Source organism: Prionailurus bengalensis, chromosome A3 (genome assembly GCF_016509475.1).
Source record: "Prionailurus bengalensis isolate Pbe53 chromosome A3, Fcat_Pben_1.1_paternal_pri, whole genome shotgun sequence".
Classification (NCBI taxonomy): Eukaryota; Metazoa; Chordata; class Mammalia; order Carnivora; family Felidae; genus Prionailurus; species Prionailurus bengalensis.
In genome coordinates, this window is record NC_057354.1 from 115,823,781 (window position 1) to 116,112,138 (window position 288,358).

Here is a 288,358-nt window from a genome sequence, read left to right on the forward strand (position 1 = left end):
GCTTCATAAACTTCACCAGATTGCTGTAAGAAAGAAGTTCCTTCACTTTCCCGGGATAACCTGGCATAATCCTCCCACCCAAGCAGCCAGTGTGGGGGGTGCAGGGCTAGTAGGGTCCACATGGAGCTGCAAACGTTTGGGGGCGCACAGAACCCTCTGTTCCAACAAAAATGTATCAGGAAGCCCAGTCCAGCACAGCGTGTGAAGGCGGAGCTCCCTGCTCTGGTTGGATTGGGGGCGGGGGCGGGTGGGGGGAGTTTCTTGAGCTGCCTTATCCCTCGATCCACCCCTCCCCACCCACCCCTCCCTTTCCTTTCCCCCTTCCCAGAAGGTCCGTGGACTTCCTAGGTTTCAACAGAGCACATCTGCAAATCATCAACCTAATGCAACCCTCTCTAAGGGTCGTCTTGCTGGTGGCATACCTCCCATACTGCCCTGCGCAAGGGAGGTCCCCAGGAAAGGCGAAGTCAGAGGATGTCATTTATAAATGCAAGGTGAGGCCTCTGGGTGTTCGTGGAAAAAAAAAAAAAAAAGGCAGGAGAGATTGGGGATCCTAGCCCAGGGCGATCTGGGTTCCAATACTTACCAGCTGTGTGGCTGTGTTTCATCTAGTAATCAGTAATAATAGCTCCCACTTTAAAAGGTTGCTTGGGGAATGAAAGGAAACAATGCACGCAAAGAGCTAAACTGGCTCTATAAATTCCCACTGCTACCCTTTCCCTGGGGAAGGCTTGTACCTGCTGCAGGCCCCTCCAGCCAGGGTCACAGCCTCCCTCCCATCCTCTGCCTTGGAGGCAGCTTCAGCTCGGAATTTTCACCATTCAGAACTGAAACCCTCAGTTCTTCCCCTCTTTGCGAACATGTCACTTGGCCTCTCAGGGTGTTTTAGCAGCTGCTGAGCTCACCCAGAAGGCACACACTGTAACCATTATTTCATCATCTAATAATTAGCCTGACATGTAGAATGGTCCCCGAGGGCTCTGGGATGACAGTGCTGTTTTCAAATGCAAAGATACTGTAATTTTGCACCTCTGCCAGGCAAGATGCAAGCAGAAGGGAAAAGTGACCCAAGGCTTTGCGCGCCCTCAGCAGCGCTCAGCCCGTTACGCAGAGGCTACACAGAGGCAGGTTATTGGGGAGACAATGAAGCATCGTCTCCAGGACCCCTCGCTTGCACAGTCCCCTGTTTGCTGTGAAATTTGCGATAGTGTATGTGTGCACGTTTTTTCCTAAAGACACTCTTCAAAATGTACAAATTTCAGGCTCCACAATACCTAACCCACCCCAAAGTTGTCCCCTGGTTCTGCGCAGCCTGGAAGTGGACCCCCTCCTGCTGCCATTCAGGACTGGCAAGCCGACTTGGGGGTGCAAGTTACAGAGCGATTGCACTTTGGGCTAAGGGATTTGATGATTCGCTGGGGCAGAAGGGGGCGCCATCCTCAGGGCGGTAGTTCCCTGTACTGCCACCTGCTGGCCAGGAGACTTGGTGCAGCCGCATCAGCTCTAAGCCTGGGAGTCCCTCCCCCGTAGAATGCACTTGAGAAGCCTGACCTGCCCACAGTGCAAGACTGCTGGAAAGAGTAAAATTTGTTATCTGTCAGTGGGCTGAGGTGGAAATGTCGGTGATGATTGTGAAAACACACAAAACATTGATTTAAGGATGAAAAGGCCGGAGGTAAATCCCCCTGGCAAGTCATGGAACAAGGTATATAACCTGTGTGTGCCTCTCTCGACTAAAAAATAAAATAGGGAAATGCACCGTTATTAGCAGGAGCCCAGGGGTTAGGAGGGGAAAGCAGTCATCTCTACCTTCTGCAGCCTCAGATCTCTTAGAGTAGTGCCTGGAACAGATGACCAGGGAAGAGCATGTGGGTTCAGGCAGGACACAGGGGAGAGGTGAGGAGTGAAGGAGTAGCTCCCGCAGCAACAAGCCTGGGCTCTGTCATTACTTCTGTCCGTGGCCCAACATGCCATCTGGGCTCAGAACCCACAGCCCTTTGACACCTTCTCTTCTTTTTTTCCCCACATCCAATCAATTGGGGTATTTTAAGTTTACTTATTTACTCTGAGTGAGAAAGAGAGAGTGAGCTGGGGAGGGGCAGAGAGAGAGAGAGAGAGAGAGAGAGACAGAAAGAACCCCAAGCAGGCTCCACACTACTAGTGTGGAGCCTGATGTGGGACAAAAACGCACGAACCGCAAGATCATAACCTGAGCCGAAATCTAGAATCGGACGCTTAACCGAGCCACCCAGGCACCCCATGCAATCAGTTATTAAGTCTAAATTCTTACCCTCAATATGTGCTGTTTGGTTCCCTCCTCTCTATTTCTACAGGCCACCATTCATTTCTTATCTGGATGAGAGCCACAGGCATCTAATGCATGTCTCCTCAGCCCTTGAGGTGCCAGACCAGGCTGGGGGGTGGGGGTGGGGGCAGCGGGCCAGAGCCTCTAGACTGGCACTTTACAGCCTTGGGAAACCTCATTTGTTAATCTCCATGTGCAGTTCAAATGTCATCATTTTCTTAATGTTGCCTCTATGGGGGAAACTGGGGGAAGCATTCACCTCCCAAGTGCCCCCTTCTGCCTAACCAGCCCCACGTTAGGTACTCTGGTCAAATTCATCTCCATGGGACCCAGCTTTGATAGTGCAGCTTGCCTGCGGCCTGGCCGTCAAGATGCCAAACCGTGTGAAAGTTACTGAAAGCTACCAGGGCCAGCAAGAAGACCCAAGCCCAGCTTGAGGAGATGGGTGGAGAAAAGCAGGCGGGAAGGACATCCGGTAAAGGTCACTCCTGCTCCTTCAGCTGGAATGGTGGTTCTCAGACTCCACAGTGACAGGTACGACCTGCTGCCCTTGTGAAAAATTCAGATTCCAAGCCCTCCTCCTGCCCCACTGAGATTTTCATTCAATATATTTGCAACTAGCCCCAGCAGACTGCATTTCCAGGAAGCACACTGATTGTGGACACGGGTGCCGCACAGACCTTACTTCGAGAGGCAGTACCCGAAATGGTCTCAGCTAACCAGCAGGCTTCATTCTGTCAGCTCGTTTAGAAGATAAAACAATGGCACATGGGCAGGAATTTGTACGAAAAAGCTGGGTTTCAGCCTAAAACCTCAAATCAAACGTATCGCTTTGAAAAAATATATATAAGAATGAGACCTTTAAAATAGGGAAAGCAGTTGAAAGGAAGACAACCCAAAGTTACTCATCCCTGAGAACATTCTCCCAGAAAGGCAAACTGCATGGAAAATATTAAATGTCATCCTAAAGAAAAAAAGAAAGTCTTGAAATTCTGGAAAGAAGTTATTTACAATCTATAACGAAGGCAGCCCATTGGGCAGACAAACACAGAAAACTTCTCTCTCAAGCGTGCCAAGATGGAAGTTATACAGAAGACGAAGAGCACATATGTGACTGAATACTGGCAGGGGTGGGGGAGACAGGCATGCTTTCCCTCAGGTTTCCAGAGTTGCCAGAACTTTCTTCATGGCATTATGATCTTAAGTGTGGGCGAGGCCTCAGTAACAGTTCCCGCCAGCTCAGGGACCTGTTCCCCTTACTCAGCTGGATGGTTCCACAGGCTGTCACGACTTCTTCTAATTCCCAGAGGGAAGAATGGCAGGAACCCATCGCGCAAGTGGCACTCGATGTTTGAGATCCAGACTGACTTGAAAACATGGATTGCCTCTTTGCCGTGACTCGGGAGGGATGTTTGGATTTTCCATCCCTGCCTCCCCCTCTGCCTCCTTGGCACACCGCAAAAACCATTTCCTGACGGTTCAAGACTCTGCCCGGAGCACGGAATCGAAGGCTCGGGAGCTATTCTGGGCTGCTAACAGACTGTGGTAAAATAGAGACCCGGGAGTGACTGCAGGTTCCTTCAACCAGGTCAGAAGGGGCGGTCCTTCCTCTTCGCCTGAGGAAGACCAGGAGGTGGTCCTGGAATGGACAGCCCTGCCTGACTTCGTAGACCTGGTTTGGGCTGGTTCAACGGCAGTGGGGTGGGCACCCGCTGGCACTTTCCCCGGAGGAAGCGTGGCGTTTCTTGGCGTGTATCTCCCTGAGATCTCAGCGAACTGGCTCGAGGGTAATGATTCAGGAAGAGGCTGAGAACCAGCTTGAGGAAGCGTTTAGTGAAGAAGCCTGTTTTCAGCTCTTGTGCGAAGCACTATTTTTAACTGGGACAAAATATCTGTCAAGGAAAGAAACACAAAAGTCTCAATTAGATCCTTTTCGAGGTGCACGGAACACTCATCTTGGCCAAATGCAGAATGGCCAAGTATTAAACACTGAGATGGAGCCAAATGTCGCCAGTGTAAATACCCCGTGGGATACGATAATAAATATACAGCTTTTTAAAAATGTGTAACTATTGCTGTGCTTTTGTTGTGAACATGTTTAGCGTTCAGATTTCTAGCTTGACTTTGTAGCACGGGAGCAACGGCACGGCAGTGCTGTCTGCAGCCACGTGACGCTGACCTTCACACCGTGATACACATTTACAACCCTCACCGGACACTCTTCGGAGCTTCCCTTCGGAGGTCTCTCTGCCAGCACGGGCTGCTCCTGGTGGCCACGTCGGCCAGCCAGCCAAACTGATCTTTTTCTTGAACTCTAACTGGCTGAAGACAATTCCTGTCCCAACTCCCGGATGTAAAAAAGTCTCAGCCAGGACTTCTTGAAAGATTCAAGGCACATCTGAAATGACATATCTAAAAATTAAATGTAGCACTTATGGGTTAACTTATTATCACCAGTGCTTGTTATGCCAAAGAATTCTAGCAAGATCAGCATTGTAAGCTAATCGAATCTATTATTCTTCCTTGTGCGGTTAATGTAATTGTATAAACAGCTCTCCAGGTGGCCACGATCAGATCCACCATCCACGTGGGGGCTCAGGGAGGAACAGAGGGGGAAGCCTCGGGTGTCAGTCCTGCTTGGGCTTGGAGCACAGAGCCCAGCCTCTGGCACGCTGCCTGCCACTGAGCGGGCCTTAGGCATATATTTTCTGGATGGCTGACTGGCTAAGTGAACAAATAAATTAAGGAATGAAAAGAGATACAAGCCAGAGCCGAGCAGAGAGGCATCCGCACCTGAAGCTGTGCATGCACCAGGTAAGGTAAGTAGAGAGGGGTGGATCTAGAGCAGGCAGGAGGGCAAAGTCAATCCTATTGGGAAGCCACGATGCATACAGAGGAGACAGGACAGGAGGGAGGCTATGACAGGGCAGGGTAGCCACGGGTGGGGGGTGAGTGTCCTGGCAGGCAGGTCAATAGGTGTCCCGAGGGCAGGAGACACGTAAAGGTCATACAGAAGACACTGGGTCTCAGGAGCAGGACTGCAGACCCCAGCCAGGGTGAGTTGTAGACGAGACAGAACTGGGGTGGGCTGTGAAGGCCCAGAGCACCCAGATGGCAACTAGAACAAGAGCTGGGGGCGGGGCTTGGCCCTGGGAAAACAGCCTGTTAGTAGACCTGAGTTCCAGGCCAGGGAAGGAGCCTGGCCAGGCTGCCTCCAGGGCAAATCCCCCCGAGCCACTGAACTTTCAACTCTCCCCGGTTTAGGAAAGAATCTATGCAGGGACCCAGCAGGGCTGGGCCTACATGAGGCTGACAAAGTGGTCCCAGGGAAGGAGGAGTCTGGGAGGCTCCAAGATCATGGGGTCAAACAGACCACAGCTGTCTGCAGAGAAGGTAAGCCTAAGCTTGACACGTTCTTTTAAGCTTTCGTTTGAATGGACCCAGCTGTCCCGGGCCCTGAACACTGTAACTGATGATCAGCTGCCCAACAATGATTTGGTGAGAGCTGCAGTGGCCAGCATTGTGCTTCTGTTAGTAACTGGGGGCAGGAAATAGTCATCGAACGGATGAGTTTATTCTAAGTTTGCATACCGTGCCGCTATACACAAAGAAAGCAAGGTTGTAAGAGGGCTACAGCCAAAAAGCGCTGCAGACGAGCGTGGTCAGGGAGGGCTTTCTGGAGGAGGTGCGTTGTGCCTTGGGCCTGTAGGACGTAGGTCCGCGGAATAGAGAGAGGGGAACATTTTAGCCCGGATAACCAAGGGAAGGAAAAGAGAATTCCTCATTGCCTAGAGTACTCGCTGAATTCCATCTCGCAGGTGAGAACTCTGAGGCTCAACACGGTCACGGCCAGTTAGCGGTGGAGTCCAGTGAGCAAGGGCACGCCAGTCCAGGAGGCCCCACGGTCTTTCCTCACTCGGAAGAGCTGCGTTACTTTCTCCTGCTGCGTGGAGAGTTTGCTTTGGCTGTATGGGGAAGCTTTGGGCTAGTTTGGTTTGTTTGGGCTTTTTCTTTGTTTTGTTTTTTAATATTTATTTGAGAGAGAGAGTGAGAGTAGGGGGGGCACAGAGAGAGGGAGATACAGAATCTGCAGTAAGTTCCAGGCTCCAAGCTGTCAGCATGGAGCCCGACGTGGGGCTTGAACCCACAAACGGTGAGATCATGACCTGAGCTGAAGTCGGACGCTTAACCGACTGAGCCACCCAAGTGCCCCTGTTTTGTTTTGTGAAAGTTACCAAAGGAAGGAAATGGCATTTTTTTCCTCCAGTGGTAGGACCAGTTTTGCACTTTCACAGGCAAGAAGGCCCCTCTCTGTGCCGTGCCCAGCACGAGACCCACTCTTGTCTCCTGTGGCTGTGCCCATCCCCACAGGCCATGCCTGCTGTACTGATTTCTGCAGTTACAGCAAGTCACTGCAACCCCAGGGGCTTAAACTGACCCAGATTTGCTATCTTAGAGTTCGTGGGTCAGAAGTCTCACCGGGTATCGACAGGGCTGCGTTCCTTTCTGGAGGCTTGAAGGAACGATCTGTCTTCCTGCCTTCTCCAGCTTCTAGAGACTTCTCTAGAGGCCACCGATATCCCTTGACTTGTTGCCTCTTCTACCTCCAAAGCCGTCAGAGGCCGGTCGAGGGTTTCTCACATGGCACCACTTTGCCCTTCTCTCCCGCTTCTGAGGACCTTGGGACTGCACGGGGCACACGCAGATAATCTGCCACAAACCTCCGTGTCATAAAGTCAACTCCTCAGCCTCAACTCTGCCTACAATGTTGATGTAACATGACATGTTCTCAAGTTTCTGGGATTAGGACGTGGGCGTCTTCGGCGGGCCACTACTCTGCCTGCCACGTGGCCGAGGCCAGAGGATTGAATATACTCTGTTTAACAATCTGCTGGCCTGGTTTACAATTTTAAGTATCGGAGATCTGGTGTGTAGGCTTCTGTCTGCGTCCTGGCCCCAAAGGCTAGGGCAGCTTGGGTGCGGACAGGGGCCGTCGGAGGGGAAATGCACTGTGGCCGCCCTCAGCATGGTGGGGGAGCACCAAGGACTCGCCTTTGGCCGGCAGCTGCCCCCCTGCACACAGCGTCCAAGGCTCCCCAAGCCTGTCGGCCTCCAGCAAAAGTGTCACCATCATCTCACCTGTGACTCCTGACACTGCTCCTCTTACAACACTGTTCCTCCCCATGGAGCTCAGTTCCCAGTTCTTTTTGCCTTTTACTTTTGCATAAGAAGGGTAGAAGCGAGGGATCATCCCAACTCCAATAGTACAGACACATCAAAGGACGCCAAGCCCCTAGGGAAACCAGAGCACGGCTTACATCATCCTGCAGCACACCAGCACATTGCTAAGCAACTGTGGGATCAACACCTGTTTCCATGGAGATGTCACTTCCTCGCCATCCTCCGGGCAGAGCAGAGAAGTGCGTCCAGGAGGAATGAGCACGCTGAGCTGTGCCAGAGAATGACAAAATCTGGTAGCAAAAACTACCGTCAAGGTGGAAGGTTGACAAGAGAGAGCTCTAGAATGAGGACGGGAAGGAGGATGGGCACCGGACAGGTCTGCAGGGAATGACTGGCCAGAATTAACCCCGGGGTGCACATCCCCTGGCCCCGCCCCTCTCCACATGGGGAGCCACTGAGAGAGGCCTCAGACTCCTGTTCCATCCTGCACAACAAATGGTTCGAAGGCTGAACTGAGGCCAGAGCCCAACGCTTGTGCCTCCCTGCCCAGGACCCATCCCACGTGAAGGAAGGCAGTAATACTCTTTCTCCTGTTGGTTCAGGCAAGCAGAGATGGCTCTTGCCTTTTGGTTCCATGTCTTGGCCCAGCCTGCCCAGCACAGCACTTTCCCGGGACCTGGCTCCCACTCCCCTACGACAAACGATGTTGCTGCAAGGGGCGCGCTTCCAAAATGACCCTAGCGGAGGGGAGTGGAAGGGAATTCACGTTCACTGAGCACCTGCTATGTGCAGGCGTTTGCACCTGCTTTTATGTGCTTTTTATGAGCAATCTCAGCCAATCCTCAAACTCCACCTATTAGAGTGGAGTTAGAGCCTATTTTGCAGGCAAGAAACTGCCACTCGGAGTGAGATGGCTTATTCAACGGGATGATAAGAGATAATCGCAAACTTTCAGATTTCGCTTACTCTGTGCCAGGCATTGTTTTAAGTTCCTTACAAATATTAATTCATTTTGTCCTCACATGAAATCTGTAGTGGATGGAGGCGGATTATTATCTATCCATTAATGTAAGGGGCAGAGCCAGGCTCTGAAGCCTGGGCTGCCCTTTCCACTGTGTGATGATGACCCCACTATCAACACTAAAGATAACAGCTCAGGAAGTGCGAGGTCAGACGCACGGGAATGAGCTGACACTATATTGGATGGTGAAAGAGGATGCCAAGTGAGATTTCTCCTCACATCCCAGAACTGCAGCCGAAGACTGAAGCTGAGGGTGGAAAGCATTAAGGGCCCATGGTCTCAGTTCAGAAATCCACCTGCAGGGGCACCAACCCCTCCCTCAGACTCAGGAAGAGAACTGTCTCCCGCCAAACACCAAGTTCTCTGCCCACTCAACCAGGTGGTGCCAGAATGTGCAAGAAGAGGCCTGGGGGAGGACAGGGGGGCCAGGGCCTCCACAGGCTGGTGGAACTCACAGTGAGAAGCTCCTCCCCTGCAACCTGGCGAGAGGATTGTCAAGACCCCCTGGTTACTTGAGTGTCTGCGTCAATGAGAGGAGATTGGCCTGTTCCGAGGCTGAACTGATGTTCACTGAGCTGTAGACCTGATGCCATTCCTGAGTCTGCTGCTGGGGCCATATGACAAGGGGAGTCCTGGGGAATGTTCTGGGAACACTTGTCTGATATAGGCCCTCCCTTACTATGGGAAAGAGGAGGGTGCATGGCAGTTTCCTCTCACCCCCTATACTAGTGCCTACCTTTGGTCTAGAGATTTCCAAAGGCAGAAGCCTGGTAATTCTCAGAGTTTCCACATTCTACTTTGTGATTTTTCCTTCCTGCCTTCCCTAATCCCCATCCTCAAGAAAACATTTATTCTGTGTTATTATCACTATAGATTAGTTTGTGCTTTCCAGAACTTTTTGTAAATGTAGTCCTAGATCATGTACTCTATATTGTGTAGCTTCTTTCATTCCATGTAATTATCATGAGATTTACTCCTGTCCATTCCTTTTCATTGCTTAGTAGTATTCCATTGTGTGGAATTTGTTTATCCATTCACCTATTGATGGACATTCATTACAAACAAACTGCTGTACATATTTTTGTACAAGTCTTTGTTGGGGATGTATGTTGTAATTTCTCTGGGAAAGCACCTCAACATGGAAGGGTTGAATCACATAGAAACTGTAGGTTTAACATCTTAAACTATCAAACTGATTTACAGAGGCACCTGTGTGGCTCAGTTGGTTGAGCATCTGACTTTGGCTCGGGTCATGATCTCACAGTTTGTGAGTTAGAGCCCCATATTGGGCTTGCTGCCATTAGCATGAAGCCCACTTCAGATCTTCTGCCCCCCACTCTCTACCCCACCCCCCGCTTGCACTCTCTCTCAAAAATAGATAAACATTTAGAAAAACTGATCTCCGAGTAGTTGTACTATCTTATATTTTTACTACTAGTGTTCCAGTTTCTCTGTATTTTCACCAAAACTTGGTATGGTCAGTCTTTTACAGTTTAGCCATTTCAATAGACATGCAGTAGTTTCTCCGTGTAGTGGTTTTAATTTGTATTTTAATGTAGTTGTTTTAATTTGCATTTACCCAGTGCCTTATGATGCTGAACACTTTCTGGTGTGTTTAATGGTCATCCATGTGTCTTCTTTGTTGAAGTGCCCAAGTCTCTTGCCCATTTTTAATTAGGTTCTTTGTTTTCTTATCACTGGTTTTGAGAGTTCTTTTCATATTCTGTATACAAGTCCCTTATTAGATTTATGCTTTGCAAATATTTTCTCCCAATCTTTGGGTTGCCTCTTGGGTCTCTGACAGTATTTGATTTTGATGAGGTCAAATGTATCAATTCTTCTGTTCATGGGCTGTGCTTTTAGTGTCATAGTCTAAAAAATCTTTACCGAACACAAATTTACAAAGATTCTCTTCTCTTTTCCTCTAGAAATATTGCAGGTTCAGGTTTTACATTTAGTTCTGTGAACTATTTTGAGATAATTTTTGGGTATGGTATGGATTGTAGTTTGTTTTCTGCATAAGTATGTCTGATTATTCCAACACCATTGAAAAGTAGAGTCTTTAATCCATATTTAATTTTGCTAAGTCTTGAAGTACTCACATGTTCTTTTCCATGACCCTCCACTGGTTGCTCTCAGAAAGATTGGGGGAAGGCAAAAACCTTATATTGGTAGCAATAAGCATGAAACCCAGGTAATTTGCCTTAGAGGAGGGGCACAAAGTCCCATTCCTATCCAGGACTCTTTTACAAGCAAAGAGCCTTAAGCCACTGGAAGGGCAGGGAACTAAATACCTAGGCAAAACTCCACTACCTCTGGAAGAAAATAGAAACAAACCCATTTGACACTGGAGGCCTTTCTGTTCCCTGTCTACTGCTGGTGAGTGCCAAGAGACCACTGAGTTCCAGGACCCTGCATTGATACAAAGCAGAGGTCTACCATCACCACGGTTGGGGTAAGGGGTAAGGCAGGAAGCCCTCCCCTGCCCAAGATGTCCCACAAGTACAGGCAGGGTTTGGTTTCCACAAATGTGACAGGCAGGAAAAGTGAAAGCCAAATGCACACAGTCTGCCTAGGACAAAGGCAAGATCAGAAACCTGAGAACCCCGTCTGCTCCAACGTGAGCCTCACACCCAGTACTGAGCCGTAACAATCTATAGCTGGGGAAGAATACAGAGAGGCTCCCTCTATGATTCAGGCCACACAGGACCTAAACTATTGGCTGGTAGGAACACTGAGAAAAAGTTTACAGCATGCAGATCTCACACTAAATGCAAGATACCACCACTTCACCACTGGAGGGATGTGAAGTCTGTGTTGCAATGAGGTGAAGTATAATGATTATTAAACTAAAACTCAGCGCAGCTGATGATTCTATTTGGTTCAATCCCACACACTAATACCCTGACAGAAAAAAGAGGGATTCCCCACTTCTTGTCATAAATTCTATTTACCTAAGTCCTTACTGTTATTCTAGATACAATATTTGAATACATTTACAAATTATAAACACAAAAACACAATTATAAGACATAAACAAAAAACAGGAAAAAAATACCAGCATATTATCAATAGATAAAACAATTCACAGAATCAGACTCCAAGATTACACAAATGTTGGAACGAGCAGAGGCTTTAAAGTAATTATGATTATTTGTGGAAAAGGATCTGGAAAAAAAAAAAGGTGGAAAACATAAGTGAACAAATTGAGAATTTCAGCAGAAACATATAAAGTATAAAGAGAGTTAAATATAAATATTAAAATTAAAAAAGACAAAGCATTCCTCTGATAGCTTATAAGCACACTATACACCCCAGAGGAGAGAAGCTGTGAACTTAAAGTAGTTCTATCAATAGATATTATCCAAACTGAAACACAAATTGGCAAAATAATGGGAACACCCAGCAATGTTCCAACATCCAGAAAGCATCCAACAATTGTGGGCAATGTCCGTATCAATGATCCAAAACTGAAAGATCAATGATCTACAAAGAGAGAAAATGGGGCAGAAGTATTTGAATGTATATAATATCCGAGAATTTTCCAAAATTAATTAAAAGCAACAAACTATAGTTTATGGTTCCATGAAATTCAGAGAACTCCCCCCCCCACAATAAAGATAAATTTAAAAAACAAAACAAAATGAACAACAACAGTGACAAAAACTCAAAGGGCTGAAACTCAAAGAGAAAATATTGATGGCAAACAAAGCAGGAAATACGATATGTACGGGAGGAAAAGGTTTGAATCACAGCAGACTTTTCTTCACAAATTCTGCAAAACCAGAAGTTAGTATAACATCTTCAAGGTACTTGGTGGGGAAAAGAAACTGTTGACTCATAGTTTTATACCAGTGAAAATATCTTTTGAAAACAAAGGCAAAATAGAGACTCTTTGAGACAAGCAAATCTGAGCGAATTCATTACCAGCAGATCTACACTATAAAAGACGTTAAAGGAAGTTTTGCAGATAGAAAGAATATGATATCAAATGGAAATTGATATCTGAATAAATAAGTGGGGCACCTGGGTGGCTCAGTTGGTTAAGCATCCAACTCTCAGTTTCAGCTCAGGTCATGATCTTACAGTTCATGAGTTCAAGCCCCAAAATGAGCTCTGTGCTAACAGCATCGAGCCTGCTTAGGATTCTCTCTCTCTCTCTCTCTCTCTCTCTCTCTCTCTCTCTCTGCCCTTCCCCCCCTCACTTTCTATCTCTCTCAAGAAATAAATGAATAAACTAAAAGAAAAAAAGTAAGTGAAGATAGCTGGAAATGATAAGGACAAGGGTAAATGTAAAAGACTTTTGTTCTTATTTTCAGTCTCTTTTGCAACAAGTAAAATGTCTGACCACAATAGCACAAGGATGGGAAGGGGGAATGAAAGTATCCTATGACCCTCTTACACCATATATGTGTAACGGTATATGTGAAAGCTATTTATGATAAACCCTAGAGCAACCACTATTTCAGAAAATTGGAGATTGGAGTCAAAAGTCAAAATTCAGGGTTGTCTGAGTGGCTCAGTGAAGCATCCGACTTCGGCTCAGGTCACATCTTGTGGTTTGTGAGTTTGAGCCCCACGTCGGGCTCTGTGCTGACAGCTCAGGGCCTAGAGCCTGCTTCTGATTCTGTGTCTCCCTCTCTCTCTCTACCCCTCCTTCTGCTTACACTCTGTCTTTCTCTCAAAAACAAATAAACATTAAAAAACCAAAATCGAACTAACATATACCCTGACCATATACTGTTGGTACAATTATTTTAAGTAAGAGGGACAGGCTAAAGAGACTGAAAGTAAAGTTAGTTTGCTAATTGCCTCATCTGTAACATGTGATTGTGAAAATCTAACAAACATAGCACTAAACGTATGTGCATATTTAACATGTCAAAGATAAATACAAAACGATATATTTAAAACTCCTACAACTCATTAGCAAAATAATAATAATCCAATTTAAAAATGAACTAAGAACCTGAGTAGACCTCTTTCCAAAGAAGATATACAAGTGGCCAGTAGGTACCTGAGCAGATGCTCAACACCAGCCATCAGGGAAGCACAAATTAAAACCACCATGAGATATCACCTCACACGTCCTAGAATGGCCATCATCCAAATGACAAGAGAAGACAAATGCTGGGGAGGATGTGAAGAAAGAGAACCCTTGCGCACTGTTGGTGGGACTGCAACTGGTGCAGCCACTACGGAAGTCTGGAGGTTTCTCAAAAAATTAAAAATAGAACTATCATATGATCCAGCAACTCCACCCCGGGGGATATACCCAAAGGAAACAAAAACACTAACTTGAAAAGATATCTGTACCCCATATTGATAGCAGCATTGTTTACAATAGCCAAGACGTGGGAGCCACCTAAGTGTCCGTTGATGGATGAATGGATAAGAAGTTGTGGTGTAAAAAAAAAAAAAAAAAAAAAAGTTGTGGTGTATATACAATGGAGTATTATTCAGACATTAAAAACCAAAGACATCCTGTCATTTGTGACAACATGGATGGACCTTGAAGGCATTATGCTAAGTGAGATAAGACAGACAGAAAAAAGATAAATGCTATATGATAATTATTATATATGGAATCTAACTTAAAAAAAAAAAACAGGGGTGCCTGGCTGACTCAGTCAGTTAAGCATCCAACTCTTGATTTCAGCCTAGGTCATGATCTCATGGTTTGTGGTATCCAGTCCCACGTGGGACTCTGCACTGGGCATGGAGCCTGCTTGAGACTCTCTCTCTCTCTCTCTCTCTCTCTCTCTCTCATTCTCTCTCTGTCTGTCTCTCTCTCCCTTTCTCTTAAAAATAAGTAAAAAGAAAAGAAAAGAATATTTTTAGATAGGCTCCCAAAACAAAACCCAATTCTGTGCTACCTGCAGAAGACAAACCTATAACAAAGTGGTTCGGGAAGGCTGAAAATAAAAGAATAGGTAATGTTATGCCAGGCAAATGCCAATGTGAAGAAATCAAGAGTCATAAAGCTAAAATAAGGAAAGGAAGAATCCAGGTCAAAGAAATCATCAAACAAGTCAAAGACAGTTTGTAACGCCAAAGGTTATAATTCAACAACTCAGAATAATTATGAATAAATATGCCAGTCCACATACTGAAAAATTTCATACAGCAGAAATTACAGGAAATAGGAAAAATTGACAACAACACAGGAGGATATTTTTGTCTCGGTCCTGGGCAGATCAAGAGAACAAATGAAAAGAAATAGATCCAGTTATGGTCAGCCTTAGTTAAATAATAGGGCAGACTCTGTACCTGATAATAGAGAACGCAACTTCTTTCCAATGCCCAAGGAAGTTACGAACATTCGTGAAAACCTTATATAAAGCCACAAACATCACTACATAGTATAGGTGATATTCTCTAATCCCAGGGTAATAAAACTAAGAATTTATAGCAATATCAGAAAACAATTCCTTTCACCTAGAAATTTATAAACTGCTTTTAAAACTGCTCTGGAGTTAAAGGTGAAAATACAAACAGAACTTCTAAAACCCAGTGGAAAAGCACACACATTAAACCTACTGGAGTCACAAATAGAGCAGATCTCAGGGGAAAATTAATAATGCTTGATAGATAAATCAGTTACAAATAATTAAAACAGGTGAATTAAGAGCCAACTCAGAAAGAGAGAAAAAGAACAAAAAACAAAGCAAAAGGAAAGAAAATATAAAAACAGAAAGTAATTAATTTGATGACAGAGGAACCTAGAACCCATGCATAAATCCAAAAGCTGTTTTTTTGGGAAAAAAAAAAAGCAAATGAAATACATATTAGCTAACCTAATTGAAAAATTAAAAAGCAGGCACAAACAAAAAGCAAAACAGAAATATGGTAAGGAATCGAGAAGAGAAAATGAAAACAATCATGTGAAACTGCTTTGCGCAACCATTAAGTAAACAGACGTTAAAACTTTGTGAGATGGAAATCACTTCAGGCCCAGAGGGATTACATGAGTAACTGGTAGAGCGAAGACTATTTTTCAGTCTTGTGACCTCCCAAGCCAGGGCTTCGCTAACCAGCCCGCTGCCTCCGGCCTCCCACCCGGGACCTCCGTGGCCAAAGGCTGTCTAACATCTGCAGGAAGGACGATTGGCAGGAAGGGGCGGCTCTGGATTTGTAGAGCCAGTGAAATAAAATTGTGCATCGTTGTCCCAGGGGCCCAAAGGACCCAGCCAGGCAGGGTCCCCCCTTCTTTATGGCAGCCCCAGGCCTGTCTACTAGGATCAGCCAGCACTCCGGCAGTAGAAGACTCCGCAGTTCACAGTGCACCCCATATCACAGCCCGGCCTGCATCCTCCACCTTGCCTGGAGTCCTCACTCAGACACGGTATGGGCTGTGCTACTTCCTCTATTCCTCTGCTTCTAGGGTTAGGGCCCAGCTGGCTGCCACGGAGGCCTTGGTCTCCTCAAGAGCCCGAGCGGTGAGGGGTCACACCAGCATTCCCAGACCCACGTGGGGAGTCTACTCAACAGACAACAGGCTCCAAGAGAGCTGGAATCTGGGCGGTACTGACAGACACAAAAGCTGTCGCCCATATGTGACTCAGTGGAAGAGAAAGTTAGACCGATGTGATTAATACGACCCACTTTGTAAACTGCTTTCTTGCTCGTTGTAAAAGCGGAATAGAGAGAGACACACGGAGACTGAAAGAGGGAGAGAAATAAAAATATAAAGTGAAAGTAAATTGTCTTATCACCCGACTCCCATCCCCAGCCCCTATGTCCAGGAGGCAAGCTCTTTTACTAGTGTCGCATGTATTCTTATTTTTCCAAAGACATTGCATACCTAAAATAGCATATACCTGTATATAAATAGGTTACGCATACACGCTGACACATCATATTAAATTGTAACACCAAATGGAGCCATTCATTCAGTCAGTCGGTCAGTCATTCATTTAAAACAGATTAGATGCTAAGGATACAGGCCCTGCTTGCACGGAGTCCAGAAGCCAGCGCAGTCCCCAATTAACCACATCAGTACAGGTACAATCAGGAACCGAGAAACAGTGAGGAAATACGTGTGAACTGAGAAGCCCCGCAGGTCATAGTCTGTCATTGTTTAACAGACGGTCACCAGCAAGCTGGGCGCCCGGACCTGGCCGCAGTCACACTCTCTCCAGCGCTCGAATACGCTTCCGATTAAGGGGCAGAGCTGTGACTCACTGGCCTCCACCATCTGCTGTGCGGGACTCACATGACTCACGCCCCCACCCCACCCTGTCCCCCAGGAGTGCTTCAGAGGAACGAGAGACAAGATTATTCCGTGTGACTCAGGCGGAGAAAGGCACAGCCTGGCCTGGCTCTCGCCCACCACTCCCTCCCTGCCTGAAAAACGGTGGTGGTCATGGCCCTGCCTCGGCCTCCCAGGGACACATCTTGTTAGCCTTGTGATGGTGGAGGGACCGTCCCCTCCCAGCAGGGGTCCGCAGAACACAAGTCGTGATTAGTTTTCCAGCACAGACGCCAGCTGAGCTTGCCAGGGGAGAAGTGAGGAATCTTGGCCTCGGCCCCCCACCTGCCTCTGCAGGGCCCTCCCTGCCACACCCTTTTGTGGACAGTCCCAAATCTGGGGCTCTGCTCCACAGGCACCCCAGGCCCGGGCTGCCGCAGCCATGCGTTTGCACGGGGCTGCCCCACCCCAGCACCTCAAACTTCACACACCCAGCAGAACACCGTCCTCTGCTCGGCCTCCTTGACTTACTCCTCTTTCTGTCCAGCATCCTGGTCGTGAGGTCAGCATGCACAGACCCCCTTGCTCCCTCCCCATCCCCCCAGTCTGCCCTTCCTTCCATTCCCTGCCTCTGCTTTCTTTCATGCCCTGACCTCCACACAGACTCTTTCAGGAACCCTTCACTGACTCCAGGCTCCAGACTTCTCTTCACTGCCCTCAACGTAGTTTCCTAAACACATCTTGGTGGCAATTCTCTACCCAGATGCCAGATACTGCTGGCATCTCCTCAGGGTCTACAGCAAAGACCACAAACTCAGAGGCCTGTGGAGGGCAGGCAGGTGACACCCAAGAGGGAAGCAGGCTGAGGGTGAGTTGATAAAGGGCCACAGTGGGGAGTGGTAAGGACTAGGGCGGCCTGGAGAATGCTGGTCCTGGGTAAGGGCAGCCACCACCCAGCCACAGCTAAGTGTAGCCACAAGAGAGCCAGGGCCTCAAAAGACCAGGCCTTCGAGGCTTTCACAAGAACCCAAATTTTTTTCTGAAATCCCTTCATCTATGAAAGTTGGTACCTAATTCACATTGGAAACCCTCGGAATGATTTCCCTGTTCCTGTATTTCCCAACCTCCTCAGTCTTGGTGCCACCTACTCGTCCAGAACCATCTCCCATGGTGGCCGTCCTCCCTGCCTATGGCCAAAACCACACCATGCTCCTGGACACGCCTCCCATGCCACACTGACGCTGTTCCCTACACTGCCCTTTGCTTCCTCTTTGATGTCCATCCACATCCTCCCCGCTCATGAAGGCCACCTTCCTGCCACCCCTGAGCCTAATCACTCTGTCCCTCTCTGCTCTTATGCCTCCCCTTCATGTTGCCCCTCTGTCCTTGTACGAGACACAGTCCGACCTGTGTTACCAGCCATGTGTCTGCCCATCGTCCTCGAAAGATTGGAGACTCTCAGATACAGATGCTGTTCTATTCACCCAACCTGCACGTGTTAGGCTCCGAAAGACATTTCAGGGACTGTGCTAATTAGAAGTGAAGAACGGCACGATGTGGGGCTGGGAATTTGGGGATTCGGAGTCTCCAACCCATTCCACATCCAGGGTCTGCCTCCTTGGCACACCTTCCCCAGGCTGTGCACCCAATTTCTCTGGGGCCTCTGGGCCTGCGCCCAACCCAGCTGCTTGTGTGCGGAGATCACCGCCTGAGGAAGTTCTGAGTCACCATCTGAGCTTTGGCCGAATGTGCTTCGCAGACCTTGTCATGAGTAACCTGGCTCGCGTCTTGCTCTGCAGCTCCCCCCCGGTTTATGGCTAAAAACATCTGTATGAAAACGGGCCTCGCCAGGGTGTTTGTACTCTCCCCGCCCCTCCCCCTGCACCTGAAGTCCTAGTCCCCTTCCGGCTGTTTATGACTGTTTGCTGTGGAAACGCGTGGCTTCGTGGCCCAGGAGGGAGCAGGTGCTGAGGAATGGGAGAGTGAATGAGTTCATGCAAGTCAATGGGCCTGCTTCTCGTTCTGACCCCAAGGAGGAGCAGGGAATGTGGGCCAGAGCAGCCAAGGGAGGATGTGGAACACAATAAAATGCGGGCTGGTTTTCCGGGAGGTGTGAGCGGGATGTGAAATGACCTCCAGATGTGGGTCTGAGAAGTTGCCTGAAGTCTGAAGCAGGGCTTTTAGCAGTCTCCCTTTGAGGAACCAGAGAGCCCTCAAGAAGAGGCAGCTTTGTGTGTTTCTTTGCACATGGGCCAGGCCACGGTCTCCACCACTGTGTGCAGCTGCTGGGCCCTGCACATTCACACAGGCCTAGGCCACTGAGACATGGGCATCTAGATGGACACGGAGCCGTCCCGTCCAGTCAGTTCCCCTGCAGGGGTCCCTTTCACCCCTGGGTTTGGTTCACATTTAAATTAGAGAAAAGAGGGGCGCCTGGGTGGCTCAGTCAGTTGAGTGTCTGACTCTTGATTTCCACTCCGGTCATGATCCCATGGTCCTGGGATTGGGCTCCATGCCGGACTCTGTGCCGAGCATGGAGCCTGCTTGAGATTTGTTCTGTCTTTCTCTCTCCCTCTGCCCCTCTCCCCCACTCACACTCTATCTCTCTCTAAAATAAAATAAATAAAATTAAATAAAATAAAATAGAGAAGAGATGTTGTGGGGACCAAGGGAAAGGCTTGATGGGCACTGGAGACCACTATTTCTTATTGGCGGTGGTATTCACAGGCCAGGGAGCCTATGAGGAGAGAGAAAAAGGAGAGAAAGGGACCGCAACTCACTAGCAAATGCTCTTATTCCAAGTAGTGTTAATATCTTTCACTCAACAGGCTCTTTTCAAGCTTCTTCTATGTGCTGAACACAATATGAAACTCCACAGGAGACACAGGTGCAAGCCAGGGGTCCTGCAATCCATTAGGGGAGAGAAAACATACAAATCACTGCAAGTGCTACAGGCCTAAGAGAAGAGCTCAGGATGGGGAGGGGAGCATCTACAAGGACAACGGACCAGGAATTTGAGCCTGACGTGCAGATGTCAGGGAGGGGTGCCCGCAGGCGGAGTGCTGAATGGCAGGGGGCGAGGTGGGGGCAGAGTTTGAGCACATGAAAGAGATCCAGAGAAAACCACCCTTTCAAGCACACCTGGCCAATGGCTTTGTCTTTGGGAGTTGATGGGAGTCCTGCTTTGTGGGGTTCCCTGAATAGTCATAGACAGGAACTGGTGGTCAGGGGAGTTGGCTGATGAAAACAGGGTCTCCTCACTTTGGAGGAGACAAGAGGCTGTTTCATTGTTGATATGAAATCACAGTATCTGCTTTGAGACTCCAACAGTGTCAGTCCCTTGGGTTCAGGGTGCTGACCCAATGGTCAAGGCAAGGCCTTGCAGCTTCCTCCTTGAGGAGATGGTCAGCTGTCAGGCTCCTTTTCCATGACTTTGGTGACATTGCCAGTTCCTTCTGCTTCAAAAGGAAGGTTTTCCCTCCAAGCAAGTAATCCCCTGGTCTCCATAGTTAGAGTCTCTGTGACCTCACGGAACCGTGCTGTTCCTACACAGGAGCTGTGCATCTGCCTGGATTGTTTTGATACTCTCTATTCAAGGTCAAGGCTCTAGTTACATGTTAAGAACTTAGCCAATTTCTTGTTGGTAGTTAGGAGTTGTTACCGTGAACAAGGGAAGACATGTGTCTTCAGCTACGCTCCACTCTCTACACTCTCGAGCCCCCATGGTGAGTTCCTTGTCTTTTCTGAAGTACTCTTTCTTCAGAAGTTGAGGAGCTGACTTTTGTTGCAAGTAGGAGGGGATTTCAAATCGTGACACTAGAGGGTTTAATTACTGCTTCAAAGACTCCTTACTGGAGTGCCTGGGTGGCTCAATCTGTTGAATGTCCAACTCTTGATTTCGACTCAGGTCGTGATCTCTCAGTTTGTGGGATCAAGTCCTGCATCAGGCTTTGCGCTGACAGCACAGAGCCTGCTTGGGATTCTCCCTCTCCTTTTCTCTGTGCCCCTCCCCTTCTCTCTTTCTCTCTCTCAAAATACACTTGATCTTAGCCAAAAGGCCGAGAAGCAATCTCTCTCTCAAAATAAATAAATAAACTTAAAAAAATTTTTTTTTAATTAAAAACGAATAAATTTTAAAGAAAGACTCTTTACCCATGAGTTCCCATAAGGCCTAGGAGATTTATACAAATTCGCTCTCCCTCCACTTCCCAGCTCTCACCATATGCCAGAGTCCTAGGGCAGGTTGGCAGATCAGGCGTGACTTTGACCCAAGGCCACATGTCTAACGAGGAGCAGCTTCATGATCCAGACAGCATTCTTGTTCCTTTCCTTAATGTCTCCCAGCCGGGCTAATAAAAGCTCTACCCAAAGAACAGCCTCATGTGTATGTGTCCTGAACTAACTCACCCAGCACAACAGCTGTTGGGTCAGAGGAGGCCTGTATTCTACATAGGTTTCTTATTTCAAGCCAAGAATGTTCTAGATCTTGATTAGCTGCTATTGTTATCAACTGCATACTTCTGCGCAACCCCTCAGGTGGAATGATTAACCACATGGAGCATTAGGAGCATGGAGCGAGACCAGGTGTTTTTCAGAATGATTCTTCCTACCTTCAGAGAGGTGAGTGACACTAAGGTCGTGCTCCATGTAGAGCTGGGAATGACCCAGATTCTGGGAGGGTCAGCACACTGCCCATGACTATCGTGTAAGGCAAAGGAGTCATGGACATCATCAGCCACACCTCCCCACCTTCTTGCCAGTTACATATTCTTTGCCAGGTGCCCTTTTTCAGGTCTGGTGCTGCACTACAATTCCATTGAACCAGGACCATAGATTAAAAGTGCTGCAGGCCTGGGCTGGAACTTTTCTCTGGAATGATACCAAGGGTTGATTGTCAAACAACTTGGGGCCTCAAATAAAAGGAGCTGTTCCTCATTTCTTTTCATGAAGAGCCAACATTCGCTTTCTGGGAGCACTCAGAGTTTGAGCCTGGTTGACCATATGGTATAATGGGCTCCATAATTTTGTTTCCTCATCATGGAAAGGAGCCTTTTCTTTTCTCTTCCTCTTACTTTCCAGGCTCTACTGGGGAACAAGTTTACATCCATCCTATCCAACCATACTTTTCATGATTTTTTGTGTACTTTAACCATCTGCCCCCTCGTCCTTCATCTTCTCATCACTAAGGCCCTGACTTCTTGAGTTCAGAAGGTACCAACCAGAAATGCTAAGTGTTCACTGCCAGCCTCCCTAATGGGGCATACTGAGCTCAAAGTGGCTAAGTTAGGAATCGCCTCTATGACATGATATGATGGAGGCTTGCCTGTTATCGAGGCCTAACTGCTTCTTCCTGGGTTCCTGGAAGTCCTCCAGCTCCAAGGAGACATTGGCTGCTGTCTTCTGGCTCTGTGCCTCATCCCTTCCTGGAGGATTATGACAGAGCCTGGGGCCCCACATTCATGCCAGCCTGACCTGGGGGAAGCAGGATGTGCTGTAGGCTGTGACTTTGGGGAATCCATGTAAGCCCAGTTGGCACTTCAGGAGCCCAACTTCCATCTTCTGGCCTCCCTTCAACCCTGGCTTAGGGGAATTCTTTTCTGTGCCGCTCCAGGGGCTTTTGCATTGGGCACCTACCTGGAGGTCTGGGCTTCAGCACAGGGGCTTTCTCCTCTTCCATGGAGTCAGGACCATGTGGGCTCGAGGCCCTGGGGCTTTGGCTACCAAGGCGCCAGGATCTCTTTGTATTTGGGTCATTATGAAACCAAAGTTTCTTCCAGAGGTGGGTTCCATGTTACAATGTAAAATAGTAATCAGAACTCGCACCCTTGGGTTTCCCATGTGGCTGTGTTTAGTAAGCCACCTTAACTCTGTCTGTGAGCCTCCTGCCAACCCTTTAAAGTGCTATGCATGGAGACCTGTGTGTCTCTCAGTCCATTAAGGGTCTGACATCGGCTCAGGTCATGATCTCATAGTTCGTGGGTTAGAGCCCCACCTTGGTCTCTGTACTGACAGCTCAGAGCCTGGAGCCTGCTTCCATTTCTGTGTCTCCTTCTCTCTCCACCCTTCCCCCACTCTCTCTCTCTCTCTCTCTCTCTCTCAAAATGAATAAGCTTTAAGATAAACAAATAAAATAAAGTGACAATCATGCCTTTGCAGACTTGCTCTTTCCTCCCTCTGAATCGTGTCTCCACTCCTTTAACTCTGCCTCCTCCACGCCACTCCACCACCTGGAAAATACCTCCCCACCTTTTAAGACACAACTGGAAACTGTCACCACATCTTCTGCCTCTGGAACAACTGCAAGCATGGGCTGTGGCCACCCCCTCTGTGACCCTGCAAGGCTCTGTGCCCAACCTCTCCACAAGCTTTTACCACGGATGGATCGATCTGTGGGGCAGCTGGGCGCCAAAGATGACCTTGAACAATTCTGCCTCTTCCTGCACACACCTTCCCCTGCCCCCACCAAGAATCAGGGCCCATTTCCTCTCTCCTTGAATTGTGGTGAGGCCTGTGGCTGCTTTGAGGAAATGATCCATTCCAGGACGGCACCTCCTGCTTCTTCCATCTTGGAACCCTCGCTATTGGGGTGCTCCTTGGAATCCAGCCACCATGCCTTGAAAAGCCCAAACTGCATAGCAGGCCCCATCTCTGTTCCACTCTCTGCTGCTGGCCATGTAAGTAAGTCATCTCAGACATCCTGGCCGGCCTGGCCCCCAGGGGACTGAAGCCCCAGCCAACACCACGTGGAGCAGAGGAACGACCAGGCTGAGATAATAAAATGATTGTTCACAGCCATTAAATTTTGGGTGGTTTTTTATGAGCCATGGATAAGTGAAACAAAAGATCTGTATTGTCTATGAGACTATAAACCCATTGAGGACAGGAGTTCGGGTCTTGGTCATATGTGTGTGTCTAGTACCTAGAACAGTGGTTTGGCTGAGTGGTTAGAAGCTCAGAATCTGTTTTTGAGGGGCCTGGGGTTGAACCCCTTCTCTACCCTTTACCGGTTATGTGGCTGTATCAGTCAGGCAACAGAGCCAGTAAAATGATTATGGGACAAAGAGATTTATTACAGGAATTGGGCCTTAAACAGATAAGAGCTGTAGAGATGGTGGTCTGGAAGGGGAGTCAGAGGATCAGAGTCACTAGCCAGGCTGCCTGATGGGACAAGTTGGAACTTACCAGGAAATCCGAGATGCCAAACACACCCAGCCCTATGGTGGATGAAAAGGGGACACATGTGGAGAGGTCTAGCCACCACCTCTGTGGGCCCACTGTCAACCTTCTGGTTGAGAGCACAGGACCTCTGTTGGTCAGGAGGATCAGAAGTCAGAGTGACAAGCCTGTGACAAGCCTGATAAGAAGCAGAGGAGAACAAGGGCAAGGTGGGACCTGCTAGATACCTTTGAATCTGTCAGACACCAGATGCATTGTGACAGCCTTCAGAGAGCAATGGCCACTGCTCCCCTTCCACCTTACAGAGCTCATACAAGTTGTTTTTTTTGGTCAACTCTATGCAGCTCCTATAATCTCGAGCCATATAGGGAAAGGAATTCTGGGAAGTGTAGCACCCAGCTTAACCTAACTGACACAGCACCGTCCCGCACAATTACCTTTACTTTAGCAAATCACTTTCCTCAGAGCCTCTGTTCCTTGTCAGTAGAATAGGGAAATTAACACTTACGAAATTCAGATTGATGGAAAGGTTAACTGAGAAATCCATGCATAGTTTGGCATATGCTAAATTCTCAATACATGCTAGCTATGTTGCTTGAGGTAGAAGAGCCCATTCATGCTTATGCTTGTTGGATAAATGAATCGGAACCCTTTGGGGAGGCATAAAGGGGGCAGGAAATACATTATGCCCCAGAACTTCAAGGCCAAGCAGGAGCAATATGGACCTGTCATGGGAAGCTTCACTTCTATCTTTAGTGACTCAAGGAAGGAGAAGAGGGAAGAAACCAACATTGACATGGCTTTGTGGGACCCCAGGGCTTCCCTGCAGGCTTTGCTTCATAATGGGAAGTTTTGCAAATGTGGAATATATCTTCCTCTTTAATTCTCCAAGTCTGCCAAGAATTTCATAGATACTAGCTATGGTGTGTTATCCCCAGGGTACCTACCAACAGTGGACGAGGCAGAGAACAGCTGTGAGTGTGAAGGTGAGGGCAGGGGCTGTGCTTTTGGGTCTGTTCAGAGCTGATGTTTGGCACATAGCAGAGCGTCGCTTGGGTGGCTGGGAGAATGGGTGGAGTCACCAGGCCAGAGGATATCTAAGGGAGAGATCTCAGAGCAGGTTTGGCAGAGTATGAGGGGAAGCGAGATGCTGGCATTCCTCTTTATGTGGACAAGAAATGCCTTTGCCCAGTGGCTTCCCCTGAATTGACAAGCTGCTCACCACAGTTCCACTGTTAACCCCTAGAGCCCATCCTTCACACAGAGCTAAAGTGATCTCTTTATTGAAAACATAAACCAGACCATGAGACTCCCGAGCCAACTCCCCAACGCATATACAATATGCCATGTACATCCTGTGCTGTAGCCTACAGGATCCCGTGTGAAGTGGCCTTACCACCCCTCCCCTCCTACTACTCTGCACCTCAGTTTCTGTGCTGAACTGCTCTCCCCATAATCCCCCCATCCACACCCCAGCCCAGAGTGAGTAAGCAGACCTGAGCTGCTGACTGGATCGTGTCTGCCCCCTCGATCTGTTCTTTTTTTCTGGCTTTATTGGAATATTATTAACATATAACGTATGTAAGTTTAAGGTGTGCAACATGATGACTAGATACACATATATATCATGGAATGATTGCCACAGTAAGGCTAGTTAACACCTCTATCCCTTTACATAATGGATCTTGTGTGTGTATATATTTAAAATCTACTCTCTTGTGGCACCTGGGTGGTTCAGTCAGTTGAGCGTCTGACTCCTGATTTTGGCTCTGGTTGTGATCTTGTGGTCGTGGGATCAAGCCCCGTGTCAGGCTCTCTCTCTCTCTCTCTCTCTCTCTCTCTCTCTCTCTCTGCCCTTCTCCTGCTCGTGCATGTGCTCTCTCTCTCTCCATAAAACAATAACAATTAAAAAAAAATAAAATGAAATCTCTCTTAACTTTTTTTTAAGTTTATTTTGAGAGAGGGGGGCAGAGAAAGAGGGAGAGAAAGAGAGAGAGAGAGAGAGAGAGAGAGAGAGAGAGAGAGAGAGAATCCCAAGCAGGCTCTGTACTGTCAGCACAGACTGATGTGGAACTCAAACCCACGAACCATGAGATCGTGACTTGAGCCAAAGTCGGATGCTTAACCGACTGAGCCACCCAGGTGCCCCACAATTTTTCAGTATATAATACAGTATTGTTAATTATAGTCACCACGCTGCACATTAGATTCCCAGGATTTATTTATCTTATAGCTAGGAGTTTGTACCCTTTGAATCAACATCTCCCTATTTCCCCCACCTCCAGCTTCTGGCACCTACTATTCTGGTCTCTATTTCTAATGAGCTCAACTTTTTTAGATTCTGCATATAAATGAGATCATACAGTATTTGTCTTTCTCTGATTCCTTTCATTAGCATAATGGCCTCAAGTCTCATCCATGTTGAAAATGGCAGGATTTCCTTCTTTTTTATGGCTGAATCATATTCCATTGTACAGATACCACATGTGCTTTATCCATTCATCCATCGGTAGACACTTGGCATGCTACCATCTCTGGACTATTGGGAATAATACTGCAGCGCAGAGTGGAAACTATCCATCTCCATGGGAGTGCGGATATCTATTTGAGATAGTGTTTTTATTTCCTTTGGATACACATCTGGAAGAGAGAATGCAAATTCAAATGGTAATTCTATTTTAAGTGTTTTGAAGGTCCCCTCAGACTGTGTTACATAGTGGCTGCACCAGCTGACATTCGCAGGAAGGCTTCCCTGGCTTCCACATCCTCACCAATGCTTGTTATCTCTTGTCGTCTTGGTGACCAGCCGTTCTGACAGGTGTGAGGTGGACTCTCATTTGTGGTTTTGATTTGCATTTCCCTAATGATGAGTGATGTTGAGCCTCTTTTCATTTCCTGTGGGCCTTCTGTATGCCTTCTGTGGGAAAATGTCTATTCAGGTCCTCTGCCCATTTTTAGATTGGTGGGGGTTTTATTTTGTTTTGCTGCTTGAGTTGCAGGAGTTCCTTGTATATTTTGGATACTAACCCCCTGTCAGAGAGATCGTTTATAACAATTTCTCCCATTTGGGGGAGGTTGCCTTTTTATTTTGCTGATTTTCTTTTGCAGAAGCCCCTCGATCTTTTCCAACCCCCTCCTTCTGAGCAAAGGGACCTGATTTGGGGATGTCCAGTTCTCCACTATTCTCTGACTAGGTTTGACCAAACTCCCACTCAATTCCTCCCAGCATCTAGAAGTTCTTAAAGGGGCTCACCCAGCTCAACCTCTGTCATGACGTAGTGAGTATTTGAGCCCTAGAGGGGGAAAGTGAATTGGCCAAGGTTAGGGAGAGGCAAGGCTGCACCTCTCTCTGGCTGCCACCTGGAGGGCAGTGCCCCCTGCTGCCCCCTGGGCTTTGGGGCCTGAGCTGCAGGATCTTGGAGAACGGCTCCTCATCATTCCTCTGGCCCCCTGACAGGCTTTGACCCCGCAAGGGTTGCAGTCTAGCCTCTGCATGCCCTGGTCGCTACCCAACTCCCTCCTGGCTGAACCTGAGCCCCTGCGGACACCTGGGGCCTCTGGAAGCATCTCAAGTCAGCCCCAAGGAAGATGGTCTTATTGTTCTAGGAGCAAGAGGGGAGCAGGAAGGAAGCTGAGGAGGATGATAGAGAGGGGAGGGCATCTAAGCTCACTGTGAGGAGGGAGAGAAAGATGGTTCCAGAAGGAGCATTTCAAGAGAAGAGAGGGTGCTGAGGTAGAGGGTGAAGAAGGGGGATGTGGCAACAGAATGGAAGCTTGCAGGTAGCATCACTGTTTGTAGCCAACTAGTCCAGAAAGCAGGGGCTCAAAGCAGAGGCCCGGAGCCAAATCTGCCAAGCCTTCCAACCTCGGCTAGTAACTCAGGAACCTTGGCCAAGTCACTTAACCCCTCTGAACTGAGTTTCCACACCTGTAAAGTAAGCACAACAATGGTACCTATCTGCAGTAGACCATTATTTGGTGGACCATGCTCCTACCCTGGTGAAACCCCCTTCCACGCTGACTCTTGGGGTGATTCTGTGAGGAGCTTTGTCCAAAGGGTCTTCCATAAGGGTGATGCAAATGGAGGTTTGCTGAGCTCTTGCACACTGGAACTTCTCCTCTTGGAACATTTCTCCTTAGAGGCCACCCACCATGCTGTGAGAGAGCGCAGGCAGGCTTACAGACAGGCCCACATGGAGGAGAGTCAAGACCCTGGCCAACAACCCCACTGAGCTCCCAGCCAGTAGCCAGCACTACCTGCCAGTCATGTGACTGAGGCCATTGTAGACCTTCCAGTGGTTCCAGAGCCCCAGTGAACACCAGGCAAGATAGAAGAAACGCACACACCATCTCATACAGTTATGGCGAGGACAGCAAGTGTGAGGCAAGCGCTCCATCAATGCAGCTGTTATTTGTACTGTGGCCTATGATAATCATAACAAGCCATGAAATGTTAACCCTTGCTGCTCTCCACACACACGTACTTATAAGTAACAGGCATAATAGTTTGTAGTTTGCAAAGCACTTCCTCAAATTTGATCCACATTATGACAGCATGAGCCCCAATGGGATTAAGGGCCATGCCCAAGGTGACTTGGCTCCTAAATGGCTGAGCGGGGGCAGAAACTCGGTCTCCATATTCCAAATCCAGTGCCATTTGACACAAGAACTTCCTCACAGGCAGCAAAAACAGGTCTTGGAAAGAAATGCAACAGTGTAGAGACTTAGCAGTTCCCTAGAAAAAGTGGACTCGGGGACCACTTCCTAACCATGTGGTCTTAAGCAAAATACTTAAAGCAAGCTTGGGGGCCACATCTGGGAGATGGAGGTAATGCCCATGGCCTGGCTTCCTTCCATTAAGGAATGCCATGAGATTCAAATAGAAGAATGGGTGAGAAGGGGTAATGGGTTTTCAGCAGTTTCTGTAAAATTCTTGGACAGGTTCTGGCCTCTTCTCATCCCCATGGTGGTCATGCATCTCTCACAGGACAGTTTGGGGTGCCCAGAAGGCCTATATGCCCTGCCCTCTGAGCGGTTGGAGTCTGGGAACATCTGACCGCTGCCAGGGGCTGAGCAAGAGTGCTGTTGGCCTGAGTCACTGAGCAGGGCTGGCTCTGGCCCTGGGCCCTGAGCAGGAGGGTAGAAGATACCCTAGTGGGTAGAAGCTGTCCTTTGTTCTACCTAACAACACCCCATTTGGACATCTGCAGGCCCCACTCAAGGCTACCACCCCTTGACCTTCTTTTCATCCAGCCAAGAAAGATGACGCACCAGCCCAGCCTCTCCCACCCTTGATATTTTCCTTCCCGGTCTCAATAGGAAGATTGTGGGGATGTTTCCTGCAAAGTGAATGGGGAGCACATGGCTCAGTTGAATGACATTCTCCCACTGCGGAAAGCTGATGACATCTGAGACCTCAGCATGTTTGAGTAAAGACCGGAAGGGAATGAAAAAACAAGCCATGTGGCTATCTGGGGAAAGAGCTAGCCTGGCGAAAGAAACCACACGGGCATGGAATCTTGAGGCAGGAGTGTAGGTACTTCCTCTGGCTCCCCCAAATCTTACCATCTCACATAACCAGAGCACAGTCATCAAACCCAGTAAATGGATATGGGTGGGATGATATTAACTGAGTCATGGAGCATATTCACATTTTGTCAGGATCTCATCCATGACCTGCCCTCGCGTTCAGTTGTCTTGTCTCCTTAGTCTCTCCACTTCCCCAATCTGCTATACCTTCAGTCTTTGTCTTCCCACACCTCAATGCTGCCCAGTTAGCTTGTAAAATGTCTCTCAACTGTCTGAGGTCTGCTCATGATTAGATTAAGGTTGTGCATTTGGGGCAAAAATGATGCTGTGCCCTTCGCAGGGGCTGTGTGATGTCAGTATGTCTTAGGCCTTGTGATGGTGATCTGGATCACCTGGTTAAGGTGCATTTTCTGGACTTCTCTGCTACAAAGTCACTATTTTTCCCTGTGTCATTACTGTCTTGTGGGGAGATCCCGTGAGGCTCTCTAGATTTCCTGTTTCTCATCACGTACTTTTTGCTCACTAAATGTAGCATTCATCCATCATTCTTGCCTGCACCGATTATTACAGAGGTGTTTGCCAAGTGGCGATTTGCCCTTCCCATCATTTCTTCCACATTTACTAATTGGAATGCTACTGTAAGGGAGCAATGCCTTCTCTCCCATTTGTGTATGTATTCAATTACTTATTTGTATCAGGATGAACTTGTGACCCTAACTCTACTCAGTGGGTTATCACCCATTTCTATGCGTTTCTTTGTTGCTCGAACTGCTCCAGCTTTGACGTTTGGGTGTTCTGTAGCCTTGGTTCCTGCGTGTTTGTATCTGCCACGTGGAAGCTTCTATATCTGGACCCCCAAGGTAGCCATCCTGGTGTAACTGATGTGGAGTGGGGCCTGGCTTTCTGACTTTCTAGCTGCTCCCCAGGCCGTTCTGTGCAGCCTGGGTTGAGATCCACTGATGGAGTGCAAGCCCTCATTGACAGATGAGGAAGCCAAGGCTCAGAGAGGGGAAAGCATTTGCTCAGAGTTGAGCCGTTGAGTCAGGGGGCACCTGGGACCAGGGCCTTCTCTCCGGATTTCCAGGCCCGTGTCTCCCCACTCCTCCCTGGCTGCCAAATCACATGCCAGAGCAAACAGACATTCTGGACAGTGGTGTGTAAGATTTTTTTATGTTTTTTATTTTTGAGACAGAGAGAGCTAGAGCATGAGTGGGGGAGGGGCGGAGAGAGGGGGAGACACAGAATCCGAAACAGGCTCCAGGCTCTGAGCTGTCAGCACAGAGCCGGACGGTGGGGCTCAAACCCATGAACCACGAGATCATGACCTGAGCTAAAGTTAGACACTTAACCGACTGAGCCACACAGGCACCCCAATAAGTAAATGTTTAAATACAACCGTGTTTCTTCCAATGGAATGGTAGATAGCCATTTAAAAGTTCACATTTCTAAATTAGGTAGAGACATAAAAAAGCTTTTTTTTTTTTTTACATTTTTAAAATGTTTATTTATTTTTGATATCAAGAGACAGAGCATGAGCAGGGAGGAGCAGAGAGAGAGGGAGACACAGACTCAGAAGCAGGCTCCAGGCTCTGAGCTGTCAGCACAGAGCCGGACGGTGGGGCTCAAACCCATGAACCGTGAGATCATGACCCGAGCTGAAGTCGGACGCTTAACCGACTGAGCCACCCAGGAGCCTGGACAGGGGTGTTTATATCTGGGGACCCCTGCAAGTCATTTTAGAGAGTCCATCAGGTCAAAGCCTGTGTGCCCTGCCCTCTGATCAGGTGCCACCGTGGAATAACGCTGAGATGATATTTGCCTTTTTCACTCCCACTCTTGTTCACACACGCAAGTGTACAATGTAGTTTTCCAGAGACTATATGAAAGGTGATATTCAACAGATTGACTCCAGAAGCAGATCTGGAAATTCAGTCTTCTGTTAAGCCAGACGTTAAAGAGATTGGAAAAATAAAACGACACCATGTTTCTCACTAATTTCTTTTTTGGAAAATACAGTTATCTGTCATAAGAAATGCATTATTCAGGTTTATTATTTTAATGAATTAATGAACATCTTAAGTATTTGTCCCAGTAAGTGTTGGTAGAGCCCATACCAAGTGCTTGAGACTTCTCAATAGGTTTTAAGAGTGCAAAGAGGTCTCAGTACCAGAATGGTGTTCTAGAATATTCTGGAAACCTGTTTTTCTAGAATATTCCCACCAAATGAGGTATAACAATTTAAAAAAGAAAGCTACACTCTACCACCTTCAAATTCTCTAAGCACTGGTGGAATCTGAGAAGGGTTTTCTTGTTTGCTGCCTCGCCACAGTACCAGGGACGTAGGCTCCTTCTCTGCCTTCCACAGAAATAAACATAGAACTTCCCAGAACACACATGAACAAAGGGCAGTGTGGCTCACACATCATGAAAATAATGGAGATTTCCAAAATAAATGACAATATGAAAAGTTTATGAAAAATACCAGGATAATTAAAACATCTGCCAAGCAGATATTTTCTAGTTTCGAAGGGGCCGTGATACAGATGGAATTCTTGAGTTGTAAGTGGGCACCAGGGACAGTGGGGAAATCCCACAGAGGCCCAAGTCCCTCTTTGTCACCCTGTCCTCTGGCGGGTCGAAGCAGCTTGCCCTGGGGTGTCTGTGGTGTTTTAGCCCCAAGGTCTCAAGAGGCAGTGAAACCGGTATAGATAGCATGTGGGGTTTTAGTGTAAAGGATTTGGATGGGTGGGGGGGGAATGATTTTTGAGCACCGGCCGTGTGTTGGTTCCAGGATTAATAAGATCCATCCAGTCTCTGCCCCAGGGAATGGGAGTCCGGGAGCTTCTGTGCAGCCTGGCTGCACATGAAAACTGCCCCAGGGGGCGGTGGGGGGGGGGGGAGTTGACACAACACTGATGCCTGTGCCATCCCCATTCTGGAGAGGACTGGCTGCCTGTAGTTTTAAAGAGCATCTGGTGATTTCCATGAGCAGCAGGGCTGAGGGCGATGATTCTAAATTAGACTTTCCTGGGTCTGCTACGGCCTCCAGCAAGGACTGGCCATGCAATTCATGGGGCCCTGTGCAAGGGGAAAACGTGAGGCCCCTTGTTCAGAAAACTATTAAGAGCTTCCGGACAGTGAGAGCAGAGCGTTGAACCAAGTGTGGGGCCCTTCTGAGCCCAGGGATTCGGTGTGGCTGCCCAGGATGCCCACGAAGCCAGGCCTGTCCCTGCCTACTATTTCCCCAGCCACATCCTCACAAGGACCCATAGCCGACTTTGCATCCTCAGCGGCTCTCCTGGGTAGAGTCATGGGTCGGTTCTTCAAGGCGGCCGGCCCTCCGGTCCCATGTACCTGAGGACAAATGAAGCCATCTCCAAAGCAGGAGGCAGGCGAGGGAGAGCTGGGCCCTTTGTTTGCCCAACTCTCCTTCTCCGAACGACCTCATTCTTCCTCAAGGCCCCATGTGTGCTGGCTTCTGGCTGCAGGCCCAGCCCTGCATCTCTCACTGTGCCCTCACGCCCTCTGAGCAGTCGGGCCCCTTCCCTGGCCCACTCCCTGGACCCAGAGGGACAGACCAGGGGACAAGGCTGCTACTAGACTCCCTGGCAAGTGCCGGTCACTAATGGCCATTTCCTGTTGGAGCGGAGCCCTTATGGAGTGAAGAGGTTAAGAGATGACGGACCCTCTCCAGCCAGCCCAGGGGATGGGAAGTTCCCGCTGTGGGCTGTGGTTACTTGTCGTCTTACGAAAGTTTCTGGAAATCGTGCTGCCGGCTGCTGTGCGGATCGCCTGCCTAGCCCTACGAGGCGGACAAAGCGGTCACCGGGCTGGTGCCTTCTGTTTGCCAGGTGCGTTCGGGGAGTCTCCGGTCCTGTCTGTGGCCAAACTTTGGTACCAGGTACAGGGCTATGCCGCGGCCAGGATGCCTTCTCTTATTTACCCTCTTCCTTTCTGTCTGGTTGGCTTCACACCTGGAAGGTGGCGCTTCATAAACAGCGGTTTTGGGGGAAAGAAAAAAAGCAAGCATGTATGTGGGCAGGAAGGGCAAAGCATAAAGCTTATTTGTCTTGGCTCTCTTCCCAGTCCTAAGCCTGGGCCTTACATCCAGTAAGTAGTTAATAAATATTTACTGAATTAAATCACCTCACAAATCATCCAGATTTCCAGAACATCTCAGACCAAAGGCTCATTTTATGGGCAGGGGCATGGGGGCCTAAAGAGTGGACCCCCTCACTCTGAGCTCTAAGAAGGTGGACACCTTATTAGAGTCACCTGGGGAGCCTCAACGGCTCCTAATGCCCAGGCCGCACACCTGAGCAATTAAATCAGTGTCTCAGGGAGTGGGACGTGGGTGCAGGTATCATAGCAAGTGACCCATGTGAGCTGGTTGGAGAGTCCTGGACTCAGAGGGAGGCAGAGGCAGAACTTACGCCTGGGGACCAGGCCAGAGGGAGCACTGTCCGGGTGCCTGCTTGCTTGTACGAGCCGCGGTGCCCATGAGGTCCCTGCAAGGGGACCCCCAGGGAGAGATTGCAGGCGGGCATCTCTTAGGAAGAAGAGCTGGGCGGATTCGTGCAAGCTCGTGTCTACCTGGCCAGATGGCCCAGGACAGGCTGAGGGGCAGCAGCTTGCCCTGGGACAAGCCCCCAGCTCTGGCTCAGGGAGAATAAGGGATTCGCTCAGAGCCCCACTGCTGTGAAGAAACTCGTACTAGATGTGGCCCCTGCAGCCCCCACACACCCTGCTCTCTTCTTTAGACTCCCCCTGCCTTCTTCTAATCAGCCAGGGGAGCTGAGACACGCATGGAGCTCTTGAGGTTGATTATTTAGCAACAGTTTCTTTGAACAGCTTATTATCCAAAGTGGACACGGTTTAGAGAGACCAGAATGATGCAGGCTCGCACACCCACCACGAGCTGCATGACCACCACCCAGGGCTCTGCTTATCCATTCGACGTTGATTCGTTCTGATCGTTTTCAGTTCAAATTTAGAATTATGGGGATTTGGGTTAACTTAAAAAATTTTTTATATAAAATGTTTTTCCTTTAACAATGAAACTCTTGGTTCCTAGCAATGACATCATAATCCCTCGCAGGATTTATCTGAAAATAAACGCAATAATTTCAGAAAATAGCTATCATTACTAAGAGTATGATGACAAAAACAATTTGAGATTTTTTTTTTTTTTTGGTAATTCTTTTTGTCCTTAGCATATATACCATTAAGGATCTACATTATAATTCCCTGAAGTAATTCCTCTCTGCCTCATTAATCCACACACCTGATATGTTATGTTCCTTTGCTTCATTTTTCTTTTGATTTCTAGAAGTTGCTTTTTCATTTTTTCATTGAATTTTATAATTACATAAAACATCCACTTGGTTCCCAAGTCAAGTGTATCATGTAAAAATAAGACGTAGTCAAAGAAGCCTAGCTTCTACTGTGGTCCCACCTGTCACGTTCCCGTCCTCCTTCTTCATGTTGCCATTTTACTTTCATGATTCATATTTTGTTTTTTGTTTTTAATTTTTTTTTTCAACGTTTATTTATTTTTGGGACAGAGAGAGACAGAGCATGAACGGGGGAGGGGCAGAGAGAGAGGGAGACACAGAATCAGAAACAGGCTCCAGGCTCTGAGCCATCAGCCCAGAGCCTGACGCGGGGCTCGAACTCCCGGACCGCGAGATCGTGACCTGGCTGAAGTCGGACGCCCAACCAACTGCACCACCCAGGCGCCCCTCATGATTCATATTTTGAAATGACTAATGAACTAGTTTTAACATAAGCCTGTGTGCACACATCTGTATGGCTTCACCTCCTTTGATACAAGGCAGCCTGAGGATACACATTGTTCTCCACCTTTCTTTTTTCACTTAACATAATATTCTAGAGAAAAGTCCCCTATCACAGTGTCTACACAGATGTTCATCATGCCACTGGACAGCTGTACACAACCCAGTCACAGGATCACATCGTAGTGTACTCAGTTACTCCCTCCCATGAGCTTCTCAGTTGTTTCCAGGATTTTATCCCTACATACAAAGCTAGCAGGAAGAGTTTTGTGTATGCATCTTATCATTCCTTTTGGCCAGTGTTTTTGGCATAGATTTCTCAAGGTGGGATTGTGGGACAAAGGTAAACGTGTAATCATTACGTTAGAACTTGGGAAATTTTCCACCATAGGCATAGTTGGAGGAAAGTGAGATTAGTTGGACATCTTCTTGAGGATGTACATTTTAAGCCAAATGTCTACTTTTTCTGACTTTTTTTTTTTAAAAAAAGCTTATTTATTCATTTTGAGAGAGACAGAGCATGAAAGGGGTGTGCAGAGAGAGGAAGGTAGAGAATTCCAAGCAGACTCCATGCTATCAGCACAGAGCCTGATGCAAGGCTCGAACCCACAAACATTGAGATCATGACCTGAGCCCAAACCAAGAGTTGGGTGCTTAACCAACTGAACCACCCAGGCTCCCCATGCCGCCCCCCCCCCACCGCCCAAGTTTCCACTTTTAATAGTTGACATGCTAATATATTTTGGTAAATCATATCATCAGTCAAAATGATTTGATTCTTGTAAAAAACAAAAAACAATGAATCATCCCCCAGATGTAGACGGCTTTGCATTTTGATTTTTTTGTTATTTTAAATTTGTAAATTTTTGCACCCAGCTTTAGTTTAGAGCTAAACTAAGTCCTTTCTGAATGACTCCCATGCAATCACCAGTAAGAATTTATTGTGCAAAAAAGAATGGAAAAGAGAAATGTGAGGCATCCTTATCTTGGCTTTCCAGAAGCTTATATTCCAGCTGGGGTGATAAGACTGAAAAATAACTATAACACAAGATAGTATGTAATGCACTCAAGCATGAGCTGCAGAGAAATGACTTTGTGGCAAGAGGACATTTTAAGCTAAATTGATCATGAAAACGTGAGAGGAAAAGTGGGATTTGACTGGTCGTGGGTTGGTGACAGAAATGCCTTTCACGTGTGAGGGCTCTGCGTGAAAGTGGGAAGGGGCAAGAAGCAGTCAGGTACATTCATGTGAACCGGTTCACACCTGGGGACAGTCCCAAGGACTGGTTGGCTGGGTTGGGAGTAGGCTGTCTGGCAGTCAGCAGGAAGCCACTGGGGACTGTGAGAAGGGGGTTCCACGATCAAACCGGGTCAGGTGTTCTGAGGTCGGTACGTGGAGACCGTGGAGCAGGGAGAGCTGGTAACAGGTCCCAGATTTGTCGGATCTAATGCACCAGGAAGGAAGGACACACTCGGAGGCAGGTGAGGGAAGACTGAGTGACACCGCAGGTGTGTGTGCAGTGCTGGGACATGGAGGGGCGTCAGAGCTGCGGTGTCGTTACTTTAACAAATCCCCATGGAGAGAAAAATGTTGTCCATGTTGTCTTGCTTGAGTCTGGGTGTTGTGTGTGGAAGCAGTAACAGAAGAATTCAGAGGGACCAGTCGTTGATGAGATGGTCTGTGCACAACCATGGAGGATGCCTGGGTTCCCAAATACCCCCTACTGTTGATGGAGAAGGCTCCCACTGTGCAGGACCAGCAACCCCGGCTGGACACCTTGTTGACCTGCTTGGGCCGCATTAGGAGACATGGGAGCTCTCACAGTTGAGGTGGCCGTGTGGCCACCCACCGTCACCCCATCCTATTCTCAATAACAGTCCTCTTAAAATCCATCCATCTCCCACATGCATCCCGGGGACGAGGGACCAAACTCCACCCCTACTCCGGGAGGTGGCAAGCAACCCAGGAACTCAACCCACACAGGGTTTCTGGGCAAGTGAGCAGTTCAGGAATAATCACTGAAACCCAGTTTAGGGTTTTTGTTGGGCCACTGGGGAAGCGGTACCCTGGGCTCTTTCCCACTAGGTTTGCCCCTGGGAGGATATAGGGACACAGCAACCACAGGCTCTGGTCATCACGTGGATCATGCGACAAGTCAAGCACGGCCAGCAGAGCACACATTGCCTCTTAGCAATTTACTTCTGTTAAAATATTTTGACACGAAGATTAGCACGAAGTCGATGGCACAAAAATGCAATATGCATTGCACACGCATAGATGAGCTTCTGTACACACCCTAGGGCTCACTGGCTGGCATTTGAAATGCCTCATCAGAAAGCCATACTCCACTGGGAGTTGCTTAAGCCCTGTACACAATTTATCAGTAAAGTGAGTAATGTGGAGGACAAGTGGGCATCTAGCAAGACTATGCTCTCCTCTCTCTCCCTTGCATCAACAGTGTGTGGAAATCCCACCAGGCTATGGCCCAGTCCTTGAAACCAGCTCTCAAGATCTGGGCTCCTCGGTCCCTGTGTATCCCTCTGCTAGAGAATGACACCGTGGGCTCCCCTCAGAGTGAATCCTTCAAGCAAAATGCTTGTAGAACCTGAAGACAGAGCGGCAGGCATGGTAGGTAGAGCTTACAGGACAGGTTCTGCAGGAGAGGAAAAATAATTTTCCCTCTACCCTTCTAAGTTCTTGTCTTGGTGATAACAGATTAACACGAGGAAGACAATCAGAAATTTATTAACATGTATCCCTCAGGTATACATACAGATACCCAAGGAAAAAGGAGTGACTCCCAGAGGTGGCTTAGAATTCGGGATTAGGGATGCCTGGGTGTCTCATGGTTGGTGAGATGGAGCCCTGCAGTGGGCTCCGTGCTGACATCATGGAGTCTGCTTGGGATTCTCTCTGCCCCTCCCCTGCTGTCTCTGTTTCTCTTAGAATAAATAAACTTAAAAAAAAACAACAAAGAACTCAGGATTAAATAACACCTTCATCAGGAAGGGGAAGAGGGGAGTGAGGGAGGCCTCTTAGGGGAGTCAATGACTTTAAGGAAAGATGTACTGGCCCTTAGAAGACCAGATGGGACATATGATGTTTTGTGGCACCATTTATCTGGGTGTGGTGTTGACTTCATCTTCTCTCCTGTGACAGGAGTCCACCCTCGCTGGTTGATGAAACTCCCAGGGAGGGGGTTTATGGCTGTTGAGTCCTTTTGGGGAAGGAGAATGGGTCTTCAGGCAGATGAGGGCCGTTCATAGAAAGTCTTTCCCTCTGCTGCTTTTCAAGTGCTTATAGCTCAAAACCAGCAATGCACCCAAGTGGCATAGTTTGGGTGGCATGTGTTTAACTATAGCCGTATTTTGGGGTGGCATATTCTGCCACCCTTAGGTTCCATTCTTTGTGTGCATGTGTTTGTGTGTGTGCAAGCATACTTGCCAGGCACATTTTCATGCTTTGATTCAAGGCTTTGCTCCAAGATTTGCTTTCCCAGTTACATACTCCCTGACAGTGATGGTGGGTGCAGAGTCCCATTTCCCTCTTGCAGCTGGTGGTGTGGAGATCTGCCATTACAGCCCCACAAGTGTGAAATAACCAAATCGCCCTCAGGGCTGAACTGAGAAAAATGGAGGAAAACCAAGTTCTGATGACATTTACTGAGACCTAAATTCGACTGTGGCCCCTAGACTTTTTCCAGTTATCAAAGAGGTATATTCCCTTTGTGTGTGGGCTTTTTTTTTTAAACATCTGTGAAAGAAAGAGCCCTGATGAGGATCTCCTTATACTACATACTGTATGGCTTTACCAACGTGGGAAAAGAATGTAGCACCCAGTTGCCCGGCAAGAACAGAAACATGACACATGGGCAAACTGTATCTAATTCATTCCACTTTATTCTGGGATGTAAATTACAGATAACACAACTCATAAACATACCAGTGGACATTGAAAACTAAGGCCATTCTGTGAGTTATTTTTAAAACTTGGTGTTTTGTACATAATCTTTTAAAAAATAAATTACCAAAACCAAGATTCTCTTCTGAAATAAAAACTTAAGGTCGGTACAAGGCGGCTTTTGGGTCGTCTCCAATCTGAAGCTCATGGTGTGACGGGACCGTTTTTGTTTCCTACGGCATAAATAACAGCTCTAAGGCAAAAGCCACCTCAGCATCTAGCTCTCCTCTCTGGATGTCATCACAAAGTTTACGACAGTGACCAGTGTTTACAAACCATTTTCTTCCCAGTGAGTAGCAAAGAGAGACTTTTACCTAAGAAACACATTGCAGAATTCCTGGAACAAGAAAAAGAAAAGGGACCCGTAACTAAGGCACTGAAAGCACATTATTTATATAAAGAAATGTAAACAGTTGGCTACCAACAGGCTCCCTCCAGCAGAGTGTCGATTAGGGAAGTGCACAGGGGCATCATGGTCGCGGCCCGGGTGAAATGAGAAGGGCCCCCTTTCTGCAGAATTCAGGCTTGGCCACCAACGTCCGACTCCTGATGTGGTGAGGAGGAAGGAATGAATTTCAAAGTGACATGAAGGGAAGCTGGTATTTCTCCCTAAGCTGTGGGTTAGTGTTATAACAAACAAGGAAGGGTTTTAGTAGGACTTTCAAATTACGGCCGCTGACCGTGTTTTCTTCCCGCCTCTCACCACTTGCTTCTGCTGATTTGCACGATGGCTTTGGCCTGCTTCATCAGTGGGGTCTGCTAGAACGTGTGACCTGGCCGGTGCCCTTCCCTGCAGGTGCCTACTTCAAGTACAATGGTTCACGGCCCACACAAACCACACTTCAGTTAAAATGCTTCTAAACAGTGAAGATCGAGCAAATTGGACAGACAGTACTGTAAATGTTTCACGGTCCAATGGGTTTACCTTCAAGGGCCTGAGAGGGTGTGAGGTGGGGTATGATGTGTAGATGCAGCCTGACAAGTAGCTGTGGAGTCCAGGGTGAGGGGTGGGAAGGGGGGTGCATTCCTGAGGCCGATCACGACACCAAAGTTCAATTACTTCCTGCTTGACATTTTGTTACCAATTTTACAAAGCTCTGAGTTCCAAATCATCAAATGAATAGTTCTTGAACACTTTTTAAAAGAAAAGGACCAATATGTAGGAACACAAATAATTATGATTTTAAAAGACGCCTTGTTGCAAAAACACAAATACCCCCTCCCCCCAAAACCAAAAAACCAACAAGAAGCAGCTTTTTTCTTTTTGAAGTCATCATTCCTGATTCAGCAGGTACAAGGTCTATTATTCCCCAGTTCTAGTGTGTACGAATTTTGGGTAGACAAAACAAAGTTTGAATCTTCTATGTGTATTTTTTTTATGATCAAAAGGAAAACATTTTCTACGAAAGAAAAAAAAAAGATTTCCTCTTTTACGGATCTCACGCCTCATATGGAGGTTATACTTAAACCAGGAGACATGAGAAGCTGGAAGAGGGCGGCGGGCGGCAGTATAAAGTGTGGGGCGGAAAACACAGCTTTTCTCTATCGCCCAGGACAATGTGAATGCGATGCTGACTGTGAAACTCCTTCTATGTTTCCAAATATAACCAAAAGGAAGTCTGAGAGAAACCTAAATTAGAAAACTTTCATTAAGGAAAAAAAAAAAAAAAGCTAAAAAAGAAAACACCTGAAAAAGCCAGGAGATTCAACAGCTGGGTTTAGAGCAGATGTTCATAATAACGAATTAGTAGCTCCAGGCAGCATTAAGAACAGCCTTGGGGGAGCAGATAAATACAGGCTGGTGCGTGTCTGCGCGGCACTGGTCAGGTCCCTCCCAGGAGAGGTGATGTGTCAACAGCGTCGTATGCGCAACCTGTACTCTGAAAGAACGTCCTCCGTAAGTTGGGCTCACGATGTGCTCACCTTTCACGGCAATGCACACTTCAATTGTCGGGCTAAAAGTCGCTGTGGAGCAAAAAGAGGCCGTAATTAAGGAGAAGGCATTCATGCCAAAAGAGTAATAAAGCAATGGCTTTTGAGGCTGGTTCAAGGCAGGGGTGAAGTAGACAGGTTTGCTAACAGCTAAAGGCTTTTCACTGCCTCTGACCAGCACCCCCGTCCTATGACGAAAAGCACAGTGCCTGGCCCCAGCAGGGTGGGGAACATGACCCCGCACTTCTGCCTCAGAGGAGATTGGTGCTGTCGGTTTGCTGGATTTCCCATGGGCTCCAAATCGAGGACTACTGAAGCAAACAACTGGTCAAAAGTGGGTCTGAATTTTACTACTGAAAAGAAGCCTGGGCCTAAAAAGAGTGAGCGAGCCCTGGTTATCCTTAAAAAGGGGTTCATTTTCGTGCTACCATTTTGGTTCCAAGAGTAAAATTTGTCAAGGCTACGAGGGTTGAATAATTTAGGATAAACCATTACTGCCCTGTCTGCAAGTGCTGTTGTTTTCGTGGCAGATGTTACGGATACCTATGCACGTACAAGAAATATAATAACTTTCTCTCTGGGGGCAGGTTTGAAAGAAATATTTCAAAAGACACAACTTCGAGAATTTCTGACTCCAAGAACAGAACCTTCTCTATGCTGTTCCTTTAGAAAGGTAAGTGATGTGATGTGTATCGTTTTTACGCAGAAAGAGCTACACCTGCCAATAAGCAGCAGAGACCCCGGCACTGAGCATGCTAGAGTACGTAGAAATGAAGAACTGTGTTAATTCCTATCTTTAAAAACTCAAACCAAGGTTTCTAAGTGGAGAGCCTGTGGTTGCTCCCTGAGACACGTCCAGGTCTTCGTGTGAAAAGAGGGCACAGGTGGTCTTCTGATGTCTAGGTCAGTGCAAGGCTAAATGCCAAGGTTTTATGAGTAATGAAGGGCTTCTTATCGAAATGGTTGGTTTAAGGGCAAGGGATTTCTGGTCTCTGGCCTTAAGGAAGGCTGCAGTGGTCTGACTGGTGTAGAAATGAGTGTGGGGACAGTGCTGAGGGAGGGAGCTGGGAAGAAGGGCCCTCACCTCAACAGTCAAGTGCCAGCACTTGAACTGAGCCAGTGCTCCCAAGCCCCAGATCTGCTTCTTGTCTGGGGAGTTGGCTGGGGAATTGGTTAGGGAAGAGGACTGGGCCTGTAGGAAAATCGTGTATGTGTACCTTAACAGCCTGGCGATTGCTTAATAAAACTCTGGCCCGAGTTATTTCACAGCGATCGCTCCCTGCTTTGTGTATTGCAATTACATTCAGAGATTTAAAAAAAAAAATCGTGTGTAGCAATATTTTCCCACAAAACTAAGTGCAAAATATCTTTAACAAATAATGATGGTAGTAGAAATATCTGACATAGTCATGCAAAAATGCACCTCCATTTAAAAAGGCTCAACACATCTCCAAAAGACCCTTGGGTTGTTACCCTACGAGCTCACTCATTTTTTTTTACATTTAAATGTGGCTGCTTGTGTAAAAAACGGTAACATGCAAGTTCAATGATCTCCAGTCCACCAAATATTCTCTCTTGTAGCACAAAGACAACAACGGTGACGATAAAATACCACCGAACAGGACTGTACAAATATATGAGGAGGCACATTGCAGGGCTGAACAGGGTCCAATAAAGTATAGAGAGCAGTTTGACCGCAAAGACCCTCAGCTCAGACTTGCAAGGTGGAATTATGGTGTGGCCGGTGAAGTGAAAGCTCTTCTCCCCTTGGTAGAAGGAGCGCAGCCTCTGTTCCTTCTCCTCCCACCGCCTGTGGCACCAGAGCTGGAGGCCCTCCCTGGAGGCGGGGAGAGTGTCCACTGGGTAGCGGTGCACGTGGAAGTGGATCTCCTTGGGAAAGTCGCCGTAGAGAAGGTGCTTCTCTGTCTGAGGAATGTTGTGAGGGTACGCCACTGTGATGTCGTGGACGGCATCAAGGTTCTTCCCTAGGTTTTGGAAAAGATGAAAATACAGACTGAGTGATGATCAATGGGGGTAGTAACGCTGATGCAAACCACAAGGCAGAACCAAAAACGGGGGTGGGGGTGGGGGTGGAATCGGGACAGAGAGAGCCACGGTGAACAAAAAGGGCTATTTAAATACTGGTGTTTCTAGGCATTTGGGTCAATAAATTTACCCGTCATTTTTAGTCTTTTATCTGTTTGCTAATCACCACCAAAACCTTTAGAAAGAAATTATCTTCACAGAAAGAGTAACCTGTCATTCTAGAACTAAATGGATAAGCACATTAAGTCAGGTTTGAGGTAGAAATAAAAGGATTAGCCCTTTTATACCAGGGGGAGTCACTGCTTTGATACCTCTTATTAATATACCTTCTCTCCAAATAAAAACACAGAATTTCTTACCTTTAACTCATTATTGCTATGACAGTACTGGAAAGAAACACTCAGAATTAGACTTAGTGAAGTGGTCAGAAACGCATGAAAACTTCCATATGATTTTTAATTTTTTTAATTTTTAACATTTTTTATGTGATTTTTTTTATTTTTTAAAACCATATCAGCTTGAAGTCCAAGTGAGACCCTGCCAGGACACCATCATCCTTAGCAGTCTCCTGATAAATTACTTTGGGGTTAAGTGTTTTTAGCAAAGTCACATGCCAGATGCTGGAGAGAGAGAGAGAGAGAGAGAGAGAGAGAGAGAGAACATAATCTCTAATCTCACTCAAGAGTTCATAAGAGAATCAGGGAGACAGCTGCATAAACAGTGCTGCCCTAATAGGGGAGGGGAAGGAGGGGAGGGAGCTGGCCAGGCAGGTGCAGTGGGCCCAGAGAGCATAGTGGGGCTAAGGGGCTCACAAGTACACTGGAGGCATCTGGTAAAGGCCTTCAACTGTCAAACTTGAGAATGTGAACTCCATTCTGTAAGCGACAGAGAAGCACCTTAGATGGTGGAGAAGCACTTAATGATTATCAACAGAGAAGGGATGAGAATGTGTTTCGTTTTGGCAATGATTACCTTGGGGGCAGTGACAAGAATGGTCTGGAGAGGACCACGGGCAAGAGAGGTAGTAAGAGTAATTTGATGGTCATGACAAGGCAAGAACTGACAGTGAGGTAGGGGCCAAAGGAAGTGACATGTCTAAAAAAATTACAAGAGAACTGACACGATAAAAGCGGTCAACTGGATGTGGGAGGATAAGGTGGAATGAGCTCCTGTGTTCTGGCTCAGGGTACTGAGTGGATGGTGGTGTCTCTGAGATTAGAAATGTAAGCAGGAGTAGTAAATCCTTAAAGAAACATGAGGATCGCCTACTTGAATCCTGTATACAAGGGCCAGAGAGGTTAAGCTTTTTGCCCAATGCACACAGCATGTTGGCGCACAATCTCTGAATGTTGCTTTCTTCCATACCATGCCCTCTTCAGTGAGAGCCCTTGGATCTGGGCTTTGATTCATTACAGAAATGTATGATGCAGGCAAAATTAATCTGTGGGAATAGAAATCCAAACAGTGGCTGCCACGGGGGTGAGAACTGATCGGCAAGGAGCACAAGGAAGTGTTCTAGGTGGCCGAAATACTCTGGATCTTGATTAGGGTGTGGAATATAGCCAACTGTGTGCATTTAAGACCCATGCACTTCATAGCATTTAAGTTTTACCCCAATATGAACAAGACACAAAGCAACTTCCCATCTTAACTCACCATGTTTACCCTTCCCATTGACCTTACTATTAGAGGTTGTTCTCCTTGCTTTTTTAATGATTAGGTCTTCTGTAAATGTCTACTGTCTCCTTTACTCTGTGATTTACTTCAGGATAAGGACTGGCTTGCAGTCTGGTTTCCTAAGTGTCTGGTAGATATAATCAGCCCTTAATTAGGACTGTGGTCTAGAAAATGAAAATACCTATGTCAACAAGGCTTAGATTCAAAATTGGAGGACAGTGTTTTAGGGATGCTGAGCATTGTTGATAGGAGAGCGGAGGGGGACAGAAGGCCCGCGCAGGACGGCTCTGGTGGAGTTGGATCAGAACGCCTACAAAAAAAGGTGAGGCTGGACCTTTTTGACTCCAGCGGGGGGGTCCACTTCATCTCACGACGGGAAAATAACAGGACACGTTTTGTCACTCATCATGCCGCTTAGCCTCTTATTCAGAACCGGGTGCTCATTTCACTTACTTTCAAAACTCCCCTGCAATCAGTCAACATTTCTGCTTCATCTGCCCACACCCTGCCCTGAAAAGGTTGCCAGTCTCCTCAGCCTCACTCATCCACGGCCTCCCCCAGCAGCTGCCACCATCCTCAGTCACCCCAAACCACTTCACAGGGCTCCTCCTGAGCAGGGGGCTCCTACGAGCCCGCCTTCCTTCCACACATGGCCCTTCATGCTCACAAACTGGTATCAAAAGGACAGGCCATACTAGTAAGAAACTAAAGTGTCCTTGCTTTCTATTTCTTCTGGGCAACCTGTGGAGAAGGGCGTGTGTGCAAACACCTGTCTGTTCACTGTACAAACGGCAAGTTTTAAGACTGTTGGTAGCACTTACAGAAATGTTCCTAAGTGAAAAATTCTAGAAACCCTGCTGTGTAGAGCACGGAGAGCTGGGGAAGGAGACCGTTTGGGTTCAAATCCTAGCTCTGCCTCTTACTGACTAAATTACTTGTCTCTGTAGCTTAGTTCCTGTATCTACAAACTACTTCACAGGGTTGTTGGGAGCATTAAATGAGCTAATACATATAAAAACACAAAAATAGGGTCAAAAGTACATATAGTAAATACTCAATAAATGTTAGCTGCTAACATTGAGTGAGCAGGAGAACTGGGGAAGGGAGAAGAGCCGGCTTATACCTTGCTTCTCATTTCCCTTGAGCTGCACTGGATCCTTAAGAATCACAGAGACTCAAAAAAAAAGAATCACAGAGACTCAGGGGCGCCTGGGTGGCTCAGTCAGTTAAGCGTCCGACTTCAGCTCAGGTCACAATCTCGCGGTCCGTGAGTTCAAGCCCCACGTCGGGCTCTGGGCTGATGGCTCAGAGCCTGGAGCCTGCTTCCGATTCTGTGTCTCCCTCTCTCTCTGTCCCTCCCCCATTCGTGCTCTGTCTCAAAAATAAAAATAAACGTTAAAAAAAATTTTAAAAAAAGAATCACAGAGACTCAGAAATGCATTAAAGCCAGAGCAAGAGAGGAGATGGAGAAAGGCTTTTACACCCTGAGGTACCTTGATACTTCGTAAACTTTATAGTAAGTTTCTTGTCTTCAGATAACCCAGAGCCACACACAACCCTTTATCACTAATAGAGGAGCTTACTTTTCACTGACATCCTATCAAGACCTCCTGGCCTCTAAGCCTAGAGCAGCCATTACTACTGGACCTGTTAGTTTCCTCCCAGAAGGTAACAGGTGAGGGTTAGCAGACTTGACGGGCATGCTTCGTTCCAAAGTGACAATAACAAAATGCATATTCAATACATGTAATGCCTTCATTACATGTATCAGCTTGTAATAGGGCTAAAATAATGCAGTAATAGATAAAGTTCCTTCAAGTGCAAAGGATTTATGCGGCCTTTAAAGCTTTTGGTATGAAAACAACATACTTTAAAATATGCAAATTAAGATGGCTGCCATCAGTAATATCCATTTTTAAAAGATCTCATTGCTTTTTAGATAGTAATCTCAACTATCTAGCCACCTGCCATCTGTCTGTATGGGGCTTAGAAAATAATCTGTTCTGTTGCTGATACTGTGTCTTCTGGAAAGTTTCAAACTTTATTATTATTATTATTATTATTATTATGTAAAGCTACTACTCTGTTAGAACAACCACACTCATGTGGGCCCATAAATGTTTCTTTTCCTCTCCTGGAAGAACAGGACACTTAGTACCTCAAATCTTTATTTTTAGTCTAAGGCTGAGACTGAGGGAATATTTAATACATCAGTCAGGTTTAAGTAACCAACAGAGGTTTAAAAGATATGACTGGAATTTATAAATGTAATATGCAGCAGGGAGTGTCTCCAAGCATGTCAAGTTGAGCCCATGATGATTACAAGAGTCCTATTCAATATGAAAAGCTCACTGGGAGTGAGACAAGTTTATGTTTCAAATGAAAGAGTTGGGTGAAGAAATCCTGGTCTGCCCATAGCTGCTGAAGAACACATCCATCTATACAGTTCAGTGGCAGAACAACAGAAATACAAACTTTTTTTTTTTAACCCAAGATGGTCTGAAGTTTCAGTTATCAACTTTATTCTTTCCCCATTCTACTTTAAAATACATGGAGAATATACAAAAGTACAATCTATTTTGGACTTCACCTTAATACTTTTTTAAAAATTAACACATGTAAGCTGGAACACCAGGGTGGCTCAGTCAGTTAAGCATCTGACTTCATCTTGGGTCACGATCTTGCAATCTGTGAATTCGAGCCCCACGTCAGTCTCTGTGCTGACACCTCAGAGCCTGGAGCCTGCTTCACATTCTGTGTTTCTCTCTTTCTGCCCTTCCTCCACTTAGGCTCTGTCTCTCTCTCTCAAAAATGAATAAACTTAAAAAAAAAATGAAAACATATAAGCCTATATTCTATTACTCAGATCTAAATCCATAAATCTAACTATATATATTGGAGACTTTTATTTTTTTATTAAAAAAAATTTTTTTTAACGTTTATTTATTTTTGAGACAGAGAGACAGAGCATGAATGGGGGAAGGTCAGAGAGAGGGAGACACAGAATCTGAAACAGGCTCCAGGCTCTGAGCCGTCAGCACAGAGCCCGACGCGGGGCTCGAACTCACAGACCGTGAGATCATGACCTGAGCTGAAGTCGGCCGCTTAACCGACTGAGCCACCCAGGCGCCCCTATATTGGAGACTTTTAAATAAAGTAGCTTGTCATCTAAGATGCATTTGTGTTAAAAGAAAATGCTGAGGCTGCTGGTTTTGTGCACTGTTTTTCAGATTAAAAAAAAAAAAAATTACTCCAAGATGATAAAAGTTGGATTTAGTAACTTGACATTCACTGTGGCACTTTAACACTGACATATAATAGTACATGGCTAATAATGAGCGTGACAAATTGGCACTAGTCAGAACACTTTGAAGAATGGCTTTGAACAGACAGATTTAGATAGACTTAGACTAAAAACACTAATAAGACAACTTTCAGCTTCAAAATAAAAGGGCATGCACAAACCCACTGAAAATTAAGTGGCATTGGGACTCAGTACCATTTTCTTACAGAAAATACTACTTCCCACTGAGAACATTATTCATTTTGCTTTTGTATAAGTTGAGTAGTTATTTAAGGAATGAAAAGTAGAGGCAGGCAGCTTCTGATCCTACGTCTCACCAGCTCTCCGGCCTTAGCTTGTTAACCATACATAAGCCTCCTCTGTGTGTGCAGATAATAACAGTGCCTACCCTCCTAGAGTTTTGTGAGGATCCACTACGTAAGACCTGTAAAGTGCTCAGAGAAGGTCCTGGCCTGTGGGATCTGCTCAGATTCCTGTCACTATTCCTCCAGGTGGAGTGACCACTTAGAGCACCTGAAGGGAGTTTAGGTTTAGGCTGCTACCCTCGGCCTTCCTTCCTTCCTCTAGACTTCCTCTTCCTCTGGGAGAGGTTCCAAGTGGGCTCTAGCACACCTTGTGGTTTATCCTCTGATTGCAGTCACGCCTCTCCCATAGCACAGAAGCAAAACCGTTGAGGAGACTGACCTTGGCTCTAGAGGGAGGCCCTAATTTCCCTTTGGATACACATTTCTCTCCATCTCTACCAACTCATCCTTAGACATTCTCTGGGAAGTGTAGATATTAATCCTCTGCTGGCATTCAGAATCAGAAAGTGATGGTCAGTGCTCTAGCATTGTTGACCTGCCCCATCTTGCTTTTACTTTCTTAGAAATCAAAATTAGTACCTCCTCTTTTTCTAAGAAAGAACCATCCTATGCTTAAAAATCAACTTTTAGGGGCACCTGGGTGGCTCAGTCTGCTAAGTGTCTGATTCCTGATTTCAGCTTGGGTCATGATCTCACAGTTCGTGAGTTCCAGCCCCATGACGGGCTCTGTGCTGAGTTGGCTTTGAATTCTCTCTTCGGTCCACCCCCGTTCAACACACACACACTTTCTCTCTCTCAAAATAAATACTTAAAAAAATCAACTTTCACCTGGAAAGGTGAAATTAAAAATTGTGTATTTGTGAACAATTTTGCTTATCCAAACTGAATTTGGTTCCTACAGATAATTTCAGGGACCTATATTTTCACATTCCTATCCTAAATCTGTTCGGCTTTGGTGTTTTGTATAAATGTATGAAATCTTTTCAGTTTTGACAATCTGTTGTCCAATAGACACTGCTTCTCTGAGTCTTTAAAACAAGTTTCATTTTCTAGATAGAATGAAAACATGTTGACATTTTCCACAATTTACAATATTGGTGTATTAATAGATCATTTAAGGCAAGATCAGAATAGTGTATACTTGGTGAGGACAGACTCACATACATATAGACATATACATACATAAGTATATAAAATGTATGTCCTGAAAAAAGAGATCTGTAAACATTTAACAAATAGGACCATACTATACATACTGTTTCATAACTTGTTTTTTCATTCATTTTTCCATTCGTGCCATTAAAGATTTTCTAAGATGTCATTTTATGGGTGCATAATATTTGCTTGTGTAGAAATCTTAAAAATTCCTTTGTTTTTCAGATATTTAAGGTGTTCCCACATAAACTACATTTAAATTGATCATTATATAACTAATGATGGTGATTTTCTAGAATAAATTCCATAAATTGCTGGATCAAAGAATATGAACACCTTAACACTTTTTGCTAAATATGGATAAATGACCTCTACAATGTTCAGTTAAAACCCGAGAAACTTAGGATCCTGCTTTTCACACTTTTACTTATAATGCTTGGTATTACAATTTTTATTAAGTTGCAAACTGTATCATTTTTGTTTTAATTTGTATGTCTTTGATTAGGTTAAAAAGTCCATTGGATGTAAATACTGGTCATATCCTTGACTGTTTTGAAAATTCAGTTGTTTATCTTCTGGTTTGTAAGAACTCTACCCTCTATCCTAAGCGGTGAATCTTTCACACTGGTTTCATCAGCTGGTCACTAGTGTTTCCCTGGCCACAATGAATCGATTTTGTTGGATTTGCTGCTCTGTGAAAGCAGTGTTTCTTTTAGCCAGTTCCTCTGTTGTTTGTCTCTTTTTCAGTCAAATTTGCAAACCTCCTTCTTCATCATGGATTATTAATCCTCTGCATTTTTTTTGTTGCAAATATTCTTACACAATCCGTGATCTATGCCATTTATAGCAACTTTTCCAATAACTGTGTGTGTGTGTGTATGTGTGTGTGTGTGTCTATATAAGTTCATTTTTCTATTATAGCTTTTGGATTCCTATTTATCTCCCATGCTCCTAGACTGTATGTATATTCTATATTTTTCTGCAAGATGAAAAACATTTTTTCCATTTAATTTTATAATTTAATTTTCTTTCAGTAGACATCAGTTTTTCTAGCATCTTTTATTAAATGACTCCTCTTTCTCTATAGTTTGGAAATACCAACTCAGTCACATGTTAAACTCTCAAATATATAAACATCTAGTCTCCCTCCTCTCTTCTGCGCTATCTGTGTTTATTCTGGTTCCAAGACCACATTGATTTCCCTAGTGACGTATCTTTGGTAAAGCAAATCTGCCTGTTTTCTTTTTCACACTGTACTTGATTCCTGCTGGTAACTGTTTTGCAATGTAAACTTGAGAGCATTTAATTCCATTCTAAAATAACAACCCTCCCTGCCACCCCCCCCCCCCCACCGAACTTCTTCAGAAATTTCATTTGCATTATATTTACATTGTAACTTTGAAAGATCTGAACCTTTAATATTGTTTTTTTCTCTAAGAAAAAAGTATGCTTTTCCATTTGTTCAAAACTTATTTTATGTCTTTCCATAAGATTTTAGTTTTCTTCACACAGCTTCTGTGGCTTTTAACATTTATTCCTAAGTAATTTAAGAATTTTTGCTGTGATTATGAATGGAATATGTGGTCCCACTTCTGCTTTTAGGCAGTTACTGCTAGAGAGAAATCGTTTGCTGTACATTTATATGCAGCCATCTTAACAAATTTTATTAAATTGTTTCCTTTTTTTCTACATTCTTTTTGACTTTCTAGATTTTCTATCAGCTGCAAAAACCGTTTCATGTTCAATTTTCTCATCTTTAAGGTAGTCTTTAATTTTTAAAGTTTATTTATTTGAGAGAGCACAAGCGGGGGAGGAACAGAGAGGAAGAAAGAGAGAATCCCAAGCAGGCTTTGCACTGTCAGCACAGAGCCTGCCTCAACTCACAAACCTTAAAGTAATGAGCCGAAAATCAATAGTCAAGAGGCTTAACCGACTGAGCCCCCCAGGCATCCCAAGGTAGTCTTTTCTTAGTGCCTTCATTAGCATTTACTTACTAATAAAAAGGATAGTTCTCACTTTACGGTGTGGATTTTAGTGCATTAGATCACTGCTGTTGAGTTTTGGTAAAACACTAGTGTATGTTATTAGTTCTATTTTGTTCTAGTTTTTATTGGGAATGGCTTAAGGTTTATCAAGTATCTTTTTAAGCATCTATGGTTAAGATTAAACTTTTTCTTTGTTAAAGAAAATAATAGCCAAACATCTGTATGAACCAAAGTAGGTGTTAAATATTAAAAGGAAAATATGAGAAATGCAAAGGGAATTAAAAATTATAGTGTAGGCTTCAGTGTCATCCATAATAGGTCACTCCAATAATAACCAATCACATGAAAGAACTGAATAACCATTGATAAATTTGGTTTAATAAGATTATATAGGTCTATAGGTCTTTCAAAAATATTTTAGAGGGGTGTATCCATGGAACACCAATAAATAGGATTATGTGCTTGGAAATAAGAAGATTTAAACCCATTTTGTAAAAGTTAAGATATTAAAAGCCACATCCTTACATCAAAATCCCATAAAAAAATAAAATATGATGTCCTCCTTTAACAGAGCACTTTTAGATAACCCTTGGATCAAAGACAAAATCAAAAGGTAAATTATGAACTCCTTAAAAAAGAATGAAAAATGGAATCAATGGATATAGTGAAGGCCATAGTCAACAATAAATACTTCATTATTAAAGAGGAAAAAGGAAAAAGAGAAAGAAATTACTAAGCTTGGAAACTGGGTGGTGGTGGTGGGGAAGTGGGGGTGGGGGGAGAATACAAAGGGAAATATAGTGGAAAAAAATACTAGAGATAAAAAGCAATAATTAATGAAAGAAAACTAGGAAATAGTGAAAGAATAAAGAAGTACAAAAGTTGGTTATTGTTATAACAAGATCCATAAACTACTAAACTCTATGAATGTGATTAAGGGGAAAAAAGAGAGAGGCAAATTTAAGATTACAGATAGCAGAGGAAGCCATCATAAATATGGAAGAGATGAAAAGAATTATGGGAATGTACACATCATAAAATTGCTCTTACACATATACAAACTAGAGCAGAGTGCGCTTGTGCAAATGTACCGCAATACTAGAGACGTGCCTGATAAAATTCTGTGGTCAATTCAAAAGCCATCCAATATCATTATTGAGTCTATTTTCACCAGAAATGCAAACTATTCTGGCACTACTGTGTGATCAGGACAAAGGGCACAGGTGCTAATTTTCTAGGCAGGCCAACCCAGCAGCTATACTCTGGTGCCACGTCTTCTCAATCACGGGGATTTTAGTGTAGAAATTACAAAGCAAAAATGGACAGCCAGGAACAGAACAGCAAAATGAGCTAGGAAGTAAAGAGACAAGAATCCGAGTTCCAAATTCATCCCAGGACCTATTAAGCACAACGGCCACTTACACTTGTTTATCTGTAGAGGGTGGTGTTGATGACATGAACGTATTTTGCCTAGTCTTTGAAAAACTTAAACTCTGCTCATTACTCTTCAAAAGAAATATTTGTGCTAAAACGCTGTTGAGAGAAGACCATCAAAATGCAGTGTGAAACACCAGAGCATTGACGACATATAATTTGTCATTACAAAGTTGTTTAGATGTTCCCAAACTGCTAGACATGCATCAGTAACAGATGAAAAGATCAGTAGTGTCAGCACATGCATCCTCTCTACTCATTTGCTGGTCTTCAAATTCAATGAGATCAGAGACCACACATTGAGTCCCCTCGCTCTGGTGTTAGGGTTGAAGGTGACTAGTAATGCATTTGGGACATTACTATTTATTTCTAAAAAAAATTTTAAATGTTTTTATTTTTGAGAGAGAGAGAGAGAGAACGTACCCATGAGCAAGGGAGGGGCAGAGAAAGAGGGAGACACAGAATCCGAAGCAGGCTCCAGGCTCTGGGCTGTCAGCACAGAGCCTGCTGCGGGGCTTGAACCCACGAACCAGGAGATCATGACCTGGGACGAAGTTGGCCACTTAACCGACTGAGCCATCCAGGAGCCCTGGGATATTACTATTTATTGAATGACTACTAAGTGCCAGGATTTTGAATTCAACAAGCTCTCTTTTGAGCACATCTTCACTGTGCCAGACACAGCTGTAGGCTTAGGGGTCACACTGGTGGACAAAAGGAAGATCTCTGCCCTGGTGGAGCTTAACAGGATACAGTCACTTTAAAATAGGATCTTTTTTAAAAACAAATTTTTAATGTTTGTTTATTTTGAGAGAGAGATACAGAGCACGAGCGGGGGAGGGGCAGAGACAAAGGGAGACAGAGAACTTGAAGCAGGCTCCAAGCTCTGAGCTGTTAGCATAGAGCCCAACGCGGGGCTTGAACCCACAAACCGTGTGATCGTGACCTGAGCAGAAGTCGGTTGCTTAACTGACTGAGCCACCCAGGAGCCCCTAAAATACGATCTTTAACAACCTTTGTGACATCATCCCTCTTTTATAGTTGTAGAAACTGAGGCACAGAGAAGTTAAGTCACTTGCTGAAGATCAGTTAGTCAGCAATTAGTTTGACTGCCTGTTTGACTCAAAGCCTTTCCGCTACCCTATTCTACCTCCCAAGAACTGCATATTAAAAATAGGAGCTACGGAGTCAAACTGACCTGGTTTTATACCTAGGCACAGTGATTTATTAACCATGTGGCCTTGAGCAAGTTACTTAACCTTCCTGAGCCTCAGGCCCCTCATCTGCAATCAATAATGCTTCTCTTGGAGGGCTACCAAAACCCAGAGAAGGAGGACCTGTCAGCCAGTTTATAAAGGTGGTCTAGTAATGTAAAGAAACCAATTCTATGCAAATGAAAGGTCTTGATGTTTCTATTCAAGTTTCTTTTAACCTTGCACTATTATTATTTCCATCTTTGAAGCACAATCACACACATGTTCTGAGTAAGAGCTTTGTTATGGTTTGATATATAGTCTAAATGATGACCTTCTATAAAATTCTGTTATGCATTCCTGGAATGTTTCATTGATGGACCCACCCAGTCTCAAGCTAGGCCCTACCACCCATTTTTGGTAGCTATCTAAAATACAGTGGAGTATCTAAGTTGCAATCTTGTAAATCTTAAAAAAAAATTTTGCTAGTAACAGTATAGCTCAACTTAAAAAAAAAAAAAAAAAAAGTTCCCAAAGCAAAGCCTAATGTGACTACAGAGTCTTCTCTGCAATTTCATCTTTTTCTCCTCTAAGAGTGAAAGGAAGTTTGGCTGAGGATATGGGGTATTATTAATGGGGTGTAGGGTAAGTTGCTGTTTTCAAGAGCAAGGCAACAAAGTAGAAGGTGAAGGCCTCTGGTGGCAGATGAGTTTGATCCTTGCCCTGGGCTCCGCAGGGGGAGCCACAGGGGTCCTCAAAGGTCTTATCAAACTGCCTTAGGCTTGTGCCACACCCCCTGTGACACACTTTCTCCTTGGATGATCTAAGAATCAAATTTCCTTGTTTTCAATCATTTAAGAGTCCGAATTCCCATTCAGTAAGCTTGACTGCAGTCTAAGATTCGGAGATCTCAGTAAAACAAGGTTTTCTCCATCAACCAGGACTGATCCAACCACAGTTGTATGCATTCATTCTACAGTAGGGGCTTATTAATCCACAAGACCCTCTGGGCGATGGAAGGCATGTGGGGAGATCTTTCTGAGTGAAGGGCTACGCCTCTTTTGAAGACTGTTCCCCACTTCTTCATCCCACCGCCACCTGCTCATATGTTCTCTCAAACAACCAAATTAAATATGCCACCAGGGAAAATACTTTATAGCCTTGAGTTCTTTATTCAAACTAGTCATAATTTGTTCTTTCTTGTGTTTGTATTTTGTTTTAATGAGTCCTGTAAGGCAAAGTACAAAGCGAGGTGGCGGTGGTGGTGGGGAAGAAAATGGATCAATCCGGGGACCACTCCAAACTTCAAATGACGAACTCTCAAATGCAGGTCGTCTTATACCCAGTTCTTCATTTGTGCAAAGGGTGCCACCATGGGATGAAGGGATAATCTGACAGGACTGTAACTTCTTTTTTACTGAGAGGATAAAGAATCAGGCTGTGTGTAGCTCAACCAAAGGACAAAAGTCTCAGGTGCTTCCAAGATGGCAAAAGAACAGCAGGCTCTTTTCTTATATAGTATATGGAGCATCTTTTGAAGTTTAAAACAATATGAAAAAGCAAATCAAGTTTACGTAGGTCAGAGGATGTATCTCAAAGAACAGAGCAGACCTACCGATAACAACATCGTATACCATTTTGATACTTCCGGCCAAAAGAGGTTACATTTTTCTTTTTGCATGTTGTTTTCCTTTTTTTGTACTTCTTTATTTCTTTTAAAAATTATATGTGGGGGCGCCTGGGTGGCGCAGTCGGTTAAGCGTCCGACTTCAGCCAGGTCACGATCTCGTGGTCCGTGAGTTCGAGCCCCGAGTCGGGCTCTGGGCTGATGGCTCAGAGCCTGGAGCCTGTTTCTGATTCTGTGTCTCCCTCTCTCTCTGCCCCTCCCCCGTTCATGCTCTGTCTCTCTCTGTCCCAAAAATAAATAAACGTTGAAAAAAAAAATTAAAAAAAATAAAAATAAAAATTATATGTGGATGAATCTCAAAGACAAATGGTTAACATAACACAGAATTAGACATGAACCCAAATAGTCCTAAGCCTTTTGATCAGAATACCATCCAGGTGGCAGTCTACACCTATAGACTCATAATTCTTAGTTTTGAATAACTGCCCTGCTACATGCTCTGCCAGGCAGAAAACTCATTTGTTTGCATCCCATAGACTCTAGACTCAACTAGACATGAGGGAGGGAATATTCCACATAACAATGTTCTTTCTTTGTAGTTTATGCCTTAGAGTAGACAGGATCAAAGACTCTTCTAAATATTCCCCAAACTTCAATGAGAACTTCCTTAGTGTTGACCTATTTCTCAAAGGAATACTCTCCAAAGAATCAATGGAGACTGGGGATGGGGAGGAGAATTAAGGGTGAGTTTATTTTCTAGTAAACTTTGTCCAGTTTCATCAGAAAGCAGAGGTCAGGGCTGATAATCTAGCCCACTTGTTTAGTAAGTGACTATATTCCATTTGAGCCGCAGAGGAGTGGAATCAGGACTGGGGGCCACTAAAGTACCGTTTATTAAGGAGCAGTTTCTTTCTTTGAAAACAGTCATCAGGACACAGGACGTAGACAGAGAAAAGGGCTCCCCGCTAAGGATCAACTCCTATGAATTGGCATAAAATCAGTCATTGGAATAATAACTTTAAACTTTCTGTTTAAAGTTCGTTATAAACACATTCCTCATGTGGGAAATGTCAAAACTGCAATGAGCTATCACCTCACACACCTGTCAGAATGGTTAAAATAAAAAACACAAGAAACAACCAGTGTTGGTGAGGATGTGGAGAAAAAGGAACACTCATGCTCTGCTGGTGAGAATGTAAATTGGTACAACCACTGTGGAAAACAGTATGAAGGTTCTTCAAAAACTTGAAAGTAATAATAACATGATTCAGTAATTCCACTACTGGGTATTTACCCAAAGAAAGTGAAAATGCTAGTTTTTAAAAGATATGCACACTCCTATGTTTACTGTATTATCACTTACAAGAGCCAAGATATGGAAGTAACCTAAATGTTCATCAATAGACGAATGGATAAAGATATAGTGTGTGTGTGTGTGCGCGCGTGCGCTCGCATGCGTGAGAGAGAGATTACTCAGCCATAAAAAAAAAAAAAAAAAAAAAGGAGATCTTGCCATTCATGACAAGGATGGACCTGGAGTGTATTATGCTAAGTGAAATAAGTCAAAGAAAGACATAATTTCACTTACATATGGAATCTAAAAAACAAAACAAAAAAGCAACAGACCTAAAAATATAGAACTCATGATTATCAGGGGGAGGGGGATCAAGGATGGGCAAAATGGGGGAAGGGGATTGGCTAATACAGGCTTTCAGGTGTGAAATGAACTAAGTCATGGGAATATAAGGTACGGCATAGGGAATATACTGGTACTGGATACTGAATATACTGGAGTATCAATGGTACTGTCATAGCGCTATACGGTGACAGCTGGTAGCTACACTTGTGGTGAGCACAGCATAATGTATGGAACTGTCAAATCACTATTGTACACCTGAAACTAACATAACATTATGTGGCAACTATACTTCAATAAAAATAAAAATAAATAAAATTTAGTTATAGGAGCGCCTAGGTGGCTCAGTAGGCTGGGCATCCGATTTTGGCTCAGATCATGATCTTGTGGTTTGTAGGATTGAGCCCTGCATCAGTCTCAGCACTGACCGCATGGAGCCTGCTTGGGATTCTCTTCCTCTCTTTCTCTCTCTCTCTGCCCCTCTCCTGCTCATTCTCTCTCTCTCAAAATAAATAAACTTAAAAACATTTAGTTACAGACATATGGAAAGTCAACATCTGGATATGTAACTACCAATCCTGAAATTTAAACTGGGAGAATAACAATGTATGAGGGAAGCAAATAAGTATATGTAGTGGGATGAGTAGTGTCTTCCTGAAAGCTCACTTCTACTGGAACTTCAAATGTGACCTGATTTCGAAATAGGGTCTTGGCATCTTGGTAGATGTCATTAAGGACTGAGATGAGGCTGTTAGGTGCTCGGCTAGACTGGAGACAGCAGCCGGCCTGCCTTCTAACTCAGCCTACTTCCTCAGTTAATCCCACTACCTTCATACACCAGGATGAGGGCGGGAATGTTTTTGAAGGGTACATGAGTAAAGTCTTATTAGTGCTAGAATACAAAGTGTCCTATTTGTAGAAATCTGCATCAGTGGGACAATGGGGATGGGGCTGCTGACCATGAGCAAGGGAAATGGCAGACACATACTAGAGGCTTCCTGATTGATGGCAGGGGGTGCTGAAATCTGGTGGTCTGCACCCTAAGGTTAAGGAGAAAGCTATGGCCAGAGTCTTAGAGCCATGTGGTACAGTAACCTATTACCACTTCCCAACACCAGTATTCATTCAGCTGAGGCTATACTTCATAGTGGGTTTGGGTTTTTTACATTCCAGTGTTTATAAGCAGTATGTAAAGACCTAAAGTTTTAATGTATAATAAAAACCAGTGGTTCTCACCTTTTTTCCCAGACCTAGCTAGAAGCTCACCAGCACAGAGATGCTCAACAAGGGGTAGGGAGAGCTGTTTGAAAAATTAACCCAAGTTATTAGGTAGAATATTCCTGGTCTCTCATTCCACATATCTAAAATAACACCAAAGCATATACCTGTCCTACATTAATATGATAGCACTTAATATGACACACATGGTATGCAATGCCTAATCATTGCAATAGGCAGAAAGAGAAAAGGCACAGAGATTGAAAAGGAAAAAGTAAAACTATCTTTATTCAAAGCAATATAAAAGACTGTACAGTATCTTTAGGAATCTACAAAAAAGGTTGCTGGAATAAGTGGAGTTAGCAAAGTTCCAGGATACAAGTTCAACATAAAAAGTTACTTGTACATACTAGCAATTAACAACTGGAAATTCAAATTCTAAAGAATACCATTTAAATATACCAAAAATATGAAACACCTGGAAATAAGCTTAACAAAATATGTGCAAGACTTCAAACTGTAAAACATTGCTAATAGAAATGAAAAAGGCCTAAGCAATTGGAGAGATACTAGAAGATGGACTATTAAGATATTTCTCCTCCACACTGACCTACAGATTCAAAGCAATCTCCATTAAAACTCCTAGTATGCTTTGTGTAAATTAACTGATTCTAAATGTTATAAAGATCTGCAAAAGAACTAGAATAACAAAACAATTTTGAAAAACAAGAACAAAGCTGGAAGCCTTCCACTAACCTATGTCCGGACTCACTAAAACGGTTCAGTGAGGGACTGAAAGAAGGCTAGATGTATACATCAGTGCAGGAACAGAGCCACATACAGACAACTTCATTTTCAACAAAGTTGCCTGGGTGACTCAATGGAGAAAAGATGGTCTTCTCAACAAATGGTGCTGGAACAAGTGGATGTCTACATGCAAAGGCAAACAAATCGGATGCTTACCTCATACCATATGCAAAAATCAACTCAAAATGCATGACCGGCCTAAGTGGAAAGGCTAAAACTATAACATTTCTGTAAGAAAACACAGAAAATCTTTGTGACTTGAGGTAAGCAACAATTTCTTAGGACAAGAATAACAACCTAAAATTAAGAAATGGAGAAACCCTCCTTCATCAAATTAAACACTTGGGCTCTTCAGAAGACAACCTTAAGGAAATGAAAAGGCAAGCCACAGACTGGAAGAAAATATCTGCGAACTGTATATATGAGAAAGGACTTCTATGCAAAATATATAAAGAAGTCTTACAATATAGTAAGACAATGTGATTTTTAGGAATGGGTAAAAAGATTGGATTTGACACATCTCCAAAGAAGATATAGGAAAGGCATATAAGTCCAAGAAACACGACTTAAACATCTTTAGTTATTAGGGAAATACAAACTAAAACCACAGTAAGATAAGCACTGCAAGGTAAGATACACTGTACATTTATTAGAATGGTCAGAATTTAAAAGGCTTTCATGGGGTTTTGGTGAGGGCACCAAACAACTGGAATTTTCCAACAGTGCTGATGGGGGTGTGAGAGCACAACCGCTTTGAAGGGAGTTTGGCAGCGGCCCAGCAACCATACTCGTAGGTATCTGCCAAGGAAACAGAAGCCCACACAAATGCTTATACACAAATGCTCATCTCAATTTTTTATAGTATATTCTAAAACTGGAAGCCAACCCAAATGTCTGTCAACCTATGAGTGGGTAAGCAAACTGTGGTATATTCCATACAGCAGAATACTACTCAGCCATAAAAAGGAATAAACTGATAAATGCTGAAAGAGGCAGACACAGGAGACTACATACTACTTAATTCCACTTCTATAAAAATCTAGAAAAGCCAAAACCATAGTGACAGTAAATAAGCAGTTGCTAGCAACTGTAATTCAGGGGAGATGTCTGAGTGCAAAGGTGGCGGGGGGGGGGGGCGGGCATATGAAAGAAATTTTGGGAGTGATAGAATGTTCTAAATTTGTACTATAATGTAGTTATGTGACTGTGCATTTATCTAATACATCTAATTTGTACACTTAAAACATACTTGCGTTTTACAGCAAGTAAATTGTACCTCTAAAAGCGGTTATTTTTTAAAAGCTTTTCAAATATGTGCCTAAAAAATACTTAAAGTGATAATATATCCCAAATTTGTAATATCTGCTAAAGTCTAAACGGAGCTTTAATATAGGCTGGTTGGATTCTAACCAAAAGGTTAGAAAACAAAGTATTTAAAGCTTGAAACAAATCCAAAATTTATTTTCATGTACTAATTTTTAATGACTTTTTTGGTATTAGCATTTTGTGGAATGCAGAACATTTTCCTATTCATTCAAATGAGCATTAACATATCCATATGCTCTGCATTATTGTTTTGCAACATTTCCTGGCTAATGCAAGATATAATTTCCTAATTAAAAGATTACTCTAAATACAACCCGATGTTTTAAAATTTCTATCGTAATTTCTTTCAGGTCAACAAATAATACCTAACATGTTTTCTTGCTGCTATCTAGAAAGGAAAAAGATCAAATCAATGTGCTCCTGAAAAAGTCAGATAATTCAATTAGGATTGACAAAGAAAATAATAAAGATAACAAGATAAACAGAAGACAATGTGTCTTGAGATCAGTATTTTTTAGGAGCAGATATTTCTAATTCATTAGATTACCACAGTGGCAGGTTTATCAAATGAAGCAAACACACACACACACACACACACACACACACACACACACCCCATCCTTGGGCCCTTCAACATTAGAGTAACAGTACACCATCTAATCTCTTCAGATTTGGGAGTATGTACTTCTGCTTTTAATGCTATGACACAGAAACTTACAAAACATTTGGGAACTAGTTCTACATAACCCCCTTAACCTTCCCCCTCCCCTGGCAGATCCTCCCTCCCCCACCACTCAAAAGGACAATCCTTTCACACCCCACAGCAACTCAACGGCAGCATTCTCTCTCAGCTGTGCATACAGCATGACACTTGTGTCAAAATGACCTTGCATAGCTTTGCTGACTCTTGCCCGGTGGCTGTAGATGAGGCCAGGCCTGGGCAGACTGTGGACGGCACACCTGCTCTGTAACCCAGTGTCCCCTCCACCTCTGGTACACAGGGAAAGGTCTCCCTTCAGTCCTTTATACAGGTGATCAATGACTGCTTAATATTTTGTTATGAGTGGATTTCAAGAAGTCTTAACCATTCAATCAGTCTTGAGACTTTACCATAAAATAATCTGATTTTGTCCTCCTGACATAGAAGTTCTCATTCTTTTCCTGGTAAAAATTCTCCACCGTACCTCCACAAAGCAAATCAACGCAAGTGAACTGGAAGGCCCAGTTCTGAAGGTTTATCTCCTTTCACTTCACCCATTTATGGTACCACTCTCACTGCTAAAGCTTTCTGAGTTTGCTGACTCTCCTTTGCCCAGAAATTCATTTGAGCTTATTAGATGGGTACATGTTTTGGTGGGCGTTATTTTATTTGATTTTTTTGGCTGGGAACGGAGACGAGTGGGAGTCCTTGGTAGATTCCGGATTGTTACACAGAAGTGGGCCTTCAGTGCTGTTTGGCAATCCTATGTATCTTTGTAGTCCATTCTGTGTCCCATCTGCCCAGATGTGAGTGCTTCATGCCTTTGCTTTTCTCTTAAAGCTTCACTACTTCCTCGCCATCTCTCATTCTCATCCTGTTTCTTCCAGGAAATAAATAAGAAAGTTCCACAGGCTCTTACCACTCCATCTCCCCACCTAAGTGGGCACGTAAATCCACGTACTTACTTTGCCTTCTCTGCTTTGTACGGATGATCTGTACACACTTGGGTTGACAGCCAATGCCTTCCCCTATGTGCTCGATCTTCTCCCCTCTTGTCTACTTGATGATTCTGCTCCAGCAATCTCCCCTCTCTCCTACGTCAATTCCACCTTTAATCGGTCAGTCCCCCCCCCCCCCGCCCTTCTTGCTCATCATTAGCTCATTAACATGCTCATAAGTTCTCCCATCATTCACTTGATGCCCATCGCCTTCCAGCTACCACTCATTTCTCTGCTTGTCTACACAGCTAAACTTGTTTATACTGTCTTCAATCCTCCTCTCTCATTTCTCTCTTGAATCCTGCTGTCATCACTCTACCAAAACCATTCCCATCAAGGTCACTGGTGACCTTCATAGAACGAGATCCAATAAGTCCCTCCCTCCTTGAAAGACCTTTTTACTTGGCTTCCCGCCCACATTACTCTTGGTGCTTTTCCGGCCTCACGGGTCACTCTTAAGTCTGATCTCTAAATACTGTAGGCTGATCTCTAAATACTGGAGCTCCTCCAGACTTGGGTTTTACTCTTCTTTCTCTGCATTCCTTCCCTAGGTGACCTCGTCCAGTCTTGGAGCTTTAAATTCCAAATGTGTGCTAATGCCTCCCAAATCTGTATCGTCAGCCTGTCTCCCACCCTTGCAGACTCACATATTTGACTCTTAACTTCACATCTCCTTTTATATGTCTAATTAGTACCTCAAGTCTAACATCGTCTAAACTAACTTCTTCCTGGTCTTTTCCCCCAAAGCTGTGCTTCCCACATTTTTTTGCCTCAAAGGCCAAACTGTCCTTCCTCCAGTTCAGGCCAATAACCTCGCAGCCAACGATGTTTCATCTGTTGGTAAGCTCCACACCCAATCGGTCAGAATGTCCTGCCTGTTCTACCTTAAAAGATACCCAGGATCCAGCCAGTTCTTATCACCTCACTGATTTTTACCTTAAGCCCCCCTCTCTCACCTGGATTATTGCAAATACCCTTCTAATTGGTTTCCCTGTTTGCCCACCTTCCCCCCTACAGACTTTTTCACCCTAACCGGAGAAAATGGAATAATCCTTTTAATGTTAGTCACTGCACTGTGACACTCTCATTTGTCCCCTCACCCCAACAGGCAGACCACCCACCGAGACAGAAGACCAGAGTCCTTCCCACACTTGACGCTCCATAAAGCTGTGTGTAATCTGGCAGCCTATTACCTTTGTGTCCTCATCATGCCCCTGGCTCACTCTGCTTGAGCCACACAGAGTTTTGGGTCCTTCTTTGAGTACACCAGGCACACTCCCATCTCGGGACCTGTGCTGTTTCTGTACCTGAGATGTTCTTCTGTCAAATTTACCTTTTCGGGGAGGCTCAAGTACCCTATTTAAAATGGCAGGCTTCCCTCATTCCGGATTTACTTTGCTCTACAGGCTTTATCATCCTCTGACGTGCCACGTATTTTACTTGTTTACTGTCTTTTTCTCCTGCTAAAAGTGCCACAGGGTAGTAATTTTTGTCTATTCCCTGACCTTCCCTGGTGATTCCTCAATGTGCTCGGTAAATACTGCTCGCTGAATAAGCTGAAGAAGAGAAACTGAGCTGAGCTTCCCTCTCTGGTGTATTTATACATGGAGGAGCGCCTGAGAATAGAGCCCTGACTCACAGCCTGCTGGAGAGAGAGGCGCCGTGAGACCACCACCAGAGAGTCCTTGTGATCAATGGTCCTCCAAACCACAGGAGAGAAGGAAGATGAGAATGTATGCTTCTTTTCATCTGTGAACATCAGACACTCTGCTCCTGCCATCCTCTATGCCTATTTGTGTGATCACTGCTCTCTTACTGTCACAAGCACTGGTGTTCGTGAGTTCTCTATGAGTTAGTGGGCAACCTGGGATGATTTCAGTGATCTATTGGGAAGTCAAGGTCAGGTGTGTGGTAACACTAGGTCAAAGGAGCCAACTGCAGGATTTCTACAGGGAGCCACAAGGATAGGCGCTAGCGATCTAACCTATCCAGTGTGGACAGGTGCCTGTTTGAAGAGCTAAGTGAGTTTGATATTCGCCCTCTCCCACTACCTTCAAACTCCCAGATGGATATTTTCTAGTTGATGGCATATTTGATAATGTTAAATATATGCTTTTTTTTAAGCTGAAATTGTTTCCTGAAATTCAGAATGCAGTGCTGAGTGCTTTCTGCATTTCTCTCTGATAACAGAAAATGTTTCGTTAAGCATGCTGGAATGCAGCCTCTTCCTTAATTCAGCTATTACTGTGGAAGTATTTGTTTCCTAATCAATTCTCAAAAATACGTCTTGAAATAGAAGCACCAACCTCCCCAAAGAAAGCCTTGTAATTCTCTACTGTGCTGGTTTTTAATTTCTGTCCATGAGCCACATGGGTACCTACCAGCTTGAAAAACTCTCAGAGCTGGCAATTCTATCAGCCCAGACGTTCCTCTGAAACTAGTACTTGGTGCCATACTTGCATGGCACCCCCGTTTCTACTTTGATCGCTTATGGGGGGGGGGGTTCTTTGTCAATGACCACAGTATTTCATCACTTACAGTTTAGCATCCTGTGGGTTCATGTGGTCTGTCTGCTACACGGTTCATCAACCACCTCCCTCTGCTCACTCAGACAAGCACCTTTCGCCGCTGCTGAGCTGCTTAGAGCCTTTCAAACCATGCCGACCTGTGAAGAATCTTACTGGACTCAGTCTAAGACCCCTCAGTTTCCAGTCCTGACTCGAAGCACCCCAGCCCGACTGGCTGGGTTCTCTGTGCCACTGTGTTCAAATGGAGAATAGCTCACTGGGGCAGAGGGGAGTTGGAAGGGAAGGATGAGCCACTCTCAGGAAGCAGAGGCCTGAAGGGACAGGCTGCGAATGGGACCTCAGAAAGTTCAGGATACAGAATGCCTTTCTTTTCCTCTCATGGCACTCCCTCTCACCTCCACTGAGAATGTGGATGCGCGCGCGCGCACACACACACACACACACACACTCCCCTTTCCCTAGGATTTCCAAAAACTGGAGTGAAATTATGATTGGAACAAATTTAGTTTGCTTCATAATGGACTTTCTTGATATCACAAAAGAGTATTTTCAGGATCTTTTTTTGGTAACAGATTAGATATGTTTTGGCTTCATCTGATTAGTTCACGTAGCTGTAGTCCTATTCACATGCAGACAAAAATGCAGGCTTGCTTCTGGTCACGCAATAGGAAAGGAGGAAGGACTGAAAAACCAAAAATAAGCTGAACACAGGAGTCAGGAGAAAAAGGCTAGAAGTATAAGACTGAGTGGTTAGGTTAGACTTCAGTGAAGTATGGGGGAATGTGGGAGGAAAATAGTTAAGAAGGATCCCATAATAAAGTATGGGGGAATGTTGAAGAGAAATGGTTAAGAAAGAAGTAAACTGACCCCACACAAAATTAAATTCAACATTTAATATCTATTAAATGTTCTGTAATGCCCGAAGTTCCGAAAACCTCCCACAAAAGTCCACCAGAGTCGTAAGTCAAAGCCAAGCGGCAAGGGTCGTTTATTGCAGGTTCGAACCTGGTCCCCCGCGCACTCGTCGCCGGTGACGCAAGAGGCCACGATCAGGGTTGGTACAGCATTTTTATAGACAGAGACAAGTAGCACAGGGGAGGTTTTAAATTATGAGGTGCCTGATTGGTTGATTTTAAAGTAAGGACATTTGTTGTTCTCTGATTGGGCGTCCTTTGTCTGTCCTTTGGTGGGAAGGCTTTGTCCGTTACTTGTGGCAGGAGGAAAAAAAGGGGAAGGGGGTAGGCTAGGTGAGGAATGTGCTAAGCAAGCAGGTTTACAGAAGCGAGAAATGCCGGTTAGTTTATGTACAATCACTCATTCTATCACATATCAGACTACATTTAGGAAGGTTTACAACCCATTCTACTACACAGCGGGTTACATTCAGGAAAGGCCTCACCATGCTCGTAGCAAACAGCAAGCAAAACAGACTTCTCAGCAATTGTATTTCTTATCAAAGATCCGTAATAAGCAGAAAAGAGAACTTTAGCTTTAAACTAAGGCAGGGCTGTCATTTGGATTTAAAGCTGTTCTTTTCAGTTCATCACTAAAAAACAGAGGAAAAGCAGAAGAAAGGTAAAAGGTAAGGAAGCAAGAAGGAGTCCCAAGTAGTTAAAAAAAAAAAAATAGTTGCATTCATGTTCATGGAGGCCCTTAAGGATATTTATAGATGGTCTGCTTGTTTCTAGTTAACAGTGAAGTTCTGGTAAAACAGAAAAGGCACATTTGATATGTTGAACCAGCTAACTGGAATGAAAACTGATTTCCAAACCTGAGGAATACAACAGTGTCCTAACTCTAAGCTCAGTATTTTGATATGAAATAGAATCAGTGTACTATTTTCAGTGGTGGCCCATTCCAGCACTTGTGATCCACTAGAATTTAGCAGGGACAGCAGACCTGGTGGACAGAACAATTCAAATAGCAAGGCCTTAAATACTTGAGAGATCTGTGAATATCAAGATGATTTTAATATTCCTAATCTTCTGGTGTTAAAAACAATTTCTACCAGACCTTGATACACAAGTGGATAAATCACATTAAATTAAATCAGTCTGTACTTGGGGAGCTATCTTAATCAGAAAGAGATTTAATGAAAAGCCTTAGCTTAGATGAATACTCTAATTATTACAAGCTAGTATTTGCCCACAAAGAAGAATTTGTTTCAGGATTAGTCAGAGACGAGGAGAAGCCAGAGACACCAATTCAATAATGGAATGCCTAATTAAATGATAATGGAATCCTAATTATAATGTATTGCTCTCCCTTGCACATGATTTATTTACCACCACTCGGTTCATTAAAGAAAACTAAATAAAATGTAATTACTAAAAATAAAGGGGGGAAGAAAAAAGAATTGGTAAATTAAAACTTTTTTTAATATGGAGAGATTGAGATGTAACAAAGTCTAATGGTGAAAAAAATCCTGCCACACAAGATATGGCTATGTTGAATTAGTGCATGTAGACACTGTATATTTGTATTATGTCCTTCATAAGTCAGTTGTTGCCCTTCTATGCTTAGAGTTCTTTTAGGGAAACACACATCCGTCAAATCAAAAGTACTGACGAAAGGTCCAGTAAGTGCTAAGTCCCAGTTACGATGGTGATCATAGATCCTATGTTAGCTACAGCTACAATAGGTTCAAAGACAGAGAAGAAATCCGTGCTTTTTTATGTTTATAATCTAATTAAAATATAAAATATAAACATGTGAAAGGTTAAGTAATAACACAGGAAATAAAAGTTAATGCAAAATTTTAACAGAAGTGAAGTGAGTGTAACAGAAAAAGAGTATCATGGGTTCAGAGAAGGACAAGATCACTGACTGAAATGTGTAAACCATGTATTCTAGTTTAATATGTGCATAAACTAGTTGCTTGAAATTGAGAAGAAACAGGGTCTTTAATATGGGAAATACATTCTAAAAGAATTGAGTTAGGGAAAAACACACACCAGATATCTCTTTTAAAAAGACAAACTAATGCAACAGAATAGAGTTCAAAGCCATTCTGATGGATGAACGGGAACTTCTACAACACAGGTGACCCCACAAAGCAATGGCAGAATGACTGATGGCTTAATACGTGGTGTTGGAGAAAAATAAAACTGGGACCTCACCAACAACAAAGGAGGATTCCAGATGGATAAAAAATAAATGTAAAAGGTAGTTCTATAATTAACAGAGAACAGAGGCTATTTTTCTAATAAGAAGCAAGGAAGGTTTTCTTAAATTTCAAGAGCATAAATTTTAAGGTAAAAAATAATGATTTTGATTACATTAAGAATTTCTGTTTAATGCATATGTCATTGAAGAACATATTTGAAATGTCTAAAACTGAACATGGGATTAAATATCTAGCACATAAGAATTAGTACAAATCAGTAAGTCACTATGGTAATCTCAATACAAAAACAAATTATAAACATAAAAGAGAAAACCCAGAGACCTACCAGGCACATGAAAATCCTTTCCGATCTGATAAAAGCAAATCAAAACAACAGGGTACCCACTTTATATATATTCAACTGGCAAAAAGTAGAAAGCTGGATAATACCAAATGTCGGTAGGAGTGAGAGGAGATAGGCACCCTCGTGGCTTGCCAGTGGAAGTTCAGGGGAGAGTAACCAATTAGGTTAGTTAATTTGGAACTAGTCAAATTAAGGTCACCCAGGCCTACGACTCAGCAATTCCACTCCTGGGCATCTATCCCTAAAGAAATTCCCACGGGCATCTAAGAGAGCCTTTAGAAGATACTCCCTGCAATGCTCCTGTGATGGTGAGAATCGGGGGCTACCTGGGAATCCATCTTTGGGATTCTCATAAATGAGTTGTGCAAAGGACATACCATGGAGAAGAAGGCCAAGTCAGAAGCCAAGGATTAGATAAGCACATAACAACATGAATGTATTTTAAAAGCAAAATGCTAAATTAAAGAGCAAGAAAACAGAATGAGATATAGAACAGTCCTATTTATATAAGCTTAAAAAATATAGGAATGTAAAACAAGTTTTACAGGAACACTGTAGAGCAAAAGATACAAATTAAATATATCAGAATGGTCGCCCATGGAATGAGGAAGAAATGGGACTAGGGTACAGGGATAAAGTGGAATAAATAACAATAAAACAAAAGAGAAGCTTTTCCCAAAAGCAATGATAATATCCTCATAAACTGAGAAGTATGACTAACTCAGTCATCTCAACCCAAGGTCTTTATCAAGTAATAAAAGTATTCTTAAATAGTTAACAGACACTAAAAAATACAAATCAACCAGGCCCTTTAAAATAACACAGCCCACAAGTCTTTCAACTAGCTACCCTACCCATTCAAATAATAGCATATTTAGAAAAGCGCTAACAGGGGCGCCTGGGTAGCTCAGTCGGTTAAGCGTCTGACTTCAGCTCAGGTCATGATCTCCCGGCTTGTGGGTTTGAGCCCTGCGTTGGGCACTGTGCTGACAGCTCAGAGCCTAGAGCCTGCTTTGGATTCTGTCTGTCTGTCTGTCTCCCTCCCTTCCTCCCTCCCTCCTTCCCCCCATCCCCCTGCTTGCACTCTCTCTCTCTCATGCTCTCAAAAATAAACATTTAGGGGCGCCTGGGTGGCGCAGTCGGTTAAGCGTCCGACTTCAGCCAGGTCACGGATCTCGCGGTCCGTGAGTTCGAGCCCCTCGTCGGGCTCTGGGCTGATGGCTCGGAGCCTGGAGCCTGTTTCCGATTCTGTGTCTCCCTCTCTCTCTGCCCCTCCCCCGTTCATGCTCTGTCTCTCTCTGTCCCAAAAGTAAATAAACGTTGAAAAAAAAAAAAATAAACATTTAAAAAAATTAAAAGAAAAAAAAGAAAGGAAGAGCTAACAAATTTTTGAAGCAGAATTTAAAGGTCAATCCTGACTGCCATAGAATGCTCTAATTTTAAAACACATCATGGGATAGGGGAGGAGAGGATGGTTTATCTTGGCCGGTAAAACCTGTTGTAAACTGGAATATGACAGATTCTGAGAACAAGATTATTTAGATCTCTTTGGTTTTTATATGCATCGTTTTAGTTTTTGGTTGTGGGTCAAATGAAACCTGTCAAAAGCTTTTTAAGATTTAGGAACTAGCTTTGCTGGGTTTGCTCAGCTTCCCTTAATTCTCCCGTATAAATCTAAAACAGATCTCTCCTTGAGCTATGTGAATCTGCAAAGGATTTATACTATATGAGGATCCATTTTCTTGCTTTTCTTGGTTTTAATCTGAGATAATTTCAAGTTTATAAAAAATACTGTGAAGTACCGGGAAGAGTATTTCAAGTAAACTTGACCTTATACACCCTATACATGTTAACATCTTTTACAACCATAGTACAATTAAGCAAAACAAGATTCACACTGATACTTTACTATTAGCTAACCTAGAGATCCAGTTTTATGCAAATTTTTCCAATTGTCCCACTGTTGTTCTTTTTCTGAGGATCCAATCCAAGAACTGATGCTGGTAGTTATTTTGTGGAGTATCTCTGTCTAGTTTGCCTGATGTTTCCTTATGACTAAATCCAAGGTATGCATTTTGGCATGAATGCTTCAGAAATGATGATGTGCCCTTTTCAGCAAATCCTATCAGGATCCATTATCTTTTCAATATAAATTGATGCCACTCGTGATGGGCCACCTTCACCTCTTAACGTATACATCAGTGTGGTCTGTGGTGACAGTTACAACATTCAAAGTCAGGTTTTATCCCCACCCCCCAGTCCTCTAACCTCTGGGGTTTTGTGACGACATCCACGTGGCCTTCCTTCTCTAAATCCCACAGTTCTTTACATGGCCTTCTCCCACGCACCTACCATTTTTCTAGTTTATACTAAGCATTTATTCAAAACCATTTGTCTTAGATGAGATGATCTACTCCTTAAAGGCAGGATGCATATCCTTCTCATCTTTGTTGTCTCCACGTTGCTTTGAACATACTCTTTGTACCAACAGCTGGGAGAAAAATGGTTCTCCTGTATCATGAAGACTAAGACAAAAAAAAGAAACCCACTGAGTAAGTGCCAAACAGTATGCTGGGTACTTTCTCTTGTTATTTTATTCAACACTCATAATGACCCCATGAAGTGGGTCTTGAGACTCAGGTTGAGTAATCTGCCCAAGGTTACAAAGCCAGTAAGGGACAAGGTGATGGTTCTAACATAGGGTCGATAGGATTCCAAGGCCCTGGGGTTGGGGTAAAGAATATAATATTGGGAGACAGTTGAGAATTTCTCCTTGTCAGTTTGGTAAACAGAAGATCAGACAGATTAAGTAAATTTTCAAAAAGGCTTAGAGTTGGCTGAATAAAAAGACTACATTTAGAAGCTAAGTTTCCTGCCTCCCGGCTGTAGTTAGCACTTTCCACTGCGTAAAAGGACTGGAGTGAAGGCCCCCATATTGTACTCTGGTATTCTCAATAAGCACAGTTCTTAAAATCTGGAAGAATACAATTGGTTTCTACATTATCTTTTAAAAAGTCTCTTAAAATGTTAAGTTTGGCAACAAAAGCCCTTTAGACACACTTAAATATCTTAATTTTATTACACTGCAAATATAACTGAAATTCTTTCCATTTCTGAAACGTATTACAAACAAAACATCAATTAATCAACATTTACCCACAGCAGAAAAAACACACTGTTCTAATTGAGAATATGTCCAATGGAAAAGGAGGGGGCTATGGTATGTTTTCTTGCATGTGGTACTGAAATGGAAAAGTTTTCCATTACTCTTCTAGGTATGATTACGAATGCCTAATTTTACTTGAAAGAATAATGGGCTCACATGTAAATTTTTAAATGCTTCCTTCATTGACCTATAATAAAGTAAGAAATGGTATGGTCGATCACATTCCTAGCGTGAACTGGGTTAGCTTTTACTCTAGTGAATTTACATTGCTTGAAATAAATTTGTTACTCTTACTTTACTAAAAGGAGGTTTGTTCATATTATCTTCTATATCCAGTCTGACCGAGAAAACTAAAAGTTTGTAAGTGAGGAGGGTGATCATATAAATGAATATTCTCTACTGGTTCATTTACCTCTATAGTTTTATCTTTATGGTGCTGCTACTGTCCATTATTCTCGTGAAAATCAGTGACTCTTGGGGCAACATAGCAATACTCTCTTGTAGTTCCGTTATATCTGGCTCAGCTGTAGTCACAGAATGACTTCAAGTCTCTCTGATTTGACACACTCCGAGACCCTCTCCAGATGTAACATCCACCTTTTTTAACCAAAGGCTAAGTACAAAACTAACTGAGAAAGTCAGGCAAAGCAACTTGAGAGCAAAAGTACATTCAAGAAGACTCCCTCAGAAATATTAGCTTACACATTTAAAATGAAGGCTAAACTTACACTCTGGTGTATCTGTCTAGAAAAACAGCTCATTCTAAGGCTATTTGTCTTACATACTACTGCAGATACAGTTTATAGAGGCTGTTTGTGTGTGTGTGTGTGTGTGTGTGTGTGTGTGTGTTTATCGGGGGATCCTGCTCCAAGTTGCAAGGTCAAAGTCCATTTCAAAGTCAAACTAGGCTGTCCCTGCTCTACGATGGGGAGGGATTGAGAACACCTCATTCTTGATCCTATCAGTGTTTACAATGGCTTAAAAGTAGCCACACAATCAGCTCTGGACCCTTGTAAATATACCTAAAATGAGAATTAACACTTGAGACTTCCAAAAATTGTCACAGACCATAGGAATTCATCACTGAATCATATGGAAGAAGGAAGCTTTTGATCTGATAGGTTTTTTTTTCTTTTTAAACTCACCAACTCAATCAAGAATTTTACTAAATTGCGTAGGTTCCTCAAGAGTAATGAGTACAATGATGCCTTTATAGGTCATATATCACTTAGTTCAATGCTATCTCATAGACATTCAATAAGTATCTGTTGAGTGAATGGATAACTACCATAATTGGCTTACCATCTCAGCCTTCATTTTCATTGACGTATCAAAAAGATATTAAGTTATATCTTAATGACTTTAAACTTATGTGGCTTTAAATTCATGACTTACATGTCCCAGTCACCTGGGACAATCAGTGATGATGATATCAGATTTGCCAGAAAATGGGGTATACTCACATTTCTTATTGCATTTGAATTACAAGCCTAGCTGTACTTGATCCTCAGTCATGTACCTGAGAAAAGAGCTGCATGAGCCACTCATCCAAGAAAGAGTGGAATGCCACTTGCTAAACTATTTTAAAAAGTAACCATGGGAGATCCATTTATAGCCAATAAATAGCCAATAGCTCTGGGCTGATGACCTGGACCACCCTTCCCCTTATGATGCTTGAGAACAGAGTAATTTCAGGACCCTCAGGGAATTTTGTTCATTTTAATTAAAACTTCAAATGATTTGGAAACTCTTGATCCAATTAAATCCCTATCCTCCCTGCCTAATGAGAAGCCCCATAAATCTCTGCATGGTGGCTGTGGTGGAAGTTGAGGATACCTGACTAAGGGCTAACTATAATTTCACTGGGTCATTATTAATGGAATAGATGCTATGGGTATGCTTGGGCTGAGAAGAACTTAATTCTATTCAACTGGCCTAAAAATAAGACAGGTTTTTGGCATTCATCAAAAGAAACAAATGAACTATTCTTTAGATTTTCTATATTAAAGCTTTGTGGGCTACCTGCTAGAACATTTCTAGCTTGAGAGGATGTAAGAATGGTGGCATTGCTGAATAGAAACCAAGAAGAAAGGAAGGAAGGAAGGAGTTTAGCATTAGGTATATTATATTTGAAGCAATAGCAATATATCTAAATAAAATTATCCAATCCACTTATTGGAGACTCAAGTAACTCAGACCCAGGAGACAGGTTAGCCAGAAGCATAAATTTGGAAATCATTAGCAAACAGATGACAGTGCATGGAGGTATATTCTACAGGAGACACTATAATGAAAGAAGAGCCAAAGCACAGGACATAACTTTGCTGGATGGTTTTTCCACTGGAGACCATAAAATAAAAGGAAGCCAGCAAAAGAAGTCCAAAAGGATAAAACTGTTCCGAGGAAAATCAGCAAGATAGGAAGGTACTGGCAAATAGGTGAAAGATAAGGTCCAAGATGCCCACAGGGTCTAGGTACACTGAAACTTTTCTATCTGAACTTTTTTAATGTTTGAGAGAGAGAGGGTGAGCGAGCATGTGCGCACAAGTTGGGGAGGGGCAGAGAGAGGAGAGAGAGAACCCCAACCAGGCTCAGTGCTGTCAGCATGGAGCCTGATGCAGGGCTACAACTCACAACTGCCAGAGACAGCCAAGTGCCCCTTATCTGAGCTTTTTGCACTCATTCTGATAACTGGTTTTTTGGCATGGCTGGGAGATCCTTTTTGTGTCAGGGTAGCAGCAAACTCTAGGTTATCTCCCTCGTTTTTAAGTTTATTTATGTATTTTGAGAGGGAGAGAGAGAAAGCTGGTGAGCGGCAGGAAGAGGGAGAGGGAGAATTCTAAGCAGGCTCCATGCTGTCAGCACAGAAGCCGACGCAGGGCTTGAACTCACAACCTGTGAGATCATGATCTGAGCCGAAGTCAAGAGTCAGATGCTTAACTAACTGAGCCACCAGATGCCCTAGGTTATTTGTTTTGATTAACTATCTCTTGTGGAAAATTAGTTAGAATTCAGGATTTTGGGGGAGTAAAAATGTGAACTTGGTATTTAAATTGGCACTTTCAGAATATAAAAGATAATTTAGAGGACTTGACGTGACACATGAGATTTTGCTCATCAGTTTCTAGAACAATCTAGATTCATTGCAATCGTTCACTAAAACTACTGAACTGTTCTTTAAAGGTGGAGCTTTTAAACTACAGGGGAAAAAAGAGATGCGTATTTCACTCATAGGAGGGGGAATTATGTCACTGATAAAGAAAATAGCTTTCAGAATTATTTTAATATTAATTTTGCTAGACTGAAATTGCCTTAAGTATCTAAAAATTGTACATATTTGAACACTTTTTGAAAGCCAAAGCAATTTCTAAGAATAGCAATACAGAGAAATCTGGAGAAATAAATATACTAAAATGTGACATGCAAATTGGTCTACTTTAGAATAAATCTGCATATAGAGTCCTGCAGTGGTACATTTTACAAAGGGAATTAAAGCCATGAAATTAACATTTTAATGAAGCAGACAGACTATTGACGTCAAGACTACTCACTGATTGCAGCTTCCAGGTGGCCTAATGAGATGAAAATGAAGTTTATACCTTCCGCTAGTCTAGGCTAGGGCTGTTTGGAGATTATGATTGAATTTAAATTAGAAAATACTGCTGTGTGCAAACATGTTTAGGCTAGCAAGCAGGCTCTGCAAACCTTGGCACCATAAATGCTTAATTTAAAATACTTCACACACACACACACACACACACAACTTCTTCTAAGAACTGTCCTAAAACCCATGGGAAGTGACTATACTCTGGAAAACATGGAAATAGCTTTATCAGAAGGATTTTCCTCTGAATTGTGTTATAGGGCCAGGAAACACAAGAATTAAAAGGGAGCTCAGTGGTTGGTCATCTAGGGCAACCTCCCACCTCTGTGTGAATATTTCAAGTACAGAGACACCCTGAGGCAGCCTTTTTCATTGCAAGGCAGCTCTAAATTTGTAGAAATGGTCTCGTTATGCAAGGAAATTTGAGGCTGAAACTGATGCCCCTGGGACTCCCACTCTTGAATTTCAGGTTGTCCTCTAAGAACAACAATAGGGATACTGTTAGATTTTGTGCATAATAATCCTTTGAATATTTAAAGCACGTCAGCGAATTCCACCTGTGTTTGTGTAGCCTGTGGGCTAGTTAAGAACGGCTTTCCCCATTTCTGAGTGGCTGAAAAAAATCAAAACATTAAATTTTACAGCACATGAAAGTTATATAAAATTCAAATTTCAGGATCCATAAATAAAGTTTTACTGAAACACAGACCCACCTCTTCATTTGTACTGCAACAGTGGAATTAAGTAGCTATGAAAGTAACTGTAAGTAAGGCCTGCATGGCCTACAATATTTACTATCTGTCCCTCTACAAAAAAGTTTGCCAAATCTTCTCTTAGTCTTCTAAGAGGTCACAGTTCTAAAGAACATAGGAAAGTTTTCCAGACTACTGGACATATTCCAGTCTGTCCCTGTCCCTTCCAGGTTGCTGAGGCATGGGAAGGACGAGCTGAAGGACCAGGCTGCCATAGTGCTCCGTCTAGGCCAGAGCTGGTCACACGGTCCTGACCAGCTGGGAGGGTGTTTGGACACACATGTGCTTCCATTTGTCCGAAACGAGAGAAGAACTGCACTGATGAGCATTAGTAATGTTTGCCATGGCTTATAATCAATACAAAAAGCAATCACCTGCCCAACGCCTCTGATCTGTAATGTCACTCCCCAAAGTAAGCATTTCCAACATTTTAAGCTGTTTATTCTCAGGTTTACCTCCATATAGCTAAATAAAATGCCTACAATGATCTTTCTTAACTTTTTTTCAGTTTCCCTGTTATCAACTTACCTGTTATATAAGAGGATTTTCCTCTTACAGCATTTTCTCCCCATATTTCCCTTCCTCCAACGTCCCAATATAATAATAATAATTCTCAGTAAGGTTAATATCTAGTCTTCTCTAACAAGACAGATATTCACAGAGTGGTGGTAATGGCTATTATATATCTTTTTTGTGCTACTAACCATTTTCCCTGGAGTTAATGTTCCACGTTTTTCTCTTTGCTTGCTTTTCTAGAGACCTGCCTCTAGTTCATCCCCCAAACTTGGCTAGAAGGACAAATCTCTTTCTAGTAGATTCATACACATCAGACAATCTATCAGTCTCATCTTCTTGAAGACATTCCTCCTGGAGCCCTCTGTATCCCTGCTCTGATCAGGAATATAGTCCACAAGGCCTGTTGCACAGCCATCATCCTGGAAACTCCCTTCCTGGGTTGTTTCCCTTGTTTCCTGAGTCCACTCTCTTCATCTTTTTCAGTTTATTTTGTTAGAACACCTCCTTCAGGGGCACCTGAGTGGCTCAGTCTGTTAAGCGTCTGACTTAAGCTCAAGTCATGACCTTGTGGTTTGTGAGTTCGAGCCCCACATAGAGCTCTGCACTGGTGGTGCGGAGCCTGCTTGGGATTCATTCTCTCTCTCTCTCTCTCTCTCTCTCTCTCTCTCTCCCTCTCTCCCTCCCTCCCTCCCTCCCTCCCTCTCAAAATAAACCTAAAAAAGAAAAGAAAATCTCCTTCAGTAGCCACCTAAAAAAGGTGCATGAGAGGTAAATTTTGAGACCCTGAATGTGTAAAAAATGCCTATTCTGTCTTCACACTTGAGAATTTGGATATATCAGGATTGTTAAATGGAAACCATTTTCCTTCAAAAAAAAATTGAAGGACTTCATCCACCTTTTCTACCAGTGTTGCGTTGGATAACAAAATACTCTAATTTTTGATCTTTTGAATGTTATTTCTCCTCTTTGGAAACTTTTAGGATCTTTGTTTTGTTGTCAGTTTTCTGAAATTTAATACTTTATGTTTTATGGTAGGTCTTTTCCTTATATTGTGTACCCTCTAGGCTTTCTCCATCTTAAACAGTCATGTTTTTTAAAAAAATTCTGGCCTGATGACTTCTTGAAGAATTTCTTTGATAACTAACTCCCTGAGGCAAAGACTGCAGCATTCAGGAAACGACTGTGTGAGTGATTACTCTGTGCACGTACTGTTTCTTACACACTTTGTCTTATAGATTGTGCATTATAGATTAATGTTAAGCTTCTTACATTTATTTTACTGAAGCAGCACAATAAATGTTAGGTAAAGCCTTATTATCCTTATTTACCAATGTTAACTCACCAGGGTCACACAGCTAGGAAGACATAAATCACGATTCTAGCAAAATTCTACGCTTTCCTAATGACAATGTTCTAAATTATTAGGTTTGATTGTTTCTGAAAGAAAGATGGAAAGTCTCTATTTCTAGAGATCTCATCTTCCTCTAAATTCATGTGGGAGCAATCTAAAGACAAAAGAAGGGAAACCAGGGATGGCCTTCTACTAAGTGTGACTGGAAGAGCCCTACCTAAGGATCAACAAGCTAAGACTCCTGAGTAGATGGCCATGATGCTTAAACTTTCCACCATTAGAATCACTCCTTTATTTCAGAGCATTAAAACAAAAAAGCTCTCTGTTATACATAGAAAGGAAGAAAAAGAAAGGCTTTCAGAAGAGATAGTTGGTTAGATTCACTGGTCTGTGAAAAACTTAGGGAAAACAGACACAGAACTGATGCTTTTGAACAGGTCCGGAGGATAGAAGAATCCACAGTGCCATGTGTGTCCAGGCAGAAGCCTCAGGTGGCCAAAGAACAGCAGGATCTCAGTAAAGGATGGGGAGTCCAGAAAGGATAGGCAATGACCTCTGAAACCAATCTCAGTTTCTTAACCATTTTACCAAAGGCTGGCTTCATGAAAGCACTTCTCACTCTCTTGAACTCTTGGAGTTGAAATACTTTGGACTTGGTTGCCTGCAGGAGGAATGAACTACACATTCTTCTGAGGAGGAATTTTCTATGGTGCTGGTAAGGCCCAGTAAGATTGATAATACTAGAAAGGGTGTGTGGTTTCAAGCTCAGTCTGCTCTGCTGTACTGTTACCACAGCTGCAAGGATAATCTCACTCAAGCACACTCACCAGCCCATTACTTCCTGGTCAAAGCCCTAAGGTCATCCACTTGTCTGTCTGATGAAATCTAACTACTGTAGCCTAGCACTGGAAATCCTTTTGAGAAAAACGCTGGATGAAAGACAAGCAACCAGTCCCCTTGACCTAACAAGAGAGGTCTGCCAGGTGCCTCCTGTCCCCATCACTTCTATTCACCCTGACAGCCCACTGTTGGAGTTGGCCCAAATCTGTCTTGTTCTCAACTTTGTTATTCCATTCTCCTGCATTTAAAAAATTTATATGGCTAACAATTGTTTTATATTTATATGATATAGCAATTGAATTGTACTATTTACAAAGCACTTATATACAACACTGATATCACTTTGTTGGTATGTCTCTGGCATTGCATTAAAAAAAAGGCAAATACTTTCATTAAAATGTATTATTTTTCTGTATCTGCTACCTTTGGGATATGAAGCTTGTACCACTGACCATGATAAATGGGTTTGTGCTAAACTAGTCTTATTTATGTGAATACTGAAAAGTATGTGTTGAAGTTAACTGGCCCACGTGGGATTAAACCCACAATCTTGGTCTTATTGGTCTTTAACCCAAAGAAATAACACACTGAACCAAAGTTAGTGTTCTGCTTTGGTTGTTTTACCACTTCAACAATTATCTTCACTGACAGAGCAACTTAAGTGTTGAAAAGTCGCCCAGAAATATTACAACAGTTCTTGGCACATGGTAAAAATATTTGAAAAGTGATAGCATACCATATTCAAATTCAGAATCCCAAAATTCAGACTCTTGAAAACTATGCAGACCTATTATTTGAAACCTTTGGTATAAATATCACCTTGATATAAACAAAGAAGCCTTTCTAACATACTATTTTTAAATGTACCTCTTAAGATCAACAAAAGCTCAAAGTAGCTGGGTCCGGATGGACGCTGGTTAAGAATGACATGGGGTGGATGGAATTAGAATGGCATTGCAAACAAGGGTTAAATGTTCCAGGTGGAAAAGGCTACAATGTGTTCAGAAAGTACTGAGAATCCAAACTCAGCAGAATGGGAAGACAGGGTGGAGGCATCTTTTTGGCTCAAGTTCGGCCTGGCACACTCAATATATTGGTGATGTGAAGGAATAACTAAAGCTTGAGAGAAGAAAACTACTGGGTCTACTATAAAAATCAGAAAGTAGGCAGGTCTGGGAGAAAGACAAGGAATGGGAAAGCAGACAAGAAGGTGAAAGGTCAGAGGGGCTGACCAGAAGGGTACACCAGTGATAATGTAGTACACAGAGCAGTACCTAAAAAAAAAAAAAAAAAAAAAATAGGTAAAGGATGGCAGAAATTAGGAATATAAATGGGTATATCCCATACAACAAAAATGAAAACAGATTCTCTTTAAGTTTCAGGGAATAAAAGAAATATAATAAACCTCTTGTTTTCAAAACTAGCTATGATTAAAACTGATCTTTAAATAACACAGGAAAATGATCAAAGGCAAACCAGTAAAATCTATAGGCAATCACTTCTGAAAACTAGCATAATCAAGGTGATAGCCTTTAGGTTCATGATTTATGTAGAAAATATATATGTATACAATGATTATTTTGTGCTTGATTAAAATATTTGAGGATTATATGGCAAGATTCCTATATGGCATAAACTCCATAGACAACTTTATCCACTAAAATTTGCCTCATTGCTTTTTTCTTAGCAAAGCATTAATTATGTACTGTTTCATTTCAATTAAAATTCCTGAGACAAGAGTAGAAAGGAAAAGGGAGATCACAATTTTATACACGGTGCTGAGAAATAAGACCTTCCCACATGATGGTTAATCTAGTAGAAATAATTGGTCACTTTGGTGGGAACTCTGGTTCTGAAAATGTATGCAATAACCCACACATACATACACATGATCAAGGGAATCTTAGTAAATAGGGCTAAATAAAACTGCAATATAGCTTGATGCATATCAAGAAAAAAGGTAAGCCAAAAAAAAAAAAAAAAGAAAAAAGAATTCATAAAACAGCACTAATTAGGGATTACACCCAACTACCCAAGTATCTAACATTATCTAACAGATACATGATCAAGTAGAGTAAGGTGTTTGGTGTAGAATCTTGATGGTGTTGTTTGGATGTTCACTGTAAACTTTCCTGAACTTTGTACATTTGAAATTTTTCATAATGTTTGACAAAAACTAATAACTAAGTGAATCTGCAGAGAATATAGAGGGGGAAAAACATATTCTGGCAAGAACAAGTTTATAAAACTTCTGATTATTTTCCCTTAATTTTTATTAGAATAACATATACATATCAATTAAAATATCAAATAGCACCATAAGGCTTACAATGAAAACCAGCAGGCCCTCGAGCATCTGGGTGGCTCAGTCGGTAAAGTGTCTGACTGGCTCCGGTCATGATCTCATGGTTCATGAGTTCAAGCCCCACCTGGGGCTCTGTGCTGACAGCTGAGAGCCTGGAGTCTGCTTCAGATTCTGTATCTCCCTCTCTTTGCCCCTCCCCCAATTGCACTCTATCTCTCTCAAAAAAGTAAACAAACATTAAAAGAAAAAATCAGCAGGCCTTTACCATATCTCTGAGTTCCAGATCCTAAAGACACTAGTGTGAAACTAGAAAAACTTTATCAAAATATAAAACCTGTATTACACCTCTTGCGTAAGTTGAAAATGAGCGTGTGGGGTGAATAAATGAAGAGTCACGGAATGCCAAAAATTTTACAATTAAAATTTTACACCTTGTGATGAAACTCGCAGGAAGTTGTCTTCTAAAATGTCACAGAAAATGTCTTCTGCATGTAACTGGAGGGAGTGAATAAATCACAGCGAAACGCAGGGAGCCTAGTGGAGCAGGGGTTTCTTAGTGGTGCTTCTTTCTTAGGCAAGAGAAAGGAAAATGCTCAGCTGATTAGGAAGCCACACAACAACTTAAATATTGAGACTTGAGCATTTATATCATTGCCCAACCCAGTGATTAAAAGCCCAACCTGAGTCAAGTACTACGTGAAAGCAATGGATTGGTATATTGCCTTGAAATTAGTTTCTGGCAAAATTACCTATTCTCTAACTAGATAGGTGCTAGGATCGATCCCAGGGAAAATCTAAAATTGATCTGCCATTTTGCCAGTTAAAAAAATTTTTTCATATGGAGTTTTGCAGAAATACCAAGATTTTAGTATGTCCAAATTCTTGATTAGCTAGTCAGGATCACTCTTTTTAAACAGTGATGTTAAATTCTAATTAATTCATTCTGCCAATAATTAAAATGAACAATTTACCAAGCACAGGAAAAGTATTTTCTTGAATGTGACTTTCTGACAACTCACTGAAGTTTCAATATAATATTCTCTTCATAGTTTTTAAGCTTAAGACTTAACTGAATTTTGCCTTAAGTAATTTAAAACAACTGGAAATAGCAATGGATTTCTTGGCTCTTAACTTCTAAGAGCTGAAAGAGTTCAAGAATATGTAGTTAACACAAAGGGAAGCCCAAGAGACCCAAAACAGATTCTAGCTCTATCAATTTTTTTAGTGTAGTCCAACTCTGTCATATAAGACACACATCATTTTAGTATAAATGTCAAATAACCTTAGTTTTCAAATAACAAATACAGTCAACCAGGAAAAACTTCCTAGAGATTTAGAACATTACTCTAAAATATTTTTGTGATGTAGAATCATAGAAAGGACAACACTAAAACAAAAATCAGCATAAGTAACAAATGGAATTCTTTTTACTTAAAGAAGTCCTAGGTTTAGCTCATCATTTTGTTGCATCTCACAAAAAGTAGATTTTCAAGTGCTGAGAGTGATTTCTGAATAATAAGTTTTATATACATCTGTAAAATCCTTGTAGATAAAGCATTCTTTGGTGGTTAATCGTATCCTAAATACTGAATATCGGTTTTAAAGGGATATGTAGAATCCACGATCCAAATGCCAGAAGATACTGATATACTGGATTGGATCTTAAATGAGGAAAGTCCTTCATCTAAGCGTTTGTTCTATAGCTACTCAACACTAAGAGTAGGGAATTCAAAAGCTATTTAATTTGGATTAAGTGGGAAGATGAGGAACTATTTTCCAGTTCAGACTTCTTCAAAAATGGCATTTTTGTTGCCTCAAGTGTATTCTGTTAAAGGAAACTGCTAACTTGGCAAATAATAGCTCCTACTAGATGCACTTTTACAAACAGACCACTCTTTTATTGTCATTTGTAATCAATATCATACATAGCTGAATATAATCAAACGAGTGCCATTAAAATGTACGAAATGGTTAAACAATCATCCAGCAGCTTTATTCACACTATTCTCTGCTTGGCAACCTCCTTCTTCCTACATAAAATAGTGATTTATTTCAGTCCTGTTCTATAAGCAATGTAATTCATTCTGAACTGAGAAAGTCACATTAATAGGCCTTTGTTATACATGAATAAAACTATTAAGCTTGGAATGAAAAATGTTTTCCTATCAATCGACTTCATAATTTATTATTCCTTTCTACTAATGAGTTTCACTTCAGGTGTTTGATGTTCCACCACTTGTTTTCAAGGTGCATGACGGAATATGGGAAAGGGGCTGGAGAAGGAAGGATAGAGAGTATCCAGTCATTCACACTGAGGGAGTCCTTGGGAGGTGCTTAGTGCTGTGCTGGGAGCTGGGATCAAAAAGATGAATGATCACTCTCATGATGTTAACAGTCCAGTAAGAGAGATAGGCACGGAAATAAACTACGAGAGTACTGATATAAGAACGTATGAGATACAGAGACATTCACAGAAAGGAATGAGTAACTATGGTGGAGGGGTTGAGGCAAGGAAATTTCTAAGAAGAGCAACAGCCAAACCCCATATTCAAGGTGTCTAGCTATTCACCTCTAGACTACGGGAGTATTTATAAGGCAAAGAGAAAGATAAAGAAAGGTAGAATGGTATACAGTGTTATTGTTCACATGTTTGTTTCCCCTGAAAGTCTGCGGGCTTAAAGGCTATTATGCAAGACAGGCCTACATTTTATTAACTACTGTAGTTTCAGGGCCTGGTTATATATAGTAGGTGCTTAATAAAAAAAACAAAACAAAACAAAACAAACAATTTTTGCAGGATTGTTTCCTCTGTCAGTGGCCATAACATTCCACCTGTAACACATGAACCATAAAACACTTGTTTTCAACATTTGTAGACAATAATGACCTAAACTTAAAAATTAAAGCAACATGTCATTTTAATGCAATAAGAAGGACTTCCATTTGATGACCTTAGAGGATGCAACAAATATTCTACTTCCTAAGTTCACTGCTAAACTCAGGACACGGCAGTTGAAATCTGTACTTGAACAGATAGTAATACTCCTGATGACGTATTTATAGAATGCCAAGCACGGTCCGGGTACTGAGCAAAGCTCTTTATACAGGTTATGTCACCTGTTCCTGATAATAATCCCAAGAGGCAGGTATCTTCATTTTACAGATGTGACAGGGATAATAGTTTAGCCCACTGATCATCACACTCTAGTTTGGAAAGTAAAATGTTTTTCTCCTATGGCTGTAATCAATACATTTCAGTGATACAAACTGTTTTTACAATGCCCTAAACTGTGGAAATGGCACTATTTTATCTGCTGATTGACAAATGTCAAGCAAACTGCCTATCAGCTATCCAATTTTACCTCTAAGAAGAAGGACTGAGAAGAGGGGAACATTTTAGAACGTGAAGCCTGTAACTGACAGCATGTTTTGATGTTACAAATCACACAGTGTATTCCATTAGTGATATCTAGACAAGTAATGGATGGCATATTAATTAGCGTTGGCTAGGCATAGCCTTGCTGGTTTATTAGTACTATTTTTTCTTGTTTTAATACGGTATTTGGCACCTTCAAATCTTGTTTTATTTGTGCAAAAATAAACTGACCTGGCCCTTTGGTATGCCTGAGTATCTGAGTTTTCTATGTATATTTATTTCCATGCCACTACCTGCTGCTACACAATTAGTTCCTGAAACTCTTACTGAATTTCAAATAGTGAAACCTAAGATGATCTGTTTTAATGTCAAGTTTCCATTGCAAAGAAAATTTGTAATTTTCCTATTAATTACCCTCCTCTGTGTAGGAGTCATGCCTTATCACTCCCAGAATACAGATGAGGCCCACCTTCACATAAAAGTAGGTAATAAATAGGTTTATTGCCTCTTGGTAGGGCCATCAAATCTCTTTCTTTCTAATGCATTCTTCTTTTTGGAAGCCAAGTGATTTCCTTGCCTCCTATAAAGTTGCTTCATCTAAGGAATAACTAAGCAACTATCTTTTTTCCTATTTAAAAAGTAATCTCTCAAAACCCTCATTATAGTATTATGAGGTCAATGATGGAAGCTGAAAGTAAAGAGCTGGCAAAAGTTATTTTGAAGTTTTAAGTCACATCTTCACCTCCAAATGTTCTAGAATCTCTAGGGGTTTATTTGGATGAAGGCCCTTCCTATGCAGAAGGATCCAGAATTCTTACAGACACAGCAGGTTCCAAAATTCTTCTCTAGATAAAGTTGAAGAGTAGAACAATTACATAAGGAAAATCAAATGCACCAGAAGGGCAGCACTGAAGGCAGATGTCTTTGAACTCTCGCTCATGAGGAAACATAATTATCACCTCTGTTTCAAAACAGTTCAATAAAATAAAATTGAAAATGCCATACAGAAGGCAGAAAGCTTAGTTTAAATTGCCTCTTGGATGCTGAATTTTATTACAAGGGTCCCTTTTCAAATGCTGAATAAACAGCAAGAAAGAATCCTGGCCCTAATTTACCAAAGAAAACAAAAGGGATAAGAAAGCTTGTAGGAGAGGCAGCAGGCCCAAAAAGAACTACAACATTACTGGGTGAAAGTTCATCCCTCATCATTGGATACTTTAATAAGCTTGCAATAAAAAAAAATATCTAAAATAGCTTTTTATTTATAGTTGTGTCTATGTGTGCATATACACATGTGTGTTTTATTGCTTTGTGGGCTTTTTTTGCAATGTTAATATATAAATTCAATTCACTCTAATACTAGCTTAAAGAACAGACATTAATAGTTCTATAATTTAGGAACTAGGTGAACAGGAGAAAAATATATTCTCACTCAGTTGTATGTGAAATTTAAATCTTTAATAGATGGTAATATACTGTCCCTTTTCTCTACTTTTTCTCCTTCACACGGTACCCCTCAGTTATGCTCCAAGCCTAGGATAAACGTATTCCAGCTATCACCCTTTCCTCACTTTGTCCAACTAAAAAGAAATGAAAATAAGGTCAGCATCCAGCTGTGCTGCAGGGTACTCTAACGCTGTATCCTGGAAGAACTACGGTAATTGTGTTGCAAACACCGATTATAAACCCCAGAGAGATGACACCATTTTGTTCTCAATAAACCTAAATGTGGAACAACATTTCAATTGAAGACCTCATATATATTTAAAAAGCATTCTGAAGCCCACTGTCCTGAAAGAGCTATGGTAGTAGGAAGTCCCAACTGAAGCTGAGATTTAATATCTGATGTACTGGAAAGAAGGCCCATTTGCTAAAGGACCCATATGCCAAATAACCAATTTGCAGAGTTTACAAAATGTACCATTTACCAAAATCTTATTTACCTATCAAGCTTGTAGCAATTCGTATTGGAAAGGAAAGATATTTTTAACAACTTTTGTGTAGCTTTATTTGACTAGATTTGAGTGTTTCACTAATTTATTACAGCTGGACAAAATGGGGGTTGGGGGACTAAGAGGCAAGGGGAGAGTCTGAAGCCTCAGAACCCTGGAGTTGTCTGGCTCCCAAGAGCTGTAGCAAAGTCTCCAACGGGACTTTTCCTCCACTCTCCTGCCCTCTTCACCTCCCTTTATGAGCACGGCAGTGCCAAGAGGCCTCTGCAGAGAATGTTTGGGGTCCAGCCACAGGAGCAGAAACTGCTACAAAGAAGGCAGAAAAGAGAGCAAGGCGTTTTCCCCCAAGGATGAGGTCTGAGTACTAGGCGGTGAGCAGATGCTAACTAAAAGCCGAGGGAACTCTTTCCAGGAGGGCCTTTGGTCATATCCAAGGGAGTACAGGGCCACATAGCCCTTGGGAGTGGGCAGGCTGGGGAGCCTTAGGCAGTGAAGCCATATCCATGGCCCTTGCTACCCATGATATGACGTGACCTGGTCAAGTAGCTTCCTTGAGCAGACTGCAGGACAGACTTCTACCAGGAGCTCACGCCCAGGAGAAATATTTGGAATTACTGGTGAGAAACACCTGGAGAGAGATACCAAGGTTCAGTACCCGGGCTGGAGGGCTTCCAGGACAGGACTTTGCCGGTATGAACAGTGTCTCATCTGCATCTGTAGGCTACAAAGAATCTGGGACATTTAGAATGAGTGCAACAGCCTCGAGACTGGCCAATTATATTGTTATTTTTTTAATGTTTATTTATTTTGAGAGAGAGGGAGACCACGAACAGGGGAGGGAGGGAGCGAGGGGCAGGAGGAGGAGAGGGAGAAGGAGAGAGAGAATCCCAAGCAGGCTCTGCACGATCAGTGCAGGGCCCGACATGGGGCTCAAACCCATGAACTGTGAGATCATGACCTGAGCCAAAATCAAGAGTCAGATAGTTAACCGACTGAGCCGCCTACGAGCCCCTGGCCGATTACCTTTTAAACACTTCTCTTGGATAAAAACCAAATTGCTTAATAGAATCAAATGGTTTGTCTAAAGGGAGAGGTGTTTAAAATTTTTTTACCATAAACAATGGAGTTCTTCATAGTCTAGATATTTTCAGGAAAAGGAGGAAATTCTAAACTATTCATGTTTTGCTGAATTCTTTTATCACAGTTTCTTTCCATTTTCTCTTATTACTTTGTCATCTTATCCTCTTTGAAAAATTAAATTAGATAATAAACCTATTTTTATAGATATAAAGCCTTAGGATATTACAAGAGGACCTTTCAGACTTCAGAACTTCAAAAGATAACTTAATACATCAAAGTCTGTATCTTCAGATCTTAGAATTTTTAAACTCAGTACAGCTAGTTTCTATTTAAAGTTTCCCTAGTGTGTTTTCTATTTCTGAGAAATTTTACAACAAATACAGTTACTAAAAATAATCTCTTTGAAATTATAGCAACTGCATGAGATGTTGCATTCTGTAGTCTCAACTTTTTTAAAAAAGCACTACCAATGTTTAACCACAAATTGACTAAAAGTTGTTTTTTTTTTAATATGAAACTTATTGTCAAATTGGTTTCCATACAACACCCGGTGCTCATCCCAACAGGTGCCCTCCTCAATGCCCATCACCCACCCTCACCTCCCTCCCATCCCCCATCAACCCTCAGTTTATTCTCAGTTTTTAAGAGTCTCTTATGGTTTGCCTCCCTCCCTCTCTTTTTTTCCTTCCCCTCCCCCATGGTCTTCTGTTAACATACGGTATCTGTCTTTCTCTGTATGACTTATTTCACTTAGCATAACACTCTCCAGTTCCATCCACATTGCTACAAAAGGCCATATTTCATTCTTTCTCATTGCCAAGTAGTATTCCATTGTGTATATAAACCACAATTTCTTTATCCATTCATCAGTTGATGGACATTCAGGCTCTTTCCATAATTTGGCTATTGTTGAAAGTGCTGCTATAAACATTGGGGTACAAGTGCCCCTATGCATCAGCACTCCTGTATCCCTTGGGTAAATTCCTAGCAGTGCTATTGCTGGGTCATAGGGTAGATCTATTTTTAATTTTTTGAGGAACCTCCACACTGTTTTCCAGAGTGGCCGCACCAGTTTGCATTCCCACCAACAGTGCAAGAGGGTTCCTGTTTCTCCACATCCTCTCCAGCATCTATAGTTTTGCTGATTCATTTTAGCCACTGAGACTAAAAGTTTTATAAACACAGAGAACTCAAGATTCCTGAAATCTCAAAAATCATCAAATCTCAGAACTGGAAGAAATCTCAGAAATCTTGTAGTTCTATCTATGAGTGGGGAAAAGAATAAAGGCATTAAGCAAAGGGAGGTATTAATAGAATAGCTATGGGGGGCAATAATTTAAAGTTATAAGAAATGGCCAGAAAATGAGGTGTTTAAATTTAATGTTTCACAGTTGGAGCAGCTCCAAAAGACAAAATCTGAAGTATGAACTAGTGTGGATAATGGGGAGATCAGGACACTAAGCTAAACGTGTCCATGTGTCGACAGTGTGGTGACCTGAGAGGAAGGCTAAACCAGAGGCAGGAAGGCAGGCCGAAGGGAGCCAGGTGCCAAATCTCCTCCCTCCGGTGAAGTGAGGGCTGAGAAAGGATGGCTAATATCCAAGAGGAGTAAAAGTCGCTGCATTTATATGCAAAAGCCTCAAAGAAATCAGTTATTTTGTGATTTTTTTTTTTTTTTTTGGTTGTTGTTATAGTTCCAAGGTGCATAGGTCAGAAGTGAAGAAAACTTCCTAAGGTAGAAAGACCGGACAAGGAACAGATTTCACTTGGGAGGGCAAGAGGATAGAAGCATGAGATCAGGAGACAGCTATGTTTTAATAAAGGCAGTAAGGTAGACTGTGAATATTATGGGTAAGGCTTCTAGTGGCTATCGGTAGTTAAGTTTTGGGGAAGTCAAAGTTGTATGTGGATTTTTGACTGTGCAGGACAGTGTGTGTGGTGCCCCTAACCCCTGTGTTGTTCAAGGGTCAGCTATACTGAGCTTTATTTTAACGACAAGCCACAGTAACGACCTTGTAATTAATACCCAATAAATAGTGAGTTCTATCTGTTGGCTAATTTAGCTGTATCTTAAATTTGTGTAGGCCAACACTTTAGATAAAAACACCAAAGAGCTAGTAAGAGCATAAAATAAAATGAACTGGTTTATAGGGCAGGAAGTATGGTCAGAATACAAAGATCTGAATTATTAAAATTTCAAGTGATATAAAAAAAGGATGACCTTTACGTGAGAATAACAATGTGCTTCAATTCATGCAAATGTTATGAGCACCTACCCAATGGGAATCAAGGCTTCATAAAAGCTAAGAACTCTCAGGCATGCTTCATCATATTTTGCTGTGTCTAACTCTGCCATTTTCTGTAATTGTTGTTTTCAGGGTAAGTGTCCCTCCCCTAGCCAAACCTTGTAAAATGTTCAAGTTGGTACACAAAGTTCCTTCAGCATAGCACAGTGAATCACTGAGCAAGAGACTAAAAGGGAATTTAAAAAGGAAGCCTAATCTTTGGACGGATGGTATATTAAGGTATGAGTGTCCTTACCAATAGAAAAGGCAAGGTAAAAACTCCATAAGAAACAAAGGTGGGCACATTAGAGCTTGGGGAGAACAGAGATAATACAGGAGAATACAAATAATCTAAACACTAAATCACCTGAGCCACCAAGTTAGAGTGATCTTACCTACAAATACAACATACTTCACTGTTAGTGTTGAGAGGGAAGTTAAATACCTAGAGAAAACAGCATTCTTCAAGTTAATGCCTCTGGGGTATTAGCCTGGTAAAGAATTCTGACACACTTTACCCTTCTATAGAGGGCCACCATTCTCTTCTACAATGTGGCTGCAGTGGATGTGTGGTCTCAATTTAGTCATTCAGTGCTACTGAACAGCAGAGCAGCACTGAGAGAGAGAGAGAGAGAGAGAGAGAGAGAGAGAAGAGAGAGAAGAGAGAGAAGAGAAGAGGGGGTGGTGCACACAGCAGGCTGACACACCCATGAGTCTTGCTCCAAAGAAACCTCAATCTAGGGAAGAAGATAAAATAAGTTTGCAAGTTATTTGACTCTTAAATGTGGTTCAACTGTTGCAGAAGGCTGCAGGATCGGTCTTGCAGCTGAAGAGATGGAGACATGAGCTGGACATAGAACAAGTGGGTCTGTTCAAAAGGAAAAGAGACGGAAGTGTTGCAGGCCATGCGGGGAGGGAGGAGTGAGGCCGGTGCAGGCAGTGTGAGTCACCACTTTGGATGGGGCTTAGAGCTGCAGTGGGGAGTCTGGGAAGCCAGACGGGGCCTGTAGCCCAAGGTCAGAGAGCTCAGCAATGCTTTCACTTGTTTTTATCAGCTTCCTTTTCTTATTTTCCACAGCAAATATTCCAAAATCTCATTAATCACCTCTGTGTCCCAGGCACCCAACCATCATCATCACATTACCTGACCTCCGATGTGACCGAACAGTCTTCTATCAAAGCATGGCTCACTGTCTCACCACCTACTCCCTAAACCAAAATATATATTCAAGCTCAGCCTTGCTTCCTGCCTTAGCAAGTGAGGAATCCTCTGTTCTTTCCTTCTGTTCCTGTCCCCTCATGATTTCTGAGAAAATTTGCTCTGTCATGAATCCACTCTGCTTTCAGCTTTTCCTCTATCGAGTTTTCTCCACCTTTAAAAATACGTCCCTAGTCCTCCTTGATGCAGCTGCCCCTTCTAGTGACCACCCCAGCTCTGCCCTCTCCTTTATCAGTAAGTTCCTTGGAGGAGCCACCTAAACTTGCTGTCTCCACTCACATCTATCTTTGCACCACTTAAATCTGGCTTCAGAAACCCCCAGTACCGAGAAATTCCTCTCGCCGAGATCAACAAATACCACCTAGTCACTGCACCCAAGGGACTCTGCACTGCACCCAAGGAACTCTGTAAGTAAAGATTCCGTTGGCACTTAGAACTTCAGAGAAGTTGCACGTGTTTCAGAGAACGAATCCATTAAAGTCCATGAGCATCTGACCTTGCTAACAGGCCAACTACTGCTGAAAAAGACTTACTTAGATGAAATCAATATTTGCAAATACAAAATTGTAGCCATTTATAGCCATATACAGAAAAGCCAAGATGTTTTTTAAAGTCTCAAAACCATTTGTACAAACACAAATAAGACATTTGTCCCATGATTCTTTCTTAGGAAATAGCTTTGTAATTAGGATGATTCATACTTTTTTCCTACTATATGCCACCATTCAGTCTGTAAATACCTCACTCATAAATCAAAAGAGATGTAAAAAAAAAAAAGATGCAATTACTTTTACGGAGTTCTTCCTTTAAACTGCACATAATTCAGAAATCTCAAAATAGGACTCTTTGGCAACGACTATGATGATGACAAAGCCAAGAGATCTTACTTTATCTGAGAACAAGTAGTAAACTGCTTTCAAAGTTTCTCTAGTATTCTCTTAGAATACTGAGAAGAGAATCACTTACTCCCCAGTCGCAGACTATATAAAGTCGTAAATACTACTTGTGAAATGCCCACTATTTCTGATTCCCTTTAATCTCTACTTTGTTAGAAGTGAGGTTTCATGACAACTAAGACGACCTCTCTAACTTCAGATCTTACCACGTAAAAAGATGACCTCTGGCCCCTAGTCAGGCCAGTCTCCACTGCTGGACCTTGAGCCCTCACTGTTCTCTCAATTCCTTTACAAAATCAAATCCTCCTATTCCTCAAGATCTAATTCAAGGTCTGGGGCACCTGGGTGGCTCAGTCCGTTAAGGTCCGACTCTTGATTTTGGCTCAGGTCATGATCTCACTGTTCATGAGCTGGAGCCTGAGGCTGGGTTCTACACGGACAGCAAGGAGCCTGCTTGGGATTCTCTCCCTCCCTCCCTTCTTTCTCTCGGCCCCTCCTCTGCTTGTGCTCTCTCTCAAAAGAAAGAAACTTAAAAAGCTCTAATTCAAGGTCTAACTCAATCTAACTCTCCCCCTTACTCTGCCAGCTCACTACAACGCTTCTCTACTTTACGCTCGTATATTGGTTCTGTGGTACTTGATCATACACTTTCTAAATGTGAGCACACGGATGTGCTCACCAGTGTTTATTCTGATGCTGCCAAGAGCATGCCTTGATCACACAGTATTAAATATAAAACACGGGTCTTATCTAAGATTCTTATCTAAGGTTACATACATTTAACAAAAAGACACTTTCTTTAGAATATTTAAATACAGGGGTGCCTGGGTGGCTCTGTTGGTTAAGCATCCCACTTCGGCTCAGGTTATGACCTCCTAGTTCATGAGTTTGAGCCCCACATCGGGCTCTCTGCTGTCAGTGCAGAGCCCATTTTGGACCCTCTGTCTCCCTCTCTCTCTCTCTCTCGCACACAAATATTTAAAAAAAAGAATATTTAAATATAAACACCTTATATTTACAATATTTAGTCACAATTTTAATGATAATACATTACAGGGCAAATTTTTTATAATGTTTGTCTTTGCCTAAACTCTATCAAGTCTATCCTAATTTCAGCTCTTACCAATGTCCATCTCTAACCTATTAAAATATAAGCCTTCATTATGACTGATTTAGTAACGTAAGTAGTGGGTACAGTCTACCTGAATTACTAAGGAAACTAATATTGGAACCAACATACTGTTTTTGCTGATGAGAAAGGTTATTAATTTCTTTAACAAAAATTAATTGGTGGGGCGCCTGGGTGGCTCAGTCAGTTAAGCATCAGGCTCAGGTCGTGCACGATCTCACGGTTCAGGAGTTCGAGCCCTGTGTATTGACAGTGCAGAGCCTGCTTGGGATTCTCTTTCCCTCTCTCTCTGTTCCTCCTCCACTCATGTGTGCATACTCTCTCCCCACCCCCTTCGAAATAAACATAAAAAAATTAATTGGTAAACTACTTGGAAACTTCATCTGGATTTACTATTATGAACCTATTGTGCTTGTTAAAATTCTGTTCTAGAGGAAAGCAAGTAAGCCTTAGGACATAGAAAAGAATATGCAAAGTCATTTCCAGGTATTCCCACCAACAGTACGAAGTTGCTCTCCTGAGCGGAAGCATAGACTGGCCAAGTGATAGATTGTCTATCAAAATGACATCTAAGGGCAGTCTGCAAAAACACGATACAGGTGGCTGTCCAGCTATGAGGACTGCTGATTAACTAGTTGAGGAGCTCGTCAGATCTGCTACCCCAGAGCAGTGATAACTGTGGCAGAGCAGATACTAACACCACTTCTTCTGCTCCAAGTTAGTTCATTAGCATCATAAGTCACCAAGAACTTCACACCCAGTGAGTAAAATGTAGGAAGGCCCCTTGTGTTTTGACTTCTAAGAAGGTCACTGCCAAGGTTCATGTTTGACTAGGGCAGTTTTTCTTAGTTTGGGTAATAATATGCCTTCCCTTCAAGGCCTATACACACATACGCTCTGTTACCGGACTTTGGCACTGCGGGCCATATTTTCTTACGTGACCTTCTGCTAGAGGCCATTTCAAACCTATGAGGAAATGGGAAATACAAATCATAAACGATGAATACCGGATTTTAAAACTTTTGTACAACAGACTCAAGAGTTCTGCCATAAGTTCCCACATGGAGCCCCAAGCTACTTTCAGACTATATGTATGCAGTGCAAAATTACTCCAAACAATGGACATTGTTTGGCGATACAATCTATCACTTCAAAGAAAGTAGCTATTAACCTACCAATGAGACACACAACCCTCAACACAAATATCTCACATTATCATCTAAGAAACTGTATAGCACCTTCACAGCTTCAAACGCTAGTTGTTTAAAAGTCTATAATATGTTCTGTAAACTCTTTTAAAACGTGTTCTGTATGATAAGGAGTCACAGACAGATGTTTACTTCACAGTACTGAAGTCTCTGTTGGAGAAGTATCTTAGTCCCCATAAACAGGCCTGTAACACGAACAGGAGAACAACAAAGACCAAGAAGAAGGGCACAAACAGAACACCTGCTGTCCCAAGATTTAAGATGGTACTGTTCTCATGTAATCTTAGAATGGAAAGAATCTAGCACATAGTAGGTTACTGTGTGTTTATTATATTCAAATGAGACTATAACTGGAAAAGGGACTTGATAAAACAAAACTTGAGGAATCAGTAGAAGTCAGTGGTTACTTTCGTTTCTCTTTCAATTATCATTTCCTACGAAAAGACAACTAAGCCATAATGAAAAGTATTTGCATGACGTTATTATGACAGGATAAGCACACTCACATGGGCATGCTGAGTGTCTGTGTCTGCTCTGACGGATTCTCTAAGTCGGTTATCTTATCAAGTAGGAGAATACTTGGAATGTGCTTTAATGTGTTCAAATGTAATACTTCTGTACAGAGGGAATGAAAGCCATTGAGGACAGGCATGCTTCCCTCTCCCACACAACTCTGTTAGGAGAAAGCAACTTAAGTTTAGAAAGTTCCTAATATAGTTTCATCTGGCCCTTCCTCAGTGCAATGCAGAGGGACCAGCTTGTGACAACTGTGCCAGGACTCGCTTTGCTCCGTCCAGATTCTATGACAAAGTGAGACTGCGTTTAGCAATCCGATGATACATGTAGGGTGCCTATGTTACAAAATCTGTATAATGACATTATATAGAAGTGAGATTTACATCACATATAAAAATATTCTCTGCAGGGGCACCTGGGTGGTTCAGTTGGTTAAGCATCTGACTTCTGCTCAGGTCACGATCTCACGGTTCATGAGCCCGAGCCCCGCGTCGGGCTCTGTGCTGACAGCTCAGAGCCTGGAGCCTGCTTCAGATTCTGTGTCTCCCTCTGTCTTTGCACCTCCCCTGCTTGTGCTCTCTTTCTCTCTCCAAAATAAATAGACACTAAAAAAATTTTTTTTCTGCAGAAAAAAGAAAAAAAAATGCCTCATTCAGAAAGCTGTCCAGATATTGTTCAACATGAATAAGTAAACAATTTCAGTATGTAGTTTTATGTTCTTGTGAGACTGATTTTTCACCATCTATCTGTAAAAAGCGAAGGCACATGAACTTGGTCTGCACGTGCATGTGCAGAGACACACACACCAGCGAGGTCAGTGTTGTTTTAACAATACCTTTGCAATACTCAAACATCAATTTATTTAAAAACAAAATAAGAAAAGGTCCTACCAAGTGGAACACTATACCGAGAAAGTATTTTTAATACAGAAGAAAAAAATCTGTAAAGCTAAAAGAGAAAAGGTACAACCTTTTATAAATAATGCAATGGACACATGCCCAGAATAAACGAGAAACCAAGTAAAGCTTTTTTGGACAAACCCAAAAAAGAAATCTATCCACAAAGAAATTATATACTATATAAAACCAAAAGGCAGTCACAAGTTCCTGTTAAGATGAATTTCTGGATTCGCGGGTCCAGAGGGTTTAGATTCAGGCCAACAATTCAACTTGCATGAGGATATATTTTGATTTTCACATTAACAGGAAACTAAAGCATATTGCTACATGCATTTTGCATTTGCACTAAATTCTTAAAATTTGCTTCAATACAACAGTATAAGGACAGAAAAACTGAACATGTAGCTGCCACACGGGTCTCGAACCGCGTGAGGGAATGGTACTGGCGTCCTCTACTGTCGTTCTGTAGCTCCCACTTCTACCTTCAGAGGGAATGCTGGCAGAACGTTTTAATGTATGTAACAATATTCTTTGCAATCAATGTACAGTTTGCAGAAAGTTCTCAAAGGCAATTCCACAAATTTTACTTACGCAGCTTCTTCCGCGACGCTGAATTCTAAAATAAACATATTTTTGAGTGTCACAGTTATCAGCATTTTTCAGCATGTTACTCTTAAGAAAATAATATAAACATGGTAATGGCATCAATACTTAGGCAAAGACAAGCCTTTTGAATGAGTAAAATATACCAAGTATATAATTTTCACTCCCCTATGAAAATGATAATCTAACCAAAACTAGTATATAGATTAATGGCGCCACAAGACCTGCATCCATAGTCATCCTGGCCTACCTTCCACACTAATAGGTATTTATTACAGCTGGCTGGTATTAGAAAAACAGTAGATAGCCCTAGGGCAAGAGTTTCCTCCTACTGAAGTCAAGCAGTATAAGAGAGGCTCTAGGTTGCAATGATTGTCTCCTTAGCACTATCTCAGAATCTGAACCTCACTGAGTAGGGAAATACTAATAAACTAGGGAAACCCTACCTAAGAACCCCAATTGCATACTGATTTTTACATGATCAAATGCCAAGACCTTGTTCATTTAAGTTAAAATTAATATGCTTTTGTTAATGTCCCTTATAAAAGCATAGGTAATCTAAAAAACAGGAACAACAAAAATCAGCCCTACTTTTGTCCTTTGGTAATTAAAAAAAAAAAAAAAAGACTATCTTAAGATAACATTTATTATCAAATGTGCACCTGCCTTATGTGGCCCTCCAGCACTGCCACAAATCTCTCCTCTATTGCAATAAGAGAGTCCATGTGAATTAATATCTGATCGCTAGACTGAGGGTGGTAGGGGCATTACCAATCAGACGTGCATAAACAAGCATATCAAGTGCATATGTATAAGATGCTGAAAATAGATCATCTACAAAAATCTGTACAAACCATAAATACACTGAGTACCTGTAATATTCATGACGGTGTCCTAGGGGCTCAAATACAAAAACAAGACACATTATCTATCCTAAAGGAGCTCAGAGTCCAAGGGAGAGAGAAAGAAAAAAAAAAAACAAAACTATAAAAGAGGATGAAAGAAGTGATGAAGACAAATGTATAAATGAGAGTAAGAAGAAGGAAGCCCAATAACCTGGAGAAGCCAGGAAATGGTATGAAGTAGAATAGTCATTTGAACTGTCTTGAAGGATCAACAGGAACTACCCAAATGGTTGGAACAGTTTGGGAAAAGGAATAGCATGAGAAAAGTATATTCCACGTAGGTGGACTGAAGACAGGGCAAGAGGTCACAGGAAGAAATCAGTCCAGAAAGGTCAGACAGGGACTGATCTTTGGGCAATGGTCCACTGACTATGTGACTATTTGGTTGAGCATTGCAGAGGACATAATCCCAAGTGTCTTATAAGAAACACACTGGCCAACCTCAGTTCAGAGGTAGGTTGCCTTCACTTCACACAGGACGCTTCGCTCAGTAGGCTCCTCAACGACCCTAAGAGAATCCTATTAGTAAAAGCCCCTGGCCCCACACTTAAACTCGTGACACAAGATATCTGTAGAACAGATCCTTTAGGAAGAATAATCAAACTCTGCGTGAACTAATTCCTACCTGAATCTCAGTGAGTGAAATCCCATTCATGGAGAATGGGTTGAAGACATGCAGTGTCTCCAAACCTCTGGAGTTGAGACACTCTCAATCACATATAGCCGGCTGTACTGGCCTCTTAGGAGACTGTCTTTACTGAACTGCTCTTTCTCATTCTGCTGTCAGCCAGTGAGGATGAACGCTCTGAGGCTATGTGTGACATTAAACTTAAAGATAAAGACGCTGGTCACGACAGTGTACAATGTCTTCCGTGAGGAGCCATGTGTGGGAGGTCTTTCTCTCAAGTCCTTCAGAAATGGTCATATTTTTTCTGAGCGTAGGATATGCTTTAATCTTACGGATTTGTCAATGATACTATCCAGTTTCCCCCTAGAGAAGATGCCAGAAAGCTCAAGCCAATTTATGGACCCATATTTTATAAGAATATAGAACCTATGTATTTTGTGTATTAACCATATAACATATGTTTTATATACCAACCTTACACCCTTATTTTCCCTTTAATTTATTCTCTAATATTGTGGTGCTGCTGTCATTGTAGCATACATATTTATGTCCACCACTTTAGCTCTTTATGGGAACACAGCAGGGTATGAAAATACATCAACCAGTTAGCTGATGGGTTCAAAAAACTTAGAGTATTATATGCGAGGCCTATGCTGAAGGCTGGGGATAAAAATGGTCAGGGAGACAGACTTGATTCTAATGGGCATGAAATTGAAAGTTCATAGATGAAATAGACAAATGATAATACAGTCAGTAAAACATCTATGCAGGGCTGGCAGAGGAGGGAACACACTCATATGGGGAACAAAGAAGTCTAAGAGCCGTGAAGGTTTCCTGAATGAGGCTAGGAGGGGCTATGCCCTGGTAGGGAAGGCTCAGAGTACTGTGCACTCTGGGAATGGGAAGCAGTTCAGGAAGGCAAGGAGTAAAGGGACAACAAAGGAGAATGGAGAGAGGTGAGAAAGCTAAGCAAAGACCAGGTCATGGAGGGCCTGGAAAGTCATGTTAAAAAAAAAAAGGAGATTTTTAAAAAATGTTTATTTCTTTAAGAGAGAACACAAGTGGGGGAGGGGCAGAGAGAGAAAGAGAAAACCCAAGCAGATTCCGTGCTATCAGCACAGAGCGCGACACGGAGCTCAATCTCGCAACCATGAGATCATGACCTGAGCCGAAATCAAGAGTCGGACACTCAACCGACTGAACCACCCCGGTACACCTAAAGAAAGTAGATTTAACCTTGGAGCATTGTGAAACCCAGGACGGGTTCTGGCCAGGAGCTGACACAATCAGATTTGCACTGTAACGTTTATCGAGTGTTTGCTCTTTTCCAGGCACTGTGCTAAGTGCTTTATGTACTGCACTGAGTCCTTATAAGAGCCCTACAAAGTAAGCACAGTTACTTCATTTTACAGATGATGGAAGTAAGGCTTGCTGAGGGACACTGCTAATTCCGGTGATGCCAGGGTTCTCCCCAGGTCTCCTGAGTCCGGAGCCTGAGCCTCTAACTTAGTGTGCTTCCATCCTCATTTACAAAAAGGCTTGATGTTCCAGTACAACATGGAGAAAGGACTGGTTAAGGCAGGCCCAGAACTAGGAAGACCAGCTGAGCCGCTATCCGGTAATTCAGGGGAGATATGATGGCAGAGAGAATGAAAAGAGAAGAATGAATTTGAGAGTAAAGAGAATCCCAAGGCACTTACTGGTTGGGGTTTTACGGCACGTGAGAGAAGCAGAGGGGTCGGATCCAAGAATGACGCCCAGGTTGTAACTTGAGTAACTGAGTTGATGATAAACAGCGGTTAAGGCGAAGGCTCCACAGCTAGGTTCCTAGCTCTGCCATTTCAAAGGTGGAAATCTTGGATGACTACTTCTCTGTAGCTCGGTTTCCTCATGCATAAAAGGAAGATGATAATGAAACCTCCTCTAAGAATGGGATGATTTAGTTCATGTGAAGCACTTAGGATAATCCTGGCACATAAGTACACAGTCTCACCAATATTACCATTATCATCATTATAGTGCCAGCAATTGGTGTGGGGATATGGGAGGAACAGCAGTGCAGGGGGAAATGACAAGTTCAATTTTCAACACTAAAGTGCCTACAGCACCTCCAAATGGCAAAGGTCACATGTATGGCTCTGCACTAAGAAAGGGATTTACAAACAAAAGATTTGAACTCAAGCCAAGAGCATATGGAATGATCATTCAAGCCACCAACCTGAGTGACATGGAGTGGGATAACAAAGGAACCCAGGAGGCCTTATAAGGAACACAGATACTGAAGGGATACCCAGGTAGGAAGACTCTACAAATGAGTCTTGAGAAGTGGCCAGAGATGTAGGAGAAAAAAGGAGAAGCCCCAGGGAGAAAGTATTTCAAGAAGAATCTACACTGCCAGTTGTTGCTAGGAGAGGAAGTAAGATATGGATGGAAAGATATTCAATGGATTTAGTAATAAAATCTTTGCCCTAATGGTCTAGGTAACATGGCCACTGCTGTCCGTTTTGGAAGCTAAGAAGTAAAATGTATTAGAACAGCTATTAATAACAGGTCCACTATGCTAACTAAGTCCTATTAGAGTGGAAAAAGATAGTTCAGATGACTGCCAGCAGTGGAAATAGGGATGGACCCTTAGAAGATCACTAAAGGACAGTATCTGGGGATTAAAGCAAGGAACAAAGCACTACAGGTTTTAGCCTGAACAGACTTAACTAGACGCACGATGCACAAAGCATAAGGCAGTCCAGAATAGTCAATTAATTCAAATAGGTTGGCTCACGTGGTATGAAGAGGGGCTTCTGAGTGGTAAAATTTAAAAAGTAGATTAGAACCATATTATAGAAAGGCCTGACCATGGAATATGGAAGTGATGCAAACGTTTAAATGCCTTTCCTCCCTGGAAAATGCCTAATTATTCTTTAATTCTCAGCTCATATGCCACCTCTTCAGTGTCACTTTAGGTAAAGATCAACTAACCTTCATGTCCTCAAAATACTTTCTATTCACATCTTACGGCACTGCGTTACGATTATGTTTTCTAAACCGTATGATACTCACAGGAATGGACTATGTCTTGGTACCTGCGTCTTGCAGGCCAAACAACACCTGTGCCCAAGAAACATTTTCTGAATAAATATATACACAATGACATTAGAGTGGCACCTTATGAAGACTGAGAGCTAAGTAATATGGATTGGCAAAGAAGAAACCAGAGGTAGACCAGTCAGAAAGCCAGGAAGTAAAAAGGAGAAGTAATGGGGTCCCATCCATTCAGGCCACTGTGGAAACAGAAGAAGGTGGGATGTCTCTCTAAAAGGCAGTATCAGTAGAATTTGGTGGCCGATTGAAATAAGACAGAGAACAGGAGTAAATTTTTTTTAAAAAACATTAAGAAAATGGGGGCCCCTGGGTGGCTCAATCGGTTAGGCGTCCGACTTTGGCTCAGGTCATGATCTCATAGTTTGTGAGTTCAGGCCCTGCATCGGACCCTGTGCTGACGGCGCAGAGCCTGAAGCCTGCTTGGGATTCTGTGTCTCCCTCTCTTTCAGCTCCTCCCCCACTCACGCTCTGTCTCTCTCTCCCTCAAAACTAAATAAACATTAAAAAAAAAAAAAGTCATTTAAAAACCTTAAAAAAATGTATACCCTTTGACTCAGTAATTAGCCTTGGAAATATATCCCAAGGGAATAATTAGAGATTTATGCATACTTTGGTATTATTTATAAGGGTGGTAAACTGGAAACAATTTTAACTTTGAACAATGGAGGGCTAGTTAAATAGTGGTCCTTCTAATATGTGCAAACATTAACATATACTTATGCCAATTATGCAAGGATAATGATAAAACATGCACATTATAATAAGTCTTAAAAATATTTCTAAAACAAAATATATGATCTGACTTTAATTTTGTTTGCTATGTATGAATACAGGTGGAAAAACACAGGAAGAGTTTCTGTCAAAAAGTATACAAGGCACACACCAGGTATTTCTGAGATGTGACTGAGCAGACCATAGGTACCTTTTCCTTCTTTATAATGAACTTTCCAATATTTTTATAATAAATATATTGTTTTTATAATTTAAAAAATCCCGTTTTTACAGGAAGTAAGTTAGTATTGAGAAAAATCAAGTCACCAGTTTATTGTTTTGAGGCTCAGCGGCAAAAGAAAATTACGGGACCACAATTTGAAAGAACAGTAGGAGTGTCACTTTCTTTGTTTTGCCTTACAGATTAGAGATATGAAGGAGGAGCAGATAAATATAGGAACCAGAATAATGACATGCTTTACAAAAAGGAAACCTTTACAAAAGGAAACCCTTGATGTATTTTTCCATTTAAACAAAATGCAGAGTATAGCTAAGGGTACCAGGGAGAAGGTCTTGGAAAGAGAGAAGAAAAAGAAAAAATCCTACAAAGGTTACATCTTTGTAGCACTTGGCACAGAAAAATTGTTAACTTACTACATAGTGGGAAGAACATGGGCTTTGGCATCAAATGGAGCAGAAGTGAACTCATGTACCACCCAGCAGCCATGTGACCCTGGGCAAGTCGCTAGAGTGAGTCTGTCTCCTCAGGGGTGGCATGGGGCAAAGCACTGCCTAGCGCAGCCATGGGAATGAAATGATCTGTATGACAGTGACTAGTCGGGTAGACATGAGCTCAGGACCCCACCACTGGACTTTGATTCATTTAGCAGGTCTGAGCCCACACCTGATCATCTGTGTTTTAAATAGCTCCCTGGGCATTAGTACTGCTTGGGCAGGGTAGAGAAACATGTGAACCGCTCAGTGCCTGGCACATGGTAGGTACTTGTTAGATGGCTGTTTTTATGTAGAGAATGAGGGCTCTGTCACTTTTCATTAACACAATGCCAAGACCTGTCCTAAATGAGCAGCTCAGATTTTCTGCTATGAAAGAGAACTAAAATGAACAAAGATAACAGAAATGTCATTAAAGACCTAAAGGCATGCCATGGCATTCAGAGATTCAACCTGACAGACTCCAAAGGTCTTTGACATGTGATCACATATAATTTTGCTGAGGAGAATTTAAATCATTTCTGCTTCATGACATGTAGGACCAAGTCCTTTAGTTGATCCATGTGCTTTCTTACTGATCAGAACCCAGGTTCATTTAGGTTTGCTGTATTCTATTCATCACCATAAAAAGATGAAAGCATTGTTCTTTGTAAAAGGGTCTCAAAAGAGAGTCAAATGCTATGCTACAGAGAAATTTGCAAATTTGGGGAAATGGAAAAGGTTTCAGAAAATATTCTAGCAAATGTCAAAGATCTACTGTATAATTACATTTTTTAAACATAAGGGAAAGGTCTTATCCTTTTTCATAGTTTCCAGCAATAAAAAGTCACATGAAAAGGTCAGAGTGCATGGCATTTAGTGCACCCAATATTTCAACAGTTTTTCTCTCTTTCTTCCTAGTATCCTAGATTATGCTAGCCGTTAGGAAGAGTCACCGAAATGCAATCCCGAGGGAGGCTCATCACTCATCAACTAGGATAAACATAATGTGAGCCACAGAGAGCGATGGCTCCTGCTAGCCATCTTTGGTCCCCCACCATCTACATCCACTATAGGCAAGAAACAGAATGGATTATTAGCTGTGCATGAAGCAAAAAGTCCAAGAAATTAAAACACTCTGAAAACACTGAAGATTGAGCTATCTATGATTAGTCTACTGCCTAAGTGCCAACTTTCATGGAGCAAATGAGAACTATCATAGACCAAAATGAGAGAGCCAGACACAGGACTACCAGATACTACATATGTAATCTGGGGGTTCAAGTAAGCAATTCTTTGTCCCTGAATACAGACCGAAGAGTTTTTAAACCAGATGTGCTGATCTAAATTACCTGGTGGGAATTTTATTTTTTCCTTAGTGACTAACCCTATATCCCCTAGATTAGTAGAAATACACCATCTTTCATATTTAGAATATAAACATATGAGCTAAATATGGATTATCTTGGAATTTAAAAACTCAACACTTGGGGTGCCTGGGTGGCTCAGTCGGTTAAGCGCCTGACTTCAGCTCAGGTCATGATCTCGTGGTGAGTTCGAGCCCCGCATCAGGTTCCATGCTGACAGCTCAGTGCCTGGAGCCTGCTTCAGATTCTGTATGTGTGTGTGTGTGTGTGTGTGTGTGTGTGTGTGTGTGTGTGTGTGTGTCTGCCCCTCCCCTGCTCACACTCTGCCTCTCTCTCTCTCAAAAATAAATAAACATTAAAAAAATTATTTTAAAAAACCCCAAAACTTAAATATATCTATATGATGTTTTATAGTCTTAACACATGAGCTGATTTGCTTGAATGACTTCAGCTAGAAATGGACATCTAAAAACATGGCTATTTGGGAGCAGGAGTTTAAGTTTTTCAACAATGGCTCCAAACAACCTTCTTAACTACTGTCTATTATTCTACAGTACAAGTCTTCAGCTCGATCACATTCATTGTGCCTAGTTTACTGCACAGCCTCATACTGGCCCAAACTCTATGCCCTTTCTTGTACTCTTCCTATCTTGCCCTCAGCCATCCTTGAAAGTCCAAGGAAGAAATTAGGCTTCTTAAAGAAGTGAAGTGTTTCAGGGCGCCTGGGTAGCTCAGTCGGTTAAGCGTCTGACTTTGGCTCAGGTCATGATCTCGCGATCTGTGGGTTTGAGCCCGCGTCGGGCTCTGTGCTGACAGCTCAGAGACTGGAGCCTGTTTCAGATTCTGTGTCTCCCTCTTTCTCTGACCCTCCCCTGTTCATGCTCTCTCTCTCTCTCTCTCTCTGTCTCAAAATAAATAAATGTTACAAGTGAAGTGTTTTAATACTATATGCTCCCTCTTTACTGAACACTCCTATAATTACTCAAAATGTTTATATACTATATACCATAAAATTTAACATGTAATGTGATATTTTTTAAGATTTTTCTAGGTGTATTCTTATCTACCCAAGAAGACTGTAAACTTCTAGGCAAGGTCATATTTTATTTTTAATGTCTACCAGTTTATTAAAGGATATGATAAAGCATACATATGAACAGTCAGAGGAAGAGATACATAGGGTCTGGGAGGGTCCCAAGCAGAGCAGCTCTGTCCCTGTGGAGTTAGGTCAGTTATCTTCCTGGTATGTAGATGTGTTCACTAGGCAAGGTCATATTTTAAACAAGACACACCCTCAAACAAATATGAAGTGTTTTATCCTCACCCCCAACCACTTTAACCTAACTTCAAGTGTTTCAAATGTACACATTTGTGCCGCCTAATGGTGAAAAGTAATTATTGCAGGGTTATAACAGTAATTGGCTTCTAAAACATTTAACAAAATCAAATAATGGTGGGACCAAATCTTTATTTAAAATCAAAGAAGAGTAAAGCTATTGTTAAAAATGATGAAGCACCAGGGGCGCCTGGGTGGCTTAGTTCGTCGGTCATCCGACTTCAGCTCAGGTCATGATCTCGCAGTTTGTGGATTCCAGCCCCATGTCGGGCTCTGTGCTGACAGCACAGAGCCTGGAGGCTTGCTTCAGATTCTGTGTCTCTCTCTCTCTGCCTCTCCCTTGCTCATGCACGTGCTCACTCGCTCTCTCTCAAAAATAATAAATGAACATTAAAGAAAAATTTTTAAAAAATGATACAGCACCAGAGATGATGATAATATAACTAACTTTTGGTATGAATGAGTTACAAGTTTAAAATTGTCTGATAAATTTATTAGCACTGTGAATTAAAAAAAAAAAAAAACTTTCTCATATGAAAAGCCTTTTTTCCCTAAGTTAGAAAATTCCTTTTGGGTTTGGGTTAATATAGTACTGGAAAAACATATAATCACATACTGGAAGGTTGTGAAATCATCCAAGACAGATAATCTATCAGTGTAATACATACTTAGAAGAACATCCAGGACACTAGGCTTGTCTTATTTTTCAGATAAAAGGAAAAAACATTTAACTCAACCATGTGCAGAACATTCCATACCTTCAAGAAGGTTATGCTCTAGTAAGAGTATAGAGCAAGCACATTAATGGTGAAATTTAAGGTACTCAGGGTAAACCTTTTGCAGTTACTACCACAGGAATAACACATTTGTGTAACATTATATAATGGGTGCTATATTTCAGGGTAAATGTGTGTCTTCTAAATGTTCCTAATCTCTGTGACATGTATTCTGAACAGAAGTGCAGAGGCTACTTTCCTTGTTTTGCATTTTCATTTATTCACTCCTTCTTGGTAGGACTTCATCCTTAGTTTCTTGATGTCCTAAACTTCTCACGTGCCCATTGCCAAACAGACATCAGCAATGCTGAATTTAGTTATTATGGTGAGCAGTATTCCACTGGAATAATTTATTTATATAGTCATTTGTTTTAACAGAGAGCTTCTTTTTTCACCTAACTGCTTATCAAAAGCAGATCTCAGGAAGCTAAAGATCAGAAAGTTGGGCTTGGCCCTTTTGGGGGCTTTAATTTGTTTCTAAGATCTTCACTTCTGATCCTTGATGAAACTTTTGATGCTCACTAGATACCACCCCTCATCCCCCAAAAGTAGAGCTGCCCTTGACTCTCCACCTGATTCCCCCTCCCCTGTCATCTTAGGCAGAACCATAACCTCCTCCTTCGGGACTACCATCCCTCCATGATCTGGCCATTTAGCTATCGCTTTTTCTTTTTCTTTTTCAACATGTTTTTTGAGGGAAACCACTCAGTTCACTATTACAAAAGTGCTTTATGGAGACTCTGTTAACTAAAATCATACTACAAATACAAGAGGCATGGGGCATGCCTGGGTGGCTCAGTTGGTTAAGCGTCTGGCTTCAGCTCAGGTCATGATCTCACAACTCGTAAGTTCGAGTCCCACGTCAGGCTCTGTGCTGACAGCTCAGAGCCTGAAGCCTGTTTCAGATTCTATGTCTCCCTCTCTCTCTGCCCCTCCCCTGCATGTGCTCCGTCTCTTTTTCTCTCAAAAATAAATAAACATTAAAGAAAAATTTTAAAAATTTTTTTTTAACGTTTATTTATTTTTGAGACAGAGAGAGACAGAGCATGAACGGGGGAGGGGCAGAGAGAGAGGGAGACACAGAATCGGAAGCAGGCTCCAGGCTCTGAGCCAACAGCCCAGAGCCCGACGCGGGGCTCGAACTCACGGACCGTGAGATCGTGACCTGAGCTGAAGTCGGATGCTCAACCGACTGAGCCACCCAGGCGCCCCTAAAGAAAAAATTTTTAAAGAGCATAGGATATTCAGTCAGAGGAACCAGATTCTAATAACTCTGACAAGCTTCTTCATCTCAATTTCTGCTTCAGTTTTGTCCTACAAGTTAAATATTAATAATGATAACTACCATGTATGGTAATTGTCAGGATTAACTGACCTTAGGCATAGGAAATACTTGGCTCAATGCCTGGTACTTAGTAAGTGCTCAATAAATGTTAGCTGCTGTTACTATAATCACAATCCTATTTCTTTATTATTATAAGGTACAGATTCTATTCCACTTTTCTAACTGAAGTAAATAGAACCATCTAACCGTGTTTCTCTTTTTTCTGATATGGTGGGTGGGGGAATCAGTTGCCAGTTCTAGCAGGAAAAATTACACAGTGGTTGTCGACTAGTTCTCTGAGTGATGACTAAGTAACACACATTCCCCAAAGTTATAAATCAGCTTGCTTCTGAAATATTTTCCAGATCTCAGAACAGAGAGCTCTACAGATATATCCTTATCCACTATAAAATAATCTATTATCCTGCCTACATTTAGGAAGATCTTTTTTAGCAAAAGATGCATTCCAACAGCATGCTTGTATATACAGAGAAATCCAGTCGATGAATGTGTTCTATGATGTCACAAATACCTTCAAAGAAATCATTAAATACTATAAGCTATCAGATTAGTAAGGACATAAAAAACACATTATTGAATAAGAAGGGTGAGCCTAAGCTGGATGCCACAGTTAAGTGGTACCACATATTAAAACAAAAACACACAAAAAACCATCGCCACTTTAATGTCTTGGTGCCTCCCTGTCCCATTCCGTAGGCAGGAAAAACTGTGTTCTCCAGGAGCTTCACTGGGTAGATGGACACTTGCTATTCATATACAATATGGCCATCAAGCCCACAAGCCCATTTCACATTACCTATGACCATAGAATTTCAAGAGCAAGCCAAACTAATAGGAACAACATTTTTGGTTTACTATCACAATGTAGTTTTGGATTGACTATACGTTTTTTTTAATCATGGGTATTTAGTTGGAAAGATGCTTCAGCCTGGGAGAGTTCATTAAGATTATACTTTGTACCTTAAAGCACATTAAACCCTAAAGGAACAACAATGATGCCATTAGGGAAAGATAAAAGAACTTTATACCTTTGCTTGTATGATGGTTCAACATCTTTCATGTTAATCCACAAGCAGTTTTATGACAATGTAGCAATTATCAGATGAAGGTGATAATTTGTCACAGATGCCATCATCGTACAATATGGCTTGGTAGAAATCAGAGTGGAGAGCAGAAACACGTAAACAAGATTTTCTTCTAGGTGACTGTGGGCTTCAAATCATTCTTGTAAAATCAGTAACACGTCAGCACGTTTCTGGATAGTTCCATTTCCATATACTTTCATAAATGTTATGTGTCTCTACACATGTATGTATCCATATACAAACGTACAAACATGCAGCAATAAGATGTACAATTGGCTTTTATATAACAAATATAAAAATGTAAGCATTTAAATGGATGTGATATCATCAATGAATCACCTTGTCCTGATATGCCCTTCAACAGACACAACTCTTAAGGAAGTGTGAGGTAGAATTATGAGCTACAAAGTAGGAAGCAGAAGAATGAGGTTCTATCCCTGACTACAGAAATTTCCTAACCACCTGGAGGTCAGTTCAACTTAACTGTAAAATGGAGGATGCAGTCAGTACTTGCCTTCCTACCAATCAGAATCATTTGTTGGAATGAGCGGAATAATGAATGCAAAAATACTTTATAAGGTATAAAGAACAATAGTGTAAGTGTTAAGATACTTTCAAGGTAGTTTTGCTACTTTGAGAAGAATTTAAAAAGAGAATGATAGTCTACTTGTATTATTTTCTGTTATTCCAAGAGAAGGAAACATTTTTTATAAGGCTATCTTTGATATTTGATAAAGAATATATACTAAGACATTTTAGTGCATGGGGTCAATTTAGTATAAATGTGACAGTATCTTACACCTTGAGAAAAAAATATGAAAAAGTGCTTTGTAAATTCTAAAGGGCTACATACAAAGTTCAGCAACTGTTGCCACTTACATAGAAACACAGCCTTTTGATGGTGCTTACCTTCTCTTAGGCGGTCTACGACAAAAGTGAAGCCTGTAGTTCTTGGGTGTAAGACATATTCATATTTCTGAAGCCCATTCTTTTCAGCAAAATCATTACTTCGAGCTTTGCTGTTTTCTAAACAAAACAACAAACTGTTAGAAGCCATAAAATAAAGGAAGAGAAGTGAGATAAGGAAGCCCTGAAGGATTTCTTTGATGAAACGGCAGTTATTCCATCTGTAAATACCGAATATGGCATATTGAGTCAAATGAGAAGATACAAACACTGTGGTCCCTAACAAAGATCCTAGAGTTTGTGGAATTTTGAAATTTTTATAATAAGGTATTAAATAGGACCTGTTAGAATGTTTCCTGAAATTCATATTAAAATCTTTAAAATTCTTGGGGCGCCTGGGTGGCGCAGTCGGTTAAGCGTCCGACTTCAGCCAGGTCACGATCTCGCGGTCCGGGAGTTCGAGCCCCGCGTCGGGCTCTGGGCTGATGGCTCAGAGCCTGGAGCCTGTTTCTGATTCTGTGTCTCCCTCTCTCTCTGCCCCTCCCCCGTTCATGCTCTGTCTCTCTCTGTCCCAAAAATAAATAAATGTTGAAAAAAAAAATAAAAAAAAAATCTTTAAAATTCTTAAAGGGATTTCATAAAATAGTCAACATACAATGAAAACTGAGGTACAAATAAAATACTAACAAACCGAAATTTTCATAAAATAGTCCTTACATAACAAAAACTGAAATACCAAAAGAGGTTAATAAAACTAAAATACTTTAAATAAACATAAGGACCTCTGCACTCAGAAAAAAACAAGTAGTCAATATGCCAAATACATCAAATCAACATTTTTTTAGCCCAGTAATTTAGGGCTTCAATGCAAAGTGAAATCTCTGCCCTGCTCAGGCATAGAGCATGCTAATATTACTAACCAAAACCTCTCCCCAACAGAATGGGCACATGATTAGCACATCGTGTACAAACATCTGAACATGGTTTGGCTGAATATAGTTACAGAGTCAAGTATATGTTCCAGTTGTTGGCAAAAGTTGCTTTTTCCATTCCATGAGGTAACTTTGTAAGTTCCAAGAAGAACCAAACCCATTATTCAGCAAATATATTTGGAAAAAGTAGTGTTCAGAAATTTGGCCTCAACTGCTGGGAGAGATCATGAAATACCTTCTGATGACAGCAGATGTTAGAATCCGCAACTCTCAGCTGCATCCTAAAATTTATAGACTATTCCAAGTCACAAGAAAAAAAACTTTCTCTATATAAACCCAACCTTCCTCAGAATAAATTTAAGATCACAGAGTCCTCAAACCTCAAAAACCATAGATGAATTCTTCAACATGACAATATTCAAAGAATACCCCTTTAAAGGTGTTACACTATTTTATAGTTGAAGAATCGAGTCAAAGAACTAATACCCACAGTCCCTAGCAAGACAAAAGTACAGGCTGGAAACATGAAAAGGAGTAAGCTCTTCTCACGTTCATTTGAGAATATCCTGGGCATGGGACTCCAAAATAGTTTTTGATAGACAGCTAGGAGGCCCTTCCATGGAATGAAGAGTCCCAGGGACACTACAAAGATGAGTAGTTAACTACTCTTCAGTTTCCTCTTCTGGTGCATCACAGACTCTGGGGATCGGAACTCTGTCGTAGAATGGGAACCCAAGTAGTTCTAAAAATGTAAGGTCACAACGTGGAGCAGTAGAGATAATCAGAGACACAAAGAGATTAGAGATGCAGATTTTTCCTTCCATCCCCACTTCATCTACCCAACCCTGGACTCTGATTATTAGTAAGCATACCAGCCTCCCTCTTTCTGACTACAGCCTCCTGTCTCGTCAGCTCACTGCTGGTAACACTCCAGTGCCAGCCCTTCTTACTCCTTACACTTGGAGTTGACTACTGGCCACTCTGCATTCTCAAACCAGCCAGGCATGTTTCTACTTCAGGGTCTGTGCAGGTATTCCTTTCCCTGCCTGGAATGCCTTCCAGATACCTGCAAGGTTTTCTGCTTCATTCAATTAGTCTCTACTTTAAGAGAAATTTAACGGGCTTCTTTTGACAAACTTCTATAAAAGAGTACTCTATACCCTATCTATCTATTCCTCTCCCTGTCCTTATCTTGCTTTATTTCTCTGCACAGCATTTATGAAGACTTGACATGTTTTTATTAACTGATTGGTTTTTTATTCTATCTTTCCTCATAGAATGTAAGCCTCATGAAAGTAGGGACTTTGTTTTGTGTATAAAACTTCATGTACTCACATTTCTTAAATGAAGAAGTTCTATGTACAAAGTGTTTAATTACATGAACTATTATAATTGTTAAAACCCAGAAAAGCTTTTTTTTTTTTTTCCAAATCACAGACACAGAACTCAAAATTACAGTATACCAGCTGTTATGGTTAATTTTATTTATCAAAGTGGCATAGCCAGGTTACCCGGACAGTTGGTCAAATATTATTCTAGATGTTTCTGTGAAGGTATTTTTCACTGAGATTAATATTTAAATCAGAAGACTTTGCATAAACAGATTACTTACTCTCCATAATATGGGTGAGCCATATCCAATCACTTACAGGCCTGAATAGAAAATGACTAACCTTCTCAAGCAAGAAAGAGGTCTGTCAGCAGACTGCCTCTGGACTTGAACTGCAGCTCCTCCCTGGGTCTCCAGCCTAACTTACCCTGTAGATTTTTGACTCGATAAACCTCCACTACCATGTGAGTCAGTTCCTTAAAATAAAGTCCCAATTCCCATCAAAACTTCTCTCCATCTCGCTCTCTCGCTCTATACACACACACACACACACACACACACACACACACACACACACACACACACCCTGTTGGTTCTGTTTTTCTGGACCCCAACTATTAAACCAATATAAAACTCCCCAACCTTTAAAACACATGTTTTGAAAGAATAAATAATGAAAGGAGAGATAATACCACATTAAGTGCAAAGAAAAGTTTAATTCCAGTTTCACCATTATTCAAAATTATAGGTGTGTACATATGCACATATATATGTGTATGTGTGTGTGACCAAATGACCAAAGCAATGGACCAAAATTACAATGGTGTTTGTTTGTGGGCAGTGGGATTATAATAATTTTTGTGCTCTCTTCTATGTTTCTAAATTTCCCCAAATTCACATCTATCACTTCCATATGCAAGAAAAAAATTATAACCAATAACATATAAAGATAAAATATATGTAAAGTTACATTTAAAAACACTAACTTGAAAATGTTGCAAGCCAGTTGGACTCTGAACTTAAGGTTATAAAACATTCCCTTCAGGCTTAAAAAAAAAAAACAAGTTTCAAGTTAACTGTGGTAACTAAAAACACCCTTGAATTAACAGACACTTTTTCAAAGACAATCATTATCTTAACTCAAAACTACATGTATAACCCTGTTAAAAAAAACTTCTGAAAGCTTCAGGACCTGTTTTCTCTAGCTTTTGTAAGCTGGCCTTAAAAAATGTAAATATCATTTTAACTTAAAAAATATACAACCACAACATGTAATGGTGAGCAGAACCCTGAAAATAAGCAACTAGATATTAAGTTCATCACATAAAAGAGACAGCTGAGAACAAATACAGACTGAAAAAAGTTTTAAATATATACTTCATAGGCTCTGAAGATCTAACATATAAGCATTTTAACACTAGTATACCATAAAGTCACACCAATCCAGAAGCTTTTTTTCCTTTAGCTTTTAATGACTAAGTAACTTCTAGAGCTGCCATTCTTTAATGTACATTTTGGCATTTGCAAATATAAACCAATCTATCACTTTAGTAAATTACCTTTTATAATATGGCTGATATTTCAACACCCAAATATATTCTACATTCTTTTTTTTAAGTTTATTTATTTTGAAAGAGAGAGAGAGAGCAAGCATGAGCGAAGGAGGGGCAGAGAGAGAGGAGAATCCCAAGGAGGTTCCACACTGGCAGTGCAAAGCCCGATGTGGGGCTCTATCTCACAAACCGTGAGATCATGACCTGAGCCGAGAGAGTTGGATGCTTAACTGACTGAGCCACCCAGGCACCCCAAAGTATTACATTCTTAACTATTATAAGATTTAAATATGGCTATGTGTCCATGATAATTTCCTAATGATAGTTCAGTTCTGGGAATCAATTAATCTACAAGCTACAATACATTTTCAAGCTTCAATGATATGTATCCAATATTATCCTCAGTATTATTCTCTGTGATCCAACTACTTTTAGAATTTTAACTATAAAAATCAAACCTATATAGTAAGCATATATTAGTACATTAGTACATAATACTACTGAACAAAAATTGCCATGGTTCACTTAGCTCCATCCAAACAGGTAAGTCCAAGATCTCTTCCGTGGTGTCAACGGTGAATGTTCCCAAAATATCTGAATTTTCCTCATTAACATATTATGGCTTAGTCACCCATTCACTTAAATAGTTGTATAAAATGTATTTTTCATCTTGAACTCTCTTTGTAGGTACCGGGTTCCACAAATTATTATGTCCACATAATGAATTAGTATGTTCATTTACATTTTCTCCCCTCTTAAGCTCTAAAAGTTGCCCTTCTCAGTAGCTCTTAAGTTGCCTCGATCTGGTCTTGAAGATTTGGAAGACAAGTTCATGTTCTGTCTCTCCATACTATTTGTGAGTTTTAGACTTTAGTTTGTCTTCTCTCGTACAGCAGACCTTCATCGACTGGATCCTTCCCAAATTCTACTGTATCTTTCTTGAAGTAGCCAGGTTATTAACAGCTTTAAAATTTTGCTCTTTTGAGTCGGATTCTATAGAACTGCTTCCTGTCCAAGCTTACCCACCCTGCCAATATTCAACCACAACAGTTCTTCTGTCTTAAATGCTAAACTGCAGTAGGTGGCTTCATCTGCAAAAATGATCTGTGCCTTAAAAAGTGTGAGAACCACTGATCTGGAAGAATAAAAGACTATTTTGTTTTTAATCTTGTAAAGAATTCCTTGAGATCCACTGGTATTCTTGGCCCATGCATATAGTTTAATAACTGGGAAGGCACAAAAGTCCTAAATATATCCTCCTGTGTCCCCCTCCACAAATCTGTGGTAGCTGAATTTTCTTGAGGACAGGGCAAAGCCTTTCCTGCTTATAGTAGGGATAAAGCTTTAAAATACCCAGAGAAAGGGGCACCTGGGTGGCTCAGTCAGTTAGGTGTCTGACTTCGGCTCAGGTCATGATCTCACAGTTTGTGAGTTCAAGCCCCGTGTCAGACTCTGTGCTGACAGCTCAGAACCTGGAGCCTGCTTCTGATTCTGTGTCTCCTTCTCTCTCTGCCCCGCCCATGCTCACGCTCTGTCTCTCTCTCTCTCTCTCTCTCTCCCCCCCCACCCCAAAAATAAACATTATAAAAAATTTTTAAGAAATACCCAGAAAAAGGCAATATAATAACTTAAATCAACAATAAATGAATGGGTTACATAATATGTTTTTCTTAGGAAAAAAAGTTGAGAAAGAAGGGCTTGATGGATAAATATATGTATCTTGAAAGAGGACAGAGAATATATAGAACAGGAAGGGGATTTTAAAATTAGCCTTTATTCTTAACATTTCATTGGCTATTTGGGTTTGTGTGTGTGTGTGTGTGTGTGTGTGTGTGTGTGTGTGTGGTACAGTGGTTCCATACAAACCATATACAATTATATAAAAAGCTGATACATGAAATATATAGTGAGACTTAAAACATAAAGCTTGGGGCGCCTGGGTTGCTTAAGTGTCTTGACTCTTGATTTCAGCTCAGGTCATCCCAGAGTCTTGAGATCGAGCCCCACACTGGGCTCCACACTAAGTGTAGAGACTGCTTAAAATGCTCTCTCTCTTTGCCTCTGACCCTCTCCCCTACTCACGCTCTCTCTAGAATAAATACTGTAATTAAAAATAAAATAAAAATATAAAGCTCTAGGATGGCAAGTAGGAACAGTAATGGCCTCTTGAAGTTGCCTATCATAGATCCTATTGTCTGGAAACCAGGAATTCTAGGTTCTGACGTGCTACTGATGAACTGAGTGAGTGATCTTAGTGGCGGGCCATTAATCTTAGTTCAGTTGCTTCATGTGAGGAATAAGTTTAGACTAAATGATTTCTAAGTTCCTTCATGTTTTAAAATTCTGTGATCTAATCCTAGGTTACCTACCTGTGAGATCAGTCCCTTCTGGGAATATGAGGAGTTGAAGTGGTTCATGGATATCACAAAAATAATCAATCATGTCTTCAAAATGGCTCTTGTCATCCTTCCATTTCCTATGAATGAAGATATAGGCAGCAGCCTGCATGGCCCAACCTAGAATCAATTTAACAAGTATTTACATACAATTTTATTACCAATATCCACATAGTATTGAGTATTTCAATTTTTTTTTTTTTACTATGATTAGTTACTAATCACCTCACGATATACCTTGGGTTAAATAACACCTATACCAGAGAATAGTCTTAAAGGGTTTGCAAAATTCTCAAAAACTTTTTTTCAAGCCAAGCCTAGCTATTAAAATAGCAAGGAAAAAAACTTTCCTAATATTTACTAGTAAATCATCCAAAGTTTTAACAATCCTAACCAGACATTTTAACCAAGGTACCTACAAGAGATATACAACAATATGTTATTAGGCTTATAAAACAGTAAGCAAAGGATTGTTCTCAAGTCATGTACACAAGCATTCTCTTTCATATTTCCCATTCTGTACCAGTCAGTCTCTAAATTCAACTATTTTCAATGCTGGCCACTTCTTTAGATTTTATTGAAAAGACAAAATGTGTAATGGGTACTAAACACACTAACCAGAATATACACTGTGATCACAATTCCTTTACACTTAGGGCGAATCAACCTTGCTACCAAAGAGGTAGCCAGCCTTGGACGAGCCATGTTTTACCTAACCAGCCATCCCTTCCTGGCCAGAAATGACTAAAACTAGTGTGGTAAATAGCTGACTTAAGGCAGCCAATCTATAGCCTGTTCAATAGTCTATGAAGCACGAAACACTTGGCCCAAACACAGTAACTCTCGTGGCCAATCAAATGTTCTCTCTCAGAATTTTACCTGAGACCATGGAGAAAAAGCACGGGCAATATAAAGGTAAATGGATGGATAAAAAAGCAGATACTATGACAGTAGCAGCTGAGGGAAAATTAACATTGCACACTGTAGTACAGATCTAAAAATCTTGCTGAAGTGCCTAAAGTTGATTGTAATCCAGAGCAGAAGACAGTTTGTCTCCACAAGCTGGCCAGTCTATGGATCCGCCTCTCGGGGGTCTGTAAGAGTCCATCTCCCTTACAGCCACGTGTATCTTTGCAGTAAGTGGTAGTTCCTTGCAAACAAAGAACACGACTAAAACGATAGTTTTAAAACACCATTTGGGGGGCGCCTGGGTGGCTCAGTCGGTTAAGCGGCCAACTTCAGCTCAGGTCACGATCTCACGATCTGTGAGTTCGAGCCCCGCGTCGGGCTCTGGGCTGATGGCTCAGAGCCTGGAGCCTGCTTCCGATTCTGTGTCTCCCTCTCTCTCTGCCCCTCCCCCATTCATGCTCTGTCTCTCTCTGTCTCAAAAAAAAAAACAAAAACGTTAAAAAAAACACCATTTGGTAAAGACAGTGGCACCCTGGGAATATATAAAAGGATCAAGTCATTTGTTAATGATTTTAAAAACCATAAGACTCTTTGGTTTGAATAAGTCCGAGCTAGAATACTGGAGTCTACAAATACAAATGAACACCCACCCAACAACCCACTTCAGTGTAGGTCTTGTTGCTGTACTCCCAATTATTAGTCACGCACTGTACTGTCAGTCATATCCATCAGTACTGGACTTGATCCCATCATCTCTCCTCCTTCACCCGAGGACACCGAGGCCCACAGTGTAGCGCCTTTTGGCAGTGTAGCTCTGGAGTGAGATTGCCCGGGTTAGAACCATAGCTCTACCACAAAAGAGCTGTTCAGTCTTTGTCCCTCACCGACCCCAAATGTCAAAATGACCATAATGCCGTGATAGTATGTACCGAATAGGGATTGTTGTAAGAACTAAGACTTATCACAAACTGCCAATAAATAATAGCTATTATCATTATTGTGATTAAGAAGTTATAATAATACTAAGAATATTATATCAAGGAACATAAAAATGTAACAAGTTCCTATTCACAATATCAAAACAAAAATGCTTTAACGGTCAGTTATATGAATATGCCACAACTTATACTCTTGAGGGAGAGATTTCTTAGCTATTAGGAATAAAGTTAATATGGATATTCTTGTATCTTTTGTCAAACGCAAGCACTAAGTTCTATAGAGTTGAGTACTCAGGAGTGAAGCAGCTTCATCGCAGGATTTACGTATGCCCAGCTTCAGTAGACAGCATGTTTTCGAAGTGATTGTACCAACTAATACTCCCACGGCAACGTATGAGTGCTCTACCTGCTCTATTAATGGCCTCAGCAACTCTAGGTCTTATAGGTCCTTTTAATTTTAGGCCTTCTAATCCAGGTACAGTGGTTTGAGCTTGAATTTCTCTTATGATTAATGACAGTGACAGCCTTTTCATATGCAAGTCTTCGATGTCTTTGTGAAGTGCTTCTTCAAACTTTTTGCACACACATACACAGTAACTCTATATAACTCTAGGTTTCAAAGATGCAACATGCCAAATATCATCCCTCAATCTGTAGCTTGCATTTTCTCTCCCTTAACGGTGTCTTGTTAGGCACCTAACATCTAACACTAATGAAGCCCAATTTACAAATCTTTTCCTTGTGGCTGGTGCTTGTAGTGCATCATTTAAGAAATTTTTGCCTGCTCCAAAGTTGTGAAGACATTATTCCACGTATTCTTCTAGAAGCTCTACTGTTTTAACTTTCACATTTTGGTTTATAATCCATCTCAAATGAATTTTTATATATCATGTGAAGTAGCAGTATAGGTCCTATTTTCCATATGGATATTCAAATGACAAGTATTGAAAGGACCATGAGATCATTAAATAATAAAATATTTAAAAAGCATTACACAATAAATGAAAACCTATTACTATTAAAAAAAGTATCAAACAAGATAAAAGTATATAGATTCAAACAAGAAATATGTCTTTTTTTTTTTAATTTTTTTTTCAACGTTTATTTATTTTTGGGACAGAGAGAGACAGACCATGAACGGGGGAGGGGCAGAGAGAGAGGGAGACACAGAATCGGAAACAGGCTCCAGGCTCTGAGCCATCAGCCCAGAGCCTGACGCGGGGCTCGAACTCACGGACCGCGAGATCGTGACCTGGCTGACGTCGGACGCTTAACCGACTGCGCCACCCAGGCGCCCCTAGAAATATGTCTTTATTACCACATCTTTCAACCCTGGTCCACCTGTCATAATTTGTTTTATAATCACAGCTAATAGTTTGATGTGACTTATTCTACATTTAAAAAATTCATTACATGTATGATTGGGGTTTTAAAAAAACACAAGAGTCATACCTTGTATACTGTTCTGTGATTTCCTTTTTTTCATTTAACGTGTCTATACATATGGATCTACTTCATTTTTTAATACCTGCACTGTATTCTCTACTAGTGTTTCTCAAACCAGTTTTAATTTTAATTCCTTAACCATTATTGACTAACAGTTTCGTAAAATACAATAAAATGAATTACTAGGGCAACGATCACACACTTGGAAGTTATAACAATGTCACGACACTCTAAAAATTCCCACCTACTATTCTTCCCTGTTTATGTCCTTATCTCATAGTGGACCAGCCAGAGTTTGCTAACAGTCACTGTTATAAGAATCACACTTTAAGTAACACTGTTCTGTGCAGATATACCATGATCTACTAACCTATTAGCATTTAGGATATACCCAATCTGAGAATCTGTCTTTACTAGAAAAGTTTACTCCATTCACATTTATTAGGGGAACTGCTGTTTCTTTTCCTGACATTTATGTTTCATGTGTGTTGGACTTTGATTTCTTGCCCACCTCTCTCCCCTTTTCTGTCTTAACTGAAATTACTAAGTTTTCTCAGCCTCCTTCCTTTGTTCTCTGATGCAGAGGTCAGCAAATTATGGACCAAATCCAGCCCACTGTCTTTGAACGGCACACAATCCAAGAATATTTTAGAAGATACGAAAAATACATCAAATTCAAATTTCACATTAATGAACAAAGTTTGATTGGAGCTCAGCCATACCCATTTATTTATATAGATTATCCATGGCCGCTTCTGTGCTGCGGGGCTGAGTCAAACAGGTGCAGCAGAGACAGTACTGCCCACAACGCCTGAAATAATTTTACTATCTAGCCCTTTATGAAACAGTTTGCTAACTCCTACTCCAGTGATTTGGCAACTGTATACTCTATTTTGTTCTTTTAATGGTCATCAAAGTTTTTTCAACTTTCTATTTTTGACAAACATTTAAACTTCTATAATTATATCAACATTGAGTCAAACAATAATGCTCTCCAAACAAAAAAGTATGTTTTCCTCTTGTCCCTTTTCCAAAATTTGTATACATCATCTACTAGTTCTCCAAAGTTGCTATTACTAACACATTCCTTATGCTTCACAGAAACAATTTTTTTTTCATGGAAACAATTTTAATTACTTAGACCTGACTCAAGTTCACTGGCTTCCCTGCTTATCACTGGTTATTTTATCTTATGTCCTTGTTAGTCCTCCTGAAGGAATTTCTTTCAATAAATGTTTGACTCTTTGCATTCCTAAAATGTATTTATTTGTCCTCAACTTTTTGAAGGGTAGTTTTGCTAAACACAAAACTTGAAATTCCAAATCATTTTCCCCTGAGAATTTTAAAGCTTTTTTCCCACACTCTTCCATCATCTAATATGGCTTGTGAGAAACTGGACATCAATCTGATTTCTGGAGATAACCAAATTTTCCCCTCTGGAAGCTTTCATGATTTCCTCTTTATTCTTAGTTTTATGAAATGTGACCTGTATGAGTCTAGGTGAGGCATGTTTTCATTAGTGTCTGCCCAGCAGTCGTTACATTCCTCCAATATGAGTCTTTAACACTGGGACTGTTCTTTTCGATATTTAAGAAGATACACTTTTCTCTTCTTCATTCTCTCAAACTTTCCCTCTGGAACTTCTGTTAGCTAGATGTTAACTTCTGGACTCATCTTCTCCTACTTTTCATCTCCTTTCAATTGACATTGTGCTCAAGGAAAATCCAATCCATTGGTTTCATCATCTACCTTACTAGTCTGATTTTATCTGGCCTACTTACTGAGTTTATTTCAGCAATTGCCTCTTTAATTTTTAAGACTTACAGTTGGTTCTTTCTATAGCAGCCAATTATTATGGACAAACAGCAAAATATAGAAGCTATGACAAATAAGAGTAATAATTTTAATAAAACTGCTCACTCAATGATTGCCATGTGCCCGATATTATTCTAAGCTGAATTGTTAATTCTCAAGACAACCCTATGAATTAGGTAAAATTATTATCCTATTTTATGGATAAGGAAACTGAGGCATACTGAAACTCAAAAGAGCTAATCAGTGGTTAAAACCAAGTTTCAGACAGAGACAATCTGGCTCCATAGCTGATGTTTTCAACCAGTGTGCTAAACTGTCTGCAATATATACTTAAATCTCTTTAAAGGTATTAGGTAAATAAACATAGTTTAAGTTCTTCTAGGAGAATTATATATTCCTCAGAGGTTACTTCCCACTTTTTTTTTTTGTACTAGACTCTCTTTAATGCTGTGCATTTTCCTCAAATTTCAATTCTAAACTGTCTTCAAATTTATAAAGGATGTTCTAGACTGAATGATACTGACAGGTAAAATGTATTTCTCCAAACCAAGTGAGAATATCTGTTGCTCCCTTGGGGAAAGGGAGCTGTAGCAAGACTTCTGGGGCTGTGCCATGAAACTTGTCTGATGGCCTGTATATGTCTCAGAAATCCCAGAAAGGGAAGTAAGTAAAATGGATTCATCAGTCAGGTTCTTGGACCTTTCTCCTCTGAAGACGGGATTATTCTTCTCCTTTGTGCCTTCGCCTTCTCAAATCCATTTGTACATCACTAATGCTTCTGAATCTTTTCTACTCCCTTAAGCTTGAACGTTTTTCTCCCTTTCATAAGAATCATAGGAACAATCTTGTGAATTTTTTTCCCCATGTCATTGCCATCAATGTATACTTTGTGCTTAAAGCAATATCCACAGTTTTAACATTCTGGAGATCCTCAAACATACATTTTTATGACATTTACTTCACACGTCTATGGCTAGATAAATAACAGTACAATTGATCGTGTCATCTGAAATTAATCTGTATTACTTATTTTTTTCATACTTTTCCATTGGAGGGCATTCCATCCATCACCTGAATTTCTCAGACAAGGATTGGGAGTCTGGCAGGTTTATAAAGACAGATTTTGTGCATGCTGGCATGGCTCCTTCTGTCTTCCTTCTAAAACCCCATTTATGTTATCAGCATTGCCTTCTCTTTCTCAAAGCAGACAAGAGTAATCCCCAAGCATACTCTATTGTCAAAAACCACTGTATAATTTTAGAAACTGGTTTTCCTTGGCTTAAATTCTCTTTTATCAAATTTCAGAGTTGTATTAAAAAAAATGAATTGAGTGGATTTTTAACATCATGCACTCTTTCTGATTAAAAAAAAGGCTCTTTACACATTTTTTTTTCCTTTTTTCCACTTCAATGCGGATACAGTTAAGGGAATCATAAAAACATCTGCACTACTCACCTAGTCCTATGAAAACTGAACTTCAAAGATAAATTAATCTGATGTATCACTGTTGTCCATGTATTCATTAATTCATTATGGTATCTACTATGAGACTATAAATGTGACACCAAAAACAACATGGAAGAGACAAATTGTTCTCTTCATTACATCTTCAATCCTAAGGGAATGCTATCCACAGGCATCTAATACATGAGAATGAGTGATATAAACAGATGCAAATTTTTGTACAAAATGACATCACAACAGTCATGAGCAAATACTGTATTTACTGAGGGTGCAGTTATGCACAATGATAATTTACATATAAATCCAGAACAAGTAATTATTTCTCAGAATTTCAACTTTGGTCAGGGTGTTAAATGCTACACAAAGTTAGGGAAGCCCTATCTTCTTTGAACTCAACATTTTATATTAGGTAATGCTGTCTACATCCCTCTCATAAGCTGCTTAACTTGCAAGATAAAAACCAGCCTTACTGCAAATTTCACAGACTCCACAAAGAGATTAACCTATCTACCTGCAGAGAGTAGGATGTCGTGCTTGACACTAAGGAAACACCTACCGATGGCTTTTGGTTGGTGAGATAAGGCTCCTTGCTTATAATTTGTGGGTTCACACTAGTGTGGGACTAAAATCTGTCTTTCATACTGGGCAAGATTTCCCATTTAATCAATTTCCTAGATGAACTGACATCTAAGAAGCCCACTGCTGTGCAACATGAATTCCTAAGTGAAGTACATTACTAGTTCTGTACACTGAGAAGAACAACTAGCATGTGATAGGCAGAATAATGTCCCCACAAAATAGGTCTATCCTCATTCCCAGACCTGTGAGTATGTGACATGGCAAAAAAGAATCAGCTGAACTTAAGATAGGAAGATTATCCTGGATTAGCCTACTGGACCCAATGCAATCAGAGGGGTCCTTACAAGTGGGAGAGGGAAGCAGGAAAAGACTCATGTAAGCGAGAGGGATGCGATCAGTCTTTGTTGGCTTTAAAGGTGGAGAAAGGGGGCCAAGCGCAAGGGACTGAGTGTCCAATTAAAGCTGGAAAAATCAAGGAAACCGATTCTATACAAAAGCCTACAGAAAGAAACCAGTCCTGCTAATGCCTTGATTTTAGCCCAAACAGAGTCACCTCAGACTGGTAACCTCCATAACTGTGAGATGATAAATGTGTGTTGTTTAAGCCACTCCACTCACAGTACAAGCACTAATAGGAAACTAATACAGAGCACAATCAGGGCCAAGATCTCAGTTTCTAATAGCATTCATTAAGAAATGGAACTAGGATTCCTTAGAGAAATGTGGAGTCCAGGGCTGGGGAGGGAAAATACAAGAATCTTATGCCACTAGAAAGTGAAAAGTTAAAAAAAAAAAGGTTAAAAAAAAAAAAAAGACGGAGGCCCAAAAACACACAAACGCCAACCTCCAAGATATTCCACTGGACAAAGCCATACAATGTCAACAACACTGTAATAAATAATACGAAATTATAACCCAAAGGAAAAAAATATCAACAAGTTCATATTGGTATAATTAAATGACTGAATAAATAAATAAATGAGAAGGGACAAATCTTCCTTACAGAATTACAAATAAAATATGTAGACACTCCTCACTGCAGGAGGTAAAGTTCAATACCCACCCCCTCCCAGCCCTTGTATGTGGGCTGCTGTTAGTGAATAAACATATATAAAAAGGGGGAGAAAACAGAAACTTTATGGTGGAGAAACCTGGCAGGCACCACCTTAAGCCAAATGATTACAATTAACAGCACCAGTGATAAGCCATGTTGATATCATGGACCTCCCTGCTAAAATGAGAAGAGCACTTTATCCCCATGGTGCTTTTCCCTCTAACCCATAGCCCCCATCTAATCATGAGAAGATATACAAACTCAAATTGAAGAACATTCTACAAAGTATCCAACCAGTACTTGTCAAAAGCACCAAAATAAAGAGAGACTGCCACTGAATGGAGACTAAAGAAACATGGTGACCAGAAGAAAGGACAGGATCCTCAACTGGCTCCTGGCACAGAAAAAGGACATCTGAAATGCGAATGAGATCTGTAGTTAATGGGATTGTACCCTCTTCTTTTGACACATGTCCTAAAGAAGCTAGGTGAAGAGAAACATTTTTTGTACTCTCTTTGCAAGTTTTCTATAAATCTAAAATTATTCCATATAAAAAGGTGTTTAAGAATCAGCTATTAGTTGATCCAAATTTTTGTTTGATTAAAAATATATATATATAACCACTGCTTTGCATTCTAAACTCAGAGACCTTAATATTCTTTCTTGGGATTCGTTTACCATTTACTTGACTATAATAGTTAAAAGATTATCAGTAACAACATTTCTAAGATATAGTTTTGGCATTATTTGTACCGTGGAGGAACATTTCTAATTCTTGGCTACATCATACGTCCCTGCCTGGTGTTCATTACACAATGGTGTAACACTCAGAAATATCTGACTGCAAGCACAAGGAAAATGTTTTCTGTAAGATTTATGATAAGGAATAAGAAAAAAAACCCACAGTTTTTTTTAAACTCCCCTAATAATGACATATATAATAAATCTAACAGCCAATTCATTTTTTCCTCAGTATTGCAATGCTGCCTTTCTCATAATAAAAAATAAAATAAATAAAATTTCAATTTAGAGAGCCCTCTCTTAGCCACAAGTGAAAGGACAGCTGAAGGCACTGCAGTCCAGTTCTCTATTGACATTAAGGTCAAGGTCCATGGGGTCCACTGGGGCCATCTCTCCTATCTTTTTACTATTATTATAAAGTACTCTTTTCAAAGTTGGCTCAAACTGATCACTGAAAGATTTATTTTGTTTGTGCTTCTCCACTAAATGCAAAACAGACACAAGACCCTAAAGCTCCCCCCCTAATTCTTTCACTGCTCTCTCCTAAAAATCACCCTGTCATAAATAAAAGCATTCTTTTTAGATAATTTTTAGAATCTACTTATTAATTTAAGCAAAGGAATCCCTTCATTTTCAGTAGGCATAGGGGTACTGAAAAGCCTAGAATCACAACACGCTTCATAAGCTCGTATTTGGGAGGCCAAGCAGCCTGAAGCAATGCAAATCTGACTGGGATATTAGAGATGGTACACATCTCTAATTGGGATATCCAACTGAGGTAACCAATTGTATTAACTTCAGTAAGTGATTGCTTGGATGGCCTTAAAGCCCAGAGCAGTTTCTCCCACCCCAAAGAAACTGTAAACTTCCACACAGCTCAGGCTTTAAGTTCTGTTAAGAAGTAAACTAACAAATTCAAAAGCTTCATTTAAATTACTTAGATCTCAAGACAATCCTAAAAAGTTACTTAGTTTTCAGTATAATCCTAGAAAGAAGTATAATCCTGGTATATAGCCTGGCACATGACTTAACTGAACTTAACCTTTGTTCCCAATGGGTTCCCCTCCCTCCCTGACCACCCCCCCACCGCCGCCCCCGCCCCCGCCAAAAAAAGGCATCAAAACTCATCTCAGCCAAGTAACTCTGGCAACTGAAACTATAAAATCAACAATTACAAGAACTTATTTTGCAACTAGAACTGCTAAGATGAAACTGATCTTTGCTTTGTATCTGAAAAGACACAGATCTGAATGTGATATCTAGCCACAGAACTAAAAGGTTTAATATACTGTACTATATTTCATTTGATGGTTTTCATAAAGATTTTGATTCATGATAAGCACTGAATAAAATGTACTGAATGAGTAAATCAATCATTGGATATTTTTCTTTAGAGCGTGGTGAAATGGGGAAAGGAAATTTTTGGCCATGAATGACAGAATACTAATCTGGAAGTCATATAAACAATCTGGATTTATGTTTCTTACATAAAATAAAGCTGGCCCCGAGGCTGGTTTGGAGGCCAGGCTCTCGTATTCTACTCCGCCATCCTCTTGGACACAAGACAGCTCCGGCAGCTCCAAGTATGATGTGCTCTAACAATAATGTCCCAAGTAGGAAAGAGGCAGCTCCATCCTCCCTTCATCAACTCTTGCCCTTTGATGAAGGAGGAAATCTTCCCTAGAGCCTCCTGACACACTCCCTCCCTTTTGTCTTGACACTGGCTATTAGGAGGCAGAGAAAGTATCAGGTATTTTCATCCTGTCATGAGATGTATACATTAATAATAATAATTAAAAAAAAAATGGTTCACTGTCAAAAATGGTGAAACATCATCTCTGTCTGGCCTTTAGATGTTTAGTAATAAATGCAACAACACAGGGAACAAGGCTGCTGCAAAATCTTCTATAATTTAGATACAAGAAGACCCAGACATTGATCAGTTTCTTGTGGTTTAGCCATACAAAAGTTTGCTGTGAGAGTAACAGCTACAGTATAGGTATTAAGTAGCCAGGATTTGTGTAGTTAGTAACCAGGAACCCTTGACGAGAAGTCCCCTTTGAAGAAAGGGTCACAGAGGGAGCTTCAAATATGTTTGTGGAAGAGATTCCTTCCCGGAAGGCCAAACCAGTTGTTAGCCTGGATGATGAACACACTTATCTAAGGTAGGCGACAAAACTCATGTCTTGGTTGTACCAAAGAAACTAGTGGGGCTGGGATGTTAGTGACACCAAGTCTTGTGAGAGATTTCTCCAATTAGAAATTTATTCCTCTTCCTCTTCGAGTTGTGAAGTAGCACTAATTTTTTTCTAAGTATAGTTGACACACAGTGTTACATTAGTTTCACGGTGATTTGACAACTCTGTATGTATGTCATGCTCAGCACAAGTACAGCGACCATCTGTCACCATACAATACTATTACAATACCACTGACTACTTTTACCTATCCTGTACTTATTCCATAACTGGAAACCCATACTTCCCACTCCCTCCTTCACCCATTTTTACCCGATATCTACCATCCACATCTTGTCAACCACCAGTTCTATTTATGTGTCTGTTTCTACTTTTTTTATCCATTTGTTTCATTTCTTAGATTCCATATATACGTGAAATCACATGGTATTTGTCTTTCTCTGACCTATTTCACTCCGCATTACACCCTCTAAATCCATCCATATTGTCACGAATGGCAAGATTTCATTCTTTTTTTATGGCTAATGTTCCATTGTATACATACAACATCTTCATTCATCTATTGATGGGCAGTTGGGTTGCTTTCCTATCTTGGCTATTGTAAATAATGCTTCAAGAAACATAGGATTGTATATATCTTTTCAAATTAGTGCTTTTGGTTTCTTTGGGTAAATACCTAGTACTGGAATTACTGGATTACATTTCTATTTTTAATTTTGGGGGGAAGCCCCATATTGTTTTCCACAGCAGCTATACCAATTTGCATTTCCACCAACAGTGCCTTAGGGTTCCTTTTTATGGACACCCTTGACAACACTTGTTACTTCTGACCTCTTTGATACTAGCCATTATAATGGAAGGTGATACCTCACTGTGGTTTTGATTTGCATTTCCCTGATGATCAGTGATGTTGAGCATCTTCTCATGTGTCTGTTGGCCATCTATAGGTCTTTTTTTTTTTTAAGTTTATTTTGAGAGAGAACACACGTTGAGTGGGAAAGGGACAGAGAGAGAAGGAGAAAGAGAATCCAAGCAGGCTCTGTGCTGTCAGCTTGGACCCTGATGTGCTGCTTGATCCCATGTTCAGTTTCACATCTAAACTGAAATCAAGAGTCAGACACCTAACCAACTGAACCACCCAAGCACCCCAGCCATCTGTATATTCTTGGAGAAATGTCTATTCATGTCTTCTGTCCATTTTTTAACTGGATTGTGTGTGTGTGTGTGTGTGTGTGTGTGTTATTTAAGTTCTGTGTATATTTTGGATATGAACCCCTTATTGGACATATCATTTATAAATGTCTTCTCCCATTCATTAGGCTGCCTTTTCATTTTGTCGATAGTTTCCTTCACTGTGCAAAGGATTTTAATTTTGGTGTAGTCTCAATAGTTTGTTTTTGCTTTTATTTCCCTTGGCTCAGGAGACATATGTAGGAAAATGTTGCAAAGGCCAAAGTCAAAGAGATTCCTGTCTGTTTTCTTCTAGTTTTACGGTTTCGGGTCTCACATTTAGGTCTTCAAACTATTTTGAGTTTACGTTTTGTGTACGGTGTAAGAAAGTGCTCCTGTTTTCTCAACACCACTTACTGAAGAGACTGCCTTTCCCTATTGTACACCCTTGCCTCCTTTGTCACAGATTAGTTGTCTATACACACATGGGTTTATGTCTGGGCTCTCTATTCTGTCCCATTGATCTATGTGCCTACTTTTGTACCAGTACAGTACTGTTTTGATTACTACAGCTTTGTAGTACATCTTGATATCTGGGGTTGTTTGTGACACCTCTGAGTTCCCCTTTTCTTTCTCAAGATTCTTTTTGGCTATTTGGGGTCTTTTGTGGTTCCATACAAATTTTAGGGTTTTTTATTCTAGATCTATGAAAAATGCTATTGGTATTTTGATAAGAATTGTATTGAATCCGTGATTTGCTTTGGGTAGCATGGATATTTTAATAATATAAACTCTTCCATTCCATGAGCATAAAATATCTTTCCATTGGTCTGAATCATCATCAGTGTCTTCATCAGTGTTTTATAGTTTTCAGAGTACAGTCTTTTACCTCTTTGGTTAATTTTATTCCTGGGTATTTGATTCTTTTCAGTGCCATTGTAAATGGAACTGTTTTGTTCCCCTCTCTTTCTGCTACTTTATTAGTTTACAGAAATGCAACAGATTTCTATATGTCAATTTTGTATCCTGCAACTTTATTGAAATAATTTATTATAATAGTTTTTTTGGTAGAGTCTTTAGGGTTCTCTATGTGTAGTATCGTGTCATCTGCAAATAGTGACAGTTTTACTTTTTCCTTACCAATCTGGATGTCTTTTAATTCTTTGCTGTGGCTAGGATTTCGAGTACTATGTTGAATAAAAGTGGCAAGACATCCTTGTCTTATTCCTGATATCAGAGGAAAAGCTCTCAGTTTTTCACCATTCAGCATGATGTTAGCTCTGGGTTTTTCATATATATAGCCTTTATTATGTTGACCTCTAAGCTCACACTGTTTGCAGTTTTTATCATGAATAGGTATTTAATTTTGACAAATGCTTTTCTGCATCTATTGAGAGGATCATATGATGTTTACCCTTCATTTTGTTAATGTAGTGTATCACACTGATTGATCGGCAGATACTGAACCATCCTTGCATCTCTGGAATAAATCTCACTTGATCATGGCAAATGATGCTTTTAATATACAGTGTGAAATTGGTAAAGTAAAAATCAGGGTCCACCAAACTGGATGAAGTCAAGGACTTCCAGGGCTCAAAGATATTAGTTTTAGAGAATGTCAATTTAAAGTAGGAGAAAGCAAATAGTAATAATAATAATAATAATTAATAATAAAGAAAATAAAGTAGGAGGAAGCTATGTAGGAGAGGAAGAATTTTCCTTCTCATAGGAGATAAAGTTTGGTATTATAAATTGCAAATATCTCAAATAGGAAAACATCCATTCTTTGTGCTTAATACACAGTTGTTAAAAAAAGTTAAGGTCACATCAATTTAGTAACTCTTAACACTGTAGGAGCAACGACATCTTTATTTCAACAATGTATACTTTACTAATCCTTATAAATACATCAATGAAACACAGTTAAGATGGAAAGTTGGACCACCTAAATGATTATCTTTGCATCAACACCTCCCTGTGTTACAGCACTTCCATGTGTACTAGCTGGGTGCACTATAATCGTTGTTGTTACTGGGGAGTTGTAGAGTAGACTTTGACTGTTTTATTCAGGATTGATAAAAAGAAATATGCTTAGAAAACACCAAAGGTATTTGAAATAAAATTGCAGTTATTTCTGTAAATCAAATTCACAAAAAATATTTAATGTGACCAAAAATATTTAATGTTTTGGCAGACAGGTCAGTACTCTGGGAGGCCAAACTTAGGAGCTACCCCCCACCCAGTTTGAATTATCCTGGGAAAGCAGCCCAGCCCAGGTGAGCTTCTGGCATACACTCAGTCTGCGTGTCTTTAACAACAGAACCGATAGAAGCATTCATCAGAGGCCATGCTGTTACTCCCCCTTCTCCCTGATCTCATTCTGAACAATCGTATTTCACAATTTCACATATTTCATAACAATTCTATCTCACAATTTGTGATTTTCCTACTTTTCACCATTCTGTTATGTTGCAGTTTTAGAATTGCAGAACTGCATGACAATTTACTTTGAAACTATGATATCAGGTCAGGGAGATTTTAAATTTAATACACAACATGGCCACTTTTTAAATCACTATCTCTTTAATATTTACTCCTCTTTATACTTTGGAAAGGCCTCAAACTCTTCTGCCACTAAGTGTCTGGAAAAATCAAGAAGCCATGAGTTGTGTAGCCCATTTGCCTGGTGATTCTGTACCAGGCAAATAGGCTTTTTATGACATCTTTGGGTTAATATTTCATTTCATTAATTGCAACTAAGTGGTTACAAAGTTGGCTAAAAATAAAAATCTATACTACCATTAGATACAGCTGAATTCTAACTATAGGACATTTTTGGTTAAAATTTAATTTCCTGTATCTTAGCAAACTCCACCAAACTATTAACTTAACAAAATTCTTTATAACCTGACCTGGAATCTAAATACCCTTACTGATTTCTTTCCTAACCCGTTATATTAGTCTGCTATTTTTATACCTTAGTGAAAGAATTCTTAAATTCCAAACTCTCATCCATTCTCCAACTTGGCACTACAAATATAAAATATCATTTTTCTTCAGTCATTTGTAAATGAACTAAATAGACTAGAAAACCCTATTCTAAACATCCGGTAAACAAACATTTATCAGAAATAATTACAAAGAGCAATATTAAATATTCCCTAAAGTCATGTCAAACTGTCAACAGGCTAAGTCTAGTATAATCTGAAGCAGGACTGAGATGTTTCCATTCTTTTCCCTTTCATTTCCCCCTGCAAATTCCAGCTTTAATACTCTCATTTGCAAACATGCTCATTTGAAGTTTGGTTTGATTTTCGTGTTTTGTTTTCTTTCTGCCTACATTTTTGCCTTAATTTTCTTTGCACTTATTCACCACTGGTTCTAAAATTATTTTCTCTAATCCATAATCAGTTCTCATTAAATTTTGCATTTTCAAGAAATCCTACCAAGTCTACAAATATTCAAGAACCTACAATGTGAAGGATACTCTATAAGGAGCTTATAACTCATGTGGGGGTAAGATGTACAAATGGAAAAGCTAAGAATGAAATACTTAGATAGGAATTCATGACAAAAGGAGAAAGATTTGTGACAATAAAAATGACTATACCAGTGAAGAACAGGAAGAAATAAAGCTTAGGTGGTGGGATAAAGAGAAAGAGTATGGGTCTCTGAGACACTGGAAAAATGAGAGGCCTAATATGGACCTCTGTGAGGCAAAAGGCAGAGGAGGGATGTTCCAAACCGAACTACAGAAGCGACAAGAAGCAGCAAAAGCACTCCACTGGAACTTAATCCTCACAACTACCCAATAAAGCAGTGCTACTTTTTTAACTGAAATGAAACTAATATAAAACATTAATTTTAGGTGTAAAACAAACTGATTCCATATGAATATATACTGGGAAATGATCACTATAGTATGTCTAGTTAACATCATTACCAATAGATACAATAGATAATTTTTCTCATAAGAACTTTAAGCATCTACTCTCAGCAACTTCTAAATGTTCAATCTAGTATTATTAATTATACTTACCATGCTGTATATTTTATCCCCATAACTTATTATTTTATGACTAGAAGTTTGTGCCTTTTGATCACCTTCACAAATTTTGCTAAATCCCCAACCCCCAGGCTCTGGCAACTACCAATGTGTTCTCTGCATCTGAATTCAGGTTTTGCTGTTTTCTTTGTCGTTATATTTTGTTTTTAGATTTCACATATATGTGAGATCATATGATATTTGTCTTCCTCTGACTTACTTCACTTGGCATAATACCTTCAAGGTCCATCCATGTTGTCTCAAAGGCAGAGTTTACTCTTTATCTATGGCTAACTAATATTCCTCTGTGTGTATAACTCAAATCTTTTGTTTTTTAATTTTAATTCCAGTGGAGTTAATGTACAGTGTTATATTAGATTTAGGTGTACAATATACTGATTCAACACTTCCATTTTTACTCAGTGTTCATCATGGTAAACGTATTCTTTTTTTTTTTTTTTTCAACGTTTATTTATTTTTGGGACAGAGAGAGACAGAGCATGAACGGGGGAGGGGCAGAGAGAGAGAGAGACACAGAATCGGAAACAGGCTCCAGGCTCTGAGCCATCAGCCCAGAGCCTGACGCGGGGCTCGAACTCACGGACCGCGAGATTGTGACCTGGCTGAGGTCGGACGCTTAACCGACTGCGCCACCCAGGCGCCCCAACGGTAAACGTATTCTTAATCTCCACCTATTTTCTCCATCGCCTCACCCACCCCTCCTCTGGTAACCATCTGTTTGTTCTCTATAGTTAGGAGTCGGTTTCTTGGTTTGTCTCTTTTTTTTCCCCTTTGTTCATTTGTTTTTTTTCCATAAATTCAACATTTGACTAAAATAATATGGTGTCTTTCTCTGAATGACTTATTTCACTTAGCTTTACACTCTCTGGAATCCAACCATGTTGTTGCATATGGCAAGATTACATTCTTTTTTATGGCTGAATAATATTCCATTGAATACATATACCACCTCTTCTACCCATTCATCTGTCGACAGACATTTGGGTACCTTCCATGATTTGGCTATTATAAATAATGCTGCAATAAACATAGGAGTGCATGTATCCTTTTGAATTAGTGTTTTCCTATTCTTTGAATAAATACCCAGTATTTATTATAGGGTAGTTGTATTTTTAACTTTTCTAAATTTATTTTTATTTTTTTAATTTATATCCAAGTTAGTTAGGATATAGTGGAACAATGATTTCAGGAGTAGATTCCTTGATGCCTCTTACCCATTTAGCCCATCCCCCCTCCCACAACTCTTCCAGTAACCCTGTTTGTTCTCCATATTTAAGAGTGTTTTGTCCCCATCTGTTTTTATATTATTTTTGTTTCCCTTCCCTTATGTTCATCTGTTTTGTATCTTAAAGTCCTCATATGAGTGAAGTGATATGATATTTGTCTTTCTCTGACTCATTTCACTTAGCATAATACCCTCTAGTTCCATCCATGTAGTTGCAAATGGCAAGATTTCATTCTTTCTTTTTTTTTGATTGCCGAGTAATGCTCCATTGTGTGTTTGTGTGTGTGTGTGTGTGTGTAATAGTGCAGTTGCTGGGTCCTAGGGTAGTTCTATTTTTAATTTTTTGAGGAACCTCCATACTGTTTTCCAGTGGCTGCACCAGTTTGCATTCCCACCAGCAGTGCAAAAGACATCCTCTTTCTCCACATCCTTGCCAACATCTGTTGTTGCCTGGGTTGTTAATATTAGCTATTCTGACAGGTGTGAGGTGGTATCTCATTGTGGTTTTGATTTGTATTTCTCTGATAATGAGTGATGTTGAGCATTTTTTCATGTGTCAGTTGGCCATCCAAATGTCTTCTTTGGAGAAGTGTCTATTCCTGTCCTTTGCCCATTTCTTCACTGGATTATTTGTTTTTTGGGTGTTGGGTTTGATAAGTTCTTTATAGATTTTGGATACTAACCCTTTATCTGATATGTCATTTGCAAATATCTTCTCCCATTCTGTCAGTTGCCTTTTAGTTTTGCTGACTGTTTCCTTCATTGTGCAGAAGCTTTTATTTTGATGAGGTCCCAGTAGTTCATTTTTGCTTTTGTTTCCCTTGCCTCTGGAGACGTGTTGAGTAAGAAGCTGCTGCAGCCAAGATCAAAGAGGTTTTTGCCTGCTTTCTCCTCAAGGATTTTGATGGTTTCCTGTCTTCCATTTAGGTCTTTCATCCAGTTTATTTTTGACTATGGTGTAAGAAAGTGGTCCAGGTTCATTTTTCTGCATGTTCCTGTCCAGTTTCCCCAGCATCACTTGCTGAAGAGACTGTCTTTATTCCATTGGATATTGTTTCCTGCTTTGTCAAAGATTACTTGGCCATACGTCTGTGAGTCCATTTCTGGGTTCTCTGTTCTGTTCCATTGACCTGAGTGTCTGTTTTTGGGCCAGTACCATACTGTCTTGATGATTATAGCTTTGTAATACAGCTTGAAGTCCGGGATTGTGATGCCTCCTGCTTTGGTTTTCTTTTTCAAGATTGTTTTGGCTATTCGGGGTCTTTTCTGGTTCCATACCCATTTTCAGATTGTTTGTTCTAGCTCTGTGAGTAATGCAGGTGTTATTTTTTTTTCAAAGTTTAAATTATTTTTTTAACGTTTATTTATTTTTGAGACAGAGAGAGACAGAGCACGAATGGGGGAGGGTCAGAGAGAGAGGGAGACAGACTCTGAAGCAGACTCCAGGCTCTGAGCCGTCAGCACAGAGCCTGACGCGGGGCTCGAACTCACCGACTGCGAGATCATGACCTGAGCCGGAGTCGGACGCTTAACCGACTGAGCCACCCAGGCGCCCCTGCAAGTGTTAGTTTGATAGGTACTGCATTGAATATGTAGACTGCTTTGGGTAGTATTGACATTGTAACACTATTTGTTCTTTCTATCCAGGAGCATGGAATATTTTTCCATTTTTTGTGTGTGTCTTCAATTTCTTTCATAAGCTTTCTATAGTTTTCAGTCTATAGATTTTTCACCTCTTTGGTTAGATTTATTCCTAGGTATTTTATGGGTTTTGGTGCAATTGTAAATGGGATCGATTCCTTGATTTCTCTTTCTGTTGCTTCATTGGTGAATAGGAATGCAACTGATTTCTGTGCATTGTTGATTCCTGAAACTTTGCTGAATTCATGAAACAGTTCTAGCAGTTTTTTGGTGCATTTTTGGGTTTTCCATATAGAGTATCATGTCATCTGCAAAGAGTGAAAGTTTGACCTCCTCCTGGCCGATTTGGATGTCTTTTATTTCTTTGTGTTGTCTGATTGCAGAGGCTAAGACTTCCAACACTATGTTGAATAACAGTGGTGAGAGTGGACATCCCTGTCTTGTTCCTGACCTTAGGGAGAAAGCTCCCAGTTTTTCCCCATTGAGGATGATATTAGTGTTGGGTCTTTCATATATGGCTTTTATGATCTCGAGGTATGATCCTTCTATCCCTCTTTCTTGATGATTTTTATCAAGAAAGGATGCTGTATTTTGTCAAAAGCTTTCTCTGCATTTATTGAGAGGATCGTATGGTTGTCCTTTCTTTTATTGTGTGATGAAACACATTAATTGTTTTGTAGATACTGAACCAGTCCTGCATCCCAGATATAAGTCCCACTTGGTTGTGGTGAATAATTCTTTTAATGTATAGTTGCATCTGGTTGGCCAATATCTTATTGAGGATTTTTACATCCATGTTCATCAGGGAAATTGGTCTATAGTTCTTTTCAGTGGGGTCTTTGTCTGGTTTTGGAATCAAGGTAATGTTGGCTTCATAGAAACAGTTTGGAAGTTTTCCTTCCATTTCTACTTTTTGGAGCAGCTTCAAGAGGATAGGTGTTAACTCTTCCTTAAGTATTTGGTAGAATTCCCCTGGAAAGCCATCTGGCCCTGGACTCTTGTTTTGGGGGAGATTTTTGATTACTAATTCGATTTCCTTACTGGTGATAGGTCTGTTTAAATTTTCTATTTCCTCCTGTTTCAGTTTTGGTAGTGTATAGGTTTCTAGGAATTTGTCCATTTCTTCCATATTGCCCATTTTATTGGCATATAATTGCTCATAATATTCTCTTATTATTGTTTTTATTTCTGTGTTGGTTGTGATCTCTCCTCTTTCATTCTTGATTTTATTTATTTCGGCCCTTTCCTTCTTCTTTTTGATCAAACTGACTAGTGGTTTATCAATTTTGTTAATTCTTTCAAAGAACCAGCTTCTGGTTTCATTGCTCTATTTTTAACTTTTTAAGGAAACTCCATACTGTCTTCCACAGTGACTACACCAGTTTGCATTCCCACCCACAATGCTTCAGGGTTCCTTTTTCTCCACATCCTTGCCAACACTTGTTATTTCCTGAGTTTGTTTTTTTTTAATTTTTTTTTTCAACGTTTATTTATTTTGGGGACAGAGAGAGACAGAGCATGAACAGGGGAGGGGCAGAGAGAGAGGGAGACACAGAATCGGAAACAGGCTCCAGGCTCTGAGCCATCAGCCCAGAGCCTGAAGCGGGGCTCGAACTCACGGACCGCGAGATCGTGACCTGGCTGAAGTCGGACGCTTAACCGACTGCGCCACCCAGGCGCCCCATTCCTGAGTTTTTTATTTTAGGTATTCTGTCAGGTGTGAGGCCATATCTCATTTTGGTTTTGGCTTGCATTTCCTAACAATCAGTGATGTTGAGCATCTTCATGTGTCTGTTGGCAATCTGTACGTGTTTGGAGAAATGTCTGTTCATGTCTTCTGCCAATTTTTAATTTGATTATTTAATTGATGTCAAGCTGTATAAGATCTTTATATTTTTTTGGTATTAACCTTTTATCAGATATGTCATTTGCAAATATCTTCCCCCATTCCATAGGTTATCTTTTAGTTTTCTTGGTTGTTTCCTTTGCTGTACAGAAGCTTTTTTTGGTGTAGTCTCAATAGTTTATTTTTGCTTTTATTGCCCTTGTCACAGAAGAGAGATAAATCCAGAAAGATGTTGTTATGGATGATGTCAGAGAAATTACTGCCTGTGATCTACTGTAGGATTTTTATGATTTCAGGTCTCACATTTAGATCCTTAATCCATTTTTAAAGTTTATTTATTTATTTTGAAAGAAAGAGTGTGTGTATCAGTGAGAGGGGGAGGGGCAGAGAGAGAGGAACACAGAGAATCCTAAGAAGGCTCCACGCTCAGTGCAGACTCCAACACTGGGCTCAATCCCACAAACCGCAAAATCATGACCTGAGCCTAAATCAAGAGCCAGACGCTCAACCACCTGAGCCACCCAGGTGCCCCGGGTCTTTAATCCATTTAATTTGTGTATGGTATAAGAAATTGTCTAGTTTCATCCTTTGCATGTTGCTGTCCAGTTTTCTCTTGTCCAGTTGGCCACCATTTGTTGAAGAGACTGCCTTTTCCCCTTCTTGCCTCCTTTGTTAAAGATTAATGGACCCTATAATCATGGGTTTATTTCTGGGCTTTCTGTCTGTTCTATTGGTCTATGAGTGTATTTTTGTGCAAATACCATACTATTCTGATTATTACAACTTTGTAATATATCTTGGAAGTCTGGAATTGTTATACCTCCAGCTTTGCTTTTCTAAAGTGCTTTGGCTATCTGGGGTCTTTTTTGGTTCCATATAAATTTTAGGATTATTTATTCTAGTTCTGTGAAAAATGTTGCTGGTATTTCGACAGGGACTGCATTAAATCTATAGATTGCTTTATGCAGTATAGACATTTTAATAATATTTGTTCTCCCAATCTATGAGCATGGAATGTCCATTTCTTTGTGTCATCTTCAACATCTTTCATCAATGTTTTAGGGTTTTCAGAGTACAGGTCTTTCACCTTTTTTGTTAGGTTTATTCCTAGTTATCTTATTTTTGGTGCAATTCTAAATGGGCTTATTTTCTCAATTTCTCTTTCTGCAGTTTCACTATTAGTGTATAGAAATGCAACAGATTTCTGCATATTGATTTTGTATCCTGTGACTTTACTGAATTCATTTATCAGTTCTAATAGTTTTTTGGTAGAGTCTTTAGGGTTTTCTATATATAGTATCATGTCAGCTGCAAATAGCCAAAGTTTTACTTCTTCCTTACCAAAATTCTCAACAAAATACTAGCAAACAGAATCCAATAATACATTTAAAAAAATCATTCACCATGATCTAGTGGTTTTTTTAGTGGTTTAATACTCACAAATCAATGTGATACATCACATCAATAAGATAAAGGATAAAAACCATTTGATCATTTCAATAGACACAGAAAAACCATTTAACAAAGTACAACATCCCTTCATGATAAAAGCCCTCAATAAACTAGGTTTAGAGCAAACATACCACAACATAATAAAGGCCATATATGAAAAACCCAGAGAAAACATCATACTCAATGGGGAAAAACTGGTAGCTTTCCTTGTAAGGTAAAGAACAGGACAAAGGATGTCCACTCTCACCACTCTTAGTCAACATAGTACTAGAAGTCCTGGCCACAGCAGTTAGACAAAAAAAGAGAAATGAATGGCACCCAAATTAGTAAAGAAGAGGTATTAAACTCTTCTTTAAATATTTAGTAGAATTTACCTGTGTAGCTGTCTGGTCCTGAAATTTTGTCTGTTGGGCATTTTTTGATCACTAATCCAATTTTATTGCTAATAATCTGCTCAAATTTCCTATTTTTTTCTGCTTCAGTTTTGCTACGTTTTCCGTTTCTAGGAATTTATCCATCTGTTCTAGGTTGTCCAATTAGTCGGCACATAATTTTTCACATAGTTTCTTACAATCTTTTGTATTTTTATGATATTGGCTGTTATTTCTCCTTTGTCATATCTAATTTTTGAATCCTTTTTTTTTTTTGTAAGTCTGGTTGAAGGTTTATCAATATTGTTGATCTTTTCAAAGAACAAGTTCCTGGCATCATTGATTTGTTCTATTATCTTTTTTGGTTTCTATATCACTTATTTGTGCTCTAACCTGTATTATTTCCTTCCTGCTACTGGTTTTGGGTTTGGGTGATTGTTCTTTTTCTAGCTCTTTTAGGTGTAAGAGATTAAGCTATTTCAGATTTTTCTTGCTTCTTGAGATAGACCTGTATTGCTAAAATTTCCCTCTGAGAACCACTCTGGCTGCATCCCAGAGATTTTGGAATATTGTGTTTTCATTTCCATTTGTCTCCATGTATTTTTTTATTTCCTCTTTGAGTTCTTGGTTGACCCATTCATTGTTTAGTATCATGTTATTTACCCTACATGTATTTATGTTCTTTCCAGATTTATTTTCTTATGGTTGATTTCTGGTTTCATAGTGTTGTGGCCAGAAAAGATGTATGGTATGACTTCAGTCTTTTTGAATTTCTTGAGACTTGTTCTGTGGCCTAATATGTGATCTGTTCTGGAGAGTGTTCCATGTGCACTCGAAAAGGTATCTTCTTCTGCTGTTTTAGGAATGGAATGTTCTGAATATATCTGTTAAAGCATCTGGTCCAAGGTGTCCTTCAAAACCACTGTTTCCTTTTTGATTTTCTGTCTGGATGATCTGTCCACTGATGTCAATGGGGTTTTAAAGTCCCCTACTAATTTTGTATTATTATCGATTAGTTCCTTTTTGTTATTAACTGTTTTATGTATTTGGGTGCTCCCATATTGGACACAAAAATATTTACAGCTGTTATATCTTCTTGTTGGATTGTCTCCATTATGATTATATAGTGTCTTTATCTCTGTTACAGTCTTTGTTTTAAAGTCTATTTTATCCAAGATCACTATTACTACCCCTGCTTTCTTTTCATATGCATTTGCATGACAAACATTTCTCCATCCTCTCACTTTGCATCTGTATGTGTCTTTAGGTCTGAAATAAGTTTCTTATAGGCAACATACAGATGGGTCTTTTTTTTTTAACCAATCTGTCACCCTATGTCTTTTCTTTTCCCTTTCCTTTTTCCTTCCCTTCCCTTCCCTTCTTTCTCTTTCGAGAGAAGGAAAGAAGGCACAAGTGGGGCAGGGGCAAGGAGAGAGGGAGAGAGAATTCCAAGCAGGCTCCACATTGTCAGCACAGAGCCTGACACGGAGCTAGAACCCACAAACCGTGAGGTCACAACCTGAGCCAAAATTGAGATGGACACTTAACTGACTGAACCACCTAGAGCCCCTGCCCTGTGTCTTCTGACTGGAGCACAGGGCCATTTCCATTCAAAGTAATTATTAATAGGTATGTATTATCATTTTGTTACTTGTTTATGGTTTTTAAAAAAAAAATTTAACGTTTATTTATTTTTGAGAGAGGGAGTGTGAGCGAGGGAGAGCCAAAGAAAGAGAGAGGGAAACACAGAATCTGAAGCAGGCTCCAGGCTCTGCACTGTCAGCACAGAGCCTGACCTGGGGCTCGAACTCATGAACTGTGAGATAATGATCTAAGCCAAAGTTGGACACTGAACAAACTCGGCCACCCAGTCGCCCGTATACAGGTTTTTTTAATAGTTCTTCTCTGGTCCTTTCTTCTGTTGCTCTCTTCTCTCATAAGTTGGCTTTCTTTGATGATGTACTTGGGATTCCTTTCTCTTTACTTTTTTGCATGTTTATTACTGCTTTTGGATTTGTGATCACCACTAGGTTTGTAGATAACATCTGCTGCATATAGCAGTCTAAATTAACAGTTACTTACGTTTGAACCTATTCTTTACTCTTTACTACGTTTTGGATTTGTGATCACCACTAGGTTTATAGATAACGTCTGCTGCATATAGCAGTCTAAATTAACAGTTACTTACGTTTGAACCTACTCTTTACTCCCCTACTCCCACCAAGTTTAGGTATCTGGTGTCATACTTTCATTTCGTGAGTCACTTGACTGATTTTTATTTTATTTTTTTAAATGTTTATTTTTGAGAGAGAGACAGAGTGCAAGTGGGAGGGCCAGCCCAGAGAGGGAAAGAGAGAGACAGAATCCGAAGCAGGCTCCAGGCTCTGAGCTGTCAGCACAGAGCTGACACAAGGCTTGAACTCACGAACCGCAAGATCACAACCTGAACCAAACTCAGATGCTTAACGGCCTGAGCCATCCAGTCACCCCTGATTTTTTATAGTTATACTTATTTTTACTGCTTTTGTGCTTTCTAGTTATTCTTGATTATGGTCTCTCTTTTCCACTCAAATATTCCCCTTTAACATTTCTTTTTTTTCTTTTTTTTTTCTTTTTTTTTTTTTTACCATTTATTCATTATTGAGAGACAGAGAGACAGAGCATGAGCATGGGAGGGGCAGAGAGACGAGGAGACACAGAATCTGAAGCAGGCTCCAGGCTCTGAGCTGTCAGCACAGAGCCCAAGACAGGGCTTGAACTCACAAGCCATGCTTCATCGACTGAGCCACCCAGGCGCCCCATCCCCTTTAACATTTCTTACAGGGCTGGTTTAGTGGTGATGAATTCCTTTAACTTTTGTTAACTTTTTAACTTTCTCTCTCTTTGTATTCTGAATGATAGCCTGCACGGAGAGAGTATTCTCAGCTGCAATTTTTTTCCCCTGTCGGCACTTTGAATATATTATGCCACTCCCTTCTAGCCTGCAAAGTTTCTGCTGAAAAATCCACTACAGTCTTGAGGTTTCCCTTATATGTAATGGTATCCTTTTTCTTTGCTCTTTTAAAATTCTATTTTTGGCCATTTTAATTACCATATGTCTTGGTGTGGACCTCCTTGGGTTGATTCTGTTGGGGGAATCTCTGTGCCTCCTGGATCTGAATTTGTTTCTTTCCCCAGATTCAGTAAGTTTTCAGCTATTATTTTCTCCAAATAAACACTGCTGTCTTTTTTCTCTTCTCCTTCTGGGATCCTTATAATGCAACTGTTACTACACTTGATGGAGTCACTGAGTTGCTAAGTCTATTCTCATTTTACATATTTTTTTTTTTTTTCTCTCACATGTTCAGCTTGATTACTTTCCATTACTTTGTCCTCCGGGTCACTGATTCATTCTTCTGTTTCCTTTAGGCTGACACTTATTCCATCTAGTGTATTTTTAATTTCATTTATTGTGTTCTTCATCTCTGATTGGTTCTTTTTCTATCTCTTTGCTAAGGGTCTCACTGATGTCCTCCACTATTGTTTAGTGAGTATCTTTCTATTATTTTGAATTCTCTATCAGGCATATTACTTATCTCCATTTCATTTAGGTCTCTTGCTGTGATTTTGTCTTATCCTTTCATATATGTCTTCATTTTGTATGCCTCTCTGTGTCTGTTTCTATGTGTTAGGAAAAGTCAGCTATGTATTCTGCTCTTGAAAGTAGTGGCCTTGGGGCGCCTGGGTGGCTCAGTTGTTTAAGCATCTGACTTCGACTTGTCATGATTTCATGGTTTGTGAGTTCAAGCCCCATGTCGGGCTCTGTGCTGACAGTTCAGAGCCTGGAGCCTGCTTCAGATTCTGTGTCTCCCTCTCTCTCTGCCCCTCCCCTGCTCACACTCTGTCTTTCTCTCTTAAAAATAAACATTAAAAAAACTTTTTAAAAAGAAAGTAGTGGCCTTATGAAGAAGAGGCCCTGTAGTGTCCTACAGTGCAGTGTCCCCTGTTTACTGGAACCTGGCACCTCAGGGGTGGTTCCTATGTGTGTTGTGTGCACCCTGCTGTTTTGACTGAGCTGCTTTTTCCTTCAGTTCAGTCGTCTGCAGTGGCTCGCTGCCTGCTTTGGGCAGTGTTTGGTCCCTGTGGTGTTGGTGGGCCAGTCTGAGGCCACCTTGGGCTTGAGTTGAGTCAGACTACATGTTTGTCAGAGATGCAGTGGCACCAAACTGCAGGATGCTATCCCCATGTTGCCCCCCAAAAAGCTTCTGTTGGTGGGCAGGGACTGCAATCAGACCAGCTGTTGGCCCCCCAGCTATTTGCTGGGGGCTGTAATCTGAATAGTGTCAGGCAGGGCAGGAGTCACTTTGGAGTGGTGGTGGCTCTTCTTGGGGCTGTTTGTATACTGCCAGGCTTGTACCTTTTTTTTTTCCATGTTTATTTATTTTGAGAGAGACAGAGCATCGGGAGGGTCTGACAGAGAGGGAGAGAGAAATCCCAAGCAGGCTCCACACTGTTAGTGCAGAGCCCGATGCGGGGGCTTGAACCCACAAACCGTGAGATCATGACCTGAGCTAAAATCAAGTCAGATGCTTAACTGACTGAGCCACCCAGGTGCCCCTGAAAAAATTTTTTGTTAATGTTTATTTTTCAGAAAGAGAGCACTAGTGTGGGAGGGACACAGAGAGAGAGGGAGACACAGAATCCAAAGCAGGCTCCAAGCTGTCAGCACAGAGCCCAACACAGGGCTCAAACTCACAAACTGTGAGATCATGACACGAGCCAAAGTTGGACACTTAACTGACTGAGCCACCCAGGTACCCCTGGACATGTGGCCCTGGTTTGAATGGGCACCAGCCAAGAGAGTACTGGACAGGGTGGATCTGCAATATGCTGGGGGTGTGGCATGCAGTTTTAACAAGGTTTGTGAGCTGATCCTCCATGAGAGGGGACCCAGGCCCCACAAATCATGGGGTCAGGAGATAAGGTGTTGCCAAAGTTCGTGCTGGTTTTCTAGGAGAGGGCACCAGCAGCACTGGGAATGAGGCAAGCCTGGCTGGATGGGACGGATCCACAAGGTACAGTATAAGCAAGTTAGGTAGCGAATTTCTACACTACAGGTGGTCGTGTGTTTATGCTGGGGGCGCGGGGGGGCGGGACAGGCATGAAAGGGAAGTGGCACCTGCCCATTCATTTGTACCTGGAGAAGTCTCCCAGTGAGCTCTGTCCCTCAGATATCCGATCTGAGATTAGTAAATAATTCTCCCTCCTGTATACCCAACGCATTTTTTAAGCTGCTGCTGCTTTGCTGTTCTCTCTTTGTGTTTGTTATGCTCTCTCTTTAAGGGCACAGACTCCATCTTCTTTTGCCTTCTGCCCTCCCAGCTCTCAGAGAGCTAACCCACTGATTTTTAAAATTGCAGACTTTAAGCCCTACTGGTTAAAAGAACTCACAACAAATTTAAGCCCCTCTGGTTTTTGAAGCCAAATATTATGGGGATTCATCTTCCCTATGCTGGCTTCCTAGTGTGATAGTTTAGTTCTATTCCCCTCTCCATGCCCACAGGTCCCTCCTTTTCTTGGACAGTACTGTGGTTTCACTCCCCACTGCATCTCTGCCCTTCCTACCCTCTTCAATGTGGCCTCTTCTCTACATTTAAGTTATGGAGTTTGTTCTTCAGTCTTTGGTTGTTTTCTGGGTTATTTACCCTGTTGGGAGTGTTATCTAGTTGTATCAGTGGGACAACATGAAATTAGGGTCCTCCTGTTCCCACATCTTCCAGCAATCTCCTATCTCTCATCTTCTTCATCCATTGATATGGATGGATGGTTAGGTTGTTTCCGTATCTTGACTATTGTTAATGAACATGGGGGTGTATATATCTTTTCAAGTTAGTGTTTTCTTTTCCTTCAGATAAATATCCAAAAGTGGAGTTGCTGGCTCACACGGTAGTTCCGTTTTTAATTTTTTAAGAATTCTCCATATGGCTTTCCATAGTGGCTAAACCAATTTAAATTCCCACCAACCATGCACAGGGCTTCCCTTTCTTCCACATCCTCACCAACACTATTTCTCATCTTTTTGGCAGTAGCAATTCTAACAGGTGTGTAGTGATATGTCATTATGGTTTGGATTTACATTTCCCTGATGATTAGTGATGTTGAGCACCTTTTCATGTACCAGTCAGTCATCTGTATATCTTCAAAAAAACGTCTACTCTGATCCTCTCCCCATTTTTAAAATCAGGCTTACTGGGGGATTTCTGGTGTGATTTTTGTTTGCATTGTTTTTGCTATGCTGTTGAGTTTGAGGAGTTCTTTATATATTTTGTATACTAACCCACTGTCAGATATATGATTTGCAAATATTTTCTGTAGACTGCCTTCTCATTTTTTTTGATGGTTTCCTTTATACCGGAGATTTTTAGTTTGATGTAGTCCTTTATTTGCTTTTGTTGCCTTTGCTTTTATTGTCAAATCCATAAAGTCACCACCAAGACCAATATTAAGGAGCTTACCATCTATGTTTTCTTCTGGGAGTCTTATGGTTTCAGGTCTCAAATTCAACTTCAATCCATTTTGAGTTAATCAGTTAATTTGAGTTAATTTGTGTATGTGGTAAGATAATGGTCCAGTTTCATTCTTTTGCATGTGGCTGTCCAGTTTTCCCAATTTATATATTCTTGGCTCCTTTGTCATAAATTAACTGACCATATTTGCACAGATTTAGTTCTGATGCTCTCCATTCTCTTCCAGTTATCTGTGTGTTTTATGCCAATACTGCTCTGATTACTATGGACTTGTAATACACTTTGACATCTGGAAGTGTGATGCTTTCATATTTGTTCTTTCTCATGATTGCTTTGGCTGTTTGGGGGCTTTTTTTTTTTTTGCTCCATACAAATTTTAGGATTGTTTATTTCTGTGAAAAATACCACCGAAATTTTGATAGAGATTGCGCTGAATCTGTACACTGCTTTGAGTAGTATGGACATTTTAACAACATTAATTATTCTTATCCATGAGCACCAAGTATCCTTCCATTCATTTGCGTCTTTTTCAGTTTCTTTCACCAATATCTTATAGTTTTTAGTGTACACGTTATTTTACCTCCTTGGTTTAATTTATTCTGAGGTGTTTTAGTCTCTTTAACACAGTTACAAATACGATTATTTTCTTAATATCTGATAGTTTATTATATATAAATGCAACAGATACTTGAACTTTAAGTTTATTTCTTTTCAGAGACAGAAAATGAGGGAAGGAGAGAGACAGAATCCCAAGCAGGTTTCTCACTGTCAGGGCAAAGCCCCAAGGCAGGGCTCAAACTTACAAACTGTGAGATCATGACCTGAGCTGAAACCAAGAGTTGGACACTTTTAACCGACTGAGCTATCCAGGGGCCCCAAACATTTTCTCTCTTTTGTGTATCTACTCCAAAGTTTTGCTTTGTAGTTAACCTGAGACTTACATAAGACTACTTGTATCTTTAACAGTCAATTTTAAGTTAACAACAACTTAAATTGGGACACATTCTAAAGCTCTACAATTTGTACTCCTCCCCCATTTACTGTAGCATGATCCACACATGTTCATCATGCTCATTTATTGTTTAGTTTTTTAAAATAAGCTCTTAGATAAATGTGGACCAGCTAAGGCTATTAAAACAGTTATACATGACATTAAAAGAGAAAATTTAATAGTTCCTAGATTCTGCCTAAACATGTTTGGCTCTAAAGTTAATTTCACAATAGGAGATAAATATTCTATATTTAGATTCAAGTCAAAGTAATACCTATCTGGAGAGTGCAAGCTTCAAATCTATTTTGTACTATATAAAATGGGGAATACAACTTCTGAACGCTATAAGGTAATGCAATCACACGGACCTAAACTCATTGTTTCTTCATACGCAGATGTAAAATTTTTATTTTACCAGAGACTTCTAGCCTAATTTGCTTTCTTGGAAACCAGACAACTCAGTCATCATGTAATCAATATGCAGTTATTCGAGTGAAGATAGTGAGGGCTTGTAGAAGACAGCTGTGCAATGAGGAGGGAGGGAGGCAGGCCTGTTTTCTTGGCTGCACCAGTCTAGAGTGGAATTTCTGTTTGACTAAATTGGGAGGTGAAAGGAACGTGTGTTGTTTCAAATACCACAGATTCTCACTGTTCTCAACAAATCTTGGTGCACTTTCTCAAGTAAGTGGCCATTTGCTGTATGTCCGGGACCACTTCTAGAGACTTTAAATGACTGTTGTTTTAGAATTTTCACCATTTCTCTGGGGAATCGGTCTATGGAGGCTCATGCTTCATCCTGGAAGTGCCTCTCATGTTATCTTTTATGCCCAAAATGTTTTCTTGGGTTGTACTTTTGATTGTCTTCTTTAGGGACTCTAATTATATATACATGTCAGACCTCCTTTGGCTATCTTCCATTTCAACCACTTTCTGACAATTTTTTCCCTCATTTCCATTTTCTTTGTTTTCCTGTACATTCCTGATAGGATTTTTTGCCTTTATGTTCTATTTTTCTTTTCTCAAATTCATTTCTTGTTTACATGTTTTGCTTTCTTGACCATTACTGTTCTTTGTGTTGCTTATACGGGTTTTTTTTTTTCATATCCCCAAATGATTATTTGATGACATTCTCCTTCTTAATTTCCTTGTTTTCCTCACTGCCACACTTCTATGAGGAGCTAACTCTTCTGTATCTGATTCTCCCTCAGAAGCAATGCTTCTCTGAGGCTGCCTCTTCATGCCCTGCTGTCTTAATAGTCATGTCCCTGTATCTTGTGCCACGAACCACTGTGTCTGACCTGTGTTCGGTATTTTGGCATTTGGTATTAGGCGTTCTCTTAGTTGTCTGTGTCCCTCTACTCTTAAGCCTTACCTCCCCACGGGCTTGCAACAATAGGAAGTCAGAAGGAACACTTAGAATTTATGTCTCTATTAAGGCAATGAGAAGGTCATGGTATTCTTTGCCTCCTAGTCATACTGAAGAGATGAGTGAGCCATGTTTTTATTTCCTCTGATTGTTAATCTGAACACTTCTTAAGTCTGAGAAAAATCAGGCTGCTGCCACTATCCTCCAGAAAGCTTTGTGAGGCTTTTAAATTAGACACAAGACTGTTTAAATTGTTCTTTGCTGTCGACAAAGTTTGTCAGTTGCATTTTTCTGTATGTAATTTCCTATGTTTTTAATATTCTGTTACTATATTTTATGCGGAATCAGGAACAATAAACAAGACATTGTCATTGTTGCTACTGGTGACACATGCCTTCTCTTTTCTTTTTTGATCAGTCCTTTTAGGGATGTGGCAGCTTTGAAAATACTGATAAGGTCTCTGACATTTCTCTCAAGAACCGAAGTCTGTGCTTTCCCCCTAGAATCTTGAGGACAGTGACTGCTTCCACCAGTAATATACTGTGGATATGTGAGACTATATGCATTCTGAGGCGAGGTCATAAAATGCCTTGTCGTTTCACGCTGGTTGTATGAGGATGTGAACTCTAAAGGAAGTTAGTTGCTATGTAAGAAATCAGTTTATCCTGAGAGTACAAATCTCCTGATTAGTCCATCCTGAGGACAACACCTGCCTTTTGCCCTCACAAAACTATTTCAGTACACTGACAGGGGCAGAGTTCAGAAGGCAAAGAATTCAAATAATAAATGTTACACAGGAAGCCACAGAAGTAGAGATGTAATAGATAAAGCAGTCAGGGGGCTTTCATATACCCATATGTGAGTAACTGGTTTGAATACATATTCAGTCTGCTCCCCACCTCCTTTCACATTGTGTACGGGGCGGGAGGGGTTAAGTTTTATCCCTACTATACAACATGTTGCATTTCTAGGAATTTTTAAACATCGTATACAAGGAGCAGAATGAAAACTTTAAAAAAAAAAAAAAAAGCTATGGATTAGAGAAGTTCAGAAAATACCAGCAACTAGTACACTGCTAAGAACCAGTGGGTTGTCAATTACATTTATTGCATGAATGTGGATGAATCAGATTATTTCGAGTAGGTTTCTGGCCTAAATCACCATAAGCCTGATATGAAATAAAAAGTTACTGAACTATTAATTCATGTCCTTCAAAGTGCTGATCTCTCTGGAACCATATCTACTTCCCTGAGAACAGTTTAGTCTCTCAATGTAAAATATTTCAAAAAAGATTAAAATAATCTTTTGTAATCCATGAAGAAAAAAACAAACTGGTGACTGTTTTTCGGCTAGTGAGAAAAAAAAATGGGAATGACTTTAATACTTATGTGGCGTTTAACAAATTATTCTGTAGTTTTATCACATATTAAATGAACAGCTTAAAATAATTTGTGAATAACCTACCAAATCCAGGAACACTTTTGAGACTGGCTTTGAGGCAAATTTTCTCCAATCTGAGGTAGCTATATCTCATCAGACAATTCCACAGGAACATCCAGTCCATTCTTGTCCGATGATTCATGATAATGACACTTCTTTCTCCAGGAACAAATGCATCACCTGTTATAATAACTTTTACACCAAACATGGTCTCCAACAATGCCTAAGGAATAAACAATATAGGTATGTGACACTTTAAAGTTATAATTTCCCATAGGTAAATTGTATCATGTTCTGTAAATAAATCTGATTTCTAGTAAGTCAAAGGCATAGTGTTTCTCAAGATTATGGCTTCTATAATAAATCTGGAAAAAGAAGTTAATCTGGAAGAATGAGAATATAAAGGCAGTATTTCTATTTTTAGTTTTATTTAAGTTTCTGACAGTTTCCTAATTAAATGTTAGCTTTCATTGAAATCTTCAAGATATATTAACTTGAAAAAAAGTGTAAAAGATACACAAGAAGATTCCACTGCATAATTTTTTTAAGGCTATAGATATACAGGATGATTACTTTCTAGAAAGGATAATCAAGAAATTTAGCACTGAGTACAGGGCTGAAGGAACAGAAAGTCAAAATCTTCATTTTATACCTTTCTCTATTATGATTTCTTTAAACAAACACACGTATCTATTTAACAATATATAAATAATAAACCAGATGTTTATAAAGTCCTGCAACCCAAGCACCTACAACAGTGTCTGGCACCTGGAAGATGCCCAAATATTTGCTGAATTTGTTTAATTAACTTTTCTGCTAACCAGCCGTATAATATACGTGAAATATTGAGAGGAAAGTATATTCCATGCTGGAATTCTTGTGGAGAAAAAAAACAGGAAATAAGAAACCTTGATTTCAATCCCTTATTTAAATTTTCCAATAATTTATATATAACAAATTAATATAGGACTTCACTATGAATGGAGAGAAAACTGGTCCAAGACAGAGCAAAGGTAAGAAAATCAAAACTTCTCTCCAGCAACAACATCATGAAAACCTCTAGAGAAGCAAAGCACGTACAGTGCAGTTGAAACAACGAAAGTAAATGAACTACAGGTGTCTATGACATGGATGGCACATGAACATAATACTGAGAGAAGTGAAACAAACAAAAAGTGTCCTGTAGAAATTTTTTAGAACAGTAAGATATTTTAGGTGTATATAGCCAGTGAAATTGTAAAGAACAGCAAGGAAAGGGCTATCTTACAGTCAAGTTACTGGCTACTTCTACCAAATAGATGATTGTGATTTGAAAGCTAGATGGCTTGCTGGAGGATGGCCAATATTCTAGTTCTTGACCTGGTTGATAGTTACACCTTAATATATAATTTTAAAGTGTGCGTTTATGTTTTATTAACTTTCAATATGTTTGTTACATTTCACAAAAACTTTTTTTTTTTAAGTAACATGACACAGGTGAACAACAGGACTTTAAAACAAAAATAGGACCAAGAAAAAAACAGTTCAAAGGGAATATCAGCTAAGGAAAAGTTAGAAATGTTTTATGCCCAAAGAATTATAGAGTCAGAGTGTTAACACCTTAACAGAGTAAAACAGGTATCTCACAGGACCCAGTGAGTTACTTTCCCACAGCAGAGATTCACTTTAGGGCATGGGTGTTTAACCTGACATCAAGTCCTAGAAGGACAGCCTTCAAGAAGTAAATAAACGTGCCAATACCATACTATCTTGATGATTACAGCTTTGTACTAGAGGCTAAAGTCCGGGACTCTGATGCCTCTAGCTTTGGTTTTCTTTTTCAAGATTACTTTGGCTATTCAGGGTCCTTTGTGGTTCCATACAAATTTTAGGATTGTTCTAGCTGTGAGAAGAATGCCAGTGCTATTTTGACTGGGATTGCATTGAATGTGTAGATTGCTTTGGGTAGTATTGACATTTTAACAATATTTGTTCTTCTAATCCATGAGCATGGAATGTTTTGCCATTTCTTTGTGTCTTCTTCAATTTCTTTCATAAATTTTCTATAGTGTTCAGCATACAGATCTTTTACCTCTTTGGTTAGGTTTATTCCTGAGTATTTTATGGTTCTTGAAACAAATGTAAATGGTATCAATTTCTTGATTTCTTTTTCTGTTGCTTCATTATTAGAGCATAGAAATGCAACAAATTTCTGTACATTGATTTTGTATCCTGTGACTTTGCTGAACTCATGTATCTTTTTGGTGGTCTTTTGGATTTTCCACGTAGAGTATCAGGTCATCTGCAAAAAAGTGGAAGTTTGACTTCTTTGCCTATATGGATGCCTTTTATTTCATTTTGTTGTCTGATTGCTGATGCTAGGACTTCCAACACTATGTTAAACAACAGTGGTAAGAGTGGACATCCCTGTCGTGTTCCTGATCTCAGGGGGAAAGCCCTTAGTTTTTGCCCATTGAGGATGATAGTAGCTGTGGGCTTTTCATTTATGGCTTTTATGATGTTAAGGTATGTTCCTTCTTTTTCTTTTTTAATTTTAATATTTATTTATTTTTGAGAGAAGGAGACACAGAATTAGAAGCAGGCTCTGAGCTGTTGGCACAGAGCCTGACATGGGGCTCAAACTCACAAGCAGTGAGATCATGATCTGAGCCCAACTAAGCCACCCACCCAGGCGCCCCAAGGTATGTTCCTTCTATCCCAACTTTCTTGAGGGTTTTTTTTTTTTTTTTAATTTTTTTTTCAACGTTTTTATTTATTTTTGAGAGAGAGAGAGAGAGACAGAGCATGAACGGGGGAGGGGCAGAGAGAGAGGGAGACACAGAATCGGAAACAGGCTCCAGGCTCTGAGCCATCAGCCCAGAGCCTGATGCGGGGCTCGACCTCACGGACCGTGAGATCGTGACCTGGCTGAAGTCGGACGCTTAACCGACTGCGCCACCCAGGCGCCCCTCTTGAGGGTTTTTAAAGAAAGGATGTTGTATTTAGTCAAATGCTTCTCTGCATCTATGGACAGGATCATACCGTTCTTCTCTTCTCTTCTATTAATGTGATGGATCGCACTGATTGATTTGCAAATATTAAACCAGCCCAGGAATGGATCCCACTTGATAATTCTTTTAACATGCTGTTGAATTCGATTTGCCAGTATCTTGTTAAGAATTTTTACATCTGTGTCCATCAGGGATATTGGCCTGTAGTTCTCCTTTTTAGTGGGGTCTCTATCTGGTTTGGGAATCAAGGTTAACGCAAATCTATAAACATCAAGACATTATGGTACTGGAACAAAAACAGACACATAGACCAATGGAATAGAACCGAGAACCCAGAACTGGACCCACAAATGTATGGCCAACTAATCTTCGATAAAGCAGGGAAGAGCATCCAATGGGAAAAAGTCTCTTTAGCAAAGGGTGCTGGGAGAACTGTAGAGCAACATGCAGAAGAATGAAACTGAACCACTTTCTTACACCATATTCAAAAATAAGCTTAAAATGGATGAAAGACTTAATTGTGAGACAGGAAACCAATCAAAACCCTATAGGAGAAAACAGGCAACAACCTCTTTGACTTCAGCTGCAGCAACTCCTTACTCAACATGTCTCCAAAGGCAAGGGAAATAAAAGTAAAAACGAACTATTGGGACCTCATCAAGATAAAAAGCTTCTGCAATGCAAAGGAAACCAACAAAACTAAAACGCAACCAACAGAATGGGAGAAGATATTTGCAAATGACCTATCAGATAAAGGGTTAGTATCCAAAATCTATAAAGAACTTACCAAACTTAACACCTGAAAAACAAATAATCCAATGAGGAAATGGGCAGAAGACATGAACACTTTTCCAAAGAAGACATCCAGACGGCCAACAGACACATGAAAAGATGCTCAACATCACTCATCATCAGGGAATTACAAATCAAAACCACATTGAGATACCACCTCACACTGGTCAGAGTGGCTAAAGTTAACTCAGGAAACAAGAGATGTTGATGAGGACGTGGAGAAATGGGAACCCTCTTGCACTGTTGGTGGGAATACAAGTGTGCAGCCACTCTGGAAAACAGGTGGAGGTTCCTCAAAAAATTAAAAATAGAACTACCCTACAACCCAGCAATAGCACTACTAGGAATTTACCCAAGGGATACAGGAGTGCTAATTCACAGGGCCACATGTACCCCAATGTCTATGGCAGTACTTTTAACAAAAGTGGAAAATCATGGAAACAAAAATAGCCAAATTATGGAAAGAGCCTAAATGTCCATCAACTGATAAATGGATAAAAAAGATGTGGTTTATATATACAATCGAATACTACTTGGCAATGAGAAAGAATGAAATCTGGCCATTTGCAACAATGTGGATGGAACTGGAGGGTATTATGCTAAGCAAAATAAGTCCATCAGATAAAGACAGATACCCTATGTTTTCACTCATATGCGGAAGTTGATAACAGAAGACCATGGGAAATGGAAGGGGAAAAATAGTTTCAAAGAGAGAGGGAGGCAAACCGTAAGAGACTCTTAAATACAGAGAACAAACTGAGGGTTGATGGGGGGAAGGTGAGGAGGGCACTTGTTGGGATGAACACTGGGTGTTGTATGTAAGTGATGAATCATGGGAATCTACTCCCGAACCCAAGAGCACACTATATACACTGTATGTTAGCCAACTGGACAATAAATTATATTTAAAAAAAGAAGAAATAAACATGGACCCCTCTTGAAAAAGTATACACAGGGCACCTGTGTGGCTCAGTTGGTTAAGCATCCAACTCTTGATCTCAGCTCAGGTCTTAATCTCAGGGTCCTGAGTTCAAGCCTATGTTGTGCTCCACACACTGGGCATGGAGCCTAGTTTAAAAAAAAAAAAAGAAAGAAAGAAAAGTATGAACAGGTACTTTGCTAAATGCCTGTAGTTTTCATCAGATTTTCAAAAGGGTCCATAACCACTCAAATAATTATAAGCCCCACTCCCCAAGTCTCTGAGCAGTCAAGTCTCTATGCAGAAGACTTCATGATAGAGAGGATCATGGCAGAGTCCTCTAGGCTTGGACCCACAAGCACATACTTGTAAGTATAAAGGGCCATCAACTCCCAAAATGAGTCACTGAATTATATGTCTTGGCCCAGAGGACATGTGTGAAGTCATCATCCATGGCTTATTAACTTGGATCAGCTCCATTCTGCTTTCCAAATGATATACTTTACAGTTTTTACAGAGAATTGAAATGCAGAATGCCCTTCCCTTAACTGGTAGAAAGATGAAGTTGATTACTAATTGTGTGTTGCACCACAGAAGAGTTGTTAAAAATCTTAAAGCCTTATAAATCCCAAACATCAACCCTCATCTTTTCAGTGCAATTTCTAATACATGTATCCCGTGGATCCCAAAACAATCTTTCGCTTTTCATTATGGAAAATGTCAAAATAAATCCAGACTGTCTGGCCAGGAGCATATCATATGGCATTCTCTCCCTTGCCATCCAGCACTCTATCAGAATGCACCTGAAAGTTATATATAACCTTTTGGACAGCCTAGATCTCAAACTCACATTCATCATTTGTAATACCAGATAAAACATAATCGAGTTAACATTATTTACAGGTCTCACAAAGAATTACAAATATATACAACACAGGTAAAATTGAACGTCTGTAAAGAACTCCAGAATTCAAATTATCCAGATCAAAAACTGTTAAAAAGACACCATTCTTACATTTTTTTTCTATTTCTAGTCTAGAAACTAGTATAGAAGACAAACTAATCTTATGAAATTTCATAATGCTTTATGGAAGCAATTTCTGAGGATCTTTTATAGACCACTGATTACTACTTCCAAGTGTTCCACCGTGTCTAAAGGTTCCCCTCATGGTCACAGAGAAATTGGTTTTACCATTATGCCCAAGCTCTCATTTACCATTCCAATGACTCTTTATTTAGACTGAGCTAAAACCAACTCTGTGGCGTTCCTCATCTCCCAGTCTGCCTGGGCCTTTCAGACTCCACTTAGCCTCGCTCCTCAAATCCTTTGCTTTATTTAAGGTCTTGCAATCCCAAGTCATTCCTCAAACACAGCATCCCTTTTCTTAGCAGCAGGCTATTTGTTCTAGGACTGGGCTGGAATCAGCAGGCTGTGGAAGAGACCTGTATCCTAGGTGGGGAGTTAGAAAATGATCTCTAAATCCCTAAGTCATGACTTATGGTGAAAGGACAGAACTCCAAACAGTTTTCAGAATCCCAGATTATTAGCTAACAATTGGTCTGCTGGAAAGACTCCAAATTTTGAGAAGTGAACACTGCTCTTGGACACGTGCAAAGTGTGACCTTGACAGTATTGATTATGATGAATAGAAATGTCCCCAAATGGAATGACCAAAGACCACCCCTCACTGTAGAAATGTACCAAGAGAATGAATGGACACTCTGCAGACTGTTCTGGAAGGAATTCTTACACAAGTAGGTTAGTTTTCAAAATGAAGGGTCTCTGGTTTACAACAACTAAGTGAAGCTTATAGAAGACTTTTTAGAAATATCTACTTAGTACAGTTAATCTGTGAGTTGTTTATTTACTTTTCTGGAGAAATACTTTGTAAATAAGCATGCTCTAGTGGGTAAATTCCATGTATGTTTGAGGGCTGTAATGAAACAATGGACTTTGTATCTTTAAAGTAATTTAAAAATCTAACTCTAAAAATTCACAGCCTGAGAAGTCACCTTCTGTCCTCTAACAAAGGAAGTAGTAGTCTCTCATCAAATGAAAGACAGAAACAGGTCAAACTGTGTATATCTACAGCTAAGAAAGATAGTTTAGGTAGAACACCATTACCTCCACAAGGCCAGAGGTCATATCCATCCTGTTCGTCATTACATTCCAGCAAAATGCTCAGCACATAGTGGACACTTAATAAATAGTTGTTGGACTAATGTTCTAGGATCCTGCTGACTAATTCTGCCATAGACAGCAGTTAACAAAACTTACCCAAAAATCCTTCCTGCTATTATGAAAGGAAAAAGAAATTTTGCATTAATGTATAAGGAGGATCCACACTGATACTGTAAGATCATATATATTCAATGCAAAGTACTTCCTACTGGAAAAATAAAAGAAAATAAATAAGCAAGGGACTGCTGCTTCCAGACCTGACAAAATAAGCGGTACTAGTCTTACCACTGAGCTGAGTTGCAGGAAAATAAGGTTATAATGAATTATACAGGTGAAAACTGTTATGAAACCACTGAAGAACCCAACATAAATTCTAGAACTTGAAAGTACAGTACATTTTATAAATGTTTATTTATTTGAGAGGGAGGGAGAGAATCTCAAGCAGGCTCCACGCTATCAGCACGGATCATCACGTGAGCTGAAATCAAGAGTCAGACGCTCAGCTGACTGAACCACCCAAGCACCCTAAAAGTACAGTATTTTAAACAGAAATCCTCCGTGTGAACAAAACAGCAGTTAAAGGTGGCAGAAGAGAGGGTCAGTGAACTTGGTGACTTGTGTTAACAATACAAGCAACCTAACCTACAACTCTAGTCCCAAAAGGGGATGAGAGTGAAAGGAACAGAAAAAAATGTGAGGAAATAACAGCCCCAAATTTTCCAATTTGGAAAAAACAAAGCTACCGATCCAAGAAGCCCAATGAAACACAGCAAAATTAACATCAAGAAAACTAGGACCTAGGCATAACATGACCAAAACAAACTGCTAAGAAAGAAAAACAAGAAATCTTAAAAGCAGCCAGAGGAAAAGGGCACATTATATAAATGGAAACAACAACATACATGCTAACTAACTTTTCAACAAACAAGGAGAGCATAAGACAGTAGAATGTGAAAGTTGGAAAAGAAGGAGGAAAATGTCATCCCAGAAATTTCACAATCAGCAAACTATACTTCAAAAATGAAGGCAAAATAGGGACGCCTGGGTGACTCAGTCGGTTGAGCATCTGACTTCAGCTCAGGTCATGATCTCACGGTCCATGGGTTCGAGCCCTGCGTCGGACACTGTGCTCACAGCTCAGAGCCTGGAGCCTGCTTCGGATTCTGTGTCTCCCTCTCTCTCTGCCCCTCCCCCGCTCACACTCCATCTCTGTCTCAAAAATAAAAAAAAAAAATAAAAATAAACACACATTAAAAAAAAAATGAAGGCAAAATAAAAGAAAACCATCTACAGGAGCCCTCACTACAAGAAAACCTAAAGGAAGTTCTTCAGGCTGAAGGGAAAGGACACTAGACAGAAACTCTGATATACAGGAAAAACAAAGGATACTATAAATGGAAAATATTTAGATAAACATAAGAGATTATATTCTATGATTTCTTTGAAAGAAATAGGGCCATGTAAAGCAAAGAATTATAACACTGCATTGTCGAGTTTATTTTGTGAGCAGAGTAGGACAGCAGCAGCACAAAGGATGTGGGAATGAAAGTCCTACAGTCACAAGCCTTACACTTTATGCAGTGTGCTAATAAATACCAACTCCAAGGACACTGTGACATACTAAGGATACATTATGTAATCCCTAGGTTGTGACTAAATTGTGTTCACACACAGACACACCATTTTCTTTCAAAACAGACGAGGAGGGAATATTGTACAACTCCTTTTATGAAGCCAGCCAGCATAATTCTGACACCAAAGTTTGGGCTAGTCTGACCAGGGCACTTCTCACCCAACAAGTATTTATTAAGGGGTACCTCGTTCCAAGTATTTCGGCAACCTAGGTCTTTGGCTTCTCAAAGGCTTTGTAGGACTATTCCTTACCACCTTTCCTCTTCCACTGTGAGGAATCACCACACCACCGGGACTGATTGTGTTAGTAGTTACCAGATTTTTTTTCCCTTACGAAGTGAGGCATTCCCTGACTTGAAAGAACTCCAAACCTTCTTCTTTTAAAACAATCAAGAGGTACCAGTTAACTTCTTACCACTGTAAGTTAAAGTCACATGACCCTGACCAATCCTGAAAGATTCTTCTTATCACCTAGATATGGCAGCAAACTAGGTTTGATCTCAGCTCTGCTTAAATAATTTGCTTACGCGTATGGCCTTCAGCAAATTATTTAATTTCTCAAAGCTTCTACTTCTTCGGTAAAGTGGTGATAATGGTGGTGCCTAAAATGAAGACATCCTAAAGCCCCTAGCACAGTACCTGTCACATAAGTGCTTTAACAGCTATAATCATCATTACCCTTTCAATAACAACTTGTCATTCCTCTCCTTAATCCGGAACCAGTTATTTATCATCTACCAGTATGCTCTAAGTCCCTTTCTTTGTGCCTGTAGATTAAGTTCAAATAGAGAAAAGAAACGGGGAAGAGGAAAGGGAGGAGGGATAGAGAGAGATGGGGGACTACTTTTAGTTTAACGATACCACATTTCATAAAACATATCTGAATAATTTTTTTAACAAAATAACCTTTGACAAGGCACAAATGCAATTCTTAAAATTATTCACCAGAAGAATCCTTTCTAAAATATGAAAAGGGTGCACTGTAAACAACTCCTCAGCCTCCACGGGAGGAGTCCGCAGCATTAGTCTACCTTCGTCTCTGCAAATGGAACCTCGGCCGTCCGCCTGAGGGCAACTAGGCAACAGCATTTCAAATGACACAGGGTGAAGAAAGACCCTTCAACACTTGAAAGAAAAGGATTCCCTCCCTGTTTTCCTTGTCGGGTATGTCCCCATCACCTCTACCATGACTGGTCAGTAAACCCAGGAACATGAAGTTTCAGCTGTTGCTCAGGAAAAAGAAAGAACAGAACAGTCTCAGGAAATAACAACCTATTCAAGGTAAAGGGAGCTACATGGGTGCCCCTCCATTTCTGGGGAAGGCACTGTGGGTTAGCAGCAACAGGGAAGGAAGGGCTGAAGCAGCTTTAATCCAGACAAGGGAGGAGTCTGGGCCAGCTCAGAATCACAGGGAAATGTGCTCAGAGCTGTATGCACTGACGTTGCAGAAAACACCTGTCTGTTCCAAGAATCTACTACACATTTTGTACGCACTTACATTTACAGATGTTCTCATTCTAGCCCACAGTCAGGAAATCACTTTATTCCTAAATTCTGTGGTTACTGGGAAGAATTAAATCAATCACATCAATGTTAAAAGTTCAAAACAACAGTTTCATCTCAATCTTAAATTGTCATTATTCGTAAAATAAAGGGAAATTGAAGAATTTTTACATCATTAACTATCTATATCTTTAGATTTGTGCATTTTGCAACATGGAAAGTATACATCAATGAAGGAAATAAACTTCATGAGGAATATAAAAGAAAACTCTTCATTTGGAATATGGCTCTTAGATATTACTTCAAGGACACGAATTATATTTCATGTTCTCTAGTTTCTGTATTTCCTCTAAATGCTAACGTACCTCTTATGAAACAGAAAGGATTCACATGCTTATCACGTTATCAAAGGGTAACATTCAAGTAACTCTGACTCTAGCTTACCACAGGTAGTGTGAGCCAAGTTGCCACGAGGCGGTTGTTGATCCAGCGATACCAAGATGGGTTTACAAACATCAAAGGTAAAAAGGGACCCAGCATGAATATGCTTCCAAAAAAGCTTCCCCAAAACAGAGTGAGTATGAAGTAAATCCCTTTCCATGACACCATGATTCTGAAAGATATGTAAAGAAAAAAAAAGAATACATTTTGTTACTATACATATAAACTGCCCAAATTGAGAATGCATAAAATAATCTTAAATTACAAGGCCACAGAAAAGGCTCTGGTAAAGAATTTAAGAGCTTGAATACCATAAAGGTGACCCTCTTATATGTCCTACAGGTATAACAAATTTCCAGTACATTAAAAATGAATACTCTCAGCAGAGTAAGTGTCTGACTCCTCCTCCCACCCCAAAGCTATATTATTTAAGAAGCACCTTTGGTTTTTTTAAATCTAGTTATTAGTATTAACATAAACATGTATGAGTTACCCAATACAAACTCTTAAAATATTCCAGAGGTTTTTTTATATCCTACTATAAAAAGTCGACTTAATGGGCCAAGAATTACAGAACAGTTTCCCAAGGGTAATCATGCCTAAAAGCGTTGACAATCTTATAGAGTGCACTAAATTTTGTTTTAAAACCTAGAAATGCTGGGGCTCCTGGGTGGTTCACTCAGTTGAGCGTGACTCTTGATTTTGGCTCAGGTCATTGTCATGGTCATGGCTCATGGCTCATGGAATAGAGCCCCATGTCAGGCTCTGTGCTGACAGCACAGAATCTGCTTGGGATTCTCTCTCTCCTTTGCTCTCTCTCAAAATAAATAATTTTTTTTTAATGTTAATTCTTCACACTAGAACCTGAAAGTAATGTCTTTGGGCAACTGTTGTTAAACTGGCTTTTTCTTTATGAGCTGAAAGAATAAAGAGAAGTCAGATTCCTCACTTTATTTGCCAAAAGATTACTTTCAGGGTCCTCATAACCAAAAACACTTAATATTGACATTTTAAAAGAAACTGTTGGAAACACAGTTTAAAATGAATAATCAAACATTTGATTTTATAACCTAACCTATATTAGAGCAACAATATGTTTTGCCTCAGGATAATACAACTGTTGGAATCATTAAAATTCTGAAAACAATAATGGCCTTACATTTTTCATTTTACAAAAGGTATTCCAGTGATCAAGACCTGTGATTCTTTTTAAATATTCAGAACAGGAAACAAAATTTCAAATGTCAAAGTGCTTTAATAAATGTCAGACAATAAAACAGGTCAAATCCCTTAACAACACAGATTCGACTTTATCGGGGTACGGAGTATGTTTTTAAATGTCTACCAATACTTGACGGTGTGTGTACAAAATCCTTCCAAGTACAAAGAGAATGAGTAAGAACTGTTTTTTTCTGAACTGTAGATCTGAACTTCTAAGTAGAAGTCGGGTGAGGGACTGAGGGTACAGAGAAAAACCACTGAAATGCAGTGACCACTTTGCTCACCCAGGGCCCAGAAAGGTATTTGTTCCTCCACACCCTCAGCTTTGCTTTGTGAGGCCTAGGTTCTCCTCTTCACACTGAAAGATGACACCCTTGGCAGCTTTTATCGAGTCTTTAGATTTAAGCTTTTTTTACACAGGAAAAAGAAAAAGACCATCTGCAGTGCTGCTCCTCTATCTGAAACCCTGTAACTCCCTTTTTTGCTGTTTCTGCCAATTAGCCATTAGCTGGCTCTGTTTAGACACTTAAGAACGGGCCTCCACACTGTATCTGTACACATCCATCAAAGACTCAGACATACCTCTTCCTCACTTAGTAAACTATTTCTCATTTGATGTGATTAAACTCTTTTAACTCCATATATTTCTTCTCTTAGATATCACCTAATAACATCTCATTTTACAGTAATGAAGCGGAGGACCAGAAGAGTTCCGATGACTTTCCCATGTCCCCAGACCAGCTGGAAGCATCAAGCCTTTCTGCCTTCTACTTCTTTCATGATATTATACTACGTCCTTCTCGCCGAGTGGCCGGGAATGAGAGGCCCGAGTCAGCTTCTAAACACATATGTAAATACAGACTCAAGTAGAAAAGGATGTGTCCCATGAACATACAGGGGTTATTCAGGCCAAGTCTCATCTAAAATTACTTTTCTGTCCTGCTCCTGTCTTTTCCCTAACTTCTCAATCATTTGTTCAATAATAAGCATACAAAGAGATCCTACTGTGTGCCAGGCTCTGTGCTAGTCACTTGGGGATACCACAGGGGGTATGACAGTCATACCAAGCTCTCGTCAATCATGGCCTATCTCCTCCTCACGAACTTCTCCCTGGCTCCTCATTTAATCCAGCGCCATTTGGTCTTCTTCCAAGTCTCACAGGTTTCACAGACAAACACGGTTAACAGTTATGACAGCTACACGCTTATTTAGAATAGCTAAAATGGCGGGGGGGAGGGAGGGGACCTGGCAATACCAAGTACTGGTGAGGATGCAGAACATTAAGAACTCACACACACTGCTGGTGGCAATGCAAAATAGTATATATGCTTACCATGTAACCCAGCAATTCTACTACCAAATATACAGGACAAATGAAAACTTATGATGACACAAAAACCTGTAGACAATTGTTTACAGCAGCTTCATTCATACTTGCCAAAAACTGGAAGCAACCCAAATGGGGCGGGGGATAGGCAAACAAATCCATAGACCAGATACCTACAGCTTCTCGCTCAGGAACGAAACCTCTTTTCCTTCATAAAATGTCCTTATGTAATCACCTAACAACTAAAATGTGCAGTAGCATTGTTCTCATATTCTAATAGGTATACTAAGAAATAAGTGCAATTCAATGGGATACATGCTACAATAGAAGGTATAACAGAGCATGCAACATGTGTTAAGGATAGTTCAAGGTAAGGCAGGATGAACTGTACTAAAAGGGATTAAAGAAGGCATTGGACTCTTGGAGGATATGAGGCTGGGGGTGGGAGAGATTATTCCAGGCAGTTAAACAAAACATGCAGAGTCACAGAAATACAAAACAGCATGGCTTAAGCAGGGAACTGTAACTCATGAGATTTCAATTAGGTATAGTGTACCCATTGGGGAGCTGCAAGAAATCACAAGAGCTCAGGTCCCAGGGACAAACTGCACACACCCAGGCCAGGACAGCCAAGAAATACCACCTGTAGCATGTCACCATGGGTAAGAAAAAAACCTAGGGCCTATGACTCATGTTTTGGGATAAGTGGTAAGGGTGCATATATAAGTGTCGACTCAATGAGTAAATAGATTGGTTTTGTTAAAAGCCTTAAGAGCAAACAGCTTCTCTTCCCTTCAAAACTGACAGCACATGAAACTTGTCAGCAAAAATCCCAGCATAGACAGATGCTGGTATCAAGGTCTGGGACCATCTGCTCCAGCTCCACCACGCAAAAGCCTGATATCGTGACCACATCACTTCATCTGGATGCTTACAGATGAGGAAGTTGGGGAAACTCTCAAAAGCCTACCTTTTGAGCACCTAATATTTTCCAGGCACTTTACAGAAGGCTCCTAGTCGTTACATATTTAACACCTACATATTGAACTATTCATAAGCAATGAAAAGATCCATAATAGGTAAATAATTCAAAATTTTGCTGAAACTCCCAGATTTGACTACTCTGAGGCTGGTGTCAAAAAACAAATCATTTAGGTAGTAATAATCTGGTCAACCGTCCAGTATCCTAATCTCAATGGCCCTTTATTCTGTCTCAGTTACCTCCTAAGCACTTGGTAGGGCAAGTTAGATACACAGTGGATTTGTAAATTTGAGGTTTTAAAAGGACCTTACTATATACCTTGATGAGTCAAGCATGTCTTAAAATAGGCACTTTACAAACATTCTCATCTAATCAAAACAAGAGCCTCAAAAGTAAGGTATCAGTAATATCAGTGGTATTTGCAGGTACAGAACTAAGGGACTCAGTTCCCCAGCACTGTTAATACTGACAGAGGTGCGCTAAAGAGCCTATCTATACCCAGGGGCACTCCCAGAAAACACAGTGGAGAGTTTGGAACTGGTATAAGAAAGATTTAAAGACAAAAAAAATAAATAATGAGTAATAAAAGTAAGAAAGAGTTAAGTATATTGTTTAAGCCCATCTTCTCTAAAGAAGGTAAAACTGGGCTTCTAGATTAGGGGACACACAGTGGGATTAAGTAACCCTACACATAGAGAATCCTAAAGCTGAGACCCAGACCATCTTTCCTCACTGGGCTTTCAGGTGGCTGGGAACAAGAGTTTAGTCCTAGTCCAGTGCTCTCCAATAAAACCTCATGCAGTGATGGAAATGTTCAGTAGCTGTGCTGTCCAGTATGATAGCCAATAGCTGTATGTAGCTAATTCAGCTGAGGAGTTATTCATTGGATGTGGCAAGTGGCTACTGTACTGAATAGCACTGCTCTAGGCAGACTACTGGGGCGCACTTCTCTGGGGATCTGACCAGACATTGAGGAAAAACAATATAGAAGCACTGGGGGTACCCTAATAAATGGTCCACTTGGATCACCCTATAGTGAAGCCCAAAGTTCATGTAAGCCTCACCTACATACAAGTTCCTCAATGGCTTTTTAAGTCCCCTATTTTTCACTGTAAGCAGATAAAGAGACATCTGAGAAAAGTCTGTAACATAACATTAGAGACTAAAACAGAAAAAAAAATAAACTTGAAGGAAACAAACTATTCAGGAAGAAGAAAACTATCTTAAACATATCAGAAAAATTAAAAAAAATACTGCATCTAGTAAACAAAAACGGGAGGAAACATTGTGAGTAAACGAGCTATTGGAAGTTGACCACATACAACGTTGAGCAAAAATTAAAAACTCAGAGTTGAAAAATAAAACAGAGGAACCCCCCCCCAAAGTCAAGAAGATAAAGGGCTGGAGAAAAAGAAAGCATTAGAGGACCAAACAGGAGGTCCCACATGCAAATCATATGAGTGCTAAAAAGAGAGTAGTGAAGAATTGAAGGGGAAGAAACCAACAACAAAAGAATTTTTAAAATTTTTCCTCCAAACTTGGTGAACAGGACACTCCACATTAACAGGGCCTGCTGAAAGCTAGGATAATGGATGAAAACATGCTCACCAAGGCACAGCACTGTCATGTTCAGGACAGAGAAGACAAAAGGACATTCTACAAAACTTCTAGAGAAGGTAGAGGAGCAGGTCACAAAGGATTAAAAATGAGATTGGCTTTGGACTTCTCAGTAGAAACATCTCAAGAGCGATACCAGAAGCAAGACGAAACAGAACAATGCCTACAAAGTTCTCAAGAAAATTATTTATCCAGTCATTTTATCAAGGATAACAGAATAACATTATCATACATGCAAGATCTCAAAGGTACCTCCCATACAATCTTTTTTCAAGAAACTATTAGAAAATGGCCTTCCTAAAACAAAGACCAATGGAGATGAAACATGGGAAATGAGAGCTCCCACATAGGTGAGAGGTCCAGGGAATCTCCAAGAAGATCATGAACGAAGATCTAAGGATGACAGTCATGCACAAGACAGAGAAGGTGTCCAGTCCAAATTGGGGATGGGTAACTCAGAAGAAAGACTCTTTGAAAGCTGTATCACCAAATTCCTTATTCCTAAACAAACTATCTTTTTGAGCCAAGAACAGAATGTCCAGGTGAACCTTGGCACAGATTCTAATCTGCACTTGGCTTCTTGAACACGTTCTGATAAAATTCCTGCAGGCCAGCTGATGACACTCATTTTATCTACCATAAGTACTCTGTTTTGATCTACTCCTGAAACGTGGTGGGAGGGGGGTGTTCAAGGTGAATTTAGGAGAAAACATATTCCCACCAGAAAGCCAGAATCTGCAGACTCCAGCCAGATGCCCTGACTATGGTGAGCGCTGGACTGTGGTTTTTTTAGGACTCGTTTATGTATGAACTTGCCCACTAACTTCCCCAGAAACAGATCTGGTCAATGTTCTGGGACACCAAGGTCAGACTACCACCCAGAGATTCTGCACCTCTAGGAGCCTTCATCTAATGATAGATTACGCTGCTTGCTTCTCAACTTTTCAAATACATACATACATATGTATACATATACGGCTTAGGGATACATACATAGGTGATAAAATCTGAAAGAGAAATAATGACTAATATAAAAGGGTAATAGTTGTCATGGGGGAGTCCACAGGAGACTGGCAATATTCTATTTTTTTAAGGATGGTGGCTACTAATATGCTCACCAACAGTGCCATTTAAAGTAGTGTTCTTGGGGCGCCTGGGTGGCGCAGTCGGTTAAGCGTCCGACTTCAGCCAGGTCACGATCTCGCGGTCCGGGAGTTCGAGCCCCGCGTCGGGCTCTGGGCTGATGGCTCAGAGCCTGGAGCCTGTTTCCGATTCTGTGTCTCCCTCTCTCTCTGTCCCTCCCCCGTTCATGCTTTGTCTCTCTCTGTCCCAAAAATAAAATAAACGTTGAAAAAAAAAATTAAAAAAAAATAAAAATAAAAATAAAAAAATAAAAAAAATAAAGTAGTGTTCTTTATGCACTACTCTTAGAAGCTAGATGAATAAATACTTCACACCCAGACACAATCACACTGATTTAGTTCTTTCATAAACATAAGTGAAATATGTATGACTTGATTAATTTCTTTTAAATCCAACAAAATTTTTAAATCCCTGGATGCATGTTAATTTGCATGACCTGATTCTGATGAATATTTCTGCATTTTTCAGAATTTAGTAACATACACACATCTGTCTCGCCTGATGAAATGGTTTGCTGCTTTATTCCCCAGTGAGAACTGTATTTGTTTTCCTTTCAAGTCACAAAGACAGAGGCTCAGAGCTAAATTTAACATTTAATTTGAGAAGCAAAGATTAGGGTTATTATGATCTCTTTCTCCTCTTACAACCTTTTTATTCTTATTGGCATTATCATTATCATGTATGTCTTTTATTGTAAATCAGTTTAAATTCTTTTAGGAAGCAGATTGTTAATAAAAAATAAATTTAAAAGAATGTTAACATTAGTGACCTTATTCATCATATTTTACTTAAAAAAGTCTCTATACATGGAAAATCCGATAGACTCCACCAAAAGTCTGTTAGAACTGATACATGAATTCAGCAAAGTTGCAGGATACAAAATCAATGTACAGAAATCAGTTGCATTCTTATACACTAACAATGAAGCAACAGAAAGACAAATAAAGAAACTGATCCCATTTACAACTGCACCAAGAAGCATAAAATACCTAGGAATAAATCTAACCAAAGATGTAAAAGATCTGTATGCTGAAAACTATAGAAAGCTTATGAAGGTAATTGAAGAAGATACAAAGAAATGGAAAAAAGTCTCTAATGTCAAAAAATCACTGGACTATTACACTAAAGAATTTAAGTTCAAGATATTCTGAAGACAAAAAGGTATACTCCTTTAACAAGCAAATCACCAAAAGAAACAAATGAACAAAATAAGCCAAAGACACAGAGGTAAAACACCTTTCTGTATCAACTTAGCAATCATAAGGCAGGCGGATGAAGCTCAAAGGATAATGTATAAGGTTTGCTCAGGCACCTTTACCTGTTTGGGAAAATGACACAGACAGTAACAGGAAAGCCAGACAAACTACACAGTTTCATTCTTCCTGAAGCAGCACAAGAGAATAATATTTTCCCAGGTACTAGAAGAAGCTGCAAGGTAAGCAGGCATTTAGTTACGATCATTTAGATGAAATAAAACCACAGTTTACCAATTCTGATAAACCCAACAGGTGGTTAAAGAGCACAGAATGGGGTCAAACCTCAGTTAGACCTACCCAAAATGAAGCTGGATTTCAGTAAACAAGTCTGCTAACTCCCTCTGGCGGGGAGGGGTCCATTCTGAGACTTTCTAGCACATCTAGGGTTATGTTAAAATGACTCTATCTTATTAAAGTTTAGTGAGAGAAGAAATTATCTGTGTAAATACTCAGAGGTATCTCTAAACCCTGATGCAATTCTTTCTCTTTTTTCTTTCTCTCTCTCTCTCTCTCTCTTTCTTTTCTTTCTTTCGAGAGACACTGCAAGCCGGGGAGGGGCAGAAAAAGGAGGGAGTGAGAATTCCAAGTCCCACTGATGTGGGGCTCAAATTCACGAATTGCGAGATCATGACCTGAAAGAGAAGCTTAACGGATTGAACCACCCAGGTGTCCCAACCCTGATGCAATTCTTTTACTTAAAGTGTACTTAAAGTTGATACCTAGAGGGACACCTGGGGGGCTCAGTCAGCTGAGCATCGGACTTCGGCTTAGGTCATGATCTCGCGGTCTGTGAGTTCGAGCCCCGCATCAGGCTCTGTGCTGACAGCTCGGATCCTGGGGCCTGCTTCAGATTCTGTTTCTCCCTCTCTCTCTCTGCCCCTCCCTCACTCATGCTCTGTCTCTGTCTCAGAAATAAACATTAAAAAAAAATTTTTTTTAAATAATAAAAAAGTTGATACCTAGTAAGAAGCAGACAGTATATACTGTATGATTCTATTTGTTTAATGTTCAAAAATAGAAAAAATAATTTACAATGTTAGAAGTAACATTAATGGTTATACTGGGAGGTATGGAGCATGGGTAGTGACTAGAAGGGGCACCAGGGGCTTCAAGGATTTTGGCAATATTCTGTTTCTTGATTTGCGTGCTGGTTACATGTGGTGTATTCACTTTACAAAAATTTGTTGAGCTATACATTTGTGATCTATTTACTTTCCTATACGTATCTTTTTAAAAAATTTTTATTTATTTATTTTGAGAGAGAGAATGAGAGAGAGAGAGCATGAGCGGGGGAGTGGCAGAAAGAGAGGGAGAGAAAGAGAGAGATGATCCCAAGCAGGTTCCATGCCATCAGCGCAGAGCCGGCCATGGGGCCCCATCTCATGACCAGGAGGATCATGACCTGAGCCAAAATCAAGTGTCAGAGGCTTAACCAAATGAGCCATCCAGGTGCCCCTCTATATGTATATTTCAACAATATTTACCCCAAAAAGTTATATATGTAATAATTTAAACTGGATACCTTGTAAGTAATCACCTCCACATATGAAGTTTATAAGAAGAAAATACAAAGGGTCCATAAACATGACGAAATGTTCAACCTATTTTCAAGAAAGTGGAAATTAAGACAACAAAACACCGAGGCACCTGGGTGGCTCAGTCAGTTGAACATCTGACTCTTGATTTCGGTGCAGGTCACGGTCTCATGGTTCATAAGTTTGAGCCCCACGTCGGGCTCTGCACTGACAGCACACAACCTGCTTGGAATTCTCTCTCCTCTCTCTCTGTCCTTCCCCTGCTTGCTCTGTCTCTCAAAATAAATAAATGAACATTAAAAACAAAAAGTTAAAAAAAATACCCATTGTTTTCTTACCAGATTGACAAAAATGTCTAATTTCTGCCTTTGGTATTCTAAACATCATTTGTTGATGTCTTTGCCTTCACAGCTGAAAGACGTATACATTTTAGAGGGCACACTGGTAAGTGAGCTGTAATAATACATATAAGCTATAATCATTTTGAATATGCCTATCATCATGAATTCCTTCTAAGTATTTACCCCAGAGAAATACTCAACTGCGTGTACAAAGATCTTTGTACACGCAGTTGAGCATTATCTGTAACCAAAAAATCAGAAACATAAATGTCCACTGATGGGAGAAGGGCTAAACTGTGGTACAACCAACGATCATGGAACACTATGCAGCAGGTGGAAAGAATGAGGTCAAACTGTATTTTCTAAAATGAACAGTTCTCTAAGATATATTCCTAAGTGAAAAAGAGTATGATACTATTTTCAAAAGAGGGGAGCCACACCCCTGAAAAAAAAAAACTTATGCTATATGGTTTATATAAATAAATGTAAATGCACATAAATCTGTCTATAAGGACACATAACGTTTCCATGGTCTGTAAAGATGGAAGAGGCTGTGACTAAGGCTGGTGGTCAAAGAGAAATAGATGCTTTCTTTAATGTTTTAAAAAGAGACATTTCCATGTGATACTTACATAGCAAAATGGGAAGAAGCAGAAAAGAGAGGTAAAAGACGAAGAATGGAAAAAAAAAAAAAAAAAAAAAAAGCACCATCAACATAGCCAAAACAAGTCAGCTTGTCAGGTGCCAGCAATACCTGTTTCTCCACGATTCCATAATCAAAGTAAAAATGATTAAATGTTGAGGTAGAACTAAGTCCTATCTCTTAGACAAATTACTGTTTGTCATACTATCAACTCAAAGTTTTACAGACAAATTAAAAACTACAATTAAAAACAAACTGAGACAGGAATGGTAAAGTTCATACCCTGGGTAAGCTAAAAGTACGCCAGCACCGACTCAAAACCACCGCTGAATTTATTTTATAGCATTAATCCATGTTAACTTGAAGTTTAAGCTCATGTTCCATTTTTCACTTCATGAGGCACAGAGCCAACCGGTAAAATGTGCAAAGAGCTAAGTGATGGAGGTATATAGACTGTCGGAAAGCAAGCAAGGAGTTTCCTGAAACTCTTCGTATACACAAAATAGGAGCCCATGAATACATGTGTATAAAAGTCTCATAAGGATAAAGTTCTAGCAGAAAGCAGTTATTTTAAAAGTTTCTAAAAACAGAATGTTCATTTCTGACTATCCCCATGGATACTTTAATCAAAAGCATACTCTTAAAAAGACAGAAAAGGAAAAAGTTAAAACAGCTGTCTAAATTTACCAAGTTATTTCAATCATTTAATTCTGATCATTTAAACAGGGAATAAGTACCAATTAGAGTCATTCCACAGTCATTAAAAACTCATATAATAATATCTGCACTATTAAACACTAACCATCCTCAGACAAGGTACTGCAAAGAGTAACATAGAGTCTCTGCCCTCCTTGGCAATATCATCTAGGTGCAGAAAGAAGAACACATCTGAAACGGAGGGAGGAAGCAATACAAGGAAGTATATATTAAATGCCAAGTTCATGAAAAATCAGTAAGCTTGACAACCAGCTTGCAAAATCTTAGAAGTCTAGAGATAGAGTTAAGATCACTGAGCTTTAAACATCTTTCAATTTCACAGATGATTCTCTCATTATGCCAGTGAAGAAAGTGGGGAGCAGAAAGGTTGAGGGATCTGACCTGTGCTTACAGTGGCACAGCCGGTGGCAATGGAGCTAGGCTAAGACCTTCCACCAGCTCAGCGTTCCTTCCATTAGACAAGAATCATAGATGGCTAAGGCAACCAACTGAAACATGAAGAATTAAGATGCAAACGAGGTCTGGGCTTAGAGGAAGGACAGTAGTGAGTCAAGCTAGGACTAAAAGCAAGGGAAAGAGGCTACCTTTTAACATTCTTGATGGTGCATACTGTGCAGTGATTGGGTTAGTCATGAGAAAGATTTCCCAAAGTCTCGGGATTTCTGTTGGGTTTTGTTTCTTCCAAATTGTTTCAAACAAAATGAACTGTTAACAGCAAGCATTTTTTTCATGAAAATGCCACCACTTCTTTTTCTGCAAAAATGGCAAGCACACTCACTACATTTCAACAATTTCCTGTTGTTATAGAAGTTTCCTTGTAAGATGTAAAAGTTAAAACCACATACACCCACACTAAGTGGAACACTACTATATTAAATCATTTCAGAAAAACTGGTTAGTACAACTCTCTTATACCTCTTACCTATTATTCAAGAGACTACCATCCTTGATCCAATGACTTACAGTCCTCAGAATGTTAGAGTACCACATAACCCAGCAATTCCACTCCTAGATATATATACCTAAGTGAAATGAAAATATATGTCCACATAAAAACATATAGATGAATGTTCATAGCAGCGCCATTCATAATAGTCAAAAAGTGGAAACCCAAATGTCCTTCATTTGATAAATGGACAAACAAAAGGGGTTTAGCCATCAGTGGCTATCATTCAACAACAACCAGAAATGGAGTGAAGTACTTGATACATGCTACGACACAGACAACTTTGAAAATATTAATGCTAAGTGAAAGAAGCCGATCACAAAAGTCCACATATTGTATGATTTCATGTATATGAAATGTCCAGAAGAGGCAAATCTGTAGACACAGAAAGTAGATTAGTGGCTCCCTATGGCTGGATGCAGGTGGAATGGGAGTGACTGGAGGGTGAAAGAATGTTCTAAAATTAGACAGTGATGATGGCTGCACAACTCTGAACAGTCTAAAACCATTACCTGTACGCTACTCTTTAAATGGGTGAACCAGGGGCGCCTGGGTGGCGCAGTCGGTTAAGCGTCCGACTTCAGCCAGGTCATGATCTCGCGGTCTGTGAGTTCGAGCCCCGCGTCGGGCTCTGGGTTGATGGCTCCGAGCCTGGAGCTTGTTTCCGACTCTGTGTCTCCCTCTCTCTCTGCCCCTCCCCCGTTCATGCTCTGTCTCTCTCTGTCCCAAAAATAAATAAACGTTGAAAAAAAATTTAAAAAAATAAATAAATAAATAAATAAATAAATAAATAAATGGGTGAACTGTATGGTATGTGAATTATATCTCAGAACAAAAAAAGTTCATTAGCTGGGAGATTACCAAGACACAAGTAACTCTAACCACTTTACCCTGAAGGCCGTGAATACTGAAGAAAAAGAGAAACTATAAGGATGACGACCACTTCAGAAATTAGAAAAAAGCATATACAGGAGCGCCTGGGTGGCTCAGTCAGTTAAGCGGCTGACTTCGGCTCAGGTCATGATCTCACGGTTCGTGAGTTCGAGCCCCACATCGGGCTGCGCTGTTCTGACAGCGCAGAGCCTGGAGCCTGCTTTGGATTCTGTATCTCCCTCTCTCTCTGACCCTCCCCTGCTTGTGCTCTGTCTCCCCCTCAAAATAAATAAACATTAAAAATTTAAAAAAAAAAAAAAAAGAAAAGAAAAGAATCAGTCACGGGTGCCTGGGTAGCTCAGTCGGTTAAGCGTCCGGCTTCAACTCAGGTCATGATCTCACAGTTTGTGAGTTTGAGCTCCACGTTGGGCTCTGTGCTGACAGCGCAGAGCCTGGAGCCTGCTTTGGATTCTGTAACTGCCTGTCTCTCTGACCCTCCCCTGCTTGTGCTCTGTCTCTCCCTCAAAATAAATAAACATTAAAAAAAGTTTTAAGAAAAAAGCATATACAAGCAAAACAAGTACAAAAGGGAACCAAAATCGAGACAGAGTGCAATCACTGAACAGAAAATAACCTAGACAGACAGACACGCATCAAAATATTACCAACGACTCTCCTTGCATCGTGAGATATGATTTTCCTTCCAAATTGTACACAGAAAGTTTTACTATTATTTAATAAGATCCCAATAACATTTATTTCAAAAGGAAAAACGAGGGACCAGGATTTCTTACACTAAGGGACTAGAGAGGTGCCATTAATAATATACCATTGAGTTTGATAAAGTTAGCCACTAATGAAAAGCATAAAATGGGAATTTCATAACATTAAAACACTGGCCCAATGTTCTTCATATGTAAAAGATGCTGACATTCTGATATCAGTAACTTTTCTAATATAAATTACTGGTATTCACTAGAAGGTATAAAATACCACTGTCTCAGGGTGGCACCTAACAAGTGTTTTGACTGGGCAAGGAATAAAATGTTTTTCTGTTTCATATTACAGTTCTTCAACACATCACAGACTGATCACATTATTTCTAACATTACATTAACATCGTTAATAAAAGACTTTTTACAAATCAATATAAACTGAATGAAAACACTACCGTATTCTCAAAAAAGTCAACTATCATTCATAGCAATTTTTTCTTTTAATAGATACAAGCAAAATAAAAACAAAAACAAATGTTTCCTTTCTACAATTTATTCTTCACACAGCAAAGGGAAGTTTACCCGTAGATGGCTCATGGAATGTATTCAAGGCTTCATAAACCCCTAAAATTGTAAGCTAATTTATGTGTGTTTTTCTTCAGAGAGGATCCCTAATTTGTATCAGGGATTTGTAATTCAAAGAAAGTTAAGACACTACTGGTTTAGAGACAACTGAATAGCAGCCTGAAATGGTCTTCTGTTGCAAAGGAATTCTGGAGACATTCTTAAGTCTCAAGAAACTATACTGTGTAATTTTCATTTATGAAATACATTTATCAAGTATCTGAGCAATGAGGTGAAACCAAAGATAAATCATATAATGACATTATTCTAGAAAAAACTTAGTTGGGAAGTCAAAAAGCCCACAAAGTATTATAAGCAAAGGCAGAAATATTACATATCATAATACTATTTTATGTATATTTATTTATATTAGGCTTTGTTTTAAAAATATTTGAGATACCTGTATTACTTAATACCTTATAATATGAATGGAATCAAGTAATCTTGATTCAAGGTATTTCAGACTGAATTTCATTAACACTGCTGTTACTCATACATTGTGGAATTCTGGGTGAATACTACAAATGTATAAAACATTTTTTTCTAACTTCTGAAAGACATGACTGAGATTTGGGTCATGTATAAAAGTCTACTTTGTACAAATAACAACAGGGTTAATATCTGGAACATCTGTTTTGCTATTAAAACATTATTCGGTGACCTTTTTTTCCCTAGACTTGCAAAAATCAAAATAAATAACAGATGGAGAATGACCCTGGAGCTCTCTCCATGTATTTTAACGTGTTTCATGTAGCATGTTCTTGCCATTAATAAAAACACAGGTGGAGAAATTAATACGAATGCCAATACAAATATTTGATAACAGAAGCTCATGACGCCTTAAGAACAGCAATTAATATTTATAGAATTTTTAAATTTATTTATAGAACTTACAAAGCTAACTCCTGAACAAGGAGGTAGTTTTCAGGACAGTATAATGTATAAAATATTATGAAAAACATCTCTGAAAACTCAATTTAAAAACCACATCACCTATCATGGAAAGTCAAGAGTTGTGACAGGCTGTAGAGATCATTCAGTCCACTGGTTTGCAAACTCTTTCAGCAATAGGACTGTTCATTCAAAAATCTCACCAGAAAGGCTCATATGTAAAACACAAGCAGAGCAGCTGTGATTCAGACCTGTTTCCACTCTCAGACCCGACTCCTCACCGTCACTGGACCTCTCTGCTCTAAAGGATGTTAAAGAATACCATTTGGAACCAGTGGCCCAAGCAAAAAAAAACCCTTCTTACCATAGATGAGGCAACAGAGATCCAGATTCACTTTTCCTTAGTGCTAAGAGAACTCTCCATCTAGACCCTTAGTGGTTTTGTTCCTCTTTGAAAGACCTTCACATTAAGTCAGTCACAAACTCACAAAATCTTTTAGACCAAAGGGGTCTTCAAGCAAGCCAGGACTTCTCTCTCACTCTCCGTTGGGTCTCTCCTCTATTCCACGCTGCCTTTTTTTTTTTTTTTTCAGAGATGTTCAAAGACACAGGAAAGAGATAAATACTCTATCAAGTGTTTTACAATATTTACAATATAATTTACAGTAAAATACTCCAACATCTCAAAACTCTGAAAAGTAGGTAAAAATACACCCATTTTACAATTGAAGAAAGTGAGCTCAGAAACATTCAAACATGTTCAAACTATTTAACTGGCAGGGAGCAGAGCTAGGATTTAAACCCATATCCATTTAACTCTACAGCCTGTGCTCTTTCCAATAAACCACTTTACATTTAAAAGCCAGACTATAAAAGAAGGGGGAAATCCATAGTCCAGGCAGAGAGAAACACCCATATAATCTCCAAAATCGAATCAAGGTAATAGGTATCTACTAACATGAGCACCCTAAGTTAGCAGCACTGAAATTGGGTTGTGAAGAATATGGCTGACAAGACTTTAAGAAAGAAGAGAAACAAAATAAGCATAAGAACAGCAAAGCAAAGCCAGATTTAAATTAATGAGGCATAGCTGCTGAATGCAAGGAAAGATTCATGAACACATATTGAGGAAATCAACAATAAGAAATGGAATTGTTGCACTTAAGCAAAAGCATGGAGTCCAAAAAAGAAAAAAAAAAAATTACAGTCAGAAGGCTGCCAGAAAAGAGTAAGTTATCCTCTACTTAAAACAAAAATACTCACAGAAGAGTAATATGCCTTTCATACGCTTAACAAAACTCTATAAAACTATTAGTTCTTTTTTTTTAATTTGTTTTAATGTTTTATTTATTTTTGAGACAGAGCATGAGCAGGGGAGGGGCAGAGAGAGAGGGAGACACAGAATCGGAAGCAAGCTCCAGGCTCTGAGCCATCAGCACAGAGCCCGACGCGGGGCTCAAACTCAAACCGCGAGATCATGACCTGAGCCAAAGTCGCACGCTCAACCAACTGAGCCACCCAGGCGCCCCAAACTATCAGTTCTTAATGCAAAAAGTCCAACACTAAAACAAAATCTGTTTTTCCTCTATAACATAATTACCCTTGATTACCTGGAATCTTGATGAAAAAAGAACTCAACGTAAGGGCTGAAGTCAAAAGTATCAAAGTTAAGTTGCTATAGAATTCCACATCAATGATAAACATCAGAAGCAACATTCTAGAAGTTTCAGGGGACACTGCTCCCTCAAGAGATTAAATGACACACATACAAAGGAACTTGAACTGGCTGGTGCTGGGATAGCTTCCTGTTGTGTTCTGCCACAGGCGCCTCTGGAAACACCAGATTATCAGAGAGGGCTGAGCCTGGAGGGTAAAGACAACACATCTTCCTGAGTGTTAATTTGACTCTATTTTGGAAATACCACTTTACCTGCAGCACAAGCATATAGGATAGACTACAAAATTCTCATGGAACCTATAATCCAGCAGGGGAATCAACAGTGAAATAAGTAAACGGTGATATTGCAATAAAGGTCAGGAAATCTTTGGTTTTGGCCTTTTGTTTGTGTGTTTACTAGGGGATGAGCAAGTGGAGACAGGAACTGGAGACAGCACATATATGACACTCCAGGTCTCTCGGGCAGGTGGGTTCAAGGAACTGAAATAAGATTCAGATTAGAGTATTTATTATGACAATATACTAACTACGGAGTATTAAAAAAGGACCATATATTCTCTTTATAATATTGGAGGAGGAGGATGCAAGGCTTTCAGTTAGCATGAATCCACTGCATTTGCTATCCAGTTTACCACTTTCCTTCATGCTCTTTCATTTGGCCTTTGTGACAACCTGTGAGAAAGAAAAGGTAGGAATTTTACAGATGAAAAAATGGGTTTGTGCCCAAAGTCATAAAGCCAGAAAACGGGAGCTCTGGCAGGATCTCGGAACCTACAGGATGTCCTCTGGTTATTACACATACATCCATATGTCTACTACCTCCACGATGTCCAGAAGAAAGACCCTAAGAGACTGTGCCAGGGGCAGGGCCAGAGGTTAAATGTTCACTGTGCTGTCACTCCACCACAGAACTCCCCTTAGCCAATAGATGAATTTAGAAAGAGTAACTTCAATGTATCTATGTAGCTCTACAGCAAGCAACAAGTCAAGAATAACATGCAGTTAACTCCCTCATTCAAAAATGAAAAATGTTTTCACATAAATTTTTAGAAAGACCATGAAGCTCTTTTTACTTCCTGTACCACTGGACTCATTCCCCTCCTAGAAGCAATGAATAAAACAAGAGCGGCAGAGCAACTCACAAGACCTGGGTTTCCTGTGCAAGCTCTACTAGCAATCACACTAGTGTCATCCTGCAGAGGTGACACCAAGCCCTGTCCAACGCTCTCCTCTGCCCTTTCACCCCACCCCTCGTCTGCTTTACCAAAGATAAGAGAAGACTGCGCCTGGAACATGGTTCAGGGGGGCAGTACATGTGCTTAACAGCATCTTAGAAATTTGGGGGGGCTGTTTTTTTGTGGGGTTTTGTGGTTTTGTCTTATGGCATAATCATATTTCATATTTTAAATTATTTTCCTTTTATTTTTCCTTTATATTACAGTTAGGGAATTGTATTAATCTCTTTCAATTATGTGAGTAAAACAATTTTTTGTTAACTATTAATTTTATTTCAAGACACTAAAGAGAGTATAACAAAATACTTACTATGAAAAAGGGGCTTTGGGTTAGACAGAATCAAGAATTGACTAGAAGATCTCAAAGGCTGTTTCCAGTTCTATAATTTACTGATCCTACTAATACTTTGAACACTAATAATGAGACAAAGAACAGTGATAAAGACAGTGTACATGAGGATTTGTGAGCAAGAACAAAAACTTCTAAATCTGCTTCTGCACTTGATTAAACAATTAAATTTGTAGAAAAGCAATTATATCCTACTGCCTAGGATGTTGTATACCAGAATACGGTGTACTTCACTGTTAAGAAAAAGATTAAAATGTCCCCCCAAATCACTATTACATTAGGGCTTAGAAATACAAGTTCAAAGGGAGCCCTGGGGTTAGCAAAGACTCAGGCCATACATCTCAATCATCAACTTAAAAAAAATCACATTTTATGAAATGGGCATAATGTGAAATGAACCCTAAAATATTAGGATAAAGTTAAACAGATATGGGTACTCCTCCCTCCAAGCCAAAACAGAGAAACTGATGACACATTTCTAAAAAACTTATCAGAGGATTCTTTGACAATCAACCTTCCCACTCCAAAAGCTCTAGATATCAAGAGAACATGGTATTTCTTTACCAAGCTATTCTAAAAGTTACTGTGAACTATATTACTTACAAAATATATTCTTAAAAAAAACTGATAGGAAACCTACTATGGGCCAGGCCACGTGCGCGTGCACACACATGCACACGCGAGCACATGTGCGCACATGTGTATTTATATTTATGGATTTATGTTTATGTAATATCACATTTGATTATTGTAACAACTCTTCAAGGTAGATATTACTGTTCACTTTTTCTCTGAGGAACATGAGGTTAAAAGACATTAATTAATAGAAATTTTCAGTAATCAGAAAGATATGGAACAAAAGCCCTTCAAGACTATAAAGAAATAGCACAAGGGAGTTTTTTGGAGATGGAGGTTACACAAATCTATGTGTACATTAACACCCATATAAGTACACCAAAAGAAAAAAAGTCTACTTAAAAAAAAGCTTAACTGCATTTCCTTAACTGCATGATACAGAAAATGGCTGACATAGAATATTTCTCCTGAACTGCATTTCCTTTCTGTTTTTTTTTTAAGTTTTTATTCAAATTCTAGTCAGTTAACATACAGTGTAATATTAGCTTCAGGTGTACAATATAGTGATTCAACATTTGCATACAACGCCTAGTGCTCATCACAGCAAGTGCCCTCCTTAATCCCCACCACCTATTTCACCCATCCCCCTACCCACCTCCCCCCTGGTAACCATCAGTTCATTCTCTATAGTTGAGACTCCATTTCTTGGTTTGCCTCTCTCTTTTTTCCTTTGTTCATTTGTTTTGTTTCTTAAATTACCATACAATTTCATTCATATGTGGAATTTAAGATGCATTTCCTTTCAATGCCACAGCCACAGTATGCTTTAGGTTCATAAAATAACATTGTGGAAACACCTTAGTCCTTTGATAGTTCAGGTTTTTTATGGAGATTCTAATTAAACAACTTCTCTTGATATATCAACATTTTAAAAATTTAGGTTATTACAACAAATATTAAGTCAGATTTTACAAAAGTAAATGCCTTCCAAATTTCTTTGAGTTCTGCTGCATGAAAGTCTATGTTTAAGCTAAGAATATACATAATTAGAAGTTGCTAGTCACAACCATTTCAAAATCAGGAAGAAGGGAGAGAAAATTTACTGAGTATATATGTCCAATATGTCCAAACATTACCGCATTTTCTTTAAAGCGTCTTATCTCACTGAACAATTTCCTCACCCCTGGGAGACAGAGATCGTCCCAATTTTACAAAGAAGGAACATGGAGTTTAGCAGGTTAAACAATGCAGCCCAAAGTTGCCAAGATAAGCCAGAACTTTAAGAGCAAATTTTAGTGTGACTATAAATAAGGGTACAAATTCATTGCATGTGGAAATTTATAAATGAAATTAACTGTCAGTGCAAAATACTGATTTGTCATCTATAGAAACAGACAACTATCAAGTATTTGCTAAGTGATACAAAATTCTTGCAACCAGGAAGTCTGAGATGATGCTAACAAGCCAATTTCATATGCTGGATTTGCCTAGTAACCAAGAAAGCAAGCTCTTCATTAGTTTTTTGTACCAACAACTAAAAACATCTATCTTGTTAAATCAAGAACGTAACTTATTAGAGTTGTCTATCACATAAGCAGTAACTCAAGGATAAAGTATCACAGAGCCAAAGCTTTTTGTCTCCCCTCAACTCTGAACTTCTTAAGAAATCCAAACTCTTGGGGCACCTGGGTGGCTCAGTTGGTTAAGGCATCCAACTCTTGATTTCAGCTCAGGTCATGATCTCAAGGTTCATGGGATCATGCCCTGTTTTGGGCTGTGTGCTGATTGCACGGAGCCTGCTTAGGATTCTCATTTTCTCTCTCTGTGTTACTTTAATGAACTGCATTTCTTTTTTTCATGTGTGTCTCATTTCTACAGGACAGACATGTAACATCTATTCTTGTATCATCCACAGCATCTCATACCTAGCTGGTAACCAGAAAATATATATTTTTTAAATTTTAGGTTACAAACTAATTTAGGATGATTCTTAAATATACTTATGTGATATACATGATATAAATATCTAATGTAGGTTTAACCTAGACAGAGTATTACAGTTTCCTCTTGAGAATAAAAACTTTTAAATGTGTTATCTTTCTTAAGGCTAACATCTAAATGATAGCTTCTAAGCAAGCAAAGAAACCCAAATTCCTGTATCGCCTTTTGATACGACACATTTAAATTATTAAAAGCTTTTTTTTTTCATTTGGCCATATACACTTCTCCCAGAAAGTCCAAGCAGATCTTTTACAATATACAAAATTTATGGAGCACTACCACAAATGCAATTAACAGGCTAAAATTAAGGCATAAACAACCACCCCTGCAAGTGGGAAATGTAAACAAAAATTATTCGCTCTTAGGCAGTTAAAAATAAATCCACAAAATGTAAATGCAAGCCAACACTAAGGCCACCTGCTTAGCTTAAAAAACAAAAATCCAGTGCACGCATTATCACACTAAATCATAAGATTCAAAAATATAGCAAATCATAAGGTCATACAGTTTAAAGAGGCAATAGGTTTCTCTCCCATACCTGCAAGTGGTATTTTCCTACGAAACCTTTCATAAGCCAAATGGCATAAAGCGAAGAAGCAATTACCATTACTTCATTATGAAAAAACCTGAGCATTCCCAGGGCCAAAACATAACCTCTCTTAGGCTTTCTGATACCTCAGGACACATCTTGCTAACAGATGCACAAAATAAACCAAGAAAAAGCACAGATGCTCACACAGTTCAAAGCTACGGCGGCTTGATACCAAGATGCTGAGTGTGTGGCTCCCAGGATAGGAGCTTGGTGGCGCCACTCTCGCTGCTTGGGCGTGCATGCTACCTCTTTAAGGGCTTGCTGCCAGACAAATGCTGAATGCTAATTTTGCTTTTGACTTCTTTTGATGAGCAAAAACAGGTACTAATATACGTCTTTCATAAAAGGGATACAACGTGAACTTTTGAAAAGCAGGGAATACCTGTATACCACAGTCTCTGAAGTCAAACTGTACAGATTTGCAGTAACTCATTATTCACTGTACTGCGTGGCCTTAAGCAAGTAGCTCACTGTGTCCGGATCAGTAACAACAGTCACTGTGCCTGGCAGTATCTAACTGCCTGGCAGCATTAGTATCAGTACTGAGTTAACATATACAAAGCGCTTAGAAGAGTACCTGGTATATTTAAGCGTTCAATAGATACACTACTTTGTTACCCATGGTACAAATACACCTATTCTTTCAGTTAGTTTACTTTATCAAACATGTTCAAGTTATTATAACATATATTATTCATCCATGGCTAAGTGGGAGACAATATACTGACCACTTCAGTTTACTAGATATGAACCACCGCTCCTGTCTATGTCTCCAAATTAGTTTCCTATCCACAGTAACTACAACTTCTTTCTCTCATTGAAGACTCTCTACAATAATACTGTCCAACAGAAAAATAATGTGAGCCACGTATGTAGTTTGAAATCCTCTAGTAGACACACTTAAAAAGCAAAAAAAAAAAAAAATGGGGCACCTGGGTGGCTCAGTCAGTTAAGCATCCGACTCGATTTCAGCTCAGGTCATGATCTCATAGTCCTGGGAGGCAGCCCCACACTGGGCTCCGCAATGGTCATGGAGCCTGCTTAAGATCCATCCTCTTTCTTTCTTTCTTTCTTTCTTTCTTTCTTTCTTTCTTTCTTTTCTTTCTTTCTTTCTCTCTCTCTCTCTCTCTCTCCCCCCCCCCCCATGCTCTCTCTCAAAAAAAGCAAAATAGACAAAATTAATTTTAATAGATTTAACCCAATATACATAAATTATCATTTCAGTGTGATCTAAAATAAATAAGATACTTTACATTCATTTTTTTCATACTAAGTTTTGAAATCTGCTATGTATATTAAACCCTCCAGCACATCTCAATTCACACTCCGACACGTTACAAGTGCTCAATGTCATGTGTTAAGTGCACAGTGCAGCTTGGCATACTTCAGCCCACAGGAATGTATGAAACACACTGATGACTACAAGGTAAGATCAAATCTATAACGAAATTTTCATGCTGTATTAAAATAAATCTGTTGAAAGGAATTAGGTATTATAACTTGTAAAGTCACAATCTTAAGACTTGTCCAAGAGGAAGCACTTCAAAGACCTTGTTTCTTGAAACTCTTTATTTTACAGATGAAGAAACCCAGAGAAGTGAAGAAACTTGGTGTCATCAGTAGGGGCTCCCTGGAAAATCTTTTTGAGCCCCAGGCCTCCGACAATGAAACTTTACCCCTCTTCTACATCAGGCTTGCCTCTTAATTAACCAAAGCATGTAGTCAGACAGGCTGTGGGTTTGAATCCCAGCTCTGCCACTTAATAATTGTGAAACTTCCAACCTGTTACTTCCGCAATTATAAAAATAGAGGTAACAGCAGTACCCACAGGTCAAAGGGATGTTGTTCAAAATCAGGTGAGCTACCACATGTAAAGCACTTGCAGCAGCGAGGTACACAGCACATACTTAGTAAATACTGGCTGTTACTGTTGTTATTAAAAGCTGATGGATGGTAGCCAGATTAAGATGCATCTGTATGAATTTAGTTAGATACAAATGCTTCATCTGAAAGGTAAGAGTGTGCCAGCTTTTTGCAATGTTTTAAAAAGAACAGTGGGCTTCCTGTACACAAGCAGCCAGAGCCTCAACTGGCTCTCTCCAGACCAGGCTGACACTACAGGGCACTCCTTGACCCCTGTCTTACAAAGCCCTGCAGGGCAGAATCGCCCTTTCTTCCTCGATCAGAGGACACAGAGCTGGCTCCTTCCCTGCTGCATGCCGCCTGTGTGGTAAGAAGCTGTGAAGGGCCGCTGCTCCTTGCGGCAGACACCCTTCCCTTCCCTCCTCACGGGGCCAGGGGAGTGAGAGACGCAACATTTCATGTGTTTTCCGTCATTTTACTTACACTTGTGGGTCGTAATCTCTGCATAAAATCCATCCACCGGGGGAAGGGGGGCAGAAGGTCCTGCTCATCAAAGCTACCATTTACCAAATCTACCTCTGAAATAATACAAAATTTTTCTATGGTCAGACTAAGCCACATGCCAAGGTCACAAAGTGAGTTAGTGGCAGCACCAGGTCTAGAACTGCAATGCAGGTCAAGTGCTCTCAACTTGACAAGGAAGTGATTTGAAAGCTTGTCAGTACAAGGGAAAACTGCTCCTAAGGCAGAGTACAGACTGAAAAAAATGATTGGAAATTTAATAAAATACAATTTTTGAGTCAATAATTTCAAACATAATCCATAACAGAATCTGAAGAATCTCCATAGGGTCAACAAGAAGCTGTTTTATGAGCATTATTTGTCAATTCCTCATAGAAATACAGTCACGGTACCCGAGAGAAACATCAAGGACAGAATTAAGGACTGGTAAGTATAGATACAAGCTTTGCACTGACTATAGTTCTAGAACTCTAAACTTTCTAGCTCTAAGATCCTATGTATTTAGGAGGAGAGATCTGAGTCCATGCTGCCTAGGCGAGTGGGATCCAAGTGAAAGAAATTGTGATACAAAGAAACAATAAACTAAAGATTATTTCTAGAGGAAAAAATAAAATAAAAGATAGTCTCTATGAGCCAGGATCTGAAGAAGCCAAGATCCAGGGAGACAGCCTAAGACAGGCTGTTCTGAATATAAACCATTTAAAGCAAACAGAAAGCAGGCATGATTCTAAAGGCAAAGCTCTCAGGCAACTGCCCTGCAAAGTCAGCATGGTCTCAATCCCAAATCGGTCATTACTGAGCACGAAGCCAACACTACCTTTTCCTCAAGTTATAAACGGAAAATAATCAACTGTTACTTTAGCAGCAAACCATTAAGAGTTCATATACATGGCAGATTTTAGGGCTGGAGTTTTTAAAAAGTTATGGCCAAAGTACTCTGATACGAATGTATTAACATTCGTCATGATTACTGTGCTTTGCACAGTATCTGGGTCTGACTAGAACATGATCCGTGTGATTTACGGTAGTAACTACAACTCTACAACCAAACATTGCTAAAGAGAGCAATGAGGAGAAGGGTTTTCTCCCAGGTTGATGCTGAAGACCTCGAAAGCTCTGATGTTTTCTTTCTAACCATTTTACTGAGATGTAGTTCACATACCCTAGAAGTCACGCACAGAAAGCGTGCGTCCCGGTGGGTTTCAGTGTGCTCACAGAGCATGCCATATCACCATGGTCAGTTCTAGAACATTTTCATCACACTCACCCCGGGCTGAAGAGCACTTGTGGTCTCTTCTACTTACTCACTCTGTTTCCAGTTAGCCACATGTTTCTACTCACCTGGTTCAGGTCTTAGCCCAAAGGTCACTTTCCCAGAAAGGCCTTCCAGGACACCCACGTTAACACCCTAACACCAAGCCCACAGAGCAGCACACACTCAGAGCAAGCATCCTCTCACCTGCTGCCCCTACCCTCAACCCCCCCCAACTTTATTTTTCTCCAGATACTGATCACATTTAGCATTCCAAACATTTACTTGTTTATTGTCTGTAAACTCCAAGGAGGTGACAATTTTGTCTTACTGCTATACCCCCAGGGCCTAGAACATGACCCTGTTGTAAAAGTTTAGTGACTGTAGAGGGAAAGGGGGAGGGAGAGGAAAGCAAAGGAAGCAGCTTCACCACTACAAATTTCATGAGCTTGTAAGGTCTTTACTCTAATTTATTCTTACGGGTTCTCTGTACATTTTTCTCCTTTAAAATTAAAGTCTAACCAGAGAAAGTGGAAATAAATGAAGTTAACTAAACTTAACACCACTGCAGATGTCAATATCTATGCTACATCTAAAGATTTGTTCCCTGAGGCACCTGGGTGGCTCAGTTAAGCGTCCAACCTCGGCTCAGGTCATGATCTCGCGGTTTTTCAAACCCCACGTCGGGCTCTGTGCTGACAGCTCAGAGCCTGGAGCCCACTTCAGATTCTGTGTCTCCCTCTCTCTCTGACTCCCCCTCCCTCTCTCAAAAATAAATAAACATTTAAAAAAGTAATAGTAAAGATTTGTTCCCAAGTTTTCATTCCTCAAGGTCTTTACTGAATGCCTAAACAGTGTACCATGGAGAACACAAAAGAAATATAAGATAGTCATTGTCTTCCAAAAGCCTATAGTCCGTGTGAGCTAGCCGTGCACAAATTAAATATATGCTGCCTTTGTTTTTCTGCTTTTGTTTTTCATTTTTTTTTAAAGTATGTGAGGGGCGCCTGGGTGGCTTGGTCGGTTAAGCGTCCGACTTTGGCTCGGGTCATGATCTCACAGTCCGTGAGTTTGAGCCCCGCATTGGGCTCTGTGCTGACAGCTCAGGGCCTGGAGCCTGTTTCAGATTCTGTGTCTCCCTCTCTGCCCCTCCCCTGTTCATGCTCTGTCTTTCTCTGTCTCAAAAATAAATAAACGTTTAAAAAAAATAAAAATAAAAATAAAAAATAAAAAGTATGTGAACAGCAAATACATAATAAACACCACAGAATTTGGGGAGAAAAAACAATAATCTGTATGAACTGAAATAGTCAGAAACTGCTTCCTAGAGAAAGTGGTGTTCTTAGAGTCAGGGAAACTGAGGTAACCATCGAACCAAACGTGCAATGGCTTCACACACTAGTTTAGTTCTTGCATGTGTAGTCGTAGCAAGGTGGGGAGGAAGGTTCTGGTTGGTGGACAACTCTCTCTCACACAGTCACTCAGCGATCCAGGTGGCTTCCGTGTGGCTCCACATTCCCCTAGTTCCACATTATGGTACACATCCAGCAAGTAGAAGAGGAAACTGCACCAAGAACTGCCACACATCATTTCTACTCACGTTCTAGAGGCTACAACTCAGTTACACAGGAGACAAGAGCCAGCTCCAGGCTCAGGAAGAGAACAAATTCTGGTGGAGAGCCAGGAGTCTGCCACAAGTAGGATTTGAAATGAACCAGGAAGGGTAAGTGGCATGAAACTGGAAACAAAGGAACCACACAAACAAAAACAAGCAAGTGAAAATAAGGCAACAGTAGACCAGAAGAGTAAAAGGACAAAGCTGGCTATATTCTGAAGAACAGTGACAGAGACGGCGTTGGTCAGATCAATGGTTCCCAAATGTAAACTGAAGACACATCCCAACACATGTCAAAGTTTCTACTGGTCTACAATGAAGTGAGATAAATAAGTACAAGTCGATAACCTATTAACAATGCTAAATTAATTACAACATGTTTATAATTCAGTTTTCTGTGACTTACATAAAATGTGGTATCAGAATTTTGTGGCTTAATTTTTATATTAAAAAATGTTTTAAACATGGCAGTGAAGGCTATCAACAGTTCTAAGACAATGTCCTTTCCTGACTAAAACAAATTCAGTCTCTGCCTTGTAGGCAATGGGGATTTACTTGCATTATCCAGTTTATTACATAATCATAATGCTTAATATTTTCTAACAAACATGTATAGCTTTGCAAATTAGGAAACACTGATTACTCCTAAATAGTCCTAAGAATTTAAATGTAAAAAACAGGAGTTACCTGAGAGTGGGCAGAAAGCCTTACATATATAAATTGAACTCAAAAAACATGCCTCAAAGATTGAAAAGAAAAAATAGTTGACTCTATATAAACATATAACATATATGACAAATATTAAACTCAAAAAAAGGGAGCTCAACAAAGCAGTAAATTGACAAACTGAAAAATAATCTACTATGGAATTAACTCAAAATTTCCTTTTCTAAAATAACCATTTTTAACCTAAACATTATGTAATATACTATTATTCTAATTATTTATCTTAGCTTACAGGGGGAAATGTTAGTTACCATTAAAAACAGCAATGAAGAAGGGCTCCTGGGTGGCTCAGTCGGTTAAGCGTCTGACTTCGGCTCAGGTCATGATCTCACGGTTTGTGAGTTTGAGCCCCGCATCAGGCTCTGTGCTGACAGCTCAGAGCCTGGAGCCTGCTTTGGATTCTGTGTCCCCCCCATCTCTCTGCCCCTACCACACTCATGCTCTGTCTCTCTCTGTTTCTCAATAATAATAAATGTTAAAAAAAAAATTTTTTTTTAACAGTAATAAAGAATGTCTTTGTTAGAGACATTCAAATGTCATCATTCAACTAGGAGATAAAAATAAGAATTTTACTTGGAACAAAGGAGTGTGAAACACTAAAGAAAGTGAACACTGAGAACTACTTATGACCAATGGAAATATGTGCTTATTCAAGACAGAAAGCCAATTCTGAGCCTCTATTAAACCAAACTTCTACAAAAATCACTCTTTCTACTTTTTCCCCTGTATACCACTAATGCAAGGTTTGAAAAGGATAACACTGCACAGCATGCCTCCTTAAAGATAGGAAAACCTGGCAGAGGAAAGATAAGAGGTGCAAATTCCATTTACTGGAAACCCAGTGCATGCCTCAGGAAGTTCCCAACGGTTGTGCAAATGTTAGCCATGCATCTTTCTAGTCAGTTTAGATCAGCTAAGGGGTGACCAAATTAGATGAAATCAATCATGCAAAGAAAACATCTGCTGATAATTTCTAAAGTGAGTGCTTTCCAATAGTCATATGTATCTCTTATCACAATGCTTTCCATGGAAAATATTCAAGTATTCATTGGAGAAAGATCAGCCTAAGTAGAATTATTATCAAAAAATACTTCTGGGGCGCCTGGGTGGCGCAGTCGGTTAAGCGTCCGACTTCAGCCAGGTCACGATCTCGAGGTTCGTGAGTTCGGGCCCCACGTCGGGCTCTGGGCTGATGGCTCAGAGCCTGGAGCCTGTTTCCGATTCTGTGTCTCCCTCTCTCTCTGCCCCTCCCCCGTTCATGCTCTGTCTCTCTCTGTCCCAAAAATAAATAAACGTTGAAAAAAAAAATTAAAAAAAAAAATACTTCTGGGGCGCCTGGGTGGCTCAGTCGGTTGAGCATCCGACTTCAGCTCAGGTCATGATCTCAGTTTGTGGGTTCGAGCCCAGCATCAGGCTCTGTGCTGACAGCTTGCTCAGAGCCTGCAGCCTGCTTCAGATTCTGTGTCTCCTTCTCTCTCTCTGCCCCTCCCCTGCTCATGCTCTGTCTCTGTCTCTAAAAGATAAATAAATGTTAAAAAAAAAAAATTTTTTTTTTTTTTTAAATACTTCTACCAGGCCGCCTAAGTGGCTCAGTCAGTTAAGCATCTGACTCTTGATTTCAGCTCAAGGTCATGATCTCACAGTTCGTGAGTTCCAGCCCTGCATTGGAATCCAGGCAGGTGCGTGGAGCCTAATTGGGATTCTCTCTTCCACTCCCCTACCCCACCTCTCTCTCTCTCAAAATATAAATAAATAAATAAACAAATTAAATAAACAAACAAACAAACTTCTACCACACGGCAGTCTGTTAGTTTGGATAATTTAATTAGGTTCTAAAATACTTCCTGCTTAACTGAGAGATTACTTTTTAAAAATTTAACACATACACACGATTTCTATGGCAAAATATCTGAAAAATTATGTCTGTAAATAAATTTCAGTTTGCTAAAATTTAATTTACCACACATTTATTTTTAATTTTTTTTTAATATTTATTTATTATTGAGAGACAGGGACAGAGCGCAAGCATGGGAGGGGCAGAGAGAGGAGGAGACACAGAAACCGAAGCAGGCTCCAGGCTCTGAGCCATCAGCACGGAGCCTGACGCGGGGCTTGAACCCACAGACAGCAAGATCATGACCTGAGCAGAAGTCGGACACTTAACCCACTGAGCCACCCAGGCGCACCTAATTTACCATACATTTAGCAAAATGAAATAGTATTTGATAAATAGTTCAATTTAATTCTTTAAAAATGTAATCACTTTTTAAAAATATCTGGCAGGGGTGCCTAGGTGGCTCAGTGTTTTGAGCACCTGACTCTTGATTTTGGCTCAGGTCATGATCTCATGGTTTGTGGTATCAAGCACCTTGTTGGGCTGCCAGCCAGAAGCATGGAGCCTGCGTGGGATTCTCTTGTTCTCTCTCTGCCCCTCCCCTGCTCAAGCTTGCTCTCTCTCAAAATAAATATATTTTTTTAAGAGTCTGGCAAATATGTTACTAAATCATACACACTTAAGCAAACATTCACATACTGGAACATGCTCATCATACCAGTTTTAGTCATATTAAAATGTGATGGCTAAGATTTAGTAAATTTATGGATAAGCTTTAGCATTCCCCTAAGCTTGTGGACAAAGAAACAGAAACTACATCTGCACTAGGGATTCTATACTGCACAACACAGCTCTTGCCCATAATACTCTTCTAGTGCTACTATCTTAAAATTACAATTTAAAAAATACTGGTTAATAGTAAAGCTAAGAGGGGCACCTAGGTGACTCAGTGAGGTAAGAGTCTGACTTCGGCTCAGGTCATGATCTTGTGGTTCATGAGTTCAAGCCCTGTGTCAGGCTCTGTACTGACAGCTCAGAGCCTGGAGCCTGCTTTGGATTCTGTATCTCCCTCTCCCTCTGCCCCTCCCCCACTCTCTCACAAACTCTCTCTCTCAGAAAATAAATAAACATTAAAAAAATTTTTTTAAATAGTAAAGCTAAGAGTTACAAGACACTGAGAAAACACTAAAAATTTAAACTAGGAGTCTCAAATCTAGGGCCACAGAGTACAATGAAAGCCTATAAAGTAAATCAACTTAAAAAAAAAAACATGAAAAATCATTATTTCCAAATGAGACCTATATGATTCAAAAAAACAGACTTGGGGGTGCCTGGTTGGCTCAGTCGGTTAAGCATCCAACTTTGGCTCAGGTCATGATCTCGTGGCTTGTGAGTTCGAGCCCTGTGCCGGGCTCTGAGTCTGCAGCCTGCTTCAGATTCTGTCTCTGTCTCTCTGCCCCTCCCCTGCTCATGCTCTCTCTCTCTCTCTCAAATATAAAATAAAACATAAAAAAAAAAATTTACAAAAAGACAGACTTGGGAGGTTAAAATACTCACTCCAACAACACTACGCTTAAAATATCTTTCAAACTCCTTTTTGAGAAATTCCTATAAAACCTTTAGCACATTCTAGTGATCATCCTCAATGAATGGCAACAAATCTTCAAACTTGGAAAGCCTTTTTGAGGTTTTCGAGCAATTTAGGAGTCACATCCTGCTATAGAGAATATGATGAATCATCAAGAAACATAATACATGGTTGACTGAAAATGAGATGTAAACATAAGTCAATGACAATTTTCTTGTGAGACAACCCTGGAAGGGTAAATCCTCCCAAAATGCTCTGAGTACCTTTCTCACCTAGATGTCAATGGAAGTCAATTTCACAGTTAAACATCATTTAGTCCAACTCTCTCATTTTACCACTAAGAAAACAAAGTGTCTAAAGGTGAAAGAAACTGCCCCAAACCTCACTATTTAGAGCCAAACTAGGGACTTAAAGTGAGGTCTAATTCCTAGTTCGATATTCTTTCCCATACACCACACTGCCTGTTGTCTTCAAGGTTTGCGAAAAGCAGAATTGTCTTTAAAAGCCATTAAGGGTTTAATTAAAGAGCATCTGGGTGGCTCAGTTGGTTAAGCATCCAACTCGGTTTCGGCTCAGGTTATGATCTCAGTTTGTGGGTTCAAGCCCCATGTCAGACTCTGTGTTGCTGGTGTGGAGACTGCTTGGGATTCTCTCTGCCCCTCCCACATGTGCACATGTGCACACTGTCTCTTGCTGGCTGTAACAGTTTTTCAAACTTTCCTTATTTTTGATTACCTAGAAAGTAAAAAACTAAGATCCCAGACGGGTCTTATTCCAGAAGATGCTTCTTAACAACTCTCCTGAACAATCTCCTATAATCCAAACTGCCTGTCCTTAGAATTTAAGTAAGTCTGTGTGTTGGTCAGTGCAGTGGGCCTGAATTGACAGACCAATCACATTTGGAAAGTAAGATCCTACAATAATTTTTTTCTAGATAACTGCATTAATGCATGGTATAATCAAAAGAATTTATGAATGAGCTGTCATGGTATGTAAGACAAAGTGACTGCAAAATATAAGTAATATTCCCAGTGACAGGACCAAGCAGGCAACATGATTGCTTCTTTTTAAGTGGCCATACTAGCTTTCCACACTATTATGGAAAAACAGAGGATTTTTTAAATATTCAAAAAATTTCTACTTGCTTTCATTTAATGGCAGGAGTGCTTATAAAATATTATTAAATTTCTTACATACATTTTAGGATTAAGTTGTAGCCAGTGCTAATTATAACATGTCTGGAAAAAAATTTAACCTACATGGATTAAAATTCTATTTATAAAGGAAAAGTCCAAACCGCAGAAACAGTGCTTAGTTTAGAACAAGAACATGTACATAACTGGCAAATGCAATCCCTGTTTAGATGTCTCTCCTACTGAAACACTGTAATTACAAAAAACCAAAATGAATTTCTAAGTGTTTCAAGATGAAATAGTCCTTGCATAATTTCCAAGGCTTATAATTACTTTCCTGAAAAGGTAAATACTCCAAGTTTTAATTTAATAGAATACTAACTCTAGAAGTTAACACAGATTGAACATTTAACTCTACAGTGGAAGCCACCTATGAAATTCAGAAGCTCTTAAAATCATTTTATTTCATTTCATTTCATTTTTCAGAGAGAGCACACGAGTTGGGGAGAGGGGCAGAAGGAGAGAGAGAATCTCATTCCACTTAACGTGGAACCAACGCAGGGCTAGATCCCACGACCCTAGGATCAGGGCCTGAGCTGAAATCAAAAGTCGGAGGCTCGACTGACTGAGCCACCCAGGTGCCCCTGAAATTCAGAAGCTTTTAAATGAACAATCGAATGGTAACCAAAGGAAAAGTACTGGGAGGCTAAAGGCCAATGCTAACCTCCTACAGCCACTTAAGGGAGTGGGGTAGGGTGAGGGTGGGGGAAGCACCCCCACCCCCAAGTTTGCTGAATGGATTTTTAAGATTCCTCATACACGTCAAGGAAAATGCATCACAGTGCATGGTCCCTCACTTCCCATTTCCTCTTCAGTCAACTACAGTCCAGCTTTCAGCCTCTACCTTTCCACTTAAACTACTTCAGGAAAAAAGTCTGCTTTCTTTTTTTAATTTTTAATGTTTATTTACTTTTGAAAGAGAAACAGAGTGTGAGCAGGGGAAGGGCAGAGAGAGAGGGAGACACAGAATCTGAAGCAGACTCCAGGCTCCGAGCTGTCAGCACAGAGCCTGACGCAGGGCTTGAACTCACAGACCACGAAATCATGACCTGAGCCCAAGTCGGACGCCCAACCGACTGAGCCCCCCAGGCACCCCACAAAAGCCCACTTGTCACGCTGCCAAATCCATTGCCCACTTCTCTGTCCTCGCTCTACTCCACCTCTCAGCATTCCACATGAATGGCCACCTCCTCCTTGAAATGCTAGCCTCTGCTGGCTGTTGTGACACCATTCTCCTGGTCTGCCTCTGACCTCGCTGGCCCCTCTCTCCTGGTCCCCTTGGTTGGCTCCTCCTCTCCTCTATGGGACCTCTAAATGCTGGGGCTTCCTACCACTGGGACACTGGTCATCTTCTCTCCATCCTCTTTCCCCTCCCTCCTTCCTCTCCATTGTCCCTGTGCTGACCTTTCTGAAAGGTATTTCCAAACCAACCTTCTCCTCTTGAGCTCCAGACTCTCAGATTCAGCTGGTTACCTGACACCTGGGTGTTTAAAAGTTCTGTCAAACTGAACACATCCAGAATAAATATATTATTCCTGTCCCTTCCTCTCTGTCCACTCAGCAATCATTTTTCTCCATCTCTGTAAATGGCATCAGCATCTACACCAATTCTCTACCAAGAAACCCAGGACTTACCTTTCATTTTTTCCTTTCCCTCACACTCCCAAAATCCAATAAAATCAGCAAGTGTTCTGTCAACTTTATCTCCAAATATACATCCTAAATCTAACATTTTGCATCAATTGCCATTGCCACCACCTTAACCCAGGCCATCATCATCTTTTGCTTGAACTATAACTGACTTCCTCTCTTTCAGTCTTGGCCAAACCATATCCCCACCTACAGCCAGTCCTTTCTCTGTATTGTGGCAAAATAAAACAAAACAAAACAAAACAAAAACAAACAAACAAAAATGGGAACCTGATTATCATTTCCCTGTTTAAGACCCTTTAATGGTTTTCCACTGAGCCTAGAATAAAAATCAAATTTTTACCCAAAATCTACAAGTCTTACCTAGGTTGGCTCCCACCCTCACCTTTCCAAGTATATCACCTCTCATTCCCTTTCGCCCACATTCCAAGGGCTCTCTCCCATCTGGTTCTCTCACAGGCTACTTCCTGCCTTGGGGCTTTGTGCAAACTGATCACAATGCCTAAAATGGTCTTTTCAGACTTTGGCTTAACTACCTTCCTTTCTTCTTTTTAGGTGTCAACTTAGTGTTGTCCCCTTAAAGAAGCTGTCACTTGGGGCGCCTGGGTGGCGCAGTCGGTTAAGCGTCCGACTTCAGCCAGGTCACGATCTCGCGGTCCGTGAGTTCGAGCCCCGCGTCAGGCTCTGGGCTGATGGCTCGGAGCCTGGAGCCTGTTTCCGATTCTGTGTCTCCCTCTCTCTCTGCCCCTCCCCCGTTCATGCTCTGTCTCTCTCTGTCCCAAAAATAAATAAACGTTGAAAAAAAAAATTAGAAAAAAAAAAGAAGCTGTCACTAAGGCTGACCTAGTTAATAGTAGTTAGTAGTTAGCAGTTAGTAGTTAGTAGTAGTGAGAGCACTACTTTTTCTCCTTCCTCAATCCTGATCACATCTTTTATGACTCTCATTACAACTTGCGGTTACTTTGTTCATTCATCCGTTTTCCTGTTTTAGGCCTGAAACTCCCTCCAGAATTTTAGTTTTACAGTTTTATGGTTGTGAGAACCGTACTGATACTGCTCACGATTATAGCCTCAGCATAAAACCCAGCACACTCGGAAAGAGCTCAATTACTACTTGCTGAATGGCTTGGTATAAAAAATGGGGAAGATCAGATGAACTGCGACTGCCATTTTATGTTTTTTCAGGAATCCAAAAGCGGGTATAAATAAATATGGTTGGGTTGATCACAATGTCTTTCAATTCTTGGTCCTTTTATTGTTTTTGAATTTATACGGAGTTCTTTCTATTTAAAAGTTATAACCATACAAGAAATACAAGTAATACAAAAGAATAACAGAAAAAATGTCATCTTACATTCAGAGAGTATTTCCTAGTCTCCAACATGTTTTCCAATGTTTACTTCAACTGAAATACAGAAAGCAGGTATTATTTCCACCTTATAGAATCATTAGGACTCAGGGAAGTCAATGAATTGCCTAAAATAATTTTTTTAGTGTCACAGCTGAGGTTTTGAACCTTGTTCAAACCTTGTTTCTTTTACTTTTTTTTTTTTTGTATTCTGTTTTAGTGCACAGTTTCAGCCTTTTTTTAAACTGAAGCACACAGTAAAGCACAGTGAAGGGCACAACTCCTACGAGTATACAGTTTGATGACTTTTTACAAAGTATACCCAGATCAAGACACAAATTACTGCAGCCCAGAAGCCTCCTTCATGCATGCTCCCTCCCAATCATTAACTACCCCAATCTGACTGTAACCACTATTTGACTCCTAGGACTATAGTTAGTGCTGTTTTTTAACTTTACTGAAATGAAATCAACAAGTATATACTCTTCTGTATCTGGTTACCTCAAAGTTATATGTGCAAAATTCATCCATATTAATACCTGTGGGAATGGCCCATTCTTTTCCATTGCTGTATAGTATTTAACTGTAAATATATACCAAAATTTATCTATTCTGTTAGATGTCAGAATGTTTTCCAGGTTTTAGCTATTATGAATAATGCTGCTAATGAATGCTCTTATTTTGTAGATGAAGAAGCTTAGGCCCAGAAGAGGAAAATGACTTAGTCAAAGAAACACAGCAATTGGGCAATCCAACTGGATCTCAGAAGGCCTGATTTCCCCTTTACTATGTGACATGATCAGCACTCAGAAGTCCATTTAAATCTTAAAAGGTATTTTTTAATGCTTACATAATACAAAACCAAGTCTTAAGTTACAAACACTATGCCAAATATTACTGTAGTATCTGGCTACTTCAATAAAAACTTTTTAAATAAATGTAATCTTCTCTAACTTGTGGCATTCGATGAGATTATGAGGTTTGGGGTAGAAGTCATTTATTTTTATACGTATCACTATTCCAGAGAGGTTTATTTAATTTACGGTCAAATAAAATTTTGGTTCCCAGATTAGAAATGTCTCAAATTAGTAATTCTGACAAAATATGGACAGAGACAACAGTCCCAAATTATGAACAGGTAGCATTCCAAAACTTTGCTTTTAAATCGGTGGTTTGGAATTCAGAATGCACTTTCTCATAGAAATTATATAATACACAGTAACCACGTTTTCAGATCAGCCTGCAAAAGCCAACTTTACTTAAACATACCTAAAAATAGCACTAATAACAACACAGTCTTTAACTACTATGAACAAACACCTAACTTCAAATAATAATTTATAAAACTCTATCTTAATACCCCCCCATCTCATGTTAACTCCTATCTCCCTGTCTTTTCTTCAAAATGCCTCTGTGACCAGCTTATGCCTATTTTTTAATCCCTCACCAATACTCTTCACTTTATGTTCCCAGATCCTGGGCCACAGAATTCAGACCACAACTTATCCCATAATTTCTACCCCTTAAGCAAGCCCTTGAGATTTTCAATGCTATAAAAAACTCTGGGAGGAGAAAGACAAAGAGAAATGAGGTAGGGGCAGGGGATCACAAAATCTCAAGAAACCCTAAAAAGTAGGTCTGTTTTCACCAGAAAGCACAATCACATGGAATTTTTCTAAGTTCCTACATTCACTGAAATGTTCTTCACTGCAGCCCCATTCAGTCCTTCTGGACTTTTTAAAATCCTGGGGTGGGCAATTCCGAGCAACTCCCCTTCCATTAGGAAAGCTCCCTATCCCATTCCTTCTCACATTCTCTCTCATTTCTCACTCTAAATGGAAAGATAAAGGGGCATGTTGATAACATCTAGTCCTTAGGTCACACGGAACTAAAGGAGAGATGGTGCTTCGGGAGTATTCAGGCCATTAAGGTCACACTAATCTACAACATATTATATACAAGTTAGAAACTGCATACAAAAGTTTTGGAGCGAAGAAATAGTTTCAGAATGGATAACAAAGTTTCCAGAAATGAGAAAAATCTACCTTTATATCACAACATAACATTCCGTTTCTTGTGGCTCACCTTTTCTTTCCAATAATTATAGTGAAGATGTATCCTACATTGTCTCTGTACAACTAACACTGAACCTAGTATACCACAAATAGGTAGAATTCAGGGTAACAAAAAAACAGATCCCAACTTGATGAAATTAATTTACCAACAAATGGAGAAGTCAATTTCTACTAAGTGTGGGTGAGGAAAACCAAAGGACAAGAGCTATATTAGCCTTGAAATCCAATGAAGATGATGATAAGTGGCCAAAAGAAACGTTGAAAGTCAAAAATGTCCTCAAAGAATTGTTAAGCACAAGAATGAGCACTGGAGTCTCTAAGCTTTAAATAATGGATGTTTTACAGGAGGTAAACTAGGAAGGAAAGACTGTATCATTCTGTCAAATAAGTCTTTAAGTATGTAATGGGCCAATAACCTTAAATGGACTAAAAAAGTTAGGTGCAAACTATAAAACTACCATTTCTGTGACTGAAGGGAACAAGAAACCACACCTATGAAGTGTGGCAATGTAAAGATAATGTATCCAAAAGTAATCCGAGCTAGCTTGTTACAGACAACTAAATACCTCATCAGAGAGCTGCCAACCTATAAACAATAACAGTGTACCTTTACCTACCCACTATTTAATATAAGCTGGTCCTTCCTGCTTTCACCACTTACTGTATGACTTTAGGCAAATTATTTAACCTCGCTGGGTCTCAATTTCTACATTGGTAAAATAGCACTAAAAATGCTACCTACCTCATGATTATTGTGAAGCTTAAATGACATAGGGTAAATTCTGAGTAGCTCCAGGGACAGAGTAAATATTCAGCAAAGGTTAGCAACTATTGTTTTCTTCAAACTGGTATATTAAAAAGTTACTTGAAGTCACTTCACTAACACTACTTTTGAAAACTTCACAACCCTCAGGACAGTGCTAACACTATGTGGATGTTCAGTATTTATTGACTGAAGACTAATAACTCATACGGAATCTAGAACCTTGAAGTTGAAGTAGATTTTAGAAGTATCTGGAACAATTTCACTTACTTCAACAATAAGAGTCATGGGAAATTATCAAATATTTGCTTAAATATTTCCAGAGACAGAAACTTGCTATACCAACAAGGCATACAGAACAATTCTAATTACCAGAATGTTCCTTTTGAAGTTCTCACTGTCCTAATTACTCTCATAAACTTCCTATCTGAACGGATGAATTCACTAGAGGGCAATATTAGGCAATATTAGGAGAAATCATCTATCAGAAAAAAATCATTCAACATTTATTCTGGCTGAGAGAAATACTGCACCCAGTTGTATAATACAAGTATGTTAATGTTTAAATTATTCATTTAAATATACACTAACATACATGTTCAGAAAGATTCAAAGAAAGGTTATAAAATCATTAATACTTAAATGTCCCTGGGAATAAAGTAAGTAATTCAGATTATCATAAAACATGGGCTTTTTCCAATCCCACAACAAGGCCTCCCAACAATTTTAAGCAATTTTAATAATTACATGTTTATAAAAGAAAAGCATACAAAACCAGATTACATTTATTACTGCTCCTTGCAGCCATACTCCGAGTAACCACAGCTTTCCATGAAAGGACCCAGTGCCCAAAAGAAAATTATCAACTTCTTTAAGAAAATCCAAATCTGGACCTGTGTATAACCAATTATTTAAATGATCTAAAACCAAATTATTTTGAAATGCCCACATTCATTAACAAAGTGATGGTACAACTCTAAAGGTTCAGTTAGCTCCAAGACGGTCCCAAGAGGAAGAACTGCCCTCGAATACCCTCTGACTCCCACTCATCGTAATTCACAACATATGTTCACAGTGATACATGGAAAGAAAAAACAAGGAAAAAGAGGAATTGTTTATAGCACACCCTTCCACCTCATCGCATTCCCACTGTATGTGAAATTTCACAGCTCACATGCAGATTCCATCCCATCAGGTAGAGGGCTCCACAGAATCCCCTCACCCACAGAATCCCCCACCCACTTGTGTCTCCACTTGCAATCCATTTCAGCATTCCTTTACTTCAGATCAATTTGCAGGGCTTTTGATTTTTTTTCCCTCTGAATCAGTTATACCATTTGCCTGATTCTCTAATTTATTATGAGTTAAATAAAATCTTTAACATAAGTTTATTTTTCTATCTGTGTAAATCACCATATCATCATTTAATGCACTAGTCAACGTTTTTACTATTGGTAAGACATTGTTCAATACGTAGATGTTGTTCAGTACTTAGATTATCAACACAAAAAATACTCCAAACAGTGAGTATAACTGGACTTTCTGGAAAGGCCCATCTCCCCATGTAAATTAATAAACAGGCTTTTGAGGAATCAATACCTTATGAATTTCATTGGCATGAATGAGGTCATGAGCTCTGGATGAAGCAAGGAAATCAGGTTTCGGAACCTGCAAAGCCCATGTTCAGAGTGTAGATGATGGTCAAGCCAGTGAACAACCACCACAGTGAGGTGCTGTCCACTCACCTCCACTGACCATTTAATGTTTCCCTTTAAAAATTAAAACAACCAAGAATTCATGTCAGAAGACAAATAAGTTGATAGTCTCTGCTCAATAAAAGGTTCTCAAAATGTGCCATCCCTTTGAATGTGTCCACATTCATCTACACACCCATAAATGTAGGTAAATGTTTATATCACTTCAGCAAAAATAGCAACACAAGAGTCTTTGTTTGGTTTCATAAATTATCAAGCATATAATCATGGGGTACCTGGATGGCTCAGTCTGTTAAGCGTCCGACTTCGGCTCAGGTCAATGATCTCAGGGTTCACAGGTTCGAGTCCGGTGTCGGACTCTGTGCTGACAGCTCAGAGCCTGGAGCCTGAGCCTGGAGCCTGCTTCATGAATTCTATGTCTCCCTCTCTCTCTGCCCCTCCCCCACTCATTCTTTCTCTCTCTTTCTCTCTCTCTTAAAAATGAATAAAACATAAATATAAATACAAATACAAATATATATATGTATATTATATATATTATATATTATGTATATATATTTTGTATATTTGTGTGTGTGTATGTGTGTGTGTGTGTGTGTGTATATATATATATATATATATAAAATGATGGAGGGGTGCCTGGGTGGCTCAGTCGGTTGAGCATCCGACTTCAGGTCAGGTACTCACGGTTTGTGAGTTGGAGCTCCACATCAGGCTTTGTGCCAATAGGGCAGAGCCTGGATTCGCTGTCTCCCTCTCTCTGTACCCCTCCCACTGCCTCCCTCCCTCCCTCCCTTCCTCCCTCTCTCTCTCTCAAAACATTAAAAAATAATATAATTATAGAGAAGTATAAAGGGAAATAAAGAAATAAGAAACATACTGATAACAGGGTCAAAGCAGATGTTCCAAATTCAAGTGATCTAAGTCAAGAGAATGGGTGGTTCCTAAACTCACCGGATTCTTCTCCATCTACATGCTCTCTTTACCCCAAAGACACTAAAATTAAAAAAGCATCATAATAGATATCAACCCCTTCTACTAATTACAATGTGATGGCTAATTTTATGGGCCAGTGTGGCCAGGGACAATGCTGTTTCAGGATGTGTCTGTGCTTCCAGATGAGATTAGAATGTGAACTGGTGGACTCAGTAAAACAGATTGCCCTCTCCAATGTGGGTGGGCATCACCCAATATGTTGAGGGCCTGAATAAAACAAAAAGCAGAGGAAGAGGAACTCACCCCTTTTTTGCCTACCTCACTGAGCTAGGTAGGACATCTCATCTTCTGTGGCCCTAGGACTGGGATTTACACCCTCAGCTCCCCTGGGTTCTCAGGCCTTCAGACTCAGACTGAATGACACAACTGGCTTTCCTGAGTCTCAGTCTTGCAGAGAACAGATCATGAGATTTCTCAAACTCCATAACCAGGTGAGTAATTTTTCATAAATCTTTCTTCCTACTTCCTCTCTCTCTACACACACACACACACACACACACACACACACACACACGTATGTGCATATATATGTAATAATAAATAACATTACATTACATTGTATTACATTATAAAACAATATATAAATAATAATAAAAAATAAATATACATAAATACATTTTAAAAATGGATATATATAAACATCTATCTTCTACTGGTTCTGCTTCTCTGGAGAACCCTGACTAAAACATACACACACACACACACACACATCCTGCTCTTGTTCACAACAGTCTCATTTATTTTATATTTATATACATTTTTATTATATATATTTATATATGCATATGTTTATAAATATATATAGGCAAACTATCTTCCAAGAGGAAACACCTGCCCTCCATTGACTGGTGAGGCCATGGATATACTACTGTACGTCAAAAATCAACTATATTCAGACACAACAAATCATTACACTATGTTTTATACTCCAGAGAGGTTGGAGAGAAGGATATAATTTGTTTAACGCAAAAAAAAAATAGTTTCAGGCAACACAATGATTCACAGATAATCTTTCCTCTTCCTTATCTTTGATTTAAAAGTCTCACTTAATGCATTAGCTAAACATGGCACAAAAGATTCGGGGCAGGGAGGGAGGGGGAGTTGCTGGCAAGACTTAACGAAGCAAAATTATCTAACAGGACTCTTGGGTTCTTTCCCAAAACTATTTAAGAAAACTGAAAATATCTGAAATGAGTAAAAAAGGTAGTATCTCCTGCCTCTCTACAAAACAATACTTCCAAGACCTGGTCTATCAAAAATATTTTGCACAGGGCCGCCTGGGTGGTTCAGTCAGTTAAGCATCCAACTCTTGATCTGGGCTCAGATTGTGACCTCACAGTTTGGTTTGAGAGATGGAGCCCCATATGGGGAAGTGCCCCCACAGGGCGGAGGCTGCCTAGGATTCTCTCTCTCTCTGCCCCTCCCTAACTCTCTCAAAATAAATAAATAATTTTTTTTTTTAATTTGCCCAAAACCTATCTGAATGCCATTAAAATATCTATAGAAAATTCAAGTAATAAGGCAGTTTACCAAATGCAAGAACAATATGTATTATAACTCTAAGGGCACTTCCATTTTGATAAGAAGAAAAAAAAAAAAAGTTTCCATTTTTCTGAGCAATTTCTGATGTAGCCATTGGTCCATGATCCTTATCCTCTTGTGTAAGCCTCAGGGAACACAAAACAAAACAAACAAAACTAATATTTATGAACATGTATTTCAAATCAAGAAAAAAAATTAACACATAAAAAACTTTAAATTTAGAAGTCTCAATATGTACTTTTTCACAAGCCAATAATAAAAGTGAAGCCTCAGAAGTAGATACAATTGCCAACTGTAACAGTTCAGGGTGTAAAACCCTATACTCAATGAGGAGGTCTGAAGGCCCTGTCTCCTTTTTTCCCCTTTACCATAAATGTTTTCTGTATATTCCTGACCATGTAACCACTAAATACAAAAATTACTAACATGTAAAAACTACTTCTGTTCTCAATTTTGAGACTACTTCCCATAAACTGGAAAAAATTTTAAATTAGCTTCAAGTTTTGCAATTAATTCCAATTAGAAAAATTTGTTTAACTTAAAAGAAAAACAAGGGTATTTATGAAAAGCCCACAGCTAACATCATGCTTAAGAGTGAAAGACTGAAAGCTTCCCCCTAAAATAAATCTACAGATTCAATGTAATCTCTATCAAAATTCCAAAGGCCTTTTTTTGCAGAAATAAAAAAGCTGAACCTCAAATTCATATAGAATTACAAAGTATTGCAAGTAGCCAAACAGTACTGAAAAAGGAGAACAAAGTTGAAGGATCACACTTCTCGACTTCAAATCTTACTACAAAGCTTACAATGATCAAAACAGTGTGCTACAGGCATAAGAAGAGACATGCAGACCAACAGAATAGAACTGTGAGAATACAGAAATAGACCCATACATCTATGGTCAACTGATTTTTGACAAGGGTGCCAAGACCATTCAATGAGGAAAGAACAGTCTGCAATAAATGGTAGTAAGTGGACATCCACATGCAAAGAACGAAGTTGACCTCTCTATCATACCCGTGGACAAAAATTAACTCAAAAGGATCAACAACTTAAATGCAAGAGCTAAAACTATAAAACTGTTAGAAGAAAACACACAGATCAATCTTCATAACTTCAGATTTGACAATGGATTCTTAAATATGACTAAAAGCCCTAGCAACAGAAGAAAAAAATAGATAAATCGGACTTAATCAAAATTTAAAACTTTTGTACATCCAAAGGATACTATCAACAAAATAAAAAGACAACCCACAGAATAAAAGAAAATGTTTGCAAATCAAGGGTTTAGTATCCAGAAAGTAAGCAACTCTCATAACTCAACCACAAAAAGACAAATAACTTTTTAAAAAGGACAAAGGATGTGAATAGACCTTTCTCCAAAGAGGACATACAAATGGCCAACAAGCACATGAAAAGATGCTCACATAGTCTTTGCCATTGGAGAAATGCAAATCAAAACCACAATGAAATAGTACTACTTACTCAACAAGGATGGCTATAATTTTTTAAATGGGAAATAACAAGTAATGGTGAAAACATGGAAAATTTGGAACCCTTAAACATCGCTGATGACAGTATAAAATGGTGCATGTGCTGTGGAAAACAGGTTGACAGTTCCTCATATATAGAATGACTATATCACCCAGCAATTTCACTCCTAGGTATTTACCAAGGACTAGAAACAGGTTCTCAAACAAATACTTGTCCACAAATGTTTATAAAAGCAACATTATTCACCATAGCCAAAAGGTAGAGACAACTTAAATGCCCATCAATGGAGGAATGGCTAAACAAATTGTGGTATATACACAGGAAATACTACTCAGCCTTAAGGATGAATCAAGTACTAATATATGCTACAATACGGATGAACCTCAAAAACATTACATTAAGTAAAAAAAGTAAGACTCAGTAAGTACATACTGTATGATTCTATTTATATGAAATATCCAGAACAGGCAAATTCATAGAGACAGAAAGTAGATTTGGGTTGCCAGGGGCTGGGGAAAAAAAGAGAAGTATATGCTTAAAGGTACCAGGTTTGCTTCTGAGATAATGAAGTGCTTTGGAACGAGAGAGAGGTGGTGGTGGCACAACACTGAATGTACTAAATGCCACTGATTTGCTCACTTTAAAATATGTCAATTTCACCTCAATTAAAAAAAAATCAACAGACCAATACCAAATGTCATACATAGCCTTTTTTCCAAGTGTCCACAGTACAGGTCATTTATAAAAACTGATAGTCTGGGGCACCTGGGTGGCTCAGCTGGTTACGCATCCAACACTTAAAATCTCATGGTCCAGAGCCTGCTTGGGATTCCCGCCCCCCCCCCCAAAATAAATAAGAAAACTTAAAAAAAAAAGATTATCTGTTAAGTCATAATTTTACAGGGCACATTTTCCAATTTTATTTATTTATCTTGAGAGAGAGAGAGGGCACAAAGGAGGGGCAGAGAGAGAGAATGCCAAGCAGGCTCCGCAATGCCAACACAACACAGAGCCTGATGCAGGCCTCAATCTCACAAACCCTAAGATCAAGACCTGAGCCGAAATCAAGAGTCAGATGCTTGACTGAGCTACCCAGGTACCCCACGTTCTTCCTTTTTAAATGGGAGGCCACATGACCAATAAGTGTTACTGGTCAGAAACCAACGGATCCAATTCAAACTCTACAGAATACAGGAGACTGAAACGGTGTAGTGAGTCATATACAAAGAAGACTTTTAAAAACATACTCAGGGCGCCTGGGTGCCCCAGTTGGTTGGGCATCCGACTCTTGATTTTGGCTCGGGTGGTGATCTCAGGGTTCCTAAGATCGAGCCCCATGTAGGGCTCTATGCTGACAATGAGGAGCCTGCTTGGGATTCTCTCTCTCTCTCTCTCTCTCTCTCTCTCTCTCTCTGCCCCTCCCCACTCGCGCTCTCTTTCTCTCTTCTCTCTCTGGCACTCTCTCAAAATAAATTAATTAATTAAAACTTAAGAGAAAAAACAAAAAATATATTCATCCAAATTTACCCAACATAAAGAATGCTATCTCCTTCAGACTAGTTACTTTGAATATACTTATTCTGCTGTTGCACTACTAAAAATACTTTCAAACTTGTATAGTTTGAAATATCCTTTGGTCAGCTCAGGTGACAGACAAAAAGGTAATTCTCAATTGTATTTACACCTTATTTTTAAATAAAACTGGTATTAACCAACATGATCACCTGACCTGATCACCTAGGTTGGCCCTAAGTTAGCTAATTACAAACACCTCTAACTTCAAAGAATAAAGTTTTAGCACAAATTCAGTTACTTAAATCAATACACTAAAACTTTTGAAGACATGCTGTGTCTTCAGATCTGCTTTTGTCAAAGTAGATCCAGGCTTCGGAAAAGGTCCCCCTCCAGATAAACTGAAGCATTCACTGCCATCAACACCACCTTTCAGTACATGTCCATCAACCTTCTCCTTTCCTTTCTACTCACAGGCTTCCTACCTAGAAGGGTCCTCTCCCCAGCCAATTACCAAAATCCTACCATCTCTTCAAGACCATACTCAAGTAACATCTGTTCCATGAATTGCTCTTTTGAATTCCAGAAATATTTCATGATCTGTACTGCTCACTTGGTCATCACATGCTATTTTTATACTGACATCTTTTAATATATTCTGGCTTTTCAATTATAGTTTTTAAGGAACTGGAAAATGTATCTTCTATCTCCAATGCAATTCACTGGAGATACACACTGAGTGGCCCACCCAAGAAACACAAGAGGTGTTTGTTTTCATTTGTTCTATATAAAGACTAGGACAGTATTATTAGCCTGGACCTGATGAAATGTGGTGAGTCTTGAGTAGCTGCCTAAGGAGTGTGGGTTCCATCCTACCATAATGGAGAATTGCAAGTTCCTGAGCTCCACAGCGATGTAGAAAAAGCAGTCCTCAGTCCACAGCTGCCAGAGGGGGAGTTGGTAAAGTTCCAACCCTTCAATCAAGAAGGAGCTCAGCAAAAAGGGTTAAGTAGGGACTCTACAATCAGAAGGCACTGAGTGTGCCGCTGCCAGCTCAAGGACTCTGGGCAAGCTATAGGACTTTTTAAAAGCTTCACTTTCAGGGTGCCTGGGTGGCTCAGTCAGCTAAGCGTCCAACTTCGGCTCAGGTCATGATCTTGTGGTTCATGGGTTCAAGCCCCGCATCGGACTCTGTGCTGACAGCTCAGAGCCTGGAGCCTGCTTCAGATTCTGTGTTGCCCTCTCTCTCTGCCCCTCGCCCACTTATGCATGTGTTCACTCTCTCTCTCTCTCTCTCTCTCTCTCAAAAATAAACATTAAAGATAAATATGTAAGTAAACATTTAAAAAATAAAATTAAAAAAATAAAAGCTTCACTTCCTTTATAAAACAAGGATGATAACACAAAAACCTACCTAGCTGTAATATTACATAAAATAACACATACCACAATGCCTACCAAAGAAAAAACACTGCAGCCTGCCACCAATTCTCTGATATCAACTGGGTATCCTACAATTGCTACCTGGCATTAGTATCAAATCCCACAAGCTAAGGGGCAAGACACCCAACAAGACTGCTTTTGCAGCACACATCCCCCAAGCTATCAGAACTTCTAACTTGGCTACAAATTCAAGGGCTCCCATAACCCTCATTCAAGTGCAGTAATTTGCTATAATGATTCACAGAACTTGTTGAGAACACTGTACTTAACCAATTACAGCTTTATTATAAAGGATACATACAACTCAGCAACAGCCAAGTGGAAGACATGCATAGGGCCAGGTCTAGGGAAAGAGAATGGAGGGATTCAGAACTTCCACACACACCACCCCCCTTGGGGAAATTCAGGTGTCCCCCTTCTAGCACATCCATGTGTTCACCAGCCTGGAAACTCCAGTGTCCAGAGTTTATATAAAGGGGTTCGTTACACAGGCATGGTTGATTGAATCATAATTTATGTATGACTGAACTCAATCTCCAGTCCCTCTCCTCACCCCAGAGATCAAGGGGTAGTAAAGTTCTGACCCTCTAATTGAGAGCTGAGTCTTTCCCAGACCCTCCCTTGAAACTATCTAAGGGCCCATCCCCGAGTCATGTGATCACCATAAACTCAGGTAAGGTTAAAGGGGGCTCATTATGAATAACAAAAGATACTCCTACCCCTACTCAGAAAATTCCGAGGGTTATTGAAGCTCTACATCTGGATCCAGGGACAAGAACCAGACATTTCTTTATTATATCACATGCACATGAAGCTATTATTTTAGAAACCTAGTAGTAGGCTATCAAAATAACACAAGCATAAAGATGAGGAAGAAAAAAAAACTTCAAAAACTTTACAAAAGAATAGAAAAAAGGGGGTGGGGGGGGTCAAACTGAATATAACAATTCAAGTCTGTATGACTAAATAGAAACAGACACATCCAGCAGGGAACTGAGGAAGGGACTGAGAATGAATTTAGTGTTAACCAAGTTGAGATTGAATCACAACCAGTGATTTCAAAAGGACCCAGGCAGATGAAGAACGTGCACCTAGAGACGGAGAAGGACACGGCAGACTCAGTTTTCAGACTTATCCACATAGAAGATTCCCTACCCGCCCCCCAAAGGAAGCCCTCACTACTTAAGAGAGGATACTTGCTCGTGGTGTCACATAACCATCTACTAGAGCCAAACAAAAGCAAGTTAGTTACTGCATTAAGCCTAAAAGGCAAGGGCTGACCTCTAGAACATACTCCATTTAATATTTTGGACTCTAAACAAAATGGTAATTCATTTTTAACATAAAGATTCAAAAAGAACCACATGACCTGGGAATGCAAGCTGGTGCAGCCACTCTGGAAAACAGTATGGAGGTTCCTCAAAAAACTAAAAATAGAACTACCCTACAACCCAGCATTTGCACTCCTAGGAATTTATCCACAGGATACAGGGGTGGTGTTTCGAAGGGACACATGCACCCCCATGTTTATAGCAGCACTATCAACAATAGCTAAAGTATGGAAAGAGTCCAAATGTCCATCGATGGATGAATAAAGAAGGTGTAGCATGTGTATACATATATGTACATACACACACACACACACACACACACACACACACACACAATGGAGTATTACTCAGCAGTCAAAAAGAAGGAAATCTTGCCATTTGCAACTATGTGGATGGAATTGGAGGGTATCATGCTAAGTGAAATTAGAGAAAGACAAAAATCATATGACTTCACTCCTATGAGGACTTTAAGAGACAAAATAGATGAACATAAGGTAAAGGAAACAAAAATAATATACAAATAGGGAGAGGAATAAAACATAAGAGACTCATAAATATGGAGAACAAACTGAGGGTTACTGGAGGGATTGTGGGAGGGGGGATGGGCTAAATGGGTAAGGGGCACTAAGGAATCTACTCCTGAAACCATTGTTTCAATTAGCACTATATGCTCATTTGGATGTAAATTAAAAATAAAATTATAGAAAGAAAGAAAGAAAGAAAGAAAGAAAGAAAGAAAGAAAGAAAGAAAGAAAGAACGAACGAACCACATGACCAAATACCAAACAGAAATGCTAGGTCTTGTTCTTTGACAGAAAAGGACCATTTTATTACCTATCAACAGGAAACTTACAATGCATCTAACAGAAGTGTTTATTTTTTCAAGGAAAAGTTATGGAACAACCACAGAACATTTCAACAACACAACATAAACAGAACAACCATAATCAATTCAGAAAATCTTCCTGTTCAGATACATGAAGCAGGATAAACGCTTCAAGCACAGACACCATTACACAGATTTTACTCAAAGCTTTTACAGTCCAGCTTTTAGAAAGTACATTCAATAACTAGGAACTACCATTTTAATGGCCCACACTTCAGAAGCATCACAACTTATTTTACCCCACAATGTACATATTATAGAGGTGGCTTTTAGACAACAGGCTTGAGCACTGGAAACTTGATCAAGGCGAAAGGGCCCACAGAGACCCCCTGGCTGAACACAGACATGCCCATCAAGCCACCCACTTCCAAATACTCATAGGCCATAACTATCCAAAGGACTGCTTACAACCAGACACAGTTACCAAAAAAGGGAAAATTCCCCATGTTCCCATACCTCCTCACCTTCCCCCTTTAAAAACAGCCCTCACCTCCTGCCTCATGGCAGACAGCCTCTCCTCTGTTGTCCTGCCTGCTGCTCCCTTGAGGTATATTCAATACGTTTCTATCCCTTTGTTCTGTCTTGGGCAAATCCTTTCACAGCCCGTGCCACTATCCCCCACCCAAACATCACCCCACATCTAGAGGCCCCCATGTGACTGGCATAGACACCACACATATCATCACCTCCTCTTGTTGCTAGCATCCCAGAACAAAGTCTCAACTCTGTCTTTCAGCCAGTGAGGGTGAGAAATGGAGGAAGAAAGGGAAAGCAGGGAGTGGGAACAGCATACTGGGCTAGTCAGATGGTTCCTGGTATCAAAAGGATACAATGGGCCCATGGGAACGACACATTCTAGTACTGACTGCGTTAATGAACAGGCTTATTGACTCAGGAATCTGAGAGACTGTGCTGGCTGCAGTGCTAAGTAAGGACGGGAATGCCAGAAGAGTGTGGTAAGAGCCCAGCGTGTCCCATGTTTCCAAACTCCAGACTGAAAGGGAGGCAGCACTGTTAAACCGGCCATGTCCTTGGAGTTTGGGTTTTTCCCAGATAGCAACACCTCTAGACAGAATATAGAGTGAGGGCAAAATCCAAGCCTAGATCCCAACCTCCAACGGGAATGGGGTAAGGGACAGCTCCCTGCCCCACACTCCACAACATCTGATGTATTCAAGTTCCAAAGACTGCTAGAGGAACTCGAAGATGTTCCGAAAGAAAGCAGGTATGACACACTATCCCCACTTCCTGGACTCTGGATCTAAGGCCAAATTAAAAGGACGATTCTACTCTGCACACAGAAAATGTCTGCATCAGGCAGATGGTTGTTTTTGTTTATAGTAGTACTTAATTCCATTAGAGTATGTAAACCAATTATAACTATAGTTATCTACCTACATATAAACTCCTTGTTCGCGTGGGGGGCATCTTGCATCGTGGTTTATTTTCATTATCCTAAGCTAACAGTAGTGAGGATGCCCTTGGCTCAAACCACCTCCTAACTTGCTCCAAATACATAACCCACAGAAAGCCAAACTACTCCCCCAACCCACTGCTAATTTCTGACAGGCTTAAATTCTCTCAGCCTCTGAAGATCCCCTCTCAATCAATTCACCAATGCTACCTTACTCCCAACACCTGAACCCCCAAAGCCCCCAAAATTCCTGAAGTAAAACATTTGTAAATACTGAGGGTCGGAGGGAATAGTCAATGTAAGTAACAGATACCCTTGAGCCATCTCTCCAGTTCCTCCCTCTTCCCTCACCTCAACTCCTACTCCCCCCAAAAATCACCTTGGAAACCCCAAATGGTTACCCCTATATTAAGCAAAATTCAGCCCTTTCCGGTTCTACTTACTTGTGAACATTCCCAGTCCATCAAGGTGCTGAGCTCTAAATTTAGCCTTCCTTCTATCAAGATCTACCCTCCAAGTTTTTTTTTTTTTTTTTTTTTTTTAAATATATGGCTACTCCGATTTTAATGTTTATTTATTTTTGGGACAGAGAGAGACAGAGCATGAACGGGGAAGGGGCAGAGAGAGAGGGAGACACAGAATCGGAAACAGGCTCCAGGCTCCGAGCCATCAGCCCAGAGCCCGACGCGGGGCTCGAACTCACAGACCGCGAGATCGTGACCTGGCTGAAGTCGGACGCTTAACCGACTGCGCCACCCAGGCGCCCCCCTCCAAATTTTTTTAAGGCAAAAAGATAATATTTTTGTTACCTTGTTAAGCGACATTTCCAGCCCTAATGCTTCTTCCTAGTACAAAGGAAAGCAAAACAGGATCTCCATGACCAATGTTTACTGAATTAAATTACCAGGCCACTGTTGTAAGGAACTGCTCATCAGATCACACTGTCCACTTCCCTTTCTCAGAGTAGCAAGGTCACATGCATGTTCAAAATGTCCTCACTTCCAAAAGCAACTGTTATCAGTTGCTTTGCTTCATTCTTTCCAATTATCACCAGTGAAATCTAGGACCTAACAATCAAGAAAAAATCCCTTCATTTTTTGTTACAAATTAAGAATTTACGTCTCAGGAAAATAAAATCAGTTGTTCACAGTCTTCCAAATTTTTTTTAATGTTTATTTATTTTTGGGGGGTGGGGAAGAGGGAGAGAGAGAGAGGGAAAATGAACATGAGCAGCGGAGGGGCAGAGAGAGAGGGAGACACAGAATCCAAAGCAGGCTCCAGGCTCCGAGCTGTCAGCACAGAGCCCGACTTGGGGCTCACAAGCCATGAGATCATGACCTGAGCTGAATCAAACACTCAACAGACTGAGCCTCCCAGGCGCCCCAATTGTCCACAGTCTTCTAATAACAAAACAGTTCTTCAGATGTAGGAGGTACTGTGAGAAGGGTGTGACATCTCTCTTAAGCCTCACAACCACCACAGCAGAAAAAGCACCGAGGCTACTCCCAGTGGTTAAACAGGTTAAAAAACAAAATCCCCTGCTCCGAATCACAAGGACAGGAAATGCTACCAAGGGATTCAAGCCCATCAGGCTAAATTCACAGTTCAAGCTGTTAATGGATTATTTAGACAAATAAAAAGATAACTTGGTGTCTTCCATGCAAATATAAAATGAATACCTGTCTATGATTTTACTTTACTCACTAATTATGGCCCAAATAAGATGTTCCATCTGGCTCAAAAGTGAATCCAAAAAGCACAAACATATAGGCAATCAGAAATGGTGAAACGAGGGACACCTGGGTGGCGACTGCAGTTCAGGTCATGATCTCGAAGTGTGTGGGTTCGAGATCCACAGCGGGCTCTGTGCTGACAGCTGAGAATCTGGGGCCTGCTTTGGATTCTGTGTCTCCCTCTCTCTCTGCCCCTCTCCTGCTTGCACTCTGTCTCTCTCTCTCTCTCTCTCTCTCTCTCTCTCTCTCTCTCTCTCAAAAAGAAATAAACATTTAAAAAAAAAAATGGTGAAACGAATTTGCTTAATAGATCCAAAACTTGGCCTCTTACAGAAGAGAGGAAAAGAGATAAATTGTATCTCCAAACAAAAAATTCATATGCATGTCTTAAGAACAAGAATAATTTGCGCCACCTCGATGGCTCAGTCAGTTGAGTGACTGACTCCTGGTTTCGGCTCAGGTCATGATCTCACAGTTCATGGGTTCGAGCCCCGAGTTGGGCTTCGTGCTGGCAGTTTGGACACTGCTTGGGATTCTCTCTCTTTCCCTCTCTCTCTGCCTCTCCCTTGATCGCTCACCCTCGCTCTCCTTCTCAAAATACATAAACAAACTTTAAAAAAAAAAAAAAAAGAATTTGCATTGCTGTCAGTTACTGACAACTTACGAAGTTGTAAAATAAATGAAAAAACAAAAGCTGCAGACCCCAAAGGCTAAACCTACCAGAAAAGTGCTCCAGACATCACACGGTTTCCAACGAAGACCCCAGTAATCCTCTGGGTTACTGAAAGACTTTCACAGAATTTCCTTACATAGCTCTTAATCACTATGCACAATGCCTATTTCTCCTTTTAGAAAAGAATCCACAGCTTCAAGGTTTCCAACAACCTCTAGAAAAACGGAGTCCTCTCCAGAAAACTAATCTTCCACTAAGATAACATTTTCTCTGTCATACTAAGCCAGAAATTTAGATTCACTATGAATTTATAAATGTATATATACATACACATGCACATGCACACACACACATACAAATACAGAAATAATCCACTAGATTGTCAAATTTCTTAAGAGATCTAGAACGAATGAAGGCATGGTTTTACTGAACAAAGACACAAGGAATTACTCTCTGGAGAAATAAAGACAGAGTTAAACTATCACTTCCAAGTAAATGACCCAAAATTAACTTCTTCAGTGTCTTACTGGCCTATTTATGTATCTTAATTTCTATCCTATGTTTTCTTCCATAAAAAAACAAAACAATCCCAGTCCAACTTCCACCTATGGTAAAGTCGATTAGATCTGCTGCCCCTACTGTTCCAGCTAATTGCAATTGAAAAACCCTGCACAAACAGAAGAAGACTCTGAAGGTGGAGAGAGAAAGGCACACCAGCTGGGAACCCGGGACCCATGGAACAACACAGTGGTGAATCTCCTGGGCTTTCCTTTTGGCTCATATACCATATGGACATGGAGTTGAAGAAGCCAGTTATCCAGAAACGCCAAAGGGGGTTAGGCAAAAAAGTCTCTTCTCTTTCAAAGGACCAAGAAAAGAACAGCACAACAAACTTTTAGATAACAACCACTGCACTCCAGCCAAAAACCACAGACAAAACTGTGGCCCAAGCCATCCACTACAGCATTGGCCAAGTAGGGAGCTAACCTTTCACTCTCACCAGGCTGTAACATTACACCTCAACATGACTCCTTCCCTTAGCCAATCCTTTACCCCTGCAGGGGTGATATCAAAGGCCAGACTTCCCTGCCAGGTAGGTTTAAGACTCCCTTCCCCAGCCACACAGTGTCTATGGAAACTATCTGTAGAGCCTGGACTTTACTCCCGTGACAGTTACAAGGCACTCCTTCCCATCCCCATGTGGGCAGTATGCGGCAAGGCCTAATAGAGAGGCAAGACTTTCACCACCTCCATAGTGTGGGGTAGGAAAGCCACCCCTCCCAGCAAGGTCAGCGGAGGCCCATGGCAGGAAACAGTCAAGTTTCATTTTTTTTTTTTTTTAAATTTTTTTTCAACGTTTATTTATTTTTGGGACAGAGAGAGACAGAGCATGAACGGGGGAGGGGCAGAGAGAGAGGGAGACACAGAATCGGAAACAGGCTCCAGGCTCTGAGCCATCAGCCCAGAGCCCGACGCGGGGCTCGAACTCACGGACCGCGAGATCGTGACCTGGCTGAAGTCGGACGCTTAACCGACTGCGCCACCCAGGCGCCCCGAAACAGTCAAGTTTCAGAGTAGTATTCAGCGGAGGCCTAGAGGGGAACTGAAATACCCACCCCTGCCAGGCAGCAATGAGGAGCCCCACTCTGTGTGCAGGACAGACTACAACTCACCCAAAATGAAACAGGTAATTTGAAAAGCCCTGTAACCATTAGGAAAATTGAACTCATAATTAAAAACCACTGGAAAAAGAAATCTCCTGGCCCAGATTGTTTCATCAGAGAATTACACCAAATTTTTAAAAAGGAGTTAACACAATCACTTCCAGAAAATACAAGAATAGGGAGCACTTTCCAATTCCATTTATGAAGCTAGTATATTACTCCAATGCAAAAACCAGAGAAAAAATAGTACAAGAAAAATAAAACTACAGACCGATATATGAATAGAGGCACAAAAATACGTAACAATGCATTAGCAAATAAAATTCAGCAGTACATAAAAAGTTGAATTTAATCAGAGATGCGTGGTTAGTTCAATATTCAAGAATCGATCAGTGTAATCCACAATATTAACAAACTGAAAAAAAAATCCACATGACCACACTAATCTATACAGAAAAATTATCTGATAAAATTCAATGCCTGTTCATGAGATAAACTCTCAGAAAAAAACTGGAATAAAGGAGAATGTCCTCAACCGGGTAATGAGCATCTACAAAAACCCTCAGTAAACATTATTATACTTAATGATAGAAGACAAAATGCACAATCCCCATTACTGGGAATGAGGCAAGGATGTCCCCTCTCACCACTCTAGTTCACACTGTACTGGAAATACTAGAATGCAAGGAGACAGGAAAAGGAAATAAAAGCTACACAGAAAAGAAGTAAAACTGTCTTTATTTGCAGAGGACATGATAGTTTACACAGACAATCCCAAGAAATCTACTCCAAAAACCTCCCAGAATAAGTGAGTTCAACAAAGTTGTAGATACAAGACAAACATTTTTGTCTATTTTTTAATATTTATTCCTTTATTTTTAGAAAGAGTGAGTGTGTGTGTGTGAGAGAATGCAGGTGCAAGTTGGTGAGGGACAGAGGGAGAAGGAGGGAGAGAACCCCAAGCAGGTTGCACACTGTCAACGCAGAGCCCAATGTGGGGCTCAAACACATGAACTGTGAAATCATGACCTGAGCCGAAGTCAAGAGTAGGACACTTAACCGACTGAGCCACCCAGGTGTCCCCAAGATAAACATTTTAAAAAGCAACTGCATTTCAAGTGAAAAGGCAACCTACATGAGAAAATTTTTGTAACTTATATATGATAAGGGGTTTTGTATCTAGAATATATAAAGAACTAGTATCACTCAGTAATAAGAAAGCAAATAACCCAATTTCTTAAATGGGCAAGGGGCACCTGGGTGGCTCTGTCGGTTGAGCCTCTGACTTCATTCAGCTCAGGTCATGATCTCACTGTGTGTAAGTTAAAGCCCCACATGGGTCTCGCTGCTGACAGCACATAGTCTGCTTTGCATCCTCTGTTCCCCCTCTCTGCCCATCCCCCACACACGCTTTCTCTCTCAAAAATAAACATTAAAAAAATTTTTTTAACGGGCAAAGGATCGGAATAGACATTTTTCCAAAGAAAACATACAAACGACTAATAAGCACATGCAAAGATGTTGGACATCATTTGCCATCAGGGAAATGCAAATCAAAACACCTCACACCTCCTGGGATGTTATAATGTAACTTCTCTATAATGTCCCTATAATCAAAAAAACAGGTAATAATAAGTGTGGGTGTGGATGTAGAGAAATGGGAACACTCACACACTGCCGAGGGATTGTAAAATGGTACAGCCTGGAGAACAGTCTGGCAGTTCCTCCAAAATTTAAATATATGTTTACCAGACGGCCCAGAAATTCAAGTTCTAGGTGAACACCAAAGAACAACTGAAACATACATGTACCCAAAAACTTGTACTTGAGTGTTCAAGGCATCATTATTCATAACAGCCAAGAAGTGTTCATCAACTGATCAACGGATAAATAAAATGTGTCCTATCCATGCCTTGGAACAGCTCATTATTCAGCCATAAGGAATGATGCAGCGACACATGCTACAGCATGGACAAACCTTGAAAACATGTTGGGTGAAAGAAGCCAATCACAAAAGACCACATATTCTATGACTCCACTTACGTGAAATGTCCAGAATAGACAAATACACCAAGACAGAAAGCAGATTAGAATGTGCTTCTAAGGGGAAAGGTTGGGGGTTAGGGAAGTGTCACTTCTCATGAACAGAGGGCTTCTTTTTGAGGTGATGAAAATGTATTAAAATTAATTGTGGTAATGGTCATACAACTCAGTGAATATATTAAAAATCACTACCAAATCCACAGCTGAGTTCTTTGCAGAAACTGACAAGCTGATTCTAAATCATATGGATTTGTTGGGGAACCAGAATAGACAACACAAACTTGAAAAAGAAGAACAAAGTGAGAACTCATACTTCCTGATTTCAAAACTTACCACAAAGCAACCGTAATTAAGACAGTGTGGCACTAGCATAAGGACATAGACAATGGGATGGAGAGTTCAGAGACAAACCCATTTGTCTATAAAACCACAATATGACCCTGCGACTGCATTCCTGGGCATTTATCCCAGTGAAATGAAAACTTAAGTCCACACAAAAACCTGTATGTGAACGTTCATAACAGCTTTATTTATAACAGCCAAAAACTAGAACTAACCCAAAATACCCTTCAATGGATACATCCACACCAAATGCTAATGATCTTAAGGAATACCAAGCAAGAAAAAAGAACAAACCATTGATACAGGCAACAACATAGATGAACCTCCACGGAATTATGTTACGTAGAAAAAGACAATCCCCAAATGTTACACACTGTATAATTCCACTTATATAACATTCTTGCAATAGCAGAAATTACAGAAAGGAAGAACATATTAGTGGTTGCCACAGAAGAGGGTGTGTGGCTATCCAAGTACCACATAAGGAATCCATATGGTGAAACTATTCTGTGTCTTGGCTGTATCAATGTCAATATTCTGGTTGCAATATTGTACTACAATTTTGCAAGATGTTACCTTGGGGAAAACGTACATGGGTTCCTTTTGTATTACTTCTTGCAACTGAAAGTAACTCTATAATTATCCCAAAATAAAAACTTAAAAGAAAGGCAGAGGAAGATCTGACCACATACAGAAGAAGAAAAGGCAATGTGACCACAGATGCAGGGAACAGAGTGATGTGGCCACAAACCAAGAAATGAAGGCAGTCACCAGAAACTAGAAGAGGCAAGGAACATATTTTCCCCTAGAGCCTCTGGAGGTGGCACAGTCCTCCCACACTTTGACATCACCCAGTGAGTCTGATCTTGGACTTCTGGCCTCCAGAACTGTGAAAAAAAATTTTTTTTTGATGTACTAAGCCACCAAGTTTGTGGTATTTATTATAGCAACCACAAGAAACTAATATAAATACCCATCTCCTAGAAACATTATAAACAACGAACAAATATGTATGGAAAATGCCCTGACGAAGTCAGAAGCACAACTGCAAAAGAGAAAAACATACACAATGTTAGAGGGCTTAATTCAAAATAAGAATACTCATGCCCCTAGTTTTTGAGAGTTAAATAAATCTGAGATAAAAAGAGAAATAAAAATAGCTTTGGGAATAATTATGTCCCATGTAGCCTGAGTTCCCTGAAGATTAGCCCACTCAATACACAAGAACTATTTATAACAGTGGCTCTAGCAATGATTCAGTCTTGATTAACTCTGACTTCTAAGGTATTTCTTCTCAGAAGGCAAGAGAAGGTAAATTGGACTGGTTTCACTCCAACCCTAAATAAACTCAGCAAAACAAGGTTACTCTAGCACCCCCAGACTACTCTACATTACTTCAATCCTGCTTCTACACTTCTCTTCCGTTGTTACAGAGGACAAAGCAAATATAGTTCTTCTTGTAATTTAATCAATTGGTCTTAATTAACAGCCATGCAGAAAGTACAACTTAAGTTTCTATTTGTAGTTATTCACATTAACAAGTATGTCAGTCCAGTAATTCACAAATTCTCCAGTTTGAATACTACATCATAAAATACCATTATGTACACACAGAAATAAAAACCCAGTAGTGTATGTTTACTGAATTTCACAATGATATAAAGGCACACGCAAGAGTATTAAGAGTGCCAGGGCACTCGGGTGGCTCAGTCAGTTAAGCATCTGACTCTTTATATCAGTTCAGGTCATGGTCTCACGTTCATGGATTTGAGCCCCACATTGGGCTCTGGCAGTGTGGAGCCTGCTTGGGAGTCCCTCTCTCCCCCTCTCTCTGCCCCTCCTGCATGCTTCCTCTCACTCACTCACATGCTCTCTCTCTCTCTCCCCCTAAAATAAAAAAACTTTAAAATATATTTTTATATATTATATATATGTTAATGTATAAGTTTATAAATTTTTATATATATGATATATATATATAAAGAGTGCCAAAATAATCACAACACATGAAAGGGGAAAAGGGCAAAAGGATGTCTCATTTAAAAATCCACATTATAGGGGCGCCTGGGTGGCACAGTCGGTTAAGCGTCCAACTTCAGCCAGGTCACGATCTCGCGGTCCGTTGAGTTCGAGCCCCGTGTCGGGCTCTGGGCTGATGGGTCGGACCCTGGAGCCTGTTTCCGATTCTGTGTCTCCCTCTCTCTCTGCCCCTCCCCCGTTCATGCTCTGTCTCTCTCTGTCCCAAAAATAAATAAACGTTGAAAAAAAAAAAATTTTTTTTTTAAATTAAAAAAATAAAAATCCACATTATAGGGGCACCTGGGTGACCAGGTTGGTTAACTGTCCAACTTTGGCTCAGGTCATGATCTCATGGTTCGTGAGTTTGAGCCCTGCATCGGGCTCTCCACTGACAGCTGGGAGCCTGGAGCCTGCTTCCAATTCTGTGTCTCCCTCTCTCTCTGCCCCTCCCCCATTTGTGCTCTGTGTGTCTCTCTCAAAAATAAACACTTAAAATAATATATTAAAACTCCCACATTACAGAGAGAATCACCCTATGCAGCTAGTCAATTGTGTTTGCAAGGATATACAGGAACTTTGAGCATAACTTGTAATACAAAGCATACTCTTATTCAAATCATAATCTCTTACACTTAAAGCCACATAAGTATATTTACATAAAGTATATTTTCAATTTAAACTGGATTAAAACAGGCAAAACAGCAGACTCTGGAACTAGACTGCCTAGGTTCAAACCCATGTCATTTAACCTTTCTGGGCCTCAGTTGCCTCAACGGTAAAATGAAGACTATAATAGTATTTACAGGGGACACTGTGAGAATTAGAGGAATTACAAACTTAACAGCATTTTAGGACTGAACCCAATATGTAGTAAGCACTCAATATTAGCTTTTACGATTATTATTAATGGCTACTAAAAGAGAGTGTCACCAAGACTGCCTATGGACCTCATGTTTTACAGCTGCCATGCTTACCTTTCATCACAGAAAACCCACAGGTGACAAGAAGTGACAAAAATCTCAGTGATCTCTGTACAGAAGGCACTGATTTATCCCCGCCCTCTAGACAGTAAATGCAAGGACAGGAATTGTGTCTTATTCAACTGTGTCCCCATCACCAAGTTCATGGTTAAGTGTCCAAAAATATTCCAGTTAAGTAAATAAACATTACCGTGTTCAAGCCACTCCACTTACCATCATTTTCCTCTGTAAGCCCACAGAGGCAGATTTTTATTTAAAGGCTATGCAATAAAAACACAATTCTAAGAAAGCGCTTGTATTACAACAACAGGACAGCAGAAATAATGAGAGCCAAGACAAAGCTGCCTTCCCCAAGATACCAGAACATTCCTGTGGGGAAAGAGTTACTATCTGAGCTAAAAACAATCCCCTTCTCTCCACACAAAGAAGGCTGTGAATGGCTGCAGTGCTCACTTCTCCTCCTCCTGGTTCTCTTATTCCTAACTTCCGTCATTTGCTTTGTGACACCTGTCCATACCAGGTCACCAGCTCCACGAGTTCTCCCAAGGGGATTAACTATACACTTATTTTAAAGCATAAAATGGGGGTGCCTGGGTGGCGCAGTCAGTTAAGCGTCCGACTTCAGCCAGGTCACGATCTCACGGTTCGTGAGTTCGAGCCCCACGTCAGGCTCTGGGCTGATGGCTCAGAGCCTGGAGCCTGCTTCCGATTCTGTGTCTCCCTCTCTCTCTGCCCCTCCCCCGTTCATGCTCTGTCTCTCTCTGTCCCAAAAATAAATAAAAAACGTTGAAAAAAAATTAAAAAAAAAAGCATAAAATGGAGGTGAGCTCTTATGTGACATGGAAAACTAGGGGTAGCTTAAGTCTTCCCTTTATTGTCCCCAGAGCAGCAACCTACTTCCAGTGAGGAAGTTAACGATTTCAGTTTTCAGAAACCTCAACTGTGAAAGTCTGCTGATAAAAGTGGCTAATCACCCCTGGTCAGCTTTCATTGACGGTGCCCCTCAGACATGCCTTCCATCTGCCTCTGGGGTTATCACAGTAGGATCCCCGTGTCCCCACTGCCAGACAGAGAGGACCAGGTAAAGACGTGATGGCTGAAAGTTCACAAAGGCCTTTTTCGAACTTTCCCTCACTGCTACTGGGAACTCACCACAGGCTTTTCTCAGCTCCATTACTTTATCCAAAACCTTGCAGCCAAAGCGATCACAGGAGTCCTCGTTATCCAAGAGCAATTAGCATAGAATGGAAAAAGCCACACAGTGATTTCTCTTAAACAGAGACATTTCACAATGATGAAAAAGAGAGACTGGATTAGAATTTTCACCTTCAAAAATGAAACGAAATACAAATCAACTTATTTGCATAATGTATCTTATATTAACCAAAATTTAGGTTACACTCACAACTATGCACTAATTCTCAGGACAAGGAATTAATAAGGGATTGGGACATAATCTTGTGGCTAAACTGTAAAACGGCATGATATGACAATCTTGATTTCACATTTGCTTTTGCAAGACAATTATCACAAAAGAAAAATTCTAGATTTCATCATTTATTCCCCTGAAGCCTCTCATGCTCCTTTTAAATTCTTACAAAGCATCTCTCTTGTCATCATTCCTGCTGGTTTTCCTCATCAAGTTAATTAGCCTAACATGGCCAATTCTCACTAGCATCTCTTTAAAGGATAACAGAAAGTGCACAAATCTTAGGTGTGCAACTTGAGTTTTTACATATACATACACCCATATAACTACTGCCCAACTCAACATACACAACATTTCCAATACCCCAAAAGGTTGCCGGAGGAACCACCGCTTCCACTTCTAGGACGGGGAAATAGCTGAACCTGTTTTGGGACTTCACTTAAATGAATCATATGGTATACAATCCTTTGTCTGGCTCCTTATGTCTACGAAATCCATTCATGTGGACGCGTGTATCAGCAGTTCATTCTTTAACTGCTTTTATAATGTTTCCTTTTATAAATATACCACAGTTGACTTGTCCATTCTACTGCTAATGTACGTTGGGTTTTACCTAATTTTTAGCAGCCACAAATAAAGGTTCTACAAACATCCTTTCACTTTTGTCTTGTTTTGTTTTTGTAGACATATAAATCCGTTCCTCTTGGATTCCAGCCATTCTAGAAGGTGTGCAGTAGCTCACTGCTTTAATTTCCATTTCTCTATTGACTAATAATGTTGAGCACCTCTTTTTTTTAATGTTTTATTTATTTTTTGAGAGCAAGAGAGTGTGAATGGGTTAGGGGCAGAGAGAGAGGCGGACAGTGGATCCAAAACGGGCTCAGTGCGGACAGGCTGACAGCAGCCCAATGCAGGGCTTGAACTCACCAACGGTGAGATCGTGACCTAAGCCGAAGTCAGATGCTCAACCTGACTGAGCTACCCAGGCGCCCCTTGAGCTCCTCTGAAGGTATGTATACAGACCTTCAGAAATCCTCTAGTAGAGGGGCGCCTGGGTGGCGCAGTCGGTTAAGCGTCCGACTTCAGCCAGGTCACGATCTCGCCGTCCGTGAGTTCGAGCCCCGCATCGGGCTCTGGGCTGATGGCTCAGAGCCTGGAGCCTGTTTCCGATTCTGTGTCTCCCTCTCTCTCTGCCCCTCCCCCGTTCATGCTCTGTCTCTGTCCCAAAAATAAATAAACGTTGAAAAAAAAAAAAATCCTCTAGTAGAAAGAGCCTGTTCAAAATTTCTGTATATTTTTTAATTGACTTTTTCTTATTAATTGTATACACACACACACACACACACACACATATTTTGGGTAGGAGTCCTTGGTCAGATATATGAATTGCAAATTTCTTCTTCCAGTCGGTACTTTGCCCCTAATTTTTTTTTTTAATGTTTATTTATGTTTGAGGGAGAGGGAGGGAGAGAGAGCAGGGGAAGGGCAGGGGCAGGAGGACAGAGGATCTGAATTGGGCTCTGCACTGACAGCAGGGAGACGGATGTAGGGCTCCGTCTCACAAACCATGAGATCATGACCTGGGCTGAAGTCAGACACTCAACAGGCTGAGCCACCCCGGCACTCCTGCCCTTCATTCTCTTAGTGGTGTAGAAGGAGAGAAGTTCTCATTTTAATTTAGTCTGAAGTCCAATTTATCAATCACTGTTACAGTCATTGCTTTCACAGTCCTTTCTAAGAATTTTACTCTAGTATTGCTAGAGTACTAGTTCTCTGACTTGTGCTTCTGGTCTGAACAGTTCTCAACCTTGCTCTGAATGCATGAAATCCTGCATCTCTGCAGGGTTTCCAACTTCACCTTGCAATCAATTTGGAACGCACTGTTCAATGCTAGACAACTCTAGGGTTATGAATGTTTGCATGGAGATCACTTTTACAACTAGAGAATTCATTTGTGATTACTTCCATATTATAATGGCCTTCTGCACAAATATATTAAAAATCTAATGTGGGGCGCCCTGGGTGGCTCAGTCGGTTAAGCATCCGACTCGGCTCGGGTCATGATCTCACGGTTCGTGAGTTCGAGCCCCACGTCGGGCTCTGTGCTGACAGCTCAGGGCCTGGAGCCTGCTTCGGATTCTGTGTCTCCCTCTCTCTCTCTGCCCCTCCCCCCGCTCGCAATCTCTCTCTCTCTCTCTCTCTCTCTCTCTCTCCCTCTCTCTCTCTCAAAAACAAATAAAACATAAAAAAATTTTAAAAATCTAATGTAAAAATAAATGAAAAAATGTTATTCTAACAGTTTACCCCCAACACACTTACGAGGATTCTTCCCACTCCTTTTTCATGGCTTTGCTCCAGTGGATCCACCTTCACACTAGACCCTGCAGACTTTTATGACATGTAAGTTTTCTGTAGTCTATGAAACCAGAAGCCTAGAAGAAGTTATATGCCTGGTTCTGTTAAACTTTATTGACCCAACGACATCAAAGGGTTTACAATTCTCCTAAAACCCAGTAACAAAGAACTTTCTGCTCTACCCTTCACTAAATTAACAACGTCTCCAATCTGCAACCATATTGTTACCAAAACAACCAACACCTGTTTACTTGGTTATCAAGGGTTCCCTTCTCCCACCCCATTATTCTTCACACCCAGTCAATCTTCCATTCCACCTTCAAAATGTGGTGGCAGACTCTGACCTCTGGTCTGCCAGTAAATGCCCTGCTTCTCTCCCTCACCACCTCTTGCTTGGAGTATGGAAACTGTCCTTAACTGGTCTCCTTACATTCTGAGTATCGCCCTGTCACCAAAATCATCTCTCCAGAACATAAACTTGATCATATTACTTACTTGACTAAGATTGTTTTACAGGCCCCACTGGGCACAGGATAAACCTACTCTCTCAGATGAGAATTCACAATCATTGCTGGGTTCTCTCTCAGCAACTTCTGCAAAACTCTGGTCTGACCCCTGGACACCAATGCACTCTCACTTGTCCTGACTCTCCACTGTTAACTCCTTTGGCTAGAAAACCTATCTCCTTTATCCTGCAGTCACTTCTCTTCCTATCTTAGCCACGGCCACCCCCAACAAAAGCAACTTGTATGTGTTTCCACAGCTCTCTGTACCCACCACAACTATATGAGTCCCTCTCCCACTGCATTAATTATTTATCTTATTCACTGGTCTACAAACTTTTGGACCTGAAATTTCTCCCTGTACTCCATTATGATAAGGTCAGGAGTTAATCTTTACATGCCAAAGACTTGGCAGGGCAATTCCATAAAGGCTCAAAGAAAGAATGAATGTCCAAGCTACTTTTACTCCATATCCTTTTTTTCCTATAGAGACTAGAACACTTAATGCAAATACGTCAAAGCAATGAACCAACCTAACGTAAGCTTTCGTTCAAAAGTCACCCAGCAAATTATTCTTTTGGAGTTTAATAAAAACCAAATCTTCCTTAATTATTGATTTTTGCTTCCTGTTAGAAATTAGTCAACTCTTTGTTTTAAAATAATTTTTAAAATAAAGGGCACCAAAAGTAAGATGACTATACCACTTAACCAAAGTAACTGTAGTCATCACCATATAAATCACTGTTGGATGCTAACGGAATGAAACACAATTATTATTTATAAAATATAACCAAAACAATCACAAACAAAATTACTTCATTGAAAAACGTGTTCCTATATATCTCCTTAACGCGTAACAAATCTGTATGATACCGGAAGACCATATGGCGGTTAAGAACAGAGTTGTTCCATTCGGTGCCTCAGTTTCCTCATTGGTATAACAAGATGAGAAAGTACTTCACAAAATTGCTAGGTAACTGAGTCAGCACAAATAAGGTTCTTGGCAGAGTAACCGCATAGTAATAAATGTCAACTGCTATCATTGAATACTTTTAACTTTCTTAACCCCTTTCGTATATACATTGCCTTGTTTTGTTTTGTTTTCTTCACAATACAATGAGCTTGTTTGGACAAGAAATGCTTTGCCCGGTCCAGAGAGGAGACACTGACAAAGAGGTTATATGATTTCCCTAATGTATTTTAATTGGCAGAGTAGGAACTGGAAACCACACCTACCCCAGCCCCCGACCAAACTGACCAAATCTCCAGGTAGCACTTTGGAAGAAAAAGTCTTTTAGGTTTTCCCCACCGTTTCCTCTTGGCGGTCAGCAACAGGCAGATGGGAGCAGATGAACTAACCCATTAGCTCAAATTAAAACGTAGGAGAAGCCTCACTTTCACAGTACCTGACACACAGTGGGCACTAAAAGACAAGAACTACTGGGGCTGAAACACAAAGTGCTACCGTGTTTCTCAATGACAGAACAAGGCAAAATCAAGCCTGCTATCGAAAAGAAAAGCCACTTGATAATTACGCTCATCTATCACATCAAAGTAAAACGTGGCAAGAGAAACTTTTTTAAAAAAAGAAAAAAAACCTTTAAAAGTCGGACAATTTCCTTTTATTCTCAAAAATCAACAGTTGCAAAAAGGACTTTCATTAGGACACTTTTTGAAAACTCAACTAATTATATTCCATGACATGTCTTTGCCCAAGTAAGCGACTGACGTGTATAGACAGTATTTCATCTCTGAAAGCCCTTCACCATACTTGTTACTTCCCTGGGCTTAAACTGAATCCCAATACTCAGCCGCCTATACAGCCACGTGCATATGGAATACAGTTAATGAGCTTCAAAGGCAGATGCAATATTCCGAGGAACCCAACTGAAGCAGGTAAGTACCAAGGAACCAAAAGGTCCCTGAGGCATCTCGAGTGCCCTACCAGTATTTCTTCTCTTCAAGGAGCAGGTAGAAGTTAAAAACACCTCAAGGATCAGGCTTGACAGCAGCTCCTGGCTGGGGCCTACCTTTCCTTTCGTGGCACCGCCACTCGGGCACCTATGGGCAGGCATCTGGCGCCTGAAGGATATACACAGATCAGGGCTGGCACGTGGTGGCCACTTGGGACGTTTTGCACAGTGACCGAAACAGGAGTATGTCCGGGACGAGGCAGCTCCCAGACCCGCTCACATCTGGAACAGGAAGGTCTGGACGCTAATCTGGGCCGTCCAACGGGACACCTGGCCCTCCTCGCCCCGCAGCCGCCTCGCCCTCGCCTAGCCGGCCCGCGCGGTCCCAAAGCCCCCCGACGTGTCTCCAGGCTCCTGGAGTAGCTTCCCCGCGCCTCCTCTCACCTGAGCCCGCGACGCCGCCACCTGCGTCAGGACCCCAGTTCCTGGCCAAGTGACCGTTACCTGGGCCGCAGCCCGGGGAGAACCTCGGCTCCAGGGGAAGAGCCCGTGAGACTGCTCCCCCTCCGCCAACTCGGGAATCCCCCGGCCGCCGCCGCCATTTTACCGGCGCGCAACCCCCACCTGATAATTCCAGCTTCCCACCTGTGACCAGCAGAGGACGTCGAGCGTCGCCTTGGGGGACGCGTGGGCGACCTGGAGAATCCGTGGGGGTCACAACCTCCGAACAGAACCCGCCGCTAATTCATCCCGGAGCGGGGAGGCGTCCGGCCCGTCGCCCTAGTAATGCGTCCCGGAAGGCTCCATCCTGATTGGCTGCGAGCTCCATGACGAGACGGCGTCCCCGGCTGCGTGGGAAGCCCGGGTTCCCAGCGCCCCGCCCCTGCTCCCCTGCGGGGGCCACCCCGGGCGTCCGTAGTCGAGGGCTCCCTTAAAGGGGCCGCGCGCTCTTCCTCTTCTGGCCCTCCCGAAGAGGGGGGCGGTGTAAGGGCGAGGAACAATAGCAATAGGAAACCACGGAGGGCATTGTCCCAGGGAACCTCATCGTCCAGCCAACCCCTAGTTTCAGACTGGAAAACAGAAATCTGGGGAATTGAATTTACAAGCCTACTTTACTAGCTCGAGGTCCCGGGGCAAATCAGTGGTAGAACCAGTTCTAGAACTCCGGTTCCTGATGCGCAGAGCCAAGTTCTCCCTAGCAGGCGCAGCATTTCCCCCTTCCTAGAGAAACTTCTCCGAACGCCCACAGCCGTTACTAACCCTCGTAAAAGGTGCTCGTCGCTTTGCACTGTGGTGTATCCGCCCCCTGACCTACAGGATTCTAAAGATCCATAATAGTGGGACTGTGGTTAAACCCCTTCATTTCCCACACTACGCTTTCCTCCTGCTGGCCTTCAACAAAGACAGAGTAAAAAATCTTAAAAAATAACAAATATAGCCACGCATCACACACAGCCACTCAGCAGTCATTCACGTATGTTTATGTATTTGTTTATTCAACACATCACGGGATGGGGGGGGGGGGGATGAATTGTCTAAGTACAAGGTTCATGTCCTCACAAAATTTATAGCGTAATAATAATGGACATATAGGTTTGGGAGGCAGAGCTTCAATACAGCAAAATTATCCCTCAATTTCTTTGTGAATCAAAAGTTCCTGAGCTTCTTTCCTAAATCGGCTTCACAGCCTCTCCAATTTTGTTCAGAAATACGGAAGTATTTAAGATGTGCTAAAATTGTAATAGAAGGGGCGCCTGGGTGGCGCAGTCGGTTAAGCGTCCCACTTCAGCCAGGTCACGATCTCGCGGTCCGTGAGTTCGAGCCCCGCGTCAGGCTCTGGGCTGATGGCTCAGAGCCTGGAGCCAGTTTCCGATTCTGTGTCTCCCTCTCTCTCTACCCCTCCCCCGTTCATGCTCTGTCTCTCTCTGTCCCAAAAATAAATAAACGTTGAAAAAAAAATTTTTTTTTAAATAAAAATAAAAAATAAAAAAATAAAATTGTAATAGAAAACGACCAGAAACAGCAGAGGTAAACACCAATACAAAAGCTGACTCTGCCAATGATCTCTATAACCTCAGGCCTCATTTTTAGCTTTAAAATAAGATTGCTAGAATAAAAGATCTCCATTTTTCACGCAACTCTTACAAGTTTTTAAGTTTCTTGATGTCAGAGACCAGGGGAAAAACCCTGAAGGCACTCCTGGGTTTTGAAAGCAGGGACTATGCAAATAGTTTATCTTTGCATCTCTGTAACTGCTAGGACTGAGGAAGAGAACTCTGTGTATTTGAATACAACAGATGTTAAATAAAGATTAACTGACTTGAGTGAATCACCCTGGTGTCTTCTCTATTTCACCTTCTAGCCTTTGGCCTTTCTTGAGGGTGAAGGTGGGACCTAAAGGAAAGGACTGAAACTGGAATCTTGAGGGTATTCGCTCTTTTACCCAAAATACTCCCAACACCCACCACATTTGTGAGTTTCCTACACCAGGCAACTCTCCAATTCTCTCTGGACACAACTGGGTATCCTCCACTGTAACTCAATTCACTACTAACTACTCAGAGTTAGCACAGACCCCACAGGTTAAGGGGTCAGTCGTACAAGGCTGCCCCCCACTTCAGACACCAATCAAAAGTTGGGGCCTCTGGTACCTCTGACCATCCAGCTATAAACTAGGAATTCCCACACCCCCGGTGCTCTGGTTCTAATTTGCTAGAACAGCTCGCAGTACTTGCATTTACCGTTTATTGTCAAGGATACAAACTCAGGAACAGCCAAATGGAAGAGATGCACAGGACAAAGTATGGGTGGGTTGGAGGGGACACGAAGCTTCCATGCTCCTCTAAGCATGCCAGCCTCCCAGCACCTCAGTGTGGGTACCAACCCAGAAACTTTCAGAACCCCATTAGTTAGGGTTTCTTAGTGGAGATTTCATTACATAGATGTGTTTGATTAAGTCAGTGGTCATTGCTGATTAGCTCAACCTCCAGCCCCTCTCCCCCTCCCTGAAGGTAGGTCAATTAGCTTGAAAGTTCCGCGATTGGTTCTCCTGGCAACCAGCCCCCATCCTCCAAGGGTCAATCATTAGCATAAACTCATGTAGAAAGGAGCTTGTTATGAATGACAAAAGACCATCCTATCCCCAATCACTCAACAAAATACTATGGTATTAGAAACTCTGTGCTAGGAATGGGCACAAAGACCAACTATATATTTATTATAGCACAGTATTACAGAAGGTACAAGGAAAAAGACTTGAAGGAGAAATACAAGAAGTATGGCATTCAAGCACCCTGGCTCAGTCCCACTATGGACACTACAAGACTTGAGCCCAAACCATCTGTTTGTAATCTCGGAAAATTTGTGCTACTGTCATCCAGGAAATTAGGGCCCCGCCCCCTCCAATAAGTGAACTCCAACAGTGTACAAGTGACCTTCTGGACATTTCCTGTGGTGTTTATCTGCTGGAACTTTCCACACTGACCACTCTTGTACTGTGTGCTAAACTCACTGCTTAAACTTCATGAACTTATAATATAGTTGGGCATCTCTGATCATAAACTTTACTAGTCAGGTAAATACCAAGGAAGAAAAGAGTTCAAACTGTATAGAAGACACTTTTGTCCTACTTCAGGCTATCACCCCAGTAATAACTTATTGACTCTTGGTAAAGAAGGTCCTTTGCACTAGGAATGAGGTCCACTAGGCTAAAACCATTCTTGAACCCCAGGCCCTGATGGAATTACAGTTCTCTTAGATTCTCCCCATAGAATTTTCCTAAAATGAATCCCATCACCAATCTTGCCCTAGTAAAAGAAGATGTAAATAGTACAAAGAAAGCTCAAATGCCAGCTTCTTCCACTTACTAGTTATGTGGCCTTAGGTCACGCAATCTCTCTGACACTCAAGTGCCTTTATCTGTAAAATAGGGAGAATAATCTTTCCTTTTTGAGTTGTTGTAAAGGAAAGAGAGAACTCATCTGATAGCAAGCTCTTGTCTTGTACCTCACTAAGTGTGGTTCCTCCAGTGCAGTGTTAAAGCCATCCATGGGGTTGGAAGCCAAACAAATCTTATAAATCCCATTTCTGACACTTGGTACACTGATAATTTGGTTAAGTCACTTAATTTCCTTGGGCCTGTTTCTTATCTGATAAACCTGGTTATTAGTGCCTATGTCATAGGATTGTTGAGCATATTCAAAGGAATAGCAACAACTACCTGCCATTTATTGAGTACTCTCAGTGTGCCAAGTGTGCCAGTGTGCCAAGTAGCATGTCAGCCCTTTTGATGAATGGGGTAGGATGAAACTCAGGATGGTTAAGCACCTTGCCCACAGGATCACGGTGGGTTGGGGGCAGAGTAAAGGATTTGAGTGTGTGTCTCTCTGACATTGATGCCCTTACTCCTAACCCTTCTTCCCAGCTATACTGAATTTCTTTGGGGATAATTAGCATATGATCCAAAGGTCCTCACAATTCATGCTGACCCCCTTAGGTCTTCACCCCAGTCTTTCAAGCTTGCTCCTTCTAGGCCACTTACCAGCCAGCTAAGCCATTTGCCACTGCCTTTGTCCATGTATATCCTCCTCTTGAGCTAATTCTCTCCCACACAAAATAAATGACTACACACACTGGCCTCAACTATGCCCATTGGGAAGACTACTCTCACCCTGAGTAGGTCTGCAGTGAAGTAGCAGTCCATTTTCCTCTTGCATCCACAGATCAAGCCTATCAACTTCATCACACTCAGGTTTTTCCTTCTCTACCATCTGGTTTAGGGAACTTCCATAGATTAAGGGAGAGGCATTGGTGCAACCGTAGTAGGAGAAATGGAGATCCAGGCCATCTCTTCATGCAGCTACTGTGTGTCTGCTGGGCCTGCTCAAATTCAATTTTGGATGTACCACTTCCATTTTAAAAGATTGCTGCTAGACCCACACTCAAGAGCTGGTAGATCTGATAGATCTCTTATTGCCCAGTTCATGATGGACAGTTTGAGTTGCATAATCACTTGCCCTGTGGTCAAATGCTCAGATTCCATCAGGGCTCAGCAGCATTCCAGGAGATGCTTTCTAAATGTGCATGGCTCTCTCCTGCAGGTGGCATGGCCATGCCCCAGAACCCTAGGGGGCTGCACCATGATTCTCGTTTGGGGACTTGCCAGGGGCCCTGCATGGTCTTACCTCCACAACAGATACCTCTGGTTTCATGAGATGTGTCAGGTGGTATGACACAAGTGACAGGGCTGCTTACACCATGCATGGGCTAGACATTCTGCTGAGTCTTTTCTTGATCTGAGCCATACCTTCCACAATCTGAAGAGTTCCACCAAGTGTCATGCTTCTTTCTCAGTAAGTTGTCCTTGATTTTGGAGGAGGTCCTGACATGCCCTAGACCATTGGATCACTTTACCACCCAAATAAGGTCTACGCTTTAGATAATTGTATCATGCCAAAGTCTTCTTTGTTTCTATATATGTTCTACACTGATATAAGATATTAACTTAAGGACAAGCTGGGTTGAAGGCATACAGAAATATTAGTTCTCCCTTCGCATCTCTACCATAGGTCTAAAGTTATATCAAAAAATTTTGGGGGTGCCTGGGTGGCTCAGTTGGTTAAGCATCCGACTTTGGCTCAGGTCATGATCTCACGGTTCATGGGTTCGAGCCCCACATCGGGCTCTGTGCTGACAGCTCAGAGCCTGGAGCCTGTTTCAGATTCTGTGTCTCCCTCTCTCTCTGCCCCTCCCCCACTTGCACTCTGTCTCTCTCTGCCTCAAAAATAAATAAACATTTAAAAAAATTTATTTTTATAATAATAACTGTTATATAAATTTGTCATCAATGTAGCAGGCTTCTGAATTTTTCTGGGGTTTATCCACTTTCTGGAATTTATGTGTCTCATCAAGGCATACAAAATACTTGCATCTCTGCTCATCAGATCTGACTAGCATGAAATTTCAATATGATAGACCAAATGTAGCAGTGTGTAGAATGGCCAGATGGTCCAGGTCTCTTTGGAATATATTGGGACAGAAAACAGGAAATGAACATAGCCCCAGAGCAAGACTCTAAAAGTGTAATATTGTCTGTCCCACATGAATGTTATTTTCCCCGGAATCTTGTTTATCATCTTCGTTGAGAGAGAGGGAGCAGTTCCAGGGGCTTTGTTTGGCTTTTCTTGCTACAATAGCTCCTACTCCTACCCTAACTATTGGGTTAACGCCCAATATGAGGGCCCTGTCAACTCCTGAGTATGTCCATTCCAAGTATACATTCAGAAATCAGGGAAATAATCACCAAGTTGGTAAGTGGACCTGGTGGACCCACTGTGAGACAGACCTGAGAGAACATTTATTATCTGACTCCAATATGCCCCTACTTTAACAGGGGGCCCATGATGGTGCTTTGGACTCCTGGGTATCCCCACCAACTTAGACCCTGGGTTCAACATCTCTCAAAAGTTCAAGCTATTCCTCTTTCCCCAGTGAATGGTTATCTGGGGAATAACCCTAAATCACTTTGGAGAAGGACTGAAGAAATGTGAATATACTTGCCATGCTGTTCCAGGTCCTTCCTCATGGACACCCAATCTCTCCTTCAGTCCATGTGTTGTAGGTCTGGAAATATGCTCAGTTCTTGAAATCAGACAAGAGATCATGGCTAGCCATTGAAGAGAGATTGACCCCAGCCTTCTACTCATCCTTTATTAATCTCTGCTGATTACATATTAAGCAATACCCTTCCTTGCTGCTCATCTACTTCTTATCCCTAGAAATACTGTGGTCTCTTATTGAGCTCCATAGTTCAGGTCAGTCTCCCTGGCTGCCACAGTGGTCTCTGCTATTCTAGGATCTTGTTATCTCCATTGTACTAGGGGATCCTATTCTATAACAGCACTTTCCATCATCAGCCCCGGTCTACAGAATTCAAACACCACTGAGCTTCTCAGTGATGCTGGTGTCCCGATGGAGCATTTGCTATTTGACTTCAACCATAAGCATATGTCCTTAATAGTCATCCAGGCCCTCCTGAAGAATAGAGTCAGCTGAAAGGGTTTCTGGTCTTATTTGGTCAAGGTATTTTAGCACACTTACTTCTAAAGCTTTTTGATTCCTATGTCCACATTCTGTCATGATAGTTCTGGCATGTCTACTTTATTTAATGTGGTCATTACTTTCCCCAGTTTCTAAGAATCACCCCAGCACTATATTAGAACTGGTTCCAAGAGTTTTTACCACAGTGTTAAATACTGTCATGGGAATGTGTCTTTTATTAGCAAATTTCCCTAAACCAGGATTTTTTTCTACCCCCTTAGTCCAATGCACTCATGATCCACACATGGTGAACTAGACCCTACAGCCACTGTGGCATATAATCTTTTCTCTCCTTTATAGCCCAAGAACCTCCCCTATCAGATCAGGGTGAGATTTGACCCATTTTGAGGAAGGGTGGCTCCTGTGTTCCAAACACACAGAGAGACCCACTTCTGCAGGTATAGATGGTTCAGGGAATCTGAGGGAATCAAGTGGCATCTACTCAGATATCCCAACTCTAAGTCTCAAGGCTCCTTTTCCCCCCAGTTTTATTGAGACATAATCAACATATAATGTCTAAATTTAGGGTGTACAACATGATGATCTGATATACACATACATTGTGAAATGATTACCACAATAAGTTTAGCCAACACATCTATCACCTCAAATAATTATCCTTTTGTGTGTGTGTGTGTGTGGTACTCTGGAACACGAATTATACCACAAGGTTTTTCGACCTCAAGACAAGGGGACCAACCATTTATATTCCCATATCAGTCAGTTACTGACTGCTGGCTGCCTGAGGGTGGGGGTGCATAACCAGCTGGGCAAGGCAGCTCCTATCAGGCTGATGGGAGTCCTTGCAGAAAAGGGGAAGCTGTGAGCCACTAGGAACCAGTGCTTACAGCAGCAGGGGGATGGGTGACCCATCTGGAATGGGCACCAACAGCATTCACTACAGACAAAACACAAAAGCTAAGTAAATGTCAGCTTTTTTTTTTTTTTTTTGGAGTTTGCAGACCATTTACATTTAATGTAATCATCACTACTTTGTGGTTGAGTTTATCCATTTATTTTTTAATATGAAATTTATTGTCAAATAGGTTTCCATACAACACCCAGTGCTCATCCCAACAAGTAAATGTTAGCTTTTTAAAAGAATACATATATGGGCACCTGGGTGGCTCAGTCTGTTAAGTGTCTGACTTCAGCTTCAGCTCAGGTCATAATCTCATGGTTTGTGAGTTCAAGCCCTCATCGGGTTCTCTGCTCTCAGCACAGAGCCCGCTTTGGATCCTCTGTCTCCTTCTCCCTCTTCCCCTCCCCTGCTTGTGCACACTCTCAAAAATAAATAAACATTAAAAAGGGGGGGGGAAGGAAGTTGCCTTTAAAAAAAAAAAGAGGGGCACATGGGTGGCTCAGTCGGTTAAGTGTCCGACTTCAGCTCAGGTCATGATCTCACGGTCCGTGAGTTTGAGCCCAGCATCAGGATCTGTGCTGACAGCTCAGAGCCTGGAGACTGCTTCCGATTCTGTGTCTCCTGCTCTCTGCCCCTCCCCTGCTCATGCTCTGTCTCTCTCTGTCTCAAAAATAAATAAAGACATTAAAAAAAAAAAGAATACATATATGATCTTACCTGCCTCAAATATCGGAGAATGCTGTATAGGAACCCATTGCAGTAGCTGCCTTTGGGAAGAAGAATTGAATACCATTGAACTGACGCCTTTGTACTGTCCGAATTTTAAGCAGGTGCACATATTACCATTTTAATTTTGAGGAGAAAAACATTAAAATCCCCTTTAATGTGCCTATAACATTAGGACATGATGTTAAGCCACTCTACTGCTCTGAAGGTCAGTTTTCCACGAGTTTCAGAATCGTTCCCAAAGCCTACACTAGAGTATCACAGCTGATGAATTACTCAACCCCATGAGCCATTGATTTAATAGTCATATTTAATAGGGCACCCCACAATGTTCAGGGAAATACTATGACAAGCAGGAAATCCCAAGTCCTCATTCTTATTGTACTTTTGTTATTTTAGGGGATAATCTCTACGCCCTTGTAATTGCTTCCTCCTCTTCAAAATGGGATAGTAATGAGGTAAAATATGTTCTCAGTAACAGAGCTCAGAAAGAGGCAAAGAAGCTACTGCCTCTCCCTCCTGAGGAACCACTCTCCTCAGTGCTGATGACTGGAAGGAACACGCAGCCCAATGCCAGCAGAGGCCACAGGTACCTGACAGGAGGCCAAGAGCTAACCATTGCTTATAACTCGGTTTCCCCATCTGAGAAAGTCCCTGTGACTGAGACTTAGCATACTCTTAGTTACCCAGCCATGTTCTGGAACTCAAAAGGTATTTGGAAGTAAGGGTTTTGATTTCCCGAGAAGGCAACGTGACTTAGGTAGTTCAGGAGTCTCGGTGCTGGAATGAGTGGCTTAGAAGATGCAATAAATTGGTGTCAACACAAACCAGGGGTGCAATCTAATTCTGACGATTCTCTGTTTGCTCCTCTAGCTCTAAAAGGTGTGTGTACAACCCTCCCCCCTCCCCCACAGATGCTTTTTGGTGACATGTCCAGCTTGCATCTCCCAGCTCCCTGGCTCTCTGTCTGTGGCAGAGTTCAGCCAATGGGAGGCACTGGCAGGAGTCTGCAGGGTGGGTTGAGAGAGAGATCAAGGCATTTGTTCCCCAGGCTGCTTCCCTGTGGTCTGTGGGGTGACAGTAGCTTTATACTCCACCAAAGGCTTCTCCTACAGCTCAGCACTCACTGAGTTCTGGGACCCATTCCCTCCCCTGCCCCTTCAGGATGTATGGTTTTCCTGATTTATCATATCTAGACCTGGGGTACTTCACCATCCTCTATTAGTCTCCCTTGATTCAGACTCCACCTTTATGATAATCCCTTTCATTCTCTCCAAACATCCCTTCTGAACATTCCAATTGTTTCTTGCCAATATACTACCTGATACACCAATGGACCAAAATTTCACTTAGACTAGTAAGATTAAAATGCCAGAAAGTAAATTTAGGGTGGTGATGAACCACTCCTCCAACATGACATAAACATTTGTCCTACTGTTACCTGACATAAACCCTCTGTATCAGTAAGGAATGCTTGCGGCTGTAAGTAACAGCAAACTCAATTTACAATGGCTTAAACCACATGGGTATTTTGTACTAATTAACTCAAAGTATAGATGTAGGCAGTCTCAGAACTGGTTTTCTAACTCAAGGATGACAGCAAGGACCCTAGTCCTTACCATTCTTCTGCTCTGCCTTCCTGAAAATGTTGGTTTTAAATTTTCTTACATGTTGCCTCATAGCCACAAAATGGTTGCCACAACCCCAGGAATCACAAAGGCAGGAAACCGTAAATAGAGGAAAAGGTGTTCTCCTTGGGAGGCTTTTTCTTTTTATTCAGGAAGAAAAATCCTCCCCAGAAACTTCCCAACACATGTCCCCGATTGTCCCATCTGTCAGAACTTAGTCACACGGCCACCTCTATCTGTAAGGAATGTGGGAAAGCAAGCATCTGACTTTCTAGAATCTGTAGGGGGAGGTGACAAAAGAAAAGGGGGTTGGGAACCAAACTGAGTATCCAGCCAACACAGTTGATCACATCCTATGCTGCCAGTGACCCTCTCAGCCCAACTGTTCCTCTCTGAGAAGTTATTTGTCTTCCAATAAGAAATGTCTGTTACCTCTTCCCTACTATTTCACTAAATGGTGTGAGCTTTAAAGCCCAATCCCAATTCCTTCAGCATCTAGTTATGACCTCCGTTGAATCACCCCTGACGTCTACATAATCCATCTGGGATGGCCATCCAGAAAATTGTACTAACTATATTTTCTCAATTTCTGTGTTCTTGCTGCTTTAGTGTCTGGGGCCTGACTCCCACATATGGCAAACAACTTGCCTGGGAGTCTGCCTTTCATAAGCCAGCTAACCAGTCCAGAGCTTGCCCCACTCCCACCCCACCCCCATCACCCCCTACATCTCTCCTCTCTGGGTCTCATGCTCCAGGCTTAATTTCCCTGCCCTGACTACCCCAAGGTCAGGAACCAGACAACTTGGGACATCCCGTATACCCCAGAGCCTGTTGAAATTACTCAAACTAACCCATCCTGAACCTGCATACTCTGCCTTGTCTGTCCCTTCCTATGGAAACCACAATAAAGGCTCTGCCCACATTGCCTTCCCACTGCTTCATCTCCTAACTGAACCTGGTGCTTCCCCACGTGGCCACTGCAGTACGCAGGGTCTCCTCCTCCTGGCAACCATGACTAACCAACAGCGTTTTCAATGGCAGTCTTATGTGCTGACCTCACCTTACCTGGATAATATTAAAACGTACATTAAAAATTTTTTAATGTTTATTTATTTTTGAGAGAGAGAGACAGAGACAGAGAGATAGAGGAGGGGCAGGGCCAAAGAGACAGGGAGACACAGAATCCAAAGCACGCTCCGAGCCGTCAGCACAGAGCCGCACACAGGGCCCAAACCCACCAGCCGTGGGATCGTGACCTGAGCGGAAGTTGGATGCTCAACCGACAGAGCCACCAGGTGCCCCAAAATGTACATTTTATTTTATTTTTTAATAGGTTTATTTATTTTTGAGAGAGAGACAGACAGAGCATGAACGGGGGAGGGGCAGAGAGAGGGAGACACAGAATCTGAAACAGGCTCCAGGCTCTGAGCTGTCAGCACAGAGCCCGACGTGGAGCTCAAACTCACAAACCGCGAGATCATGACCTGAGCCGAAGTTGGACACTCAACCAACTGAGCCACCCAGACGCTCCCCAAAACGTACATTTTAAAACAAAACCCTTCTCCATAATCCACTCCCCTTGGTGGTGTCCTATCTATCGCCCTCTCTATCCAGGGATCAGCTCTGTGGGGTTATTGATCCTGGACTACAATCAGTCATGTCTTACCATCGTTCCCCAGAATAGGCTCATATTCCCCATGGTCATCCCACGAGAGTTCCTATGAGACAAACACATCTTTTCTTGCTAATACTGCCACTGCTGGGAAGTATAATTTAAGGCATGCCAAAGACCACCTGCTTTCAGCATTGAGGAGAAAGACACAAGTGGCATTTTAGGAAAAGAATGCCATCTGCTACAAACTAAATTCTTTAATATTACTATACCCCCAGAAATGATATATCATTCTCATTTTACATCTGCAAAAATGTGTATTGGTTTTCTACTGCTGCTGTAACAAATTGCCACAGACATGGCCACTTAGAACAACACAGATTTATTCTTACAGATGCAGAGATCAGAAATCCAAAATCAGTTTTACTTTGGGCTAACATCAAGATGTTGGCAGGGCCGTCCCTCCTGGAGGCTCTGAGGGGAGAATCCACTCCCTTGCCCTTTTTTGGCTTCAAGTGACCCATCAGCATTATTTGGTTGTGTGGCCCTGTCCTTGAAACACATCACTGATCTCACTGCTCCCCACAGCTTATCACCTTCTCCTCTTCCACAGTAAAATGTCCCTCTTGCTCCCTTTTTCTTTCCTTTTTTTAAAAATTTAAGTGTAGTTGACACACAATGTTACATTAGTCAGATGTACGACATTGGACAAGTCTGTATGTTATACTGTGCTCACCACAACCTGTCACCATGTAAAGCTATTACAGTATCATTGACTGTGTTCCCTATGCCGTACCTTTCATCCCCGTGACTTATTCACTCCATAACGGGAAATCTGTATCTCCCATTCCCCCTCACCCCTGCCTCCCTCTTATAAGAACACTTGTGATTATATTTAAGGCTCACCCAAATAATCCCGGATAATCTTCCCATGTCAAGATTTGTAATTTCCTTATAACTGCGAAATCTCTTTTGTCATATGAGGGAACATTCATAGGTGACAGAAATCAGGACTGCAGAGTTTTGAGGGCAGTTAGCCCATCACATGGGATCTCACTGAGCTGAAATCATACTGCACATGACATTGCTGCAGGCTGCAAGGGCTGTGTCCTTCTGGAAAGTCTAGGGGAAAAATCCAACTCCTTGCCTTTTCTAGCAACTAAACTTGCACTCCTTGGCTTGCAGCTGCTTCCTACCTCTTCAAATTTTTTTTTTAATGTTTATTTATTTTTGAGACAGAGAGAGACAGAGCATGAACAGGGGAGGGTCAGAGAGAGAGGGAGGCACAGAATCTGAAGCAGGCTCCAGGCTCTGAGCTGTCAGCACAGAGCCCGACGCGGGGCTTGAACTCACGGACCGTGAGATCATGACCTGAGCCGAAGTCAGACACTTAACCGATTGAGCCACCCAGGCGCCCCACTTCCTACCTCTTCAAAGCCAGCAGTGGAGTCTTTAAACCTCTCACTGACTCCAATGCTGCTTCTGTCATCACTTGCCCTTCTTTGACCCTGACCCTCCTGCTTCCCTCCCTCTTTCCCTTATAAGGACCCTTGCGATTACACTGGGCCCAGGAAGACCTCACCTGCAAAGTCTGTTTGCCATATAAGGTAAGATATTCAAAGCTTTGCGGTAGGTGGGGGGGTGGGGGGGGTGTTAGGACTTGGGCATCTTTGTCTTTGGTGGGGCCATTATTCCTGTCTACCTGACTCAGGCAGAGAGCAGCTCGGTGGTTGTTGGGGACCGGGGTGGAGACGAGCAGAAGGAAGGGCCTACAAAGGAGCAGGAGAAAACTTTTGGGGGTGATGGTTGTGATCAGCGTGATTGGGGGATGGTTTTATGGGTATACGTATATGTCAAAACTTATCAAACTGTACCCTTTTAAAAAACATGTGCAGTACGCTCTACATCAATTATACGTCAATAAAGCTATTAAAATATTAAATGTGGGAGAAAAGTGAATCTTGAGGTTCAGAGGTTTTGGCCCAAGTGTAGGAACTAGTAAGTCATGTAGGGCAAGAGGTACACTCAGTCCATCTGATGCTGAGCCCCGCGACTGTGACAGTGTCGCTTCCTTTGTCCTATCTTCTGCGTATTTGGGACGATAATGTTAGCCCCCTGGGGCTACAACTACATGGTACTTGCTTGATAAATGGTCACTTCCTTCCCTTTCTTCTTACTGACTAGCTTACTGACTTGGCGAGAACTTCTGAGTATCCTGGAACATGTTCTGTGTCACAGAACCTGAAAGTCACCACTTTCTTCATGAGAGACAGAAAGGCGTCTGAGAAAAAATGCCAAATGGTGCCAACAAGATAGTAAATCAGCCTCATCTTCAGAGATTCTCAGCCACAAACGCCCCCAGACTCTAACATGCAAACCAACAGTCGGGATCAGACGTAGTGTGATCTCTCAGAAATGGAGGCTCGTTCTTTCTGTTGCCTGGTGAGAGATAATTCCCATGGACAAATAAGAGGCGGCAAGCATCTAGAAGCTGCCCTGCATTACAGACAAACAATGGCATGCTCAATGCTTGCTGTAACAAGGTCACAAAGCCCTTCTGCCTGAGGTGCCATGCTTGGACCATGGTGGTGAATCACAGCAGTCAGGACACCAAGCCTGTTTCCAGGATTTCCTCAAGAGAGGAAAATATACCCATCTTTCCATCAGTTATATATTTATGTGTTTAGAAGACAAAAAAAAAAAAAAAGGGCAGTGTCCTCTATTCCTAGATAAATTAAAACCGTCTTGAAAAAAGGGCCCAGATATCCATTTTCCCTTGGGATTCTTCAGAGAACACTGTGTACGAGAGTTGCCCACCCTTGCTGGCACTTGTTGTAGGCTTGCAGGTTGCAGACCTTCACCTTGGATCCATTTCCTATGTCTTAATCTCTGTGTCTACTATTTCCACCCATGGCCATACATCTTCGATGATCATACTCAGCTTACGTTGGTCATGCCGATCAACCTAGGGAAACAGGAGCCAATAAATGTAAAGAATGATGAGAAAGAGAAGAGGGGAGAGGAGATGTTGAAATCTTCAGTTTACCACCGGGAAGCACTGTCCAGTTCATAGACCTGCAGGCAAGCTACTAACATACAATACATTTAAGATGTATTACAGTCATGGTTTCACAAATGGTAAGTAGGGGCGCCCTGGGGGGCTCAGTTGGTTAAGCGTCTGACTCTTGATCTTGGCTCCGGTCATGATCTCACAGGTTATGAGTCAAGCTCTGCATCGGTCTGTGTGCTGACATGGTGGAGCCGCTTGGGATTCTGTCTCCCTCTCTCTCTGCCCTTCCCTGCTTGTGCTCTCTTTCTATCTCTCTCTCTCTGTCCCTCTCAATATTAAATAAACATTTTTTAAAAAAGAGTAAATACAGTAGAGAGAGCTTGACGTGATTGAGTTCTGCCATCACTTGTCAACCCTATGATTTGAGGCAAATGAGATTAACTTCTTTGAGCCTCAGTTTCCCCATCTGTTACATGAGAGTAAAAAGTAGGTTCTGGCTGCGGAGACGTTGCGAGGGGCTAGCACACAAAGGAGATGCTTAGTAGTTAAAGGTTGCTTTCTCTTCCCTTTTTTTTTTTCTGTCTGCCTTTATCTAATTTGGCTTACGAATCTGTTCCAGCTAAATGCTTCTAGGGAGACGAAAATGTGAATGTCAATCAACCCAGAAAGAAAGTGCTAGTACACCGCGACCCACGACCCACGGTGAACCATTACTCCTCAAAAGCACCAAGAGTAGGCAGTTCTGGCCCGCAGCCATGGTTTGGCACTGAATCATGTCCTGTTTTGCATTGTGCTCTAATTGTTTCAAGTCATTTCCCCTCTCTGGGAGTCAATTTCCTAGCCAGTTGAAGCCTGGGCATGAATAAGATCCTCGGTAAGCCCTGTCTAGTTCTTCTCAGTTCTCTCTTCTACCCAAATACCTCTACTTGCGACAGAAAAACCCGGAATGTGGTAGTGGTGACCGGGAGCTAAGGCAAGCCCTTTACTTAGAGCAGGTTCTCTCCAGTGAAAGGTAGAGGTGGTGCTCGAGGCCTCTGACTGCTGCCCAGAACACCACCTATCCCAGACGGCCCTCGTACAGAGCCATCACCAGCCACCCTCAACTCAATGTCCACCCCACCCCCTCCTGCCCAGAGCATCTGATGACAAAAGAGGACTCTCTGAGTTCAGGTAGTTCGAGACCAGCGTTCCAAACAGTCCTGTTGGAATTAGGTGGTTCATTGGGGGTGACTGGGTGGCTCAGTCAGTTAAGCGTCCGGCTCAGTTTTGGCTCGGGGCATGATCTCACGGTTTCGTGGGTTCAAGCCCTGCGTCGGGCTCCACGCTGGCAGTGCAGAGCGTGCTGGGATTCTCTGCCTCTCCCTCCCTCTTTGTCCATCCCCCACTGCGCTGTCTGTGTGTCTCTCAAAATAAATAAATGCACCTTAAAAATAAGTAAATAGGGGCACCTGGGTGGCTCAGTCGGTTGAGCCTCCAACTTTGGCTCAGGTCATGATCTCGCAGTCTGTGAGTTCGAGCCCCGCGTTGGGTTCTGTGCTGACAGCTCAGAGCCTGGGGCCTGCTTTGGATTCTGTGTCTCCCTCTCTCTCTGCCCCTCCCCCGCTCACGCTCTGTCTCTCTCTCTCTCTGTCAAAAGTAAATAAACATTAAAAAAATAAGTAAATAAAGTTTAAATATTAAGGAAAAAAAAGAATGAAGTGGTTCTCAGGCATTGGTACCTTCTGTTGTTTCCCACAAGGTAGCTGACATGGCCAGGCTTTGTGCTCACTCTCAGGAACACTGGTTCTAAACTTGGGCTACACATTAGAATCACCTGGGGAGCTTTTAAAAGCACAGAGATGATAATTGTATTGGTTCAGGATGGGGTCTGGGCACTGGTATTTTTTAAAAGCTCCCCAGGCAATTCTAAATGCATTCAAGACTCAGAATCATTGATCTAGGTCAGAGACTGGAGTGTACTTATTGGGGCCTGTACCTGATTTTCTGAATACATCTGCAATAGCATAGTGACAAGCCCCAAAAGGGAGAGTTGAAGGAGTGAATGACTGTGGGTCTGAATTCCCAATACTTAGCATGGTGCCTCCCTCATAGTAGGTGCTCAGTAAATGTTTGTTGGACAAATAAATGGGAAAAAAAAAGTTTTGAGATTGTATAATGGAAAGAGTATCGGACTACAGGCAAGGAAACCATGTTCCCTGCTGTGATATTGTGATTTGTTATAAGAAGTATATGTTCTTGGGGTGCCCGGGTGGCTCAGTTGTTTAAGCATCTGACTCTTGATTTCACTTCAGGTCATGATCTCATGGTTCCGGAGTTCGAGCCCGGTGCTGGCAGTGCGGAGCCTGCTTGGGAATTCTCTCTCTCTCCCTCTTTCTCTGCTCCTCCCCCTGTTCACTCTCTCCCTCTCAAAATAAATAAATAAACTTAAAAAAATAAAAAAGAAATATATATTCAGTCTTCCTCCCTGTTCCTGGTACAGAGTTCCTAAAACCCTTGGAATTTCCTAAGTGATGATAGCAATCTTTTGTCATGTTAGTGAGGTGATTTTTAGAAAGCTCCTAGGTCACCTTTGACTGGGGGCTGGTTGCCAAGGCAACAAACCACCTGATCTGAGGCTTGGAATTTTCAGTCCTAGCCTTCCCTCCAGCCCTATCTCTGGGGAGGAGAGAGGAACTGGAGACTGAGTTCCATCACCACTGGCCAATGACTTCATCAAGTATTTCTGTGTAATGAAGCCTCCATAAAACCCCAAAAGGATGAGGTTTGGAGAGCTTCCAGATTGGCAAACACATGGAGATATGGGGATACTTTGAGATCTTGGAAGCTCGGGGCCCCCTCCCACACACCTTGCCCCATGCTTCTCTTCCATGTTACTGTTCCAGAGTTCTAGCTTGCAGCAGAGTTTTCCTCTTGCCCCCAGTCTGATCCTGGCATCACTAGTCTTCTTGGGGATCTTCAAGCCATGTTGGCCGACCCACATCCCAGCCCTGACAGCAAGCCTTGGACAGTAGGTTCTGCCTGGGCCCTCCCAGGAAGCCCTTTACTCCCAACTCCCTGATTCTCAGCACAGTATTGGCCCAAAGTGGGTGCTCAACGGGTAAGTGAACGAACGTGCCTGCATTTCTGGCTCTGAGCACAGCTTTAACATACGCCTCTGTCTCTTGTTCCCATCGGATGGCTATGGACTTGGTTTCTTGAAAGAGGTATGAATGTGCTGGCTTGAACGTCCCCTGCTGCCACCTGGGAGAAGCATCCGCTGTACCACCCACAGCTCTCTGCCCGCCTCCTCCGCCCCCCACTAGCCAAGCCAGGCCTTGGCCCTTCATGTAGGGGTATTTGGAATTCAGACAGAACACATGGTGTTTGCCCAGGATCTTGCTGTTTTTATTTATGTTTTTAAATAACTTGTTTTTCTTATTATTACAAAATAACACATGTTCTTTTGAAAAATATCGGAAAAACCGGGCAAGCAAAAATTAAGAAAGGACAGATCTTTCATAAATCTCTCAGTCTCAGAGAATCACTGCTCAATGCTCCTCCCAGTTATACACGCACACACACACACATGTGCACACACATGCATACATATTTAGGAAATGGGGTCATCCTGTACTTAGTGATTTGTAACCTGCTTTTTTTTCACTTAACAAAGTCTCACTGCTTTAAATTGTCATCTTGCACTATTATTTACCCCCACCCCAAGGGTCTGCTTCTGTTGTCATTAGTTGCTCACAGTTTTTCTGTTTGTTTGTTTGTTTACAAAATGAGCCACATAAGTCAGAAAAACCCAAATCAATGGGCAACACGGAGGACTTTTCCAGCTGATCGACGCAGTGGTAATCTGTGCTTTGACCAGAGGTGTCTGCTCAGAGAGAAACCTTGCATCCTATAAAATGGTTGTTTCATCAAGAGCTCCAGGGCTCAGGCTTTAGTAGAAACAAAGAATTTACTGAGCAGCCGTAACCTTAAAATTGCTACAGTTTCTATGAAACTGGAAAATTCCATCACCACAGCCAATGTCAACAGCACAGGCAAGAAAGGAATGTAGGAATTCAAAGGAAGGGAAGAATTTGATTAAGAGCGACTATGGGTAACTGGCAAAAACTCTCTGAAAATGACCAGAAGGCTCCGGCTTCCAGCACAGGCATCCAGAAAATAGATTATAGGCACTGGCCCTCCCTGAAGCGGGCAAGGTGGCCGGCATATCACACGCGTTTGTGCAAAAAAATGAAGCTAGCCTAGATTTCAGGTTCTGGCAGGTGGGCAACAAGCTAATAGCATCCTAGGAAGACCCGCCCCCCCCAACCCCGCCTTGGGGCCACGTCCCTGCCAATCTTACAGTTCTTCTGCCACATGCCCACATGTGCACACCTCGGGTTCATCCTGTGACTCCCACAAATGCTGTGCCTCCTGACCGAGAGCATAATGGCTGGCAGGGGGAGGGCGCAGGCTTGCAGGGAAAACACTAGGATTCAGACTGAAGGAGAAGTGAGGAGGTACAGCTTGCATCACACATCAAACAAGAAGAGCTTAAACTGCATTATCTTCTTGGTTCATCCTTCTCACCGAGAGAATTGCCAAAGCCTCCAAACCCAGCTCCCTTCTTTTCTGATGCCCTCGAACATGGCTCACTCACCAACGTGCCGCCCGGAGTCATTTTTCATAGTCTAACTCTGCAATCTCTTGTTTTCGATGTTCTCTTTATTCCTTACAGTTACAAAACATTTTTTTTTAAATGATGAGGACTCTTAAGCTTTACTCTATTCCCTTTCAAATATGCAATTTGGTATTATTAACCATGCCGTACATGACAAGCTCTCTACTAATATTTATGAAAAGCAAGTAATACTTGCACACTGTTTAGAAATCCAACAGAACCAAAAGGCCCATAATGGAAAACATTAGTCACTTGCTCTAACTCCCTACCAACTCCCTACCGCCCTGCCCCAGTTGTGGCTATTCTGCTGGAATTGTGTTTCTCTTCTTTATTTTTCTAATATTTTTGTGATGTAGTCATACTGATAGGGAGCATTTTCTAATTCACTGTGTGCCAAGAACTGTGGATTATTTAATTTAATATAAATTAAATTAATTTAATTTAATATGAAATCTTACCAAGTTAGTACTATTATTATTCCCATTTCACAGATGAGGAAACAGAATCAGAGAAGTTCAGTGACTTGCTTCAAATTGCACAGCCAGCATATGGTGGACCTAGCATCACTTTATATTGCTTTTGTAATTTTAAGACCGGACTCTACACATGCTCCCCTCATATAATCAACACTAAGTCAAGCATTATTAGGGCAGAAAGGATCTCACTAAATACACTCATCCCACCAGCCAGCTCCAGTGGTTCTTAGATGAGATAAAATTCAAGAAACTTAGGAAAGATTAGCTTAAAAAAAAAAACAACAACTGTAGATCAGTCCCTAGGCCTGCACTTGAGGGGGCCCCCTTGACTTGAGGCCTGCAGTGTGGAAATGTGGTTTCTTTCTCTCTCTCTCTCCTTCTTCTTCTTCCTCTTCTTCTTCGTCCTCCCCCTCCTCCCCTCCTCCCCCTTCTCCCCCCTCCTCTTCCCCCTCTTCTTCTTCTTCTTCTTCTTCTCTTTCTCCTCCTCCTTTTTGTTGGGCAACTTTCCTTCCTTCCTTCCTTCCTTCCTTCCTTCCTTCCTTTCTCTTTCTTTCTTTCTTCTTTCTTTCTTTTCTTTCTCCAGAGACAGCAGAATTATTAACATCATCTTTGATTTGGGGGAACCAAAGAGAAGCTGCAAAGCAAACCTCTTCCCTTTCTGATGAAGTCCATGTGGACCTTTGTGGTTGCCACTATCTCTGAGGTTTTTAGAACACCTAACCCTGGAGATCACTTCCTGGAGTCATTTTAATTCCACGAATCACCTCTGCACTCCAGGGTCACTCCTGCAGACAAGACAAGGAGACTGAAACAGAGTAAAATGACCTCTAGGGAGTCCCAGAAACAGAAACTCCTTGTATGGAGAATGAGTTCTTTATGGAGTAAGAAGAATATGCAAGCACAATGTTGCTCCTCGGAGTTACTGGTACACAGGAAGCGTAGCCTGCGCCCCAGCACACAGAGATTCAAGAAGGAGAGAGCATATTTGGGGGCTGCTGAAATTTACCATGACTTCAATTGGATTTAGAGAAGTGGAAAGTTCCAGTCTGTGTCAGAACACCCTCACGGGGACAGGAAGATAGAACTGGAACTCTGCGTTCTGACGTGATACAATTACTTCACAGATACTGCCTGGTACTCAGCTCTTGACACCCAAGAGCTGGCTTCGGGCTGAAAGGAGGACATAGCAAAAGGCAGGTTGAAACCCTTGGAGATTTCAGGTGTACAAAACAAAAGCGTCGGGCGTTGCTTCTGAAAATCAAATCGGAGAGGAGGCTGAGTGAAAGCCAGCTATGGAATTTCTCCACCATTTCTCATCATCTCCATTGATGAGGTAAATAACCAAACAGTTCCTGGTTCATCAGACTTTGAAGGGTACAAAAACCCAAACCGAAATATCCTATCAGAGCGAATCTGAACACGAACAGGGCACTGAACATAAAAGCAAGGAGTGCTCATCTCATCAGACAGACAGCTCTGGATCTAGATAATGAAAACAGGGCAGTTACAGCCCAGCTCAGCCACGGAGATAAAGGCTAGTGGGGACACGGGGAAATTGCAAGCAAGGTATTGCAGCTCAATGAGGATCTCTGCTGGAAAGCAGGCAGGAGCTAAGTAAAGTAATAACCTTGTGACTCACGTATCAGGGCCTGAGACGACAATGGCCTGTTTGGTTGGGTCTTCGGGAGAAGAGAAAAACTGGCACCAGCAGAGCAGGGATTGGCCCAATGGCAGGAAACAAAGGAGAGTAATAAAACCAAATGTTTCAAGGTAGGAAGAGATCACTGGTGATGAACGGCGGAAAGAGATTTCTGAGAGCAACATTTTATTACTTTGGGACGCTGACAGCCAATGTATCATATCCACGTTTCCTGATGGTAGAGTAACAACAAAGGCAAGGCAGTAATAAAGGACAAGGCAATCAAATAAAAAAAAAAAGATTTATTTTATATAGTTCCTAGCACTGACAAAGGCAGATGTAGCACAATGCAGATGAGTGGTGGAGACAAATGAGACTGGAGAAAAGGGAAAAGTAGGTGAACCAGGTTGGAAACCCAGTTACCTGGAGCAGAATGACAAAAGACAAGGGGTTGGGATGGGTAATTTGGGAAAGGGACAAGAACATTTTTTGAGACATTGGAAAATTGGAAGCATTTAGAGGTCTTGGTCCTTTTCCAGAAAAGAACCCTATTGTTCTTTATTGTTATGTCTGTGAAGACCTGTGGCCAGGGATGATGACCTAGGAGATCCAATGACGGCCCTGCCTAATGCCACAGAGGATGTCCTGAGGACATCTGAGGGCGTTTCTGAGGTCCCAAGCCTTTACGTTTCCTGTGCAAGGACACCAGGGAATTGCTTGATCAGCCTCAGTGGGGTGAAATTAAAGTTGGCCTTTTTAAATCCTTGGAATGGAAAATGAACATATGAGATTTCACACAGACCTGAACTCTGTATATATCTGACTTTGTGTTTTTTAGATTCTGGCTCTCACCCCCTCTTCATCTAAGTCATCGTTGGGCCCCTGAGTAGATACTGGACATGGCTTTCCCACAGGGGCCCTGGACCCCATGCTTCCAATCCTGCCTTCAGATTTACTCTCAGTGGACCCGTGAGTGTCTTACCCAGGGTCAACACTTCAGTATCTCTATCACCAGTGACTACAAGGTACAAGACCTTGCTGCTTATACTCTGAGCTAGAAGAAAAAATGACTTAAGGTTAGGAAAAGGATATATTTGCAAACAGATACCTCTCCCCATGTTCCACAGAAAATCTAGGACTTACTCCTCTTACCATCATCATTATCATCAGCAGTAATAGCCAGATATTGAGTACGTGTGGCTCACCTGGGCTAAGAGCTTTATATTTAATGCATTATGTGATCTTTATCTCAAGTCTATGAAGAAACCGCTGCTTACAGCCCCATTGTTCAGATGTGGAAACTGAGGTTTCGTTTGCCCAAATAAGCATCTGGGGGCTGGCAGACCTGGTGAACCTATCAAGAGCCTGCACCATATCCATTAGCTACGCTCCTGCTCATAATCTTCTACTCCTCTGTAAACTCTTATTTTTCCTGGTGAGAAACTGTCATGAATTACCCTACAGGTTTATGCTAGGTATATGGCAGGTACTCAATATCTAATTTAATTAAACCCAATGAGCCTCCAGCTCACTGGTGTTCACGATTGCCTTATGAACCCACTGGCCCCACAGACCTTGCTTTTGAGGGTTTTATCTTGATTACTTTACCCATTAGCTCATGCTTCTCAGTCGGCCGGCCAACCTGGTTTTGTGTGAAGTAAATGCTTTTCAAGCCTTAAGCTCTGGCCCACTGAAACCCAGTGAGGGGAGAAGCACAGGGTAAATTCTCATTACCGACAGTTCAGTATCTTGTCCAAAGTGGGAGGGGAATGGTGAGGCGTAGATGCTGGGAGGGGGCCAGCTTGACTCGGTGTCTTGGCACCCTTAGCAATCGATGGTTGTGGAAAAGCTGAATCCAGAATGAACATCTGCCCAGGCTAGTCAGAAAGGAAACAGCTTTTGGTTAGCTAATTAATAGCTTCATCTGCAGCAGATGATTCCATTTTCGTGCAGTAGCTTAAACACAAGGGCCTGGGAGCCTGGATTCACTCTTTCTACATTCCCTAGGTAGTGTTAGTAGGTCATGGTGTCTCCCAGCCCACGTCCCGTCCTATCTGGCTGGGTCCTTTATAAGAGGACCTCATATCTGTCTGGGCTGACTCTCGCTGACTTACTGTTCCCTAAGGGCATAGGCCTCAGAATTGGAGGCTTTTCTAGGCTACAGTTTTTGGGAGTGGGGCCCACGTGCCTCTCACTATGGCTGGATGATTTCACTTGTGATTTCACACGTCACATGATACACAGATATAATGCAGGTGCTCACTGCTCTTTAGGGGCTTATCACCTGGTTGGGTGTTTGTGCACGCATATCCGTGTGGGTGTGTATATGTGTGTGGTTGGGGGTAGGACCTGGTGGATAGATTAATATACATGAAACCATGTATGATCAAGGACTAAATTGCTTTACTGTCATTCAGAAATAGGATAATTCGGTTTGGACTGACAAGTCCTTGAAAGATGGAAGAAATTCAGAGAAGCCAAGAGGACCTTCTGGAGGGACAGCATGTACAAAGGGATAGAGGCAGCAGTGAGAATCAGGAATGTGAGGAAGGTTGAAGTCTACGTGTAGTGTGAACAGGAAGAAGACCAGGTGTAATGCAACCCTGGGTTACTGTCCGGGATCCTGGTTTCCTCCCTCCCAGCATCTTTCCAGAGCCCCCAAGGGATTACTGAGCAGCACTTCCCTTGGAGCCCACACATAGTTCTCTCGAGCTACTTCTGACACTTCATGGCTTTTACCTCTTTGTACCTGTTCCTCATTTCTAGACAGTAATCTCCTTAAAGCTAAAGACTAAGGCTTCTCTGTCTTTGCCTGGCACATAAAACATGCTCAATAAATTTGTGTTGAATAAAAGGATGAATGAGGATATCGGTGGAGTAAGTGGGCTGGTTCTAGAATGAAATATGCTGTAGTTGCCCAACTCTCTAATTCTGCTTCCAGATGACGAGATGTGGCAGCTTGGGCTTACATTAATTTATTCCCTCATTTATTTATTCAACAAATATTTATTGAAAGCCTTCTATGTTCCAGGTACTGTATAGAAGCTCAGGATACAACAGTTATCAAAACATCAAAATCCAGCCCAGGTAGAGCTTATGTTCTAGTCAGGGAGGCAGACAATCAGGCTTGGCTACCTAGTTTGTGGGGTCCGGTGGAAATGTGGGGCCCCTCTCTCAACAGTAGGGGAAAAAGTGCCACTAGAGGGACTAAACTATGAATTTTTTATTTGATTTCTGCATTCTCCCTCTCCACTTGTCATGACATTTTTAATTCGCCATTTAATGTCATTCCAAGAAAAATGATCACTTAAAAATGATCAGCATGAATTTCCCCATTCATGTTTACCTTGTGCAATGCCAGTCTTTCCATAAATTATTTTTATGTTTATTTTTATTTTTGAGAGAGAGAGAGAGAGAGACAGAGTGTAAGTGGGGGAGGGGCAGAGAGAGAGAGGAGACACAGGATTCAAGCAGGCTCCAGGCTCTGAGCTGTCAGCACAGGGCCCGCTGTGGGGCTCCATCCCATGAACTACAAGATCATAAGATGAGCCGAGCCGAAGTCGGCACTCAACTGACTGAGCCACCCAGGCGCCCCTGTGCAACGCCAATCTTAAATCCAAGAGCATTTAACTCGTACGTATAATCATGAAATTACATAATGTGTATTTCACGGCTCACTCTTGCATATCTACTTGGTTCTTCCAGAACAGAGGATATGCTGCATAAAACTAATTCAGTTGTTTTTGTTTCAGTTCTTGACACATGGCATTTTGCCAACACGCTCTACCTTCAGTTTACCAGCAAGCAAGGAAGGACTATAAGGAGAAAGAACTATGGGTTGCCCTATGAGGTCCCTTTGTCAATATGGAAGTGTGGTGGGAGGAGGGCTGACAGTCCCCAGAGGCCACACCAGAACTCGCTTTGGATACAGAAATAGGCAACGGTGTTCTAACAAACACAAAAGACCAAGGAACCCTATCATATCCATTCTACTCATGTTACTTCCCTGTACTTTATTAGGATTGGGTTGGAATGTGCCTTTCTAGAAGAACCACAAAACCTTTGACCTTTTCCCCACTTTGTCTTTCTCATTACACTTTCTCGACACACTTGCAGATGTTCATCAGAAAAGCTCACAGCCAGAATATATGCTCACTCCCATGGCTCAGTGGTAAGGAACTGCAGGATTCTTGATTAAACATGATGTTTGTTTGCCTTTGTGGTGACAACTTTGGGGTGATGCTGCAGGACATGTGGTGATGTGTGTGGGTGGTGAGCGGGTGTTGTGTCTGGGAGGTTTAGATGGCGTAGGGTGGTCGATATGTGTTTGTGTATGTGTGTGTGGTATTTGCGGCACATGTTTTGTGTGACTGCCTGATTTGCATGTAGGGCGTGCATGTTTGTGTATGTGTACAACACGAAATGAATATTAGCTTAAGTTTTCTCAGCAAACTTTTCCTCTGGGTTGTAGAGCACATATCTTCTGCTTTCCCCTGAAACGCCAGTCTGTTCTCATGTTCTTCTAAGTAAAATAACATGCAGCTTTTTGACATTCACAAACAAAACCCAGTGGTTTTTATCTGAGTCAAGTGCTCCCTGGGGCTTTGTTTTTTTTTCCCCTCCTCCTTCCTGTAAATCCATTTTATGCGTTGGAGTCAGAAGATGACATCTTGTTACATCATGTTAGACAGCACCATAATTTTTTCCAGCAGACCATTTCCAATCTGGCGAAGCAGACAGAACTGAACAAAGACAGACAACCCAGCATAAATAAAGGATCAGTTCATGGCCCTGTGGGATGGACCCAGAGGAGCCTTGTCCCCAGATCCCAGGCCGAACTTGCCATTTCAAGTTGTAACTCCTTAGACTGGAACGGACAAATGATTCAGGCTCGCTGCTCTCCCAGTGACACTGTGCAGTCTCCTGCAGGAATGCGGATGCCTGTGGGGGAGCCGCGCTCTCTGCAGGGGGAGGGAGCAAGCGAGGGAGATTGATGCTTTGCCTGAGGTCCTTCCTATACTATGCACAGGTCAGCCCTCTCTTTTGCTTTCCGGCTGCAACTGCTATTTATAGTCCCCTCTCTGTCATTCTGCCTGTGACCTGTGGTCAGCTCAAGGTCTGTATGTAAAATGAGCTGTTCTCTGCTCAAGTTCAAGTCCACCATTGTGGCTTTCCTTTAGCAGTCTGCCATCTGAAACTCATTGAGGAGGGCTCCCCAGGTGCCCTCCCCACCCCTGGTATGTCACGTATCAGACTGGGTGTCTGGGTTCCCTCAACTTGGCCATGCATCAATATCCACAGCTTGTGCTGTGGTCAAAACTAGCTCTGGGTGGGGAACTGTGCTCTCTCAGATCTTAATGGGGGTGATCTGCCAGAATGCTCTCTCTAAGCATCGAATCATTGTCAGCCTTTGGCTAGAAACTACTGACTGGCTCACAACTGTATATCCTGCCCAGGTAACTAAGGCACAAAACCTTAGGATCTATGAAATCAGGAGGTTTTAAGAATGCTGTACTTAGCACAGGATGGTCCAGGTTTGAGTCACAATTCCAAGCTGTGTGACCCTGGGCGAGTGGGTGAAACTCTCTGAGCTTCCCCTGTCTCCATGCAGAGAGAATGTTTGCCTCCTGGGGATACTGTGAGGATTAAAATGTGATCGTGCATGTGAAGGTAGTCGGGAAATTTGCCTCCTCTCATATTCTATTATTTCAACTTCTCACACTTCTCAAAAGAATGTGGCAAGAAATGAAGGTGAAGGAATTGAGACGCTCTGGACATAATAGAGAAAAGGATTTCTAGGTGTCACTCAAGTTAGCCAGCAAAGAGAGGTAAAAATGGATTTTTCTTTAAAAAATAAAACAACAAATAGCTCTGGATTGAAACTTAGTATGGTGTTAGTAAATACTGTCAATTTAATGTAAGTCAATAAAGATTAATTGAACATATTCTATATGCCAGTCAATATAGTTGGCACCAGAGTTATGGAGAAAACAAATAATTAAAACAGCAATTTTTATCATCAAATAGGGAAAGTAGATAATACAGAAGAAAAGATAAACCAGCATTCAATCTCACTAGATAAATGTGGTGTGTGATACATAAGAGAGTGAGAGGAGTTCTCTATTAACTACTGTGGGCATCACTGATCATAATTTTGGAAAATGTTTTATTTAGATCAATACTTTATATCACATCATAAAGGAAACTCTGGTTGGGCGAAGAATTATATTTAAATAGAGCATTTACAGGGCAAAACTACACAAAAGAATCAGCATAGAGGCTTTGCCGAATCAATGGAGAAATAGCTTTCTCAATTTTGAAGCAATCAAAGAAATCAAGGCAAGTGTAAATATTTAAAAAGTTTTAAAATAACGAAAAATGGTAACTCTAACATAAAACGCCATGAGGAGGCTGGAGAAATATTTTCAGCAATCCTGGCAAAGAGTGTATACTTTATAAGCACGTGATACTTTATACGTAACTCATTAAAAATTTAAAACAAAAAAGATTTCAACAGGCGAAGGAGAAAACAAGATGAACAATGACTTAACGAAAGAGAAACTATAGATTGCCTATAAACTGAAGGAAAAGAAGTTTATCTTTATACTAAAATAAATGTAGATTAAGGCAACATTGGATCACTAATTCACATTGTTAAATCAGGAGAAGTTAAGATAAAATGTGGTGTCCACAGCCGATCAAGCTGTGAGCTATGCTGGTGCTGGCGATGTCCACATTCCCGGAGGCAGTGTGAACTGTTACAACCCATTCGGAAAGTGATTTGATAACGCATATCAAAACCTATAAAGATATTCATACCCTTGAAGCTAGATATTGCTCTTCTGGCAGTTTATCCTAAAGAAATCAATGGCAAAAAAGCTACACGATTGATGTTTCAGTGTTGTGTAACAACCAAAATTGATAACAAATTAAATGCTCAAGTAAAAAGGCACAGAAAAGAACAATATGATGATCCTAAAACCTTAAGGACACTACGCAGGTGTTAAAATAATGATAATAAGAGATTGATGTACAGAGATGTTTGTGATAAAATGACAAAAATGAGAATATGACATTTAATATTTTATCAAGATAATGATTTAATTCATACAGAATAAATTATGTTTTAGCAAAAGAGGAAGAAAATATGCAGACGCTTGAAAATATTTGTTTCAAGGGATTCAGATTGCGACTGTTTTTTATTAATTTGAAAAGTGTTTTAAGTTTTGGTGTATCAATTTTTGATTTGGAAAAAAATTATGAAAAAGAAGGGAAAAGCCCTCCCCATTTTGATTTGAACTTTAGGTCTATTCCTATCAGAGCTCTGGCTCCTTCTGCTTCAACCTCTTGCTGGCGGGAGTGCGGGGGTCCCCCATGGCCCACCCCCAGCTCTGCTACAGGGCAAACCCCCCCACCACCCACCCCCAGCTCTACTGCATGGCAAACTCCAAATACCTGGCTGCCTATTGGCTTTCTGACGTTGCTTTTGTGGTGGCTTTTTGTGTTCCCACTTCTCTGGCAGGAAACAAGGAAGGAAATGTTTTCTTTCAATCCCAGGGCTTCAAGGTTCCTGGACTGCCCCCTTCTATTCTAGAGCAGCATCCCTCTCGGCCTGCCCGACAGCATCCGCTGACTCCCATGCATCTGCCCCTTGTAATGTGCTCAGCTGTCTCACTGTACTGAGAGTAAAGCTCAGGCTAGCTGATTAGAAGTACAGGCTTTGCATAGGCAGTTAACTTGGAACAGTTGGAAGAGAATACCAGAGGGAATTAAGTGCTCTCCTTCATTCCTCTCCCCAGCTATTGTCTAATTCCCTTCTTAGGGCCAACCCCTCAGCCACTATTCTTTTCTGTAGACTGCAGTTCTGTTCACCTGCAATTCAATTTGGCAGTCTTTTGGTGCCATACACTGTTCCCAGCCCGTGGCTTACAAAGATGAGTGAGACACGGCCCCTGGTTTCAAGAAGCTTGCTATCTAGTGTGAAAACACACACTAAATCAAACATTTTCCCTATATTGATGTGTTAAGTCCCAATTCTGACATCTGGCAGCACATGCTAGGAAACACAAAGAGGGTGCTAGGCTGATCTAGAAATTCAGAGATGGCACCGGTGGGTTAGGTAGACAAGGAAAGATGAGGTGGGATCCAGTAGGGGGTGGTGGGATGAGGTACGGGATGTTTGAGACAGAGGAAGGAGCATTAGCCAAGACTAGCTTGAACAACAGCGAGCACTGCAGGCTGAAGAACTACCTTTCAGCTTCCTGGTGTTTTTTAAAAAGCAAACTATTCCAGTGTCCAGCACCTGCTTCTTTTAATAATCAAGATGCCAGAGAAGCCATTCTTTCAAACATCACACTTGGGAACCACTCAGTTCTTGGTCCACTTTTTCACTCCTGTTTCCTTCTCACGACTCTCGTCATTGCTCCCCTCTCTTCTCCCAAGGGGTGCTTGCCTTTGCTTCAGCTTCATCTTTAACCCCATGTTACCATGTCCCACGGCCACCCCACCAGTCATGTGCTCTCTGCCTATCCCTGGATTGAGGCATGAGACGTACCTTCTAACTATCTTTGGTTTATACTACCATCTAAGAGCCCACGTGATTTCCACTTGTGAAACTATGCAACCTTGGATGTTATTAACTTTTCCTGGAATGGATTCTGAGTTGTGTAGGGGGAAATCAGGTTGATGCAATTGCTATATTTAAAAAGAAATCTTGACATTTATCAAGTGTTTCACATCCTAGGAATGAACCAATGACCTCATTTCAAGTGATGATTTCAAGAAAGTAACAGTATAAAACATGAATGAGAAATTGATTCCAACAAGAGTGTAAAAACCACTCAACCGGGAAAGAATAGCCTTTTCAACAAATGGTGCTAGGACTAGATACCCACATGAGACAGAATAAATTTGGGTCTGTACCTTACACCATACACAAAAATAAAATAAAGAATAAATCAAAGACCTAAATATAAGGGCTAAAATTATAAAACTCTTAGAAGGAAGTATAGGTACAAACTTTAGGACCTTGGATTAAGCAATGGTTCCTTAGATATGGTGACAAAAGAAAAAATAGATAAATTGGACTTTATCAAAATTAAAAACTTTGAATCAAAGGCTACCATCAAGAAGGTGCAAAGAAAACCCACAGAATAAGAGAAAATACTTGTAAGACATATACCTAATAAGAATCTAACGTCCAAAGCATATAAAGAACACTTACAATTAAATAACCAAAAAATAGGGGCACCTGGGTGGCTCAGTCGGTTTAGCGTCTGACTCTTGGTTTTGGCTTAGGTCATGATCTCACAGTTCATAAGTTTGAGCCCTGCATCAGGCTCTGTGCTGACAACGCAGAGCCTGCTTGGTGTTCTCTCTCTCTCCTCTCTCTGCTCCTTCTCTGCTTGCGCTCACGTGCTCTCTCTCAAAATAAATAAATAAACTTAAAAGAAAAATAACAAAAAGACAAATAGCCCAATTTAAAGATGAGCACAGGACTTGAATAGACATTTTGCCAAGGAAGATCTACGAATGACCAATAAGCACATGAAAAGATGCTCAACATCGTTAGGTAGTAGAGAAAACGCAATTCAAAATCACCCTGAGTTAGTTACTACTTCATACTCACGAGGATGGCTATAATAAAAACAAAACAAAACAACAAACGAAAATAGCAAGTATTGGCAAGGATGTGAAGAAATTGGGGCCCTCATGGATTGCCAGTGAAAATGCAAAATGATGCAGTTTCCTTGGAAAAGCTTGGCATGGCCCCAAGATGTAAAATACAGGGTTGGCATGTGACCTACCGATTCTGCTTGTAAATGTATATACCCCAGAGAACTAAAAATATATGTCCACACAAAAACATGTAAACAAATATCCATGGCAGCATTATTCAGAATAGCCAAAAACAACCCAAATGTCCCTCAGCTGACGAATGGATCAACTAATTGTGGTGGATCCATATGATGAAATAGTACTAACACTCGCCACAATGCGGATGAACCTTGAAAACGTTACGTTACAAAAGAAGCCGGGTACAAAAGGCCACATATTATATGATCCCACTTATATGAAATGTCCACACTGGGCAGATCCCTAGTAGATTAGTGGTTCTCTAGGGCCCTGGGAAGGGACAATGGGGAATGACTTTTTAGTGAGTATGGGGTTTCTTCTTGGAGTGATAAAGTGTTTGCCATTAGTGGTGATGGTCACATGACAGTGTGAATGTACTAAAAACCATTGACCTCAAGACTTTTAGATGATTCAACTGATGAATTTTATCTCAAAAAAAAAAAGAGTGAAAAGAATGAGGAGGGTCCCTTACACATCACCGTCCTGGATTTAAGCTAGCCTTGGGGACTCCAGTGTGACTAACAATGATATGATTTGATTTGACAAGCACTTCTTATGCTAGGTGCTAGGAATAGGTGGGAACAGATATGAATGATGCATGGGCTCTGTCCTCAAGGTGCTCACCTTCTGTTAGAGGATACAGACACGTACCTCGCTACCTGGAACACAAGCCAGGAGGTAATACGCAGCACCATACGGCGAGATGGTTCTGCTGGAGTAGAAGGGGAAGCGGTGGTTTATTCTGACTGAAAGGACACTGGAAAGCTTTACAAAAGAGGAAACATTTGGACAGGATTTTAAAGGATGAGTAGGAGTTTGACAAGTGGAGGAGGTGGTGCATTCTAGGCAGAGGACCAGCTTGAGCAAAGGTCTGCAATTGTATACAGCATTCGCAGATATGCCAGATGGTATCATTCGAGCTATGGTTTCTCCTTGTAGGCTTCTGCCACCGCTTTATTTGTTTTATTTTTTAATTAAACATCACAACCATTTCCTCTGTGATCCTTGGTTCTTGCCTCACAGAATATGAGCCCTCAATTTAAGAGTAGAGAAACAGAAGCATGGATCTTGAGCCGGCAGGTAGGGTTTACTAGGATCCCCAAGTTCCCCTGCTCTGCCTGCGTCCTACCTCTGGCTGTCTGGGTGCCTGGAATGTATTTGGCATATGGTTCTGGTCCCGCCCTCTGTTTCTCCAATCTGGGGACCCCTTTTTTGCTGCAACAACAAGCTCCATCCATCTGCCAGGTGGACGGGCCCTCATTCTCTTTTCTAAAGCTTCTTGCTTAATGGTGGTGTCTTCACCCCAGCCCTGCCCTCCCTCCCGCACATCTGGAAGAGGAAACCAGGGAGGAGGAAACGAGAGGCCCACCACATTCCCCTGGGAAGTGCCATCCTCTCTGGCTCCTTTGGCAGCTGGCGCTGCTTGGCTTCTATTTGGGTGTGGACCCACTGCCTAGACAGGAGGTGGCAAAAACCAGTGCTCAAAACAAGCACCCCTCTAGGAGGAGTTTGGTGCCTAATGAATTATTTGGTGAGGAGCGCAAGCACAAAGCATTCTGGAAGAAAAGGTGTTTTCTCTCTGAAGCCCTGAGACTCCCAGTGCCTCCCAGATGAAAAGCTCACAGAGCAGTCCTCTCGAGTGTGTTTGACTGATATTTGCTCCCCGATGCACTAAGCATAAGCCTGGTTTATTATGTTTACACTTTTATATCTTCAGAGCATAACTGATTCATTGCGAATATGAGTGCGCTGGACAGTGGAGGCATCGCTGAACAGGCTTTTCCCTAAAGCCAGGAATAATCGCCTGCACAAGAGATCCAGTTTGATGAACTATTCAGTGTTCCCAAACCTCTGTGCTTGGGGGAGATCAGGACAGGGTGACACCTGGTCTTTTTAAGGCAGCTCTGCTCAGGATAGAACATTGTCCTCCCCAGGAGTGGATCGTGTTAGCACATGAGGCCAGTGTGGCTGCCTGAGACTGGCCTTCCTGCCCTGTGACCACCCCCCCTCCCCAGTTATGGAGCTGAGGACCAGACAGCATTGTAAATATGCTCCCTAAAAATCCATATAAAAAGAAACATGGATTTAACACTGACTTCTCCTTGAACAAGTTGCTATTTTTTTTTTTTTAACCAACTTGTATTCCATTGTCTCTCGTTCTCCAAGGCAGGACAGTACAGACAAGTACCAGCTGTGTGGTGGGAGGCTCAGCCTGCGCTGTTGGGGTGAGGAGAGAGGAGGGAAGCAGGCCTGAATGTCCTTACTTGGAGGGGTCAGGGGGTCAGCGACAGTGGCAAGGAACAGATTTTTCCAGCCGCTTTCAGGCTGAGATTTGCACTGCATAATCTGAATGCTTTTATCTGTTTCTGAAAATAGACAGGAATTTTTTCCACAGGCTGCTCCAATCTGGCCGTGGAGACGTGAGGGAGGATCATAGGGAGACAGTTGTACGTAGTCCAGTAAGTACGTTTGTGACCCTTGCCCCCCTAGCTAGCCCTTCTCCATATTGGCCCTGTTGAGCCACATTATTTCAACGTCCCTTGAAGTAGGGAGTCAAAAAAGCTGGAAATACTTTCCATTCTGAATTTTGTGTAGCTTTTGATATACTGAACTGTCATTTCTTACTTTTCCTCAAATGCACGTGACCAAAGACCCCCATGGTTAATATAAAAGGCCTCTGTGAGTCATGAGTACTTGTACAGAGGGAATGGTTAATTGAGTCTATACAGGATGACATACATGGGAGCGGTGAACAGGACAGAAGGAAGAAAATGGTTTGATCAGATATTACAGTTTATAGTTGTTACCAATTCCACAAATCACATTCTCCACCTTTGTCCTGGATTTAGACTACAAAGAACCACCACAAATTATCTACAAAGAGCTTCTGGAAGGTTAACTCTGGATTAAGTCAGACTCTATCTCTCAGCAGCTGGTCCCTCTCATCTCAGATCAAAAGGATCTTGAACCTTCTAAGTGAACTGCTTTCAAGCAAACAGCAGGGGAATCTCTAATGGTATTTACATAACATTTTCTCTTTTCCAATTATGTATTGGTTTCTTCTTGGTACGAGCCTATCTCATAAATATGGAAGCCATGACACAGAAAAAGAGAACAGTGTTTAGTTTAGGGTCACGGAAAGAGCCAGAGGTGGAACTGGGAAGAAGACGAGAGCCTTTTAACTTCCAATCAGTGTATCTAGATACCACCTCTCCTTATTTCAACAATCCTTTCACCCACCTACCAGGAACAAAGAGTTATTTGTGTTGAGCATGCGGTAAAGCATGCCGATTTCACTGGTTTTTCAACTCGGAGAGTTTCTTGGGGCCAGAGGTAGCTGGTACGTCTTTGAGGGTGGTGAGTTTGGGGAGTTTATTTGTAAGGTTCTTCTAAAGGAAACCTTGTTATGAATGGAAGCCAGAGAAGAGTGCCAGTTTATTCTGGAATGGTGCCAATGTCTTGTGTCTCCGGGACTCCTTTGTTTTCCTCACCACCAAAGAACCCCACGGTTAACTCCGGTCATTGGTGAGGAGGAAAGAGAAAGAACAGAAATGTGAACTCCCATTGTCACCTAATGCAGGCTGAGGTCTCCTCTTGGACGCCTCTCCTGCTGACGGCTGTGCCTGGGAACTGCAGTGGGTGAGTCCATTTCTTAATGAAGCAGTTCTTCATTGAGTGTGAAGCGGAACATTTCCTTTGTCGGCCCCCAGGAACCTCACACTTGGTACTGCAGCATCACGGAGACTGCCGCAGTCGTGGGAAGGCGATTGCTGTGTGTACAGCCCCGTGTGTCTCCCCAGTGGTTAGCTCCTGGTCATCAAGGAGAACAAAGAATGGGAAGAAGAAGGAGGAGAAGGTCAAAGAGATGTGGGAGAGTGATTGGAAAACAGAAAGGCCGAGAAGAACATAATGGGGAGGCAGGTAATAGACTTTGAAAGTAACAGGGCACGCCAAAGAGAAAAGGAGAAAAGGTGTGTCAGCAGAGAGAATGCACATGCCTACTGCACCACGGAGCTCGTGATCGACCTGGACAAGCAGCCTAACTCTCTCAAGGACTTTCAAGCACCACCACACATAGGGCTTCACAAGAAAGAAAAGCAGGAAGTTGGTTAGTTTCAAGTCCTTGGAAAAGAGGTGGGCTGGCGGCTGACTCATCCTCCTGTGCTCCAGGCACCCAGCATACACGGAAGCTGTCCGATGTGGCCACTGGACTACCGGTTGTAAAACAGTCTGACGGCATACAGGGCCTGGTGCTTTATCAACATGGTTCTTAACTTGCCCCAGCACAGCTCAAGGTGGGCAGCACGGCTGTTCTTTCATAGTAATTTTGTGGAGTACGGTGAAGGAACAGACCTTTAAAAAAATTTTTTTTAATGTTTATTTATTTTTGAGACAGAGACAGAGCATGAGCAGGGAAGGGTCAGAGAGGGAGACACAGAATGTGAAGCAGGCTCCAGGCTCTGAGCTGTCAGCACAGAGCCCGACGCGGGGCTCGAACTCACAGACTGTGAGATCATGACCTGAGCCGAAGTCGGATGCTTAACCGACTGAGCCACCCAGGAGCCCCAGGAACAGACCTTTTAAAAAAAGATGCTCACAATGGAAAAAGGAACAAAGGAACAGGAATTATTCTCCTGCACGGTGTGACAAAGCACACGGGGCTTTGGCATTAGAAGGATGTAGGCTTGAGTCCTGCCTTTTCCAGTCTGTGACCTTGAGATATCGGTTTCACATTTTTGATCTTCAGTTTTATCATCTACACACTGAGAGAAATAACACCTATCCTGCAGGATTCTTGTCAGGTTTGGTGGTAAGATGTGCACAGTGCCTGGAGTTTGGCAGATCGATAACTGTTAGCTATTGCTGTCTGCTAGCTTCCACCAACAGAGTGAGGACTGACTTCTCCAAGGAGCATTTTCCTAGAAGCCCCGCCTCCCCAGTTATATATATATATATTTTTTTGTGGGCACTTTGGGAAGGAACTACGATCATTTGGTGCAAGCCATTCCTTTCTTTGTCCAGAGAGGTGAATGGTTGATTCGGGGTCACAATGGATGTAAGCTGGTGGCAGAGCTGGGACTTGGGCACCTGGCTTCCCAGGCCGTACTGCTCCTCATCTGCCTGCCATGATCCCGGTAGTCCTTGAACACAGCCAAGTGCATTTTTTTTTCCTGCTAAGTTACTGACTGGACAGTACTTCTTTATGATAACTTTATAATAATAAGTACTTCTTCAGAGAAGAAGAGGACACAAGTGAAAATAAATGAACCTGTCCCCTCTTCCCACCCTGCCCAATTCTCCCCCCATCCTCTTACCACCCAGGCCATGGTGCAAAGCAGATAAAGTCTCCTGCATCTCTTGGGTGCTATCGTCGGGCAGGAAGGGAGACTCCCGCTTACAATGTGCTGGCAGCTCCCTCAAGACTTCACAGGAGCTGTCCTTGCTCTCCTGGGATAAGTAGCAGTAGGGACTTAGCCCAGTGGGATGCCTTGTCTGGTAGCGTTGGCTTGTGGAAAGCCATCCAATGGCTGTGCAGGAAGTCCTCTAAATCCTCTCTGCCAGGAAGAAGGTTCAAAACTGGCCAGAACCTCAGCGACAGCTGAGGTATCAATGGAAAGTGAATCAACCCTGAGGCCCACGTAGTATACACCGCATTTCTGTAGACCTTGCAACACAGCTAGAGAGCTTAGAGGAAAGAAGGAAGGGAGGGGGCCTCATCCCAGGCTGTTGATGTTAGTTCTCACCACGATGGGTAGTTCGTGCATCGTTTTCGGGGCTGAGAGACCCGCAGAGTTGGAGTTGGGAGAGCAGGGTAGTTGAGATAGATGGAGAGAGGACTTGGGGCTGAGGAGGACCGCCTGGAGCTGTACCCCGGACCAATCTTGCCTCGGGGCTGAATTCAAGGCAGCCCTCCCTTTCCCTTCGGTAGGAGGAAGACAGCCAGAGATGGGTGAAAATGAAGGGAAATCTCTTCTCTGTCCCCTGCAAAAGGGGCGCGCCCGCGCGCACGGGATTAGGTGGGTGTATAGCCAGGTAAGATTTCATCCTTTAGGGAAACTGTTGCTTAGGTGCTGGCTGGTGCAGACTCTGTCTCGCACACGCCAGCGCAGTATCCAGACGCCCTGTCCTCTTCACCTGGGCTTGGAGGCCTTCCTGTGGCCAGATGTTCCCAAGACTGTGACAGCAAAGCCAAGGCACCCGCGTCGCGCCAACATCCCACAGAGTCCAGGACACGGGCGGCGTTGCCCTCAGCCTGGGAGACGTTCCCGTGTGTCCGTGAAGGGGCAGGTCAGGCCACCAAGGGGATGGGAGCGGTGCTCGGTGAGTCAAGGCCCCACCCGAGTCTCAGGCCCTTCCATCTCCCTCACCCATCCCCCCACGACTGCCTCCACTTGGCTCCCTTCTGCACACACAGGCCGCCCAGCTCAGGGCCTGCGGCTCAGCCCCCTCCTCTGGCCCTCACAGGCCCACGCACGCCACGCCTACGCAGCCACGTACAACACTCACGCCCCCCCCCCCCATAACATGCACGTGCACACCATGCACGCCCACGAATACACCACCATGCACACGCCACGCACGCCACGCACACCACGCGCTGGCACGCCCGACCTCAGTTGTTTCCACTGCCGGGCCCTCGGAGCCTGGCGCCGAGCTGCCGTGCGCTCTAAAAATAGCTGTGTCCGAAGTGATGAATGGAGAGGCATTTGCTCTCCTTTTCCTGCCTCAGCTTCGGGGCCTGAATCATGTTGGGAAATGACATTCTGTTAACACAAGCACTTTTGTTTCCTCCCTTGCTCTCTCATCATCCGGTGGGGCCCTGGCCAGGCCCGGTTTTCAATGTTTAAATCCTCTCCGGGGGTCCATCAACACCCCCCCACACTGACATCAGGGAAAGCCTTCCGTAGGTACAAACGGAGGGGAGCCTCCTGGGCCAGGGGAAGGAGGGGCTGAGGCACATCTGTCCCCACCATAACTCCGCCCAGGGGCCCTGAGCACCAGACACACCGGCCTGCAAGGCCTCCGACGACGTCGAGGTCGGGAGCAGCCTGCGCTTGCCACCTGGCTCAGGTGACCGCTCGGTGGCCGCAGAGACCGCAGTGGAAGGGGACCCCGACAGATGTCTTGGCAGCTACCTGCCTCCATCAGAGAATGGCTCCGTGTCCTCTGCAGCCAGACTTGTTGGGGAGCGGACTTCTCAGCAATGCGGGGGGGAAGAATTTTGGGAAACTTTTGAAAACTTCCCAAATTAAAGGCTGTTCGAGTTTCCTTGATCCTAAGTTCTAAGTTCTGTGCGGACACGGCTCCTGCTCAGCTTGGAACTCCAAGCAGGGTGTCTGGCTCAGAACAGGTGTTCGATAAGTTCTTTTTGGTTCGAAAGAAACAAATAGCCCCTGGAAGGCCTTCGTGGGAGAACTACGGTCATATACCTTTAAACAATAAAAAGTGGGGCCTCTAATATCTGAAGACTCTGGCAAAGCCCACACACCAGGACTCGAGAAAAATAATTTCCTACAGCCTATCCTGCAGCCTCGTTTCCGTCCCAGCTCAGGGCTCCTCTGGAGCAGGTGATTCTCCAGAGCAAAGCCTCTGACAGCTCTTCCCCCTCAGACAGAAACCAGCTCCTCCTGCGGAGTCTCTCTTCTGGTCCCTACATCTCATTTCTACTTTTCTGCTTGGATGTATACAGGGTCTCGGTCTAATGGAACCTGTCTTAGAGGACTTTTTTCGGACGCATCCTCTTAACCTTTGACCAGTTCTCAAGCAAAATGACAGAAGCTTTGGGCTTAAACAGTAAACCTATAATCAGAAGTCTAGGATATCCACCTTTCTCAGTGCTAAGAGTTTCATTGTTCACTGTTGGACTTGGGCAGAATGTAGTCAGCATTCAGACATGTTACTGCCAGGCCCCTTTGTGATCATCTCTCCCATCTGTATTTGGAAATATGCAGGGACACTGGGCACAGGTTTCAGTGGACACGCTTCCCTGCTCCTTGTGCTTCTACACACCATCCCCACCTCCGAATTACACACATACTTGTCCTGAATGGAGATGAGAAACTTGTGGACCCAAAGCCAAGGCCAGGAGAGGCTCCAGGGCCAGCAGTTAAAAACAGCCACAGGCTGGCCCACAATGACGAACAGAGGCTTGTTGCACCCTTGTGAACTCAGGGGACACAGATTTGCTATGTATGGCACGAGGTTCATGTGAACAAGAGGGCCGAGATGGGAAGATCTCTAGAACATTCTAGAGAGACAGGCAGATACTTTGAGAGACTCTCAGGTTCTGAAAATGGTGTCGCAGAGATGCACACTCTGTGGGTGCCAGAGATTGATGGAAGAGTGGAGGTTGATTTGGGCCTGGGAAGGAGGGGCTCCAGGCAGGGCTCTACCGCCAGCTCTCGGGGTGACCTGGGGCATCTTTATTGGTAAAACGAGGCAGGATTTATCTCTAGTTCTGTGATGCTGACACACTCTTGTATTCACAGATGTGGGAGGAATCCATCAACAGAAGGAAGACAACAGCCCCTGTGGCTCACCAGGTTGGTGGTAGGATGTTCCAGGGGGTTCCTAAATAGAAGGCTTCCCTTTGCCTTTTCAGTTTCTTAACTCTTTCTCCATAACCCTTTGCAATAGGTCAAACGTGCTGTCTCCTAGGGGGCCTGACCACCATTTTGGTGGTTAGAGCCTCATTCAGTTCCACCCAACACCTCCTTCTCAGGTCCCCCTCATTCCTTCCCCTTCTTTCTCAGCTGCCCTTAGATTGGCTTTTTCCTCTGACTTCCCTGGCTGCTGAGAAAATGGGGAGCCTTTTCTCCTGGTTCTCTGGGCCTTCAGTAGAGGTCAGGTTGGACCTTGTACCCTGATGCCTGAACTGTGTTCTACCCTCATCTCCCACTCAATGGCATTTCTTCAGAAGCGTGTTCCTAGTTTGGTGCATTCCTCCCCAACTCAGCTTTCTCTGGGGGCCTCTGTGTTCTTGCTTGCTCGCCAAACTGCTTGAAACCTTTCTTGGAGCAACTCATTGTCACACTGTCCTCTGTGTTTCTTGTTTGGACACATAACTCTTCGCATCTCTTTTTGATCTTGGGCCTTTCCCAAGACTTTCATTTTCTGTACTTCACTCTAGCTCTTATGCTAATCACCAGAGATCATGTAAAAGGCATCACCAAGAGGAAAGAGACCACACAGACCTGAGTCCACCTCTCCCCCAGTTGTCTCTATTGAGAAAGGATTACTGTGCAATCTCCAAGAGTCTGAGAAACTTTACTTCTTGCAGGTTAACATGGTTAATTGTTCCCAGGGATGTTTCCATAGTGGAGCCAAAGCTCACCTTCAGGATATTTACAGAGGTGATCAGAAATCTCCAGCACTGAAGAATGCAATGCATTTCCACATAGCGCATGTTCACTTTTGCTAAGTTGTCTCTATTTGTAAGTGTCATTCCCTTACTGAGGGTTAACTGCTCAGGAGGCTTTTGATCTGTATGTGAAAAAGCAACCAGAGTCGATCCAGCAGGCAGGCCAGTCTGCCAGCTCTCTCCTTCTTTTCTGTTTGTAGATGACATCCAAATAGCCCTGTTCTGGCAGGTGCCAGAGAAGTCACTATTCTAAAATTAAAAGGGAAGGAAGTCTTTTTTAAAAAAAAAAATTTTTTTTAAGTTAGGCCCTGTAACTTAACCTTCCCCTCAGTGAGGCAGTCTTCTAGGATAGCTGGTTTCATGCTGTAAAGATAAATGAAAGGCCAAGTGGGTATGAGAGCCCCTCCTGGGGCTATGGCTGGTGACTGGACAAGTCATTTATTCCAGGGCACAGCCTGGCTTCTTTCCAGGCCCTCCAGTGTATGCCGAGCCAAGGAGAAACCTGAGTGGGGTGGATGACCCCCTGTGTGGGTCCCCTGCTTCCCAGCTAGGGCCTTCCAGCATCTGGTGGATATGCACAATTAGTAATGCTTTTGAGGATAATGATTTGGTCTCATGGAAAAAGGAGAATTGGTCCAAGATAATGTCTGGTAAACTTTGACACTCCACCCTGAAGTGATCTTGCTCTCATGTAGAATCACTAACCAGCTGTGCGATTGTATTCCAGAATCTTCCTCAAGGGCCAACTTGCCGTTGACTCCATCCCCAAATTCCAGATTTTCTCAAACAAAGGGAACCCTGATGTGGAAGGAGCTGCAATCAGCCAGATGGAGGAGAGATGCAGATTGCCAAGATTGGAAGCACCCTTTGAGATGTTTTGACCCGGCCCCCCTCATTTTGTACATGAAAAAACTGAGATTCAAAGAAGAGAAGAGAATTTTTTAAGGTCACCCAGTGGAAGAAGTGGGACAAGAGAATAGATGTTCGAACCACAGAACCCCCAGGCCAAGGTACCCACTCACCTCTTAAAGTTGCACACCCCTCCTTGACTCCTTTGCCTAAATTATGTCTGAGGGTGAGGGAGAGGATCCCAAGCAGGCCCTGTCCACACTGTCAGCACAGAGCCCAACGCAGGGCTCAAATTCACGGAACCACAAATTCATGACCTGAGCCGAAATCAAGAGTCAGACGTTTAACTGACTGAGCCACCCAGGCGCCCCAACATGAAGTTGTATTTATAGAGTTTGCCAAAAGGAGAAATCTTGCTATTCTCTAGAGGCAAGGAGAAGGTGGTGATAGCACAGTCCCATTTTTATTAAGCCATAAGTGCAAAGTTAAACAAGATGAAGCAAGTTGTCTAGGTCTGTGATCCCCCTAAGAACCCGCATCGGTGAGGTCTTTTCAGAGGATCAAACAGAAAAGAGCCTGTAATATTTGTTATTCAATGGCAAGTCTTACGCACCTACTTTGTATAGAACGTTGTGCTAGGTGCTATGAGGGATAAGGAGGATAAAATGTGGCAGAGAGTTGCAGTGTTAACAGCCAGGGGGGTGCCTGTCAATGACAGTATTTTTACAGGTACACATAAACACATATACGCACGTGTGCATGTACACATGTTGAGGAATGGTATTTCATAATATTCAGTTTATTCTCTTTATTCTGAGATCATGTCCTCTTTCGCGGCGGGGGGGCTGTTGTAGTTTAACTTTCTCAATTTTTAATTATATCCTCTCAGCAAAATGTTGGCAACCCAATCAGGGTTCTCTTGAGTATTTTTGGAACATACTGGTTGATGAAATCCCAAAGTTTTGACAAATGCAGATGTGGTTGAAAGGACATGGGCTCTAGGGGCAGACAGACACAGGTTCAAATCAGGGTTCAACTATTTATTAACTATGTGACCTTAGTAAAGTTTCTTAACACTCAGAATTTATCTTTCTGCCTGCAATACAGAAAGTCCCCAGAACAGTGGGGGGGAGTACACACCCATGGAAGGACTCACAAACGTTATTGCCCATCTCAGAAATATTTCGTGTGCATGCATACATATTCACCTACATTGTACCAGGTGCTGTATGGGTAACGAGACCTTTCATTGTCTTGGCTGTCAAGGAGTTAAAAATGTTGCTGGTAGGACAGTCTACCTCACCAGAAATCATTGGAGAGATGTAAAGTCCAGCATATCTTTCTCCTTTCCCTGAATAGTTTCTTTGGTTTGGTAACAGTGACAGAATTTTTAGCTATTGCTTTCCACAGTTCACATTATATTGTTTTTCCATGGCTGGTTTCAGTTTATACTAAGGCTCCCTCAAAACTCATAAAGTTCCCTTTAAAACCTTATAAAATTTCACCTGTGGATGTTTATTGCCCACAGGATGTGAGCTATGTCCGTTTGGTTTTGATAGATTTACCATTATTAAACTTGGGCCCCCATTTTCCACCAGTCTTAGGAAGATGGCTGCCTCCTGATTTAGCACAAAGGACTCTTCCCTTTGTCCTCCAGTGAGTAAATATTTCAGCTTCCTGGGATTGAGCTCAGCTCATGTGCGATGATTCGTACACCTAGACTCCTGAGGTCCAGGAGTTTGCTCCGGCTCTGGGAAGTGGGTATTCTTCATGAAGGTGCCCTCCAAGTTCGCACCAGCCTCCCCAGGCTCCCCCCAGATGTCATTGCTAGAAATCCATCCACAAGCGTTTGCTGACCTGCACGGGGATTGGCATTTCAGGGATGACAAGGATGTTAAAAAATGTTCTTGCTAAAGTCAGGGGCAATTCTCAAGTGTATAAAAACAATCCAAAATAATTTCTTCTATTTACTCTATATTTATGTCCTTGGGACATTCACCCATTTGCTATAGTCCTATATGATAGTCCTATGAATATTTGCAGAAAACATCATGTCTCTCCTTTAACCTTCTTTTTTTCCAGGCCAAATGTGACCACTTGATTGCATCTGACTTTAAGGACCTGGTTTCCAGACTCTTTGCTATCCTGGTTGGTCCCTTTTGGGCTTCCCATTTGGGTGTGTGTCAGAATCATGCTTGAGTCAAGAGGTGTCTTTAGGGGTAGATCAAGACCCTTCTTCCTAGGATGAAGAATAGACCTGAATGTCAGGAAGTGCTTTGGGAGTAGTCAGAGAGCGCTCAAAGTTCACGGTAGGTTCAGACCCTGGTCAGGTAAAGGCCAATTCTGGGAGTTCCAAATAGGCAGGCAGAGTCCCAGACTGAGAATCCAGAGCCCTCTGGGGGTCTAGGTTGTAGAGTCAAAATTAAGGAAGAAGTACAGAGATACCAACTGGGATAATATGAAGGGAAGAAGGGACATCTACAATGGAAGTAACTCAAGTTCTTAAGCCTCATGCCTATGGGATTCTGGATCCTGGGTATGATTACCATGTGAAAAGATCAGAGAAGAAGGTGTAGGAACAGTCCGAATTAAGAATTGTTATTTAAATCTAAGCTTTAGCAGAAGGTTGGATGAAAGCTACCAACCTCTCTTGTATTATCAGGATTCCTTTGCTTGGAAGGGCAGATACCGCACTCATCCTGTTTTAAGCACAAAGGAAACTTACTGGTTCATATAACTCCAAGGTATTGGTCTGAGGGTGATTCCTGGTTCAGGAACTATTGGACCCAGGTGACTATCTCTCAGCTCTAAGTTGATATTCCTCTTAGGCAGATGTTTCCAAGTTGTAGCTTCTAGCAGTTCTCATTCATTTCCTCCTAGTTTCACATTCAGCTAAAAATGAACTTATGTTTCCTAAGAATTCTAATAACAAGTCCCAGAATTGTGTCATATGCATATTTCTGGAGGTCAGAGGTGGGCAGCTGACCATGTGAGGCAGAGAATGACAGAGGGGTGGTTTCCCAGAGGAAATGTGGGTGGATCTGGGGAAGCACAGATGTCCAACACTCTGCCCCACTCCAGATTTGCTCTGGGGATCTGGGGACACCAGGTTTGAGGTAGGGCAGTGATAAGAGCTGGCAGTGGTAGTGAGTTGACAGTGTCTGTCATTTGGAAGACCTCTTCTTTGTTAAAACTCAGCCCAGCACTTCAGATATAGTCCAACCAGTGAGAAGTACAAAGGGGCCATCTCCATATTCCAGGCCCTGTTCTTTAACAAAGCCCAGGCCCAGATTGCACTGAAGCCTCAACACTCCTACTGGATTCTCTGAACGTGAATTGTCATTAAGGCACTCCATGCCCATCCTTTCTCAGCTATGGTGGTGTATATTCAAGATTTTGCCTTTAGCGTTGTCCCTTTCCAAATCAGGGGACATTTTCCAGGGTGAAGAAAGAACATTTTAAGCAATCTTGCTTCTCTTCATCATTCTCTTCCTCTGGAAATAATCACAACAAAACCTCATCATAATTTTAAAGTTCAAGGTTTTGCTGGGTTTGGTGAGCCAGGGTCTGACTTGGACATCAATGCCAGCACAAACTCAGCTCATCCTGGATCTCAGCTGAGTTGTTTATCTTTCCCTGATCTTAATCTCAGCACTCTTGAGAAGGCATTTTTGGGAGAGGGGCACTCCTTAGAGGGGGGGCTCCTTGGAGAGGCAGAGTGACTTCATCCCTCACCCCTTCCCTTTGTTCTTTTTTTGGACAACAAGAATCTTGTCCTTTCCTGTCCTCCCTTTCAATCCTTCCACTCTTTGAGCTGGAAACTTTCCTGACAAAGTAATGTTGGAGGTGACAAATCATATATGGGTCACATTCCCCTGTCTGCTCCTCCTCTTGGCTACCTCTAAGCTGGAAAGTCTGGAAAACGTCAAATGATTCAGAAAGTGAGCTGAATGGGTTCTTCATGCTTTTCATTTGGTGCCAGGGAGCAGAGCAGTGGCTGATGCAAGAACTGGACAGAGTAGAAGTTGAGCTTAAAAAATAAAGGATAAAAAGAACCCAACGATAGCTAAGGACTCCCACACAAAGTACTTAGGAAAAGCACTCAGTGGGGGACCATGTAAGGCTGTGGGACTTCTGTTGAGGCTGGAAGACAGGGCTCTCTCTGCCTGCAGGATGTCCTCACTCAGTGCTTACAGAATCTGCACCTGGGGCCACTGAAAAGGAAGTGACGACCTCAGGCAATCAGAGCAATTGCGAAGGGTCTTAGCAAAATCTTAGTGTATGGACGAATGTAACACGTATCACATCCACAGGTGGTGAGCAGACAGCAATGGAGAGAAGGCCCTCATGGGATAGTGACTTGTGCCCCTACCGTTCTTCACATTCAACAAGCTGGATACACCCCACTGGTATGATCTTTAAGAGCAGGTAGCCCCCTGTCAATGGTGAAGACTCAGCCGGTTACTGCTGACTCCACTTTTCTCCATGAATCCCCCACAACCTCCTTGCCACCCTTACCTCATACCACCCCAGTCCACTGGTTTCCAGGATCCTGCTCCATCCTGCTCCCACCGGAGAGACCTTCTCTGGTTTCCTGGGGGGTGGGGCAGGGGCTAAAGTGAAGCAGGTCTTCCTCCATGCTTTAACACTCAATGTTGAGCATAAACTATCTTGTTTCTGTCAGGGCCGCCTGCTTTGACGGCATGAGCTTTTTCTTTCAACAACATCCTCCTTGTATAAATCAAAAATCCCGTTTTCAAAATTTTTAAATTTGGAAGTGAAAAAAAATAAACACTGGCTTTTCCCCCTTTGCACTCCTGCTTGAATAATCCTAATTTTCTCCAAAATGACATAGATGTCTTAAAGAGAATTAAGACTGAGAAAGCATAGAAAAGCACAAAGATTGACATTTCAATATGTAATTACATTTCATTCTCATTGGGTTCTGTGTAGCCACAAAATTAGGTAGCAGAAAACTGACCTCCAGAGATAATCCTTTTTTTTTTTTCAAATAACAATTGTATTGAGAAGTCTTTCACATACCATACAATTCACTCACTTAAAGCATAGGATTCAGTGCTGCTGTTATTTTTTTTTTAATCATCTTCACTGAGTTGTCACAAATAATCTGTCAATAGAAGTAGTGCATTGAGAGAGTAGATACTGGGATGGTGGGTTTTTGTTTTTTTTTAAATTCTGCAGAAAGTCCAACTCAAGCATACTAATCTGCCTCATGTGCAGTGTGTCTGTGGGCACCAGACCCACACCTGCTCCACACTGGATTAGGGGAAAAGGGAGCTTACATTCGCTAAGGAGCCCAGCCCTTCACATAGATTTTATCATGTAACCTTCACACAAAGATTCTCCCTCTTAGAGAGAATATTATCCCCATTTCTCAGATGAGGTAACTGAGATTCACATCACCACATTAGTGAGTGGCAGAGTTGTAGACTTTAATGAAAGTCTACATGAATCCAAAGCCATTCTCCTGCCTTAGATTGCCACTGAGGGTAAAAGATAGCATAAGAGCTGATCTTGAAAAGTACCTGAGCTTAGATTCTGAACTTCTCTACTGTTCGGGAAACTCTTCATAGAAAGCTATGCCACAGACTGGTGTTCTCAAAATGTGGTTTTGAAATCACTGGTTTGTCTGTGCTAGCCTTAGGTTGAAGCTCAAGAGGTTCGAGGGAGACTTTGCCACGGGCCTCCCTCAAAAGGAATAGATGACATGGCCTAGTGCTGTGGGCTCGCGTCATGAGAGCCTGAGCAATGAATGCTTCCAGAACTATCCTGGTTCTGCTCTTAATCCTGAAGACCAAGTACTCTTAGGGTAGAGACAGGTCTGCCTGCACATGGGACATTAGCCCTCTGCTCTCAACCTCCCCCTCCTTCCTTGGACTTCTGAACCCTTGGGTGTATTTTCTTATGCTTCCTTGCCTCCCTCTTTGGACTTTCTCTTGTTCCCTTCTGTTCTAATAAAGCCTTCATGGGAAAGATCTAAATGGTTGGTAGTGCCTCGTGTTGGTAGGTAGATGGGAAAAGTCTCATTTACCATTGCTGGAAATTTAAAGTGAGGTGCCCCATTTGATGGTGATTGACAGTATATGTGAAACACCCAAATAGGCAAACTCAGTGGCAGCACAGTTCATGAAACAAATGCTACAGAAATATTTGCACAATTGTGCAAAGATACATGTGCAAAGTTATTTGTTACAGTTTTGTTTGTAGTTGAGAATACTTAGAAATAACCCAAACAGGCATTGATAGGGGACCGCTTATGTAAACTGCCATAGCCATGTCAAAATAGTATGCAGCCATGAAAAAGGTAGTGCTCTACATATTTTCATGGAGATATGCAAACTGATGTATATTTAAGTCATGGAGAGCAACATGCATGTTATAATGGTTAATATATATTAGCAACTTACTATGTGTTGGACACCTGTGCCTTCGTTTGTTGACTTATTTAATTCTCCAAACAACCATAAGAATATTATTGTTTTCCTATTTTCAGATAAGGATTTACAAAAAAAAAAAAAACATTTAAATCATCCCCCAATGCCACACAGCTAGTAAGTAGCCAACCAGAGATGGAAACCCAGATTGCTCTGTCTCCTGAGTTTCCCGGTGCAATCACATTTTTGTAGAAAATATGAGGAAAGCCTATGCATGCATTGATGTTAGCTTGAGTGTTGAGTAGAGAAAAGTTTGCTTGGTGGACTTTATCTTTCTGGACTCCCCACATGTTCTCTCCTTCCATCCCCGACAGAGTTGATTACCCCTTCTGGGGGGTTTCCAGAGCTGCTTATGCATACCTTGAATCTCCTTTGCCAACTTCCACTTTAAACATTGGTTTCTATGTTTGTCATGACTATTATTATGCTCTCTCCTTGGAGGATGAATCTGGCTTATTCATTTTGTTTTGTTTTGTCTTGAGAGAGAGAGAGAGAGAGAGAGAGAGAGAGAGAACAAATGTGAACAGGGGGTGGAGGGCCAGACAGAATCCTAAGCAGGCTCCACACTTAGCATGGAGCCTGACACGGTGCTTGATCCCATGACTCCAGGATCTGAGCTGAATTCAAGAGTCTGACACTTAATCCACTCAGCCACCCTGGCTCCTCCTAGTTTATTCAGTTCTTTATCCCCAATTCCTGGCATAAAGTAGATAGATGGCCCCAGAACAAAGGTTGAAACCATATAGAGGTTTCATACACACTGAACTAAGGTCAGGGGATCAGGTTTGGGTCAAGGTGTCAAGACAGATGATCACTGCTGCTATTTTGGGAAAAGAGCCTTCTAAGCAGACCAGGAGCTACATCTCAGTTGTGCTAGGGTCACCTGTGCAGAATGATGAGTCCCACAAGAAAGCCTTTCACAGGCCAAGCAGATTTGTTGGGAAGCTAGTGAACCCTAAAGCTGCAGGACTCCTCGAGATCTAATACCTAATTTTGTAATCTTTACCTTAGAGAGGGCCAGCCCTTCAAAGGGCGTAAAGTTCAAACTCCATCAAATCTAGATCCACGCCTTCCAGAATTTCTCCTTCCTTCTTTCTCTCAAGTATACATTTCCCTCCCCTTTTCTTGAGGTGATCCATTCTTTCCTAAGTATACCTTTTAAAGCCAGATTTCTTGGTTCTGAGTGTCCCCCTCATCAGTCACCTTAATTGTCATCTTCTACACCTCAAAGCAATGTTACCCAGGAAGGCAGATTGTATGTCCTGGGTCTCCAATGGTGTTCAAACATTTTGAGAAGCCCAGGGGAAGAAGCATATTTATCTGTCATCAAAGCTCAAAGGTCAACTGAAATGTCAAATGGCGTTGCACCAAGTTGCAATTGTACTCCCTCATGTGGGGACACCAAGTGCTCATGCTTATTGGAAACTTGACTGGCAAACACATTCATCTATGATTAATTAGAACATGGAGAAACAGTCATCTTAACAGGTCATTTTAAAAAAAGTCATTTAATTGGTTGGAGACCAAATCTTTCCAAAGCAAACGTTTAGGGAGAGGCACTTGGAAGCAAAATACTGGGAATCACTCCTGTAAACCTTTGTCTCCAGCATGATTAGACTTCTCAAAAACAAAGCAGATCCCAGAGCTGGGAGCAGGCAATGCTGAGTGTACCAGGTTAGAATAAGCAGAAAGCATGTGTCCTCACCATCACAGGTCTGTCACTGCCAGCGTGGGCCTGCCAGAAAGCTCTTTCAGGGGGAGACTTTTTATTTTAAGGAAATGATCATTGAATGATTCCTGCAAAAGTCCCTTCACAGCCCTGGACTCTGTTCACACGGCCTGCCCCTCGGGGTTGGGGGTAGAAGAAGCTGCTTTGCATGGCATCTGGTTTAAGAGTGGTTCATCTTTTGAAAAATCTCCCCTTAGCCCATCTCTGGGCCAGAGAGGTGGCTACCCAAGCAAATCACATATTTTAGAAACTCTCAGGAAAGGAAACAGCTGCCTTCCCTACAAATGGGAGATTCCCCCTCCTCTCGGGTATCTTTGCCCATCCTGCAGCCCCAGTGCAACATTCCCTCATTTCCAGAACCGACTGCTCCAACTTAGGACTGGGACTCCATCTACCCAATTCAGGGGCTCCTATGAGGTGACTCTGCTCTTTCAGGATCCTGATGGGATTTTGCAAACCCCAAGAAACACAAAGTGGGGCCATTGCTCAACGGATTCCTTAAATACCACCACCTGGGGTGTACGTGGCCAGCTGTTCAACAGCTGTACCACTTTGGCACTCAGCTCCAGAGGTATAGTAGAGCTGTAATAAAACAAGATGAAGAGGGAACTCTCGGGAAAGAAACTCATAAGGAGAGCTGCAGCAGAGCCCAGCTGAGTGTCAGCTCAGCCCCTTGGCCTGGCTTCTCCTTGTCTTTTCAGTTTTATTATAAATACACTCATATAAAACTAAGTACCACTCTACTTTTGTACAACACTGTATAAGCATTTCCCATGCATTGTCTCCCTGGATCTCTTAGCACTTAAAACTGCTTAAAAATTAGTTAAATTTTAAATGCATCTATAATTTCCACCACCCAAACCATATATATGTATTTGCAAACATTGTCTCTCACTTTCCAGTGAATGCAGCACACGCGTGCGCGCTCACACACACACACACACACACACACACACACATCCCTTTCACCTTTTTTCTCTGTCCTTTCTAAAGCAGTCATTCCTCCTCTGGCCAGTTCTCCTGACACCATAATTACAGGTTTTTGCAATTTTGCTTTCCCGTCTAAATCTCTAAGATTGTAATCCTTTGTTCCTTTTTCCTGCTCACCTTCAGAAAAAGGTTCATTCTTTGTACCTGTGGCTTGCTTCTCTACCTCCAGCTCTCACACTAGCTTAGCCACCTGTCTGCAAATTCTTTCATGACCAGAGGACAATTAGAGGAACAAAGATTGGTGCTGCTGAATCAACTCCTCCCTAAATCACTTTTTGATGGCTGACCTTCTGCCCCTAAATCCTATATTGTCTTGAATCCAGTTCTTTCATGACTAGTCAGGCAAATTTGGAAAAGTTACTTAGGCTCTCTGAGCCTCAGTTCCCTCAGTGTAAAATCAAGATACTAGTAGAACTGACCTCGTAGGCTTGCAGTTAAGACCTAATGAGCCAATGATGCCTGTATACCACAGAGCCCCATGTCTGGCACGGTGTGGATACCCACACCTTGCCAACTAAGCTCTCCATCTGTTCTATCGTGAACTGGGAGTGCAGTATTGAGAGCAGAACACCTGGCTAGGGAATCACAAGACCTATATTCAGTTCCAGCCTTTGCCTCCTTGGACAGTCATTTTAGTCCCATTTTGCACGTGATAAAATGGGGATAATAACAATCTTCTGGGCTCATCAATCAGCACGTTTGTAAGGATCAAATGGAAGGTGTATAAAAGTGCCTTTAAGCTAAAGGTGACATACCAACACAATTATTAAGAAGACATGCCGAGATCTCCTCCTTCTGGGAATCATTGCTCCATTAATGGGACCCTGATGATCTCCTATAAGAGGCAATCTTGGCCAGAAAATGTTGGTTCAGACACCTTATTTTCTAAGATCAATTCTAGGTGGTCCTTTGCATTATTTTTAGTTTTTTACTTCTTTTGGCCTTTTCTTCAATGTGAACGCCAAGAATTCTCCCTGGGCCCTTAGAGCAGAACTCCCATTCTGTTAGAGGAAATTTGATGGTAAAGAGCAGGGACTCTGCAGTCTAATGATCTGATTTTGGATCCTGGATCTGTATGACCATGGCCAAAGTTACTTTCTGTGACTCAATTTTTTTATCTTTATAATGGGTATAATAATACGAGCAGCCATTAGTATGGGAGAGATTTTATCAGGATATAGCAACTGAGAGTAATGGGCAAAGGATTTCCTCCCAGAAAGCAGATCCAGGGTCTGCTAGATGGGTCAACTAGGAATTTACTTTCCTGCCAGGGCTAGCAGGATTCGATATAGTCTATGGTCCAATGTGTATTTCCTGCTTTTCCTTTGAGTTGAGCTGGAGTTTTTGTGTTGTGTTTATTATCCTTTTTCTTTCTTACCTTTCTATAACAGGTGTATTGGGGAAGATAAGCTGTCATTTCAACTTACAGGCTGTGATCATCAAAAGCACACATGGACCTGACAGGGAACTGTGTGCAGTAACCAGAGATCCTGAATTTGAACTTGATGAGACTTTGTGTTTTCATCCTTGGTGATGGGGGCAGGGGTGAGAATATGTAAAGGAATAAGGTGTCCATGGTGCTGAGGAGCCAAAGGAGTAAATGTGGCATTTATCATCCAATAGCTTATCAGTATTCACTAAAAATTTCTCTTGTGCCTTTCCCAGTGTAGCAGTAAAAATACAGTTCTCCATTTCCAAGCTTCCTTGCTGCTAGGCATGACCATGTAATGCAGTCTGGTGAATGAAATGTAGGTAAAAGTCCACTGGGGAGGTCTTAGCTTCTGGAGTAAAAATACAAAGCCTTGTAAGGAGAAAGCCCTTCACCCTTTCTCCATCCTCCTGCTTTGAAATGTGGATGCAAGGCTACAAGGAAAGTAGCTATCTTGCAACTGTAAGGCAACAAGCAAGGAGGTGAAATCCAGGAGGTCAACCACAGAGAAAAAGTCCTCAGTGGAATGACTGAGCAACTGGTCTCCTCAACCTGCCTCTGACCCCATGCTTAAACTGTGACTTTCTTATTTGTTTAAACTACAGTTTCTTTTGCAGTTGATTGTAATCCTAGCTAGTATAAGAGCAGGGATGTTGCAATTAAAAAAAAAAAAACAAACTATCCCCTGAGAATGGGTCCTGTGAAGCACTAGGAGATATGGGGGCAGTTGGCTGGGTGAGCAGTGAAAAAGCTAGGTGATTCGGGAATGGACACAGTGAACACTGTTCACTCAGGGGCTCTGAGCTGGAGAAGAGGATGAGAAGTCTATTTCTCGTGCAAGAGTTAATTTGAGGATATCATGCTTCTGGGAAGATGCCCAGTGTGACCCTTTGTGAAGCTATGCCCAAGACAAGTGTAGAACAGAAGACCAGCCAGCCCATGCTGGGACTGACCGACTCTTGAACGTACCTGAGAACAACCGGACAAGATGGAGTTGCGTTGAGCTGTGGACTGTTCTAGGATATGGCATGTTCATTAAACTAAGCTTTAGTTATCTATTTTCATGATTACTGCATTTTGAGTATTTGGGGGGAATGGGGTCTGGGTTTATTTTTCTCAAATATTCTTGGTCTTCTGTATAGGTTTCATCTGAAAAGTGTCAATTGTTTCTTTCTGCTCTGAAGATGGGCACAGTGCTGCGAATAACTCTCCCTTGTAAAGACGTAGAGAGAAGCCAGCCAAGCTGGAGCAGAGGTGTGGAAACTCCAAGAATAGGAAGGTTGCAGAGACTCTGTACTGTATCAAGTTTTGACAAGCTTTCTCTCCTTCAACTATCAATTTCCTTCCCAACAACCCCTACATTGTTTTAAATTGACACCATTCTGAGGCATTGTTGGTCACTTTACCATTTTCCCCTACTTTGCTAGATTTGTAGGAAATTGTGTGGTCCCTAGCAATGAAGTTATTAGCCTCAGGAGCAGGCCCCTGTCATCAGCCTGATGGGTGCTGCTTTTTTGATCTGTTGTGATCATTTGCAAGGCTGTCCTGTGAATGGCTCTCAGGAGGTAAACCTCATTCTGGCCCTCTCCCCACCATGTGCCAATTCATCTATCTTTTTTCTGAGATATCTATAGATCCTTCCTTTTTCTTCATTAATCTTCTCTATCTTCACTCATCTCCATGACCCTGCCGATGGAGACTTCCCTCATCTATTCTTTGATTTTTGCTATTTCCGCTTCACTTCCTTCACCTTTATAGGAGAAAAAATGCTCTGCATTGATCACTCCTGAGTGAGGAGAAAGCTATTCTGTTAAAGTCTTTGGGTTGGTGCCTTCCTTTGAGCATTTTTAATGTATTTTTAGCATGTCCTACTTCTTCATGGTCTCTTGAAAAGGGAGTTAAGTCTCCTCTCCCCTTAATAATCTTTTTTATAGTTTCAATTTCTTCCTGTTCCAATGGGAATTTGCATACTCTCTATTTTATCTTGCCAAGTTTCCAAGACTTTGAGAATTCCATTTTGATCAGGAGAGAGGATCTTGGTCATCACCCCACTTTTATGAGCCTTGTGACTTTGGGTCAGTCACTTAACTGTGCACTTCTGGTTTTCCATTTACATACAAGGATAAATAGACTTTACTGAAAGGCAAGTGATAGAGAAGATAATTACTCGAGTTTCCTTACTGCTTTAACACCTGGACTTCTGTGATCAGAAGAGTTGGTTTTCATTTTGTAATAAACTTTTTCATATATATCCTGTCCTTTTCATTAGTAAGTCCTTTTCTTTTAGTAAGTTTATAATATCCATAGCCCTTACAGTGTTCAGAAACCTTTCTTTTTTTAAATGTTTATTTATTTATTTTGAGAGACAGAGAGAGAGACAGAGAGAGCAGGGGAGGCACAGAGAGAGAGAGAGAGAAAGAGAATCCCAAGCAGGCTGCACAGTCAGCCCTGCCTGACACAGGGCTTGATCTCATGAACTATGAGATCATGACCTGACCTGAAACCAAAAGTTGGACGCTTAACCGACTGAGCCACCCTGGCACCACTCAGATACCTTTTATATGCATTATCTAGCTTTGTCCTATGGCTAGCACATGTAACTAATGACACTTGAATTCTGTATCCTTAAACATTGTCACACAGAGTGTGATCATGCTTCCTTGCTGTCATTCCACTTTCCCCAAAAACATTATATCAGGAACTCAATTCAAAGTTAACATATGTAGCTTTACCTTATTTTTTAATTGGTTGTCTAATATTCAACTGTATGGGTTACTATAATATGTCTAATCATTTTCTTATTGAGATAATTAGATTGTTTTCAATTTTGCTATCATGAATACTACTGCCATGAATGTGCTTATACATATATATTCATGCAATTATTTCTGTAAGATATTTCCCTAGAAGTGATATTGCTGCTTTTAGGATACGCTCATTCTTAGTTTAATAGCAATGAGTCCTAAATAATTGTATCCATACACAACTTTTTAACATCTGGCTTGGCTTTGTCCCTTTTCCTCATGACAATTCTTTTGTCTACACTTAAAATATGGCATTGTCCTAAAAAATATGGATGTCCTTCCTTTGGTGCAAAAAATACTGGAAATTTATCTTATAGAAATAATTAAGGATGAGTACAGAGATTAGCTATGAAGATTTTTAAAAATTATTATCATTATTACTAAGTAACTATTATGCACAAAGCATTGTATAAGGTATTTTAAATATATCATTTCACTTATAACAATACTTTTTGGTAGGTACTATTTTTAAACTCATTAAGCAAATGAAGAAACTAAGCCTTAATGAGACTAAGTAATTTCCCAAAGATATGCAGTTGATATGCAGGGAATCTGGGAGCTGACTTCAGAAAAGTTTGTCACCGGAACCCACAGGATTAATCCACTGCACAAACTCCTTATAGCACAGTATGCAATAAAGAAATGTTGGAAATAACCAAACTAACCAACAATAAGGAAATGGTTACATAAGTAAAATATATTTATATAGCATATATTATATGTAGCCATTAAAATAGTGTTGCCCACATATTTATTATTATTGATATGACAAGATGTGACTTTCGGTTTTTTAAAAAAAGATATTGCAGGGTGACGTGGTGGTTCAGTTGGTAAAGCATCTGACTTTGGCTCAGGTCATGATCTCATGGTTTGTGGGTTCGAGCCCCACATCAGGCTGTGCTGACAGCTCAGAGCCTGGAGCTTGCTTCAGATTCTGTCTCCCTCTCTCTCCGCCCTTACCATACTCGTGCCTGTCTCTCTCTCTCTCGAAAATAAATAAACATTGAAAAACAAAAAGAGATATTGCAAAGTGGTATGATGATGGTCCCATATATTTTTTTTTTTTTATGTGAGTGACCTAGATCCTTCTATATGCAAGGAAGAGCTAGAAAATCGTCTTTGGGGTCATAGGATTGAGAGTGTTTTTTTTGTTTTGTTTTGTTTTTAAATTTTTTTTTCAACGTTTTTATTTATTTTTGGGACAGAGAGAGACAGAGCATGGACGGGCGAGGGGCAGAGAGAGAGGGAGACACAGAATCGGAAACAGGCTCCAGGCTCTGAGCCATCAGCCCAGAGCCCAACGCGGGGCTCAAACTCACGGACCGCGAGATCGTGACCCGGCTGAAGTCAGACGCTTAACCGACTGCGCCACCCAGGCGCCCCGAGAGTGTTTTTTAATATTATCTTTTGTCTTTTATTTCTTCTGACTTTTTCTATAATAATTATATATTACTTCTGTAATAAGATTAGATTAAAACTAAGCCTTAAAAGTAACAAAAAAGGGAATCCAGTTTTGTCAAAGAGGTTTTTTGTTTTTGTTTTACGTATTACAGAAAGAACTTTGATATTATTGAAGTGACTTTGAACTTCCAAGAAATTTACTTCACCTCTTTGACATTCTAGTTTGTTTCAGATATCATCCATAAATTTACATAAAATAATCAACCTTTCCCTTGTGGCTTTTTTTTGCGGGGGGGGGGAAGTCATATATATTTTCAAGCCTGTTTTTTTACTCTACATTTTATTCTTTTACTTTCTCTTTCACATTTGTTCATCTTTCCAACCTGCTCCCATAGCTTCTGAAAACCCACCTTCCTTTCAGAGCCTTCCTTCTGCTTTTGGAGATATGGGGCTCTGACACAGCTTTGTCCTGCCACCTCTGTCTCCTTACTCTGCAGAGTATCTGTGGAACCTTTTAATATATTTTGTAAGAAGTTAACTCCAACAACTGCACATATTTTACTAGGGTGTTACAGTTTATTTATTTTTTAAATGTTTATTTGAGAGAGACACAGAGACAGAGACACAGAAAGAGAGAATCCCAAGCAGGCTCCACACCCAGTGCGGAGGCTGATATGGGGCACAATCTCATGACTGCAAGATCATGACTTGAGGTAGTATCTAGAGTCAGACATTCAACTGACTGAGCTACTCAGGTGCCCCAAGTTTTATAGTTTAAAGTGCTTTTGCATGAATACTTTTATTTGATTTTTCCCAGTAGGTCTTTATAGGAAACAGGGAAAGTCTCATAAATCCCATTTTACAGAAGAGAAAACTGAGCTTCAGCAAGTTTGAACTCACTAAACCTCCACATCTAGCAAATCACAATGCAGGGAGCCAAGCCTAACCTCCTGATTCTAAGCCCAGTGCTTTTTCTTTCTATCACCCCATACCACTGCTGAAGAGAGTTATCAAAGACCACCAGATGGATAACTATTCCCCAGATCTAAAGACTTATACCTTGATTGGGCAAACAGATCCTTTAATATCCAAAATGGGACCCAGACAGTGCTTCCAGTCAAGGTAACTTTGGGCTAAAGGCCACCATTGTCCCAGACACAGCAGACACAGAGCTATCCATGGTCCTGAGATCACTTGCCTTGAGCCCTCACTGACCCTCCCCGCTCTTGCCCATCTGACTTGTTCACTATTTGGTCATTACACACCACTTATTCTTTCAAATTTCACTGACTATTCTGTCTCATGTGGCCTCTATTTCTGTTCTTTGTTATTAATATCAGCAGGTTTCAGAATCAGTAGTGTCTACGAGTCCAGAGTTCCATATATGCTCCATAAAAACTTTTCCCTACATGGTTGTTATCCTTCAACCAGGATAAAACCAGCTTTTTGATAAATAGTGAATCCAGGAGTAAACCCAGATCTTTGATACATAGAGAATTTATCTACTCATCTTTAGCCTTGAAAAATGAATATCAGTCTACATCCAATTTTTCCTTTTAGACTTCTGCATATTTATGCCATTTGTTTCATGTGTATCTGCTTCCAGTCTTCCTTTACCTATACTTGTGTTAACATGTTAACATATTTTCTTATATTTGTTTTTCTCTTAAATTTGCCTTTTTTGTCTCTTCCTTGCTTCCCAGGCTTTATGCAATGATTTGTTTCTATTGCCACTTTCCTGCTTCTGGGTTTTTGGTCCAGCAATAGTTAACCAATATGCTTCTTAGTTTTAATTTGTCTTATCTCACTTAGTGTCTCTCAAAGAATGGTCCAGAGTCTATGTGAGTCGAAATACTCTGTGGCTATCACTGGCATTTAGATTTCTGGGCTCCATCTCTGACTGATTCTTCCACTTTGGTCTGGGGCCCTTCTCCTTCTGGTTTTCCTTATTATGAACTGGGATATCCCTGTTCCCAGCAAAGCCCTAGCCAGCACATGTGTAAGTCGATCTGAGCTCTGCCTTTTCAAGACCCCATGCTGTCATTCCTTCCAGTGGATATTTCTGCTCTGCTGCCCTTTGTCCCCATTGGACTGTGTATAGTTTGTGACTACACTGTGCTCTCATATCTATTCTCTACAGCTCCTCCTCCCTCCTTCTTATCCTCTATCTTAACCCTACTTTAATTCATTCTCCTTCATGGGCAGCCTACTAGAATTTCTCTGGACCTCCTGGAGCTCTAGTATTTCTATAGTACTTCCTCACTCTGCTCTGTTTTATCATTTCTGAGGGGTGTGTGTTTTCATCTCAGAAGCTGTCACCTATAAAGTCAAATTTGTTTGATTCTAATGATAAAGTTGTAAGTGAAGTTGAAATATGTATTATTCCTCCTTTCCAGATGAGGAAAAGGATATCTAGAAAACTTTAGGTTCAAGGTGAGTGACAAGAGGTGAAACTAGAAATGTTGTCTGAAGAATTTTATATAGCAATTCAATTCCACAAATTCTTCCTGAGTTTCTACTATGGTCAAAGCCCAGAATCAGGCATTAGATATACATGAATGGAGAAAAACTTCCCTCTCTGGTTTCAGAAAGCTGCCAGTGGCCATGAAGAAGTTAAGAAATGCCCAAATAACATAGCACCAGCAGCTGTGTGCAGTGCTCCAATCTTCAATACATTTAATCATGAAATAGGACCTAGAGAAATAAGGGAATGCTTGAATACTTTTAACTAGGAGGTAAGGAGTGATGGCACAGGAATTCTTGGGTGTGTGGAGTTTGATATGGGCATTGAAAACCATGTAAAATTTCTAGTGGAGTATATTACATGTTTGGAGAGAATGCCCGGGGGACTTCAGGTTTGGGGTTTGAGAAGTAGGTAACTTTAGGATGGTAACTCGAGGCCACATCAATGTCCTTGATTTCAATGTCAAAGTAAATTGGAGGTGGGGTTCATTAAACCAGGCTTCCTTCACACATGAATAGGAAAAACACAGAATCCTAAATATTATTTAACAAATGATAGCACAGATTTTGGCACATAAAATGGAGAACTTAGCAAAAACAGAAGATGAGACAAGCACAGAGACCCTGAGCAAGACAGTGACAGCATTTCTGAACATCAAATTGGGGATCAAACTCAATGAGTTTCCCTGGAGAGGGCAGCCCTCCATCTCAAAGAGGGAGCTGGCACATGCCGCCCAGACCTTGTGTTGACTTCTTAATGAGTGTCCCAAGTCTGAAATACAGCCTGATCATTGGGGTGTTTGTAGTGTCTTCCACATTGTAGTCATGGTAAATAAAACTCCTATAAATGTGTCAAGCCACTTGAGCAGAGAAATGGGGGGTGTGGGAAAAGGTGATGTTTAAGTACAAGGCAAAAAGCTGACTTTTCTAAAGTATGTATTAGCAGCATGTAGCTAAAAATAGCCACCTGTTCCAGGTTGGATTGCAGATTGGAAAAGCTCTTCACATACCATATTCAAAAAGCATCTGTCACCCAGTAGCCATGGCAACAGGCATCCCTGAATAGATGTAGAGAGATGTTTTTGGAATGGAGCTGGAAAAGGAAGTGGACATAACAGCCTCTGGGTAAGGGGTGATATTTTCTGGTCCTCCCTTGAGTTGAAGCCTCAATCTTTCTTTCCTACTGCCTAGCCCTTCTTATTTTGCACAGCCATTGGTTATTGTTTTTTGTTTGTTTGTTTGTTTTTGTTTTTGTTTTTTTTAAAGCAGCATCTAGAGTTAGTGCCCTTCCAATTGACTAGACAGGAGAGAAGATGGGGAGAAGGGTGGGACATGTAATGACAATGAAGAGGTGGGATGGGAGGCTAAACTGCTTGGGTGAGCTTTGGGAACTCCTAGAGAAGGGAGTAGTACAGAATCTAATGTGCATTATGTTCTTTTGCTATTCACATATTTCCTTTGTCAATGGTTGTCTTAAATGTATTTATCCCTTTATATTGACAATATTAAATGCCATGGATCTTTTTCTTTTTATTGCTCTTTATGCTTTGTAAATGCCTTGAGGGTAGGGAGTCCTCTTTTTAGCTCCCCACCTAGCACTAGAACACTCCTTCAAACTGTCAGTGTTGCTTGCATGATACAGCAGCATGACGTTCTCTTAGGGATCAGAATGCCTACACAGAAGTTGTGTTTTGCCCTCCACCTGTCAACTCCCAGAAACCCCAGTTATGACAAATGTTTGAATGTGTTGAGCAGGACTCTGCTGTACAGATCCTCCTTGAAGATAGTCATAAATTATGAATGAGACCACTCCAAATAATTGTGCACAATAAACACTCTTAAGTACATGAATAAACATAAGTGACTAAAGATGCTTAGGGTGACTTTGGTGATAAGGGCAGAAATGTAAGGATGGAAAAAAGCCAGAATCTCTTGAGTGTGTTCTCTAGGTCACTGACAGCCTGAATAAGGCAGACATTTGACCTGTGGAGAGACAGGATCAAAATCAGATTACTAGACAGGTGAAGAGTCAGCATATATTTTCTGAAGACACAGTTAAGAGTCCTTGTGGCTTTCATGAGATTTGCACTGGACAAGATCTTAAAACTATCTATATTCCTCTAGGAAGAGCTCTTTGCAAGCACATAGTTCTAAATCCTGGCTAAAAAGGTTGCTGAGAGACACTTTTCTCTGGTATTCTCAATGCCCTTTTGCTTACCTAATGAGGAAAATAATATATTTATCGAGCACCTATGCCTATGTGTTCTTCATTCAGCAGGCATAGGACCATTCATTCATTAATTCATTCAACAAATCCTTCCTGAGTGCTATTGTGTGTGGCATGCTGCATGGTCCCTGTCCTCGCGAACCTTATATTTGGACAAGAATGGGATATTGTTGCTGTTGTTATGATGGTCCCTGATGGTGACGGTAATCCTCTCAGCTATGATAGTCATCCCACTGCACAAAGCAGCCCAGTTTACCACACAGTGCATTAGCTACAGTTGACCTTTGAACAACACAAATTTGAACTGCATGGGTCCACTTATACATGGATTTTTTTTTTCAATGAATTCAGTATAGTACTGTAAATGTATCTTCCCTTCTTTATGATTTTCTTAACATTTTCTCTTCTCCAGCTTACTTTATTGTAAGAGTACAGTATAACATACAAAATATGTGTTAATTCACTATTTATGTTCTTGCTAAGGCTTTGGGTTAACAGTAGGCTATTAGTAGTTAAGTTTTTGGAGAGTCAAAGTTGTATGTGGATTTTGACTACAAGGTGGATTGGTACCCCTACCAAAGTACCCTATCTTGTTCAAGGATCAACTCTGTATTTTGTTTTCTCTATTCTTGGTGCTCCAGCAGAGGGGGTCTTGCTAATCCTGGAGAGACTACCCCTTCCAGGGCTAGCTAATTCTTAGAGATAGCACATGACTCCCCTGTGAATCTGTGTTTCATATACAAACCAACCAACCCAGAACCTATACTTGCCAACTACCTCCTTTATGGAGCTCTCACAGGTTGAACCACTATCCATTAGCCACAATCACCCCAGGGACAGGTACCAGGTAACTAGGGGAAGTCCCTATATCCCAGGGAGCCTGCTGAAATTATTCAAGCTAGCCAATCCTAAACCTGTATTACCTGCTTACCCTGACTCACCCATTCTGTCCTAGGAAAACCACTGTAAAGACTTTTGCCCATGTTTTCCCTTCACTTCTCTGCCTCCTTACCAACCCTGGTCCTTCCCTGTGTGGCCCTGTGTGTGGAGTGCCCCCTTCTCTTGAGAACTGTAACAAAGTATATTTTCTTTTTTTTAAAATTTTTTTTCAACGTTTATTTATTTTTGGGACAGAGAGAAACAGAGCATGAACGGGGGAGGGGCAGAGAGAGAGGGAGACACAGAATCGGAAACAGGCTCCAGGCTCTGAGCCATCAGCCCAGAGCCCGACGCGGGGCTCGAACTCACGGACTGCGAGATCGTGACCTGGCTGAAGTCGGACGCTTAACCGACTGCGCCACCCAGGCGCCCCAACAAAGTATATTTTCAACAGCAATCATCTCCTGATCTGTTGGCCTCATTCTACCTGAATAATAATAAAACCTACATTTTAAAAAAGTTTTATTTATTTAAATAATCTCTATACCCCACATGGGGCTCAAACTTGGAATCTTGAGATCAAGAATCGTATGCTTCTCTGAGCCAGCCAGGTGCTCCAATAAAACCTGCATTTTACAACAGTAAGAGCTTAAGCATTGGTGTCAGATCGCCTGGATTCAAACTCATCTCCACCATTTACTGGCTGTGAGACATAGCCTCCATTTCTTATATCTAAAATAGAAACAACATCTAACACTTTTGGCACTTAGAAGAATTAAATGAATAATCCTTATGAAGCACTTAACCCATAGTAACTGCCATATGTGAAAGTTAAATAAACATGAGAACTAGATATATGTTTGAGAGGAAATAGAATGCCGGGCTTATGCCTTTTTAAAGTCTATAATCAAGTGGAACTTTCTAGAATTTCCAAAGAGTCTTCCTATTCATGATCTTATTTCATCCTGACAGCTCTGTGAAGGCAGATGGGTAGATGGAGCACCCAGGTTTTACAGACAAGGAAACTGAGACTAAAAGAGAACTAGTTAGTTAATGGAAAAGATTGGAATAGGATCCAGCTGTCCTGACAACTAGTTCCTTCCACCAAGCCTTTCTACTGAGAGGACAGATGTGGTGTGGATGAGGACTTGGCAGTCAGACCGACCAGGCTTAAAAGCCCAGCGTCACCACTTCTTAACTTGCACATGCTGAGCAAGGTTAGAAGCCTCTGATCTACCATTTTCTCAGCTGTTGAAAAGGAGAAAATAAGTTTTTCAATCATTACTTATTGGAGACTTTTAAAAAGGAATGTAATCAAAGCTAGCTGGGGTATGGAATAATAAGTACTCTCATATGTAAAGCACTCCTATTTTCTTATAAAGAAAATCTCAAATATAGAAAAAGCTAGCTGCACAGCATTGCTCACCACAATACTATCTAAATACAATTTGGAAGCAAGCAGCCTATTTAATAACAAGGAGATAGATAGAGTATAGTCATATGATTGGATAGTATACGGCCATTAAAAATGGTGTTTACAGAGGCGCCTGGGTGGCGCAGTCAGTTAAGCGTCC

General features: G+C 41.5%; 1 protein-coding gene and 1 long non-coding RNA gene across 3 annotated transcripts; one reads left to right on the forward strand and one right to left on the reverse strand.

Moving 5' to 3' along the window:
* Positions 1 to 39,080: 39,080 nt before the first annotated feature.
* Positions 39,081 to 225,613, reverse strand: LCLAT1 (lysocardiolipin acyltransferase 1). 2 transcript variants are annotated; one of them, XM_043604210.1, is made up of 6 exons: positions 225,280 to 225,613; positions 158,958 to 159,126; positions 148,520 to 148,718; positions 115,251 to 115,397; positions 109,070 to 109,186; positions 39,081 to 43,076 (listed from the first exon to the last, which is right to left on the reverse strand). In XM_043604210.1, the coding sequence occupies exons 2-6, from the start codon at positions 159,120 to 159,122 to the stop codon at positions 42,574 to 42,576; spliced, it is 1,131 nt and encodes a 376-aa protein (XP_043460145.1). In that variant the 5' UTR covers positions 159,123 to 159,126; positions 225,280 to 225,613; the 3' UTR covers positions 39,081 to 42,573. The 2 variants fall into 2 exon arrangements, with proteins under 2 accessions (XP_043460145.1, XP_043460144.1); XM_043604209.1 differs by having other exon boundaries at positions 225,259 to 225,444.
* LOC122497288 lies at positions 153,076 to 161,184 on the forward strand. The gene is made up of 2 exons (XR_006301072.1): positions 153,076 to 154,955; positions 160,862 to 161,184. It is a non-coding gene; the product is annotated as an uncharacterized LOC122497288 (long non-coding RNA).
* Positions 225,614 to 288,358: the final 62,745 nt, after the last annotated feature.

What these genes read in the sequence shown, in the direction of transcription:
- LCLAT1 (XM_043604210.1), bottom strand. Translation starts at nt 159,122, where the DNA reads ATGGTGTCATGGAAAGGGATTTACTTCATACTCACTCTGTTTTGGGGA. An exon ending in CTTGGCTCACACTACCTGTG is followed by an intron (nt 148,719 to 158,957) that starts GTAAGCTAGAGT and finishes TTTATTCCTTAG; the next exon opens with GCATTGTTGGAGACCATGTT. An exon ending in AGAAGGGACTGATCTCACAG is followed by an intron (nt 109,187 to 115,250) that starts GTAGGTAACCTA and finishes TGTTTTGTTTAG; the next exon opens with AAAACAGCAAAGCTCGAAGT.